The sequence below is a fragment of the Pogoniulus pusillus genome, chromosome 25 (assembly GCF_015220805.1).
Source record: "Pogoniulus pusillus isolate bPogPus1 chromosome 25, bPogPus1.pri, whole genome shotgun sequence".
In the NCBI taxonomy this organism is placed as follows: Eukaryota; Metazoa; Chordata; class Aves; order Piciformes; family Lybiidae; genus Pogoniulus; species Pogoniulus pusillus.
Window position 1 is genome coordinate 3,637,128 of NC_087288.1, and position 243,793 is coordinate 3,880,920.

Below are 243,793 nucleotides of genomic sequence, written 5' to 3' on the forward strand. Positions count from 1 at the left end.
TCACAGGAAACTGAACATGAGTCAGCAGTGTGCCCATGCAGCTGAGAAAGCCAATGGCATCCTGGCTTGGATTAGAAATACTGTGGTCAGTGGAAACAGGAAGGTGATCCTCCCCATGTGCTCAGCACTGCTAATGTCACACTTCTAGGGTTGTGTTCTCTTCAGGGTCCCTCACTTCAGGAAAGACATGGAAGTGTGACCATTTGCATTCATGTCCCCATCTTTCTATCTCTCATTTTGCTTCAAAACTCGAAGTTTGGAGCAAAACCAGAAGTGGGTAGATTCAGATTGGATGTTAGGAAGAAGTTCTTCACTATAGAGTCATAGGATGGTTTAGGTTGGAAGTGACCTCAAAGATCATCCAGTTCCAACCCCCCCGCCATAGGCAGGGACACCTCCCACTGGAACAGGTTGCTCAAGGCCTCATCCAACCTGGCCTTGAGCACCTCCAGGGAGGGAGCAACCACAACTTCCTTGGGCCACCCATTCCAGTGTCTTACCACTCCTACTGTGAAGAACCTTTTCCTAACACCTAGTTTGCATCTCCCCTCTTCATTCTCCCCATTCCTCCTTGTCCTGTCATTACAAGACCTTGTACATAACCCTTCCCCAGCCTTCCTGTTGCCCCTTTGAGATACTCAAAAGTCACTCCATGGTCTCCTCAAAGCCTTCTCTTCTCCATGCTGCAGAGCCTCAGCTCTTGTAGCCTGTCCTCAAAGCAGAGGTGCTCCAGCCCTCTGAGCATCTTTGTGGCCCTCCTCTGGACTCAGTCCAATAGTTTGATGTCCTTTTTGTGTTGACCATAAGGGTGCTGAGACCCTGGAACAGGTTGCCCAGGGAGGTGGTGGAAGCCTCATCCCTGGAGGTGTCTAAAGCCAGGCTGAATGTGGCCCTAGGCAATCTGATCTAGTGTGAGGTGTCCCTGCCCATGGCAGGGGGGCTAGAACTAGATGGTCCTTGTGGTCCTTTCCAGCCCTGACAATTCTAGAATTCAGTGATTCAAAGCTAAGAGTTTATGTAGTGCCCCATGACAACAGCAAGTTACCATAATTATAGATGGATGTCACAAAGGAGACAGTGAGACAGGAAAAGGGATGACATCAACATTTTCAAAGACCAAATTCCATGTACCCCATTTAGGTCTGACATCTGCCCTTCATACTTTAATCATAGAATCATTTAGGTTGGAAAAGACCTTTGAGATCATCCAGTCCAACCACCATCTAACTCTACCAAGTCTGGTGCTAAACCATGTTCCTCAGCATCACATCTTTGAACTGCTTGAGGGTTTTTTTCTTATGGTTTTCTCAAACTTTCCAGTTGGTTCACTTTCAATGGTTGCAGTGTCAATGACAAGCTGTCTTCACATTCATACTTCTGCTCCAAATGTGGTTTTCAAGGAGGAAGATAGGATCTAATCTCTTCCCTCCAACTTTGTGTTTTCCAGGGATAGCCAGCTGAAGCATTATTATTATTCCTGTAACATTCCCTACCTGTCATTTTATTGTGTCCTTCTATTTTACTTGCATAATCACTGGTGTCTTCTTAACAATTTAAGCTACATTTGAAGCCAACAGTGGTCTTGCCTGCACATTGGGTTGCTACCTACAGTAGAATGAAATATAATTTATTCATGTCCATGTGCCTATAAGATACTCAAACTCTTCCTTGTCTACCTTTGCTGCTCTTACATGGGAGTTGGACTCGATGATCTCTTTGGGTCTCTTCCAACTCCTGACATTCTGTGATCCTGTGAATTATTGTCTGATGTTGATCTCTCTCCAGGCCTTTCCATTAGCCGACAAAAGCATATCAAGATGAATTTAAAGAACTCATTAGTTTGAGATCAGTTTATTTACACTGAATTTCAATCTAAAATTTGAATCTAAAATTAATTGTGGCCTCTTTATCCAGGGCTTTGTGGCAGGTTAATAAATATGAAAATAAAAAACTAATGTACATTTCTATGACTTAAGAGACCAAAAAGCCCAACTTATATTTCTTACCCCAATTCAGAGAATAGGGAATTAGGGAATAAGGAAAAAAATCATTTGTCATTCTATTACAACATATTTCTTGCACTCTAACAGTAGTGATTTCAATATAAAACCAAAACAAGCCTGTTTCTAAGGTGTTGAAATATGTTCTTTGACACTGAAAGAGCAATATAAGAATTTACAGAGCCCATCTGCCCATTTTCAGCATTATTTTCCTACTCACTTTAAAGTAATTTTACCCCAGTAATTGAAACAATTTGCTTTTTAAGCAGATTCTCTTGTTGCAGCAACAAAATGGTTCTAATTATAGAAGAAAGTGTCCAAGTCTCACATTATATTGCCAGAGTTGATGACATTACTGATGGCAGGATTATGCTTACTTCCGATCTAGATATTCTTTGGGTCACCAGGAATGGACTTCCCATTATCTGCGCAACACAGTGGAGCAGCTTAACCAAACTGTATTTTGTGGGAGGGAAATCATAAGATTCTTCAACTCTGAAAATTCAGATGGTAGTTCAACATCTTGTAGATGGAAAAGTTCCTTAATATACCATCCAAGACTGACTGTGATCCAGCCCATTCCTAATACCAGTCCTTTTGCTAGTGAAAGGTAGAACACAGTATCATGTTCAGAGGAGGGGGTTGGAGCACTTCTGTGATGAAGACAGGCTGAGGCAGCTGGGAGTGTTCAGCCTTGAAACTGAGTCTCTGGAGAGATCTAATAGCAGCCTGCCAGTACTTGAAAGGGGCCTGCAAGAAGGATGAAGAGAGACTGTTTTCAAAGGCCTGTGCTGATAGGACAAGGGGCAATGGTTTCAAACTAAAGAGGAGCAGATTTAGATTGGATGTTAGGAGCAGTTTCTTTACCATGAGAGTGGTGGAACATTTCAACACGTTGCTCAGGGAGGTAGTTGAGGCCCCATCTCTGGAGATATTTAAGATGAGGGTTCTGGGCAGCCTGACCTAGTTGAGGATGCCCCTTCTGACTGCAGAGGAGGTTGGGCTAGATGACTTTCAGTGATGCCTTCCATCTCAGACTATTCTATGATCACGGCATCACCTTGGTGAAGATTAATAAATCAGTACTTTTTTCAGTTTTAGGAGCAAAACACAGCACAGAAACATCCACATTGCTTGTTGGAAGCTGTCTCAAATGAGTATTATTTCAGTGATCTGAAGCCTGCTGGAAATTAGCCACATGAATTTCCTGTAATTTATAGAAATAACTTACAGATATGCCACACAAACTACATTTCTGTCAGGACTCATAAGTTCAGCAGGGCTGGATCTGGTTAGAACAGAATCAGAAATCTCAGAGGAGTATCAAGCATCCAGCATGGAGCAATGCTGGTAAGTCAATGAATGACTCTTTTCCCTTTGAATTTTTGACACAAGGTCTGTCAGTGTGCAATGTGCCATCACGCCGAGTTGGAAACATCTGATGCAGAGAGATTTCTATTCAAATGAGTAGATTCAGCTTTCTTGGCTCAGTTTCAAGTGGATGTAATATACTTTCTTCACATCCTGCCCTCTAAAGAACTCACATCTAATGATAAAGCACACTGAGGTGATTCCAGTGCTTCAGCCCAGAGGTAGTCTGAACATCTGCAGGCACTCTTATTTTTACCAAAATGGGCCAAATCATAGAAACATAGAATCAACCAGGTTGGAAGAGACCTCTAAGACTGTCCAGTCCAACCTAGCACCCAGCCCTATCCAATCAACTAGACCACGGCACTAAGTGTCTCATCCAGTCTTTTCTTGAACACCTGCAGGGACAGTGCCTCCAAAAACTGCATACCACCCAAGTGATGCAATTTTAAATATCAGAGATTCATGGCTGGACTCTGATATGTGACTTACCCACCACAGTGTTCCTTCAGGCACTTAAACTTTAATGCATTGCTCAGCTGATTTTTTCTTTACACTACTACCATAGCAAAATCTATTTGGCAGTGAAACTACCTATATTGTGTTACTGTTTACCTTTGGTCACCCTTTAAAGATACCACTACTCTATGAACCACAGGATCTCCTTTTCTGAAGATAAATGCAAGCCATGAAGGCTTGGGCAGGCAGACCATCAACTCAAAACATGAAATCATAGGGTGGTTTGGGTTGGAAAAGACTTCAAAGATCACCTAGTTCCAAACCTCTTGCCAAAGGCAGGGACATCTTCCACTAGACCTGATTGCTCAAAGCCGCATCCAACCTGGCCTTGAACACCTCCAGGGAGAGAGCATCCACAACCTCTCTGGGCAACCCATTTCAGCATCTCACCACCCTCAAGGATGATGAGATCTAGTCATTTGTAGTAGTGGATGTAGAAAAATGCCTCAGAGAAGAGAATATGAAAGGAGGAACTTTCTGTAGCACATTTTCAGGACTTGAAATCACATTGATGCTTTCTCATTGATTTTGTCATATTTTTCAGTCATGTATGTCCACTTTTGTTGTCATTACACTGTCTAAATTGATTCTTCTCCCATAGCCATGAAGCTGAAAGCTGTACAACAATCCAACTTTTCCTCTGTTTTCTCTTGAATAGAAAAGAATCCACAAACAATGTTGGTATGTTCTTGATATATAAAATAAACCAGTTTTCTAAACTGCCAGCACTGCTTTCTATCCCATTTCCTATTAGCTATGCTAGATGCTGTAAGGAAAGCTGTTTTTCTCCTTCTGTGATGACTAAATACTCCCATTTTAATGATCACTGTCATCTGTGTTCTGTTAGATGTGCTTAACCCTAATGAGAAAATAATATAATGGGATACACTTAATGAGGTAGCTTTCTAAGGAGAGAGATCTTTATATCTTAACTTTTGTATTAGTTTTATGGATACTTTTACTACTTACTTTCAGACTAACTTACTGTGCCACTGACATGGATATTTCTACATGGAAATTCATTCAAACATCTAAGCTTGTGTTTTGCCTGTACATCACCACGTAAAATATGTCTGGCTGGCACCCAGACATGAGTTGCTGTCCAGTAGAAAATTCACCTATGCTACAAAGTAGGAAATTTTCTAGTGCCAGGGCAAAGTACTCATAGAATAGAATGTTAGAATCATCTGTTGGAAAAAACCTTTAAGATTGAGTCCAGTCATTATCTTATTTACTGAGTCTGGTGCTAAACGGTGTCACTCAGCACCACATCTCTGCATCTTTTAAACACCTCCAGGGGTAAGGATTCAGGCACCTTCCTTGGAAGCCTGTCCCAGTCTTCAAGAATCTTTTCAGTGAAAAAGTTTCTTCTAATATCCAATCCAAACCTTCCCTGGTGCAACCTGAGGCCATTTCCTCTCATCCATTGCTGCTAGGAAGAGAGTGACACCTCTCTACAACTTCCTCTCATGGAGTTGTAGAGAAACAGAGATCTCCGCTATGACTCCTTTTCTGTAGGTATAAATAATTCCAATTCCCTCAGCTGCTGCCCATAAGCCCTGTTCTCCAGATCCTTCACCAGCTTTGTTGCCCTTCTCTGGACCTGCCCCAGCACCTCAGGGTTTTTCATGTAGTGAGGGCTGCAAAATTGAACACAGTACTCAAGGTGTGGCCTCACAGTGTTGAATGCAGGGGGACAATCTTTGCCCTAGCTGTACTGGTCACACTATTCCTGATACAGGCTAGGGTGGTGTTTGCCTTCTTGGCCACCTAAGCACATGTTGGCTCATACAGCCAGCTGTTGATCAACATCCTGAAAGTCTTACTCTGTTGGGCAGCTTTCCAGCCATTCTGTTTCCACATGCACAGCAAACACCCATCCTACCTCTGCTTGATGCATGCTTTAGAAGACACTGAAATATCAACTTGATGTTCAACAACCAAGATATGATTCCTTTCACTACCACATCCAGCTGTGTTGGTGTGAGGCTGTAGTAGTACCTTTACAGGCAGACTCTGACCTACTTCATGCATTGCAAGCATGATCTGTAACTGAGGAGTTGTGGCAAGTATTCCAACTTCTGAAGAACAATTTTTGCTAATGTTTATCTGGTATAGATGCATTTTGTTTTGTTTGTGGGATTAGAAAGCAAAGGCCAAAGACATTTTTGAGGTCAGTGAAGAATGATGGGACGAGGAAAGAGCTGGCGGAGGGGAATGTGTGCTTTAGTGCATCTGGAAATACTCTCCATGCCCTTCTGGAGCTCAGTGACAAACTGCCCCTCATTTTAAGACAGCTGGTGGCAATGTGTGGAGTTACAGCTTAGGAAGCAGTTCATAAATGCCAGCTGAAGGACAACATTGTCAAAATTCTTATCTGAAAAGCCAGAGCCACCTGAATTTATTAACAATTCACCATCAGGGGAGGAAGGTTTGAGGTTTATTTTCTGTTGGGTTTTTTTTGATAAATGGTAAGGTTCTTGTTAATAGAAACCCTCTCAATTCAGAGACAATAAAGATTGCCTCCAGGCTTGCAGCTAAAAGTAGAAAGCCTCTCTCATACAGCCCTGCTTAGGGATTCACTCTTACTTCATCTTCCTAGGTTTCTTCTGGATTTGATTCAGAATAATTTTTTTTTTAAGAGAAAATCCTATAACTTTCAGGCTCTAAAGTACCTTTGGGAGATTCAGGTTATTGGTTATCATACTTCAAGCCTCCTATTTGTCACTGATATTTGCAGGTTTTTTCCATGGCATGTGGATCTTAACCTTATGTGAATAGCAATAAAGGAAGAAATATTATTCATCTCACATAGTTAAGACGTTTTCCCAGCTCTGATGAATTTTTAGGCCCACAAAGTCTCTCATCCTGAAAAATAACTGATTTCTTGGGCTTATTTCCTACCATTTCAGTTGGTATAAATGAAAACAGGAGAATCTGTGATAACATGAATCCTAGCTTCACTATCTTCAACATGATTAAATATGGACTTTGTAAAATATATCTGCTGTCCTTTACATTTTTGTTATGCTACTCATGAGGGATTTTGGCCAAGATTAGTGACTTCAAGGATTTTTATCTCTAGACTTATATATATTTTGGTGGGTTTTGTTCCACAGTAAATGTCCATTTATTTGCCATTACATTTTTGCAATGTGTGAAAGATATTCCATCCATGGTCCCAACACTGCACCCCTGACACAAGTACTGCTAAAGTTATGTCATGGATGATTTGCTTCATCTGTTTTGTTCCATACTCTCACATCTTAATGCCACTTCTGATTTTATAGAGATTCCTTTATTTTTCACACCTTAATCTATGTTATATATTAAAAGACTACAGCAATCTGCTCTCCTAGCAGGCCTTTCTTGGTTGTGCTCTGCTTTGCTGCTCTGCACTTACCCTCCCCAGCACATTACATTTTCAGTAGCTGCTGCACATTACATTTTCAGTAGCTGCTAATCTGAGGTGGCCAAGCCTTTACTACATAATCACAGTATCACAGCATGTCAGGGGCTGGAAAGGACCTCGAAAGATCATCCAGTCCAGCCCCCCTGCCAGAGCAGGATCACCTAGACCAGATCACACAGGAATTCATCCAGGCAGGTTTTGAATATCTCGAGAAACAGACTCCAGACCCGCCCTGGGCAGCCTGTTCCAGTGTTCTGTCACCCTCACAGGGAGAAATTTCCTCTTCACATTTACATGAAACTTCCTATGCCTTAAATTCCAAACACTGCCTCTTGACCTGTCATTGGGATCATAGAATTGCTCAGGTTGGAAAAGACCTCAAAGATCACCAAGTCCAACCACCTACTTACACCACCATACATACCTCCCTGTAAACTTCATATAGTTGTTCTTTTGCTGCCACATTCAACTTTTCAATCAACCTAAATTTTGATCACACCTCTTATTTAATCACCTGCCCCATGTAACTTTCATCTGCTCTTCAGATGGTGCATATGCCAATAGCTTTTTTTTCCAAAGTCAAATTTCCTGTAGTTGGTCACTTTTCTTGCAGCTAGTTTGAGTTTAATCATCCAGAGAATCATTTCCTCAGCTTGCCAACCCTGTCAATGAATGTAGTGTTCTCTTATGAGCTGTATAGAGGTAACTTATTCCTAAGAAGCCTCATCTAAGAGTGTCTTTCTGTGGAGTTACTTTTTCCACATTCCAACCATCTCAAGTAGCCCACATAGAATTTGTTTTCTGTGAGTCTCCTCGAATCTTTCTTCTTTAGGACTGAGCTTTGCAAGGAGGCATTTGTCTCATTTGTCTAACCTTGTTGCCCAGCCTCATTCTCTGTAGTGTTCCAGTGTTTAATTCCACAGGCTGATCACCTCTGGTGTCAGTCTAAATACAAGACATACCACCGAAGAATAGAATCATAGAATCAATACGGTTGGAAGAGACCTCCAAGATCATCCAGTCCAACCTAGCACCCAGCCCTATCCAGCCAACTAGACCATGGCACTCAGTGCCTCTCCCAGTCACTTCTTGAATACCAGTGCCTATCTTGTGCCAGACTGATGGGAATAAAGGGGACTCACAGAGGAAAAAGTAAGCAGAATCTAAGGCCTTTAAAGCATGTGCTGATCTCACCTATTTTAATGGCATAGATTACTACTTACCTCACCATTCACAACACTACACAAATAGTCTATAGCTGACAGATTGGACACATTCATCAGATAATTGCAATCTAAATATTTATTCTTAGGTCTTACTCATTTTCCAGTCCTATTGACAATTCCATGGCTTTTGAGCTACTTAATGTGATGGAGTCAGGGAAAGGAAATATTTTACATTTCATTTTCATAATGAATACAAGTGCAGCAGGCTGCTGTTCCTGCTAAAAATACTATGAATTGAGTGATTAAACACATTACAATTAATGTCTGATTTTAAAGTTCAAAGCTTTCTAGCATTTTATTTTCAAACTCCTCATTCTAGCTATGACTCCTACAGATGGCAGAGATCTTGCAGAGATTAATTGCAACCTCTACTTCCAATCATTCCATCCCAACATGCACACTCCATGCACACTGCTTGATTTACAGCAAATAAAGCTCCAAAGGCTTGTCCTGACTTTCAGGCTCTTGACAGATAGTTAGGAAATGTAAGTTTTTATATGGTGTGAGAGGCTGTGTGATTAGCAAATAATGAGTGTCTTTTCCAAACTGGTTAATTCTGTGATTCTGTGATTCTACTCTGTCCTGGTGAGGCCACATCTGGAGTACTCTGTCCAGTTCTGGGCCTCCCAGTTCAAGAGGGACACAGAACTGCTTGAGAGAGTCCAGTGCAGAGCCACAAAGATGCTGAAGGGAATGGAACAGCTCTGTTAGGAGGAGAGCCTGAGGGAGCTGGGGCTGTGCTGCTGGGAGGAGACTGAGAGGTGACCTCAGCAACGGTTATCAACATGTGCAGGGTGAGTGCCAGGAGGCTGGAGCCAGGCTCTGCTGGGTGATGCCCAATGCCAGGACAAGGGGCACTGGGTGGAACTGGAGGAACAGGAAGTTCCATGAAAACATGAGGAGGATTTTTTCCTGTGAGGGTGACAGAGCACTGGAACAGGCTGCCCAGGGGGGTTGTGGAGTCTCCCTCTCTGGAGATATTCAAAACCCACCTGGATGCATTCCTGTGTGATATGCTCTAGATGCTCCTGCTCTGGCACAGGGGTTGGACTGGATGAGCTTTTGAGGTCCCTTCCAGCTCCTGACATTCTGTGATTCCGTGATTCCAAGCAGAATGGTTCTGTGATTTTGTGGCTCATAAGGCCTCATCCAACCAAGCCTCTCCCTCCCCATACAAGGCCCAGGTGGCCTCAGCTCAGACCTCACTGCCCTCTGCAAGAGCAGGCCCAGTAGGTCTCATTGGCGTAGCCAGAAAACAGCTTGCTAGAGTAAGCCTACACCCACACAAACCAAAGTGGTAAGACCAACTGCACACTGGGAGGGAGAGACTGGACAGTCTGCTCTTTATATAGGGAGATAGAGGAAAGGGGAATAGAATAACAACTTACATCCTCCCTCTGGGATGAACCACTCAGCCCCCTGCAGGAATTTATCTCTACGGTTATACCAATTAACCCTGAACCTGCACCACCTTCAGTTTCCAAATGGGAATCGCTCCCTCATCTATGATTACTCCCTTCAGGGCTATAGTGCTTCTGAACTCAGCCTCCACTTCAAAATTTCATTATTAATCTCCATTTGTTTTAAGTTTTGAAAGCCTGTGTTAAAATTCTGTCGAAGGAAAACTGAAGTCCTCTTTGTTGTAATTCAGTTTCTTCACCTGATGAATCAAGACTAGTTCAGATTAAACTGAACGAGCTCTATGCTTTGATTAATTCATGTTTTCTTGTGATAACTCTAATGCCCCAGAGTTAATGGATATTGTTCTTCAGATTAACATTGACAAATCACCCTGAACTTTACCTTATCGACTTAGAGGCATCAAGTGCTCACATTCACATCCATTAGCACAAATTAAAACCATAATTTGCCAGTTGCTTGACAAAACACTTGTGTGTTTTGGTTTAATTGGCTGTGTTTGTGTCTAGTTTAAGTACAGCCATAAGTCAAACACATTTTTCACTGTCTCAAAGGACAGCTGTACGTGACTTAAGGCAACCAGAACACCACCAGTGATATTTAGAAGAGAAATCATCTGCACTATTGAACATGCCAGCAGCATGTAGGTGAGGTGCAGGGGGAGGTGGGCATGCCCTTGTACTCAGTGCTACTGTGAGGCCATACTTCAACTATTGTGTTCTGCTATGGGCCTCCCACTATAGGAAGGACATTGAGGTGCTGGAGCATGTCCAGAGAAGGGCAATGAGGCTGGTGAAGGGACTGGAGCACTTGGTCCTTGAGGAGCAGCTGAGGGAGCTGGGGTTGTTCAGACTGGAGGAGACTGAAGGAAGACCTCATTGTTTTCTACAGTTACCTGAAGGGAAGTTGGAGCAAGGAGGGGACAGCCTCTTCTTGATGACAAGAGGCAGGACCAGAGGAAAGAGTTTCAAGCTGTGCCAGGAGAGGTTTAGACTATATATTGGGAAATATTTCTTCACTGAAGGGGTTCTCAGACATTGGAATGATGATACTCAGGACAATAGCAGAGTAACCATCCCTTGTGTGATTCAAGCAGTGTGTGAACCTGGTGCTTAGAGACATGGTTTAGTGTTGATCCTTCAGTGCTGTCAAGTGTTGAACTGGATGATCCTTGAGGTCTCTTCCAAACAGACTTATTCTGTGACTGTGGGTGCATGGCATTTCAGCAGAGAATTACCAACATATGTGCTCTCACATATGCCCTAACATTGCATCTTCTCACACAGGCTATCCTAAAACAAATGCCTGGATTCTTCCTCTTCCAGATGCCTCCCTGGTACACACAACCCTAACCAAGCGCATGTGAACAGTGACATGTGTTGAATCTCATTCACAAAAGGCTCTCTGCTCTTGTACTGGAACATTTCACTGAACATGGGTTTTTGTTTCCAACAACCATTTGGCTCTCCAGGGAATCCTGCTGTTATATTTCAGGCCTGGTTTATATCACTATAATCATAATCAAAATTATTGCTTTGGTCTGAGAGTTTAAAGCATTTGTTAAGCATAGCTAATGGTGCACGACTGCGTGAAAGCTGGATTCTTCATCTCACATTTCAGGTGGAGAATCTGAAAACTTATTTCACTACCAATCCCAGTGCCAACACACACACACACCATAAAATCTCTCTTCTTACTGCTAACAGCAGAGGTTTTAAGGACTGATCATTCTCCCACCAAAATCATGAACAACAGTATTTCGGCTTCAGTGACCAGTGGAAATGTGGTTCCTCAAGAACAAACAACTACCAAAAAATGCACTTCTCTTTGGATTATATTAATGAGAAACCAAGAGAACAAGGGAGTATGCAAGACCCAGAAAAATTACCTGCTTTTCATTTGTGGCCCAACAAATAAAAGGAACGTGACATGAGAGGCTTCAGTTCCCTGCCTTAGACTGATATATCTTTGAATCTCAGATCCTTTTCTGAATTTTCATCTCCTAGTGTGATGCTGGGAAGATAAATTCAACCCTATAAAGACAGTCACACCTGAAATTAATTACTTCTAAATCAATCCCTGGTGAACAGCTACAAAAATAAACAAGAAGACAAAGATTTCTTCCCAAATCCATCATAAGAGCAGTGAGGACTTCTCATGGCATAGATGTGTTTGTGTTCAGAGATCTTGATGAGCACATACAAAGGATTATAGACAAGGAGCTTACAATAGGGAACAGTGGTACTGAATGAAGCAAATGATGGGCCAGAAGACTTGCCTAAACCCTCATTTGTTACAGAGGATTTAAAATGATGTTAGGCCTAAAATGTAGTCATCTTTCTATAGTGGTTGCTCAATATTCCTGTTTGGTAGATACAGTCATCACCAAATAGCATCGTGCTGTGTCTTGAAACAGATGTCAAGAGCCTGCAGCCTAAGCTGTTCTGTGGACATGTTTCTCTCCCCACTCCCAAAAGGCAGAGCTTAGGCAGCCAGCTAAGAGTGAAAGTCCTGGTTTTAGATTGCTTACATTTAGTGAAATTAACCTTGGCTTTGATCACTGTTTTTCCAACCTCTGAAAGCACAAAATCTTGTCAAGCTATTTGTAGTCTATCTTGAACCCTTCACTAGGAGTGTCAGGTCTGTATCAGGAATAGTGTGGCCAGCAGGACTAGGGAAGACCTTCTGCCCTTGCACTTAGCACTGGTTAGGCCACACTTTGAGTATTGTGTCCAGTTCTGGGCCCCTCAGTTTAAGAAAGATGTTGAGATGCTTGAATATGTCCAGAGAAGGGCAGCAAGGATGGTGAGGGACTGGAGCACAGCCCTGTGAGGAGACACAGAGCGAGCTGGAGGTGTGCAGCCTGCAGGAGAGGAGGCTCAAGAGTGACCACTGCTGCCTGCAACTACCTGAACAGAGGTTGTAGCCAGGTGGGGTTGGTCTTTTCTCCCAGGCACCGAGGGACAGAACAAGAGGGCAGAGTCTCAAGCTGTGCCAGGGTAGGTTTAGGCTGGATGTTAGGAAGAAGTTCTTCACAGCAAGAGTGATTGGCAATGGAATGTTCAAAAAGAGACTGTATGAGGCACTCAGTGACATGGTTTAGTTGATTACATGGTGCTGGGTGATAGGTTGGACTTGATGATCTTGAAGGTCTTTTTCAACCTGGTTAATTCTGTGATTCTGAGTGTATTGCTGTTCAGCACCTGATGACCAAAATATAAAGCTTCACCATCTGTCAATCAGATGAGAATCTGACTTTGACATCATTGCAGCTGATGTTAATCAAGGATTTTTTGACTCTTGTGCCAGACATTTGACCAGTGGAGTCTACAAAACACATAGTACTGCACAAATCAGAATCTGAGTGAATATTCAGCTTCAAAGTTTGTTGACCTCATTATTCTCTTCAGTATCTTAAATTAGAAAGGGAGGTGCTAATCTTCTCTACCTGGAATCCAGTGGTAGAGACAGGTGGGAATGTTTTAAAACTGCTTCATGGGAGGTCAAACATTGGACCAGGTTTCCTAGAGAGGAGGTCAATGCTCCAAGCCTGTCAATGTTTGACAGGCATTTGGTTAATGATGCCCTTAAAAACATACTTTAACTTTTGGTCAACCCTGAACTGGTCAAGTAGTTGGAGTATATGTCCATTGTAGGTCCATACCAACTGCCATTTTCTGGTTTTCTGGTCTCTCTCACTCTCTCTCTCTCTCTCTCTGTTTTTTCTGATCTTTCTCTCTCTGTTTTTTTTTCTGCTCTCTCTCTCTCTCTCTGGTGTCTGTCTCTCTTTTTTCTGCTCTCTCTGATTTTTCTGGTGTCTCTTACTCTCTATTTTTTTTTTCTGGCCTCTGTCTGTTTTTTTTCTGCTCTCTCTCTGGCTTTTCTGCTGTCTCTCTGTTTTTTTCTGCTCTCTCGTCTGTTCTAATGGGGTAAGATAGGCAAAATTTCTTCTGTGGTGTATAGAACATATCTAGAGCTCAGAAAGTGCTCTATGGCATGTGGTGTAAGTTGTAGAGATACCATTCCATTATCTCTATAATAAGCAGTTGGAAGTGCATCCGTGCTGCCAGTGAAAATGAGATTCACAGTTTAAGTGACAGGTTGTGATTTTCCCTTCTTCCTGTAAAAGCTTTGCGTTTGTTTGCGGTTCCAACTTGTTTCCCTTTGTGTAAAGATAATCATGAAGGATTGCAAGGATGATTAGGAGACAAGAACATCTGTCTTATGGAGAAAGTCTGAGGGACCTAGTGCCTTTTAACCTAGAGATGAGAAGCCTGAGGGGACATCTTATCAATAGTTATAAATACTTCAAGAGTGGGTGTCAAGAAGATGGGGCCAGTCTTTTTTCAGTGGTGCCCAGCAACAGGACAAGAGTTAATGGGCACAAATTTGAACACAGGAAGCTCCATCTAAACATGAGGAATAACTTCTTTTCTTTGAGCGTGGTGAAACATTGGGACAGGCTGCCCAGAGAGGTTGTAGAGTCTCTCTCTGTGGGGACATTCAAAACCCATCTGGATGCCAACCTGTGCAAGCTGCTCTGTCAGGAGTTTGGATAAGGTGACCTGCTTCCAACCCCTGTCATTCTGTGATTCCTTGATATGTTCTTTTGTTTAGATGTGCAAAAAATAATTTATCAAGACTGATAAACTGAAAAGTGTTCAGTGATTCCAAATTAAAACCCTTGCTTCAAATATTGTGCACTTTGGCAAGAAGTCAGCTGATGTCCATTCCTCCATCTGAACTTTGACTCTGATGATGAGCTCTTGCAAGTCCCCAAGACTAATCATGACACACACATTGGATGTTGCCTTTAGAGATAAAGTCAGAAATGCTCTGCATTGCCACCTAATAAATCTTTTTTGTTGTTGCTTACATAATGGCCAAGAAATCATTCCTCCTTCTGTTGAGAGCATCTTCAAAAACTATTCTTGTTCATGCAATGGCATTTATTTGAATTTGAAACAGCAGGTGAAAAGTGAGAACTGATGTAAAGGTAACCTTTTCTTACATGACTTAAAACCAGAAAAAACAGGTAAATAATCATTATAATTAGATAAGGACCACAGTGCATACAGAAAGCAGAAGAATAAAAGTGTGGATTCTTTTGCTTTCTGCTTCCTAGTGTCACTTTATCCAAGGACACAGCCAATAACAAGTTGTCTCACTGTGACATTGGAATGATTTGTACAGCCATTCATTTTGTCTCTGAGGAAAAGGAGGATCTGCTAATGCTCCATAGATGGATGAAGCTATTTGTGATATCTAAATTAAGTCATGACAGTTGCCTAGCTTTTTTTTTTTTTTGGTGGCTCTGAGAAACCATATCCAGATTTAACTGAAGAAATGGAAGAATCACTGCACACTTTTCTGTGGCTCTTAGGTCCAGACTGTTCCACAAAGTTGAGTCAATATCACATTCAAGATGAACAGAATATGTATTATTGGAGTATTACCACATGGATAACTCTCCACACTACCCTAATTCTGACCTACTTCATCATCACTCATTCAGTGGTAGATGATAGGTCAGAATCTCTATTAATATAATTACATATGAAATTTACACAGAGAAGTTTCTAGTTGTTAACTATGTAACCTACCTAAGTGCTTCTCTTTAGAGAGAAGTGACACTGAAGTCTGAAGGTGCTCATAGTCTTCTGGACGTTATTTGTGTCCTCAAAAAAATCAGTTTACAGTCTTTGCTTTTTTCTTTTATGATCTCTTTAAAGTCATCCTGATTTTATAATTACTCAGTAGCAATGAGCTAATGAGATTCATTCTTTCCAAAGTTTGCATTGCATTTTCTGCTCAGCTTCTTCAAGTAAAAAAAAAAATGATTTGTATCATTTTAGCTGCATGCAGATTTAGCCATCTGCCCAGTTCTCTGTGAAGTTTGTTATACAATCATAGAATCATGGAATCAGCCAGGTTGGAAGAGACCTCCAAGATCATCCAGTCCAACCTATCACCCAGCCCTAGCCAGTCAACCAGACCATGGCACCAAGTGCTTCACCCAATCTTTTCAGAAAGTCTTATGTAGGCAAAATCTGAAGAAGGAATAGGTGGAAACTGGTCACATGGAGAGACTAATTCGTATTGCAAGTACTGAAATGAAGGAATTAGTGACTATGTTAGTCCTGGTTTATCCTTCATGCTATATAAAGAATACATTATTGAAGAAATTCTCTTTGTTATTAAGTTACATCTCTTATTATTGTGGGTAGCTAAACTTTCTGTAAGCTGATGAAGTTAGGGTCTAAGGTTGCTGCTCTGCCTATGCTTTCTCAATCCTCATTCCTGCTGCATCAGGCACAGGAATACAGTGAGTGTATGACAAGAGGAATGCAATTGACAGTACATCAAAAATCACAGAATGTTGGGGTTTGGAAGGGACCTCCAGAGATGGAATTCATCCCCCTTGCCGAAGCAAGATTACCTAGGGCATGCCACACAGAAACTCATCCATGTGGGTTTTGAAAACCTCTAGAGAAAGAGGCTCCACAACCTCTTTGGGCAGCCTGTTCCAGTTTGCCTTAGAAAGTACATAGGCTGGAGTTCCTGGGGGGTAGGGGGTACTCCACTTCTGTAAATTGCAGTCCCATGTATACACTTACTCTTAACTTTGACTTTGTTCTGAATTATTTACTCTGTAAGATGACATTTTTGACTCTGCATCACTGGATCCCAGTTGCCTTCCAGCACAAACATAGTCTCTTTGCAAGCAAAAATATTTTTTCCAGTTGCTAGGATGGCAAGGAGTGTAGGAACTGAAAACTCAGGCTATGGCAGGCATGCTGTAGCTACCGTGATGAAAAGATTCACTTTCTGTCCTTTTTCCAATGCTTCTTACCTCCTGCTTAAAAGTCCCTTTGTGGCCACTGATCACCAGATCTTACAGTTCTGAAAAGGCTGCCATGATAACACTTGAGTCAAGACTTCCATTAACAAAGAACATATGACAGGATGAAGCATCAGCACAGAATAAGTATAAATGGCCATATAAAGAGTAGGAAGCATTGCCTCTGACAAAAAATCATTCTACCTTTTTTAGACATCCAGTGGCCAGTCTTTCAGCTTTCTTGAATCAGCCAGATCACATGTAATCCTTCAGGAATGCAAGGGGCTTTCTTCCTTAGCTTTCAGCCTTCTGCAGAGAGAGAATCTCATGGAGACACTGTCAATCCTTCCATTCATATGCTTGGTTTTCATTAAAGATAACATCCACCTGTTGATATTACAAGATAAATTCCATCCTAAGAGGTAATTCCTTGGCTTTTATCATCAGAATGAACCAGTTCCCAGTTGAAATCTCAATCTATGTCTTTTAGTACCAGATGGAAGGGATCAACTGACTCCTCTGGGCTCTTCTGTGTTCAGCATTTTGGTAGTCGTGATTTCAGTCAAAATATTAGTTCCAATCTTCCTAATTCAGGAGGCCTTGTCAGTTATTTCAGTTTAGGAATAAAAGGTCTTAGATGAGAAGTATTTAAGGTAGCAAACTTCATTCTATTTGCAGCCTGCTATTAAGTTGCTTGTGGCAATCATCAATGCACCAATAAAGAATGGCATTTAGGAGGAAACTTACTATTATTGTCTTTGTCACACTTACTGCTTTAGTACACTTCTTTCTCTTAGAAGAAAAATTGTGTCTCTTCACAATCACATTAGCCTTCTGACATATCTCTGTCATTCCTTTTAACTCTACAGAAGTGATGACTCTAAAACCAGTTTGAAATGTCTTCACAAGATCTTTTGCATAAGCTTGTTACCAGTATTTTCACCTCTACACACTGCTCTAACCAGTCATCTCATTACATCACACAAAAGATTTTGCCTCTCATTTCCCATACTCTTGTCCACAAAAGCTTTTTGCTGACCTTTATGTCAATTATGGCCCTTCAAGGAAATGCAGCATTGCTGCTATGGACTTAACCTGAGTTTCTTAATGGCTTATCATCTGCCTGCAAACTTTTCGTGCTCCTGAACTTACACAGCACTTCTCTCTGGGTTGCTTGTGCTCTGAATTCAGGATTCACATGATTTTCCTCCTTGATCTGAGCAAGTTCTGTCATTTTTCTGTTGGGGTCAGGTGGGTTCTTGCTTCTCTGTTTGCCCTTCTCCTTTCCCATTTTTTGCAAATATTCTCTTAGTTTATTGGACTTTTATTCAAATGAAACTTTTAAGTGCCTGAGGGCCAGAAGCCCAATCTCTTGGCTGAGACAAAACCTAACACCAGCTCAGATTAAAAAAGATGTAAGTATAAAAAGGCTCCAAAAAGGCAATTTTATGACAATCCTGCCTACTCATTACACGTCCTGTCACATTCTTATTACTTATCCTGTCACATTAACTGATGAGACTGAGTGGTCACACCTAATGCTTCCAAAACAAAGATTTTCTGACTTGTGCATCATTGAAACAGAGCAAAGATCCAGCAGGATATATTATGCCACTGGCTTCATGCACCAGCCCTGTTATTTTCCAGTTCTGTCTTTTGTCAGGGTTTTGTGACACCTGGTTCCAATGAGCTGCACAACTGCAGCCAAGATGAACACGGCCTGTTGGGAGCTTAGTCTTTGTTTTGGTGCAAAAAATGTAATAAAGGGACTCAGTCAGATCTGCCAAGATGGAATTGAGAGCCAAGTGTTAAATATTGGTTCTTGTCATTCAGACAAATTCAGGCAAGCTATGTATGAGAGGTCACTTTTTGGATAAAGGACCCTTTTCCTCTCCCTAATACATCATCGTGATCTTTGGTGTGACTCATAATGCCAATGTTTGTTTTTCACATTAGCAATATCAGTATAAAACATGAACTGTAAATGAAAAAAAAAGCATTTACCAAGATTTTCATCTCAGCAGTTTTCACAAGCAAAACCATCCTATTTTGTTTATATTTACAATATCAGGAACTATTCTCACATAAAAAAATGAATTGCATATTTTTTAACAGAATAGGGTTAGAGTTTGATTTTAACCTTTTACCTTCAAAACTATATATGTGTGTGTGTATATATATATATGCATGTGTATATATGTGTGTGTGTGTGTATTTTTATATATATATATATATAAAGAGTTGGGGCTGTTCAGTCTGCAGAACAGGAGGCTCCCAGGTGACCTTATTGTGGCCTTCTACTATTTGAAGGGGGACTACAAAAAAGCTGGGGAGGGACTTTAAGGATGTTAGAGAGTGACAGGACTAGGGGGAATGGAGCAAAGCTGGAGATGGGTAGGTTCAGACTGGATGTGAGGAGGAAGTTGTTGAGCATGAGAGTGGTGAGAGGCTGGAATGGGTTGCCCAGGGAGGTGGTTGTGGCCCCATGCCTGGAGGTGTTTAAGGCCAGGCTGGATGGGGCTATGGGCAGGCTAATGTAGGGTAGGGGGTCCCTGCCCATGGCAGGGGGGTTGGAACTGGCTGATCCTTGTGGTTCCTTCCAACTCTGACTGATTCTATGATTCTATGCTTCTATATGTATGTATATATAAAACATCTCCAGTCTCCAAGTTCTTTACAGCAAGGGTGGTGAGGCACTGGCACAGGTTGTCCAGGGAGGTTGTGGCTGCTCCCTCCCTGGAGGTATTCAAGACCAGGCTGGATGAGGTCCTGAGCAACCTGTTCTAATGGAAGGTGTCCTGGCTATGGCAGGGGATTGGAATTAGAAGATTTTTTATGTCCCTTCCAACCTAAACCACTCTATGACTCTAAATTCTTTTTCAAAGACTGATAAAAACTCAGAAGTTCCTTCCTAGATTTGTTTCTTCCTCTCTTTCTTCTGATATATTGATGATGAGTGCTCCTCAGTATAACATGAGATATATATTAATAACAGAAGGAGAAGCCCACTAATATGTGTAGAAAAGAACAGCAGACAGACAATATTGTTTGCACTATTGAAGTTCTTACCAGGAACATAAAATTTCAGTTGGAGAAATGTGGTGACAAAAAAAAGCATTTATTATTCACACTTACAGAGAATATTTCTAGCTCCTAAGTTGCAAAATAAGAACTGAACAATCTGAGAATATGGCATGTGGTCTCAGGAGGCACTCTCTAACTGTGATGTGTCTTAAAAAGAAAATACAGAACCCCCATGGTATTGAAAACACTTTCCTGAAAGCAGCCATATCAGAAGAGCAGAGCAATTGTGGAGACATATTATCAGAAGCAGACAGTGAGACATTGCACCACTTTCAAACATGCTTTTCTGCAAGACACACAGGCTGATAGAAGATAATTGGTCCACTTCCTAAAATGTCTCCACTTTCTACATGAGCTTTTCCTGTTGGCATTGCTTAAGGCTGAAATGAAGAAGCAATGTGATTCCTGCGAGCAACAGAAGCATGCTGAAAGGCAGTTTTGTGTTTCACTTTTTCCATAAGTATCCATTACCATCACAAAAATGTCCCAGTGCCAGCCAGGTAGCAGTACCCAAATAAAAAGTTCTGTGTTCCATGAGAAACCAGTCAGTGCCCAAGACACTCTGCAGTGAAAGAAGGCACAATATTCAAGAAGGTTGCTGTGAAACCTTTCATTCCTGCTCAAAGCATCACTAGGTTATTGCCAATGCAGAGAAGAGGATGGCTTTCAACTGGCTGCCATAAAAATCCTGCTCATCCATCAGACCATTTTACAAGAGACAAAATTCTTCTCTGTCCAAGTAGAAAACAAAATGAAACTACAAATTTCAGTAGCAGTGACCATGAAGTACCCACTCACCTTCTGAATGGGCTTGCAAGTGTATTGTCTTACCTGCAAAGTAAATTCATACATCTCTTTTCTTAGCCTCAGTGGGAGAAGGAAGCAAAAAAACAATGCATTCTACTGAAGTAAGACAAATTACTTTCAAATAATTGAACAAACTTTATTTTAGGAATGACCTGAGATAGTTCAATGGTGATATGAAAACATTTGCTCAACCTCCTCTGAACCTGTTTTCTCTTAACCTTTTAACTGTATCAGCAGACTGTCCATGATATTCCCATCAGAAAATGATTATATTTTCTTTGAGAGCCAAAGGAATGTGACACAAATATGCAAATAACAGAAGTCAAAACAACATGGTTTGTTTTAGTTGAATAAGCATGCATTTTAATGATCAGAAGGAAGAAAGCATTACCAGTAGTGCTGTTTTTTCAATGCAGTTGTAGTTCTAATTGTACTAATAAGAAGGAAGCAGCCCAATAGTGCCATCAACATGACACTAAAGAGTTGGAGTGTGAGAACAAAAGAGGCTTCCCACACAGGAAGAGAGCTACATGGGCACCATAGAATGGTTTAGGTTGGAAGAGACCTCAAAGATCATCTAGTTCCAACCCCTTGCCATAGGCAGGGACACCTCCCACTAGAACAGGTTGCTGGAGGCCTCATCTAACCTCATCTTGAACACCTCCAGGGAGGGAGCAGCCACAACCTCCCTGGGCTACCTGCACCAGTGTCTCAGCACCCTCACTAGAAAGAACTTCTTCCTAACATCCAGTTTTAATCTCTCCTCTGCCAGTTTAATCTCATTACTCCTCATCCTGTCATTACAAGCCTTTCTAAGTAGTCTCTCACCAGACTTCCTCTAGGCCCCCTTCAGATACTGGAAGGCCACTCCAAGGTTTCCTCAAAGCCTTCTCTTACAAAGTTGAAGAGCCCCAACTCTCGCAGCCTGTCCCCATAGGAGAGATGCTCCAGCCCTCTGAGCATCTTCGTGGTTGTTTTCTATTACAAGGACCCCCTAATCTTCACATTTTACTACTAATAACTTATGGATCTGTGCTTGCTGAAAAGGGGGAAAGTTCAGGTGCACCACCTGGTTTTCAGTGCAATGCAGTTATTAAGCACAGGGTTGTTTGTTGGTTCTTTTTTGCAGGAAGCTTGCCAAAACCACAGAAAACTGTAGGGATTTTCCCAATATCCCTTAGCCAGCAGAACATAAATTGCATGCTTTAGTGCAGAGTCCAAGTTGATGGAAGTTCTTGGAGACATATGAGGAACATATTTGCCCCCAGGTCCTTTTGTTTTCCAGCCCACTATGATGTATTCCTTTACTTTGGTTTACTAACAGCGCAGTGGATTAGCATATGGTACAGCTTTGCTGAGATACTATGAACAGTAAAGCAATGGCTTTATTTAGGTAAAGCTATTTTACATTCAACCATTGGGCACAGCCTTTGTACTTTAAATACATAGATTGCCAATAAAACATGCACTGGATTAAAGCATGCCAGTTAGTATGGTAATAAGTTCATTTTGCATTCCAAATCACAATCCATTAACTTCCTAGAATGAAGTAACTAAAGTGAAGAAATAACCAAACAGCTTCCATAAACGTTTGGTTTATGAGGATGCATAAATAAATATATAGTTAGGTAAGAGGTCTAGAAATCAAAAACTTACCCTCATTTCTATTTATGATGCGTCTCCTTTCCAAATCTAGCAAATTATTTGTGTCCCAATATTCCTCCTTGCTGCCTGTGACCAGAAATAATTTGGTCACATCATTTATGACAGTCGTAAGTGGCAAGGAGCAGTCTTTGTGACATTCAAAAGTGAGAATGAGGAGGGTGCAGTGGTTGCTAGGGAGACAGCAGGAGCAGATATTAGTGAAGATAAACTGATGCAGTTTTATATTGGAACATCATTATTCACCTCAAAATGTATTCCCCACTAAGTGCTCTGTTTATATATTCTCAAGCTGCTTTAAAACTGAGTATATTGTAATCTTTCGCTGACATTCACTGACAAGATCCATACTTATGAACCTATGAACATCTTTCCTGTGAAGAAAGGCTGAGAGAATTGTGATTGTTTAGTCTGAAGAAGAGAAAACTGAGAGGGGATCTCATTAATATCTATAAATACCTAAGGGCTTGATGTCAAGAGGATGAGGACAGGCTCTTTGCAGTGGCACCTGATAATAGGTCACAGGATCACAGGATGTTAAGGGTTGGAAGGAACTCAAAGACATCATTCAGCCCAACCCCACTGCCACAACAGGACCACACAATCTAGCACAGATCACAGAGGAACACATCCAGACAAGTCTCAAAAGGCTCTAGAGAAGGATACTCCACAGCCTCTCTGGGGAGCCTATTCCAGTGCTCTGTGATCCTTACAGTAAAGAAGTTCCCCCTTGTGTTGAGGTGGAACCTCTTTTGCTGCAACTTACACCCATTGCTCCTTATGCTATCTCAGGGAGCAAGTGAGCAGAGCCTGTCCCTCCCCCCTCCTGACCCCCCAACACTCAGATGCTTATAAACATTTATTAAATCCCGTCTTAGTCTTCTCTTCTCCAGACTAAGCAGCCCCAAGTCTCTCAGCCTCTGCTCATTAGGCAGTGCTCCAGTCCCCTCATCATCCTCGTAGCCCTCTGCTGGACCCTCTCCAGCAGATCCCTGTCCCTCTTCAACTGGGGAGCCCAAAACCGAAGGCAGTACTCAAGATGAGGTCTCACCAGGACAGAGTAGAGGGGAAGAAGAACTTCCCTTGATCTGCTGGACCAAGATAAATGCAAATCAAAGCTTCTGCTCTGACATACCTGAAATTTTAATTGACTTGAGCCACCTAACATTCTCCACTGAGTGGAGTGACAGAACAGGGCCTCGTGAGAGCAGTTGGGAATGTTTTGTGTTGTGTTGTGTGTTTCAAAAAGGTACATTCTTAAACAAACAGCTCCAGATGCTCTCCTTGACAGCAAGGAAAGTCAAACTTTGTGATAGTTTGTTTGATGTGGTTCACTCAAGTGAAAAAAAGAAAACAGAGGATTAATCATTCAGTCACAGCATCAGTCATGGTGTTTGTCACATGCATTAAAATAAACAAGCACTAAGGCCAGAAAATGAAACAAAGCAATACCAAAGATTAAAAAGAAAAGATAAGTCCAAACTGTGCTCATAGCAGAGTTCTACAGCATCTTAGTTGCTTGAGGTTGGGAGTTGTTGGGTGTTTTTTTGTAGCTTGGGCAGATGTTTTGAGTATGCAACAGATCTGTTCAGGCAAACATTGGGTTGTTTGTGGAAAAATATCAGTCTTGTAAGGCTCTCTTAAGCAGCAGGGAAAGGTACACTGTGTAAAGGAAATGATTATACATCACTTAAGCCCTCTTGCTTCAGTGAAGAAAGGAAAGGGAAAGAAAAGGAGAAGAAAGGAAAGGGAAAGGAAAAGGGAAAAGGAAGAGAAAAAGGAGGAGGGAAAGGAGAAGGGAAGGGGAAAAGGGAAGGGGAAAAGGGAGAAAGGGAAAGAGGAAAGGGGAAGGGGGGAAGGAGAAAAGGGAAAAGGAGAAGGGAAGGGGAAAGGAGAAAGGGGGAAGGGGGAAGGAGAAAGGGGGAAAGAAGAAGGGAAGGGAGAAGGAGGAAGGGAGAAGGGGGAAGGGAGAAGAAGGAAGGGGAAAAGTGGAAGGGTGAAGGGGAAAGGGAAAAGGGAGAAAGGGAAAGGGGGAAGAGGGAAGGGGAAAGGGGGAAGGGGAGAGGAGAAAGGGAAGGGGGAAATGGGAAGGGAGGGGAAAAAGAGAAAGGGAAAGGGAAAAGGGAAAGGGAAGAGGAAAGGGGAAAGGAAGAATAAGTCAAACACGTTTGTCTATTTGCATTCCTAATATATCAAATAACTGAAAAGTTGTGTATTCTGGGGCTGGAACACTACTGCTGGCCTTGATTCTCCTTTTCTTCTGAGCTCCATGTACTGAGCTATCCATTCATACAGAGCTCGGAAGAAAAACCCGTCACAACCAGAACTCGACATTGCAGCACTCCATTTTGGTAGACTGCCTTGAAATATTTCCTCCATTTCTCACACTAAGACCAAAGGTCTTTACAAAATTGCATGATGCCTGCTAAAGAGGAAAAATGTATCCAAGTAACAGACAGCTTGAGTTTCATAACCATGTGAACCGCAGAATGCTAGGGGCTGGAAAGGAACTCGAAAGACTGTCTGGGGGTGGATCAGCGACTCCCCTGCCAGATCACTTAGGCCAGATCACACAGGAATACATCCAGGTAGGTGCTTAGTATCTTCAGAGAGGGAAACTCCACAACCCCTCTGGGCAACCTGTTCCAGCGTTCTGTCAGCCCCACAAGGGAAAAAAAAAAGTTCCTCATGTTTCTATGGAACTTCCTATGCCTCAGCTTCCACCCTCTTGTTCCATCATTGGGCATCCCCAAGCAGAGCCTGGCTCCAGCCTCCTGGCTATCACCCTTTACATATTTATAAACATTGATGAGGTCACCTCTCAGGCTCTTCCTTTCCAATCTAAAGAGCCCCAGCTCCCTCAGGCTTTCCTCATAAGAGAGATTTCCACTCCCTTCAGCATTTTTGTGGCTCTGTGGTGGACTCTTTCAAGCAGTTCCCTGAAGTCTTTCTTGAACTAAGGGTCCCAGAACTGGACACAATATTCCAGATGCAGGCTCACCAGGGTGGAGTAGAAGGGGAGTAGAACCTTTCTCAATATATGCTTTGCTTTGTGTCAAAATTGGTAGCTGAAAGCTCTTCACATGCTATGAAATGAGTAATATATATATTGTCTCATGAGCTAAAAATGAACTGAATACTTCTGGTCAGGTCTCTAATGCTTCTTTCCCTACATGATTATTCATTGTTTTGGTTTGTTTTTTTTTTCAACTGTGTGGTTTATATATGTGCAACTCATCAGCAATCATTGTACAAATGTATGGATCCATACATTCCAATTTCCCTCCTGTATGTCAAGACTTCAACAGCAAGGAGATTCTTTGTTAGTAGGTGTCTAAAAACCAGGCCAGAAGGCAAAATTCCTTCCAGAAGCTTTCCACAAAATGCCAGCATGAGAATCAAGCTGATACTGGTTCTTAACACAGTTCCCCATTATCCCTACTCTTATTCCTTCCTCTGGTGTGCAAAGATCTCTCCAGCAGGGAATGTAATTTGAAAACCCAACATAAACCTGCATGCAGACAAATATCTGCATTTGCCATGAACACAATAGCTCACATACCACTGCAACTGTGTCAGCTGTCCTTAAAGTTCCTGTGTTAAAATATCCCATTCAGACAACTGGGATAAGCATAAATAAGGATAGCACAAGGGCATTGATTTAAAAGCAGATTTCAGACTGAGTGTCTGTATTTGGGGTGACAAAAAACACAACTATTTAGAAATCTGGACAATACTCCCAGCTAAGTTAAGCAAAACCAGTGGAATTTTTAGTTCTAGACAACTGCTAGAATGTCTCCAGCTCTTTGGGAGGTGACACATGGGTCCAGGTTACTGTTCCCCCTTCCTTCTCTCTTCCCTAGCATAGTGATTGCTTTCTAAGAGCAATCAAAGACACAGTAGATTCCATTGTATCCCTCCAATTACTGTGAAGATTTGTGTGGAAGGATGTACTCATCACAGGATCACAGGGTTGGAAGGGACCTCCAGAGATCATCCAGTCCAACTCCCCTGCCAGAGCAGGACTATAGCATCTAGCTCAGGTCACAGAGGAATGCATCCAGACAGGGTTTGAAAGGCTCCAGAGAAGGAGACTTCACAATCTCTCTGGGTAGCCTGTTCCAGTGGGATCCTTACAGTAAAGAAGTTCTTCCTCATGTTGAGGTGGAACTTCCTGTGATGCAGTTTATACTGGTTACCCTTTGTTCTATCCCAGGACACAAATGAGAAGAGTTTGTCCCTTCCCTCTTGACCCCCAGCCCTCAGATATTTATAAACATTGATTACATTCCCTCTAAGTCTTCTCTTCACCAGACCAAAAACCCTCAGGTCCCTCAACCTCTCCTCACTGGACAGTGCTCCAGCCCCTTCATCTTCTTCATAGCCCTCCCTTGGACTCTTTCGAGTAGATCCATGTCCCTCCTGAACTGGAGAGCCCAAAGCTGAACACAATGTTCCAGGTGAGGTCTCACCAGGGCAGAGTAGAGGGGAAGGAGAACCTGAGAGAATTAAGATGCTGGTCTGTACATTAATCAACATCACTGAATAGAGTAGGGTAGGGTAGAGTAGAGCACACCAGACTAGTCTAGAATATAATCACCAAGGTTGCAGAAGACTTTTAAGATCATCAAGTCCAACTATCTATCCAACACCACCATGCCCACTAAATGGCCCAAAGTGCCATGTCTGCAAGTTTTTTGAACACCTCCAGGGATGTTGACTCTACCACTTCTCCAGCAGCCTGTTCCAATGCCTGACCACCTTTTTTAGTAAAGAATTTTCTTTTAATACCCAATCTAAACCTTCTGTTTTCCTCTTATCCTTTTGCTAGTTACTTGGGTAGCAGTATATTAAGTTGGTGCCAATAGCAGCTGACAGAGGTTATTCCACAAGGCTATGAGGCAGTCAGGAGATGGGTTTGACCCAGTAATGCTTGACTTTGTCCTTATGGCTTACAGCTGTGGGACTGATGATATTTATACTGGTATATATGGAAAGATAGAAAAGCAATAAAATGGATCTGTCAGAGTTTCTTGCCTGTGTTAGCAGCCTGAATACATTGCTGGCTGCAGCAGCACGAGCTGCCAATATGTAGATTGGTATATATATATGGCAGCCCTGGAATGGCAGCAGCATCTGTCTACATTCCTGCTCTACCATTTCAGATCTCTCTATTGCTTTTCTCCTCTTTTTTGCCAAAGAGGATCATCTTGGCAAAATAAAAGTGGTAGAATTTAATTTTGCTTGCAGCACTGAGATGCTCTGAGCTGCTTTGCTGCAAGCCCAATTGCTATGGGACTGCCTGGTGACTGTGAGTCTGATGATGCTCTTTTATTTCATTTACCAAACTAAAAATGAAAGATAGAAGAATTGTGTCTGAGGGGGTTTGCTGCAATAATAACATCACACTGAATTTGGTTGGGGTATGGCATTTTAAGCTGTAGAAGAGCTCTAAACCCTATAAAATCATGATTCAAGGCCAGGTTGGATAAGGCCTTGAGCAACCTGGTCTAGTGGAAGGTGTCTCTGCTCATAGCAGGGGATTGGGAGCTAGATATATTTAAGGTCCCTTCTAACTAAAACCAGTCTGTGAATCCATGATTCTGTGGTGATAATGGAAAACATGAGGGCTGCCACAATATGCCAATGTACTTTGGAACTGGAATTTAATCTTAATTGGAATTAATGCTTAAGCAGCCTCAATGTTCAGCCATGGTGACCCTTCTTGATGAGGTGATTGCAAACAGAGCTCCTGCAAAGCATGAGACTTCTTGATGTCTGTTTTGAATTGATTTTCATTTTCTGAGTAGGCTGAGCTAGTGCCTTTTCAGATTAAAAAGACAACCAGAGCAGGCTTTACCCACATTTAGACTTACATTTTTGACAGCTTAATTCCCTCTAGTTCTAGCGGCTTTTTAAAACTGGTTTACTTTGGAGATCTGGGAAGAGATAATCTATCTGAAATGAGCATCTGAAATGGTGACAGGAAGCATACCTGCAAGACAGTGTCCTCTGAATTGACAAAAATCAATCAAAACCTAAGTGTTGTTTGCTTTCTCCTCTAAAAATGGATCCAAGAGCACACATTTCCATCATCTCTTCCTGTAACACTGTTGCTCGTTGATTGTGCAGGCTTCTGTTTCAATTGCACACAAAACTACAAAATGATGATTTTTGGGGACACTTTTATATAGAGGAAGAAACTATTTAAAAACATTCTCTTAAAAAAAAAGTGGCAAATTTGAACATAAAAAACATTTTAAATTACAAAGTTAATGTTCTTCAGTCATCCTTAACCTATTTCTGAAACTATATATATATATAGTATCTTTTGTCTTTCCTCCATTAATGAGATCTTGCACAAAGATCTAAGATCTTTGCAGCAGTAAATTTGTAAGATGAATGCAGCTGGGTCTAGAAGCCAGTGTGAAGATGGAAGGAATGGGAAGAACTTGGAGCTTGGGTTGGTTAGCCTGGAGAACATGAGGCTCCAGAGAGCTACCTGAAAGGAGGTTGTAGCCAGGTGGGGTTGGTCTCTTCTGCCAGGCAACCAGGGACAGAACAAAAGGACACAGCCTCAAGCTGTACCAGGGCAGGTTTAGGCTGGATGTTAGGAAGAAGTTCTTCACAGCAAGAGTGATTTGCTTTGGAAAAGGCTGCCTGGGGAGGTGGTGGAGTCACCATCCCCGGAGGTGTTTAAAAGGAGACTGCATGGGGCACTTGGTGCCATGGGTTAGTTAATTAGAAGGTGTTAGAATCATAGAATCATCCAGGTTGGAAGAGACCTCCAAGATCATCCAGTCCAATCTATCCCCCAGCCCTATCCAGTCAAATAGACCATGGCACTAAGTGCCTCATCCAGGCTTTGCTTCAACACCTCCAGGGATAGCAACTCCACCACCTCCCTGGGCAGCCCATTCCAATGCAAATCACTCTCTCTGACAACAACTTCCTCCTAACATCCAGCCTAGACTTCCCCTGGCATAACTTGAGACTGTGTCCTCTTGTTCTATTGCTGGTTGCCTGGAGAAGAGACCAACCCCACCTGCCTACAGCCTCCCTTCAGGTAGCTGTAGACAGCAATGAGCAATTAGGTGATAGGTTGGACTCGATGATCTCAAAGGTCTTTTCCAACCTGGTTAATTCTGTGATTCTGGAGACCAGTGCGAGTCTGGTGTTGCCCTGAAAATAGTTGTGATTGGGGCAACAGCTTTTCTGATTCATAGTGTCTCTCTACAGATCTCATCAGAATTTTACACCTTTGTGGTGCTGTTGTAATCCAAGAGCTACTTCCCTAAGGAAGGGTTGGATAGAAACAAAATTGATGCTTTTACAGGTTTGGGCACACCTTATGTTATCATTGCCTTACTTTCGGATTTACATCAGTCTGTGAAGACAAAGCAATAAGAAACTGCTCCAAAAGAATCGCAGAATCATAGAATCAGTCAGGGTTTGGAAGAGACCACAAGGATCATCTGGTTCCAAATCTCTGCCATGTGCAGGGACTCCTCATACTAGATCATGCTGGCCAGAGCCTCATCCAGCCTGGCCTTAACACCTCCAGGGATGAGGCTGTAGAAGTTCTGTGCTCTTCCAGGGCTAATGAAACTGAGGTGCCAGAGGTACAGTTCTGAAGGTAGAAATTGCTCTCAAGAAAACTTCCTCTTGACTAATTTGATTTCTCTCTTGGATAAAGTCTGATGTAGAAAAGGAACTGTTCTTTCCCACAGTGAGAAGAATTTTGTGTAGAGTTTCCCTCTTGGGATTCAAGAGACTCCAGATTCTGAAAGGCTACTGCACAGCTTTCCACCATCAACAAATAAAACAGCCCTCAACCAATCAACCAAAAAATGACCAAAAAAACCACAAACTGAATGTGCTCAGAACCTCTGACCATTTCTTTCATGGCATCAGTAACCACAGCTATTCTTTTCTTTCTGAGTAGTTCTTTCCATTCTCTCCTCACCTGTATATAGCACAGACCACAACCCAGCTTTTTCCTGAGGAGCTTCCAGTCTAGCCATTCTACTATAAAATCTGTTTGTAATGTATTTATTCCTCTCCTAAGGCCTCATTTCCTCCCTTTCCCCACTCCTGCATTGTGCAAAAGATGATGTAAGATGTCTATTCTTAACCTCAGCTATGTCTGTGACAGTTCTTCTTTCATGCTAGGGGACTTAGCTATGTAGGTTAGCTTTTTCCAGACACAAGTCTATTTCTTTTCCTTTTTCTGCCCCTCAGTATTTTCTCAGAAATTAGGAATGTAACTTAAATGCCATTTTTTAATCTTGTCCTTACTGAACTGTTGCCACAGTAAACTATTTTGTATTATAGATACTACAGTAAGCCTCAGGAGCTCGCTGAAATAGAATCCACACAGTGCTTTCCTTTGTGCCCATGCAATTCCCTCTCTAACAGGATTTAACTGCTGAAAATACAAGGGACAAAGGAACTGAACGAGGAGAAAACTGAGCCCAAGGCTGCATCAGCTTCATTTCTTTGTTACCTTCAGATGTGTCCTCATTTGAAGGGGAGTTGGCTACGAAGGGAAGGGAAGAGAAGAGAAGACAAGACAAGGCAAGACAAGGCAAAGGCAAAGGCAGGGCAAGGCGAGGCAAGGAAGAGAGCTCTTCAGGTGAAAAGTGTATGTAGGGATTTAATTCCAAGGAATCTGAAGGGAATATACAGATCCTGAATCTCGCAAGAGGTGCCACAGTCCCTTTCAAGACTAAAAATAGCATCTGACTGGTAGTTTGCAGTTTCAGACATGCATGCTTACACTGCTTCCCTTCCTCCTCAAGCAATAGCAGCAATTCCTTTTTTCTCAAAAAGGGAGCTGGTCCTCAAGGGACACAAACTTCAGCTGAATTTTGCATTAAAAACTTCGCATGTTTATGAATAGTTATCACCCTTCTAGCAGCAGGGCTGGTGGTAAAGGAAGCAGTTTGGGGGATGATAATGGTTGCAAAGGGGCTGTGAAGCAGCCATAAAAACACTGTTTGCTTGTAAATCAAGGATAATGTTCTCACATCTCTGCAATGGTCTAAATCTTCACTAAAATCAAAGTCATCAGCTGACTTTACAAAGTTGAGTGGCAAATTACAATTGGAGTGTTCATATAATGAGAATTGTTTGGCTCAGAAAAGACCTTTAAGGTCAATGAGTCCAACTGTTCTCTAACTCTCCCAAGGTTGGTGCTAAACCATGGCACTAAGTGCCTCATCCAGTTACTTTTAACCACCTTCAGGAATGGAGATTCAACCACCTTCCTGGGAAGCTTACTCCAGTGTTTGAGAACCCTTTCAGTGAAGAAGTTTCTTCTGATATCCAAACTAAACCTCCACTGGTGCAACTTGAGGTCATTTCCACTTGTCTAACCCCTTGTTACTAGAAAAAAGAGACCAATCAGCACTCTGTTGCAACCTTTTTTCAGGTGGTTGTAGAAAGTGAGAAGGTCTTCTCTCAGCCACCTCTTCTCCAGACTAAACACCTCCAGTTTCCTCAGCTGCTCCTCATCAGGCCTAATCTCCATACCCTTCTGTGGCCATTTGAGCTAAATTTCTAGCTCAGACATAAAAAAAATTTAGGAGCAGAGAAACTTAGAAGTGGAGTGGTATTGGAGTCCTTGAGTAGGGAGGTGAACATTCCAGGGAAAGGCCATAAAATGCCAACAATGGACAAGTTAATATAATTTAATTGGATCATCAAAAGCTTATGTCTGGAACCACAGCCTGTATCTTCCCCTTGCTGCTTCTGCTGTGTCTGGTACTATCTTCCCCCACTGCTGTTTTGGCTGCTGCTTTGCTGCTTCATTGCCGCTTGATCTCATCCCTATCTTCTTTAGGGTTATTATGTTCTGTAGCAGTTAACTCTCTTTATGCTGTTACATTTAGTCTAAATTGTACAAAAAAGAAAATAATTAATTTTCCCCAACTTTCCAAATTCTGAATTGTAGTGAAGTTACTCTGCTGGGGGAGGGATCCCCTCTAACCCATTATGCCTTCACCAGATTATTTGCCTTTCTGTGGACCTGCTCCAGGACCCCTCTAACCCATTATGCCTTCACCAGCTTATTTGCCTTTCTGTGGACCTGTTCCAGGACCTCAGTGTCTTTCTTGTGGTGAAGTCTCCAAAACTGACAAGAAGATATCAGAGGATCATAGAATCATAGAATCAAGCGGGTTGGAAGAGACCTCCAACATCATCCAGTCCAACCTAGCACCCAGCCCTGTCCAATCAACCAGACCATGGCACTAAGTGTCACATCTAGTGTTCAATATGGCAAATATGGCCTCACCAGTGCTGAGTAGAGAGGGACAATCACTTCCCTGGTCCTGCTTGTCATGCTATTCCAATATTACCCTTCTCCTCCAAGGTTCTTTCCAAATGCCTGAGCACCCCTGGCATGTGTACATCTCTGAGCATCTAACCAAGGGGAAACACAGAGCTCCCACACCCAAGCAAAGCAGAGCCCTCTGGCCTTGGCTCCACAGACCTTCTCAAGAGAAGTGCAGGTGGTTGTGCTTCCTTTGAAGCACATGATCAATCCCATGAAAATCAATGATGCTTAAAGTTAATCCCAATTTCAAGTTCTTTACTGAATCAAGTGTTAAGCCAAGGATTTGTCAGTTCAAATACCTCAGCTGATCCCTGCTACTGAGGTGTCTCAGGAAATAAGAAAATTGCTTTCAGCAAAGACAATGAGAGACCACACAAAGGCCAACTGAAAGCACAGACAAGAGGGCAAAAAGGCAAACCACCTTCTAAATGAAAGTATGACAACTTTTGAACTCGTACATGAACACAAACAAAATTTGATTTCTTCTCAAGTATTGTATCCAAAATTCACTGTTCTTCTATGGAATTCATAGAATCATAGAATCAGTCAGGGTTGAAAGGGACCACAAGGGTCATCTAGTTCCAAGCCCACTGCCATGGGCAGGGATACCCTACTCTAGATCGGGCTGGGCAGGGCCCCATCCAGCCTGGTCTTAAACACCTCCAGGCATGAGGTCTCAACTACCTCCCTGGACAACCCATTCCAGCCTCTCACCACTCTCATGCTCAACAACTTCCTCCTCACATCCAGCCTGAACCTATCCACTTCCAGCTTTGCTCCATTCTCCTTAGTCCTGTTACTCCCTGAGAGCCTAAAAAGTCCCTCCCCAGCTTTTTTGTAGACCCTCTTCAAATACTGGAAGGCCACAAGAAGGTCACCTGGGAGCCTCCTCTTCTCCAGACTGAACAGCCCCAACTCTTTCAGCCTGTCCTTATAGCAGAGGTGCTACAGCCCTCTGAGCATCCATTTTTACTGTTAGAGTGAAATACTATTTTCTTCTGGTTTATAACCTTCTATTTGCCAAAGGCAAGCTATGTCATCAATGAAGGAGAAGTTCTCTACAGTGACAAATAGATAGATCCATGAATAAATAAATAAGACAAGCACATAAAAGCAACAATGAGAGCTAAATGAGCAATCTGAAACCACTGCAATTCTAAATCATGCTAACATTTTAATCAAATGTAAGTGTTTAAAGAGCAGATCCATTTTGTAATGGGATCCAACTGGCAAACTTGCAGAAGAAGCAAATCAAGTTGGAGTGAAATATTGTACACTTAATCTTTCCAGTAGAAAAATCATCGAATGTGCAATTGGCATTTCCCCAGCCACAAAGTGTTGATGCTTTTCTCAGGCCAGCAGAGGGTTTTTTTCAACAGTAACTACAGCACATGAGTAAATATGTTCTTGTAAGTGCCCTCAACTTCAGTGTTTCATCATCAGCTAGTAGGAAAATTTAGGATGACTATGTGGATTAGTGCAACTCAGCTAGAGTAACAAGATGAGGGCTGGCTCTTGGAAATACTTGGAGAAAAGGTGAGACAAAAACTGAGTCCTCCACAACACTTCTATAAGGTTTACTCTGCAGACAAATACACATACCCAACATAGCTAAGAGCTTACAGCAGACCAAGAAATAAAAGGAATTGTAGAATAGTCTGGCTTGGAAGGGACCACCAAAGCTCATCCAGTCCAACCCCCTCTGCAGTCCACAGGAGTATCCTTAACTAGACCAGATTGCCCAGAGCCCTGTCAAGCCTCACCTTGACAATCTCTAGAGATGGGGACCCTACCACCTCCCCAGGCAACATGTTCCAGTGTTCCATCACCCTCATAGTAAAAAACCTGTTCCAAATGAAAAAAGGATGTGGAACTAGAGAAGATTTACTGATTTATTTATTTATGCATCTGAAAAGTTCCTCAAGACTAAACTACCTGTTCTTTTGGGGTTTCACTGCCTGGGCAGAGCTTCCTGGAGGACTTTCTCCCCAACTTATTACAGGAACTGAAGTGAAGCTTACTAGTCTGTAGTTCCTGTCTTCCTCTTCTTTGCAAGATGGGTGCAGTGGTTGCCTTGCCATTGTTCAGCAGCAACTGAGATCAGCCTTGCAAGGACATCATCCAATTCACCACCTTGCATTCCACATGAACTTAAATATTTGTAGCTTACTCAAGCTGTGCCAGTATTGTCCTACATTATTACAGGCCCTCTGTATTTGCTGCCAGGCATAAAAGCCTGGGAGACCCAAGGTTAGCTGTTGTGCCTATCACGCATTCATGTAGCTGCATTACCTTTTCAGTCCTCAGTGGAAAAGCAACCTTCATCGTTGTAGATGACTTCTCCCACTCTGGAAGTGTTTGAGGCTAGGCTGGACAGGGTCTTGAACAACTTGGTCTAGTGGAAGGTGTCCCGGCCCATGGCAAGGGGGTTTGCAACCAGATGATCTTTAAGGTGCCTTCCAATCAAAACCACTTTGTGGATCTATGCTTCTATATCAACTGTCTTCCTTTCTGAAGGCTCCTAGCATTCCCTCTTCCTATTGTCCATTATAGATCTTCTCTCTCTGCTGATCTGCCTTCAGGCAATGGGAATATTCCCAATTTTCCTGTTAAAAGGGCCAGTTTGTGTTAAATGTGATAAATGAATTTCACCTCCAGTGTCAGTATCTGAAAACCTATTCAAATCATCACAAAAATCTCACAGTGAGGATTTCCCATGTCTCACTGCCAGACAATGACTTATTAGGTCCCATTCAAATTAATATCCCATAGAGCACAGCACCAAGCCATTATCATCATACCTGAACCCTGAAGTAGTTACTTCTACCAAATTTGAGGTGACTGATCATAACTGACAAAGTACATGTGGAGTGCCCTAATAAAAGCCAGGAACTGTTCAGTTCCAAGGACGTGAAAAAGACTTTGAGTTGGAGACAGCATAGTTAAAAGGACATGCTGCAGACATGCTGAAACAGAAGGGAGGCTAATCTTGAGAGGACTGGGTTGCAGGTACCTGTCTATCTAGATGGCTCTGGTGAAGAAATTAATTACAGTGCAGGAATGGTCAATAGACATTTATGTGCTGTGTGTGGAAAGAAGTACAAGGCTGTATGCATCCCAGATGCTGCAAGAGCAAGTTTTACCATGTGTAGCAAAGAAAGATGTAAAGGAACATCTGTTGAAATTAAACATTTGCAAATCAACAGGCCCAGATAACTGACACCCAAGAGCCCTGAGAGAACCAGCTGGGAGCTTTCAGAACAGCTAGTGCCATATTTCACAAGTCCTGGGAAACTGAAGGAATTCCAAGTGATTGGATAAGTACAAATGTGGTTGGTGTATTGAAGCAGGATAGAATGAATAATCCTATGAACTACAGATCAGCTACCCTATCTTGCAGGAAGGCTAAAATAAAGAAAATAAGGTCATAGGTACATGTAAATAAAGGTAAAACCTGGAGCTCAAATAAGTCAATCTAGTTCAGAGACAAAAGTGACAAAAACAGGAGGTGACCTCATCAATGTTTATAAATATGTGCAGAGTGAGTGCCAAGAGGCTGGAGCCAGGCTCTGCTGGGTGATGCCCAATGACAGGACAAGGGGCACTGGGTGGAAGCTGAGGTATAGGAAGTTCCATGGAAACATAAGGAGGAATTTTCTTACTGTAAGGATGACAGAACACTGGAACAGGCTGCCCAGGGGGGTTGTGAAGTCTCCCTCTCTGGAGGCATTCAAAACCCGCTTGGATGTGTTCCTGTGTGATGTGGTCTAGGTGATGCTGCTCTGGCAGGGGGGTGGGACTGGATGAGCTTTCAGGGTCCCTTCCAGCCCCTGACATTCTGTGATTCTGTGAAAAGCCTTGTCAGAAACAGATTTGTGGTTTGTATTGACAACAACACAAATTTGTTTCCAGGAGCAATGGCATTGAGACAGCGTGTTTGGAACAGAGCACATTCCGATGTTTCACTGTCACTGCCAAACCTTTTACTGTATGGCATTTCCACTATTGCATGGTACATTAACAGCAGGGCAGAAATCAAACAGCTTGAAAACCTTCTCATTGACAGAGCACAACATACAATTTTCAAAACGAATGTGTGACCTTCTTGTGGCCTTCCGCTATCAGAAGGGGGGCTACAAATAAGCTGGGGAGGGACTTTTTAAGCTCTCAGAGAGTAACAGGACTGGGAGGAATGGAGCAAAGCTGGAGATGGGTAGGTTCAGACTGGACATGAGGAGGAAGTTGTTGACCATGAGAGTGGTGAGAGGCTGGAATGGGTTGCCCACTGAGGTGATTGAGGTCCTGTTGCTGGAGAAGTTTAAGGCCAGGCTGGATGAGGCTGTGGTCATCCTGATCTAGGGTAGGGTATCCCTGCCCATGGCAGCAGGCTTGGAACTAGATGAGCCTTGTGGTCCCTTCCAACCCTGACTGATTCTATGCTATGATTCTAAAAAAGAAAAGGATTGCTGAAACCAAAACTCCTGGACCAGAATTAGAAAGCATTTTTATTTTATCAAATCTTTCTGGGGAAAATTAAACCCATAAATAAATAAATGCATACATCAGTACATAAATGATTTGGCCTGACAGTCAGTACTGAGAACAACCAACACAGAGCACTTGAGATCATTTTCTGAAATTGTTAGAGTGCAACCAGATGTGCTCAACACAACTGAACAAAAAGTGTTGCCTGTGGGAACATCCCACCCGAGCTCTGGAGCGTTTTCTCTGCTAGAACACAATGATGCAAAGTCAGATGTGTGGGATTGCAGCATGGGAAAACCCTCAGCTTACCTACTTTAAGCAGATCTGAGTGAAAGCTGTTTATTGATTTATTAGCAACATGCAGTCATCAGTGAACTGTAATCAGTGTCAGCTATATAGCATAAACCCCTGCTGCTGCCAGACCCCCGCTGATGTGCCACTGTGTGGAGGTGCCCCATGTGCACCCCAAGGAGAAGTTCCTTTGTGGGCATCAGGAAAATGTTTTTCATGGAAAGAGTGGTCAGGGACTGGAATGAGCTGCCCAGGGAGGTGGTGGAGTCACCCACACTGGATGTGTTTAAGGGTCATTTGGATGTGGTGCTTAGGGATATGGTTTAAGGTGATTCTTGTAGAGCAGGGTTCTAGGTTGGATTTGGTGATGCTGAGGGTCTTTGCCAACCTGCATGTTTCTGTGGTTCTGTGTTGTGTGTTCCTGGCTGGGTGCAGGTTCTTCTTCTTGCTGTGAGGCAATGCTTGGCTGTGCTTGCCAAGGCACCAAGGCTCCCAACATCCCATTTTCAGCTTTAATATCACTATGATGCTACTTGAGTTGGTGACTGAGGGAGCTGGGATGTCTTAACCTAAAAGTTTCAAAGAAGTCTTTCTCATGTTGTTTAGTCTGAAGAGGAGGAGGCTGAGGGGAGGCCTCATCACTCTCTACAACTATGTGAAGGAAGGTTGGAGCAAGGAGAGGGCAGCCTCTTCCCCTTGATGGCAAAAGACAGTACCAGGGGAAATAGTTCAGGCTGGTCATTATGAATATTTCTTCACTGAAAGGGTTATCAAACATTGGAACAATCTGTTCAGGGCAGTGGTGGAGTCACCATCCCCAGGGGCATTCAAGCAGCTGGGTGGCATGATTCAGTGTCAATCCTTCAGTGCTGGGTTGAAGGTTGGACTAGATGGTCTTTGAGGTCTCTTCCAACCAGGTATATTCTGTGATTCTGTGATATTCCCCCTTGACTCTTTTCAGAAGGTTAGCTTCTCTCTAGGAGTAAGTTTTTGCAGGTTTGTTTACCAGGCATTTGGTAAGACAAAATGGGAAAGGTTTTGGGTTTCAATGTTTAAAACTCAGTTTGCATTATGCACCATGATGTAAGCTGTAAGTAGCCTATATAGAGCTTTCCTTTCTGAAAATATAACTGGGAGCTTTTTAAGACCCTTTCTCTGTACACAAGAGGGAACCTAAGATATCTCTACCCTGACACAAAGTCCCAGAGCTGACTGGAGTGTTACTGGCTAACATTTACACTGGTGAAGCTGTGAGACATAGGTGGTAGGCTGCCTTCACCCAATCAACCTGCCCAAAGGATCTCACAGCCACTTGCTAACTCTTCCAGATGGTTTTCCCTTACTGTAATGCAGTTCAGGGCTTTGTGACTATGCAACTACTGTTGAAATTCAACCAAATCTAGCAGCAAACCTGAGCTCCTCTTCTACACTACCTGAAGATACTTTCTGTGTGTGGCTCATGTGAAGGGCATAACAAGGCTTGGACCTTTGTCACCACTCAGACCACTTGCACCCAATGGAACTGTGCAATCAGGTGGTTCTTGGTCAATACACTGAGGAAAGGCACAGTTGTCCAAGCAACACCATTTCACCTTCCCACCCAGGTATCAGCTGCAATTTACTGTCAGAAAGAGAAGTATTCCAGGCAGGATTACATCATCCTACAGAAACGAGACAACCAGGAATAGGTCCAAAACATCTGGCTAACCTCAACAGTACCCCCAAGGTCATAAAAGAGTTCACTGACTGCAGGAGAGCAGTAGGCAGGACACATATTGTCTGACACACTGCACATATGGCTGTTGAGGAGCAAGGATACTCAGTCATATTCCAAGTCTCTGCTAGTCATCACAGAAGCTTCTTATGCCATGACACTGAGCACCTGAAACCAGTTTCTGAAGCCAATGTGGTACTGAAGTAACAATGCAACTTTATAATGAACAATTTCATCGACATGTACACTTCTTTTGGAGAGGTTACTTAAGGTATTCCTGCCAGGTCCCTGTCTCACCAAGCCTTAAAGGCCTCTAACAATGTAGACAAGAACTCCACGACATTTTAGACAATCTGTCTTGCTATTTCACAACTCTGAGAAAGTTTTTCCCCTAATGTCTAGCTTATGTCTCCTTTGCTGTAGTTTAAGCCAATTATTTTATTACCCACGACTGATATTTTCCCTTCCATTGTGGGGTAGCTTTATAAATATTTGAAGTCTGTTATCCTGTGTCATATCAATCCCACATTCTCTAAGCCAAGCATCTCTTTCAAGCAGATCTACATCTCTCCTGAAGTACACTCCTCTAACTGGAGACGCTGCTCCAGCTAAGGTGGTCCTAACACTGAGCCAAAGAGAAGAATTTCTTCATATATCTTCATATCACAAAAGACAGGGCTGACTTCTTTACCACATGCTGTGATGTTGATTCACCTCCAGTTATAATTCACTGCAACCTTGGGATCATTCTCTGTAGAACCACAAGACAGTCAGTTGCTTTGCATCCTGCATTCATGCAGCTGACAATTCCCTATCCTTACTGAATTACATCCTACCTTCTCTTGTATCTACTCTCCAACTTCTTAAGGTCCTGGCTACGTTCTAACCTTGTCCTTTACTGTGCCATTCCAGCTTGGTATTGTCTGTAAATATAAACAAAGCTGTTCTTTTTTTCTATCAGTCATGTTATTAATGAAAATGTTGACTGATGCCAGAAGTGTTGTATAGTTCTGGATACAAAACAAAGCCTCCTTCTTCATTCTATTGCCTTGACAGACAGATTCTTTTGCCTTCTGCCTAGGATAAATGACTGGGATAAATAGGTTAAACATTCACAGACTCACAGAATGGTTGAAGTCGAAATGTACTTCTGAAGATCACTGAATCTAACCCCCCTACCAGAGTAGGATCAATATTGTCTGTATTGGCATTGCTATTAGCAGTTACTTCCACAAACTCTCCTAGGCAGAATTCTATCTCATACTTGCTTAGCACTTGCACTGTGTCTCAGTACTGAGGCTTCTGAATGAACACCTTTTGCCTTTCTTAGACCCACAATCAAGATTTGCATACCACACCAGCTGGATATCTGGACTACACACTCCAATTTGTCTGTTTATATTTCAGGGAAATATTTCCACTGTTTTCTTTCCTCCTGGGCATTCCTTGACGTGCCTAAACCTCCCTCTAAACAGTTGTGCACTTTCGTGCATTAGTTTTTCTCCGCTGCTTCTACTTCTGCTCTGCAAGTTCACAGCTTCTTTCAATTTGTTGCAAGAGAGATTAAACTACCTTCCAAAACTATTCAAACCAGGTTAAGCTGCTTTGCATTGGTTTGGTCTGCTCTTCTTTGATAGATCAAAATGACATCTATTAAGACAGAACAACTCTCTAAAACATTATTATTATTATTCATTAATAACTTAAATAATCATTTACCATTATGCATATTATAGGATTATAATATAATTATAATATTATGTATTATAGATGTTCAAGAAAAGCCTGGATGAGGCAATTAGTGCCATGGTCTAGTTGGCTGGATAGGGCTGGGTGCTAGGTTGGACTGGATGACCTTGGGGGTCTCTTCCAAACTGGTTGATTCTATGATTCTATGAATATAATATAATGTAATATAATATATAAGATATGTAATAGTAGTTTTATATAGTACTATATGATAATACATTATAATATATTATATTGCTCATTACTATCATATTTTATAGTATCTTATATTGATCATAATAATTATATAATGTAATAATATTATCAATTATAGAATCAACCAGGTTGGAAGAGACCTCCAAGATCATCCAGTCCAACCTAGCACCCAGCCAATAATACTAACAGTAATACTACTATTAATACTACTGTTATTACTAGTACTTCTGCTACTACTACTACTATTATTTTTTCATTTTGTAGTTGCAGAATCCAGGTCCTAAAGGAATTCCATTAGGCTCTTTAGGAGAGAACTCCAATTTCCTAAGTCAAGCTTTCAGAAAGCTGAAGTGCAAAATCCTTGGCACTGACCATCTTTATAGACACACATTCAGCTTTGCTTATTGCTGCTATTTCCATTTTTAACATCTTTTAGTGCTTTGAAATGAAGGCAGAGATGTGGATACACACCAAGACAAAGCCAAGTGACCTTTGTTTAAATAATATCTCCCAAATGTATTGACACTGTGAGTCTCTTGTGTTTCTTTCCAGCTTGTATATCAATATTTATTTTCACCTCATGAATTGGTTTAAAAAACACAATACTATTTTTCTCTTATGTACTTCATAACATCATCAGGCATTCCCAGCCATTCTGATTCCTTATGTTGCCTTTTCTCAGCCCATTGGAGAGTCAGAATATGTTCTAAACATTAGGAACCTTTACTCCTGATATCACCACAGATTTCTCATTTGCTGTTTCTGACCTGTTTAGCTGATAAGAGCAGAGACAATCACACTGTTCTAGGATGCTGGCACTTGTGTGAAGAGTTGTGCAACAAGGCTGGTAAGGGGGCTGGAGCACAACCCTCTGAGGAGAGGCCGAGGGAGCTGGGGTTGCTTAGCTTGGAGAGGAGAAGGCTCAGGGGAGACCTTATTGCTCTCTACAACTGCCTCAAGGGAGGTTGTAACCTCATAGTGTTGGGCTTTTCACCCAGGCAACCAGCAACACAACAAGAGGACACAGTCTCAAGCTGCACCAGGACAGGTTTAGGCTGGATGTTAGGAAGAAGTTCTTCACAGCAAGAGTGATTGGCGTTGGAATGGGCTGCCCGGAGAGGTGGTGGAGTCCCCATCCCTGGAGATGTTTAAAAGGAGACTGGATGCAGCCCTTAGTGCCACAGTCTAGTTAATTAGAAGGTGTTAGGTGATAGGTTGGACTTGGTGATCTCAAAGGTCTTTTCCAACCTGGTTAATTCTGTGATTCTGTGAGATAACTATACAGCTGCAAAAAAAAGTACATATCTAACCATCAGAGAATAATCACAAAGCACAGTCATCATCTCAGGCTACAGCAGGAGCCTCCTCTGTGTTGAAACAGGATGTTAAAGTTTTCAATTGAAAGTTTATGACCCAGAAGACCAAGTGTATAAGATTTTCCATCTTTCTGAAAGAAAGCTTTTATAATGCTCTGATAAGCAAATAGGATAGGAGATTTGCTGTTCAGAACCTGGCTGTGGACCAGATCATGATTAGGGGATGGAAGAGACACACAATACTCAGCAACACGTGAAAGTGTATCCAGAGCTTGATGCAGATGAGTTTGGTGCTGAAAGATTCAAAAAAATAAAGGAAGTTTTAAATGAATTAATGATTGTTTTCTCTCTCTACAACTTGACAAAGAGTCTGTAATGAGATGAGCCACACAGGAGTGCCAAGGAACCTGGAGCTGCCTTTGGATTTGCCTTATTGGCCTTGAGCAGCATGAGCAGGAGAGAGGAAATGTCAGACAAGTGAGAACTGTTTCAGAAGAAAAGCTGGAAGTGTGGTGGCTGCCAAGTCATTCCCACAAGAGAGAGTAAAACTAGAATTGCTGGAGGGGGCTCATACAGGTGGGATAATCCTACAGGATTCTTCCCACAGGATATATTCTTTTCTTGATTGAACTTTGCAAACTTAGATGGAGAATTTTGGATTCAAACAGCATGTTTCAAAATTATGGAAAGAAGCACAGCATCTTCTGAAATGACTTCTCTGTGACATTTCATGCAAGTTCACTGGTTCCTGCCACAAAGTCCAACACAATTCTTACAGGCATATTTGCTGGATACCAGAAAAGAGGGACTGCTTAATGTAAACCATTTGGAGAACTGTGAATTCTTTTCAGACTGCACCTAGAATGAAGAAGAGTACAGAGCTGGAATTGAAACTCAAGGAAGTATAAGTGCCAGCCAAGGCTGCCAGACCCTACTTTTCAGACTGAAAAACTCTCCAGTGGCTGAAATACAACAACCAAGAGCTCTCAGGTTTAAGCCCCTGAAGGAAAGGAACACTAAAAGGCATTATATTGTGCTCATTCCTTTTTTAAGGTGACCTGTTCATCACAATATTCTGCAGCACAGCCCATGAAGAAATTGGAGCTAGGGGAGATTCTCTATCTCCATTGCAGAAGCTGTGTCACTCTGCAGAAATACATCCAGAGTGCATGCAAGGAGCAGAGATATAAAATCAAAACAGAAGAGTACTCAGTGCTGGGAATACTCTTCAGGATATTCAGAGATTTTATGGCAGGAGCTTTGCTTTAAAGACTCAATGAATAAAAGTCACAAGCAATACAGATGAGAAGAGCATCGCTTTGCAAAGTCATGCAGTGTTTGAGGCACATACTAAACTCCTGCAACTTAATACACAGCAGAATCATAGGATTGGTTTGACTGGAAAAGATCTCTAAGGTAATAGAATCCAACCTTCAAACCAACACCACCATGGCCATTAAATCACATCCCAAAGTGCCACATCTACATGTTTTTTGAACATCTCAAGGGGCAATGCCTCCACCACCTGCCTGGGCAGCCTGTTCCAATATTTGACCACTCTTGCAGGTAAGAAATGTTTCCTAATATCTGGTATAAGCCCACCCTGGTGCAATGTGAGGCTATTTCCTCTCATTCTATCACTTGATACTGGAGAGAAGAGACCAACACCCACCTCACAACAACCTCCTTTCAGGTAGTTGTGAAGAGTGAGAAGGTCTCCTTTCAGCCCCATCTGCTCCAGACTAAACAATCCCAGTTCCCTCAGCTGCTCCTCACAAGCCCTGTTCTCCAGCCCGTTCACCAGCTTCAGTGCCCTTCTCTGGACCTACTCCAGCACCTCCATGTCCTTCTTATAGTGAGGGGACCAAAACTGAACACAGTAGTGCTAAGTACAGGGACGCAGTCACTTCCCTACTGCTGCTGGCCACACTAGGATCAAATTTTAGCACAAACACCATCACAACCTAGAGTCACAGGATCATAGAATCAAGCAGGTTGGAAGAGATCTCCAAGCTCATCCAGTCCAACCTAGCACCCAGCCCTGGCCAATCGACCATGGTACTGAGTGCCTCATCCAGGCTTTTTTTAAAAACCTCCAGGGATGGTAACTCCTCTTCTCTTTCTTACATTCTGTGACTTGTCAATAGCTGGCAGCATCAAGAGGAAACTCTTTAGAATCATAGAATCAACCAGATTGGAAAAGATCTCCAAGATCATCCAGTCCAACCTAGCACCCAGCCCTATCCAGTCAACCAGACCATGGCACTAAGTGCCTCATTCAGTCTTTTCTTGAAGACCTCCAGGGACGGTGCCTCCACCACCTCCCTGGGCAGCCCATTCCAATGGCAAATCACTCTCTCTGTGAAGAACTTCCTCCTAACATCCAGCCTGTACTTTCCCCGGCACAATTTGAGACTGTGGTTAGTTTCTTTACTCACCAATGCTGGCTCCCTTCTAAGACATTGCTGAAATTAAAAGATTATTTGCCCAAAGACAAACTACATTTAGCTGCTATCTGAAAATGTGCCAAATGGGATGACACTTTGACAGCTAACCTATTGTGATTGTTGTCTCAAAGACATTTCTTATCTAATTCTGGCCCAGTGCCCATATTCTGTGGCTGTTATGTGTGTTAATGAAGTCCAGAGAGATTAATAGTTCTCTGTGTGTGTGCCTTGACTGCTTATCTTGCCAAAGAAGTCTTGAATTAGTTTCCTGTAAATTCATGTGGCTTTAAACCCTCTTTTATTGCTGTCTTCGTCCTTTCTTTCAACCTAATTTGTAGAACCCAAAATAAATTTTCTCCTTCTTAAATATAGAGCTCTTTCAAACCTCTTTCCTTACAGTTTGCTAAAGAGCCTATTGGGCACAGATGCAGATAGTTCTTGTATTTGACAAGATCTTGAGAAACTGGTGATAGCAGTCAGATTTCTCATGAGCAAATCTGTACTGTAAAGTCAAAGACTGGGGGGAATGATTGTGCCACAGCTTTTCTAGCTGGCATTCCTCTCTCTGAGAAGGGCTAGGGATTCACTTAGGGGCAAAAATCCTTTTCTTCTGGAACTAAGCCCTGGAACAGGCTGCCCAGAGAAGGGCTTGAATCATCATCCCTGGAGTAGATGTGGTACTGAGGGACATAGTGGTGGATTTGGCAGTGCTGGGCTGGACTCAATGATCTAGTGAATGGTCTTGAGACTAAGTCTTATGAGGAGCAGCTGAAGAACCTGGGGTTGTTTAGTCTAGAGAAGAGGAGGCTGAAGGGAGACCTCACTGCAGCCGAGAGGAGGTTGTAGACAGGTTGGTGATGGTCTCTTCTCAAGTCACAACTTATAGAAGAAGAGCAAATGTCATGAAGTTACACTAGAGGAGATTTAGATTGGATGTTAGGAAAAGCTTCTCCAAGACTGGAACAGGCTGCCCAGGAGGTGAGAATGAGAATTAGAATGGAATAGAATCAACCAGACCTCCAAGATCATCCAGTCCAACCTAGCACCCTGCCCTATCCAATCAACTAGACCTAGATCTGGTGCTCAAGGATATGGTGTAGTAGTGGCCCTGACACAGTTAGATAATGGTTGGACTTAATGATCTTAAATGTCTTTTCCAGCCAAAGGGATTCTGTGGTCTTAAAGATCTTTTCAAGCCTAAACAATTCTCATTTTCCAGCCTAAAACTAGCTTCATTTAAGTCCTACAGGAAGTCATAGGGCCCATTATGCTTGAAGATTTCATTAGGTTTGAAACACTAAATCTGAGATCAGATGAGATTTAGAAAACCCTCTTGACCAAATCTCATAAGACATGCAAAAAAAATCACAAAAGCTGGCAACAATCTTACTCCATCTCCAGATAAATAGGAACTTACATAGATAGTGTAATTAAATAGATTAGGAAACTTATGTCCCCAGGAACCATTCAGAGAGTGATTTAATCAGAATTAGGCACCGACCCCTTGCAATCTAATTGAGTTTTGAAACAACTCAAACATTTTTGAGCTTTTTACCTTCTGGGTTTTTTTCTTACTAGAATTTTGTTGTCTGAATCATTTTTTCACTCCCTTGTGACAATCTGAAATATTGATTTTTATCAATCATAAAGGGGAGTATCTCTTCTGAAGTGTAAGCAGAGAAGCTAAATGTAAACAGAGTCATACCTAATGCACTAGTGGTTATTTCCCTAAAGAGGAAGGGAAATGAAGTTCTACTTTAATCACCTGCAATTCCAGCAATTTTAAATGTAACTCAGTGTAATAGGTGATTAGATGTTCAGAACTTTTTAAGCTAGGGAAGTTTAATAGGATTAAATGAGAAGATAATCAGAGGAAATTATTAGCACACCATTGAAGCTACTGGAGCCATTTTCTGAAGCCTGCTATGCTAAGACTCTCTTCTCCTCCACCTCTACTCTGCCCTGGTGAGGTCACATCTGGAATGTTGCGTCCAGTTTTGTGCCTCTCAGTTCAAGAAGAACCTCAGGAAACTGCTTGAAAGAGTCAAGCTCAGAGCCACAAATATCATTAAGAAAATGGAACATCTTCCTTATGAGGAGAGCCTGAGGGAGCTGGGACTATTTAGTTTGGAGAGGAGGAGCCTGAGGGGTGAACTCATTTATGGCTATAAAGATGTAAACGGTGAATGCCCAGAGGATAGAACCAGGTTCTGCTCAGTGATGCTCATTGACAGGGCAAGCAGCACTGAGTGGAAGTTGAGTCATAGGAAGTTTCATGGAAACACGAGGGAAATTTCTTTCCCTGTGAGTGTGACAGAACACTGGAACAGGATGCCATGGGGGGTTGTGGAGACTCCTTCTCTGGAGATATTCAAAACCCACCTGGATGCATTTCCATGTGATCTACTCTATGTGATCCTGCTCTGGCAGGGAGGTTGGACTGGATGAGTTTTCAGGGTCTCTTCACTGTGATCTGGAGGCTGTACACTTCAAGAACAGACAATAGACCAAAGACAAGTTATTGCAGCATTGTGCAATATCAAAAGTTAGGAATATTCTTTTAGTTAGGTCTCCTAGCAGTGACATGAGCTCTGTTCTCACAATCAGCATGAAGTCTGGCCTCATCTGGGTTGAAATTTGTCAGACAAATGACTAACAATAAAAAGAAGCTACCCATTCCCTGGGACACCTTTAAAGTCTAAAAATATCATGGCAACTACATGAAATCACTCTAATAATTGGTAAAGCTGTTGAGCCTCAGTCAGAGTTACTGGAAACTAGAGAATTTAGGGAAGTAAGTCTATTTATGGCATCTGGAAGAAGATCCAGAGAGCATTTTGCTGCTCCAAGAATAATTGTGTTGCCTAGATTCAAAGTACTAATCAATCCAAAGTGCTTCTTTTGGGTAACCTTTAAATGATCTTTCAGCCCCTCTAGTGCACTTATGTACTTGAGATACCCTGCACACCTACAGGTTTAGCCTTAACTTGTTGAGTTATCATCTATTATCATCTTTTACAATGATTTAAACCTCCTCTCAAACAGAAAGTTGCAACCCAGGAAGTCAATACTATTACTGCAGCTGTCTCTGGTGCATCCTCATATTTGAGGGACATTCATAGCATGTTTCTCTGAGACCACCTGAATCACAGAATCACAGATGTGTTAGAGGTTGGAAGGGACCTCCAGAGATCATAGAATCATAGAATTGTCAGGGATGAAAGGGACCTTAAGGGTCATCCAGTTCCAACCCCCCTCCCAGGGGCAGGGACACCTCACACTAGATCAGGTTGCTCAGAGCCACATCCAGCCTGGCCTTGAACATCTCCAGGGTTGAGGCTTCCACCACCTCCCTGAGCAACCTGTTCCACATCACCAACCCCAACCCTCCTGCCACAAACAGGATCCCCTAGGGTAAGCTGCACACAAACACATCGAGGCAGGTTTTGAAAGTCTCCAGAGGAAACTCCACAGCCCCTCTGAAAAACCTGTGCTAGGGACACAGAATTAACCAGGTTGGAAAAGACTATCAAGGTCATTGAGTCCAACCTATCACCTAACAGCTTCTAATTAACTAAACCAAGGAACTAAGTGCCTCATTCAGTCTCCTTTTAAACACCTTCGGGGATGATGACTCCATCACCTTCCCAGGCAGCCCATTCTAATGCCAATCCTTCTTTCTGGGAAGAACTTCTTCCTGATATTCATCCTAAACCTCCCCTGGTGCAGCTTGCAATTGTGTGAACAGAACAAGAGAGAACTCTTGTTGCCTGGGAGAAGAGACCAACTCCACCTGGCTACAACCTCCCTTCAGGTAGTTATCTGAGCCTGCTGAACCCACCTTGGGACACTTGATTCAGGGATTTCTGTGGGTCACTATAATCAGCAGAGCTCATCTCCTAATGCCACCTTGCAAAACCATCCATGTCATCGTGACAAGTTATCCCTGGAGCTAGAACAATAAAACCACACTGGAGAAAGCAGCATAACCATTGGAGAAAGCATAATTAAGCTTTAATCACTTAGAATCTTCTGATTTATGTGGTAGGCAGGTACAATGATAACACCTTTGAATAAAAAAGGTGCTGCAGAGCCAGCTTTTCCCATACTTTAAATGCAGTTCATGTGTCTCAGTGACTAAAGGCTCTTCAGAGGTTTATAGCTCCCATGAGCTATGTCATCATTCTTTACAACATATATGCTATGTCAAAAATCAGTTAAACATTTAGAACAAACCCACAGCTGATACTGTGGAAAAAACCCAACTCATGTTGACAGCCAGATTCTTCTTTTAATAGGACTTCTCACTCCTTTCTGCCACACTCCATTTTCCACTTGCACACAGCGAGTCTCTGACCCAAGGAGAATCCATTTGTGCCTGTGGTTATTGTGATTGCCACACCTAAACGACAGAAATTCACACCAAAAAATTTCCTGGAGCTATACCAATGATTCTCTTCTGAGAATATCTGGCAATTAAAAATAGGCCAGAAAAGAATCTTTCATTGTAGCAAGGCTAAATCTCACTGTTTCAAATAAAGAAGCCTGCTGGAGACCACGATCACATCCTTCCAGTAATGCTAGCACAAGGAACGATGACATGGCCCTTGGTGAGCAAAGAAAGGATATCATGAAAGCCATGGCCCAAATCCAACTGAAGGAAAACACAGGGGCTAGGAGACCCCAAACAGTCAAAATTACAGTGTCAATGGATGCTTGACTTAATATTGTCCTGACTCAGGAGTTTAGCTGGAAAGGAAGAGAGCAGCAGTTCCAGACATTGTTCTCTCCAGTATTCCTGTTTTTTAAATCCAGTGATGATCTGAAGTACAAACAGCCTGACCTTAAAAACTTCCAGGGTTGAGGCTTCTACTACCTCTTTGGACAACAAATTCCAGGGAGGTCCCTCAGGTAATTTCTATTTCTTAAACACTATTCTTACAATTATTAAATTGAGGATATTAGTTTAGGGGTCACACAATCATAGAATCATAGAATCAATCAGGTGGGAAGAGATCTCCAAGATCACCCAGTCCAACCTACCCAACCTATCTGTCCCACTTATCCAACCAAGATCATCCAGTCTAGTCCTATCCAATCAACCAGACCATGGCACTAAGTGCCTCACCCAGCCTTTTCTTGAATACTTCCAGGGATGGTGACTCCACCACCCCCCTGGGCAGCCCATTCCGAAGTCAATCACTCTCTCTATCAAAAACTTCCTCCTAATATCAAGCCTATACCTCACCTGGCACAACTTGAGACTGATCAATCAGATTAAGACTATTGTAGTGCTGCACAATAGTGGAGGATAGGAAGGTCTGGGGGAGAAAATAAAGGTTTTGTGTGGTATTTAGGTTGGTAGCAATATGCACTTGATAGGATGATCACATTTACTACTTCACTGGCAATTAGAAATTCCTCATTACAGGCAAGCCCATACAAAAAAAGCCTCAGCTGAGGTGATAGTTCATTTTACTAAGCTGTTCTGTGCTTTACACCCAACAGCAAATTATAATTGAAATTGGTTTTAATAATTGCAAGTATCTGCAGGTCATTCATCCTCATATGCCATGAAAATTATCCTTTGAAGGTGAGTTAATTACATTTTCTGCTCAGCAAACATTAATTTCTTTCAACTTGTTCTTACTTGTGGCCAGGATGAAACCCATCAGGAGTTAGATTTGAAAATTTGTGTGCTGATTAACCTTTTAGCCAACATAGTGGATTCTGAACCTGATCTAGTGCAAAGTGTCCCTGCTCATGGTAGGGGGGTTGGAAGTAGATGATCCTGAAGATCTCTTTCAACCCTGAAAATTCTATGATTCTGTGATTCTCTCTCCATACAAAAGTAACCTTTCTCCAGTCAAACTAAAGTGTCCCCCAAGGATCAGTGCTGGGCCCAATCCTGTTCAATATCTTCACTGATGATCTGAACCAGGGAATTGAGTCCAGCATCAGTAAGTTTACAGGTGACACCAAGTGGGAAGCAGGTGTCAATTTGTTGGAGGGTAGAAGAACCCTGCAGAGAGACCCGGCCAGGCTGGATGGGTGGGCAGAGGCCAATGGGATGAGATTGAACAAGGCCAAGGGCAGGGTTCTGCACTTTGGCCACAACAACCCCAAGCAGCGATGCTGGGGACAGAGTGGCTGAGAGTAGCCAGGAAGAAAGGGATCTGGGGGTACTGGTAGAGAGTAGCTGAAGATGAGCCAGCAGTGTGCCCAGGTGAGCAGCAGAGCCAATGGCATCCTGGCCTGGCTCAGGAGCAGTGTGGGCAGCAGGACAAGGGAGGTTCTTCTGCCCCTGTGCTCAGCACTGCTCAGGCCACACCTTGAGTGTTGTGTCCAGTTCTGGGCTCCTCAATTCAAGAGAGATGTTGAGGTGCTGCAACATACCCAGAGAAGGGCAGCAAGGCTGGTGAGTGGCCTGGAGCACAGCCCTGTGAGGAGAGGCTGAGGGAGCTGGGGGTGTGCAGCCTGCAGCAGAGGAGGCTCAAGGGTGACCTCATTGCTGTCTGCAGCTACCTGAAGGGAGGTTGTAGCCAGGTGGGGTTGGGCTCTTCTGTCAGGCAATCAGCAACAGAACAAGGGGACACAGTCTGGAGCTGTGCCAGGGCAGGTCTAGGCTGGATGTTAGGAGGAAGTTCTTCCCAGAGAGAGTGATTGGCATTGGAATGGGCTGCCCAGGGAGGTGGTGGAGTCTCTGTCCCCGGAGGTGTTGAAGAAAAGCCTGGATGAGGCACTTAGTGCCATGGTCTAGTTGACTGGATAGGTCTGGGTGCTAGGTTGGACTGGATGAGCTTGGAGGTCTCTTCCAACCTGGTTAATTCTATGATTCTGTATTTTTATGGACTCAGCAATTACATTGGGTGGGAATTTGTGATCTTTTTAATTAAAGATGGATTCATTTATTACTTTTTGGTAATCACTGCAGATGGGTTTCGCTTGCTCTCAGGTGTTCAAAGTCTGCTTTCTACAAAGCACTCTGTGACAACAGCCTCTCAGAAATATCTAATGCTGTCATCTGTCCTTCCCTGACAAGGTGATTTGTCATTGTGGTTATCATTATCTTGCTCCTTGATTGTTTTCATTTCTATGGACAGGCTGTAGGGCTTCATCTTTGTGGTGGCTGTAATTCATACAGTAACTTGGCACCTTTTCAGCTCAGCTGTGGTTAGAGAAGCAGCTCTCAGCCCAGTATACACAGCCAGCAAAGTTGAAAGAAAATAACAAAAATTAAACCCCTTAATTTTACAGATAAATCAACCAATGTAGACAAAAAGGAAAAGCCAAGCCTAAGTCACAGGCCAAACTAAAGTGAATGACTTGTCTGGTAATGCATCTAAAAGTACACTAACTGAAAGTAACCTATAGGAAAGCCAAGAGGAAGCTTTTTACTAGGGCTTGTAGTTATAGAATGAGAAGGAATGGATTGATGCTTGTGGAAGGTGATTTAGACTGGAGGTTAGGAAGAAGTTCTTCATAGTGAGGGTGGTGAGACACTGGCACAGGTTGCCCAGGGAGGCTGTGGATGTCCCCTCCCTGCAGGTGTTCAAGGCCAGGTTGGATGAAGCCTTGAGCAACATGAGCTAGTGGAAGGTGTTGCTCTTCATGGTGGAATGGTTGTAACTAGATGATCTTTAAGGTCCCTTCCAACCCAAGGCATTCTATGATCTGCTAGAACCAGAGTCATTTCAGTGACTGTATCAATGACTGTAGCAGATTCTATCTGCTATGGTTGCTCCAGGACTGCTGGCATGAATCCATCTCCTTCTTTCCAGCTGAGCTGCAGAGAGCCTGTTAGGGCATGTAGGATCCTACATGTCCAGGTCTGTGAAGCCAGCCCGGCTGTATGAGCTGTGCACTAGAAGCCTGCAAGGCAGTCATGAGTCAGAAGACAGAGATTTATTAATAGGAGACATGCCAAGATGTCTCACTCGGGCAAAGACATTGCCAAAGGCTGAAAGAGCCTTTCTGCATCTAGATGCTGTCTACACTTCTCTTGGGCTTTTTTTTAATGCATAGTGGCATGAGTCTGTGCTGGGCAGCTCTGACATTTACTATTTGAAGACATCCAAATGTAAAGGCATCCAAAAAATGAGTTCAATACACTAATTCCTCCCCAAATCTCAATGAAGTGTAGGAACCAAGAGCTGGAATGTAATGTCAAGACAAGGAATTGTCAACCTAGGAAGGGGCCAAGTTGGTAGCTCGAGAGGCAGATCCAGGAAACTCCTATCAGAGGAATAGCAAACACAGTGTTGCAGTAAAAGCTCTTGTGGTGTCTGTATATTGGAATGATGATTTCACATTTCCTATATGTCATATTTCCTCTTATATTCCAGCTTGGGATTTGCTTTTTCCAGATCTTCATGATATGGCAGAATCACTGTCAATGCCACTTCAAAGAGTGTCCTGGTTATTCTCTAAATTCAGTGTTTTCCACTTGTTCTAATGAAGAGAGCAAAGTAATCTTTGTTAATTTTCCAGCTTCTTGAAGACTTTTGGCATGTTGACTCTCTTAGGCTGGAACTCAAACTGCTAGATAAAATTCAGATGAGATAAACCTAATTAATCTCTTCACAGTTATCCCTAGTGAGCAGCTTCCTTTTCCAGTAAACATCTCTGATACTACTGGTTCATTCTAAGTTCTCATCCTATCCTACAGAGTTCTTTAGCCTCTCTCACTTTGACATGGTTTTAATAAACACATCCTTTGTTCAAGCACAAAACTTTTCAGTCAGTAATGAAATGTGCATAGCTTTGGGAATTTAAAATATCTTTGTATTGATAAAATCATATTGACTACAGTGTTGATTCAAAGCTTAAAGCTGAGACACCAAACCTTCTGCTTCTAGTTCAGAACAGTCACAATTGGTCAAAAGGGTCCACTGCTAGATGTAGCAAACTTAGAAGTATGAAATGCAGCTGTGAATTTGGATGTGGTGCTTGGGGATATGGTTTAAGGGAGAACATTATAGAGTAGGATTAGTGGTTAGACTTGGTTAGCAAGCAGTGTGCCCAGGTGGCCAAGAAGGCAAATGGCATCCTGCCCTGTATCAGGAATAGTATGGGCAGCAGGAGCTGAGAAGTCCTTCTGCCCCTGTACTCAGCACTGCTTAGGCCACACCTTGAGTGCTGTGTCCAGTTCTGGGCCCCTCAATTCAAGAAAGATGTTGAGATGCTCTAATGTGTCCAGAGAAGGGCAGCAAGGCTGGGCAGGAGGCTGGAGCACAGCCCTGTGAGGAGAGGTTGAGGGAGCTGGGGGTGTGCAGCCTGAAGAAGAGGAGTCTCAGGAGAGATCTTGCTGCTCTCTACAACTACTTGAAAGGTTGGAGCCAGGTGGGGCTGGTCTCTTCTGCCAGGCACCTAGTGACAGAACAAGAGGATAGAGTCACACACTGTGCCAGGGCAGGGTTAAACTGGATGTTAGGAAGAAGTTTCAGAGAAAGAGTGATTGGCATTGGAATGGGCTTCCTGGGGAGGTGGTGGAGTCACCATCCCTGGAGGTGTTTAAAAGGAGACTGAATGTGGCACCTGGTGACATGGGTTAGTTAATTAGTAAGTGTTGGGTGATAGGTTGGACTCGATCTCAAAGGTCTTTTCCAACCTGGTTAGTTCTATGTGATTCTGTGTGTGATCCTGAGGGTCTTTTCCAAACTGAATGTTTCTGTGACTCTGTGAATCTAATTTAGTAATCCCTCCTACACTTGTACTATGGTGCCTGGAAGGTCCCTCTTGGGTGTGTCCCAAATCACTTTCTGCACACCAGGTCCCCATCTGTTGTGTTTTTGTTTTGTTTTTTTCACTGTCTCTCTATCTCCACTTAAAGAAGTACCCTGGTTGGAAGAGGGCTGGAATGTGATCCCATGGATGCTCCAGCCTGGCAGATTTGGGCACAATGTAGCACAGCGTAGCTTCTCACAGCAGCAGTGCTGTGGGCAGACACAGTCACTGCTCATTGGGTGCCAGTCCCTTTCACCTCTTCTCATTCCCTCTGACTCATTGACCTTCCCTGGCATGTTTGCACTGCACATCTGCAGAAAGTATGGTCAGGGCCTCTGGATTGCTCACCATGACCTGACACTGCAAATTCATCATTTTCTTATCTTCTAAGTGTTTGTGTCCAGAAATAAAAGCACTGTAGCTCTTCAGGGTGGGGGTTATGCATTTCTCTTTGGGAAAAAAGGCATCACAGGCTATTTTCTGCAGTCTTGTACAACTTCAAACTCTTCTCACAGTTTTTCAGAGGAAATCATTCATGTCTCCACAGTCATGGGTCTCACCTGGTGCAAGAATGCCAGTCCGGAAACTCCTAGGGTGATAAGAAACAGACAGCATAGATTTATCACAAAGAATGTCATTACAAATGATTCCTTAGAGTAAGCACACCATCTGCTTCTCTGTGCCTTGCCAGCTTTCATAGCTCTGATGGGAGAGGCTGCCAAGACAGATCTTGGCAGGTCCCACTGATACCTGGTAGGGTATCAGCCAGCAAAGTTTGTCAGCTCAATTGGATTTCTTTCTTTGACAGCATAACTGGCTTATAGGATAGGATCACTGGCTTATAGGGTAAGTGGAAAGCAGTAGGTATGGGATGTTGTGGGAGGCTCAGCTGGTGCAGCTGAAGGCTGTGTGGCCATCCAGCAAGACTTGGAGAGACTGAGAGCTGGGCACAGAGGAGCCAAATGAGGTTCAACAAGGACCAGTGCAGAGTCCTGAAACCTGAGGAGGAGTAATAAACTGTACCAGTACAGGTTGGGAGGTAACTGCTGGAGAACAGCCCTGTGGAGAGGAACATGGGAGTGCTGGTGGATGACATCCATGGCACAGCAATGTGCCCTGGTGGCCAAGAAGGCCAGTGGGATCCTGGGGTGCATTAAGAAGAGAGTGTGCAGCAGATCAAGGGAGGTTCTCCTCCCCCTCTACTGTGCCCTGGCGAGACCTCATCTTGAGTACTGCATTCAGTTTTGGGCTCCCCAGTTTAAGAGGGACTGGGATCTGCTGGAGAGAGTCCAGCAGAGGGCTACAAGGATGATGAGGGGACTGGAGCACTGCCTGATGAGGAGAGGCTGAGAGACCTGGGGCTGCTTAGTCTGGAGAAGAGAAGACTGAGAGAGGATTTAATAAATGTCTATAAATATTTAAGGGCTGGGGGTCAGGAGCAGTGCTCTGCTCACTTGCTCGTGGGATAGGACAAGGAGCAATGGATGGCAGCTGCAGCACAGGAGGTTGCACCTCAACACAAGGGGGAATTTCTTTACTGTAGGAGTCCCAGTTCAAGCAAGAGTGCTGAGCCACGTTCAGTTAACCAAGTGTAAACTCTGACAAATGGTATGCAAATAACACTACTGAAGGGAGCTTCTGGTGGAAGAAGAGGGGGGGAAAATGTAGGAAAATTAACAAAGTCAGCAAATCTGAGTCTGAAAATAGAGCAAAGAAAACTCACACTAAGGGCTTAGCATGATAACAACATCCCTTTGATGGAAAAGGTATAGAAAAGAAAATGAAAGCAAAAATGTTTCATGGAATCATGGAATGTCTTAGATTGGAAGGAACATCAGAAATCACCTACTCCAACCTCCCTGCCATGAGCATGGGCACCTCTCAGCTAGACTCTTCTTTTTCTTTTCCTTTTCATTCTCCTTTCCCTTCTCTTCCTTCTCCTTCTCCCTTCCTGTTTTCCTTTCCTTTTCCATTTATTCTCCTTTTTCCTTTTCCTTTTCATTTCCCTTTCCCTTCTCCTTCTTCTTTCCTTCGTCTTTCCCTTTCCCTTTCCCTTTCCCTTCTCCTTCTCCTTCTCCTTCTCCTTCCCTTCCTCTTTTGCTTTCCCGTTCCCGTTCCCTTTCTCTTTCCCTTTCCCTTTCTCTTTCCCCCTTCCCCTTTTCCCTTCCCTTTTCCCGTTCTCCTTTCCCTTTCCCCTTTCCCTTTCCCTGTCCTTTCCCCTTTATCCTTTTCTATCAGCTAATTTTCAGTAGACTGAGGTGCACATACTCCTATCTGCCTTTCTGAGACAAGTGTGTAGTAGACAGAAACAGGGCACATATTAGGCAGAAATCTGTTGTGTATATTTCAGCATGAAGTATTGTCTAAATAGCATAATTCTAGCTGTCCTGTCAAAAACTGAGAAGTGTGAAGTCTTAGCCTCTTAGGGGTATTTTAAGATGAAAGAGGCCATTGGATCACTTTTGATAAGTGGAGATTAACAAATGAATCTCAGTAGAAGCACATCTGTGGTCACATCCTCTCTGATCCCGTTGCAGATCACAGAATCACAGAATTGTTAAGGCTGGAACAGATCTCTGAGATCAAGTCCAGCCTATGACCTAACACCACCACAATGACCAGACCATGGCACTAAGTGCCACATCCAAGCTTTCCTTAAACACCTCCAGGGACAGTGACTCCACCACCTCCCTGCAGTCCGTTCCAGTGTCCAATTACCCTTTCTGTCAGGAAGTGCTTCTTAACATCCAACCTAACCTTCACCTGGCAGAACTTCAGGACATGCCCTCTCCTCTTGCCACAAGTTGCCTAGGATACAAACCTGACCCCCACCTTACTATAACTTCCCTTCAGGTAGTTATAGGATGAGGTAAGGTCCCCTCTGAGTCAGCCCAATCACAGCTGTGCAGCTATACCATGCTTCTAGAACCAGTACAAGAGCCCAGGACGGGTCCTGGGGCAGCTTTGCAGCACTCCACACTTTCTAAGGAGATGCTTTCAGGGATACATAAGGTTAATCCCATTGCATGTGCTTCTGGTTATATAAACCAGCTGTTAGATGATCACTCTTTGGCTGGGGTTCCTTTGTTGTGAAGAAGAAAAGAGGAAGTGGGCACCTGTTTGAACAAGAAATAGCTCAGGATGTAGCATGGAGAGCAGGGGGGAAACATGAAAACAAAAAAGACAAATTATTGAGACTAAGTATTTGCTGCTAGCAATGCAAAAAGCAAGAGCTGCCATTCCAAATACATTTCCAGCACTGAAAGCATCAGTTGGCAACAAGATCCAAAGTCATCAATGCTGGAAGTGATTTTCTGCTTCCCTCTTTAAAAGGATACCCTTCCAAACTTTCAAAAAGCAATGTGAGGGGATCCACAGATCCCAGGAGCTGCCAGTCCCAGCTCCATCACTCACTAACACACTTAGGGAGAGAGACTGGGGACAAAATGTTCTTTCAGGAAAAAAAAAAAAACAACTGTGTATGCAGCCAGAGGCAAGGAGAAGTGAATTACAGGGAAGGGAAACAAGGGGAAACAAGAAGTTAATGAAATAAATAAATAGATGTCTAGCTCTGGAGCAGAAGACTGCACTTGAGACTGAGAACAATGAAACACCTTCGATCTGAGGTGGAGAAAATAGAACAAGGAGGTTTTTCAGACACCTCTATTCACCAAAGGTTTCCTAAGCAACATGTGGATTCCTTTCTGGTTTGTTTTGTTAGTGGGTTTGGGGGGTTTCTGTTGGTAGTGGGCTTTCTTTCCTCTCCTTTCTGGTGAGTATTTCATAGGTTTTTTGACCACCAAGCAACAAAAGCAAAGATAGCAGAGAGTGACTCACATGAGACATTTCTAACCTATTAGTCAGCTATCTGTTACGGGAAGAAGTATTGATTCTCTGCCTGCCTAGATGAAAGATGTCCCTGGTGGCTCATGAGGGAAGGTATGTGATATCCAGGGACGGTGGTTTGCTCCAGCAAATGTACGTGTCTTCCCAGCCAGAGGTTCCCAGACCGTGCTGCATGTGCTGCTAGTGATGTTGGAGTGGTTTCAGACCACCACTGCACACAGAATCACAGAACCTTAGAGGCTGAAAGGGACCTCCAGAGATTATCCAGTCCAAGCCCCCTGCCAAGGCAGGATCCCCTAGCGTAGTTCACACAGGAATGCATCCAGGTGGGGTTTGGAAATCTGCAGAGAAGGAGACTCCACAACCCCTCTGGGCAGCCTGCTCCAGGGCTCTGGCACCCTCACTCTAAAGAAATTTCTCCTCACATTGAGGTGATACCTTCTATGTTCCAGTTTGTAGCCATTGCTCCTTGTCTTATTGCTGCTGACCACAAAAAAGAGCTTGGCCCCAGCCACTTGACACCCACCCCTCAGATATTTGTGCACATTGATCAGTTCTCCTCTCAGCCTTCTCTTCTCCAGCCTGAACAGCCCCCAGGGCTCTCAGTCTCTCTTCATAGAAGAGATGCTCAAGTCCCCCAAGCATCCTCATGGCTCTCCATTGGACTCTCTCCAGCAGGTCCCTGTCTCTCCTGAGCTGGGGAGTCCAAAACTGGACACAGTATTGCAGGTGTAATCTCACTAGGGCAGAGTAGAGGGAGACAAGAACCTTCCTAGCTCTGCTGGCCATGCTTTTCTTGATACACCCCAGAATGTCATTGGCTCTTTGCCCACAAGGCCACCAAATCAATTAAATTTAGCAATCCTGTTTAAAATGGAATCATTACTCAGCTGAAATTCTTACTATAAGGTCATAATATCTACTAAAATATTCAAAGCTGAAGCTCTTACTGGAATAATTTAGTATTCTTGTAAGAGTTATAGAGAATCATAGAATGATTTGTTGGTCTCTTCTCCCAGACAACCAGCAACAGAACAAGGGGACACAGTCTCAAGTTGTGCTAGGGGAGGTCTAGGCTGAATGTTAGGAGGAAGTTGTTGGCAGAGAGAGTGATTGGCATTGGAATGGGATGCCCAGGGAGGTGGTGGAGTCACTCTCCCTGGAGGTGTTGAAGCAAAGCCTGGCTGAGGCACTTAGTGCCATGGTCTAGTTGACTGGCTAGGGCTGGGTGCTAGGTTGGACTGGATGATCTTGGATCTTCAAAGAGGCAGAGATACTGTGTTGAGCAACATGGTTTAGCACCAGAGAGAATAGATAAAGGAACAGCTAGATACTGGGCTCAATGATCTTAAAGGTCTTTTCTGACCAAAATAATTCTAAAATTCTATATATTAAGGAATCCATGCCTGCTGAGCAAGGCAACTTTCATTTTAGAGAACAGAAAGGTCCCACACACACCTCAGACTCAAGATGCAGAGCTCTATCTAATGCAGGCAAGCTTTCTCCAACAGTCTGAAAGCCACCTCTAAGCACACTCTCTGCAGAGAGCAAGGCCAGGCTCTGTAGCCCCCAGCAAATTCACACCAGTGAATTATCTCATGCACAGTAGATGCATCTTGCCAAACAAAGTGTGAATGCAGCATACAACCTGGGGATGAAATCTTGCACTCTTCTTCCCTTGGAAGAAAAAGAGTGGAATAAACTCCCAGGAAGGAAAAAAGGACTAGGAAAGATTACATGACTCCTGCCCACACCCAGGTAACACACTATTGAATCAAACAACTCTGCTCTTTTCCACACTGCAAGTTTCTCAGAGTATTTCTCAACATCTTATAATAATTTCCAGACTTGCATTAAAAAACACCAAAACCCAAAGCTGTCAGTGATATGCCTGGCATCTCCCCTCACCAGAGATTTTGTGCTTGCAACAAAAATGCACAGACCCTTCCTAATCAGACTCGAGGAAAAATCCTTTCCTCAACTCATCCTGATGATCTGGACCTGGCTACTAGAGCAAGATGCAGCAGACAGGCAACAGAGAAAGAGCTGCCTCAGATCAGTGGGAGTGAATGAGAGGTGAAGGAGAGAAATTGTCCTTCCACCTGCTAGGTGCTAGTGGGAGGTGAGAGAGAGAGGTAACATTTTTCATGATGGCAGTGGCAGAATGCTGGAACAGCTTGCTCAGGAGTGTGCTGGAGACATTCAAGGTCAGATTTGATGTGGCTTTGGTCAGCAAGATCTGGTTGGGGATGTCACAGAATCACAGAAACATCCAGGTTGGCAAAGTCCCTCAGGATCACTAAGTCCAGCCTAGAACCCTACTCTGTGAGACTCACCTTAAACCAAGCCTGAATGTGCTCAAAGGCTCATTTGGATGTGGTGCTTAGGGCTATGGTTTTAAGGTGAATCTTGTGGAGTAGGGTACTAGGTTGGACTTGATGGTCCTTAGGGGCTTGGCCTGTATGTTTCTGTGATTCTGTGATTCAAAGGTGGTCACAGACCCAGCAGAGAGCACTGTGCATGGCTCTTATCAGCCCATTCCAAACCGAGGCAGAGTTTAGCATGAAGACAGCAGCTTCAGTGTCAGCTGCGTGTCTTTGATTTCCAGCACAAGTCTCTCTGCCTGGAACCTCACCCAGCTGTGCCACACCTTCAGCAGCTTTTGGGTTCCCTCAGTCACTCTCCATTAGTCTTCCTTCATATAATTACCAGTATCTTTTATTATCTTTTCCACTTTTTAATTCATTTTCTCTCAAAAAGCTCCATGGTTATATTTTCCCAGTTCCTGGATCTTGCTCAAAACATTCCAGAGGTTTCAAGAACTGTTTAGAAAGTCAGTAAGTCTGAGTATCCTGTCTGGCTGCTGTGCAGTGTGTGTGTGAGTGGAAGGGTACGAACTTCAACCAAGCCTCCCAGAAATGCTGCAGATTACAGGAATTTTGGTGTGACCCTAACTTTCCATCTTGCTCTCCTCAACAGGCTCAGTATGGATCCCAATGAAATCAGTGAGGGCAGAGGGTTTCCACTGGGATCACTGAGAGTTGGATAGGGACCCCTGTCAGGTTTCCAAGCACTGAAAAATGAATGTGCTGGCATTTGGTAAATCTTTCCCCCTTTTCTAATCAAGCTTTCTACCCTTACTGTGAGCAGCACTTACTGGTTTATGCTCACACTGAAGGCTGTTGGGGCTGAAGGGAAAGTTACCAGCACTGCCATTTTCAGTCAGAGGAGCTGCACTTTTTCTGAGTGCATTTTTCTAACTGAAATGAGAATTTAAATCCTCTGTCTCTTTGCTTTACACTGCTCCTAACCTGCTGTCTCTGGCTTTTAAAAGTTTCTCTCGTGTCACAGTTTCAGCAGCATCCTGAGCACAGCTTTGAGCACTTTTACCTTTTCCTTCCAGTCTTTGGAACAATTTTTTGTGTCTCCCTATGTTCATTTTATGGCTGACTGACTCCAGGTGTGCCTGGAGCCTGCATAAAATCCAGCAGTGTCAGGAGAAACTCCAGAAATTTAGAGGTGTGTCTGGACACAGATTTTAGGCTTATGACTGGTTCAGTACAGTCACAACTTTATAGATGATGAAAAGTGGCATTTCTCTTAGCTAAGCAACAAGCTATTAAAAATCATAGATTCAATCAAGCAGGTTGGAAGAGACTTCCAAGCTCATCCAGTCCAACCTAGCACCCAGCCCTAGCCAATCAACTAGACCATGGTGCTAAGTGCCTCATCCAGACTTTGCTTGCCAGAGAGAGTGATTGGCATTGGAATGGACTGCCCAGTGAGGTGGTGGAGTCACTGTCCCTGGAGGTGTTTAAGGAAAGATTGGATGTGGCATTCAGTGACATGGTCTGATCAGTGTGGTGTTAGGTTAGTGGCTGGACTTGATGATCTCAGACCTCTATTCCAGCCTCAATATCTCTGTGATTCTGTGGCTCTATTCTGTACAACATCTGTCCCACAGGACAGGATTGAAGCCAAAACTTGCTCCCTTTATCTTCTACTACATCCATATACCAATTTCTTCTCTTTTATGAACCTATTCATTGCAAACATGATGGGAACATCCCATTCCTGTATTTTCCCTACTCCAACAGCCCATCATTTTGATAGTAACTGCTTTACCAGTCTTTGCAACTGCAAGACAATCCCTGGCATCTTTGAACACAGTTGTTGAGCACTCCAGTTCAAAACATTGATTCAAAAGAGTTTACTTCAGCATTCCTTTAGCTCATGAACTTGCATCTTCTTGCCACGTTGTATGGTTTGCTTCATAACTTTTTTTCATGAGTTGGTTTGCTTTCTTGAGAGAAAAAGGGTATTAAAAACAAAGAACAAAAATCTTTTTGAAATTCCATAATATTCACTAAGCCTTCAAGGAAAAACTTTGCACAGACACTGACAGCTGTTTGAGAATAGTTTGTCCTCAAAGACCCAAGAGCTAAGCAGATATTATAAAAAGAGAAGCTGTGAAACATCAAGTGGTGGTTTCCCATAAGATAACTAATTGCATGCCTGTGTGTTCACATTTTGTTCTGTGTCATTTTCCACTCTTAATGATTCACATTTAAACAGCATAGAGAAATACTCACTTCTCTTGTAAGATCTTGTTTGGTCCTCTAATGAAGTAATTAACATGAGCATGTGATGTTATCTGGGAAGCTGGCAAATGCAAATCCAGCAGGTTTTTGAATGCAAGCCTGCAGGAAGCCTCCTTGAGCTCTGTGTGTGCATGGGAAGTTATATGAGCAATTAAATTCTATCCCTGAAAATCCTACCTTTAAAGCTTTTGGATCACCTGTAGGGTTTTATGGTTGGCTGCAATTAGTGAGTGAGGAAGCTTGTAGAAAGAGCTCAAAAAGAAAAAGGAGAGGGAAAGGAACATGAAATAAATAAGTCCTAATACACTTAACCTCTTCACTGCTGGAGTGTTACTTTCCTCCTGTACTATGCTACTTTAAACTGATGCTGTGTGTGAAACTTGATTCTGAGGCAGCCCAGAAGGGGCTTTGTCACTTCCCACGCTGCAGCAAAGAGCTAAACTTTAACAAACATGGCAAGTGGGACAGAATATTCTACATTGAACTGGGTGGAACCACTGGAAATGTAGTTGTTTTAAAACACTACAATGTTTAGGCAGTGGCTTGAAACATAGAAGACATCATCTGTGCCTCTATGTTTGTGTTGCAATGTGATGTGATATTGGAGGAGGGACTATTTACAAGGTCTTGTAATGACAGGACAAGGGATAATGGGTTTAAACTGGAGGAGGGGAGATTCAAACTGGATGTTAGGAAAAGGTTCTTTACAATGAGGGTGGTGAGACACTGGCACAGGTTGCCCTGGGAGCTTATGGCTGCTCCCTCCCTGGAGGTGTTCAAGGCCAGGTTGGATGAGGCCTTGAGTGACCTGTTCTAGTGGGAGGTGTCCCTGCCTATGGAGGGGGGTTGGAACTGGATGAGCTTTGAGGTCCCTTCCAACCTAAACCATTCTATGATTCCATCTACCGCTGTCCTTTTCCACCTTTGGCTCACAGCAGTACAGACAACCCCAATCTTTCTCTGCTCCTTCTGTGGTTCTTCAGCCATAGATTGCTGCCCTCTATGCTGTCCTTCTTAGAAAGGTCCAGTGACTAACCTAGCTGCCAGTAAGAGGACAAAGGAGTCACAGTCTCCTGTTGCCATTGCCTGGCACAGTGCACGCTTGGTAAAATGACAGCCACTTCTGTTCCCCATTAACATCGTGGCTGATTCCAGTCCTGAGGCCCTCTGAACTGGTGGGAGGAGGAGGAGGACACTGGGAAGCTTGCTTTGCCCGTTTGCCATTGTATGCCTGGACATGAGGACAGAGAGAAAGCATGTGGAAAGGCCACAGTGTGTGGGGAAGAGGCCTTTTTGCATCCTCATTTGCTCCCGTGCAGGCACAGAGCCCAAACCATGGGCTGACCTGCAGCCCTTTAAATGCAGCCTGTCCTCAGTTAAACCTGCCAAGGCACTATAGATCCAGCTACTCTTTCCTGTAGAGCAGCGTAGCACTGCTGAGCTCAACAGATCAAGTGAGAAAAATCAGATCCAGTTTGTCTGCACTGTTATTTGCCCATGGCTATGAACCACGAGTGCCTGCAGGTTCCATCTGTCAGCCTGCAAAGCAGAGCTTCAGCTGGTGTTCACCGTGGCAGTGTGGCTGGTTTGAAGAGTTCTGTGTATCACAGTCCCCATCAAACGTTCGCCACCATGAAGATGCTGCCTGCTGGTACAGGCTTGACAACAGCGATTATATCCATCACCTCCCTAAAGACACCAGGGCTGGCAGCCTCTTCTCTTTGCTTTTGAGTGGAAGAGGAGAAGGTGTTGTAAAGGAGATTTTTGGAAGCGTGCTTTGTGTGCCCTGCCCCAACCACAAAGGAAAGGAGCAGCTGGTTTTGATAGCACTGCTAGCCTGCTGCTCCCTTCATTCCTGCGGAGCGCGGCGCTCCCACAGAACCGACAGCGATGGCTGCTGAACCAGTAGGAGAATACATCACTGCTGAGCCAGCTGCCTGGAAATGTTAATGCTGCTCTGTGGTTTCTTCAGGACTCTGTGCCAGCGTTTACCTCATCAGATGTATCTTTCCTTTGCTGCCCTATCCCAGCCTCTGCTCTATTCTCAGCGTAATTTATTTTCCATGAGTGACAAGGCTGGGGGTCCCCGAAGGTAGTTAAAGGGAAGCAGGATGCATAATGAAGTGCAGACAGTATATGGGGAAAAAAGGGGGGAGAGAAGATAAAAAAAACCCATACACTCACTGCTGACATGAGAAATCCTGGTCCTGGGGGAAGTGTCCAGGCACAGGGGCTGGAGAGAAACACAGCAGGACTGAGGAGGAGGCCTGGGGGGTCCTGAGAGGCAAAGAATGAGATTCCAGCCAAAGCTGATGAGAATGCAGCAGAGCTGAAGGTGAATAAATCTACAGAATCTACAGAAGCAAAAGTAGACTTGCAGCCACCTTTTCCACACAGACTCTACTACAGAACGGTGGAATCATAGAATGCATTGGGTTGGAAGGGACCTTTAAAGGTTTTTATCATTCCTGTTTCGCTAGTGGAGAAAAAAAAACGTTTCAGCAATCTGCCTTTGGCAAGCTTGGAGCTCAGGTTCCTCCAGCCCTCAGGCATAGACATATCCAAGAGATTTCTTTCATGTGTATTCCCTTCAGGTGGTTTGGAGAACACTGATTAAAGTTATTTTAACTGTGTGAGACTCAAAACTCAGATACCAGATGGGGAGAAAGCCTCTTCTGATCAAACCTTGGCTCCCACCTCTACTTTGCTTTCTCCTTAAAAAAAAAAAAACCAACAAACCAAACCCAAAAGCCCAGTTCTTAAAGTGTCTAAGAGGAAGCAGAAGAGGCTAGTCCTAGCTTTTCCACTGCAGATGTGTATGTTTTGGCTTAGTATTGTTAGGCCCATTCCATGAATGAGTTGAAGGATCAATAAATCTAGAGCTCACAGGGATTACACACACGTTGCTCTGCTCCAGGGTTTCTGACCTCTATAACCTTTAACTACCATGGCCTTCAGTTTCTGAGCTCTGTAACTGTTAGCTACCATTGCCTCCAGCAATGAAAAAAAGGAGGCTAGCCTTGAACTTGTCATCCTGATTCTCCTGTTTGGTCAGATGGTTTGCAATGCTTGCATGTGACAACTTGCCCCCTCCACGGTGCAAGACACACTGTCTGTTCCTTGCAACAATACATGTGTTGGGAATAAACCTCCAATTCATAATCCAACCCAAGCATGTGATGTGGCCACTCTGCTGACTAACTTTTTCCATTCCGAACTTTTCAGAGCCTGTGGAGTGTGCTGCACAAGCTCTGATCTCCTTTGCCCCCAGCTCACAAAGCCCAGGGCATAATTGTGTGTTAATAGATAGGCAGTGCCAGAATGTGGCAGAGAAGAGCAGAAGCACAGAATCAAGCAGGTTGGAAAAGATCTCTCAGACCATCGAGTCCAATCTATCACCTAACCCTTGTAATTAACTAAACCACGGCACCAAGTGCCTCATGCAGCCTCCTTTTAAACACCTCCAGGGATGGGGACTCCACCACTTCCCCAGGCAGCCCACTGCAATGCCACTCTTTCCATGAAGAACTTCCTAGCATCCAGCCTAAGAGAAATGTTGCCTAGAGGCTGAAGCAAACTCCATCTCACTGCCTTTCTAGCCTATGCTCATGCCTCTGTGCTACTGTAATGGTGCCTTAAAAAGGAATTTTGATTTCATAATGATACATAGCAATAGTTCTTCCCTGACAAGCAACCAAGACTGTGGTTGGTAAGCATCTATTTGAAATTGGGAAAGCTAAAGAGTCCTAACAGCCTTTGTCTCAAAGGGTTTGCTATTCCTACAGCAATTACAAACTAGGATCAGTTTCAAAACACATCTTAAATGTTGCCATTGTGTATTAGTAAGGGTGTTTCTCAGTAAGGGCTGAGGATTCAGAATGTGGGGGATATCACTTACATCCTCTTGTAGCTTTCCACAGAAGGCTTCCAAGGAGGTGGCTAAGTAGAACTGAATAGACAACCACATTTTTGCTGAATAGTTAGAAAGCAAAGGAAACACATTATGTGGTTTTAAGAAAGTTTTGTGAATTTTGGAACAGGCATGCAAAGTTTCTACTGGAAAATATATCTATACATATATGTATAGAGTCATAGAATCAGTCAGGGTTGGAAGGGACCACAAGGATCAGCCAGTTCCAAGCCCCCTGCCATGCTCAGGGACACCCTACCCTAGAGCAGGCTGCACACAGCCTCATCCAGCCTGGCCTCAAACACTTCCAGCCATGGGGCCTCAACCACCTCCCTGGGCAACCCATGCCAGCCTCTCACCACTCTCATGCTCAACAACTTTCTCCCCACCTCCATTTTGAATCTCCCCATCTCCAGCTTTGTTCCATTCCCCCCAGTCCTGTCACTCCTTGACAGCTTAAAAAGTCCCTCTCCAGCTTTTTGTAAGCCCCCTTTAGCTACTGGAAGGCCACAAGAAGGTCACCTCCCAGCCTCTTCTCCAGCCTGCACAGCCCCAACTCTTTCAGGCTGTGCTCACAGCACAGCTGCTGCAGCCCTCTGAGCATCCTCCTGGCCCTGCTCTGGACACACTCCAGCATCTCCACATCCCTCTTGTACCAGAGGCTCCAGAACTGGATGCAGTACTCCATGTGGGGTCTCAGCAGAGCACAGTAGAGGGGGGAGAATCACCTCCCTCGACCTGCTGGCCACACTTCTGATGTAGCCCAGGATCTGGTTGGCTCTCCAGGCTGCAAGTGCACACTGCTGGCTCATGTTGAGCTTCTTGTCCACCAGCACCCCCAAATCTCTCTCCTTAGGGCTGCTCTTCAGCCACTCACTGCCCAGCCTGCATTTGTGCTTGGGATTACCTCGACCCAGCTGCAGGACCTTGCACTTGGTCTTGTTGAACCTCATGAGGTTGGCTTGTGCCCACCTCTCCAGCCTGTCCAGGTCCCTCTGGATGGCATCCTTTCCCTCCAGCATGTCTGCTGCACCACACAGTTATCATAATTGTCTCTATGTTCTTTGTTTCACTCCAAGATTTTTCATCCACAAAGGGATGTGCATAAATAAATAAAAACCTGGCAGTCTCACTGTCATGAAAGATAGTTATAAATGAGCTTGCTACTACACAGTATTACATGTGAATAATTAACTTTCCACCTCTGACAGGTGGGGTTATAAAAATGATTAAAATGAATAATGGTGGTTTGAGGGTTTGGGGTTTTTTTGTTGTTGTTGTTTGCTTGTTTTGGCCTTTTGCTTTTGGCCTTTTTGGTTTTTTGGAGGGAATCACATTAAACCATTCCACAGACACCTTTGGGCTTCCACAACATATGGTTCCATATGTCTTCAGCTCTCAGAATTATTTCCAGACACAGAAAGGAACAGATGTGGAGTGGCCACTGCCTTGGCATTTTGACCTGCAGCATAGGGACTCATCCTCATTATCCTTCACCTTCTACTGCTCTTGCTTCAGTTCACTGTACATCTTCTCTCCCCTTGTACGTGCCCACTCGTGTCAGAACTGATTCTCTTTTGTAATTGCACTCTTCTTCAGGTTCCCCTGAAGATGAGAAAAACATTTGCTTTACTTTTGCCTTTCAGTTCATTGCCTGCTTTGGATAAAGCTGGGTATGGAAGTATTAAAATACCAGGGGGGAAGCCTGCTGCCACAATCAGTTTGATCCAAAGTCCTTTGAAGTCATTCAGAAACAGTGGTTCCCAATTACTGCTTTTAGGCTTTGGATCCACCCATGGCTTTCTACTCAAACAAGAAGCAGAAGTGTTTAAAAGCTTTCAAAAGATTCATCTGATGGGATTACCAGTTTGATTTCCTCAGCAATGCTCTCTGAAGATTCGGATATAAGCATGTCACCACTTGAAAGCTCTCCTTATCACCTCAGGCCAGAATTAAAGTTCCTTTGCAGTCATGGTGCTCAAAGCTACACAAACAGCAAATAATATCAGCCTTACAACTAAGCTGCTCTTTGGTCTCTCCCAGCTGAGAAGGAGTACACTTTCTTGGTTCTAACACCACAATCATCTGCTGCTTTTGAAAATGTAGCCTTCAGTGTTGGAGCAGTTTGAATTCTGGTGCAATATTACTGGAACAGTCTTGGCATCATTTCATGCTGCAAAGAGGGTTCTTGGACAATTGGTCATTTGTTATTGCCATCTCCTCTTTCTAAGCCAATATGTTTCTTTCCAGTAGTCAGTTTATGTTAGAGAGGTCTTCTTTTAATGGAGGTCTTAAATTTGGCATGCAGAGTTGTGGAGTGCAGAGAGAGGTCATCTTATAGACAGAATACAGCAGGCAAGGCACATACAGACATGTAAAGTGTGCAAATAATTGTTTACACTTTCTTGCAAACTTTAGGCCCCTTTGGGAGTGCCTTTGGAGTATTGTATAGAGGACATCTCTTCAATATTTTATTCTGAAGTTAAACTGCTGTTATCATCTGAGGAACAGTTTGGTTCTGCACACTCATGGCTGCTTGCTAGTTTCAAGCACAGTGCCCTGCAACGTTGTGTTCTGAATCATGTTCCCTGTTAAAACTAAACCCTGGGCAATGCTGCACTGTGCCTGCACTGCATTTCACAGGCAGCTCTGTTACTGCATCCTAATTCACAGAATCACAGAAACATGCAGGTTGGCAAAGCCCCTCAGGATCAGCAAGTCCAACCTAGAATCTTACTCTGTGGGATTCACCTTAAACCATAACTCTAAACACCTGTGGCCATTTGAGCTGATTTCCTAGCTCAGACATAGGGGAGAGGTGAACATTCCAGGGATGGGCCATATAGTGGCAACAATGGATAAGTTAATATAATTTCATTGGAGCATCAAGAGCTTTATGTCTAGAAGCACAGCTTGTTCTTCCCCCTTGCTGGCTTCTGCTGTTTGAGCTGTGCTTGCCTGCTGTCTTCCCCTGCTGCTGTTTTGGCTGCTGCTGCTTCTGCTGCTTCACCGCAGCTTGATCCCTTCCCCATCTTCCTTAAGGTTGTTATATTTTTTTCTCTAGTAGTTTATTTCTCTTTATACTGTTATACTTACACTATAAGAAATACTATTTCATCTTTCCCTGACTTTCCAAAAAAAATCCATGCTGTGGGGAGTTTATTCTGCTGGGGGAGGGATCGACCCTAACCCAGGACAGCACCACATCCAAACGACCCTTAAACACACCCAGGGTGGGTGACTCCACCACCTCCCTGGGCAGCTCATCCCAGTCCCTGACCACTCTCTCCAGGAAAAAACTTTTTTCCTAATGTCTAATCTAAACCTCCTCAGCCTCAGCTTGAGGCCATTCCCCCTTCTTCTGTCTCAAATTATCTGTGTGAAGAGCCCAGCAGCAGCCTCTTCATAATGTCCCTTCAGGTAGTTGTAGACAGCAATGAGGTCTCTCCTCAGCCTCCACTTCCTCAAACTAACCATTTCCAGCTCCCTCAGTCGCTCCTCATAAGATTTATTCTCCAGGCCCTTCCCCAGCTTTGTTGCCCTCCTCTGGACCTGCTCCAGCACCCCCACATCTCTATTGTATTGTGGTGCAGGAATATGTTGCAATGGACTGAGCAGAATATTTTGTAGTGGCACAGAATTGTCACATTTTAACCCAAATGCTTTGCTAAGATGGAGAAATTAAGGATCTTCTTCCAGCTCTAACTGAGCAGTGTACTTGGACTTTGCTGGTTTATCTTTCTCCTTTGGAAAGAACATACAGAGGAATAAGTTTGGTGGCATCATGTGTTTGCCACCTTCCTGTATATATCTCCATTACTCAGTGATATGGGTTCAGCCTGGAGAAAGAAGGCTGTGAGGAGACCTTATAGCAGCCTGCCAGTACCTACAAGAAAGCCAGGAGGGGACTTTTTACAAGGGCTTGTAGTGATAGGGTGGGAGGTAATGGACTGAAGGTTGAAGAGGACAGACTGAGACTGGAGATTAGGATGAAGTTCTTTCCAGTGAGGGTGGTGAGACACTGGCACAGGCTGTGCATGGAGATTGTGATGCCCTCTCCCTAGGGGTGTTCAAGGCTGGATTGGCCAAGGCCTTGAGCAACCTGGGCTAGTGGGAGGTGTCCTTGTTCAAGGCAGAGGGATTGGAACTAGGTGATCTTTAAGGTCCCTTCTAACCTAAACCATTCTATGAATCTATGAATCACAGGTCACTTGAGAAAGCACAAGACCTGCCTGATGCATTCCTCTGTGATCTGGTCTAGGTGATCCTGCTCTGGCAGGAGGTGTTGAACTGGATGATCTCTCAAGGTCCCTTCCAGCACCTGGCATTCTGTGACTCTGTGTAAGTTCAGCATCACAGATGTCACATATTTTTTTCTCACAATACAAACATTTTTTCCTAGGAGATATTATTCTTGGCATTCTCAGTATCCCTTTCTTTGGACACAATAGAAGACACTGTAGAATCAGAAGCAGCAAATAGTGGTTTTTTTCTCCTCCACCCTCAGAGGCATTGCTAATTTCCTTATTGAGTTAGTACTCTAGAAAATTTTTACTTGTCCTACTAAACAATAGCACAGAAAATAAATATCCTCCAACTCAATCTCTTGCCTCAGAGAAATAGAGCAAATAGTTGTTAGCTGATAAAACTGGGGGGGCATACATCAAAGGGACAGAATTTACACCCATGCCTTGTCTTGATTAGACTGCTCAAGTTTAATCCAGCAGGCCACTATTTCCTGATGGCTGTTCATCAGCAACAAACCCTCCTTAGATGCTGCTGATACCAAACACATGGACCCAATTAAATCTCTAATATAATTTAGTTATTGGCAGTTTCAGCCCTGATGTGGTCTCTGATTCATTCACTGAAAGGTTTCCATTTACCAAAGGAGACTTTGTTGTTGTTATTGTTGTTTGCAGTGAAACCCTGAAGTGCAGAACTGAATATGCATTCAGTCAAAGACACTAACCCTCCTCTGATGGAGAGCCTCATCTTGCACTTTCAGGCACTTAGACAAACTATGACAACTATGCTAGTTGTGAAATTGTGACCTGTTCTGCTCAGTCTTGAGTTAGGATAAGTGGATTTGTTAAATACTACTCTGTGTATATTTTATATATTAAATATGTATGTAGAGAGAAAATGTGCAGTACATTTAATGCTGACCAGTGCTGTACCAACCAGCACTGGAAAAGACAGGCCAATTAAGTAGAGAGCAACTGAAAAAAAACAATTGCTTTGTTCATCTCTGGTTCAAGGTCATGATATTGAAATACAGGTGAGCTGTCCATAACTCATGTTCTACCAGAAAATCACAGAATGTTAAGGATTGGAAGAGATGTTGAAAAAATATATTGTCCAGTCCCCCTGCTAGATCAGGCTCACCTAGAGTAGGTCACACAGGCATGCATCCAGGAGGGTTTTGGAAGTTTCCAGAGAAGATTTCCACAACCTGTATTGGAAGCCTATTCCAGGGCTCTGTCACCCTCACAGTGAAGAAGCTTTTCCATATGTTCAGTGGCACCTCCTCTGCTCTGGCTTGCACCCGTTGCCCCTTGTCCTGGCACTGAACACCACTGAGCAGAGCTTGGCTGCATCCTCCTGGCACTGCCCTGCCCATTTTTATAAACATTAATAAGGTTACTCCTCAGGCTCCTCCTCTCCAAGCTAAAAAGCCCCAGCTCCCTCAGCCTTTCCTCATAAGGCAGATGTTCCACTCCCTTCAACATCTTTGTGGCTCAACTCTTTTAAGGAGTTCCCTGTGATCCTTCTTGAATGGAGATGTGGCCAGGGTGAGGGGCTTATTGCTGGCATCATAATTCATTAGATTATCCTTTTACCTTTGAGGCCGGTTGCAGTTCCAATGTAGAATCACAGAATCATAGAATCAACCAGGTTGGAAGAGACCTCCAAGCTCATCCAGTCCAACCTAGCACCCAGCCCTAGCCAGTCAACCAGACCATGGCACTAAGTGCCTCATCCAGGCTTTTCTTCAACACCTCCAGGGACAGTGACTCCACCACCTCCCTGGGCAGCCCATTCCAATGCCAATCACTCTCTCTGTGAAGAACTTCCTCTCAGTTGTCTGAGACAGCAATAAATATTGTCACAGTAGCTTGTGTGGTGCTGCTTTGGATTTGTGAAGAAAATAGTTTTGGTAGCATAGGGATATTGCAGCTATTGCTCAGCAGTGCTCAGTCAGCATCTTTTCTCTTTCTCCCAGCAGGTAGTCTGGGGTGGGCAAGAATTTAGGAGGGGACACAGCTGAGACAGCTGACCCAAACTGACCCAAAATATTTTCCATAGTGCTCAGCAATAAAAACTAGTAGGGAAGTTTGCCAGGGCTCTGCCAGTGCCTGAGAAGTAGCTGAGCATCAGTCAGCTAGTGGTGAACTGGTTTGGCCTTGGACTTGTCTGTCACTTGCTTTTCTTTGGTGTGTTGTTGCTGTTATTGTTAAGGAGTGAGAGCTTTTTCTTTGTTTATATTTTACTTTATTAAACAATCTTGACTCATGAGTCTTCTCATTTTGAATCTCCCTAGTTCTATCTTCCATCCCATCGCAGAGGAGTGAGGAGTGCCTGTGTTGGTGCTGAGCTGCTGGCTGGGATTAAACCACAATTGTTGAAGCAGCAAATAATTAGCTCTTGTGACTGTGGTTTCTGCAGCAGCAGAACTTCACTGCACTCATGGACACCTTACAAATGGGAAATCAGCTTTCATATTGCTCTTTAAGGAGAGGGGGAAAAGTGGTAGTAGAGAGATGAGGGATCACAAGGAGGTGAAAGTGGTTGATGTTAATATTGGAAGTGGAACTGGCAAGCTCACTACATTTTTGGAGGCAGGCACTTAAGAGAGGCAGCAGAAGCCCTGCTGTTTGAAAACACAGGGCTGATGCAAATGGAACCAGTCTTTCTGCATGTCCTGGACTCAATGTTCAGATGAGGATTTGTGTCCTTTGAGGCCACTTGCAGGTTACTAACAGAAATATAGAAATCACACAGGATCACAGAATGCATCAGGTTGGAAGTGTCTCTCAAAGGGCAGCTTGTACAACTCCTCTACAGTGAGCACAGACATCTCCAACTACATCAAGTGTCTCAGAGTCCTGTCAAGTTTGCCCTTGAATGTCTCCAGGCGTGGGGCCTCAACCACATTTTGGGCAATGTGGTCCAGTACTAGGCAATTTGTACCCTTTCTTTGGGAATCAGCCCAGCACACAACCCCCACCCCCGAGGAAACCACAAAAAAACCCAAAACTAAGCAACCAAAAGGTAATAAAAATCAAAGCACATGAGAAAATCAGAGTAGGGATATTGCTTGGACTTGGTGATCCTAGTCCATCATCAGTAAGTTTGCAGATGACACCAAGCTAGGAGCAGGTGTGCATCTGTTGGAGAGCAGGAGAGCCCTGCAGAGGGACCTTGCCACGCTGGATGGGTGGGCAGAGGCAATGGGATGAGACTGAACAGGGTGCAGGGCTCTACACTTTGGCCACAACAACCCAAAGCAGCACTACAGGCTGGAGACAGTGTGGCTGAGAGCAGCCAGGCAGAGAGGGACATGGGGCTGCTGGGATACTTACAACTGCAGCATGCAAAGAGGACAGTAAAATTAGCTGGATGAGGAGGCAGTATGAGAGGATGTGGTGAGAAATCAAAGCTCCAGCAGTCAGACAGAGCATTTCATTTCAAACAGTGCCTTGCTCGTAATTGCAACAGGCTGATCCCACTGCTGTCTGGAATGCAGCTGAAATGTCACTGTCCTGCACTGCACACCACTGAGAAGAGACAGCTCTAGTGCACAGGCTGTGGTTATTTGCGCTCAGGAGGGTGCATCCCAGGTGGTAATAACTGCTGGAAAACTTGAGGATAGGCAAGAGCTTTAAAATGTGTGGTGTAGAGGGAAGTTGCTTAATGAATCCAGAAGCTGAAGGCTGGGGGAGAGTTTGATTATTTCTTCTTTACCTCTTAGATGTTTGATATTGCAGAGTGCTGCTACACTGCAACAGCTTATATGGCTTGGCTCAGAAAACTATCCTTAACTCACACCCTAAAACTAGAGCACAATTGTTTGAGCAATGATAAAACACCATCCAACACAACAAATTTTACTGGGGACACCCAGTGGCATGACTCTCTCCTTTGTTTTCTTTTCCTTCAGCTCCTTCACACACTCATCTCATTTTGTCTCGTAGCTCCTGTGAACCAGACCCTTCCTTCCTGTGCTTCTGTGCTTTGTAGAACACCCAACTGATGAGAAGGAAATGCAAATAAGAAAAGAACCTTTCAATTCAGGTAAGAAACTGAGAGATCTGATGGATTTAATTATGTCTACATTATTTCTGTAACCCTCCTCCACCTCTGAAGAACCATCCGTTACTGACAGCCTGGCACAAAGTATAAAGTGGTTATAAGCAGCTTTCCCTGCTATCATGACTATCTTTGCTTTGCTAAACAGGGTGTTATGGGGACAGAAAGTGAATTTTCCAGCTATTTTTAGTCCAGGTGGAAAAAAAACCCCAACTCTCTCTTTGTTTGCTTGTGTTTGTCACTGCTATTCTATGGGGTTGTACTGCATGCTTTCGCCAGTGATTTGGGATAGCAGTCTGCAGGGTGTCAGCAGAGGATAGTCCTTGCTGACCTGAGCACTCTCAATCTTCCATCTGCATGCCAAGTACAGAACACAAGGAGAGTAAGCTGGAAATGTTATTGCTCTCCAGCATGGGAATCTCCATTTTTTGCCACAGGCAACTTGCAAAACCATAGTTGGTTTTATGTTTTTCCTTCTCTTATTCTCTTTCTTTCCCCTTTTATTCTGTCTCCTGTTAAAAAAAGAAGCTACAAGAGCCATCCAACCCACACTTTGCTTCCTGGTCAAGCATCTCAGTTTTCATGTCTCCTACCCTTGACACAAAAGACAGGATGTCAGTAGCTGTATAGTAGCTTCATAGATGCCTTAGAGAGTCCTGCCCATGCAGCATACCCCAGCAGCACATCAAAGAGACATCTTTCTGCAGATCCTGTGTTGTATATGCCCCATGCATATAAGTCTCAGATCATAGAATCAATCTGGTTGGAAGAGACCTCCAAGCTCACCCAGTCCAACCTAGCATCCAGCCCTGGCCAATCAACCAGACCGTGGCACTAAGTGGTGCTTCATCCAGGCTTTGCTTCAGCACCTTCAGGAATGGTGACTCCACCACCTCCAAAATGACTCTGTGTTTAAGAAATGGAATGGATTGAAGTTTCAGACTAGATTTAAACTGGATATTAGGAACAAATTCTTTACAGTTAGAGGAGTGAGACACTGAAACAGGTTGCCCAAGGAAGCCATGGATGCCCCTTCCATGGAGGTATTCAAGGTCAGGCTGGACAGGGGCTTTGGCAAACTGGTCTAGTGAAAAGTGTCCCTGAACTGGATGAACTTGAAGGTCATTTCAAACACAAATCATTTTATGAATCTGTAAACCTGACTCTACTTCCAAAAATAAACCTTTCAAATATGACACCAGGTGAAAAAAGAGCTTGCAAAAGTGTTGGAACCCAAAATAAACTGAGCTGGCTCCATCTCCCTTGGGAATACAGGGCTTGAACAAAAGTTACTTCTAAATAACTTCCACAAAATCCTACTATGAGGTCCTAGAGTATCTTTTCCAAAGCAAAAATAGGTGTCCTGTCTCCACAAGAACAATCTGGAGATCTCTGAGATGTAGAAGGTGTTAAATGAAGTTAATTTTGCCAAGAGGCTGCAGATTGCAGATCCCCGAGGGGATGGCATCCAGTCAGCTTCTTCTCACAGGCTTGTTCGTGCTAGAGCTGCTTGAGCACAAGTGGCAAGTAACCCAGAAACACCTGTCCGTGTTGTGCTGGGGAGGGGTGAACAATTATGTGGAACTTTGCAAGAAAAGAAAGTGTGCTTATTGCCCAGAGAATGGAAGGAAGGGTTTGAGCTTGCAGAGCAGCATGGCTGGAGCAGTTGTGCCAATAATCACCCTCAGAGGCACCCAGAAGGGTGTTTTTGAGCCCTCACCAGAAGGCATTGGCACACCTGGACCTCTCTGACTCCTCCTAGCTGCTTTTTTGCTTCCACTTCACCCCTCTTCACCCTTCTGTGTCAGTCACAGAAGACAGTTGCACTGAAAGGAGGCTCACCTAAGAACTTTTCCTTTCATGTCAGTAGTAAAGGTGTCTCTTAGATCGTGTTTACAGATTTTTCAGCAGTAACTCACTACAGTGTCACAGAACCTTAGGGGTTGGAAGAAACCTCCAGAGATCATCCAGTCCAACCTCTCTGCCAAGGCAGGATCAACTAGGGTAGTTTGCATAGGAATGCATCTAGGTGGGCTTGGAAAGTCTCCAGAGAAGGAGACTCCACAACCTCTCTGGGCAGCCTGCTCCAGGGCTCTGGCACCCTCATTGTAAAGAAGTTTCTCCTCATGCTGAAGAGTTTGTACCTGTTGCTCCTTGTCTTATTGCTGCTGACCACCAAAATGAGCTTGGCCCCAGACACTTGACAATCACCCTTCAGATATTTGTACACATTGATCAGATCCCCTCTCAGTCTTGTCCTTATCCTCTGTCTCCATGAGCAAGCAGTAAAGCTCTGCTGAGCCTCTGGCAGTGGTTTTGCAAAGGGCATCGAGTGTCTGATTTCATGCCAGCATGGCACGAAGCCAGCACAGCAGTTACATACTGCTTGTGATCAAGCAGTAACAGCTCTTTGGTCCATGTTGTATTACAAGATCTGAGAATGCATCTCAAGGAACTGTTCATATGAGGGACTTTTTAGGGTGTCAGATAGTGATAGGACCAGGAGGAATGAAGCAAAGCTAGAAGTGGGCAGATTCAGGTTGGATGTTAGGAAGAAGTTCCTCACCATGGGAATGATGAGACACTGGAATGGGTTGCCCAGGGAGGTGGTGGAAGCCTCATCCCTGGAGGTGTTTAAGGCCAGGTTGGATGTGGCTCTGCACAACCTGAGCTAGTGTGAGATGTCCCCAGAGAGGCTGTGGAGCCTTTCAAGGCCTGTCTGGACACGTTCCTCTGTGATCTGTGCTAGATTGTATGGTCCTGCTCTGGCAGGGGGGTTTGGACTCTATGATCTCCTTCAGTCCCTTCCAACTCCTAATATTCTGTGATCCTGTGTCCCTGCCCAGAGCAGGGGGGTTGGATTTAGCTGATTCTTGAAGTCCCTTCCAACCCTGACAATTCCATGATTTTATGATTCTGAGACTGATTTCAGAGTCATGCTTAACCAGGCCATAAAGACCTCTCCAAGCTATTTCAGCCTTACAAAACCCAGTGCCCACTACTAACTAGTGAGGTACAGTTTAGCTTTTGGCTCAGCCTCCTGGGACCCTGGAAACTAGTAGGAAAAGCAATCTAGGAGTTGTGATGAAAGAATGGTGGCCAGGGACTACTTAACCAGCTGGAGTGGACTGTTGAGAAATGTCAGAATTGCTGCCAGGAATTGGTCTCTGGTAAATTTTGAAACTGAACTAGTTTCACATGCTGTGCTGGATTGTTTTTTATTAATAAGGATGTTTATTGCAACCTTCTCACCATTTTTTCAGAGCTGATCAAAATATGCAGCAGCAGGACTTTGTTTGCTGGGTTGATTGATTGTTAAAGTCTCTTAAAGTAAAACACTCACTATTTAGAGCAATATTTTCAGATCCCTGCAGTGAAGAAGATGTTCTGCTTGGCTGTGATGAATGCAATGATGGTGGCTTGAGCAATCTAATCTAGTTGGAGGCATCTCTTCTCACTGCAGGGGGTTTGGACAAGATGATTCCTTGAATCAGAGTCATAGAATCAAGCAGTTTGGAAGAGACTTCCAAGCTCATCCAGTTCAACCTAGCACCCAGCCCCAGCCAGTCAACCAGACCATGGCACAAAGTGCCTCATCCAGGCTTTTCTTGAACACCTCCAGAGACAGTGACTCCATTCCCTCCCTGGGCAACCCATTCCAATGCCAATCACTCTGTCTAGAATCATAGACTCAGTCAGGATTGGAAGGGACCACAAGGATCATCCAGTTCCAACCCCCCTGCCATGGGCAGGGACACCTCACACTAAATCAGGCTGGCCAGAGTCTCATCCAGCCTGGCCTTAAACACCTCCAGGCATAAGACTTCTACCTTATGCACCTCCCTGGGCAACCTGTTCTGGGGTCTCACCACCTTCATGCTGAAGGACTTCTTCCTAACATCCAGTCTGAATCTACCCAATTCTAGCTTTGTTCCATTCCCCCCAATCCTATCACTACCTGACAGTCTAAAAAGTCCCTCCCCAGCTTTCTTGTAGGCCCCCTTCAGTTAATGAAAGGCCACAATTAGGTCACCTTGGAGCCTTCTCCTCTCCAGACTGAGAGGTTGGAGGTGTCTCTGCTGACTGCAGGGATATTGGACAAGATGAGCTTTGAGGGTCCCTTCTAACCCAATGCAATCTGTGAATGTATCCAAGAATCATACCTAGGCAATCATCCAGGGCCTGGGGACTATGGCAAACAAAATCCACAGCTGGGAAAATTATTCAGCACTCAATGCCCATGTAAAACAAACAAGAGCACTTCCATACAATGTAGCTGAATTGTGAAACTTGCTTCTAAAGGACATGTTCAGGGACACAGCTACAAGTGGGTTTTAAGACTGACAAGAACAATTCACAGTTGTGCTGGCAGCTGTTAAATAAGATGGGCAGCATGCCATCAGTCTCCTCCTCTGGCAGCCTCACAGCCTCAAGGACAGAGAACAGCCAATGCTGACAGGGCACTTTGCTACTAAGTGCTTGCTTTCATCATCCAGCAGTAAGTTTTGCTGGAGGTGGGAAGATGAGCTAGGCAGTTTAGTCAGCCTCTTCAGATGCTTTTGTTATTTTTTTGATGATAGAAGGAAAGTAGGACAACAGAAGAAGGACATGGAACTGTTGGAGCAAGTCCAGAGGAGCCCACAAAGATGCTCAGAGGGCTGCAGCAGCTCTGTTACAAGGACAGGCTATGAGAGTTGGGGCTCTGCAGCCTGGAGAAGAGAAGGTTTCCAGGAGACCTGGCTACTGCCTTCTAGTATCTGAAGGGGTCTACAGGGGGGCTGGGGAGGAACTACCGACAAGGTCTTGTAATGACAGGATGAGGAGGAATGGGTTTGACCTGGCAGAGAGGAGATTGAAACTGGATGTTAGGAAGAAGTTCTTTACAATGAAGGTGATGAGACACTGGTACAGGTTGCCCAGGGAGGTTGTGGCTGCTCCCTCCCTGGAGGTGTTCAAGGCCAGGTTGAATGCCTATGGCAGGGGGTTAGAACTGGCTGAGTTTTGAAGTCCCTTCCAACCTAAACCATTCTAAGATTCTTTGAGTCTGTATCTGTGGTTCCTGACACCTCACACTAGATTAAGCTATCCAGAGCCTCATCCAGCCTGGTTTTAAACACCTCCAGGGATGGGGCTTCCACCACCTCCCTGGGCATCTTGTTCCAGTCTCTCACCACCCTCATGGTGAGGAATAATTATCACTTACCCCTAAAACAAATTCCCACATGGGCATGGGAGCCCAGCAGTGTTCTGTGAGGATGTTCCCAGGCTTAGGATTAAAACCACCTTCAAAAAAACTCTCCTTTCTAAAACTCCCATTTTTGCAATTCAGAATTTCTTATTGTTCAAATTAATGGATAAAAAGCTCTGCTCTGCTAACTCAGAAACAACACCACAGCCAAGTGAAGTCTTTCCACTCATTCAGTTTCCAATGTCAGGCACCTGCCAAGTATTCAGCCACAGTTTCTTGGCTTGTGTTTCTAGCACCCGAGACTCCCAGGTGGTCTCTCCATCCAATTACCCACTAGGCTGGACATAGTTTCTGTGAGAAGCTGGAGGTGTCTTCAGTCTGGCATAGCCACAGGCAAAATGCACTAATATGAAACATTCTATTTCAACAATGTGTTAAGCAATACATGTTTCCCAATTTCCTTCTTTTTTTCCTCTTTTTGGGCTTGCCAAAGGATATTTGGAAAAAGAAATTTCTTTAAACTTGGGTGGGTTCAGTCTTGTCAAGATCCTCAAAGTTTTACCTCCATCCTCAAAGTTTTACCTCAATCCTCAACGTTTTACCTCCATCCTCAAAGTTTTACCTCCATTCTCAACGTTTTACCTCCATCCTCAATGTTTTACCTCCATTCTCAACGTTTTACCTCCATCCTCAATGTTTTACCTCCATCCTCAACGTTTTACCTCCATCCTCAACGTTTTACCTCCATCCTCAACGTTTTATCTCCATCCTCAAAGTTTTACCTCCATCCTCAACGTTTTACCTCCATCCTCAACGTTTTACCTCCATCCTCAACGTTTTATCTCCATCCTCAAAGTTTTATCTCCATCCTCAACGTTTTACCTCCATCCTCAACGTTTTACCTCCATCCTCAACGTTTTATCTCCATCCTCAATGTTTTATCTCCATCCTCAACGTTTTACCTCCATCCTCAACGTTTTACCTCCATCCTCAATGTTTTATCTCCATCCTCAAAGTTTTACCTCCATTCTCAACGTTTTACCTCCATCCTCAATGTTTTACCTCCATCCTCAAAGTTTTACCTCCATTCTCAACGTTTTACCTCCATCCTCAATGTTTTACCTCCATTCTCAACATTTTACCTCCATCCTCAATGTTTTACCTCCATCCTCAAAGTTATACCTCCATTCTCAATGTTTTACCTCCATCCTCAATGTTTTATCTCCATCCTAAAAGTTTTATCTCCATCAGACACTGCACCTGTGATCTTCATTGAAATATTCTAGAGTCTTAGAAAAAAAATATTCCTATGAAACCACACAATGAGAATTAAAAAATTGCTCTGTGTCCACTATGATTTTAACTTTCACCCTTAGGAACACTCTGTGAAGCTTCCTTTTTCTTTCTGTAACACTCAGAGGAGACTTCTCTTTCAAAATAATGTGTAGTGGCAGGAGAGATAAAGCTGCAGAAAGAAATCAGCCAAATTAATTCAGGGAAGAAATAGGTATCAGAAAGATGAAGGAGAAAGAGGGAAGGTGTAAGTCTTCCCTCATGTGTTTATGGACCAGGACAGAGGAAGGATTTTCTGCTACTGGTACCAGCACTGATGATATCAACCATCTGCACAATGACAGGATCCAACCATGAAAAATTTGGGAATCTCTGACCTGGAGAAGACACTTTCTAGTTTCTTTAATTCATAGGACACTCCTAATCGTTGACATAAAGGCTGATTAGAGAGCAAGACCAGGAGTGTAAATAAAGGACACAGCATTATGCAACACTATCGAGTTCCAGCCTCTGGAACAGAGCCTCTTATTTCTCCAGCAACCTTAGCAAAGTGAATACTGAAGTTTAAACCAGGGCTGGTTTATAGTAAGCAAATAATATTCTGTCTCAAAGTGGTGAGCTGCTTGCATTGTTCAAATTATTCCCAGCCTGCCAAGAAATCAGCAGTATTGGAACTGCCAAGTTTAATCTATTTTACTAATAGAATTTCAGGAACCTGTAGGGGTCTGTAATCAGGAGACTCCACCTTGAAATCATGATCAAGGATCCACAGCTGCCAGCAATTACTTTTGCTGAGATGGCTGCTTTTGCCTTACCACAACGAACCACTTCAGGTCTTCTGCATGCTGGTTTGACAGATTCTGTGGGCAGGAGGCTGCTCTCTATCCCTCACTTCTCTTAAGGCAAAGTCACCAAGGAAGCATGACTTCTATTTCACAGTTGATTGCAGTAAAGGAAGTTGAACTTCCTCTGATTTCCTTGCATTGTCTTCTAGATGACACCATGTGGTGGTTTGAGTGTTACCTGCTCCCCCACACTTTGTAAATCACCCAGACTAGACTCAGCTGGCTCTGGAAGTTTGAATGAAGCTTTATATTTACAGCTTAGCACAAGGTACAAGCAGATATTTACAGTATATACAGTTATAGACAGACATATACAAGGTAAAAGGCAATACAGAAACACAGCAGCCCTCCCAGAAACCTGAGTCCCCAGGAAGGGCTCCCAACTGCCCTTCCACCTTCTCCCACCCCTCTACCTTACCCCAGATGTTGCCTTGTGCCCCAAGGAAGAATGGAGGCTCGGCCAGGGGTTTAGGAAGCCAATGGATTAATCAGAGACAAAAGGTGAGGTTAGAGAGAAATGCAGCCCAGAGCTCAGGCAGTGCCCAAATGCCTTATCTATGTTTATACTCTTGTTCTTATACATCTCAGCAAGCCTATGAGTGAGGTAGACATCACCATTTGTTTCTCTTTACAGCCTGTGATCTAATCCTTCTCACCAAAACATTCTAGCTAGCTTCAAACTAGCACACACCAATAAAATATCCTAAAGCATTAGTTGTATTTACATTTGCACTGAGGTTAAAGAAAGGCTCTCTTTCTGTATTTAAGATTGAACTGTGGTGCCAAGAATATCTTCTCTTTCATGTTCTTGCTACCACCCAGTACTTCCTCATGGTGTGTTTGCAAAGTTTCACCTTTAGAATAGAATGACAGAATCAGTCAGGGTTGGAAGGGACCACAAGGAGTAGCCAGTTCCAAGCCCCCTGCCATGCCCAGGGACACCCTACCCTAGAGCAGGCTGCCCACAGACTCAGCCAGCCTGGCCTTAAACACCTCCAGGCACGGGGCCTCAACCACCTCCCTGGGCAACCCATTCCAGCCTCTCACCACTCTCATGCTGAGCAACTTTCTCCTCGCCTTCACTCTGAATCTCCCCACCTCCAGCTTTGCTCCATTCCCCCTCGTCCTGTCACTCCCTCAAAGCCTAAAGAGTCCCTAGTGCATATCTGCACTAAAGACCATTCATGATAATACCAAGCTTTTGTGTGAGCATCCATGTATTGAGTAACTGACGGAGAGCAACTCGTTTGATTTACAGAAATTCATGAAGTGTTGCTTTCAACTTGGTTTAAAATATTTATTTTTGCCTCCTGTGATCATATTATCCCTTGCAAACTGCTGAGAAAACAAGCCTCTGAGCCACAAACTGGAAGTCAAATTAAAATGCACTGTAATGTAAAACATTTGGACTTCATTTTCTTCCAGACACATTAAGTTTTTATTGCTTCATCTTTGAAAGATTGTCCTGTGCTCCACCATTCATATCTGCTCCTTCTTCTGGCACATTATCCATTTACCAATATATTTATTACAAAATGGAGTTTGAGACATAGGAAGTTTCATGTAAACATGAGGAGGAATTTTTTTCCCTGTGAAGGTGACAGAACACTGGAACAGGCTGTCCAGGGGGGTTGTGGAGTCTCCCTCTCTGGAGATATTCAAAACCTGCCTGGATCACAGGCTCACAGGATATCAGGGATTGGAAGGGACCCAAAGAGATCATCGAGTCCAACGCCCCTGACACAGCAGGACTATACAACCTAGCTCAGGTCACACAGGAACACATCCAGATAGGGCTGGAAAATCTCCAGAGGAGAAGACTCCACAACTTCTCTGAGGAACCTGTTCTAGAGCTCTGTGACCTTTACAGTAAAGTTCCCCCTTGTGTTGAAGTGGAACCTGCTGTGTTGAAACTTACAGCCATTGCTCCTTGTCCTATCCCAGTGAGCAGAGCCTGTCCCCCCCCTCCTGACCCCCAGCCCTCAGATATTGATAGACATGGATTAAATCCCCTCTCAGTCTTCTCTTCTCCAGACTAAGCAGCCCCAGGTCCCTCAGCCTCTCCTCATCAGGCAGTGCTCAGTCCCCTCATCATCCTTGTAGCCCTCTGCTGGACCCTCTCCAGTAGATCCCTGTCCCTCTTCAACTGGGGAGCCCAAAACTGAATGCAGTACTCAAGATGAGGTCTCACCAGGGCAGATCTCACCTGGATGTGTTCCTGCTCTGGCAGAAGGGTTGGACTGGATGAGCTTTCAAGATCCCTTCCAGTGTGAGCCTTGCACTTTGTGATTTTTTCTTTTCAATATTATTTCCTACATTCACTCAGAAATTCATATTAATGTCTGAGTCAAGGATATGCAATTACCTGGAAATCAGTATCAAGATGAATGTTCAAGTGTAAGCAGAGTGCACTATTTAACTATCTGGTGTAGAAACAGCAGAGCTGGATCAAGACACCCACTTGGCTTTTGATTCCATGTGGGCTTGACATATATCAGTTTAGTATGAAACAGTGGTGTGCCACCTATGTGTAGAAGGTAGATGAGATGAATGGGAGTGTGAACAGAAGGAATGAGGATATAGATCTGCTTTAATTAGCCAATGTAATCAGTATGCATGAGGAGTGACGGGTGTGATCTGAAGACTATCCATAGACTGCCATGCGAGTAGAACTGGAAGTGTATATAAGAAAAGTTATGGAAACAAAGCCCTTGACTGGGTAAGTTGTGGATTCCATCCCCTGCCCCACCAAATGCTGCAATGCCATGCTTGAAAAGCAGTATTATGGTTACAAAGTCAAGAAAAAACATCACTATTTTCATTAGCCATTCTTTTTAGAAACAAAAGTGCTGCTCTGGCCTACACTGAAGATGTTTAGATTTGCTTTATGTCACTCTTTCATGCACAAATCATTTTCAGAAAAGGAAATGATAGTTTCCATCATATGAAAAACCACAGTTTAGTTTCTTATAAAATAGAAGGCAATCTGCTTTTTTAAGAGGTGGCTGAAAGCAACCTCCACGAGAAGCATTGGCATTTATAAACCACCACTATGAACCTCATCAGGCAGCTGTAACTTCCAGCATCCTTTGATACTCCTGAGCATGTGCACTTTACAGCTGGCCTCCAGCTTCCAGAGCTGAGGTTGCTGTCAGAACAAACTGTGTCAGAAAGCTTTGTTCTTAAAGGCCAAAAAATGATCTTTCTGTGAGCTGTTTCTAAAGTGAGTCCTGCTCCTGCATTTGCCACCAGCACTCCTCATGACTCTGGGCAAATCATGTTCCTCACTTGTCTCTTCAGGATAATTATTCTCTTTTGTCTGCCTGTATTCAGTTCATTCTCTCTATGGTAGAGTCCATCCCTTTCATGGCATAAGAACTGCACCCAGTGCATAAAACAGAGCTTGCTGGTCCCCAGGCAAGCAGGAATTAGACAGCACAACTACAACTCTTCTTCTCTCAACCCCATGTTGAATACAAAGGTCTAAATTGTCAAACCTCAAAAAACTCTCTCAATGGGTAAATTTAAGCCATATCCAATTAGATATTTTCCAGCTCCTGACCCTGAACCTTTTCTTAAAACTTGAACTCTGCAAAGCAAATTATTTTTAGCTCCAAAACCCCTGGGCTAATTTATTTTTCATTCTTTTTGCTCCAGTTTTTGTATGCCTTTGTGCTTCCGGTTCCTGGCAAGGCTTTGTGAGGGAGAGCGCCAAAGTCCTCTGTTCAAATCGTATGCTTGGCCAAATGGAAAGGGGAAAACACTCAAAATCATGCAAGGCAATCTTTCCTCATGAGTCTTCTGTTCTCATGAACTTTGCAGGCCGGTTTTGGAAAGGCAGAAGTTCATCATTTAAGAGCCATCAGATAAGGAATCAAACTTGTGGGATTCACTCGTTTGTCACTCTCGTTTCTGGCAATGGAGTGAGGCTGCTGAAGGGAGTTAAAAAAACCCCAACAGAGGCAGCAGTAAAGTGCAGACTTTTTTTTTTTAATTAATTGAATGAGAAAATCCTTGAGCAGACTTGAAAGAAAAAAAAAATGTCCTGGAGGGAAAAACAACAAGCAATCAAAAAGATTATGATAGGCTGGAGGGAGCTGCCTTCAGAAAGTGAATTAGGGAGATGCAACATGGGATGGAGTACTAAGATGAGCACCTGAGAGCACAGACATCTGTGCTTTGCCTTAGAACCCAAAACTTCAGACTGAACATTGCAGTTCACAGAGCTAAAGCTGAGCTAAATGTAACCTAAAATATTTACTTTCTTAGCATCTTTTTGTGATCAGGATGATCAGAGGGCTGGAGAACTTCTGCTATGGAGACAGACTGAGAGATCCAGGACTGTTCAGCCTAGAGAGGAGAAGGATCCCAGGAAACCATATTGTGGCCTTTCAGTATCTTAAGCGGGCTATAAGAAAGCTGAGGAGGGACTTTTTAGGGTGTTGGGTAGTGACAGGACTAGAGAGAATGGAGCAAAACTAGAAGTGAGTAGTTTCAGACTGGATGTTAGGAAGAAATTCTACATCATAAGGGTGGTGAGACTCAGCAGTTGCCCAGGGAGGTGGTGGAAGCCTCATCCCTGGCTGTTTTTAAGGCCAGGCTGGATGTGGCTCTGAGCAGCCTGATCTAATGTGAGGTGTCTCTGCCCATGGCGGGGGGACTGGAACTAGATGACCCTTGAGGTCTCCTCCAGCCCTGACAGTTCTGTGATTCTATTATTTTTCATACATCTATAATTATTTTGCTCATCAATAGTATTTAAGGTTTCCTTTATACACCATTATTTATGTATTTATAATAGGCCTCTATAATTATGACACATCCCTATCAAAACTCTTGTTTGTAATCAAAGTCACTATTACTATTGGAACTTCTAGATAAATACTCTAGATTTGAGTTCTGTACCACAACATATAGGAAATGAAGAGCTGAATAAAAAGAAAGAAGGGTGCATCAGGAAAAATGTGTCCAGAAGGTCTAGGGAGGTTCTTCTCCCCCCCTGCTCTGCACTGGTGAGACTACACCTGCAATACTGTGTCCAGTTTTGGGCTCCCCAGATCAGGAGAGACAGGGACCTGCTGGATAGAGTCCAATGGAGATCCATGAGGATGATTGGGAGACTTGAGCATCTCCCCCACGAAGACAGACTGAGAGCTCTGGGGCTGATTAGTCTGGAGTAAGGAAGGCTGAGAGCAGATCTGATCAATGTGTGCAAATACCTGAGGGGTGGGTGTCAAGTGGCTGGGGCCAAGCTCTTTTCAGCAGTCCACAGCAATAAGACAAGGATCAATGGCTACAAACTGCAACATAGAAGGTTTCAGCTCAACATGAGGAGAAACTTCTTGACAGTGAAGGAGATAGAGCCCTGGAGCAGGCTGCCCAGAGAGGTTGTGGAGTCTCCTTGTCTGGAGACTTTCAAACCCACCTGAATGCATTCCTGTGTGAACTACCTTAGGGGATCCTGCCTTGGCAGGGAGGATAGGCTGGATGATCTCTGGAGGTTTCTTCCATTTTCTAAGCTTCTGTGACTTCTGTAGGAAAAAGCAAAACCAGGTATTCAGGTTGGGCTACTTCACTTACATTCACACCTCTGCCCATCTATTTACTCTTCCTCATTCCCAGTGTTCCATAAGCTTGCACCATGCCCTCTGCACTCCTCTGGCTGTTTAAAGTCTCTTGCTATAAAGAGCCTTATAAATTCCCATTGTCCTGGCACTTGGATTCACTGACATTTTAATGACATGGTTCTCATGTCATCTGATTAAATGACCCCAATCTCCTGGGCTGTTACAGCACTACATGACTTTCAGCCACATGGCTTTCATCGCATTTGGCATGTGTCAGGAGGCTAAAACCTCACACAGCACCTTAAAAGTGCTATTGTTAATCATGTTCATGTTAATGCCTGCTAGGATTTCTTGTAGTGCTTTCTTAGGCTCACAGCTGGTTTTGGTTTCTGTGGACGGTGTGAAGCTCACCCACCAGGCACTAACTTTACTTTCTTTGCTGAAGTTGCAAGCCTGCAAAATCTGTATTTTTTTTCACTAAAGAAACCTTTCTTATGACTAACTTGAAATTATTTTAGGAAGTTTGGCAGAGGTCCATTTAATTTTCATTCTTCAGACCTACAACCAGCAGAACAATAATGATTAATGAAAGAAGCCTCTAATATATACACTAAATATACATTAGGGTCATGAAAATGCTCAGAGGGTAGGAGCACTTCTCCTATGAGGACAGGTTACAAGAGTTGGGGCTGTGTAGCCTGGAGAAGAGAAGGCTTCCAGGAGACCTTGGAGTGGCCTTCCAATATCTGAAGGGGGCTACAGGAGGGCTGGGGAGGGACTATTGACGAGGTCTTGTAATGACAGGATGAGGAGGAATGGGTTTAAACTGGCAGAGAGGAGGTTGAAACTGGATGTTAGGAAGAAGTTCTTTCCAGTGAAGCTGGTGAGACACTGGAATGGGTTGCCCAGGGAGGTTGTAGCTGCTCCCTCCCTGGAGGTGTTCAGACCATGTTGGATGAGGCCTTGAGCAATCTGTTCTAGTGGGAGGTTTCCCTGCCTATGGCAGGGGGTTGGAACTGGATAAGCCTTGAGATCCCTTCCAACTTAAACCATTTTACGTGTTCTTGTGAAAATGATATGAGGAAAGGCTGAGGGAGCTGGGGGTGTTCACAGCCAGGTGGGATTGGTCTCTTCTGCCAGGCACCCAGTGACAGAACAAGAGGACACAGCCTCAATCTGTACTAGGGCAGATTTAGGCTGGTTGTTAGGAAGAAGTTATTGGCCAAAAGAGTGATTGGCATTGGAATCAGCTGCCCGGGGAGGTAGTGGAGTCACCATCCCTATAGGTGTTTAAAAGGAGTCTGGATGAGGCACTTAGTGCCATGGTTTAGTTAATTAGAAGGTGTTAGTTGATAGGTTGGACTTGATGATCTCAAAGGCCTTTTTACAACCTGGTTAATTCTGTGATACTGGGATTCTGGCACTGCCTGACCTCTGGCTGCCTTACCCAACATATTTGCAAGCCTCATATTAGAGAGAAAAAGGTGCTCAATGCTATTTGCATCACTCTAGGTTATTTAGGAGTTCTATGCAAGGCTAACACACAGAGCACAGTTCCTATGTGACACCTCATTAGCAAAATTCATCATCTTCACAGTCATTTATCCTGCACAGGTTTTGTGCTAAAAATCTTTATAGCTTAACCTTTTTTTCCAGTGGCAGCACTAACAGAGCACTGTAAACCAAAGCAAAAGCTAGACAGCTTTTTTCCTGCTTCTCTGCTAGGAATCACAGAATTTACTCTAAAAGAAAAAGCTAACAGCCTCACACAGTTGTATTAATGAAGCCTTTTTTCACTCGTGGTGATTCAGCTGAATACTCATTCATTAGCTTAATGTTACTCTGTTCTCAGTGTTCCCTGTTCCCACTGAAAGTGACCCAAGAATAAATTACAGCAAAGCAGTAACAGCAACTCAAGTGAAATATGTCACTATTTTATGGCTTCCACAGAGAGTAGAGTTCCTCTTTTCAGACATAATCAAAAGTTTCCTGATTAGCTAATCCTGGAGAAGAATTGAAAGAAAGTATGTGCAATAGGACTTGCATCTTGTGCTGAAGTGGCTACTTAACAGCTGCGGCACTCTGTTTATTGCTACCTATTGTATGTAGTCATAAGCGCTAATGAGGGCGTTAGCAAGTCAGAATTTCAAGCACTCTTTCACTCTCTTCCCTGGAGAGTCTGCCTGACTATTTTTGGTATCCTGCTGGTTTTGCTGTCTGATTCTTTCCTTGCCGCAGGCATGGACCTTCCTTGGATCTCTTTTAAGGAACCAGGTCCTTCATTTCTTCAGCAAGGAACTTTGCCTCCAATGTTTTCACAGAATCACCCAGGTTGGAAAGACCTTCAAGATCATCAAATCCAACCTATCACCCAACATTATCTAATCAACTAAACCATGGCACCAACTGCCATATCCAATCTCTTTTTAAACACTTTCAGGGATGGTAACTCCACCACCTCCCTGGGCAGCCCATTCCAATGCCAATTACTCTTTCTATGAAGACTTTCTTCCTAACATCCAGCCTAAACCTGCCCTGGCACAGCAATTCCCACAAGTGTGCTTCTGCAATCATTTCCCTATGTTCAACTCTGATTATAGGAAAACAGTTTGAAATGCCTGTCAGTATCATGTAGGCATGAGAACACATTTCACTTAAGCTTCACAGATAACTCATAGAATCACAGAATCACTGAGGCTGGAAACGACTTCCAAGATCATCAAGCCCAGGCTATAACTTAACACCACCATATCAGCTAAGCCATTCCAGCAAGTGGGCCCTTCAATTCAAGAGAGATGTTGAGGTTCTGGAAGGTGTCCAGAGAAGGATGATGAAGCTGGTGAGAGGCCTGGAGCTCAGCCCTGTGAGAAGCTGACAGAGCTGGGAGTGTGCAGCCTGCAGAAGAGGAGACTCAGGACAGACCTCATTGCTGTCTGCAACTACATGAAGGGAGGCTGTAGCCAGGTGAGGTTGGGCTCTTCTGCCAGGCAACCAGCAACAAGGGGACACAGTCTCAAGTTGTGCCACAGGGGAGGTCTAGGCTGGATGTTAGGAGGAGGTTGTTGGCAGAGAGAGTGATTGGCACTGGAATGGGCTGCCCAGGGAGGTGGTGGAGTCACCATGCCTGGAGGTGTTCAAGAAAAGCCTGGCTGGGGCACTTAGTGCCATGGTCTGGTTGCTTGGCCAGGGCTGGGTGCTAGGTTGGACTGGATGAGCTTGGAGGTCTCTTCCAACCTGGCTGATTCTATGATTCTATAAAGTTCCACATCCAATCTTTTCTTAAAGACCTCCAACAATGATGATTCTACCACCTCCCTGGGCAGTCCATTCCAGTGCCTAATCACCCCTTCCATCAGGAAGTGAATATCCAACCTAAACCTTCCCTGGTGAAGCTTCAGACTCTGCCCTGGTCCTGTCTCCTGTTGCCTGGGACAATGAACAGGACAACAGAATAAATAATCTTAGCATTTGTGTGAGCTTTCCTGCAGTCAAACTGTGCCTTCTCTCAGCTCTTTTGCTGCCAATTTATTTCTAACTGCTTCAAAAGTTTGTCTGGCAGGACACATCCAGTCAAATAAATCTTCAGTGTCCCTGAGTTGTCCTTCAAAGAAGGCATCCTTTCTCTCTTGGTGTCTCAGGTCTGTGCACAGGAGCTGTGTGGGCCATGGCCCCAGGCATTAGTTGTACAATTGATGTCAATGGAAGTTAAGTACCCTTTGATTTACGCTGCAATAGTCTCATCTTCACTGCTTCAAGGGCCATTAACCATCAGCACAGAAGCTCGTGTTTCATCTTGGAGACTTACCCTTTGGAAGGTCTGTCTGACCTTCTGATTGGAAACACAGTGGAGGTCTACTCCACTCTGGTGAGACCCCACCTGAAGTACTACATCCAGTTCTGGATCCCCTGTTAGAAGAAAGATCTGGACATGCTGGAGCGTGTCCAGATAAGGGCCACGAGGAGGATCAGAGGGCTGGAGCACCTCTCCTGTGAAGACAAGCTGAGAGAGTTTGTGTTGTTCAGATTGGAAAAGAGAAGGCTCCAAGGAAACCTTATTGTGGCCTTCCAGTATCTGAAGGGAGCCTACAAGATGGCTGGGGAGGGACTTTTTAGGGTGTCAGGTAGTGATAGGACTGAATGAAGCAAAACTAGAAGCGGGTAGATTCAGACTGGATGTTAGGAAGAAGTTCTTCATACGAGGGTGGCAAGACACTGGCACAGGTTGCCCAGGGAGATGGTGGAAGCCCAGGCAGGATGTGGCTCTGAGCAACCTGATCTAGTGTGAGGTATCCAGTTTAATGAGCTGCAGTTTGAGAAACCTGTGAATCAATCAGGCAGAGTCCCAGTGAGAACAATGAGGAAGGCTAGAAAAAGATAGCCTACAGTAAAAAAAGTGAAAGGCAAGGGGAAATGTATGCAGTGTAGAAGAGTGCAGAGAGAAATGAGGCTCTTACTTTGGGATGATTTCTGTTCACTCACTTCATCCTACCTATAAAACTTTTAAGGTTACCTGGTGCAGAGAACCTATTTTGAAGTCTTCCCACAATGGACTGAGTTCCTAAATACCTCATGACAAATGATAGGGTCTAAGAGTGCAGCTTGCTTTCTTTATGCTACCCCTGATAACAGAGCTAGTGACAGGTAGCAACAGCTGACATGAAAAAAGGGCAATATTCTTCAGCTGCTGCTCTAGACTGAAGGAAGATGACTTCAAAAATTAATCTTCCACTGCTGTTCTGCTCCTTTGTAAATAGAATAATCTGCCAGCTTCTACATTTGCACTGCTTGGCAAGTGAAAAGCACATCACCCCCCAAATATGCTGTTGCTTATTGCTTGGCTTTGGATGGCTATAGCAGTAGCCAGTTAGTACATGAGATTGTTTTTCCAGTTGTACTGATCACATCAAACCAGTAAGAAAGAGCCATAATGCCACTGTGCTGAGCTTATGGAGACAGCAGTCATGGAATTGCGACCTCTGGACTCTCAAGGAAGATTTTGGATACTTTTTCAGTGTCAGTAGGTCTATATCAAACCATTTCTAAGTTGTTCTCCAAAGCTGCCTTTGAGCTAATAGGTGGTCCAGGGTGTCCAGACTGTTACAAACATGGAAGCTTTTGTTCTAGGTACAAATACATTCTGTCACCTTGACCTCACAGAACATAGGAGAGCTAAATATAAGAGTCAGACTAGGGGATTTGTTTGCTCACAGGCAGCTCTAGGTTAGATAACCCTCTTGCATGACTCAGATTCCACCTGTTTGCAAGGAGCACTTGTTTGCAATGAATCCTGTATGGGTCCCATCACACTGGCTCTTTAACAAGTTATTATCCTGATTAACGAGGTCCATTAACACCTGTGACAGTGCTACACTGCCTGCCACAGTGTCTCTCTTTCATTTCCTAAGGTTCAATTCAACCTGCATAAGAGCATGAGCTACAGACATCCTCTCTGTAAAAAGTTGCTATTAGGAACTGAACAATTGTATTTAAAAAGTCAAAAAATCCTTCCTTGACATCAGTGGCTCAGCAGAACATAGAGCAAAGCTGAGCAAACTTAAAGTTGTGTTCACAGGATGTCAAGGATTGGAAGGGACCCAAAAAATTCATCCAGTCCAACCCCTCCCACCAGAGCAGAACCACACAATCTAGCTCAGGTCACAGAGGAACACATCCAGACAGGCTTTGAAAGTCTCCAGAGAAGGAGACTCTGCAACCTCTCTGGGCAGCCTGTGCCAGGGCTCTGGGGCCCTTACAGTAAAGAAGTTCCCCCTTGTGTTGAACTTCTTTAATTTTGTTCATTCTGTTAATTTTAATCACAGAGTTTCTTAGATTGGAAAAGCCCTTCAAGCTGATCGAGTCCAGTCATGAGTTTCACACTGACAAGTCCTTGACTAAAACTAATCCCTCAGCACAACAGCTAATCACTCTCAATCACAAGGTCACTAAAAGTCGATACAGCTCCCACTCACAGAAGGGAAACCTGGGTACTATAGACGTAATGAGACCCATTTCCAGCCCTGGTGGGATGGTGGAGTCTAAAAATGAGGAGCAAGACCACAAAACATGCAAATAAAGTCCATCACTAAAGAGTCAATGGGACTTCTGCAAGGGGAAAATGCTGCCTCACTGACCTGCTGCCCCTAACTAACATATCTGGACATTTTAAAAGCCCTGACAAGATTCCAAACTAAATTTACTACTGCCAGGAAGCAACAGGAGCAGGGCAGCTCCCTGAGGAGGACAAGCAGGAAACAAAGGTGACCCCAGCAGAAGCAGTGCTCATGTAGAGAAAAAGGTGTCATCAACCACCCAGTGATCACTGTGCAGGGTGCAGCCAGGTGCTGAGTCAGGTCCAGGATCGATCCAAGGAGTCCCCACAGGAAGAAGAGGCCACAGAGCAGGACACTGCATGCAGCACAGGTCCAGAGAACAGAGATTAACAACGTCTCTGGCCAGAGGAGCAAGATCTGCTCTTACGGATTTCCATGCTGTGAAGTTAAAGTAGAAACGAGATCCGAGATCACCACAGAACTATTTATTGAAGGATAAGGTTGGACAAAACAGAGGGAGAAAGAGAAGGGGGAGAGAGATAAAGAGAACGATGGAGAAGAAGAGAAGCAGGGAAGGAAAGGAGCTGGGCGCATGTTACCCTCAGTGGCAGGTGGGGAGGAGAGAGGGACGGGTGCGTGGCCCAGGGACGGTCTTCGGTGGAGCTCGCCAGGGATTCTTCTGGTGGTGGCGTAGCTCTGGTGGAGGTCAGCCCTTGGTGGGCTGGTAGAAGTGCACCTGGTAGTCTGCTGGGAGTGCCCCCCTTTGGCAGGCATTCCTCCTGCCTTTTATCCAGTGTTCTGCTCAGTGTCCGGCTGCAGCTCCCAGGAACCCTTCCTGCCTATCCTCATGCATTCGCAGGGGTCCGGCGCCACCGGGGAGAGGGCCTCTGACCCCTGCCTGGCTGTACCTGTCCATACCCTGAACACACATCAGCCTTTCCCTTTGGGGTAGCTGAGGTAAGGCATCCTGGGCATCCCAGCCAGGCTGAGGTCCAGGAGTTTCCAAGGCATTGTCTGTTGATTTGCATCCCTGAGCTTTCGGCCAAGCAAAAGGTCTGAGTCCCGGAGGTTAACAAAGACAATCTTTGTCTGTGCTGATTAGGGAGCGACGATGCAATCTTTATGTTTGCTGATGAACAAGAGAGAGGATTTAGACTCTCACACAAGGCAGGAGACAAGACTACCCCAGCAACGCAAAGCTCAGCCAGTAAGCCAGGGCAGCAGGGCAAAGGCCAAGAACAAGGCTAGCTACGGCGCAGCTGAGGCTCACAGCCAGGGCTGCACCCGCGAGCAGAGCTGTGGACGTAGTGCCCAGGTGAAACCTGTCAGGGCAGTTAGGGCTAATTTATGCTCTCAGGTTTTGGCAATTACAGAAATCAAGGCACCACAAGGCTACAGTAAAAGTCCTTCTGTGGAGTTGAAATTGGCTAGAGAGGAGAAAGCAGTTTCACTGGTGGAGTCTTAGCAGTTGCTGCTGATTTTAATTGTACCTTTATCGGTGTCCTGATGAAAGGAATATCCAGTGAAACCTCCGGGCGCGGCAGTGATGCTTTCAGGTAGCCAGATGCCGAGGGAGTGGGTGAAAAGCGGCAATGAATGCGGAGAAAGTGGCATGTGCAAGTAGAAATGATGTGCATTGTGTCCACAGGTGCAGCTCTTAGTTCCGAGTTGGGCAACCTCAGGTGCAGCTCGTGTTCGGAGTCAGCGCAGCTCTGAAGTCGCTGGCTCAGAGGGAAGCAGCAGCCGAAGGAGAATCCCTGGAGTGCTCTGCGGTGCCAGAAAACGCGCAGGAGGACACGGTAAGCACCATTTGATCATTTTAAAAGCTTTGTTGTGCTTATGTTTGGTATACTGTGCGTTAGCCCTCTAAAAGGTGCAGGGATGGTGAATGAAGTGCGCTTAAAGTGGTCAGAAGGATGAAGCAGCTGCCAGGCAGTGAGAAACTAAAAACCCCGAGGCGTTCGAATTTGGGAAGGAGAAGTTTGAGTGGGATCTTCATGAGATTTACAAAGTCCTGCTAGTTATGGTTCTTAAGAACATGAAACTGGTGTGCACTGTGATGGTCGACACAGAATTAGCAGGAGACCAGCAGGAAGCAGCGAAAACGAAGTACGTTTGTTTGCACCAAGGGTGGTGAACTTCTGGAGCTCGTTGCCACAGGAATTTGTGGAGACAGGCTTAAAGGGGCATTTAAAACTTCAAAGGCAGCAGATTCTCAAACACATACTTTGAGTCTACAGATTCTTTCAGAGTAAGAAGCGATTCTTTCCTCGGTAGGATATTCTGATTCTCGAGGTGTTGCTGTTGATCAGGCTTTTGCGATTGCAGCCTTAGTTACTCGCAGTGAATGTAAATGTGCTCAGGCTTTTGTCACTGTTAATGTCGGTGTGAGCTGGGAGCAAAAAGTATCGAGCAGCTTTGCAAAGCAATGCAGGGTGGAGAGTGTAAAAGCCAAGCAGACAGCATCAGCAGCACAGACTCTTGTCTGTTGAGCAGGTGTATTTGATCTAGGCTCACAACTCTTCCAACCCCTGAACTGCTGAATCCACTCTATGTTATTTGCTCTTATTTCAGAAGAGAGTCTTCAACTTATTATGGTTCAGTGTGCTATTTGTCTCGGGCAATTCCCTGGCATGAAATAGTTGGATGTTAGAAAAGGACTTGCAGGAAGTACCTTACATGGTTGCCCTCTCAGCTTCCCTTTGGTTATGATGTAAAAGGCAGACCCTTGATCTGAGTCATCATGGCTGTTCCTGTCTTTCCTATCCAACTATAATCTATATATTAACTACAGCAACAGACTGTGCTAATATTAGCTGCAAAAAGAGATTTATTGATCTATTAGAAGGGCTTGCAGTGACAGGATGAGGGGCAATGGTTTTAAACTGGAGTGGAGCAGATTTAGGCTGGACATTAGAAGGAAGTTCTTTACAATGATAAAATACTGGAACAGGCTGTCCAGGGATGTTGTGGAGGTCCTGTCTCTGGAGACATCTGAGATCAAATTTGATGTGCTCCTGGGCAGCCTGCTCTAGTTGGAGGTGTCCCTGCTGACTGAAGGGGAGTTGGAGAAAATGACCTTTCCAACCCAGTGTAATCTGTAAATCTATTGCAGCCAGCCAGTGGCTAGTTACATTCCTTTGCACCAATAAGCTCAACCACTTGGGAATTTTAGGAGCTTAACAGTTTGAAACAAAGTGTGTCAGAGTATTTTCATGTATATATGCCTGAAGTGTTGTCAGGTCACTTTTTGGAGGTGTTATGTGGTAGTTTTAAAAACAGAGTGGGTTTTTTTTTTGTTCGTTGCCGTTTCGATCCTTCAAAAATGGTGTCCTGTGCCTTGCTTAGGCATTGTTATTTGTCCCGCCTTTTAAATTGGCCTATTTTTCACCTGGATGCCATTATGCTTTTGTAATGTACTGAATGTAGCATTTTGCAGGTGATTAAAACCCATTCAAATAACTTTACACTTAGATAACTTGCAGATCTCTCTCTCTAATTACTTGAGCTCACTTCTGTCTTACATCAAACCCCACTGCTTCAGACACCAGGTCTTAACAAAGCTGAAGGAAGGAGAAGTGTTAACTCAGCATACAGATGGACAGCCAGAGCCTGGAGATATTCTCTGAGGTTACTCAGGAAGCAACAGAGGAGCTAAATTAGTGTTAGATCTCTTGGGTTCTGAACCAGAGCCACAATGTTGCTTTCCATCTTCTCATAACTTCTACTTAAACCACAGCTTCCTCCATCAGTCTTCCCCAACTGCATTCCTAGGGATACCCAAGGGAATTTCTCTTTTTCAGGCCTTCCTTCTGTGTGTAGGTGTGCAGGCTGAGAGGTGGGCAGCTCACAGATGACATACTTCTGACTGGGGGAGACATTGTGGTAGCCAGAGGGTGAAACTGCCAAGCCGTTTCCTACAGACAAGGCGCAGAGCAGGCACTTAGCCAGCAAATGTCCAAAGGAGGATGTGAACAGAGAAACTTCTGCAGCAAGAGGCATGTGGTTTGGCTCCTCCTCTTCCTTACACCACCATGGTGACTCGGCATGGTACACCAAACTTGGAATGACATAGAAACCCTAGACACATGTGAAAATGCATTTTTATCCCAAAGAGTGTTTTCCAGACTTCCTCTGAGGTCAGGGCAAATGTTTGCCTGTTCTGAACAGTATCAATGCTAACAATGCAGGCATTGTTTGAACAACGCGCAGACCAAACAACTGCTCTTAATGATGCAAGCACTTAAACTTGTCAGCTGGAGGATCACACTATCACAGAATGTCAGGGGCTGGAAGAGACCTTGACAGCTAACCCTGTCCAACCCCCTGCAGAGCAGGATCACCTAGACCAGATCACACAGGAACACATCCAGGTGGGTTTTGAAGATCTCCAGAGAGGGAGACTTCACAACCCCCTGGACAGCCTGTTCCAGTGCTCTGTCGCCCTCACAGGGAGAAAATTCCTCCTCATATTTACATGAAACTTCCTATGGGCTTCCACCCATTGCCCCTTGTCCTGTTCTTGGGCATCACCCAGCAGAGCCTGGCTCCAGGCTCCTGCCACTTGCCTGCACAGATTTATAACCATTGCTGAGGTCACCTCTCAGTCTCCTCTTCTCCAAGCTAAGGAGCTTCAGGTCCTTCAGGCTTTCCTTCTAAGAGAGATGTTCCATTCCCTTCAGCATCTTTGTGGCTCTGTGCTGGACTCTCCCAAGCAGTCCTATGTCCCTCTTGAACTGGGGCAGGAGAGCATCTCCCAACCTACTAACCACAGCCCTTCTAACACACCCCAGAATAGCAGAGGTAACAAAAGTGGAAAACTTTGCCATCTTGGACCATGTGCTTAGAACTGAAGTGAAAGTACTCATAGGATCATGTCTGGTATGACCCTGCCAAGGACAGTAGTCCTGTTTAATCCTTCAGTTTTAGGTAACAAAAAAAAGAAGATGCAAGACACTTTCAAATAGTGAAGACTTGCTCTGCATGCATTAGACTTGTGCTATACATAAAAAACCAAACCAGAGTCATGCTAACCTCAGAATTGTTGGGTTCAACATACACATCCTAAGATTCCTCATGGCTGCGTGGTCCTGGCTGTGTTTCCACTGGCAGGAGAAAAGGGCAGTGGAAATCCTGCAGCTGCCTACATGACAGATGAAACAGCCTGGTCTCACAGAAGCATTAAGAAACTTGCTTGCAGACCCTGAGATCACAAGGCTGAGCAGGAAAGCAGGACTTTGCTTGCATCATATCATCATTAAACATGTACAGTGGTGCTGAAATAAGCCAGACAGCCAAAGATTGCCTACATTTCCTCCAGGCAATCCTCTCCAGATGCTGCCAAATGACTTCTAGCAGTGCCCTACTTCGAAGGAGGGATTAGCTGGGTGATCCCTGCAAGGGGCCCATAAAAAATGTCACAAGAACAATATATAACAATAATCATTTACATCTCAAAAGTATCTTAAACTACATGCATGGCTTAAGAAGTTAAGAAGTAAATCCCAGGAGTGAAGAGGTGATTTGTTCAGAACACTAACATACAGCAGGAAGAAGTTACTGAAAATGATGCCATGCATATAAAGCTTTGGTTCTATTGACTAATTACCTCTTTCTTGTTGGTGTATCACCAGTGCCCACTACAGGGGCACAATCACTTCCCTACTCCTGCTGGTCACGCTATTCATGACACAGGTCAGGATGCTTTTGGTCTTCTGGGACACCTGAGCTCTCTCCTGGTTTGTGTTCAGCCAGATTTCAATCAGCACCCCTGGGTCCTTTTCTGCCAGGCAGCTTTCCAGTCACTCTCCCCCAAGCCTCTATCACTGCATGGGATTTTTGTGACCCAAGTATAGGATCCAGCACTTGGCCTTTTTGAACCTCATACAACTGACCTCAGCCCACTGATCCAGCCTGTCCAGATCCCATTGCAGAACCTTCCTACCTTTGAGCAGATCAATGCTCCCACCCGATTTGGGGTCAGCTGCAGGCTTACCAAAGGTGCACTCCACTCAGTCCTCACATCCAGACTGTTGAAGAAGACCTTAAACTGAGCTCCCCAAAACTGACCCCTAGGGAAAACCAGTTTTGACCAGACCAAAAAATTCTTGATAGCTGTGATCAAGAAGATAGGAAAATTTACTGTGGTGATTCTATACAGGGGGTGTTAGTCTGCAACAATAAATAAGATTTTTTCTGAGTGAGAAGAGTAAAAGACCCTGCCAAGGAACTGTAGCACACATTTGAGAGCTGCAGAATGAGAAATGCCACCAAAGTGACCTCTGCATAGTTGCTTTGGCTCATTTTGACTCCCAGAAAAATCTCTAAGATTGTACATGCTGATCCAGTTAGGCTGTGCCCATTGAAGATCTTCTAACTCTTTATATGACACATGGGAAGACAATCCTGACTCCAGGGCCTGGCCTGGCCAGGAAGTCTAGGTCCAAGGCTGAGAACGTAAGCATCTATTTGACTCCACACCATAGAAAATTATGCCTCATGCAAGAAGACTCAAAGCACTCCTATTTTTCTGGATGTTCATTTGTACAGACTCCATCTACCTGGATTATGCAGTGGTGTCTGCTGGGATAGACTATATGGATATAGCCACTATATGGATATAGCCATCATGAGCAAGAGCTTTTCTGATTAGGGGGAAGCCAGCAGCTGCTCTGTCTGTATTCCCCCAGGACTTCTGATGTCCTAAACTGACTCTGAAAATGACACAAGCTCCCATTTCCTGCCCTTTCTGCACACTACAAAGAACTTGTAGGGCTTAGCCCAGTGCAATTGAGCTTGTTTTGAACTATGGCTTGTTTAAAATTCATGTGGTTAGGGTTCAGATGTGGGAAAAGAGCTGTTTCTCACCCCCACGTTCATTCTATGCTCACATATATGTATCAAATCACCCATAAAAGGTCAGCAGCACGATCATGATGCTGGTCAAGTATGAAAGGCAGCCTTGCAATATTTTACTCACTGAAACTGCCTGGGTGGGTCACCTTTTGTTTTAATCAGGAGGCAAAGCATTGCCTGTCTGCTGTTCACAGAATCACAGAAATGTCCAGGTTGGCAAAGCCCCTCAGGATCACCAAGTCCAACTTAGAACCCTACTCTATAAGATTCACCTTAAACCTCAGCACCACATCCAAACAACTCTTAAACACATCCAGGGTTGGTGAGTCCACCACCTCCCTGGGCAGCTCATTCCAGTGCCTGACCACTCTCTCCAGGAAAAAACTTTTTACTGATGTCCAATCTAAACTGCCACCACTTCTCACAGAATTGACCAGGTTGGAAGAGACCTCCAAGCTCATCCAGTCTAACCTATCATCCAGCCCTGTCCAATCAACCAGACAATGGCACTGAGTGCCTCATCCAGTCTTTTCTGGAACACCTCCAGGGACAGCAACTCCACCTCCCTGGGCAGCCCATTCCAATGGCACTTGTGGAAGAAGGGATAAATAGGAGCTTTTTGTGACCATAAGGGTGTTCTTCTTCAGTGCTACTTTTCTCATAGCATTTTGACAAGTTTGATGTCAGAGTCTGATTCTGTTTTACTGGGTATTCTCAAAATCTGGGTGCTTGCTAGACATGAAGAGCACACAGTCCAAATACAAAACCTCATCATTTAATTTATCTACAATTTCACTGTTCAAGGTATAATCCAATGGTGATGATAGCTGTCTGCACTTCTGCAGAGGGACCTGGACAGATGGACACAGTCCAGCACCAGGAGTTTTAACAAGTCCCTCATCCTATCCCAGGGCACAGCTGAGAAGAGTTTGTCCCCTCCCTCTTGACCCCCAGCCCTCAGATATTTATAAATATTTATCAGATCCCCTCTAAGTCTTCTCCTTGCCAGACCAAACAGCCTCAGGTCCCTCAGCCTCTGCTCACTGGGCAGTGCTCCAGCCCCTTCATCATTTTCATAGCCCTCGCTTGGACTCTTTCGAGTAGATCCCTGTCCCTCCTGAACTGGAGAGCCCAAAGCTGAACACAGTATTCCAGGTGAGGTCTCACCAGGGAAGGGTATAGGAGAGTGAGAACAAAGCCTGATTTGGAAAGTTAGTGAGTTCCTAATATGCAGCCCAACTATATCTGTGACCATTTCCAGAGTGGCTCTTCACCTTTGCTGAGATTTGGTAGTTCCTGCCCTGTATTTTGCTAGCCAGCAAAGTTCCTTTGTTATTATTGTTATTATTTAATAGCTGAGGAGTTGGATCACAGGGCAACTCGGCACTCTGAGGGACTGTAGCAGGTTGAATAATGGCATCTTTCTTTGTTTGTGTGACTTGGATTTGGGGAGAAAAAAAAATGAAGCTTTGAACTCTGTCCCATTTCTTGCATTTTCTGGTAACTACAACAGACATGGACCATTTGTGAACAGCTCAGACCTTTGGACGCCACTTACATACATAAGGCTTGCTCCAAAATCCAACAGAGTCAATGGAAAGACTTCTGGTTGACTTCCATCCTCTCTGTACCAGGAATACTTCATGGCTCTAGAACTTCACATGCTGTCTTTTGCTGCTTGCTTTCTCTCCACGTAGTGGCACATACGTATTGGCTACACAAATCTTTTCCTACTGGTGGTCCAAAATAAAGACTCGAGTGCTTTAGCACAAAGTTTCCTTCTCTGCAGCAAGCTTCCAAAGAAGCAGAGACAGAGACTATGAGTCACCACAGCCTAAACCATGACCCAGTGAGTAGCACACTTCAGTCAATATGCAGGCTGGCAAAGCCCCTCAGGATCACCAAGCCCAACCTAGAACCCTATTCTATAAGATTCGTCTTAAAGCAGAGCCCTAAGTGCCACTTCCAAACAACTTTTAAACACATCCAGGGTGGGTGACTCCACTACCTCCCTGGGCAGCTCATTCCAGTCCTTGAACACTCTCTCCATGAAAAAAACTTTTTCCTAATGTCCAATCTAAACCTACCCAGCCTCAGCTTGAGGCCATTCCCCCTTGTGCTGTCTCCAATTACCTGTGAGAAGGGACCAGCAGCAGCCTCTCCACAATGTCCCCTCAGGTAGCTGCAGACAGCAGTGAGGTCTCCCCTCAGCCTCCTCTTTATCAAACTCACCATCTCCAGCTCCCTCAGTCACTCCTGATAAGATTTATCCTCCAGGCCCTTCCCCAGATTTGTTGCCCTCCTCTGGACCTGCTTCAGCACCTCCACATCCCTCTCATATTGCAGTGCCCAAAATTGAACACAATACTCAAGGTGTGGCCTCACTGAAGCTGAGTACAATAAAGTCTCCATACTATGTAGCTAAACAAACAGAAAAGCTTTGAAGCAAGAGTCCCACTAGGAAAGTTTGTACAAACTGGGCTTCATTTATCAGACTTTGCAGCAATCAGGACTGCCAGGGAAATGAACAGCAGAATCAGGTGGGATTTTACCCCTGGAAGCCACAGACACAATAGGAGAAGATGAGAACTGACCTCGTTGGTGCAAAAATAGGAGCAGGATAGGAGAAGATGAGAACTCATCTGGTTGGTGCAAAAATAGGAACAGGATAGGAGATGATGAGAACTCATCTGGTTGGTGCAAAAATGAGAACAGGGTAGGAGATGATGAGAACTCACCTGGTTGGTGCAAAAATAGGAACACTTTAGGAGATGATGAGAACTCACCTGGTTGGTGCAAAAATAGGAACAGGATAGGAGAAGATGAGAACTAACATGATTGGTGCAAGAATAAGGATAGGGTAGGAGAAGGTGAGAACTAACCTGGTTGGTGCAGAAATAGGAATAGGGTAGGATAGAAGATGAGAACTGACCTCATTTTGCAGTTGAAATTACAACATAGCAATCCAGAGAGCATTTAGCAGTCCAGAGCAATACTGAATTGTTGCCAAAGGAAGATTATGGTATCACATCAGAAGATGTTAAATAAACCATTCAAAAAGATGAAGCTATGCAGACAGATACACAAGATAATGTTTGTTTTCCTTTCCCAAAGTGTTTCTTGGGAACCCAGCACTGCAAGAACACACTGTACTGGCATGGGCAAACCAAAGGCAATGGGAAAACCCAGTAAGTCTCCTTTCAACCATGTAAACAGCCTTGTCTCTAGGCATGACATCACAGCCCAGAAAAGCCTTCTGTGCTAGGCTTTCATTCTACTTGAAGAGCATGATGAACATTAATTTGATGTTTGACATGTTGAATAACCCCAGGGTGGGGGGGAAATGAAAATAAGTCCTCAAGACTTTGGTCTGTTCAAAGATCTGAGAGCAGTGTTTCCCACCAGCTGACACAGTGCACTGCAGATATTTTCCTGAAGAGCAGCATAGTTAGAAAGAGCTCCTGGGCATGCATAGTCCTCCTGGCAGTGATATGAACTGCTGCTTTATCTTCTTGATTAGATGCTTCTGCTTGTTGATAGTTCCTTGAATGAAATAGAACCAATAGGGTCTATTTAGATAGAGATGTATAATTTATCCTTCCCTGAAGATTTGTGGTTGCATTTCTGATAGATCCTGGCAATAAACCTGGCTCTGACTGAAAGGCCTGAAAATCCTTCTCCAGAAAGAAAAATTCAAAGCTAATGTTGAATCAGGACATTGCATCTGGTCAATAATGTGCCACAGAGTGACAAAACTGAAAGATAACTGTCAGTGATCTCCCCTGGCTCATTACCCCTGGGAGAGCACTCCTCAAATGAACACATTTTAATGGACAAGAAGGTTACCCATTGGGTCAATCACAGGTGGTCAAGTGAAGTGCCAGTGTCAATGCTCCAAAGCTTTAGTTGGTGGCAGCTGATGATTAGCAATGCTTATAAACACACAGGCCTGGACGTTGTGAGGATGGGGCCAGTCTTTTCTCAGTGGTTCCCAGTGGCAGACAAGGGACACAAACTTGGACACAGTAAGGTCCATCTAGACATGAGGAGGAATTGTTTTACTTGGGTGATGGAGCACTGGAACATGCTGCCCAGAGGGATGATGGAGTCTCCATCTCTGGAGTCATTCAAAGCCCACCTGGACTCTGTCCTGTGCAACTTGCTGCAGGAGAATCTGCTCAGGCAGGAAGGTTGGACTCTACGATCTCCAGAAGCCCTTCCAACCCCTACCGCTCTGAGAGAGCATTTCAGTAAGGGAGAAGGTTGGTCCTCCCTTACTTTTGATGAGGGGGGGGGATAAAACTGGGCAGAAAGAGATAAATTCATTATTACCTCAGGGTTTTTTTTAACCTAAAAAGAGGTCTTGCTTCTCATGCTCACAATTATTTGTCTCACAAGGTGCTGGGAAAAGATGAAGAGCAGGAATTAGATGAGCACCATCAGAAATCATTCCCATTCCTTTGCCTTTCATCAGTCTCAGGGTGGTTCTTTCCCTAAAAGCTTTTTCACGAGATTAATTGATTCAGTTTTTCAGTTCTACACATGAAATGAATGACTGCTCTGGCCCAAATTCCCAGCTGCCTGAAAGCAGGCTCAGAACTGAAGTTTCTCAAACTGGTAGAAGCTGGCCTCTAAGACAGAGCACATAGTTCTGTTGTCTGTGGGATCAGAGCTATGAAGTGCCAGATGACCTGGGCTGGGAAATTACATTGGCTCTGGACCACCACTAGGTCATGGAAGATCCAGCAGTGATTCTCAAAAGCCACCTCTGCATACATCAAGCTCCCATCCTGTTCCAAGACTGCAGCCTCTCTATTAGGGTTTTGTCATTTGTTTACATTAAAATGTTGTCCTCCCTAAGAGTTCACTTCAGCAAATAAGCCTCTGTTATAAATGTTTTGCCAGTGACTGCATGAATTTACATGACTCATGTCACAGTCCTTGGAAACTTGCAGTGCTAATGATGAACACCCAACATTTCTTTGAGATAAGTCTGCAGTGGGAGCTGCGGGGGAAGGCGAAACTGGCCAGACCTCAGCCTTCGAGGAGATCGTAGGACACTGCTACAGGACACCTCCAGGCTTTGTCTCAACAACTCTCTTTACAGCATGAGAAGCTGTGACAGAAAGTCAAGTTCAGCTTGCATTTGGTTCAATACATTTGCCTGAGTGTTTTACAGGCAGGTATGGGCCACTTTGTCTTGCAGAAATTAAGGAAAAGCCATTTGCTGAATCCTTCCTCTCAGGGTCCTGAACTCTGCCATCTCATGGTGACTGCAGCCAAAGCTGTCTTTGACCATCACATTCTGAATGAGCTTTTGCTTGCTTCTATGTAGGAGAGGCTGAGGGAGTTGGGGTTGTTTAGCCTGGAGAAGAGGAGGCTCAGGGGAGACCTCATTGCTGTCTACAATTCCTGAAGGGAGGCTGTAACCAGGTGGGGCTGGGCTCTTCTGCCAGGCAACCAGCAACAGAACAAGGGGACACAGTCTGCAGTTGTGCCAGGGGAGGTCTAGGCTGGATGTTAGAAGGAAGTTGTTGCCAGAGAGAGTGATTGACATTGGAATGGGCTGCCCAGGGAGGTGGTGGAGGCACCGTCCCTGGAGGTGTTCAGGAAAAGCCTGGCTGGGGCACTTAGTGCCATGGTCTGGTTGACTGGATAGGGCTGGGGGATAGGTTGGACTGGGTGATCTTGGAAGTCTCTTCCAACCTGGTTGAACCTATGATTGAGTAGATCATGTCTTCATTTTGACTCCTCTGGCATTCAGGTCAGGAAGTTACCAGTTTAATCCAGGAATCTCCTGGTTCTCTTATGCCCTGTTGTGTTGGCCCTCCAGAAGTTGTGTCAGTGGTTGAAGTCCCCATGAGGACCAGGACCTGGAAACATAAGGATTCTTCTAGCTGTATGCAGAAGACCTTATCCATGTGTGGGAGAAAGCAGATAGAGGTAGAATCTCATTGGATTTTTTTAATGCCCTCAGTTCAAGAGGGACATAGAACTGCTTGAGAGTGTCCAGCACAGTCCCACAAAAATGATTAAGGGAATGGAATATTTCTCTTATGAGGAGAGCCTGAGGGAGCTGAGGCTCCTTTATCTTGGAGAAGAGGAGATTGAGAGATGACCTCATCAATGTTTATAAAGATGTAAAGGGTGAGTGCCAAGAGACTGAAGCCAGGCTCTGCTGGGTGATGCCCAATGACAGGCCAAGGGGCAATGGATGGAAGCTGAGGCATAGGAAGTTCCATGTGAAAATGAGGAGGAATTATTTCCCTATGGGAGTGACAGAGCACTGGAACAGGCTGCCCAGGGGGGTTGTGGAGTCTCCCTCTTTAGATATATTCAAAACCCACCTGGGATGTGTTCCTGCGTGATCTGGTCTAGGTGATCCTGCTCTGGCAGGGGGAGTTGGACTGGATGAGCTTCCAAGATCTCTTCTAGCCCCTGATATGCTGTGATTCTGTGATTTGTCCTTCTCCTCTATGTCATTTAAATCTGTGTGATGACAGAGAGCCTTGCAGGAATTCCAAAGCTAATTTCATTTTTATGCATCATTTGTTAAAATAATCAGGCTTTTATATAACCCAGCTCAGATGCTTCTGTTCAGTAGCAGATCTTTTCAGCAGATGTGCCCTTTGTGTCTCTACCTCTTAGGAGAGGGGGATGGATACTTTTAATATGGCAGAGACAATTCTTTTCTCTGTTTTCTCTCTCCTTGGAGCATTTTCTTCTTTCTACCCTAAAAATAGCTCACAGGAAAATCATTCTTGGTTTTGTGTTTGTACATGGTGAGTAGCACACTTAGAGATCTAAACTCACCCACCCAAAGATGGTATTTTCCCAGGCTCGTCCTTGGGGAGGATCAACAGGGAATGAAGTTTCATAACCCAAAATACAGTCTAGGCATGGGTGAGAGAGTATTCACCATGTAGTCCTCTAAATTGCCTGCTGGCTAACCAGGGAGGAAAAGATCTTAGCAAAAGACTTCTTACTTCACCCTTGACTGCCTTACCTTTCTGTGGGTGCACACTGCTTCCCTGGAGGGCATGTATTGCCTCCCTGGTGGGCATGCACTGCTCCTCTGCTTCTATCCCTGAAGATGTTCAAGGATAGATTGGATGAGACCTTGGACAACCAAGTTTTGTTGAGAGGCATCCCTGCCTATGGCGGGGGGTTGGAGTAAGTGATCTGGAGTACTGTGTACAGTTCTGGAGCTCTAAACACAAGAAGGACATGGAACTGTTGAAGCAAGTCTGGAGGAGACAACAAAGATGCTCAGAGGACTGCAGCAGCTCTGCTATGAGGACAGCCAACCAGCAACAGAATAAGGGGACACAGTCTCAAGTTGTGCCAGGGGAGGTCTAGGCTGGATATCAGGAGGAAGTTGTTGGCAGAGAGAGTGATTGGCATTGGAATGGGCTGCCCAGGGAGGTGGTGGAGTCACCATCCCTGGAGGTGTTGAAGCCAAGCCTGGATGAGGCACTTAGTGCCATGGTCTGGTTGATTGGATAGGGCTGGGTGCTAGGTTGGACTGGATGAGCTTGGAGGTCTCTTCCAACCTGGTGCATTCTGTGAGAATAGACAACATCACAATGCATGGAAACTGTTCCTCTGCTCCCTAGTCACATATGGCTGGAATATCACCCATTCAGAGAAGTGGAATTATTCAGAAACACAACAAAAACTTTTCTGTGCTGCAGGCAGGCATCTAAAATTCTGAGTTACAAGCTTGAGCTGTGCAGTCAGGCTGAAGTTGAGACATGTTGCAAATGGACTGAGTCAGAATCACACAAGTAAACGATTTCCCTCATGCAGGATTGCTGAAGAAAATCTTTGTTTCAGGAAATCTGTAATATCACTTCTGACACAGCCAGTGCTTGGCTGGATGACTATTGTCTAGGTCTCCTTTTAATGTCTTTCCATCTAGAAGTAAATTCCAAAGAGAATTGCCTAAAATATCTATTTATAAATAACTGCCTGTAGTTCTTATACATGCTCCATCTCTAGTTGCTCTTTCTATATGCTGGTACATGAAGCAGGACACAGGAATTCATATTTCTGAGTATATTCCCTTGGCAGGGGGGGGAAGGAGAAACTCAACCAACTTCTACTTCAAGTGACTGCATTTTTAGAATAGGCAGGAATTGTATCTGTGCATCTGCTGCCAAAATGGAGTGATGAGCACATATGTTTTGAGTGTAGGCCACTTTCTGGTTTTGTGCTCCTGTAGATCATCAGCTACAATCTCCATCAGTTTTAACTCAGTGGATCTCAAGGAACCACAGAGAATTGCATTGCCCTAAATATGAGTGTAAAGATGAATGAGCAAAACCGTGAGGGGTTGGGTTTGGGATTGTTTAGCCTAGAGAAGAGGAGGCTCAGGGGTCTCATTGAGAAGGCCCCTCACTGGGGAGAGGAGGCTCATTGCTGTCTACAACTACTTGAAGGGAGGTTGTAGCCAGGTGGGGTTGGTCTCTTCTGCCAGGCAACCAGCAACAGAACAAGGGGACACAGCCTCAAGCTGTGCCAGGGGATGTCTAGGCTGAATGTTAGGAGGAAGTTGTTGCAGAGAGTGATTGGCATTGGAATGGGCTGCCCAGGGAGGTGGTGGAGTCACCATCCCTGGAGGTGTTCAGGAAAAGCCTGGATGAGGCACTTAGTGCCATGGTCTGGTTGATTGACAGGGCTGGGGGATAGGTTGGATGACCTTGGAGGTCTCTGGTTGATTCTAAGAACTTCTTTTCAAATGTCTGAAAGCTTCACCTATTTCAGTAGCAACTTTCCTGTTTCAGTTTTGGGGAAGCAAGTGCTGTAGAGAGAAAATGCATCCTTCAGACCTGTCTTTGAGAAATGGGACAGATAGATGAAATGTTTGGTACTGGTTTTAACTTCTGTTGTTAGTGAAAGAGAACAGCTAAGAAGATTGAGAAATGTACCCTCAGGACACTACCTTGGAGGATGCAGTGGCTGGAATTCGACAGTCTAGAGGAATTTTCAGACAGATATATTGTACATCAGGGCACTGCCAAATGACAACAGACAATGTTCATGGTATTCTGAGAAATACCATCCCAAAGAGAACAAATCTGCTGACTGCCTTTTATTCAGGGCTATGTTAACAATTCTCACAGCAGCAGAGTTTCTAGAGCTGAAAATTTAAGGTTAAACATCTAAGCATGGATTCTTTTTTTGGCTTTCTATTTGAAACTTTACTTCTGTTTTTATAGCTTTGATTCTTTACTCATACTGCAAGTTAAATTTAAAATGAAAAGAGTATCCTTTTTTTTCTTTGTCTTCCAATGCTCAAAGAAGTACTTGTTTTGCTTGCTGAAATTATATAGAAGATGTAGATTTGGGTTAAAAAAGATGTCTTAAATCATCTCACTTGATGTATAAACACTGTAGCTGCATAGAAGAAGAACATAAAGTCTACACAGAACACTTCTTGCTTGATAATCTACTCCAACACTATTATAAAAGCAAGGAGAGGACTAAGGATTCAAAATGATATGAGAGGACTTGAGAAGGCAAATACTGGTGGAGTGTGTCCAGAGAAGGGCCACAAGGATGATCTGAAGGCTGGAGACAAGCTGAGAGAGTTGGGGCTATTCATTCTGGAGAGAAGGCTCCAAGAAGACCTTATTGTGGCCTTCCAGTATCTGAAGGGAGCCTGCAAGAAAGCTGCTGAGGCCCTTCTTAGGGTGCTGGATAGTGATAGGACTAAGGGGAATGCAGCAAAACTGGAAGTGGGTAGATGGAGACTGGATTCTAAGAAGTTCTTCAGCATGACAGTGGTGAGATCTGCTGGAGAGGGTCCAGCAGAGGACTATGAGGATGATTAGGGACTGGAGGGCATAGCTTATGAGGAGAGACTGAGGGACCTGGGGCTGCTTAGTCTGGAGAAAAGAAGACTCAGAGGGGATTTGATAAATAAGTATCTGAAGGCTGCCAGGAGGAGGGGGACAGGCTCTGCTCACTGCTCCCTGGGATAGGACAAGGAGCAATGGGTGCAAGTTGCAGCAAGAGGTTCTGCCTCAACACAAGGGGGAACTTTTTTACTGTAAGGGTCACAGCACTGGAACATGCTTCCCAGGGAGGTTGTGGAGGCTCCTTCTCTGGAGCCTTTCAAGGCCTGTCTGGATGTGTTCCTCTGTGATCTGTGTTAGATAGTACTGTCCTGCTCTGGCAGGGGGGTTGGACTGGATGATCTCCTTGGGTCCCTTCCAACCCCTAACATCCTGTGATGCTGCCAGCAGTGTGCTGGTGGGAAGGAGGCTGTGTGGAGGGGAGGTGAGCACCACACCTTGTGCTTGATCAGCTCAAATTGCAAAAGAATCAGCTAGTTCTGCCCCCAGTGCAGAGCACTTGGAACTAGATGATCCTTGAGGTCCCTTCCAGCCCAGACAATTTTGTGATCTTACGTTAGAGAATCATCGAGCTCCTGCCCTACCTAACCGGGGGGCCACCAGGCCCCCCGGCCTTTGGATCCCCACCACCAGTCACCCAGTGTGCACCATGAGGACTCACCAGTGATGATGGGAGGAGGATCCCTCTGCCCAGACGGGCAAGCTTGGGGCTTGCCTCTCCTGGGGCTGTTTATAAAGGGCAGGGTGCAGGGAGGTCTAAGTGGTCACACCTAGGGTGGGAGGAGACTCCAAGAGAGCCCAGGTGCTGTGTGTTTAGGTGTGGGAAATGGGCAAAATGGGCTGGGTGGGGTGGAAAGGGGGCAGATACAGTGTTCCAGTGTCATCTGCTATAGGTGGTCCTGTTCTGGCAGGGGGATTGGACTTGATGATCCTTCAAGGTCCCTTCCATCCCCTAACATTCCATGATTCTGTGAGACACTGTAACAGGTTGCCCGGGGAGATGGTGGAAGCCTCATCCCTGGAGATATTCAAGATTGGTCTTGACAGGGCTCTGGACAACCTGATCAAGTGTGAAGTGTCCCTGCCCATAGTAGGGGGTTGGAACTGATGATCTTTGAGGTCCATTCCAACCCTGACAATTCTATGATTCATACAACTATCAGCAGTAGGGAACCCTGAAACCATTCCTAAAGCCCTGCTTTACAGCTTTGGATGTGAGACAGGCAATACAGATGTAAGTGCCACAGAGTGCACAACAGAGACATCCTGGGAACTTTGTGTCATAGACTGTCAGGGCTGAAACAGGAACAGCAAGAAGGCAAAGGGAGTTGAAGACAGCAGAGGGATCCCTCCTTATATTTTTGTTAGCCAGGCTACACAAGCCCAGCTCTTGAGCCCATCAGCACTCCAGCCTCTAGATCACCATGGTGTTCATCAACTGGACTTGCTCTAACATGGCAAAAAAAAGATGGTAAAAGGTCTAGAGCAGCTGAGGAAACTGGGATTGTTTAGCCTTAAGAACAGGAAGGTGAGGGGAGACCTCATTGCTCTCTAAAACTACCTGAAATAAGGTTGAAGCTAGGAGGGTGTTGGTCTCCTCTCCCTAGAATAAGAGGAAATGGCCCCAAGTTGCACCAGGCAAGGTTTAGATGGGGTATTAGGAAAACTGTCTCTCCTGCAAGAGTGGTCAGGCACTGGAACAGGCTGCCCAGGGAGGTGGCAGAATCACCATCCCTGGGGGGTGCTCAAGAAACATGTGGAGATGGCAGTTTGGGACGGGGTTTAGTGGCCACGGTGGTGTTAGTTGAGCAAATGGACTCCATGATCTTAGAAGCCTTTTCCAGCTGAAGCAATGCCATGAGAGAATTCAGGAGAGCCGAATAGAACACAACCCTGAGGAAGGAAAGGGGGCATGGAAGAGGGAAGGAACACTGCAGACCATGACATGTTGGCATAAGTGACAAAGAGAAAGCCACTACTGTAGAGTGTACACTAATTAATTTGTTCTGCCCACTGTCACAAGCAGAGCCCAAAGCTGCAAACATTACCTACTGGGTTGCAACCCTCCAGGGATAGTTGCTGTGAGACATAAACAGCAGATCATTATAACAGATTCAGGTCCCACATATGCTTTTGACACCCATAAGAACAAAATCCCTCAAGGTCTTTATTGCTTTTAGATACTTCTGCTTCAGACTTCTTTTCATGATCACTATTGGAGTAACTTCTAAGCTTGATTTTGCTCAGAGACCAGTGATTGTGGTGGAGTTTATTGTACAAGCCTCGGGATAGGTGCCCTCTCTAATGGAAGAAGACACAGCTTTTGTTTTCTCCCCTCTGGTATTTCCCTAGCGTCTGAAGCTTTTTTACTTTCCTCCCTTACAACTGCCAGACTACACTAACTGCTCAGCTGGGCATGAGCTATTCAGGAGGTCAGGCTTGTTTGTGTTTGCTGTGCATCTGCATTTCTCCAGCCTTTGCCTGGCTCAGCTTTGCAGCAGCTTTCACAGAAGCAGTATCCCCCAACCCCTCAAGAGTCATTTGCCCTGAGAATTCCTGGAAATGAGTTGCTCATCCTTGCTGGCCTCCATCAGTAAACACTCACTGATACACTGTCCAAACATTTCAAGTATTTGCTTCATATTGGCATAAAGCAGGGCCACAAAGGTGCTCAGGGGGCTGCAGCACCTCTCCTGTGAGGACAGGTTATGAGAGTTGGGGCTCTGCAGCCTGGAGAAGAGAAGGCTTCCAGGTGACCTTGGAGTGGCCTTCCAGTATCTGAAGTGGGCTACAGAAAGGCTGGGGAGGGACTGTTTATGAAGTCTTGTAATGACAGGATGAGGAGTAATGGATTTAAACTGGCAGAGGGAAGATTGAAACTGGATGTTAGGCAGAAGTTGTTTGCAGTGAGGGTGGTGAGACACTGGCACAGGTTGCCCAGGGAGGTTGTGGATGCTCCCTCCCTGAAGGTGTTGAGAGAGTGATTTGCCATTGGAATGGGCTGCCCAGGGAGGTGGTGGAGTCACCATCCTTGGAGGTGTTCAAGAAAAGCCTGGATGAGGCACTTGGTGCCATGGTCTAGATGACTGGATAGGGCTGGGTGCTAGGTTGGACTGGATGATCTTGGAAGTCTCTTCCAACCTGGTTGATTCTATGATTCTAAGGCTAGGTTGGATGAGGCCATGAGCTACCTGTTCTAGTGGAGGTGTCCCTGCCTATGGCAGGAGGTTGAAACTGGATGATCTTTGAGATCCCTTCCAACCTAAAGCATTCTATGATCCTATGAGAGCCTTCTCACCTTGAAAATGCACCCTGGAAAAAATCTGCCCCTGTCAAATACTGTGGCACAGGTGGCCCCTGTGCTAACCAGGCTTGGGGACTATGGGGAATTTTCTGGAATGCAAATGCTTATCAATACCTATCTCAAGTTCAGAGGTGGTTGTGACTCCTACTTGGCAATTCTGTGCCTGTAGGAAGTACACATTCTAGAGCTTGTATCCACTCAGCAGCTCTGTAAAGATGATTTTGCTATTAAATGTACTAACTACCCATGAGCTTAGGTTCTGTTGGATGTTGAGCTGGGGTTGTTCCATCTGGAGAAGAGGAGGCTGAAGGAAGACCTCATTGCTTTCTACAACTAGCTGAAGGGAGGCTGGAACAAGGAGGGGGCACCTTCTTGGTACCAAGCCCCAGTACTAGAGGAAATGGTTACCAGCTGTGCCAGGGGAGGTTCAGGCTAGATGCTAGGAAATACTTCTTCCCGGAGAGGGTTCTCAAACATTGGAGTGGTCTGCCCACGAGGAACTAAAAGCCTCTGTGGTGTTGGGTGCTCTCTGCAGTTCTTTGGGTGGAAAGGCTTTCTCTCTGCAGCAGTCACTCACCAGTAACCCAAAATAAGGCAGCAACTGACTGAGGGAGCTGGGGTTGTTCAGACTAGAGAAGACTCCAGGGGGATCCTCAAGTCTTCCACTACCTGTAAAGATCCTACAGAAAGGCTGCAGATGGACTTCCTAAACATGTCTAGTGACAGGACAAGGAGGAATGCTTTGAAGAAGAGGAAGAGCAGGTTTAGACTGGATCTTAGGAAGTTCTTCAGCATGAGGGTGGTTAAACTTGGGAATAGGCTTGTGGATGCCTGCTCCCTGGGCGTGTTGGAGTCCAGGTTGGATGAGTCCTTGAGCAGAGCCTAGTTGAGGCTCCATGGCAGGGAGGTTGGAGTAGGTGATCACTGAGGTCTGACCTAAGCTATTTTATAGTTTTATGATTCTTTGCTTTTCTTCACCCAATACCTTGCAGGCTGACTTGTTAGAAGGCTCATTTATACCTGAGAGAGAGGAAGCCTCTCCTGCTTCCATCCATCCACATCTAGACACAGCTTTGGTTTTCTTCACCCAATACCTTGTAGGCTGACTTGTTAGAAGTCTCACTTATACCTCAGAGAGAGGAAGCCTCTCCTGCTTCCATCCACCCACAGGTAGACACCATAGCCCAAAGACCTGTTTTAAGACTATTTCCATTCCAGCTGATTTTTGGTACCAGGCATTTCCAAATGATTGTGTAAGCACCACTAATAGAACACACACACACACCTCTCAGTCAATAAAAACCTAACAGGCATGTAAATTTTCAGTAGTTTTATTGAAAAATGCCTCTTTCATTTCAGAAATAAATAATATAAGGCAGTGAAATTCACAATTTGCAGTTAAAATATAAAAAGCAGCAATTCTATATCCATAGTCTTGCAAACAATTTCCAACTGCTTTTTGATAACTAAACCATTGTATTCTGGGGGGGGAGGAGGGAAAGAACAAAAAAAACCTAACAAAATAAACCAAAAAAAAACCAAAACAAACCCAGAAACAAAACAAAACCAAAAAAATAAAACCCCCAATAACAATAAAATAAATTCCATACTAAATATACAACATAAACATGCAATTTCATCTCTGCAATTCGGCATAAATGTTGCTGTGTCTACAGAGAAGGAGATTTCAGGCATTATTATGCTGTATCCAGTTGATACAATGATTTGCAGCTACTGTGGTGTTTAAAGGAGATGGCTAAGAGCAGTATATGCTCTGCAAAGTGTAACTAGGAAGAGAAGAACATGGCAGTGATAGTGGAAGGAGAGGGAGGGTTTGATTTCTTTCCCTTTTATTCTGTAATGCAGATCTGTGATCTGACTGCACTGCAAACATGCATTGAGGAAGAAAAAAGAAGAAAAGAGTAGAGCTAAATCAGAGAGTCCTTAGGAAATTTGCAGCAGCTCTGTGGTTATTTTTTGTTTGGTTTTCCTTTTTCTTCTTCTTCTTTTAATTATTATTACTATCATTTATTCATTTGTTTTTACATCATGTTAAGGAAAAGGCAGCGCTGGGATAACTGAACGCAAGTTATTAACCTGTATGTGGTCATTATAAGCAAAGAAAAACCCCACAAAAGTATTTTACAAGCATTTCTGGAGCAACACAAAGTCTCTAGGTACAAAACATTGCTATCCCCACAAAAGCAAGCTACACAACAGGGGTGCATCTGATAGGAGACCAAAAGTCCTACTGCAAAAACATGACGGTGCATCCCCCCTCTGTGTAGCTGCAGATGCAAGCATAGCAACCAACCAAACCCAGCAACCAAAGGAAAAAAAAGAACAAAACCCAAGATCAAAATCAAGGCACAGATCTCTTAAGGGTTTGGCTTTGCTTTTCTTGACAGTGATCTTTTCCAGCGCATGTGCTCAGGGTATTCTGGTGAATGCATTTCAACTCCATAGTCCTCATATTCGTCCTCTCTCCTTTCTGACTCCATAGGTACTATAAAGGGTTCACCTTCAGGTTGGTAGGGTCCACTTTCAGGCACGTATGGTTCTGGTTGAAAATAGTTGTCCGATTGAACACAACAGTTATGGCATGGCTTTGAATCCACAAACACAACCACAGTTAGTTTGTCTACATCAGCTGTTAGTCCAATCTTACTTCCACATAATAAATACATAAGTTAATAGTTCACTCTGCATATGTGTGTGTGGGAGGGGGTGCTTTTCAGTTTGGTTCAGGAATACTTCTTTTGTTTTGGCAGCAAAAAATAGCTAAAGGTTTAAAAATAATGATTTCTGTAAAGGTTCTGTATTTATAATGCACACAACATTGCAGAAAGAGTCTTAAATTAAGCAAGGGACCAATTATTGCAAAACTAAAAATAGAATTAGGAGAAAAGGAAGGGGAAGAGAAGGAGGGGGGGAAAGAAGGAGGGAAAAAAAGGAGAGGTGAAAAAAAGGAGGGAAAAAAAGAGGAGGGAGAAATAAAAAAGGAGAGGGAAAAAAAGAGGGGAAAAAAGGAGGGGAGAAAAAAAGGAGGGGGAAAAAAGGAGGGGAGGAAAAAAGGAGGGAGAAAAAAATGAGGGGAGGGAAAGGAGAGAGGAATAAAAAGGAGGGAGAAATAAAAAAGGAGGGGGGGGAAGAGGGAAAAAAAGGAGGGAGAAAAAAAGGAAAAAAAACCACCAGACAAATCAAATAGAAAATATTATTTTACAGCTACTTCAGTAAATCCAAGCACTGGACTTAATTAGTAGAAGGCACGGAGGAGGTAAAATGGACACATAGGTTTGGCATAGACTGATTTTTGGTCTGAGAGTGGGAAAGCAAAGTGTAGACACAACTATCACCAGCGGGCAATATACAGTACATGTCATTTTCTCCTGCTGTTCCTCGTAACAAACCGAGTTACAGCTGAGCTGGTGCTTCAGGAACACCAAAAACTACAGCAAAACAGAAGAAAAATAATTATAGAAAATAGCTTTGTTTTAAATAAACCACTTTGGTATTTAGAACTGCAGTTACAGAATCCAACAAGAATACATATTAAAAATAAAAGAGAAGGCAGCACAGGGCCTGCTTCAGACACAGTCATGACAAGCAAGGGACAGGTAGGCTTCCTAAGTTGTCAAAGATGTTATTCCGGCACACAGCAAGCAGCAGCAGGCTTTTATGCAAGAGCATCACGTAGAGTTGTTAACAGCTTTTAGTGGGTAGGGTCCCCATACAAATCATTTACAAGCCACAATTAGTTATTTACTATTTACAGAGGTCGTTTCCCACTTCCCAGGTTAAATCTGTCCCTTCTCCCGGCGTTACCTTTGCTGGTTAGTAGTTTTACACAGCCTCCCTCAGCGCCGAGGCTTTTGGCTGGTACCGCTCTTTAGTTTGCTTTGTTTGGGTTTAAAGAAAGAAGAAGACTCTCTGGTTTATTATTGAAATGCAACAGGCTTAACCATTCGACATCGCTGTCCTTTATCTCATTCAGGAGCTGTGTTAGTGTGAGGCAAAAAAAAAAAAAGAAGAAGAAATCTCCCCCATTCTATGAGGTCAACATGGTTCAAAAACCATATCCGTGGTGAGGGGTCCATAGGGACTCGGTTTCTAATAAGCACGTGCGCAAACATCTCAGAAACAGGACTTTCAGGGGTTCAAACTGTAAGCAGCACTGGCGACTTAGAAAATGTGTTAGCCGAAACCTGAAACAGGTCAAAGATGATGTTAGTCTTTTAAAAAAGTCCATCCAATGTGCATAAACATAGTTTCATCCTCATCAACACGTCACAAGTTCAGTTACAGGCATATATGTATATATGTAGACGCAGCTGCTTGCTCGCAAGGAGAACACTGCTGCTGCTGTGCTGCAGGTACTGTTTGCTCTTTCTTTTGGTTTGTTTCATTTCAGTCAGAATTTTGTACGTGATCTGAACTTTAATCAGCAGCACTGAGTCTGCAAGTGTGTACATATATATATATATATATATATCTCCTTTATTTTTCTCTCTGTCCATGGGTACATGCACAATACACTAACAGCAAACCATATCCAATAGTAGCGTCACATATACCAACTCGGAGATGTTGCAATGCATACATATTAATTTGTTAACAATCCTTTGGTCCTACAGGATCCTCATGCTAAAGTATATTAGAATCTTTCCAGTCAGAAATCAGTGGCCTCTGTGAGCCTTGATTTTTAATTCCAGAAGCAGCCTGCTGTTTTGTGCTACACCACAGAGCGGAAGGCTGATATGGCTCAGGGCTAATCAGATTCCCTGGTAGAAATCATAGGACAGAGGTGGGGTTGTTTTTTTTTTCCCTTTGATTTGTCTGCAGTGCATCACCAAATGGATTTCCCTTGCAGAAAACTTTTATTTCAGGCCCCAATTTCATAGGTATAATCCTGACACTGCTCAAAAAGAGACACACGGAAATTGCCAACCACAACATAGAATTCTTTTTTATTTTTCAAGAGAGACATGGAGAATTCAACCTTGTTCTGAAGACGATTGGAAGGGGTGGGGATGGAGGGGGGAAAAAAGAAGAAGAAGAAAATGGTCACTTAAATCCTACAAGCACCATTATCAGCTACTAGCCTTCTACCTTTAGCAAAACAAGGCTAAAATAGTGAGTTACTACAAGCTATTTTTTCAAGTGAAGCACAAATATCTTCAAGTAAATCTAGATCAAAGTTCAAATGACTGCTCATATACCTGCACACTGCAAATGAGGCAGGCCTGCTCACCTGAACCTTTTCCTCCAGGTTCAGTCTTATGCAGGACTGTCTCATCTAAAGCAGCTCAATATGAGCAGTCACATCCGTGAAGGCTATTTAAGGCACGCCAGGCTGTGCATCACCTACCTGGGAATCCTTGGCCATTGTAAGGGATGCTGGCGCACTGGGATGAATCACAATATCCTGGTGGCCCCGGGGGACCTCGGATCCCAGCATTTCCAGGGCGACCTGGTGGCCCTGGTGGTCCTCGTGATCCCGTGGAGCCTGGTGGACCAGTTCTAGATTCTCCTTGAGGACCTAATGTTGGAATGGAGAGGTTGGGAAGTTGTTTTCTTTAAGAGCTGGCAGCTAAGTGTCTATAGACTACACAGACTAGGCTGTGTCTTTGGTGAGAAAAAAATGCTTGCACTTTGCCACTCTTTGGTGGTCAACAGAAGGAAAAACAATAGAGAACTAGAAATGGGACTCATCATTAGTTGCTTCCCTGTGTGTGGCTTATTTAAGGATTTATCCACAGAAACTGCTTTAGTAAGGTTTGAGCCAAGTAAGAAGCATCAATGAGTTCTCTGCTTTCTTTCCCCACTGTGTGAGACACAAAGAGCTCAAGGGAAACTGCTAGATTAGACAAGCACGCTGGATTTCAATTAAAATGCAGGAGTGCATTAATTCTCCTACCCTGTAACCCCAGGATGGATGAGGTAATGTTTTTTTTGGAAGCAGACTTATTATGGTTAGCAGAAAAGTAAAAGCTTCAAATATCTGAGGCTGCAATTTGCTGCAAGCACTTTATAGGTCCCGTACTGAAAGCCCCATGTTTAGCCCAGTAAACTACAAGCAGAAACAAATGATGCAGCTGATTCCTGCCAAGGCCTCAGCGAGCAAAACTGCTGCATGATAGGAAGACCAAAACCAAGAGCCAAATTGTGAGCCTGTCATCTGGGAACTCTGCACGTGGGACTATTTTGCAGCCTGGGGGCAATGAGTAGTTCTACAATCACAAGTGAAAAAATTGGAACTAAATAATCCCTGTGCAGGCTCTGATAACTTATGCAAATAACCATCAAATATTTGGACAATGTGTACTCATAAAAACACATTTTCACACAAGCAAGCCTGCCAGAGAAGTATTTATCTTCTAACTTACTCATTAGCCACATCCAACAGTCTTTCTAGGTTGCTCTTTTTTGTTTTGTATGGGTTTCTAGTAAACCCCAACACGTGTCAAAAGCTTTTTCATTCACCAAGTGCAGTTTGGTTCCCTGTGGAGAAATGGTTTCTTCTTTTTTTTCCCCTCTACTTCTCTGTAATTTGATAAAACAAGAAATATTTACCAGGTGGTCCTGGCAAACCTCTTGGTCCTTGAGATCCAGTCCCTCTTTCTCCTTTCTCTCCAGGCATTCCTACAAAATAAAGTTTTGAAATAACAACAAATGAGCCACAAAAATATTTATGTTATTTTTTTAAATCAAAGGAAGGAAACCACATTAAACATTTTGTTTTTCATGCTTTCTCATTGATAGGAGCATTTACTTCCCATTATTTAACATAACAAGGCTGGTCAAACCTTATTTTGCACAGAAGTCCAATTTTGGAAATGCAATTAGGATATAAATATAGCAAACCATAAATAAAGTAGGATGCAGAGGTAATTTAGTGTGAATAAAACTTTCCCAAACATAGAAACAAGTCTCTGAGATATTTGAAAGCCCACAGAATCTCATTATTTTAGACTGCAAACATGAAGGCATTTTCCAGCTTGCATACTTCTGCTCTAAAGGTTTCTTTCTCATAGTTTAGACAAAATAAGTTTGAGTGAGCAGACTTCAGAAATTCATTCCTCTTTGTTTATTTTTTTCTCCAGTGCTTTTTTAAAGATGATGCTAGATGCTGGGAAAGTTTGCACCAGGTGCTAGGAAAAAAGCCCAGCCCTGAGCAAAGCAGCTGGAGGCCACAGCTGCACAGTAGAGACCTTCCACATCTTTGCAGAGATCCAAAGTGGCCACAAAATGGGTTTGCTCATTTGCTCGTGCTCTGTTCAGAGTTGCTTCCTTTCCTCAGGATAAAGAGACAAAACCTAATTCTTCCAACTCCTGCTTTTCAGTCTTGGTAGTGACTCTCTCTCTTAATCGGAGTCCTCTTCTGAGAAGAGTTGTGTTACTCCAAACAGCCTTTCAAGATGTAGCTGTCTGGTGCCAGAAAAGTTCTGAGAGCATTCACTTTCCTGGGCTATCCTGTGGAAGTCTGAGACAGCAGCCAAAATGTTCTACCAACTTGTGTTTTGTGAAACATAAGCAAGGGAGAGACATGGGAAAGCACTGATGTGAGTAACCTCCTCCAGCACATTGCCTGATCGTCCTTCAGGCAATCCGAGTGACCTAAAAGGCTACTGCTGGGTGTGGGCTTTCTACATGGTAAAGGGATCAGACTGCTCCTCTGGCAGCCTCTGCTCTGTGTCCAAATACACAACCACCATAGAATTTACTCACCTCTCTCACCAGGTGGTCCTTGCACCCCAGGAGGTCCCGGGAATCCTGGTCTTCCTCCAGGTCCAGGCTCTCCTCTTGTCCCAGCAGCTCCTGGGGGACCAGGTGGTCCTGGTGGCCCTGGCTGGTTCCGGTTTGAATAATAATCGTTGGGGATTTGATTCAGCATTTGGTTGAATCTGCTCATTTGGCCTTCAGAAGCAAAGAAAAATGGTTCAACAAACCTTTTATCAGGGGGGAAAGGAATAACAAATTCTCTCTCCTCTTTAAATTCTACCTTTGTTTCTATTCAATGAATTAATGATAAACCAGTACAGAAGAATTAATCAGACTTAGGGTAAATGTCTGGTAGGAAGGCTACTTAGGGTAAATGTCTGGTAGGAAGGCTACTTAGGGTAAATGTCTGGTAGGAAGGCTCATCAGAACTGGAGAAGGGAGGGAAGAAAGGTAAGAGGGACTCCAGAAGCCAGTAATACAAACAAAAAGGAGCTTTAAAGCAAATAAGGTCACAAATTAATCACTTGTTTACAATGCTTTTTCTCTCAGAGTTCTAATTAGAAGGGTTTTTTCACTTTGATGAACAGAAAGGACTCACACTTCTAAAAGTGCAGTTTGGCATATCCTCTGAACTCTCAGAGCTCTGAAGCTACCAGGAACACAGTATAAATTATTCATGTGCAGAGCTAGCAGTGCATAGCCCAAGAGGAAGCTTTCTTAGCTCTGCAGGATGTGCAGGCTTGCACCTATCTGTCTTTTGAATACAGGCAAATTTAGCTTCTAAAGAAAGGTGTCTGGAGAAAAGCAACAGCACTGTGAAACTATGCAGAAAGGAGCCCTTCATGGGGGCCATGTCTAGTCCTACTTAATTAGTGTGGTATGACAGTCCTAGAATAACCCTGAGGAGAGGAGCTGAATATGACCACAATAAGGCATCTCAAAAAAAGAGATGATAAAAGACCTCACATCCTTACTCACAAGCCTAATGCAATGCTGAATGTACTTTTCTTCCTTTGTGCTGGCTAATAGAGAGGCTTTCCACAACAGCCATCCCAGACTTCTTCAAGGCCATACTGTCCTCCTTCCTGTACATCAGCATCCTTAATCACCTCTTTACCTCAGTTAGCACTTCCTCTTGTTACAGAAACAATATGAAGAACAACTTATGAGCATATTCATCTCTGTCCTCCTTGGCAGGTCTGCTGACAGCAAAAGCACTGCCTCGAGGGACAGAGAGAAAACCTCTGTAAAGAACACTCTCATGAACAGCACAGCCATAAATTTAAGTCAGTTTTAAGTCCTCTACTGTGTGGCAGTAAAGGACTTAAATTCAATGTGGAGCCCTTCCCTAAACAGATATCATTTTTACTTGTATGCACAGCTGATTCTCTGCACAGTATTTACTCAACAGACATCTTTTTCTGCTAGCAAAGTTCCTGCAGTGAGCAGCATTTTTCTCACCAGTCCTCTCCTCTTGAAGATGTCTAATGAGAAAATGTATACTGATTTTATGACAAAAGATGAAGTCATTTTGGACCAGGATGACAAGAGGAAAGTCCCTTTCCTTGTACAGAGCACTACATTTGCATGTGTATTTCCAGAGGTCAGAGTATTTCATGACCAAGCCAGCAAATCATTAGCACTGGGCAGCTATCAGATCACACAAGCTCTCCCTGTGCTCTGTGACCAGTATCCCTCACCTTGAATTTAGAATCATGAATCAGACAGGGTTGGAAGGGACCACAAGGATCATCCAGTTCCAGCCCCCCTGCCATGGGCAGGGACACCTCACACTAGATCAGGCTGGCCAGAGCCTCCTCCAGCCTGGCCTTAAACACCTCCAGGGATGGAGCTTCCACCACCTAACTGGGCAACACATTCTAAGGTCTCACCACTCTCATACTGAAGAACTTCTTCCTAACATCCAGTCTGAATCTACCCATTTCTAGCTTTGTTCAATTCCCCCCACTCATAGCACTACCTGACAGCCTAAAAAGTCTCTCCCCAGCTTTCTTGTAGCCCCCTTCAGATACTGAAAGGTCACAATAAGGTCACCTGGGAGCCTTTTCCCCTCCAGACTGAACAGCCCCAACTCCCTCAGTCTCTCCTCATAGCAGAGCAGCTCCAGCCCTCTGCTCATCCTTGTGGCCCTTCTCTGGACACCTTCCAGCACATCCATAGCCCTCTTGTCCCAGGGGCTCTAGAACTGGACGCAGTACTCCAGGTGGGGTCTCAAAAGTGCAGAGTAGAGGATGTCGTCCCTTGCCCTGCTGCCCACATCACTGCTGGGTATTTTTTGTGTGTTTAACAAGGAGAAAATTACTACAATGGGAAAGAAAAGCAACATTGCTTACCGTTTATCAGCTGTTCACAGACCTGTCGTGCAACTGCTCGCATCATGTTCTGAGATGCAATGTCACCCTAAACAGTCCAAACCAAAGCAGGGGTTGTATTAGCAAGAGTCTGTGCTTTTAAAGACACACTGCTGAATCAAGAAAAAAAAAGGTAAAGTGAGAAAAATTGACTTTAAAGCAGACTTACTCTGTCACCTTTTTCTCCCTTCATCCCAGGTGCACCCTAAAATAAATAGAATAGAAATAAAACAGCTGAAGGATTATCTTGTTCCACCCCATTTGAGATGTGCAGTTCTGAAAAGAAAACATTTTGGTTCCTTTGGTAGAGAGGTTGGAGGAGATGATCTTCAAGGTCCTTTCCAACCTAAGCCATTCTATGATGATATCTTTGTGAAGACAGACCCTGTGTTCCTGGAATTTTGCTTTCCAGAGATGCTAAAGCAAGTGCCAGATAAGACTGGACAAGCAGTGGTCTGACATGTATGACCAAACACAGAGACTAAAAAGAAAAATATCTGAAGGAAAAATTCAAACTAGAGCCAAAAAAAAAAAAAAAAAAGCCCCTGGTGTATTCTGACACTGGGACCATACTGGCAACATGAAAGTTGAATTCCTAGCATCACACTTCTGCTTGTGGCAAAAGGTCTCCTATGAGTTATATATGACTGTTTAATTTGAAGCCTTAAGTCAACCCATCAAGATAGAAGTTCAGCTAGGAGGGGCAGCTGCCTCTCTGAATCCAGAAGAAACAGACCCTAGAGTAACCAAACAGCAGTATACAGAGGTGACACATAAAATGGAGAAGGATTCCACTGAGTGCTTACTCTAACAACAGATTCTCTGCTCAAACAGTTCTAGTTCTACAACTGTCTCACAGAAGACTTAGCTTGAGCTGCTTAAGAATTATTGGCATTTATCAAGAGCTAACTTTTGTCTATCAGCAATTTCTCTTTGGTTTTGAATACTTTAGTGGTAATAGGAGCTTTAGGTTTTCAACAATACTACATTAGAAGGCAACCAAAAGGCTGATTCTAATTCATATGTGTGTGTGTGTGTGTGTCTAGGGATGGTATACTGAAAAGATGGATTTTTAACATTGAACTCAAGACATCAAGAAAAAACTGGATGAGGCACTTAGTGCCATGGTCTGGTTGATTGGATAGAGCTGGGTGCTAGGTTGGACTGGATGAGCTTGGAGGTCTCTTCCAAGCTGGTTGATTCTATGATTCTATATATACACACAATCTACTCTGCAAACAAAATGTTGCCTGTGCATCTCTCACCCAGCATTTTGAGATTTCAGCCTTATCTTTGCATTGCAATGCTAGTAAAAATAGAATCATAGAATCAACCAGGTTGGAAGAGACCTCCAAGATCATCCAGTCCAACCTAGCACCCAGCCCTAGCCAGTCAACTAGACCATTGCACTAAGTGCCTCATCCAGTCTTTTCCTGAAGACCCCCAGGGATGGTGCCTCCACCACCTCCCTGGGCAGCCCATTCCAATGGGAAATCACTCTCTCTGTGAAGAACTTCTTCCTAATATCCAGCCTATACCTACCCTGGCACAACTTGAGAGCAAACCCACACTTTCCAAAGAAACTCTAATGACAGTGTCTGGTATGATGGATTTTTAAAGGTTTTCAAAAAGACAGTAGTGATCTCAGAAAGAATTTTCTACCTTGCTTTGGTCTATTTGCCATGATTTTGGCCACAGTGAAAATGGCAGATGCCCATTTCAAAGTTAGTGGCAAAGCAGTTTCACAGATTGATTAGTTTTAGCCACTAGGTCACCCTTTGAGAGAATCTAAGTGTCTGTGAAGCGTTTCAAAAATGTTCTTTTCATTTTGCCATCAAAACATAAAAGCAGAAAAAGAAATCAAGGCTGCATTTGCTGCATGGCATTCTTATGAAGCCACCATGAATAGCCCTTGCAGTGCTCTTGAATACGCCCTGGGACAAATGCCATCTGTATGCCAAATTCCAGGGCAGCAAACAAAACTTTGGCCAAAACTGTGGTTCCTGGAGTGGTCAGTGTGAGCTTTCCAGGTGACTTCAGTGGATGTAGAGTTAGGCCACAGCTAAGTTCTAAAAAGCTACTGAAAGTTCAGGATGAGTGCAGAGAGCAGAGGAGGCTGGTGAAGCAAAAAGAGGCTAGCAGTTCAAGTTGATTTTCACCTGTGGCCCAAGTTACTATTTGAACACAAAGGTTCCATTTTTCAAAGGTGAAAGGCCACTCTTGGTCAACTGCTACCACACATCCCAAGTACTACTGCTCTTTACATTGTCTTTCTTTAAGGAGTCTGTTTGTCACCATTAACAAAGTAAAGGCTGAGTGTGGGCTGCAGCTGTTTTCCATAGCATTCCTCCAGTACCCGCAGTCAGTCTCAGCAACACAACAAATCATTCCACTGAGGTCACAGCAGATACACTTCAAATGCAGTGGCACTGTTTCATAGACTTCTCTCAAGGTCTGGGGCAAACAAATTCCCATGGGGAGTGTCATGATGTGACCTTAGTAAGCTACCTGAGCTTCTCCACTGTACTGCAGCATGCATCTATCCCATGACACACACAGAAAGTAGGAGGCAGCTCACCCATCACTGGGGTGTTGTAGTGACAGGATGAGGAGTAATGGGCTTAAACTGGCAGAGGGGAGATTGAAACTGGATGTTAAGAAGAAGTTGTTTCCAGTGAAGGTGGTGAAGCACTGGAGCAGGTTGCCCAGGGAGGTTGTGGCTGCTCCCTCCCTGGAGGTGTCCAAGGCCAGGTTGCACAAGGCCTTGAGAGACCTGTTCTAGAGGGAGGTGTCCCTGCCTATGAATCATAGAATCAGCCAGGTTGGAAGAGACCTCCAAGATCATCCACTCCAACCTAGGACCCAGCCCTAGCCAATCAACCAGACCATGGCACTAAGTGCCTCACCCAGCCTTTGCTTCAACACCTCCAGGGATGGCAACTCCACCACCAAACTGGGCAGCCCATTCCAATGCCAATCACCCTCTGTCAAGAACTTCCTCCTAACATCCAGCCTAGACCTCCCTTGGCATCACTGGAGACTGTGTCCCCTTCTTCTGTTGCTGGTTGCCTGGCAGAAGAGACTGAACTCCATGAGGTCCCTTCCAACCTAAACCATTCTGTGATCACCTGCTGGTTTATTCACTAGGTAAAGCATTAGAGATCAGGTTTCTGGTCTGTTCTCCTGTCAACAGTCTAATCATTCCTTTAAATCCCCTGTCCAAAAGAATTTCACTTGCTAGAGCCTTCACAAACCAGAGCTACACACAGAAGAGGGAAGAAAAGAAAAAAAAAAAAAGGCAAATTTAAGATGTTCAAGTTCTATATATTGCTTCTGGAAACACTTTTTCTAACTGGTTAAGGAAAGCTCTTCTGGCTGTCTTCAGCCACAAGTGATGCTGATGAGACAGGAAGGTGCCCTGGTAATCAAAGTACAATATTACTCCAAATCATTGCCAGCAAAAGTCCCCCAGCTAGAAAAAAAGCCAAAGGCCATCCCTTAACTATAAGCAATACACAGTCAACTTTACAATGTATTGAAACCAAATGAGCCTCATTCTTCAATCTGTGACCTTGCAAGGACACTCTGGTTCAGCCTCAAGATTGGAAATCAGCTATCCCAAACCCATTTTAACATCTGAAGATTAAGAGGTTGATTGCCTGCACTAGCAAGAAGTTCAGTTTCCACCTGGATGCTTTAGAAATAGGATTTCCAAAACAAATAATTGCAACTGCAATTACTGAGTTGCTATTTGCATCTTCCTCCCACTTGGTTTTCTTCTTCTTAAATTTCACTTCATTTTCTTTCAATAGATTAGCCAACTGCTTGCCAGCATTTTGAGAAGCAGCAGCTGCTGCTGCTGACATTCTGTTTTCTTGATATCCTGCAATGAGGGAGTCACTTGGGGTCAGTGTGAGGAAAAGCTGGTTTATGCTGCATGTGGGATTTTTTCTGAGCTGTGGGACTAAAGGCTGCAAAGCTCTGCAGCTCAAGGAGGACAAAACAAAGCAAGTTTTGCTATTTTTACTTTAAAAGATAATGCACTCAATTGTTTTCCCCCAAAAGGATGCTTACTCCCCACAAGAACCACCCGTTCCTTGCTCTCAACGCGGCGTCTCTTTGAGACCTCACCTGGGCTGTCTGCATAGATAGAGGCAGGATCAGTAAACACAGCACAGAAGAGAATGCAAAGTGCTCAAAACCTGTTTAACTCACAACAAACATCTCCCATGCATGCTCAGCTTCACCTCCTAAGAGTCTGTTTGATCCTGGAGTCGAATTGTACCTTAGAGATAAAGCAAAAATGCCTTACACTGTTTCCTGAGGGCCTTCCAGCTCTACCTTAAGACAACTTAGACATTACCACATTCATGTTCACACCTATAAAAGAACACCACTGGAACTCTCTTGTCTGAACTCTATCTTTACTCTACTCTTACGAGAGCTCACCGGCAGTGCTGTGTAAAGTTGTGGGACTCCAAGCATAAGGAGGACATTGAACTGTTGGAGTGGGTCCAAGGTAATCAGAGGGCTGGAGAACCTCCCCTATGGGGACAGGATGCTAGACTGGAGGCTGTTCAGCCTGGAGAAGAGGAGGCTCTGGGGAGACCTTATAGCAGCCTTAGAGTACCAGAAGGAAGCCTACAAGAAAGCTGGGGGGGGGGGGGTGGTGGTGTAATTTTTTACGAGAGCTTGTGGTGATAGGATGAGGGAATGGATTGAATCTTGAGGAGGGGAGATTTAGAATGGAGATTAGCAAAAAATTCTTTACAGTGAGGGTGATGAGACACTGGCACAGGTTGCCTAAGGAGGTCGTGGATGCTCTCTCCCTGAAAGTGTTCAAGGCCAGACTGGGTGAGGCCTTGAGTAACCTGGGCTAATGGAAGGTGTCCCTGTTCATAGCGGAGGGCTTGGAACTAGGTGATCCTCAAGGTCCCTTCCAACCCAAACCATCCCATGAATCTATGAATGAGTAGTCCAAGACCTTCCATTTCCCACTACATTTGTTCACAGAAAACATCCATTTCTTCTAGAGCAAATATCCTTTCTTAGCTCAACAACTCTTTCTTACCTTTGCTGATTGTTACCTTATGATATATGTATGGATCACTGGAAAATTCTCACTCTGACCAGATAGAGGACAGGTGTTTTAGTCTCCTCTAGGATAACCAGTGCTCAGATCTCAACAGATGATTGATTTAGTGTTCTTATTGCTCCTTGCTTTGCTGCTACACCAAAAAGACACCTAAATTTCTCCTGGAAGTACTTCTAAGCAGATTAAAAAGTCACATTTTTTGTTTCCATGAAAATTCAATTAACACTTCAGGTATCTTTTAGTGTAAGTAGACAATGAGGTAGATAAATGTTCACAGCCATATTCATGGTGCTGCTTACCTTAGCTTAGGCACATTAATAGTATTGAAGACAACAGGAAAGAGGTCAAATTGATTGGATTCACTTGGAATGTATTCTTAACAGTAAGGATCCTCATAATTGACCTGTAACTGTGTATCTTTTGCTTTCAATGCTCCTTGCATTGAAGATGTCTTTCGACTGACTTGTTCTGCATAGTATCACCAGCAAGGGTTGGACTCAATGATCTTAAAGGTCTAACTAAAATGATTATATGACGTTACAGATTGTTCAAGTAGAAGGGGAAACAGCAGGATCTGGTCACAGGTTCTTTACTCCTATTTCCCAGCAGCAATGTGAAGCTTCATTATCTTCCTCTAGGACAGGAAGCTATGAACTCAGACAGGCCTGAGCTATGATTCATGACCCTGCAAGTTGTATTTGGCCATCAGGCTGCACCTTTGGCAATTCTAATACTGAACACAAAAGAAAGTGTTGAAATTCTGTCCACTAGGAATCTGATAAGACATCTGTGTGAGGTGGAAGCCAGAATTCCTGCTGGGATCTGTTCTATAAACATAAGAAATGGTAAATATGATGCATAATGTCCCACTACAAGGAACTGGGGAGCAAAAAAACCCTGTATTTCTAGCTGGAAGGAACTGTTAAGATGAGAGTGTAGGAGAATTTGCACGTGGTGCTTCAACAAGAGTTGACAGCCTTGCTTTGCACTGAGTCTGTAGCCTGATATCCTTTCATGCATGCTTTCTGCATCTCTATCCTTGCTGCTAAGCTGGGTCAGCTGCTCACTGTCCCAGGTGAAGAAAACTCAGATACATCTGGTAGTCTGAAGCTCATTTTTTTCACAAACCAAAAGTTCCTTTCACCTTGGCTACATCTATCAAGCATCTGCCCTGGCAGGAGTATCACATTAGCAATGTATGGCTGAAGGCAGGAAAGCTTCAGAGCTTTCCTAAGACACTCAGTGTCCTCAACTGCATGGAGAAACAGCATTCATAGGCTGGCAAATGCAGACTGAATTTAATGTCAGGCATTGAAATAAGTTGCCCAGGGAGATGGGGAGTCACCATTCCTGGAGGTCTTCAAGAAACATGTGGATGTGGCACTTCAGATGTAGTTTAATGGCCATGGTGGTCTTAGACTGATGATTGGACTCAATGATCTTGGAAGTCTTTAACAAAGAAAACAATTCTACAGTTCTATGAGAAAATGCCCCAGCTTCATTTAAACATGAGGAGGAATTGGTTCCCTGTGAGAGTGACAGAGCAGGGACAGGCTGCCCAGGGGGGGTTGTGGAGTCTCCCCTCCTGAAGATACTCAAAACCCATCTGAACACATTCCTGTGTGATCTGGTCTAGGTGATGCTGCTCTGGCAGGGGGGTTAGACTGGATGATCTTTTGAGGTCCCTTCCAGCCCCTGACATTCTGTGATTCCATGATTCCAGGTGCTCTTGGGAACTTTTACTTCATAACCATCAAGCTGCCTAGCTTACTATATATTCTTTCAAATTATGCAGCTGTCATATGCCCAATGAAGCAGGATGGAAAATTCTGGCTGCTTGCCAGTACCGTTAATAAATGACTCTTCATTACAGGTGCTGTCTCCATTCCTGACTCTAGCACCATTTCACAGAGGTTCTACAAATGAATCACTTCAAATTTCTCCTCAAAGTGGTGGGGTACAGCACCTCCTATTCAGTCCATCCCTGTTCAGGATGTGCCTCAAAGGTTTGAATAGGATCCATAGAAACTATTGCCAAACAATTTTGAAGTCACAGACTGCTGTGGACAGTACCTCTCCACAGAAAAGAGCAGCTTTAAAAGAGGCCAAGGTCCAGCTTCCTGTTGTGCTGGGAGAAGAGTTGTGCCCATTTGTTGTAATCTAATCTAAATGCTCCCCTGCAAGATGTGATCCTCTGAAGAAGTTAGCAGAGAGATGCTGAGGTGCTGGAATGTGTCCAGAGAAGGGTGACAAAGCTGGTAAAAGGTCTGGAACACAAACCCTATGAGGAGAGGCTGAGGGAGATGGGGTTGTTTAGCCTGGAGAAGAGGAGGCTCAGAGGGGATCTCATTGCTGTCTACAACTACCTGAAGGGAGGTTGTAGCCAGGTGGGGTTGGTCTCTTCTCCCAGGCAACCAGCAACAGAAGAAGGGGACACAGTCTCAAGTTGTGCTGGGAGAAGTATAGGTTGGATGTTAGGAGGAAGTTCTTCACAGAGAGAGTGATTTGCTATTATAATGGGCTGCCCAGGGAGGTGGTGGAGGCACCATCCCTGGAGGTGTTCAAGACAAGCCTGGATGGGGCATTTAGTGCCAGGGTCTATTTGACTGGATAGGGCTGGGTGCTAGGTTGGACTGGATGGTCTTGGAGGTCTCCTCCAACCTCTTGATTCTATGATTCTATGAAAAACACAAACAACTGTGAGCACCAGGACTCGATAAGCTCTGGTTTCCTAGGAGGAGCATCTCCTGGTGGTTTGTGAGCTCAGTGTGGTAAGTTTTCTATGTCTGTATGGATTCTATGTCTGTAAAAAGCACAACATTTTTGCAAACCAGAAGTGCTCATCTGATATTATCAAAGCCTCTCCACTTTCAGCAGCGCAGCACCTTTTTGCTGTGCACACAAACACACCAACATAAAGACTTTCCAGTCGTTCTGCTGATCCAGCTCTTTGTGCTTGTGCAGTAGGAATATATATCTTGGCAGATGACAGACTACAATCATTTTAGTGGAAACCAGAGACCACAGTTTCCAGCCTCAACTATTAAACTCAGCAAAATGGCAGACTGTAAAAATAAAATGGTTTGAAAACCAGGGAAAAGAAAAAAAAAAGAAGAAAGAGGTTTGTGGTCTTAGGTCAGCTCCACTGCATTAACCACTGTTGTAAGTACAAGACAAGTATATAAAGCAAGAAGTCTCCTGTTCATCAACAGACTGTAATTTTGAATTTGATACTCTGAGTGTGTCATTATCTTACTGGTGTCCCACGGTCGCCTGGCTTCCCTGGTTTTCCACTTGGGCCAGCAACTCCTGGAACTCCTGGGGCACCCTACAGCAAAAAACATAGAGAAGTGAATTGTGGAAAGCCACAAGACATAAGAAATGTGTTACTCTATTGAGCACAAAGCATACTGGAAATGGCTTCTAGCAGGTTTGGTTTTTTTTTTCTGTTAGGTTCATAACAGGCTTGAAAAGCTCCCTCCAGAAAAGAATGGTTTGTTTCTTCATGAAAAGACATTCCTTTGAGTAGCACCACAGTTTAACAGGCATTTCTGAATCTAAAGGTGCAGATAGTGTCTGCATGTTTTTACTATCCCTCTTAATCACAGCTTCCTAAGGAGCAGAAGACAGTTTGCCCTTCTGATTTCATCTAGCAGGTCTGTGATCCACATGGAAGTCAACAAGTAGCTCATAGAAATCACTCTAGTGGTACTAGATAAACATGGACAAATAAAACACCAGTGTTAAGTTGTCTGATTAGTGCCCATCAGCACACACACAATGGAGCACGAGAAAAACAACTGTGGGGGAGCAGGGGCAACCCAGCCAATACCCTGCCCTAGCAGCTCCTGTCTGTAAATGTCCATGGCACACACATAAGTGTGTGCTCTGGCTGCATGTGCCTTCCTCCTCACCTTGGGTTAGCTCTGGTAAGGTGGAGCTGCACCAGCTTGGCTGCCTGAGGCTGTGTGGTCCAGCATAGTGCTTTTCTTTAACAGTCAGTACCTTCTTTGACATGGTCCCACCAAACACAATGAACTCATCTTTTAAAGCAAAAGCTAATCCTCAAATACTCTTGTCAAGAAAAAACCTTGCATTATTAACAGCAAAAATTGGTTTTCACCAGACTATGAGCAATAATCTGATTGGTTTCAGCACACAGAGCTGTGCATATCAAGACGGTGGCTAAACAACCAGGTGAAGTGCTTCTTCCTCCTTTACCATGGCAGAAATTGGCTTCAAAATGAGTCTTATGAAGGTTTGTGAATACAGATTCACACAGCTGCCTGCTCACCTTTTGCTGAGAGGTTCTTAGCTACTCAACAAAGGTTCTAGTTCCTATTTGACAGAAAGTAAAAGTGCCACAGAAACGGAAAAGGTCAACGCAGCTCTCTCTTGGCTCAGGTCTCCTGTTTCAGAGTGTATCAAAGACCCAAATGCTACTTACCGCTGGTCCTGGCGGGCCTCTGGGACCTGTGGGGCCATCTTTTCCTGTGAAACCCTATGCAAAAACAGAAGGGTGATTAGCAAGTTGTTTTAAGGTTGCAGCCTGGTTGAAATGGCCTTTAAGATCATGTCATTGCAATACTTCCTGACTCTGGATTTCAAACCCCGCCACAGCGTGCAGTTACCAAACCAGCTCTCACTGCTAATGCTAGAAGCTGTGAGCTGCAGACACTTTAAAAGATGTTCAGCTGGTGTTAATTAATGGAAGATTAAATGAGCCTCTCTAAATATATCTAAAAGAAAGAATCATTGCTATATCCCAGGGCAGCAATGTCTCCCTTTTTACTCTTCTCTTACTCATGCATTAGCTAGAAAATCTGAGGTTTCTACTTAAGGAAGAACAATTTCCCTCTCAGGTACTTACCCTGAAAGAAGAGATGGTGAGAAATCCTGTTTCAATAATCCAACATAGTACTCACAGATGAGCATTGATGGTCTGTGGCCCACTAATGACCATGCAATGCTCTGTGGCAACCTGGCTATCACATGGTGGCCTTCATTTCCAGCTGTCAGCCCCCACTAAAGCACAACTACAAATACCAGCTATTAATTTTGACTGTAAAGGTCAGTCACTGCTTCAGTCATCTTATGAGGACAGACTGAAGGAGCTGGAGCTCTTTAGCCTGGAGAAAAGGAGCCTAAGGGGTGACCTCTTTTGTGTTTATAAAGGATGAGTGCTAGGAGGACAGGGCCAGGCTCTGCTCAGTGATGTCCAATGACAGGACAAGGGGCAATGGGTGGAAGTTGAGGCATAGAAAGTTCCATGGAAACATAAAGAAAACAAAATCCATGCTGTAAGGGTGACAGAGCACTGGAACAGGCTGCCCAGGGGCATTGTGAAGTCTCCTTCTATGGAGATATTCAAGACCCATCTGGATGCATTCCAGTGTGATCTGGTCTAGGTGATCCTGCTCTGGCAGAGAGGTTGGACTGGATGAGCTTTTGAGGTCCCTTCCAACCCTAATACTCAGTGATTCTTTGATCTCAGAGGTGACATGCCACTGTGAATAAGGCAGACTTGCTTAGTTGACCCCAAATCCCAAAAGGGGTTCCAGTAACCCCACAGTGAAATACCTGTGTGCATGCTCTTCATTATACAGACATTTCAAAAGTCTCCACTCAAAGAGAAGTTCAAACAAAAGGGGCTCTGGGCAACCTGGGCTAGCTGAGGATGTCCCTGCTGACTGGGAGGGGTGAGGGCGTGAACTAGATGACCTTTGGAGGTCTTTTCTAGCCTGGACCATTCTATGATTCTATGATTCGTAGCTCTAGGTAGTCAGAAGTTAGGAAGTAAACTTGACCTTCTTCACAGTAAGAATGGCACACAAAGGGTCCTTACACATCAGGCATTGAGACAAGCAGTGTCAAAGGGATCTCTTGCAGCAGCACCAGTGTGTGTAAAACTGAAGGGCTAGCAACTCAGGAGAGCTCAGCTCAGTAGGCTTACTGCTCTAAGAGAGACTTACTGAGAACCCAGTCAGGAGAGAGAGAGAGAGAGAGAGAACTTATCTGGCTACCTTATCTGAGGTTTTCACCCCTAGGTTTATCCATTCTCCAAATTTCACCTCTCTAGGTTGGATGCTGGTAAAAGGGAAAGCATTGGAAAATAGAAATATACAATAAAGAAGGTGGGAATACCACAGACATTATTTGGTCTTTCCAGAAGACAAACTGAGGAAATCTTACCCTTTCTCCTGGGGGTCCCACTGGGCCAGGAGGACCAGGCAAGCCTGGGGTTCCCTGGAGGAAAAAGGAAATGATAAACTGTATCCATGACATGACAAACATCACTGCCACGCTAATGATTCCTGCAGAGATGCACATATTCAAACATTTAACTATCTTCAATATTGCTTTCTGGTATGTAAAAAAAAAAATCCTTAGGAGAAACCTTTTATTCCAAAAATTTGACTCCTTGGGAGGAACTTTTTGTTCCATATACATCATACAACAGTCTTCACTCTACCTTGTACTTCCATTCCCTTACCACCTCATAATTCAACTTCAACAACGCTTTTCAGTACTATTCCCATAAAATAGATCTATGTAGTGTACTGCTTTTACCAGGATGTCAGCTCACCCTTCAGCACCTGCTGCCAAAGCCTACCTCTAGTCTCCAGTCAGGGTGTATCTAAAGAAACAAAATTTAGACTCTCTTTGTTATTATTTCCCCCTGTAATTTCCTTTTTTTAAACTATATATTCTGCTGCTTTATTGTGCACATTCTAAATCCTCTGTTTCTGTTCCTTGTGGCTGCTGGGTAGAGAATAAATGCTCAAATGAGGCGGAGAGGCTACATTAGAGGGCACTCAGGAACAATTGCATTCAACACTCTGTAGGGTGAATGTTACTGTTGTAGGAACTGGATATTGAACAGCCTTGGATCATGTTGCCAGATTCTTCCCCCTTTCCCATCTACTTTCACCATAGTCCAAAAGGTATCATTTCTTTATACAGGCCATTATTACTCCATAGTTTTCTTCTTTCAGAAAGCATGGAATTAGGCTGTATCTGGGGGGCTGTTCAGTCTGGAGAAAAGAATGTTCCAGGGAGACCTTACAGCTGCCTTCCAGTAGCTGAAAGGGACCTACAAGAAAGCTGATAAGGGACTTTTTACAAGGGCTTGTTGTGATAAGACAAGAGGGAATGGATTGAAGCTGGAGGAGGGTAGACTTAAACTGGGACTTAGAAAGCAATTCTTTCCAGTGAGGGTGGTGAGGCACTGGCACAGGTTGCCCAAGGAGGCTGTGGATGCTCCCTTCCTGGAGGTGTTCAAGGCCTTGAGCAGTCTGCCCTACAGGAAGGTGTCTCTGCCCATGGCAGGAGGGTTGGAATTAGATGATCTTTAAGGCCCCTTCCAACACAAATCATTCTATGAATCTATGAGCTTAAAAATTAACAACCTAAGACCATCCGAAAGAAGAAAGCCATTAAACAACACTGCTGAAAAGGGCTTCAGAAAAGGCTCTATAAACATTGTTTTAGGAAGACATTTAAGTGCAAGTGGTGTGAAGTTGTGGGACCTTCCTGAAGTTGTCAGTGTGTACCCTTCCTAATCCAGTGGTGTGCCCCTGAGCACTCCTTGCTGTCCAGGTGAACACTTGATTTCGCTCAGTACAGCTTCTCTTTCATTCTCGCTGTGCTAAATGGTTTATCATTTTCTGTATTTCAAGTTCTTAACTGTAAGATACTTATGTTTCCAAAACTATTCCTTTGGAAGGCATAAGAAGAGCTCGTGGCTCCTAGGTGATGTCATAGGCATCTGTCCAGCAACCAACTTGCATTAGGAGTAACATAAAATGACATCATCTTGTCTAGGTGTCGACTTACCGATCGCCCTGGTAGCCCAGGCTGGCCAGCATCACCTTTCATTCCTTGGCGACCCTGTAATTTGCATACAGGATTGTTAGAGAACCTGAATTACCAAACAAGCCAGCAAAAGAATTCATTTCAGGTGGAAGGATGCAAAATATTTCCTGCAAGATACCTAAATGATGCATGCTGCTGTCAGCAAAGTGCCTTAGGAGCGAAGGGCTGGTTTGTATGCCTAGATCTAGGCACCCATCGCTTCTCTGAGCTTTTGGCTACTGGTTTCAGCTCAGAATATAGATGAAATTGGGCAAGTAAATTTATGAATAAGCTTTCAGAGTAACACTGCATGTTTAATTTTCCTGCACCACACTGTGATTGCTTTGAGTCCTAGACCTTGAAGGCCTAGCAGCCCTACAAAAAAGCTGTGAGGCTGAAAATGGAGCAGCACCGTGTATGTTACAATGCTTAGGTTCTGTCTCCTCTTCAGCATCCCGTGAGCACAGGTGACATTCAGGATAGAAATGCTGTTGTATTGATAGAGACTTGTTTCATAATTCTACTTCATTGCACACACAAAAAAGGAACACTATGGAACCACAAGGATGCCTGGGGGATTTGAGCATCTCCTCTGTGAAGAGAGACTGAGAGCCCTGGGGCTGTTTATGCTGGAGAAGAGAAGGCTGAGAGGAGATCTGATCAATGTGCACAAATATTCGAGGGGTGGGTGTCAAGTGGATGTGGCCAATCTCTTTTTGGTGGTCAGCAGCAATAAGACAAGAAGCAATAGCTACAAACTGGAACACAGAATGTTTCACCTCAATGTGAGGAGAAGCTTCTTTAGAGTGAGGGTGCCAGAGCCCTGGAGCAGACTGCACAGAGAGTGGTAGAGTCTCCTTCTCTGGAGACTTTCAAAACCTGCCTGGATGCATTCCTGTGTGAATTACCCTAGGGAATCCTGCCTTGGCAGGGGGATTGCACTCAGTGATCCCTGATTCTGTGTGACCCTTTTCCCAAGACCAGCTCCCCCCATTTCCCCCCCAGACAGCTCTGGCTCCACTCACATTGCCACCCATGCTCAGAATGGCTACTCACCGGTTCACCCGGGATTGACAGCCCATTGGGACCCTGTGGACCTGGAGGACCTTGAGGACCAGGAGGACCTGTCTCACCACGAGGACCAGGTGGCCCCTTCAAGCAGAAAATGAAAACAGCAGTGTAAATGACAACTCCTCCTTAGATCTGTATCTGCAAACTCTCTTGGGTTAGACAAGGTAAGGCAGAAGCCTGGAGACACATTTAACACTTCAGAGCTGTGGAAACAGTTATCCAAGTGAGATTTCCTTTCATTCTCTGATTCAAGCTGGAAGTCTCAGACCAATACACACCTTCTGGCAGTGTTAATTAGAAGTATTGCTAGCATGTCTGTGCAGAAGCAAGGATGACAGTGCTACAGAATGTGTGTCAACAGCCCGATGCACGTAGTCTGACGTTCAGTCAGTGCCTTTGAGGCTACATATATCCATAGGCTGTGGATATACAGTCTCAGATAGGTAGGCTGCACATAAACAACACATGGGCATATCTCCAAGGACGTTTTCACTCTCCATTTTTAGCCTAGCCTAGAACTAAGCATACAGATTTTCATGCAGATAAGCAGGCAGCAACAGTACAGAGGTGTTCCAGAAATACTTACAGATGATCCAGTCAAACCCCTTTCACCTCTGGGACCTTTAGCACCTGGGCCACCCTAAATTGAATATTTGGAAAGAAAATGTATTTCACAAAAGGAGAGCAAGGGTACATCTTACTGGTGTGCTTTATGAATCCTCTTTATCAAACTCTTGATGTTTCAGGAAGCCCAAAGTTCTGGAGTGTACAGGGTGACACTGCTAAAAGCAGTACTAGAATAAAAGATGCCTCAGCAAAGCAGGTAAACCACACCAGCTTCAGTCTCACTAATTCAGTCCAGGACAAATCATTGCAAATTTTTGTCTCTGCAGATATGTCTTCAATTTATGTTCATTAAAATCTCTAGTAGACTGCCAGACAACCTGTCTGGGCTTCAGATTCCTTATGCAGCATTTTCAGTAGCTTGAAAGTAGAACAACTACTGAGCTGAGTGTAACTCCCTTATATTCAAAGCAATTGGTAGGAGCATAGCAATTCCATCAATTACTACCTCTCCATATAATAAAAGAGAGCAACTATTTTATTTCTCTCACAGAGTAAAGAGTTTTCACCCAGAGTGAAATCTTGACTCAGTGTTTAGGAAAAATATTTGCACAGTCCTTTAAAAAGTGTCCTGCACACTAAGTGGAAAGACAGCTAAGACTGGGCCAGACTCAACCTATCAAACAACGAGGAAGCCATTCACAGATCACATTGGAAACATGGGAAAGGAATCACATAAACGTAGAGCTGGAAGGAGTTGCCCAACTGTGTTTTAAACTAAGACAAAAGAGGAACAGATTGCTACAGTGCTATGCATGTGTTGATTGAAACTCTCCTGCTGGCTGGCCTTTGTTTCCCAAAACCAGAGATCAGCACAAAAGCACTTCCTTAAATTCAAAACCCAGAAAATAAGTCCATGGCAAATAGTTCCTTACAGCTGGTCCAGGAGGTCCTGGAGGTCCCACACTGTCTTGAGTACAGGTGCAAGCATTTGGAAGAGCTGGGCACTTTGCTTCATCTCTCTGAAAGTGAAATCATAGCTGTTACTGTCCCTTGCTAGAAAAGTACTTGGTGGCATCATGCTTCTCCAAAACAACAGCAGCAAGATCTTCTATTATCCTGGGTTTGAGTACAAGTAAACCTCACAGCTCAGCAATGGTTTCCAAATGTTTTACTCAGGACCTTTCACATATTTATCAATTTTCCCCTGTGTTATACAAGACATGAAGAACAGAGGCAAAATCAAATTAATCTGCAGTTTCTGCTGCTCTGATTTTTCCATCTATGGGACAGCTTGCACTGACAATGAACAAAGTAGTTACTTTCTGAGAACAGACCTAAGAACAGATTAAATTGCAAACAAACCAACCACCCCAGGCCCTTTCATAATATCTAGGATCTGAAATGCTACTGAAATAACTTGCATCTATTCCACTATTTATAAGGGACACAATTCTAGCACACTACAATCTTTCTCCCTCAGACATACAACTCCAAAATGCAGTGCTGCTCACTGCCTGCTCTGACAGCTGAGATTTAGATGTGCAAGGCTAACATTGATATTGTTACATTTGCTCTTAGTAATTTTCTGAATAGCCTCTGGTTCTTTTATACTTACCATAGAAGGAAGATCACAGCATCTGTCTCTGCTGGTCCAAACTGGACTGCAAACAATGTCAAAATTCTGGATTTCTAACTGCAAAAGAGAGGAGGACTCTTGAAAGATGCTAGAGATGTTATTGATGAAATCTGGTGGCATAAGCATTGAAAATGACTCCTCAAATAACTTGTTTCCAGGGTAGATAACATCATTCATACTTTCACTTCCTTGTCTGGGGGGGAGGGCACTGGCAGAAAAAGTCTTTTTAAATGTTGAGAAATTTAAAGCCAAGGCTACATAAGGCTCCAAGGGCTTTGAGTGCCAATGCTTACTGTGGTTCTGGGGCAACAGGTAATCAAAGGGGTTCAAAAAGTGTTTTTCAGTACTTAGTAATACCAAATAATGCTGGTGAATCTCCACATTAATTGAGTGCCTGTGCACTTCAACACGAAAACTGAGGGCAAAAATCTGGACCATCTCTAAGAACTGTAGCCTTTGAGTTGAAGAGCAATTCAGATTCATGTATGGAACTTTCCACTGACATCAGCATGGAAAAGCTCTGCAGAAAGGCTGAAGTGAGGACCTTAGGTAGACCGTATGGCAAAAGCACTTTCGTCCCAAGAGCTAAGACCCTTCAACTTGATCCATGCAACCAAGCATTTCCTTGTGAGCACCAAAAATCTTCTTCAGGTGTTAGGCTTTGCACACACAGGTCAATCTGAAGACTTTAATGTTCTAATATGAAGCCCAGGTAAAAGCACTGATTACATCTCAAGTATAGTGAATCAACCAGGATAATTGTTAAGCCTTTTATGGCAGCAGCCACTTTTCATTATAAATTTATAGTTAATAAAGACACTGAGGATTTCTCTGATTATCCAGTATGAGACAGACCACAGAATTAAAACCTGTTCATTAGAAAATGTCTTCTAGGAAAAGAAAACAACCCTCAGTTAAAGACTTCTGATGATAGAGGACCCACAGTCAGTTCCACTGACTCAACTGCTCTCCCTATTAAAAGAAAAACATTTCTGCTCTTGTATGAATTTACATTGGAATATTCTACCCAGCTCTAGGCCCCTTCATTTCAAGAAGGACCTCAGGGAACTGCTTGAAAGAGTCCAGTGCAGAGCCACAAAGATATTGAAGGGAGGGGAACAACTGCCTTATGAGGGGAGGCTGGGGTAGCTGGGGCTCTTTAGCTGGGAGAGAAGGAGCCTGAGGGGTAACCTGATTCATGTTTATAAAGATGTGCAGGGCAATGTCAGGAGGATGCAGCCAAGCTCTGCTCAGGGATATTCAATGACAGAACAAGGGACAATGAGTGCAAGCTGGAGCAGAAGAGGTTCTGTGTGACCATAAAGAAAAACTTTTTTCACTGCAAGGGTGCTGAAGCACTGGAACAGGCTGCTCAGAGGCTCTGGGAAGTCTTCTCTGAAGACATTAAAACCTACCTAGATACATTCCTCTGTAACCTACTCTGGCTGATCCTGCTCTGTCAGGGCGTTTGGGCTAGATAATCTTCCAACCCCTAAGACTCTGTGATTCTGTGACTTCAACTTTCAGCAATCAGATTTCTGTCCTTGAAATTCTGCTAGAATGAGAAGCTATTGAGACAAAACCTCTCAGTTAAGTGTATGGATTAATGGATTCATGTCTATTGCTCATCTCAGCGTTCCTGATTCTCTCATCTCTTTCCTTACAAGATTTCATGGGCTTGCATTAATGGATTCATGTCTATTGCTTACTGTTGCTGATCTCCTGTCGCCTTTCAGAAGCTTCCCAAGAATTTCATAGCCATCAGTTGTGATGTTCCCAGCCTCCTTAATTGGTTTTTCCAGTATTTCACTGCAGTCAATGTAAATCTTTACATTTGATGAAGTTACAACGATATGGACCTGCAAAAATAAAAGTTTGACATCACCTTTAGGAAACCACTTGAATATGTTAATAGTATTTCACTGCTTAGGTGATGCTGCTTACATTTTCCTCCTGGTAATTCTGCTTTGCTTTCAACTGGTGGAAAAAAATCAAACTGAAGGAAAAGTCTACAACATTAACAACTTCTTCCAAATACGCTGAAGGTCACCAACGTGAATACACAAGCACAGTTAAGAAGTACTACTTAAGGTAATAGTTGAACTACAACGATCTACATTACAAAGCTTGCCTGAAAATTGCTTTAAGATTGCACAATAATAAAAAGAGGTCTTGGGAGGAAGTGAATGTGAGCTCTTCTTGTCCTTTTCTTGATGGCTGGGACCACACAAGAGGTTTATGAGTCTGTAACTGCCTGTAGTTCAGAGAGGAGATTGTTTCAGAATCAAAGATCCTGGGTTCAGTTTCCACAGATGACTCAACCAGAGGCATTAATTGTGTGGAGATACAAGAAGTGAGCAGAGAAGCTTGTCCAGAAAAAGACTAAATAAAGGAAGATACAAAAGGGAAACTTCCATGAGATAAATTTGGCTACAAAAACATGTCAAAATAAGGGGAAACAAAGGAAGAAGAAGGAAAGATTAATGACTTGAGAAAAAGGGGGAAATAAGAGGGAGAAAAGAATAACTGTAACAAAAGAGCATGTGTGACAGGAGATGGGAATGAGATGTTAGAAGGAAACCCAGCAAACCTTCAACAGAAGACTAAGCAAAACTGAAGCAAAAGCCAACGTTACAAAAACGTTTAGTATGTGTGCTACATTTTGTCTTCTGAATGTGAACTGAAACATTCTCCTCAATTTCTAACACACCAACGCAAACCACCGCTTCTGGCCGTTTCCACCTCCAGAAGGCACTGAGGTTTTGAGAAAGAAAACATATCTTAATCTGTCTCTCCAGACTCCTTCTAAGATAAAGTTTGATCCTGTTCTGATCTACTGCTAAACGAACCACATCAAGAAGTTAAGCAAAGTGCTGCCCCAGATGTACATCAGCAGAAACACAGACACCCATTATCGAATTTCCTGTGGCTAACTACTGCAAACCAGCAATCTGAAGGAAAGTCTAGTGTGGTAAGAATAAGAAAGAAGTCATCTGTCTCTACCAAAACATCCAGTTACAAATTTAATGGCTGTCTCGGGCAGTTAGGATTTTTCCTATGGGGCTTGCCAGGTTCAATATCTTTCCCCATAGCTATGTAACGCAAAGCGGTCAAGCATGCCAAAGTAAATTTCCCTGCACAGTTAGGTGTAGTTAAGCAGGCTTCACTGAATGAGCCAGCAAGTCCTCGAGTGAAAACCACAAAAATGTGTGATATTTAAGAAAACATCTTCTTGCCTTCTACAGATTTGTCATCTCTTTGAAACCAGACGGCAGGAGCAATCGCAGAAGTACCCTTAGAAGTGCGCTCATCTCATTCTCCTTCCTTCACCCAGCTTGAAACTACTGCTGCTGTCCTTTACCAGGAGCTAACCAGCATGAGGCTTTCCCAGCACGTGAGCTGGGGAATCCCATGATGCTATCATTAACAACCTGACTCATACAGCAATCTCAGTAATCAGCCTGGACAGAATCCAGAGAAGCCAGCTCGCTTACATGGCGAGAAGTCCCAAACACAGCTCATTAAACCAATGCTACTCTGGTTGTTATAGGTTCTATCCAAATCTCAACTCCTGAGCCCTTTCTGGGAAAAGAAAAAGGGCAACAACACACTGCACTAATGAACTGATATATTTGTGGTTAACAAAGAGTCTCAAACCCAAGAGTTCATCCTTCCGGAGCTTTAGGATCATTTGCAAGTGATTGTTCCTCCTGTACATTGTTTGACATCCTAGGACTGCTTTGTGTTTGTATGTATGAGTGTGTTTAACTCATTTTTGTTTAAGAAATAGTCTCAAACCCAAGAGTTCATCCTTCTGGAGCTTTAGGATCGTTTGCAAGTGGTTGTTCCTCCTGTGCATTGTTTGGCACCTTAGGATTGCTTTGTGTTTGTATGTATGAGTGTATTTAACTATTACAGTTATAAACAACTCAGGATTTTCATTTCACCCTGAAACTGTTTTGCATCAGGAAAAGAAAAGCAACTTGTTTTGCACTAGCAGAACTCCTGCTGTTGCTGGGGTTGCAGGCTGCTCTCTGGTTTTGGGGATTGATCACTGAGAATGCTCAGAGGGCTGGAGCAGCTCTCCTATGAGGACAGACTGAAAGAGTTGGGGCTGTTCAGGCTGGAGAAGAGGAGGCTCCAAGGTGACCTTCTTGTGGTCTTCCAGGATCTGAAGTGGGCTACAAAAATGCTGGGGAGGGACTTTTTAGGCTGTCAGGGAGTGACAGGACTGGGGGGAATGGAGTAAAGCTTGAGATGGGTAGGTTCAGCCTGGAGGTGAGGAGGAAGTTGTTGAGCATGAGAGTGGTGAGAGGCTGGAATGAGTTGCCCAGGGAGGTGGTTGAGGCCCCATGCCTGGAGGTGTTTCAGGCCAGGCTGGCAGAGGCTGTGGGCAGCCTGCTCTAGGGTAGGGTGTCCCTGCCCATGGCAAGGGAGTTGGAATTGGATGATCCTTGCGATCTTTTCCAACTCTGACTGATTCTGTGATTCTATGGTTTTCTCTGATAAATGAGCAGAGCTCCACTGTTAAGTGCTGCCAGATAACTCTGCTCAGCTCCATCACATTTAGAGGAAGGGCAAGGAAAAAGATGAGTAAACACAAATGAAATTAGCAGCACAGACTTAAAACAGGCTGCTGGCAGCCCAGTACGTAAAGAGTTTCACACCACTGACCTGAAGAAGGGAAGTCTGAACTCTCACACTGCTATCTAAAATGAGGCATGCTACATGCTGCTCTGTGTCTCAGCAGTGCTTCTTGGTGATAAGATGACTCAACTTTTACACCAAAACAATATCTATCTTAGACTTTACTGACAGTTTTTCTTACTCCAGTAGATTAATACATTTCCTTACCATTCAGTTGACTAAGTTACCAAACCCAAAAAAAGGGCAAAAAGCCAAATGCCAAGAAAAAAAACAGGGGCTGCCCAGTGAATGTGCGATTCAAGTCTACTTATTAGTATCAAAGTCAGCAACACAAATGTTTCCTCACATATGCCAAATTCATTAGGCATTAAATAAACTGTAAACCAAGAATAATTTGATCTGACATAGAAGCAGTTTGGGAAATTATCCTGTCAAAGCCTGAGGAAGCCAACAGCTTTTATAATGTTGTGGGGGGGTTGTATCCATTCATGTTTTAAACAGATGAAGTCACATAACATCACAATGCAGGCATCAGCTCTCCTTCCCTGCTTTCAGCCTAGCAGAGCTAGCTCGACAATGTGGCCTCCAGTATCAGCGAGCTGACAGAGGCAACCTCTTATCAGCATCCTCAAAGGAATGCTGGTAGTGACTGATCATGCAGGGCCAGGGTATCATAAAGAAAACAAATGTTCTACTCCAGCCATATTTTGTCATCAGGAGGAAACTAAGCTAAACAGAAAGGAGATAAATGAAAACATGAGAGTGTACATTTTCAGATGACAAGAAATGTTGCAACTGTGACTAATTCTTTTGTCCTAAACATGTGTACTTAACACAGAAAGAAAATGTTGGTATTTAATTGTGCTTTAGATGTATATGTAGCCTGAGACAAACATTTCCTGGTGACTAGAGGTAAGTAAGCCTGGCAAGATCAAGCTTTAGTAATTCAAAACTATCAACTTTGAAGGCAGATGAAGCAACATTTAAGGATCTCACTATCTACTGTGACCACCAAAAAAAGTGAGTTTCATTCTAAATCACAGAGAGGTTATGATCTTTTAAGGGTGCTCTCTGATTGTTGTTTCTTCAATTAATGTTACTGTAGAATATTTCAGGTCCAGTGAATTGAAGCCAACCAAACATCCCAATACACATTCATGCATACAAAATGCATACATATGTAATGTTTGTTTATAATAGGAATCTTATTTAATATGCTACTCCCTTCCCAAAGTTGGCTCCCTGCCCTTATCTGCAAGTCAATAGCTGCTTACTTTCTGTGCCTCTATCTTCCTCTTCTCTGAATTATTTCAAATCTTCACACACACCTCCAAATCTCTTCTCTCCACAGCTTCCTTTTACCCTTTTCCTTTCTAATTTATCTTTTACTCTTTCACATGCAAGAAATCAGCCTCTGAATTCTTATTCTATCCCTCGGAATTCTTGTTCTACCCCTCCACTTAGACAATCTTGTCAAATACTTAACAAATCTCTCACAGTGCTGCAGAGAAGAGCTACAACTTCTCAGATCCTATTTTACACATCTAGAAGTCCCTAAGTCAAATTAAAGCTATGCAAACACTGGTTATAACTGACAGTGACTTGTGCTTGCTTATCTTTTGTTTCACAGAACAGCATTTCAGAAAGCAACATTCAAAATTTCATTCCTTTACCTTATGGAAGCTCCCATAAAAGATTTTCTTAACTTCATCATTATCAAAAGTTACAGTCTGGACCTCTCCCCTTGTGTCCTTGTTAAAGAATGACAGCACTTTGCTGGCAGCTGCAAGAAATCAAAATAATGCATTTCATTTCAGATGCATTAATGAAACCACAACCCTGAAATACGTTCACAGATAAAATGTGGTCTACCCACTCAAGTCTTGCTGACCTATAAATATACAGATGTGTTTTCCTTTGGTTTTAGAGGTAATAGCAAAGTTGAAATATAGTTTGGAATGAATTAATTTTAGTTGGGGAAAAAAAGGATGTACAAATTAGAAGAAAAAATAATTATACAATCATAGAATTATTTTGGGTGGAAAATATCTCCAAGATCATTGAGTCCAACCATCAACCTACCAATGCTATTGCCATTAAATTACATCCCAATGTGCCATGCCCACATGTTTCTTGAACACCTCTAGGGGCAGTGACTCCACTACCTCTCTGGGCAGCCTGTTCCAATGCCTGACCACTCTTGCAGGCAAGAAATTTTTCCTAACATCCAATCTAAACTTCCCCTGGCACAATTTCAGAGTACTTCTTCTCATCCTACCACCTGACACTAGAGAGAAGAGACCAGCCCCCAGCTCACTGCAACGTCCTTTCAGCTAATTGTACAGAGCAATGAGGTCTCCCTTCGGCCTCTTCTTCCCCAGGCTAAACAAGCCCAAGTCCCTCAGCCACTCCTCATAAGACTTCTTCTCTAGACCCCTCACCAGCTTTGTAGCCCTTCACCATCTCTTAAAACTAAAGAGTCAGAATGCTTTGGGTTTGGAAGCATTTGGGAAGGATGCATGCAGAGTAATAGAACATCTGAGTTCTCCATGCAAGAACCAATCATACTTACGGTCAAGCACAACTCCAACCTGTGGTTTGTAATCTCTGTCTGTAATCTGCCAGATGGCAAAAGGCTCATTGGGGGATTCGGGCAGCAGACGGAACAACAGGATGATTGTGTATGCCTGGGGCAACCCCTCTGGGTGAATCTCCCTGTTAAAGCAAAGGGAACACATGAGAGAAAGAAAATCCTCATCATTTGCTCTTTTTCAAACAAAAGACAGGAGAGGAAGAGAAAAACTACAGCACTGAAAGGAACTGAGCATTTTACCTACTCTCTCAAACAGAAAATGACTTTGTGATAAAAAACACTGTGTGATTTATTAAGGTGAACTCACAACCTGCCTCGGTCCAGGCACTGTGGCTGTGCAGGGAGCCAGAATGTGACCAAAAAACTCTTGGAGATGTATTTTTTGTGGCAAGATTCTGTATAAACTCCAGATATTTAAAATTCCTTGATGACAAGTATGGAAAGCAAGAAAAAAGTACCACAGCTTTGTTTTCATCTGGCCTGTTTTAGACAGGCAACAGATGAAAAAAAACCCTAACTGCTTGAGAGTCCAGCACAGAGCCACAAAGGTGGTCAAGGGAATGGAGTATTCTCTTATGAGGAGAGACTGAGGCAGCTGGGGCTCTTAGCTTGGAAAAGAGGAGTCTGAGAAGTGACCTCACTCATGCTTATAAAGATGTGCAGGGTGAGTGCCGAGAGGCTGGAGCCAGGCTCTGCTGGGTGATGCCCAATGCCAGGACAAGGGGCACTAGGTGGAAGTTCCATGGAAAAATGAGGAGGAATTTCTCCCTGTGAAGGTGACAGAGGACTGGAACAGGCTGCCCAGGGGGTTGTGAAGTCTTCCTATTTGGTGATATTCAAAACCTGCCTGGATATGTTCCTGTGAGATCTGGTCTAAGTGATCCTCTGGCAGGAGGTTTGAGAGGCTTGTGTGAAAAGTTTGAATTTCTTTAGGCAGCCTCTCTGACTCAGAATGACTTCTTTTGAAACTTGCTTAAATAGATGGGAGAGGGGAAAAAATGCAAAAAAGAAGAGAGATATTGTTCCCCTCTTCACAAAACTAGCTGCTAACTAAGTCCTTTTGGGTTCTTGTGAAAAAATGTGGGCAAGAGTGACCATATATTACCCCTAAGATCACAGGCCCTTGAAATTTCCACTCCATTTGCCAAAGATGACTAACCAAGCTGAGAGAAAACTACCTTAAATCAGTAGTATCAACGTGCAGCCTACTGCAGCATGAATGATGCCTCTGCAGTAACTGGTGCTTATCTCTCCCTTATTGAAACCATTTCTCTCCAGCAGCGTGGAGCTTGTTGTGTTAAGGAGGCTGTTGTTCAACTGCCTAAGGATAAAGTGTGGAATATGTGCAACCTGACAGATTAAAAAGCATAATCTCAAAATAAAGAATAAGATTAATACAGAATAGGTCACAATGCAAGCAGTGGATTAGCCTTTAGTGGGAGTGATGATAGATATTCTTTGGAGCCTATTTCCCAGAGTTCAGTAAAAAGAACATCAAATCCATGCATCCTTCATCAGATACTAACTGCTATCTTCTGTAAACTCTGTTAACCTTTCCTCACCTGCTTTCCCCTAAATATAGAATCAGAGAATCATTTCAGGTTGGAAAACACCTTTAAGATCAAGTCCAATGATCAACCCAACACCACAATGCCTACTAACCATGTGCCAAGGTGAGATATCTACATGTCTCTGTAGCACCTCCAGGAATGGTGACTGCACCACCTCCCTGGGCAGCATGTTCCAATACTTGACCTCTTTTCCAGTAAAGGATTTTTTTTCCTAATCTCCAACCTAAACCTTCCCTGATGCAAATTGAGGACACTTCCTCTCATCCTCACACTAGTTACCTGGGAGAAGAGACAACTCTCACCTTGCTACAACCTCCTTTTAGGCAGCTGTAGAGAGCAACAAGGTCTCCCCCTTAGCCTCCTCTTCTCCAGAATAAACAACCCCAGTTCCCACAGGCACTCCTAAGCAGAGTCTTTCAGGTTTACTTACCGTATTGGCTGGCTGACAAAGGCATTTTTGTGCAGTTTATATGCTACATAGCTTGGGAAAGAGCCTGACTCCAGTGATACTCCTTGTACAGAAGCAAAATGCTTCTCTGTTAGATTGTAAGATTCCAGCATCTTGAAACCTTTAAATCCAGAGAGAACATAATAAATAAAAACACTGCAATGAAGCACCAGAAATTAATTAATCTATACCTGTGCTGGTTTGAGGCTAATTAGAATATTTTAATAAGAGAAATTAGATCATTGGCTGTGAAAAGGAAATAACAGTGATGTCTGTATCACTCCTGGGTTCTACTGAGAGACATAAACCAAACAAACATAAGCAACAGCAATCAGTGTCTCTGGCTGCTGCTGCATTAACTGTCTCTGCCTGAACCTGTGTAACCCCAACTAATCATTCTGCTTATAACTCCTTATCTGGCAATCTCATTCCTGCATGTAAGACTTCTGATACAAGGGTGAGGGTGGAAAAAAGAAAGGGAGTTAGTTTGAAAGCCCTCCTGGACAGTTCTGCTGCTTGGAGGGGTTTTGTAGTTCTGTATTACTTTTTAACTTGCACATAATTGTGTATAGCTGCAAATATCTGTGTATGTTGTGTATATATGCTTGGAAATGTTTGCCTTGCTGTAAACACAGCTTCACTCCTTAACTTCCAGCTGCCTGAGTTAGTCTGCTGAACCGTGGAGAAGGGGCAGACTCCAAAACCACCACAATAGCAAAATATGTTCCTTACCAGGTGAAGTGTATCCCTCCAAGTAAATGAGAGGACAAGCTGAAAGATAGGAAACATATATAATTCCAAACTGGAAAACCCAACAGCATATGAACACATACATTTCAGAGTTGTTACCAAAAGGTCTGTCCTGTGATCAGTTATCAGCCAGATTTTATGACATTTGTTGTGCTGTGCTCTGCACTGCTGAAATCTTCACTTGGTGCTTTCAGAAGGAAATTTCTACCTTGATGGATTGTATGGCATAAGAAACAAACACCCTCCCCCTGCCCCCAAATATTTTAAGAGCCTAATTTATAAGAAATGAGGAGCACAGTGACACAGCCTTTCCAGGAATATTTCAGGCATGAGTCAAGCTGCATAACAGCTGTCAGATTTGCAAGGAAGAGCTGCAGATTTATGCGGCTCCTCGGGAGCCAGGGGATGAGGCAGTCAGGGAGTGCACAGTGGCACATGACAGCCTGGAGAATTCCTCACTTTTGCCATAGAAGGATTTTGTCTGAGTAAACAACAGAACTTTATTTAGGCAGCTTTAAAACAGCATCACACACTACATCTGCATCTCTTTAGCACCGCTAGACCAGGCTGTTGTGCCTTCAGTTCACATTAGGTGTCCTGGTGGAAAGTTAGTTTGCCATGAGAGAGTGATGTGCTTTTGTGGCCAAATGGGCAAGTAGTCTCCTGGGATGTATTAAGAAGAGCGTGACCAACAGGTTGGAAAGGTTCTCCTGTTCTGCCTTGGTGTGATCTCATCTGGAGTAATGTCCATTTCTGGGATCCCCAGCTCAAGAGAGGCAGGAAACTACTGGAGAGACTCCAATAGAGGGCTAGGAGGATGACTAAGGGATTTCCTCCTGTATGAGGAAAGGCTGAGAGACCTGGAGAAGATGAGGCTGGGAGGAGATCTGATCAGTGCTTATAAATGAGTGGGTGTTAAGGTGAAGGGGTCAGTCTCTTTTCACTGGTGCCCAGTGATAGGACAAGGAACAATGGATACAAACTGGAACGCAGGAAGTTCCACTAAACATAAGGAAAAGCTTCTTTGCTGTGAGGGTGGTGAAGTACTGGAGCAGGCTGCCCAGGAAGGTTGTGGAATCTCCTTCACTGGAGACTTTCCAAACCTGCTTGGATGCCTTCCTGTGCAACCTTACCCAGATGAACCTGCTTTGGCAGGAGGGTCAGACTAGATCTTCAGAGGCCCTTTCCAAACCCTATCATTCCGTGATTCTGGTATCATGGTATTTCTTGAAGAGCAGTGGTTCTCACTGACCAGTACCCTCTTGTCATGTCATCATGTGAGACAAGATTACACAAACTCCAACACATACCTCAAAATCTTAACAAAATAATTAGCTCCCTTAAAGTCTGCCCAGTTATTATGAAACTCTGCACAGAATCATAGAATCAGTTTGGTTGGAAACAAGCTCTAAAATCATAGAGTCCAACCATCAACCTGCCACCACTGTAGCCATTAAACCAGGATAATACTTTTTTTTTTTTTTGGAATATATATGGATATGTCTTTTGATGCAGCCTAAATGGGATGGCAACTTATATTGAGTTTGCATGGCAAAGGTTTGGTTGTAAGGGGGCTGCAGGAGTGGCTTCTGCGGGAAACTGTCAGAAGCTCTCTTTCAGTCTGACAGAGCTACTGGCCAAGGCTTGGATTGGGCTAATCAATGACAGTGGTAGCACCTCTGTGATAAAGTATTTAAGAAGGGGGATGTAAAACTGCACAATAGAACCTGCAGCCATAGAAAGGGGTGGGAACATGGGAGAGAAATAACTCTGCAAATAGCAAGTTCAATAAAGGAGGGAGAGGAAGGAGATGCTCCAAGCATCAGAGCACAGATTACCCTGAGGATCACAGAATCATAGAATCAAAGAATGGTTTAAGTTGGAAGGGACCTCAAAGATCATCCAGTTCCAGCCCTCACCATAGGCAGGGACACCTCCCACTAGAACAGGTCACTCAAGGCTTGGCCTTGAACACCTCCGGGGAGGGACTATCCACAACCCCCCTGGCCAACCTGTGCCAGTGTCTCAACATCCTCACTGTAAAGAACTTCTTCCTACCATCCAGTTTCAATCTCCCCTCTGTCACTTTAAACCCATTCCTCCTCATCCTGTCATTACAGGATCTTGTCAATAGTCCCTCCCCAGCCTTTCTGTAGGCTCCCTTCAGATAGCAGAAGGCTACTCCAAGGTCTCCTTGAAGCCTTCTCTTCTCTAGACTGAAGAACCCCAACTCTCATAGCCTGTCCTCATGGCAGAGGTGCTTCGGGGAAGACCATGATTAAAACCATGAACTTTATTAGGGTGATTTTTCTCTTCAAATCCTTTAAGTAACATCTCCATGCCTTCTATATCAAGCTTTTGTTTCCTGCTATCTTCTAGCCTTTACATAATATTGCATTAACTATGGTGAAGACCATGATGTTGAGAGATTCCCCTTCAGCCATGACAAAGACCATGGTGAGACAGGCTGTGTCCCCACAGTCCACGGAGATCTATGACAGAGCATATATCTACCTACAACCCTCAGAGGACCCCACAGTGTTAACTTGGGAAATGGAAGAACGATGTCTTCTACTCACTTGAGGTAGCTGTCTCACACACAAAGGTGACAAGGTTGTCTTGAATCTTCTCAAAGGCATCAAAGTCATCAACAATAAACACATGGCGCTCACTGGGCTTGCTGGCAATCTTTGCCAGCTCGTTGTAGTCCACATCAGCCACACCAACGACAAAGACACTGAAGCCTGAAAAAATGACACTTGTTACTTGAAATGTAGTCAACACACATTACCATTTTTGGAGGTCAATATGTTCACCTAGCCCCTCTACCATTGATTTCTCTGGTTCTAGCCTTTTGTCTGGTTGTCATTACAAGCATACTCTCTGGATATCCTCTCAGCCTGGCAAAGCTCAAGAGGGATTAAAATGCTTTTACATTTTTCTTTCACCATTTTCTCCTTCCTTCCTTGATGTTTGTTGGGCAATCGAAGTAGATGCCTCCTCCCTGGAAACATTCAGTGCTAACTGCTTAAGAGGTAAGGAAATGGAAGGCAGGCACTGCGACTTGCTTACCAGAGTGCTGTATGACCGTTGCTGCTTTCCTCACCTCATCCTGAGACCGACCGTCTGTGACAACAACAAGTACCTTGGGAACACCTCGCCTCATGCCACTCTCCCAGGTCAAAACCTTTTCTTTGATGAAAGTGAGGGCTTTGCCTGCAAAATGCACAGTAGGGCAAGGAATGAGTTGAGTCAGCCACAAGAGAAGAAATCCCTTGTTTAATTTTGAGAGAGTAACAGCCACACAGCTAAAACAAAATAGAAATCCCTAGTTCCTCAGCCACACAACGTTAGGATAAGAAGGCAGCTGCTGAAAATATTTTATCTTAAGTAAATGTAATTATTGCTCAGAATTACCTGTCCTTGTATTTCCTCCTCTATACTGAATGTTTTGAAGAGCTCCTAAGGCCTGGGCCTTATCATCAAAGGTATTCAGTTTAAATTCAGACTTTGCCTCGTCACTGTACTGTACAAATGAAACCTGAAAGGGAATGTATCACAGAGTGCAGTCTCAGACCAATCTCTCCACTGACATACAGACACAGTCCATTGGTAAATGAAAACCTCTTTTCATATGTCATAGAGTCACAGAATTGTCAGGGTTGGAAGGGACCTCAAAGGTCATCTAGCTCCGACCTCCTGCCCTGGGCAGAGATACCTGACAGTAGATCAGGTTGCTCAGAGCAACATCCAGCCTGGCCTTAAACACCACCAGGGATGAGGCTTCCAATACCTCCCTGGGCAACCTGTTTCAGGGTCTCACCACCCTCATGGTGAAGAACTTCCTCCTAACAGCCAATCTGAATCTACCCACTTCTAGTTTTGCTCCATTCCCCCAGTCCTATCACTCCCTGACACCCTGAAAAGTCCCTCCTCAGCTTTCTTGTAGCCCTTTTCAGATACTGAAAGGCTACAATAAGGTTTCCTCTGAGCCTTCTCCAGACTGAACAGCCCCAACTCTCTCAGTCTGGCTCCATAGGAGAGCTGCTCCAGGCTTCTGACCATCCTCGTGGCCCTTCCCTGGGCACTCTCCAGCATGTCCATATCTTTCTTGTGATGCACACGTACACGGTCACATACACAGCTAACATCACAACAATGTGCACACAACCCTTTTTGCTTTCTCTTTCATGTCTGAAATGTGATGTGATGGTTAATACATATGGTTAAACTACTGCTGTTGCTACAATGCTCTGCAAGGACAGGCTGAGGGAGCTGGGGTTGTTCAGTTTGGAGGAGAGAAGGCTCCAGGGAGACCTAATAGGGGCTTTCCAGTATTTGAAGGGGCTGCAGAAGAAGGCTGGAAAGGGGCTGCTAACAAAGGCATAGAGTGATAGGATGAGTGGCAATGGGTCTAGATTAGAGCAGATTTAGATGAGATGTTAGGAACAATTTCTTTACCATGAGGGTGGTGGAACACTGGAACAGATAGTTGAGACCCCTGGAGATATTCAAGGTCAATGATCTAGTGCAGGCTTTCCCTGCTGACTGCAGGGAGGTTGGACTAGATGACTTGTGGAGGCCCTTCCAAACTAACCCATTCTATGATTCTCTGTATGGTATCTACAAAACCTCTTCCATTTGAGTTTAGATATTAAAACATAACCCTCACTGAACCCAAAAGACAATTCTGGCCTGTCACAGACAACACCTAGCACACAACAACTGTGCCAGGCACTGTGCCATTTGTTGACACCCTATACAAAGAAGTGAAAATTAAACTCAACCATCCCAATTTATTTTCCTGGAGGATTGCCACATACTACAACTTTTGTCCTTCAGACCAGACCAGATTCCCTTTGTAGTTATGAAAGGACCAATGCATTTCATAAGTAATTCTATATGCAGACATGCACACATATGCTGGACAACACTCTGAAACAAAAAATACATGACAGTGTTCTTAAAGAAAGGAAAAAATCAACCATAACCCTAATGCAGTGTCGGTTTCCTTCCAAAATGTACTCAATGGGATTAACAATCCTACCTGGATTCCAGCAGGATTAATCAAGTCAAAGGCTCCTACTGTGTTAAAAACAAATTTCACTACTTTGTTGAAGTTATCATCACCAATACTCCAGGAAGCATCAGTCAAGAATACTATGTCCGCTTTGGCACCTCTGCATACTGAAAGACCAAGAATAGGAACGCTTAAAACAAACACCTCAACCCTATCACTGTGAAATAAAGAGCATTGATTGAAAATGTGACAGTTCAAGAACAACAAATATTCAGCAACATTTTGTTACTACGCAATAGCCAAAAGCTTGTTCGGTTCTTTTTTTCTATAAAGTTTTCAAAGAAGAGTCCAGGAAATGAGGATGAGCTCAAGAATTAAATCTTTTAAGTTATTTTTTGGGGGTGCAGCTACCATGAAACATAAATTGTCTGCTGACAGCAGAAAAAAACACTTTTTGCAGAGGTATAGAAAGCTGTTAATTTCCTCCCCCCCTGCAATGTATGTGCTTTGCTGTTCTAAACCAGAAAATATCAAAGTCTAGTCATGCTCAAAACCAAATGTATGGCTTTAGGAAACTGATCTCAAACTCCAAATATTGAAATTTAAGTAAAGCTCAAAATCAAATGGATAGCATTAGGAAACTGGTCCCAAACTCAAATATCAAAGTCTAAGTAAAGCTCAAAACGAAATGGACAGCATTAGGAAACTGGTCCCAAACTCCAATTATTGAGGTCTAAGTAAAGCTCAAAACCAAATGGATGGCATTAGGAAACTGATCCCAAACTCCAAATATTGATATTTAAGTAAAGCTCAAAATCAAATGGATAGCATTAGGAAACTGGTCCCAAACTCAAATATCAAAGTCTAAGTAAAGCTCAAAACCAAATGGACAGCATTAGGAAACTGGTCCCAAACTCCAATTATTGAGGTCTAAGTAAAGCTCAAAATCAAATGGATGGCATAAGGAAACTGGTCCCAAACTTCATTTCCCTATGCTATGCCAGTTTAAAATCTGTTTAGACTTATGATAAGTAGAATTCAACTCTGAAGCACTGCAGCAAACACAAATACTGAATAATTCTGAACATACCATCCCGAGCAGGAGGGATCGTAGGAGGTGGAGGAGGTGTAGGTGGTGGAGTTGGTGCCTCTGTAGGTTTGAGAACTGAAATGAAATTACTTTATAAGTATTAAATTACTATATAAGTTATTAAATTCAAGAAAAATCTCTAGAATGGATATTATATTACCCCACAGAAAGACTTCAATAGTTTTCTCAGTAACCTAATCAGTGTATGATTGGCAAGGAAAATGTCTTGTACTCCAAGAGCAATGAGGTGATGACTATCATTAAAACAAAGGTAGATGATTTCATTACCACAGGAACACTTTTACATGAGCTGAATATCATTGCACTGTGATAATGCATTCATCCAGCTGCTAAGAAATACTTGGTTTGAAGAAGAGCATAAGGCTTTCTCTCTGATAAAGTCCAATTGGAATTACATTGAGAGAAAGAGGAAAGATCACAGGATGTCAGGGGTTGGAAGGGACTCAAAGAGATCATTAAGTCCAACCCCTCTGCCAGAGCAGGACCACACAATCTAGCTCAGATCACACAGGAACACATCCAGACAGGCCTTGAAAGTCTCCAGAGAAGGAGACTCCACAACCTCTCTGGGGAGCCTGTTCCAGTGCTATGTGACCCTTACAGTATAGAAGTCCCCCTTTATGTTGAGGTGTTGAGTCTCCTCTTCTCCAGACTAAAAAGCTCCAGGTCTCTCAGCCCCTCCTTCTCAGGCAGTGCTCCAGTCCCCTAATCATCCTTGCAGCCCTCCACTGGACCCTCTCCAGCAGATCTCTGTCCCTCTTAAACTGGGGAGCCCAAAACTGACCGCAGTACTCAAGATGGGGTCTCACTAGGACAGAGTAGAGCAGGAGGAGAACCTGCCTTGATCTGCCAGCACTGAAAGCGATTTAGGACTATGAAGAGTTCTGCAGCTGTAAAGTGATAAGTTCCTTAATCAAAATTTAGGGTTCACAGTACCTATTACCTACCTGTATGCTCCCTTATAGAGACTGGAGGTCCCTCAAGGTTAGGGGTCTGAACAAAGACAGTAGCATTGTATTCTGTGTCTGGTGAGAGGCCAGTAAAACAATGGCTTGTTTCTGATCCACGTACGGTGATTTCCTGTCCTCTGGAACCTGTCAGAAAGAGCCCATTGGAAAGTAACAAACCATTACTTCCATTTTAATCTATACAAAGAAGTGAAGAAATTAGAGCTTCCTTGAGAAGAGGCTGGGAGGGAGGGGACAGCAATTCCTGGTGGCCCATAAAGCCTTTCTAGGTCAAGGTTATGTAATAATGATGTACCCTGAAGCATACTGGAGAGTCACATTACAGTGTACTTGTCAAACTTGGACAACCAGCAAACTCCCACCAAGGAAAGTTACAATAAGCAGCACTCCCTCTTCATAGCTTTTTCATCACTCTGTTAGAAGCTCAAGCAGATGGCTGATGGCTTCTAGTGGGTGCTGCCACTGAAACCAGAGAATTGTGCTGCCAGAAAATGCAAAGAAATAGATGAACTTACCATCAGCTGGGTTCAGCTTCAGTCGGTAGGAAGTTGCTGACCGATGAGGTGACCAACGGATACAGAAAGTATCCCAACCTACTTTGTAAGTGGTTATGTCACTGACGTTCAGATACACTGTGAATAGAACCACAGAATTGTCAGGGCTGGAAGGGACCTCGAGGATCATCTAGTTCCAACCGTCTTGCCATGGGCAGGGACATCTCACACTAGATCAAGTTGCCCAGAGCTGCATCCAGTCTGTCCTTAAAAACTCCCAGGGATGGAGCTTCCACCACCTCTCTGGGCAACCTGTTCCAGTGCCTCACCACTCTCACAGTGAAGAACTTGAGGATAGGATGTAATGGATGAAGCACATCAAAATGAAGATTATATTAGCAGTGATGGCTCAGAAATTGATTTTTTTTTATAGAAGGAAAGAGCATTTTTAGTCAGATCTATTTTTTCTGTGAAGTCAGAGCCCACAGGCTTCACGTCTGATATCTTTCCTGTATTGAGTTCTCATATTAAGTAAGTTGAGTTCTTGATAAAATAAAAAACTTCCTAAAATCAGAATCTTTCTCTTATATATGGCAGCATCAAAAGAATGTACTCAATTACCAAAACCCAAGATGTTTGATTCATCTTAACTCAATATTTTTTAGAAGTCTCTTAACTGAGGCCATCAACAAAATCACTTCCTTCCCAAAAGTTATTTAAGCACTGGGCACAGCTGCGAGATAAAAGCAAAGTATCAAAAAGCCTGGACCTAGTTATCATGGTTAGATTTGCTATTAGCTTGGAGATAGCTGAAAACTGACTCCAACTACAGGACAGAAAATTGTCTATCACCAAATCATTACTTAAAACTGTACTTCCATTACTGTTCCAAACCTCAGTGCTTTTAAGATCTCCATGAGGAACAAACAATCAGTATCCCCCACAGGAAGGTATTCAGACTTTCTAACAACCAGCCTTAAAACCCCTCTCTCACTCCAAATTATCTCCCACCAACATAAATACCTAGCAAGACTACATCCAAACTGCTTTGACTTACATGTAGTGCCTTGATCTGTCAGGGGTACGCTCATTCCAGAATCGTACTGGGCATAAACACTCACATCATAAGTAGTGCTGGGAGACAGATTGTGCAAGGTGTAGGAAGTCACTTCCCCCACAAAAACCTCCATGGGCTCATTTGAACCTTGAAGTATTCAGGAAGTACAGAGAGGAAGATTTATGATTAGGTGACCTACAGAACAATTTGCTGGTTTTAACATGTTAGTAAGTGCAAATCTCTTTTAATTTCCCCCAAAGTAAGTATGTTAACTTTTAGCATATCAGACTCCTGCAAGACAACCTACACACAGCTTTCCAAGCTATGATATAATGTCTGTGTTTAATTTAGCTTACAAATAAACTAATTTAAGTTTTGCTTTAGGCTGTTGCAACAGAACATCCACATAGTTTTACAAGCAGCTGTGTGATACTTGTGTTCGTTTTATCTCATAGAAAGGAATCTGTATTGTCACATAAAGCAAATGTCCTGAGAGACTTTGCTGCCCAAATATCTGTGCAGCATTCACATCATACACACCAGTTCATAACCTCAGAAGTACAACAAGAGGAAATAAAGAGAGGAAAATCAACTCTAGCCCAGGACTTTATCAAGTTCTGTATTAAATTTTGACTATACAGACTCAATCTCAAAATTGAGTATATGAAACACTCTGTTTGCTATTTTGTGGGGTGTTTTTTTAGCAAACACTGATAGTAAGGCCAACTTCCATCCAATCCAGCAAACAAAGGAAATGAATCCTCTGATACAAATCCTCTGTACATACATTTCTACTCTGATCCCCCAGTAGCCACTCACTATTTCTACTCCGAATGAAAAGGTTTTCTTACCCACAGGTTTGTATACAATTTTATAGCCAAGAACAGGGGATGGTGAAGGATCCCAGGAGACTCTGAATCGTGTGTACCATTCATCAGTTATATACATATTTTGAGGAGGAAGCAAGCCAACTGAAAGAAAGAAATAAAACCACTCTGCTTAGGCTGGTTTTCAGCCTCTAGAAGCTTACACTGTTAGCTCTCTGGTATAATCAGGTCAAAGGGCATAATTAACACAAGAAAACTGCTGGGATATTCAAGGAATGTGTGTCTTAAATTTTAAAGAAAAGAATATTCAGTATTAAAACCAATCACCAGTTTTGCCATTTCCAGTCAGCTGTCCACCATCTCCATCTTCATAGACAGCCACGACGGTGATTTTGTAGGGTGTATCTGATTGCAGTGGTTGCAGGATCACATTATTCCTTATCCCAGGAACTGTTGTCTAGAGCACAGAAGAAACAGGCAAACAAGCTCACAGTTCTGTAACTGGTCAAAAATGATGACTAAAAATCTGGTTTCACAGTAGGTGCATTTTTTTTATGCCCACTGTAAAGTTAGGATATCTCACAACAGTTCCGTAACTGATCAGTAATGACAACTACAAATTTGGCTTTGCAGTAGGTGCACTTAGGTTTATGCCCACTGTAAAGCCATTCAGGATCACAGAATCACAGAAACATCCAGGTTGGCAAAGTCCCTCAGGGTCACCAAGTCCAACCTAGAACCCTACTCTACCAGACTCACCTTAAACCATATCTCCAAGCACCATATCCAAACAACCTTAAACACATCCAAGGTCAGTGACTCAACCACCTCCCTGGGCAGCTCATTCCAGTGCCTGAATATCTTAAGAATATCTTAAGGGTTAACAGTTCTGAAACTGATCAATAATGACAACTACAATAACTGCCTTTTTATGTTTTTAATGTCCACTGTAAAGTCATTCAGGGTATCTTAAGGGTTAAAACATATAAAAAGTCATTAGTATCTGTTATTTGAAGTTGTAAAACACCATAGTCAGCATAAAGAGATAAAGCAAATTGACTCTTCAGTCCTGTCCTGTTTTCTCCTAGAATGGATAAAGTCATAATGATAGAATCATAGAATCAACCAGGTTGGAAGAGACCTCCAAGATCATCCAGTCCAACCTAGCACCCAGCCCTATCCAGGCAACCAGACCATGGCACTAAGTGCCTCATCCAGGCTTTGCTTCAACACCTCCAGGGACGGTGACTCCGCCACCTCCCTGGGCAGCCCATTCCAATGCCAATCACTCTCTCTGTGAAGAACTTCCTTCTAACATCCAGCCTAGACTTCCCCTGGCACAACTTGAGATGTGTTTGGAGACAGGAAAAGAAAGGAAAAAAACCTCCTCAAATGAGGACAGAGGTCAAAGTCATTTATGCTATTCAGCAGTTTCATTGCTACCTTTTTATTATCCTCATTTTAGGATAACATTTTTCTGGCAGAACCAAGTTAGCTTGAGAGGGAAGCTCTAAATGTTTTGATATGTTTAAAAAATGCCTGTTTATGCAGCCCTCCATCTCCTCAGCTTCCTGGTGCTCCTTTCTGATGGAAAAGATAGGTAAGATCCAAAACAGTGACACTGCTCCCTAAGATGACCATTAAGCACTGAAAGTATGGAGAGCAACTGGAGGTATCCATCTCCAAAGTCCACTCCAGTTAACATTTTGCTTTCTTTCTTGATAAAAGCTTTCAGTTGTTCAAGACTTGCTACTTTCATGAAATGTCTGATGTTCTCTACCAAGCAGATGTGTGTGTTGAAAAATATGTGTGTCCTGACTAAGAGGCCCAGCAGAGAATTCTCAGCCACTGAATTATCAGCAGGTCCTACATGATAAGCAGTAAGAGCATTTAAATAGTGCTCTATACATGTTGTGTTTTGGCTGGTAGCAGCCAGCAGGGATTCTGCCACTGACATCTATAGGATCTGAGCTTGGCTTTGCTATAAACACACCAAGAATTTTAGAAGCTTCAGATTAACTTTTGCTATCGGTGAGCTGCAGGAAATTAGACACAAACACTTACAACTCAAACTGAACCTTAGAAAAGCAACTTAGAAGCTGGATCAATGTTGCTGTTGCTTCCTTACTAAACTGTCAACTCTCTTCAATTTCTCAAGTGTAGACTTCTGTTTATTCTATATTTCAGCACACTGGCTGCATAATGAATAGAGGATGAAGTAATAGATGGCAACTAACCTTAGCACAACGCTTGAAAAGGATCTCCTCAGAATATTCTGATTAATGTGTGACTTGTATTTAACATTATTTTATGCACAAGTTGGTTCATTGAACCATATATGGTCTGCAAGGCTGTTAAAAATATCCTGTGTCATACAATCCATGGCTTCTCACCATTGACAACAACGAGCAAAGAACCTGACCTAGTTGGAGATGATCCTGCTTTTGGCAGGGGGGTTGGGGTCCCTTTCAACCTCCAACATTCTGTGATTCTGTGACTCTGCTCACTCAGGGGGGACTGGACAAGAAGACCTTCAAGGGTCCCTTCCAAGCTGATGCAGCCTCAATACGAGGAAGAACTTCTTTACTATTAGGATCTCCAGAACAGGCTCCCCAGAGAGGCTGTGGAGTCTCCCTCTCTGGAGACTTTCAAGGCCTGTCTGGATGTGTTCCTGTGTGACCTGAGCTAGATTGTATGGTCCTGCTCTGGCAGGGGAATTGGGCTGGATGGTCTATGGAGGTCCCTTCCAACTCCTAACATCCTGTGAACCTACTGAACAAAGCATATAAACAAAGCCAGGCTGGATGAGGCTGTGGGCAGCCTGATCTAGGGTAGGGTGTCCCTGCCCATGGCAGGGGGGTTGGAACTAGATGATCCTTGTGGTCCCTTCCAACCCTGACTGATTCTGTGATTCTATATTATGTAAAACAGGTGCATTTGTATTTCTGTAGCCTAAAGAAACCTACTGAGAACATCTCCGAGCTTATTAAGGAATTAGAGAACTTACATATTCATCTATAGGGTCTCCCATAGTGGGTGAATAAATGATTCTGTACTGCTGAACTGGCCCATCAGCATGGTCCCACTGCACAGAAAGGCTGTTTGTGGTCTCATCAAACACTCTCACATTCCTTGGACCGCTGCGAGGCACTAAAGAGAGAAAATACAGAAGGTTGCATGGAGCATGATCCCTCCAGCTCAGTGTCACTCTCACCAATTCAAATGTCACCCTGGAACCAAAGCTGAGTGTCCTCCCTGGAATCCCAAATAAACATGTACAAGTAGATCTAGTCAATAACAACATAACAGTATCTGAAATGCCTTAAGTGAAGCAGGACCTTAACTGGATGAACTGGAGCAGTATGGAAAGGAAAAAACATTGGAGGGATGTGCAAAGTGAGCATCTACAAACATTCTGCTTCTCAGACTCTTGCAGGCAAGTTGAACTACAGCCTGTCACATCTGCAAGTTCTAGGAAAACATGGGGATTCAACAAAGAGAGCAAAGAGGCAGCAGAGGAGAGGTGACCTATTATTGCCATAGTTTCTTTCCACATTTCTAGAATGAATTTTAAAGAAACCAAGAGGAAGCCAATCAAGGATGAGTAGCAAGGAGGTTTTGGTGTTTAGGCACCTCTGGAAAAGAAAACCACAAACATCTGGAGAGGTTGACATATACAATTACTACATAGGACATAACCCACGAAGCACTTCTTTTTTCCTCTTCCTAGCAAATTCTACCCATCTTGATGTGCAATTATTTTACTTTTCCAAAAGAAAATGTGATATTTATCTGCAGCCACATTTTAAAGAAGAGATTTTACTCTCTCATACATTCAAATTACATTAGTGATCATGCATGCACCATGAGTGCCAGACAACACAGCAAAAAGTCCCTCCCGTGGAGGTCTAGAATTGCTTCAGCTGAAACGGATGCACCGCTCAGCTCACACTGTCTGTGATTGTAACCAATTTCATAATCTCTTCACACACCAAATTTGACAGACATTTCACAAAGCAAGTACTGATTGCCTCTTACATGTCCTTCCCTGTGCTTGGCTTGGATTTCCTTCACCATCTGCATACAGAGCTACCACATTTATTGAGTAAGCAGTGTCAGGAGTCAAGCGCTCCAGTATCACATCACGAGTGTTGCCTGGTACCACAATCTAAAACAGAAACAAAAGGCACCTACATTAAAACAAAACAAAACAAAAAAACAAAATCTTCCTTCTATGCTGTATTTTGTTAGAATGAACAATCTGAATGACATATAGAAAAACTGGAATCATGAACACACTGCATCTCTTCCAAGGAAAATAATACAAGCTTTAAATAGCCAAAGAACAGCAATAAAAAAGTCAAGGGTGGGTGCCAAAAATAAAGAGACAAATGCATAAGGAGCTCTCATTCTGCAAACTGAGCTGTTGGTTTTCATGTTTTACATTAAAATAGTTCAGGGAATTAAAAAAAAAAAGGAGGGGGGGAAAGAAACATTCAAGAACAAAACCCAAAAGAATAAATTCTGTCATAGTTTACTGCAATCTAGAGGATATTTTCTGACAGATACTAATAGGTTCCCACTCATGTGTGAAGTAAAATGCAATTTCATTTTACAACTGTAAAATTCTTATCTAAAAGGATATTTATCTGCACAATATTGGTGCACACTTTGTGTGAGTATGTTCACAAGTTTAGCTCTGAAACTCCACTTATTTCCAAACAACCCCAAAAAACCTCTTCCTTCACATCTGGAGGGCAAATATTTACTCATATCCAGACTTCACTGCTCACCAAGACCCACATACACTAATGACTGAAGGTAAACAGATGGTTTACTGGTAAAATCACATAAACTTGGCCTCTGGTTTCATAATGAAGCATTTCCCAATAGTTACTGGTCATTTCTTCCTCTCTTGAGCAAAAACAAATTAATAGGTTTAAAGGTTTTATTTTAACTCCTCTTTACCTGCATTGTGATCATAGAATCAACCAGGTTGGAAGAGAGCTCCAAGATCATCCAGTCCAACCTAGCACCCAGCCCTATCCAGTCAACCAGACCATGGCACTAAGTGCTGCATCCAGGCTTCTCTTGAACACTTCCAGGGACAGTGACTCCTCCACCTCCCTGGGCAGCCCATTCCAAAGCCAATCACTCTCGCTGGGAAGAACTTCCTCCTAACATCCAGTCTAGACCTCCCCTGGCACAACTTGAGACTGTGTCCCCTTGTTCTATTGGTGATTTCCTGGGAGAAGAGACCAACCCCACCTGGCTACAACCTCCCTTCAGGTAGTTGTAGACAGTAATGAGGTTTTCCCTGAGCCTCCTCTTCTGCAGGCTGCACACCCCCAGCTCCCTCAGCCTCTCCTCATAGGGTTTGTGTTCCAGGCCCCTCACCAGCTTTATTGTCCTTCTCTGGACACCTTCCAGCACCTCAACATCTCTCTTGAATTGAGGGGCCCAGAACTGGACACAGGACTCAAGGTGTGGCCTGACCAGTGTTAGTAAAGGATATTTGGTCCTCACCATTCAGTTTTAAATGAGAGACTCTCATTTCTTAAGTTCTTTTCTTGTACCAAATGAAGCATTTATTTACAATGGACTAAATTCCTGCAGACGCAGTGTTTTCAGCAGGGAGACTCCTGGGCAGACAGTTGGCCTGACTTTATTAGTATTGTTGCTCTACACTGGTTGAAGGAAGCAATATCCTCCACACACGTGTAAGGAATAGTATGAAAACTAAATTACTTACAGATTCTGATGGCCTCGGGCCAGACAGTGGAGAGTAATTAATTATATACTGCTGCACTGGACCTGGAGCAGGTTCCCATCGGACGTTCATGCTGTTTGGTGTGGGATTGTAAACTTGAATGTTTCTTGGTGTTCCTCTCTCCACTAGATGAAGAATAATTTAAGTTCAGTTTTACAGAGTTGCTTACAACAAGTTCTAGTTCTACTTGAATTTACAGCAGTGCTCAGAGGAAGCTGGAAAGAGCATCAGCCCAAGACAAACACATTACTTTTATTGCCCCAAAATACAGACATCTAAGAAGCTCGGTGAGAAATCTTTACAAACATCCCTTTCAGGCAGCAAAGCAGATATATTTATACTGAAAATTGAATGTCTGATCACAATACTTTGTTACCCTATTGCACAGATATGAAAAATAGCCAGAAATGAACCATTTTAGCTCATGCTAACAGGAGTTCAAATTCCCTGGAAAATTTTAAGTACGTGGCGTGGACATTAGCATGGATTAGCACCAATATTTCCATTGATTCATCAGCATTGCTACTGGCACTACAACTAAATTTTACTCTTGTGTGGAAATAAACACTAAATTTGCTTCCCAATGGCAAGAACACTAAATTTGCTTCATAATATCAGAGCTTGCCAGAGATAAAATGGAGTGAAAGCTTCCACCCGAGTAAGCAAAGGAAAAGGAGTAAGTTTCAGAGATCAACAGTAACCCAGCAGGGGAAAAAAAGCATCTTACACTTCTGTTTTAGATTTGGGGGAAATAAACTTCCACATTTGATGTGAAATCATTTTCTAATGACCTGATCAACTCAAACAAGAAAATTCCTTGAAAAGGTGTATTTGACTTACAAGTTCTTCCTGTGTCAGAGACACGTCCACCATCCCCTTCTGGGAAGACTGGAACCACAGTTACAGTGTAAGGTGTGTTGGGTTCAAGAGTCCTTAGGATGACATAGTTTGTGTTTCCTGGCACTGTGGTCTGCAGATTTAAAAAGATAGGCAGAGGTGTGACACTTACATGCCAAATGCTTTCATCTCCCTTACTCTTCCACTAGATACCATTTCACAGTATCACAGTATCACCAAGGTTGGAAGAGACCTCATAAATCATCAAGTCCAACCCTTTACCACAGAGCTCAAGGCTAGACCATGGCACCAAGTGCCACGTCCAGTCCTGCCTTGAACAGCTCCAGGGACGGCGACTCCACCACCTCCCCGGGCAGCCCATTCCAGTGTCCAATGACTCTCTCAGGGAAGAACTTTCTCCTCACCTCCAGCCTAAATCTCCCCTGGTGCAGCTTGAGGCTGTGTCCTCTTGTTCTGGTGCTGGCCACCTGAGAGAAGAGAGCAACCTCCTCCTGGCTGCAGCCACCCTTCAGGTAGCTGTAGACAGCAATGAGGTCACCCCTGAGCCTCCTCTTCTCCAGGCTAACCAATCCCAGCTCCCTCAGCCTCTCCTCATAGGGCTGTGCTCAAGGCCTCTCACCAGCCTCGTCTGGATATGATAAGAATGTTACAAAAGGTGAATCTTGAAAGTCCTGATATAGAATGATAGAATCAACCAGGTTGGAAGAGACCTCCAAGATCATCCAGTCCAACCTAGCACCCAGCCCTGCCCAGCCAACCAGACCATGGCACTAAGTGCCTCAGCCAGGCTTTTCTGAACACCTCCAGGAATGGCAACTCCACCACCTCCCTGCGCAGCCCATTCCAATGCCAATCACTCTCTCTTCTTTTCAGTGATGCACAGTGACAGGACAAGGTGCAACAGGCACAAATTAGAACACAAGAGGTTTCATCTGAACATAAAAGAAAATCATTCCTAACTATGAAGGTGACAGGGCACTGGAACAGGCTGCCCAGAGGGGCTGTGCAGTCTTCCTCTGGAGACCTTCCAAACCTGCCAGGATGTGCTCCTGTGCAATCTAATCTAAGGCAAACATGCTCTAGCATGGGGGCTGGACTAGATGATATCTAGAGGTCATTTCCAATCCATAGCAGTCTGTGACCTTGGAGTCCTAGTGGACAGCAAGTTCTCCACAGGCCAGCAATGTGCACTTGTGGCCAAGAGTACCAAAGGTACTCTGGGGTGCATCAAGAGAAGTGTATCCAGCAGGTCTAGGGAGGTTCTTCTCCTCCTTTGCTCTGCCCTGGTGAGACCACACCTGCAATACTGTGTCCACTTTAGAGCTCCCCAGTTTGAGAGAGACAGGGATGTGCTGGAGAGAGTCCAACAGAGAGCCACAAGGATGAGTTGGGCATTTCAGCATCTCCTCTATGGGGAGAGATTGAGATCCCTGGGGCTGTTTAGTCTGGAGATGGCTGAGACAGGATCTGATCAATGTGTACAAACATCTGAGGAGTAGGTGTCAAGTGTACAGTAATAAGACAAGGAACAATGGATACAAACTTGAACATAAAAGGTTTCACCTCAACATGAGGAGAAACTTTTCTACAGTGAGGGTGGCAGAGCCCTGGAACAGGCTGCCCAGAGAGGTTGTGGAGTCTTTTCCTCTGGAGACTTTCCAAATCCACCTGGATGCATTCCTGTGCAAACTATCCTAGGGCATCCTGCTTTAGCAGGGGGGGTTGGACTCGATGATCTCTGGAGGCCTCTTCCAACCTTTAACATTCTGTGATTAAGTGAATTTGCAGTGATCTCTTTAGTGACTGCTTCACAGATCAGAGGCACCAAAAGGTCACTTTCTAACAACTATTACTTAGTGCTACAATATGCTACAGAGCAGAAGTAATGAGCAACTCATGTGAGAAAGTAAAACTCCACAATATCTAAGAATATTAACCATCACCTCTCTAGGTGCTACCAAAACAGTCACCCTCCTCACTTCACAGGCACATCAAATTGCACAAATGTGGAAAGAAAAACACAAGTGGGTAAGAATAATAATTTCTCAGTCTTCAACAAGGGTTCCCCTTATCAAGATTGTTTTGGCTTTTGAGCAGTTAAGTAATTTTAGGCTATCAGAATAAGACACCTATGTGGATTTCTTTGCTTTCACAAGCATCTAAGCTGACTGCCTACAGTCAGACTGAGCAAAAATGTGGTCTGCTGACTTTATGGCCCTTTGTGCCTCCTGAAGTCAGCTTTATATTGACACAGGTTGCCCTAAGAACGAACAAACAAAAAATTGTGTGCCCTATTAAATCTTGGTGGTAAGAAATAATCACTGAATCTCTGCTAGAGCAAATCAAACACCTGCAATGCATACAGGAGCAACTGACTTACACAGAGATGCTCTGCATGCTCCAGGGTAGCCATGAACAGAAAGACTCAAATGCATAAGCAACCAAGACCCACTTCACTCAGCAGTATTTCTCTCACTAGCACCACAAGCTGCAGACTCTGTGAGACAGTAAGAGCCACACAAAGAATTTACCATTTCTTCTGCACCTCCAGCTGCAGGTCTGTAGAACACTTTATACTGGCGAGGATTTCCTTCTGCATGATCCCATCGAATGTTCAGAGTACTGGTGGTTGGGTCATAAACTACTAAGTTCTTCACAGTAGTGAGAGGTTCTGAAACAGATCAATGAGCTGTCAGAGATGTGGAGCCAGAGTCTCTCACTGTGCTGTCAGGTCCTGTTGATGCAATTCATGGTTAGGAAATCTAAACAATAACAAGTTTAGTACCTCATGTTAAGTAGCCTCATCCAACAGCATATGAATGATAAATGTAATCACTAAAAAAAAAATCTATTTCTGGGAAGATATTTTTGAACTATGCCATGAGTTCCTAAGGACATTTTTCTTCATTCCTCACCAAACATATTGCTTTCCACTGGCTTTCTACTGCAAGCCTGTGCAGCAGGCACAGCTGTGAGTGCAAATGGATAGACATTCAAATCACCCTACCTACACTCTGGTACTGCATTTTTATGCAGTTACAATATACATGCAACTAAGTACAGCAATGAAAAAGCAGAATAAATTACCTCCTTTCAGCAGCACATGGCAGGGCCTTTCTGAAAGGCTGCTGCTGCATAGTCACATCTGAGGCTCTACCCTGGGGGGGCCACATCTGGAGTGCTGTGTCCAGTTCTGTGCCCCCCAGCTCAAATTAAGTAATAAATGCATTAATACATTTATAATTAAATGATTGGTTTTAAATATCTGCTTGGGTTTTATGCCTGAAGAGCCTCTGGTAGCAAATCACTCAGTGCAGGATCAAGGCAACGCTATCAATATGAAGTGCTTGAGTCAAAGTGCGCATTACGAAGGTCAGCCTCTGAACTGAAGGTGCTAAGAGGACAATAGCAAACTCATCAGCACACATGTGAGAGCCACAGGCCTTCAGATGCTTTAAGGTGTTTGCTAAATTTTGGCAAAAGACAATTAAACAAATGAGGAGGGTAGATTTAGACTAGACATTTGAGAGAGGTTCTTTCCAGTAAGTGTGGTGAGACGCTGGAACAGGTTTCCTGAGGAGGGGGTGTCATGAATCCTCCTCCTCGGAGGTGTTCAAGGCCAGGTTGGATGCCTTGAGCAACTTGGTCTAGCGGAAGAACTTCCATCTCATCATTAGTGTTCCTCTCAGCCTTAAAAGCTGGGCATCCAGCCTAAGATAGCGGTCCAGGGTTTGTGTACAGCCAGCAGACAGACAGGTCCTTTGACTTGAGACACCTGAAACCCATCAAAGGACAAATGGCAAATGGGAGGAACTTCACTATAAGAAATGTTTTCTCAGTGAATTGAAGGGGAAGTTTCACACCTAAGAATAAGATCTCAAGAAGTCACTTACTGGTTCTGCCTCGCCCTGTCATTCGTCCCCCTTCACCGTCTGCATACATTGATGACACAGTAATAGCATATGGTGTGTCGGGCTGCAGCTTCTGTATCACCACACTGTTCTGCCTCCCTCCAACCATAGTCTGCAGGAAAACAAAAGGAAGCTATTAAAATCCCATTTGTGCTGGCCCTTTTACACTCCACTGTCATAGTGCAGAACGGAAGCACTTGAAGCAGAGTGGAAAACACTACGCCATATGCTGCAGTGTTCTTGAGGCTGACGCTGACTGTAGACAGTGAACAACAATAATTAGCACATATTCATCTCAGCAAGTTTAGACAGAGTTCAGTGACACAAAGCCAGTATTCTTTGAGATCTCCCAATCTGCATAAACCCACAGTTACATAGCATCCTGTGATCATTTTTCCATCACAGAAAAGATTTACACTGCACTGGGAATAATAATTAGATATTCAGCCTCTGTGAATCATGAGCTTTTGGGTTTTTAACTGATAGAAATCACACTTGCTCAAGAGCATCCTTTGTATTTTTAAGACTATCTGTACATTTTCAAAGCCTCTTCAGACAATACATTTGTCTTGAAACTCAAAAGCTTCTGGTGATGAACTGATAATGAACAAGTACTTGTATATCTTCACATTTCATAGAAGCAGATTATTTGATTACAAGGAAGCTTCTTCATTGCATTATAGAATGGCTTAGAGTTGGAAGAGACATCAAAGATTGTCTAGTTTCAACCCTCCTGCCATGGGCAGTGACATCTTCCACTACAGGCCTTGAGTGACCTGTTCTAGTGGGAGGTGTCCCTGCCTATGGCAGGGGGTTGGAACTAGATGATCTTTGAGGTCTCTTCCAACCTAAACCATTCTATGATTCTGTGATACATCAAGTTGCTCAAGTCCTCTCCAAACCTGTCCTTGAACACCTCCAGTGAGGGGGCATCCATGACCATCTTCAGCAACCTGTTCCAGTGTTTCGCCACCCTTACTATTAAGAATTTCTTCCTAATCTCCAGTCTAAATCTGCCCTCCTCAAACTTCAATCCATTCCCCCTCATCTTATCAGAACAAGTCCTCGTACTCAAGGCTACAAAGCTCAGTTCAAAGCATAAACACTTTCAGCATCCCACCATGACTGTGTCCATCCTTTCTTTGCTTGTCAAGATCTGACCCTGCACGATCATGATGGTCTCTGGAGTTCAGTGTGTGATTTTTACAGAGCTACCTTCAAATCACCTGGGCTCTTCCTTGGAGCTGAGGCCATTAAATGTCAGGCAGAGCAATAAAAAACTTCTAGAAACTACATTTGATGTAGTTCAGTGGGGACACTGCTACCATCTGCCCAGCAATGGCAGTCTGATCAAGTATCTTAGTGACAAAAAGAGTAGGAAAGGAATTCCTGTCGTATGACTGAAAATTACTCTCAGATAGACATTAAAACACCATGACCAGAGCACCAGTGCTCTCTGTGCTCTCTCCAAAGAAAGGTGGCACCTCTAGATTCCATCCAGTTGTGAATAATTTAGCCTATCCTTTGCACCAGTTTCAAATCAATGTCAGTAATTCTTTTTTTACTCCACTACTAGTAATTATTTATGGCAATTAATTAACCTTAATGCTGTTTCTTATCCTTCCCAGTGATTTCTCACTAAACTTAGGTTCAACTACCCAATTCATTCAATAGTTCAATTAGCTCAGCTCCAACACATGTTGCTCAGAAGAGAGTAAGAATGGCTATATAAATATCCATCTGACTCTAAAGCAAACATTCCTAGATATGCTCCTGAACATGTGTGATCTCCAATTACAGGAACAAGCTCAAAGGAGTGTGGTTTTCATCTGAGACCGCTCCTCTGAGTCATTTGGCAGCAACCACAGCAGCCTCCTGCTGCAGAACAGGGCATTTTTAAGTAGCACACATTTGTGATAAACAGGCTGAGTAATTAGCATTCCCAGGCTGTGCTGCGTAGGCTGCTGGTAGCCAGCACAGCTCCTGCTGACGATACAGGGAAAGTTGGCTGAGCACACACTGCTGGCTCTTCCTTTCATTACAGCTGCTCAACCATATTAAAAGACCTTATTATAAATTGACTATTTAATACCTCTGATATGAAAAGACTAAAATAGCTTAATTGCTTCCCTAGCATATGTTTGGCACAGATTCAGTTTTGCAACTGTCCCTTCTGGGCAGTTATTGTCCTTAGTGCGGTTAAGAGACAGCCTCGACTGTCTACAATATGTTCCACAGCAAAGTCCTTCTGACAGGACATGAACCACACTATGAAAACAAAGGGAACCTCTGAGCTATGGAATTAGTTATGGCAGTTCATATCACTGATTGCTGCAGTAATTACCTATCTGTGACTTGTGGTCTCATGTGCTGGTCAACTTGATCCTCAACCCAGTTTAACTTTATCCTAATCATGTCTGTAGGTTATAGGATATTCAAGACAACAGCCTGTATCCAAAGTTACTTTTTCTATCATGGATACAAAACAAATGCAGTGGGAATATATACTCATTTCCTACACAGCATAAAATGCATCAGGTTGGAAGGAACCCTTAAAGGCCATCGTGTCCAATACCCTACAGCAATCAGGCATGATTTTAAATAGATCAGGTTGCTTGGGGCCCCACCAAATTTGGCCTTGAATGTCTGCAGAGATGGGGTCTCTACCACATTCCTAGGTAACCTGTTCCAGCATTTCATTACTGTCATTGTGAAGAACATCCTCCTTATGTCTAACCTCAATCTACTCTGCTCTAGTTTCAAACCATTGTTCCTTGTCCTATCCCTTCATGCCTCTGCAAATAATTCCTTCCTAGTCTTCCCATAGGTCCCCTTCAGATGTCCAAATGATACATTTATGTACATATAAATCCTCCTCTGAAAGTTGATTAATACATACACCTTTGTGCTTTGAAAAGAAATTAATCTAATGGATTACTTTGCAGAACTGTCACTGAGCCACAAAAATGACTAAAGGAGTGGAAAGTCTTCCTAACAAGGAGAGCCTGGGGGAGCTGGGGCTCTTTAGCTTGGAGAGGAGGAGACTGAGAGGTGACCTCATGCATGTTTATAAATATATAAAGGGTGAGTGCCAGGAGGCTGGAGCCAGTCTCTGCTGGGTGATGCCCAATGACAGGACAAGGGGCACTGGGTGGAAGCTGAGGCATAGGAAGTTCCATGGAAACATGAGGAACTTTTCTTGTCCCCGTGAGGGTGACAGAACACTGGAACAGGCTGCCCAGGGGGGTTGTGTAGTCTCCCTCTCTGGAGATACTCCAAACCTTCCTGGACACATTCCTGTGCGATCTGGTCTAGGTGACTCTGCTCTGGCAGAGGGGTTGGACTGGATGAGCATTTGAGGTCACTTGCAACCCCTAGCATTCTGTGATTGAAGACTGAATAACTGTAGCAGTTCAACACTCATTACCGACTGTTCAGGGCCATCCCCACTGATAGGCTGGTAAATGATCCTGTATCTCTGCACTCGACCACTGGCAGGATCCCACTTCACAGTCAAACTGTGTGAAGTTGCATTGTACACCTGAAGGTTCCTTGGGCCACTCTTTGGGGCTGCGAAATGTAATAAAGAACAGAATGAATGCTTAATTGAAGCAAAAGGCAAGGACAAACACTCCATTCACACTTTTAGGGCTGTGAAAACAGCTGATCCAGAGCAGAATGCATTGAGTAGAAGACAAACTGCAATGTCTGTAAAGCAATAAACGTGCAGTAATTTAGTGTTAAGTATTCTGCCAACTGCATAATGTTTATTAAATTATCTCAGCTGTTTTTTTAATGCCAACATCTATCAGTTTAGAGAAAGACAGCTCTGAGTTTCCTTTCACAATACCATACCTGGAAATTCCGAGTCTTACCTTGTGTGGTGATAGGTACCAAGGGCACTGAGGAAAGAAAAAGACAAAACAAAAAGAAATGAAGAGTTGTCATAATTCTTATCTGTGTATGCCTTCTGATTAAACAGCAGGCAGAAGCCCTTTGTTTACTTACGAGTTCGTTCACTGCCGATGAGTTCATCACTTTCTGATTCATCAGGGTAGATGGCAGTAACAGAGATATCATATAATGTATCTGGAGTCAAATTTTCAAAGACCAAACTGTTCTCATCCCCATTTAAGATAGTCTTGTGAAGAAAGAAAAAAAAAAGTAATGAATAAATGAAACCTAAACCAAACAAACAGACAGTGAGATCACAGAATCATAGATCAACCAGGTTGGAAGAGACCTCCAATCTCATCCAGTCCAACCTAGCACCCAGCCCTGTCCACTCAACTAGACCATGGCACCAAGTGCCTCATCCAGGCTGTGCTTCAACACTTCCAGGGACAGTGACTCCACCACCTCCCTGGGCAGTCCATTCCAATGCAAATCACTCTCTCTGCCAACAACTTCCTCCTAACATCCAGCCTAGACCTGCCCCGGCACAACTGCAGACTGTGTCCCCTTGTTCTGTTGCTGCTTGCCTGGCAGAAGAGCCCAACCCCACCTGGCTACAGCCTCCCTTCAGGTAGCTGTAGGCAGCAATGAGCTCTGCCCTGAGCATCCTCTTCTCCAGGTTACACACCCCCAGCTCCCTCAGCCTCTCCTCACAGGGCTGTGTTCCAGGCCTCTCACCAGCTTCATTGCCCTTCTCTGGACATGTTCCAGTATCTCAACATCTCTCTTGAACTGAGGAGCCCAGAACTGGACACAGCACTCAAGGTGTGGCCTGACCAGTGTTGAGTACAAGGGCAGAAGAACCTCCCTTGCTCCTGCTGGCCACACTCACTGTTCCTGATCCATGCCAGGATGCCATTGGCTCTCCTAGACACCTGGGCACACTGCTAGCTCGTGTTCAGGGTAACTTTTTACACAGTAGCATCACTACAAAAGTGGCCTGGAGACATTTAAGAGGAGGCTGGATGAGGCACTTAGTGCCATAGTTTAATGAATTGGAAAGTGTTAGGTAATAGGTTGGACTCAATGACTTTAGAGGTCTTTTCCAACCTGGTTAATTCTGTGATTCTCACTTCATTTCTGTTGAGCATGACAGGAGGTTTTCTAAGTTATAAACCATTTACTAATTACATTTCTGGTTTTAAAAGTATAGCTTCTGAGACACCACTCTCAAAATGTTACGGTGACCATCTCTTCTTACCTCCTGTTTGTCTGGTCTTCCATAGACCCCCCAGGTTATTCTATAGAGAGACACATCTGAAGCTCCATGGTCCCAAGTCCCCCTAAAACTGTTTGTAGTTATATCTGTGATCCTGAGATTGACTGGTGCTGGTACAGGCTCTGTTAGGAGAAAAGGAAAAGTATTCCACTAAAAGGAAAGTAAGTACAAAACAGAGTTAAGCCAAGGAGTTACCCAGACAAAGCATTGAGAAGGCTCTGTAGTAGATTCATCTCAGTTACCATACTTCTAAATACAGTAAGATGCTGTAACCCAGCCCACCTACACTAAGCAAATCGTCCTTCACAAGGTCACATCAATGAGATACTGTAACCCAGCCCACCTACACTGAGCAAATCATCCTTCACAAGGTCACATCAATGAGATACTGTAACCCAGCCCACCTACACTAAGCAAATCATCCTTCACAAGGTCACATCAATGAGATGCTCTAACCCAGCCCACCTACACTAAGCAAATCATCCTTCACAGGGTCACATCAATGAGATGCTCTAACCCAGCCCACCTACACTGAGCAAATCATCCTTCACAAGGTCACATCAATGAGATGCTCTAACCCAGCTCACCTACACTGAGCAAATCATCCTTCACAAGGTCACATCAATGAGATACTGTAACCCAGCCCACCTACACTAAGCAAATCATCCTTCACAAGGTCACATCAATGAGATGCTGTAACCCAGCCCACCTACACTGAGCAAATCATCCTTCACAAGGTCACATCAATGAGATGCTCTAGCCCAGCCCACCTACACTAAGCAAATCATCCTTCACAGGGTCACATCAATGAGATGCTCTAACCCAGCCCACCTACACTGAGCAAATCATCCTTCACAAGGTCACATCAATGAGATATTGTAACCCAGCTCACCTACACTGAGCAAATCATCCTTCACAAGGTCACATCAATGAGATACTGTAACCCAGCCCACCTACACTAAGCAAATCATCCTTCACAAGGTCACATCAATGAGATACTGTAACCCAGCCCACCTACACTAAGCAAATCATCCTTCACAAGGTCACATCAATGAGATGCTGTAACCCAGCCCACCTACACTGAGCAAATCATCCTTCACAAGGTCACATCAATGAGATGCTCTAACCCAGCCCACCTACACTGAGCAAATCATCCTTCACAAGGTCACATCAATGAGATGCTCTAGCCCAGCCCACCTACACTAAGCAAATCATCCTTCACAAGGTCACATCAATGAGATGCTCTAACCCAGCTCACCTACACTAAGCAAACCATCCTTCTCAAGGTCACATCAACAGGTCAGCACATGATAAAGCAGACATAGCTCTACTGACTTCTGTAGAGGTCACTGCTCTCATGCCTACTCACAACAGCTGAAGTCCCAGCTCATACACTTTGGAGTTAGGAGAAGTGATTATGAACTCCCACACAGAGAGGTCAAGCTCCTGCAAGAGTTTCTCCCAGATCTTAAAATTCTTTATATAAGCCAAATAAGTCATGACTGAATTAAAGCACTTATTTAGAAAGAATTCACAGGGGTTAGCTGGAGGTTAAGGAGTTAGGATATTATAGCTACTGGGAAGAAATGAGTAAAATAGGCAAAAGCAGAGAATTAAACTAAAAATAAATTTCTCTGGCAGAGGCTTCTTCCCTTACACATTCACACAAAGCTACAGGAGAATGGTTAGCACAAAAGCAAGCAAAAAAGGCTCACAGGCATCTTTAAATACACCAGGCTGCAAAATGGGGAAAAAAAGGGAAAAAATAGACACAAACATATATTTTAATTAAAAATCTAAATAAAGCAAAAGCAAAGGTAAAGTAAAATCAAATAGTAAAATAAGAGAGGGAACACAGGCATTGATTTTCTCTTTTCTCACGTCAGAGTGATGAGTAGTGATAAGGTGACATTGATCATTTTTATTCTAGCTCTTCTGCTTAGTTGTCTTCTTAAATGATACCCCTAGATAAGGATGAGGACTTCCTTGACATCAACCTTCTCCTTTCAGTCTGTCACATCTCCTGTAGGGAGATGGGCTCACACCACTTGTGCATCACCCTTTGCTAACCTCTAGTTGTTGAGATGATTCAAATGCTGCAGTGTGGTTTAGCATTCCGTGGCACAAAGCCCCTGGATCAGAAGCAAATTCATGTCTCTCTGATCCTCTAGCATATGGCCCAGGCTCCTGCTCCCTTTCCTAGATTGCTGCATAGACTTGCTATACCTTTCCTCTGCTCTTGTATCTTCTTACTGATTCTATGTCTGTGCCGCTCCTTCAGCCTCTAAACACAATCAATTTTGCTTCAGTTGCTGATCTGTCACCTCTGCAGACTGCAGGCTCAGTGTTCACTGCAGTTAAGACACTCAACTCACCTAAAATTCCCTAGGGATTGTTCCATTGCAAATAATGCTACGAATGTAAGTAAAATATTTCTCAGCCAAATCAAATCACAGTTCCATCTAAACTCAATAATACATTGCCACACAGGAAAAACAAGCAAGCAAACGAAACCCCAACCAACCCAAAAGAACACCAAACAACCCCCAAAAAGCCCTCACAAGAATGGCTATTAGGAAAAACTTACGAGTCACAGCTTCTGCATTTGCTGGCAGAGATTCTCCTTCATCATAGACAGCAACAACTTTTACATTATACAGTGTTTGGGAGGAAAGGTCAGTGAGAGTAGTGCTGGTTTTGAGTCTGTCAAGTTCCACCTGGAAATAAGAACAGTGGAAATTGCTCTGTTTTGGACTCTGCATTTTATGAACTGGCAGAAATTCTTGTGCTGGGGGGGAAAAGAAATGAAAAAGTTTTCCACACTGAGTTTTGCCCCTAAAATTTACACTTGAAGATTGAGTGCTATCTGCTAAGCTCCTTGCAAAGCAGATTGTCTCAGAGAGGAGACAACGTGCTCAGACAGGAGACCAAACTAGCAGGCTTGGCTGATACAGCTGAAGGCTGTGCAGTCATACAGCAAGACTTGGGCAGATTGAGAGTTGGGCACAGAGGAACCAAATGAGCTTCCACGAGGACAAGTGGAGAGTCCTGAAACCTGGGGAGGGATAATAAACTGCACCAGTGCAGGCTGGGAGGTGATCTGCTGGAGAGCAGCCCTGTGAAGAGGGATCTGGGAGTGCTGGTGGATGACATCCATGGCACAGCAATGTGCCCTGGTGGCCAAGAGGGCCAATGGGATCCTGGGGTGCATTAAGAAGAGTGTGTGCAGCAGATCAAGGGAGGTTCTCCTTCCTCCCTACTCTGCCTTGGTGAGATCTCATCTTGAGTACTGTTGGGCTCCTCAGTTTAAGAGGGACAAATATCTGCTGGAGAAGGTCCAGTGGAGAGCTATGAGAATGATTAGGGGATGGAACACTACCTGATGAGGAGAGGCTGAGAGACCTGGAGCTTTTTAGTCTGGAGAAGACTGAGAGGGAATCTAATCAATGTTTGTAACTACCTGAGGGCTGGGGGTCAGGAGAGGGGGGACAGGCTCTGCTCACTGCTCCCTGTGAAAGAATAAGAAGCAATGGATGGAAGCTGCAGCACAGGAGGTTCCAGTTCATCACAAGGGGGAACTTCCTTACTGTAAGGGTCACAGAACACTGAAACAGGCTGCCCAGAGAGGTTGTGGAGTCTCCTTCTCTGCAGACTTTCAAGGCTTGTCTGGATGCATTCCTCTGTCACCTGAGCTAGACTGTATGGTCCTGCTGTGACAGCGGGGTTGAACTGGATGTTCTCTTTGGGTCACTTCCATCCCCTAATATCCCGTGAGCACATCTTGTGGATCTTTCACTGTTTCATTTGTTTAGAAGTGAGGATGCAGCCTGCAACTCCAGAAAATTCTTGCTACCTTACAAAAATACACTTAGTCCTCCAAGAGCTGTTTTGTACATCTCTACAGTCCTTCAGCATGCCCTGACAGAGGGCAAAGGGGCTAACACTCCTTTATTCCACAATCCTGTCATCCTAATTGTGAACACTTCTGAGAGCTTGGCAAGGTAACAGCTAGGCAGAGTGCAGAAGTGGCTATTTACAGGATAATATTGATAGATTCATAGAACAGCTTCGGTTGGAAAGGACCTTAAAGATCATCTAGTTTCAAACTCCCTGTCACAGGCAGGAATGCCTTCCACTAGACCAGGTTGCTCAAGACTTCATCCAACATGGCCTTGAACACCTCCAAGGAGAGAGCATCCATGATCATCTTCATTAACCTGTTCCAGCATCTCACCACCATCATTATTGAGAATTTCTTCCTAATATTCAGTCTAAACCTGCCCTCCTCAAGCTTCAGTCCATTCCCTGTTTTCCTATCACTACAAGCCCTTGCAAGAAGCCCCTTCCCAGCTTTCTTGTTAGGCACCCTTCAGCTACTGGAAGTCTGTTATTTTCTCCTCAGAGCCTTCTCTTCTCTAGGCTGAACAGCCTCAACTCTCTCAGCTTGACACCATAGAGAAGGTTTTCCAGCCCTCTGATCATCTTCATGGCCCTCCTCTGGACATGCTTTCCAGTCAGTCTGAGAATGTTTCCTCTCTGAAGGAGGAGGAAAAGAGGAATGCACAAAGAAACCTATCTCATGCTTATTTAATTTCCAAGACATTAACACCCTATCTGACTGCAATCGCTGTGAACCATCAGGTCTTTGTTCTCAGTGGTGGCATCTAATAGTACTTTTATTACTAGTTCAGTAATGTAGCTCTTCAAAATAAGACACTTAGCTTCTAGTGCTTTCAGAAATGTTCCTGTCACTTACCTCCTTCACATCAGCTTCATCAGCTATTTTGTATCTCAGGATGTACTTGCGAACTTTCCCTGGGGCAGGATCCCAAAGGATAGTCATGCTGCTGTGAGTAACATCCTGAATTTTCAAGCCTCTGGGTCCAGGCAAAGGTACTGTGAAAACAACGACAGTAGTAAGTGAAAACACATTTCACAGCAGAGGGAGAGGTCTCTCAGGGAGGGAATTAGAGTTTCAACATGCATTTCATTGAAATGGAGGCAATACGTTTCTGGGAAGCTCATTGCTTTGGCCACTAGGTGAGACAATTAAGAGGTTTGATCCCACCTATGAGTAAAATGGATTTAAAATGTGGCAGCTTCACCTTTGTAAATTATGAGCACAACCATTTTAGAAGAGTCATTGCTTAAGATCATAACTGCTGGTGACAACAGCCACTTTTCCTGTGCAGTTAAGGCTTTAAGATTTATGAAGTACATAAGACTATCCCTACTGCATGCACCTAGCCCAGAAACGTGCCTCTGCCAGTAGGAAATGCTTAACAAAAGATATTTAACAGCAGGTTTAAAAAACAGGAGGTCACTTTTAGATCAGATTTCTTCTCAGTGTGGTGTGTTCCATTGGCATTTTCCAGAAGAATGAATGAATTTGGGAACTAGGTTTCTAGGGTCATGCAAGCAAAACTGAGAGTTTTTGAAAACCTTATAACCTTGAGATTGTCAATACAACTCTCTTCATCATTCAAGGTAAAAAAACCAACAATCCTTTTTCTTTCCTCTTTTAATAGTTGGTCCCTTTTAATTGAAATTCCCTTTCAAGATCTCTGGAATATGTATAGCATTAGAAAATGCAGGGAACATGGGAAAGGCAGTCTTCTAAACCACAAAACAAATGGAAGTTCAGTGTGGCTGAAGCAATAACTAGGAAGCAGAAATCAAGGTTGCCTACATGTCACTTCCTGGGTGGTGAGTGGGTCACTGGTGAGGTCACCAAACAAGACGTAAGCTGTTAGAGTGTACTCGGTGTTGGGGATGAGATCTACCAGCTGAACCTCGTTCACCGATGGTCCAACACGCATCTGCACATGAGAAAGAACACCCTGTGTTTAGAAACTGAGAAAGCAATGGCAGAAAAGCAAGCAGTGATTCAATTCCAGGGAATTTTGTTTGTGAGAGTCACAGTATATTTACAGCTTCCTGGCTGATGTCATTGTATACAATATCACAGTAAGTTCACAGCACTGCAAGAAAAACCTGCCAGTCTCTTCTGACCAGGGTGATAGATTAAGAAAAGCCATCTATGTTGGGTGGAGTACAGAAAATGAAGATGAATTCTCTTACCTCTTTCTCTTTGGTTGGGACTGTGGCATTAACAGCTTCATATGTTAACATATAACCAGTAGCTCCATTGAGAGGTTCCCATCTCACTCGCATGAAAGTGGAGCCGATGTCATAAACATTCAGGTTTCTAACTGAAGAGATTGGCACTGCCAAACAGAAGACAGACATCAATTAGTTGCCTTCACCTTTCATATTTCACATCACAGGTAGCATCACTGAGAGTACTGCACGTGGGCATTAGGGTGAAGTTTGGGTGGTAGAAAGGTGATCTACAAGTAGTGGTATTTAAGTGGTGCTTACTTTAGGAATGAGGTAATGGCCATCACATTTTGCACATGCTACAGATTTGCTACACAGCTACAACCACCTTATGAGTCTGCTCTGGAACACTCAGGTCTGCAACTACCTGAGGGGTGGTTGTGGCCAGGGGGAGGTTGCTCTCTTCTCTCAGGTGGCCAGCACCAGAACGAGAGGACACAGCCTCAGGCTGCACCAGGGGAGATTTAGGCTCGAGGTGAGGAGAAAGTTCTTCACTGAGAGAGTCATTGGACACTGGAATGGGCTGCCCGGGGAGGTGGTGGAGTCGCCGTCCCTGGGGCTGTTCAAGGCAGGACTGGACATGGCACTTGGTGCCATGGTCTGGCCTTGAGCTCTGTGGTAAAGGGTTGGACTTGATGATCTATGAGGTCTCTTCCAACCTTGGTGATACTGTGTGATACTTAAGTATTCTAGAAAAGCAAGATTAACTCAACTGAATGTTCTAAGGAGAAGCAGAACATGACTGCCTTGGCATATATAATTATGAAAGGATTTCTGGTACCTTTTTTTCCCCCCTAAACTAAATATTAAAGAAGCAGAACATGACTGCCTTGGCATATATAATTATGGAAGGATTTCTGGTACCTTTTTTCCCCCCCTCTATTTCTCAAATTATTAACTAAATATTAAAGATTACTACAGACTGCATAAAAATCATGTACATGCTTTATGGGTTTATGACAAGCCTAACAGAAAACAAGCAAAGACTTGAACACCTAACATTCAAGATATTAAGGAGGCAGCAAAGTCACCCTGTGTTACATTCATAGATACACAGATTGCATTAGAAGTGACCCTCAGAGGTTATCTTGTCCAACCCCCCTGCAGTGAACAAGGACTCTTCCAACTAGATCAGGCTGCCCAAGATCACACTGAGTCTGATCTTGAATGTCTCCAGGGGCAGATCCTCAACATTCAACATGAATATACCTAAAATCAATCAGCTAATAGTAGAAATCAGCTAATAATAGAAACAAAATAGCTAAGCTATGTCTCACAGAAGTGACGTAATTGTGTCAAGCTGACTTTTTGTTAATTGTTTAAAATTAGACTCAATTTCTGTACTATTCTGGCTGCTAATAGCAGGAATTCATTTTGTAGCATGAGAAAATGAAGGACTACACATTTGTATACGAGCAAGTTTCAGGGATTTATAAGCCTGTCTCATAATTCATGTCTGTTGCTTTAGTCTTGTACAGTTGGTGCTTCATGAACCTGGAAAGAATCATCACAGAATCATAGAGAGGCTCAGGTTGGAAGGGACTTTAGGGGTCACCTATTTTGATCTCCATGCTGTGGGCAAGGACATCTCTCAGTTAGATCTGGTTGCTCAAGTCCTCATCCAGCCTGGCTGTGAACATCAAAGAAGCTGGGACAAACATTTTCTGCCCCAGGGTGTTTCACATTGCTACAACTTTTTAGCCAAGACCTGAACAATGAATAGAACCTGGTCATTTGAATTAAATTGTTTGCTTCCTTTAAGAGAAAAGCCCATAGCAGTAAAAGCTCTACTGGGCAGTTCCCCATATGCCAAACTGGCTGTTAAGACAGCATTCAAGTCTTGTTTCTGACTTACAAGTTGTTTCCCTGCCGATTAGAGGTTCACTGCTTTCATCTTCTACCACAGAAAACACGTTAACAACATACTCTGTTTCAGGCATCAGGTCTTTCAGAACTGTGGTTGTTTCCATCCTACTGACATAAAACTACAGAAAAGAGAAGCAATGTTAAGCACCACACAACAAATGCATTTGTAATCTTATCCCTAAGGAAAGCAAATATTAATAATTCCTGGTGAAACTGGTCAGAAATCAGTGGTATGGAGCTAAAAATAAGCATGGTCTTAATCTCCTCTGTATTTTGCCTGGCAGTATGCTATTATTTTTGCAGAGTAAGCTGCAGGGCAGCCTTAGACAGACACTTGTTTTCAGTAGAGCTGGTTACATCTAGCAGCACTCACTGTGCTTTCATACATGGTGTAGGCTTTTCTATGACTCAGCAACATCAAGAAAGTGCCAGAGGTACATATCACCACTTTGGGAAACAGTTTTAAAAGAGACAGGGTGACTTAGATGGTTACAGCACATGGCATTAACAACACCCTGCAGAACAGAAAGGCAGGCAAGCAGTCAGGCTGCAGAGTCAGCATGCACTGAAATGGCTACTCCAACCCTAACCAAAGGCCAGATCCTGAGGCAATGATTTATTAAGACTAAATTCCCTTTGTGTCAAATCTGAGCTAAGATTTTAGAGCCACATTCAGAGATGGGAAGTCAGGCATCAGATCCATAGAGGTGCCTAACTTCATTCTCCTATTCCTCTGGCTGGCTGGGGAGAATGATGAGCAATTCAGATTGCATGAATTCAACATCTGCCACTTACTGGCTCTCTGCCTGGAGAACAACCACAAGATGAGTTTGATGCTGTGCATTAAACAGTTTAGAGGATGTGCTTAGGCACAGATACAAAGTACAGTCATACAGTGTTAATCTAAGCACTGTCTCACAAACTGCTTCACCTACAGGTTTAGGGTTTCTAATGAATAAGAAAATGTAGCTAAAAACACACTGAGCCTGTCCTTTTCCTCCTATCCATGAGCATGCTCAGAAAATTTCTACTGCAGACCTATTTAAACCAATATATGGCAGTGGAATACTGGAAACAACACAGAACTGTTTTGAAGAAATACATTCTACTTCTGGACTCATGATTTTATAACAAGCAAACCCATCTGGATGCTCTTACTTCTTGCAGTGTTGTCTGTCACCTACCAAGGCATCACACTCTTGGCCTTGGGAGCCTTTTTGCAAGTACAGACTTCAAAATGACATTACTGTGACAGAGAAGTCCAAGGTTAATAAGGACAATATGAGAGATGAATATTCAGTGCTAACCTGTCGGGGGCTGCCTCCAGAGGTAGGGTAATATTCAACTCTGTATCTATCAACACTCTCAGGAGGGGGACTCCATCTCAGTCTGAAAGAACGGGGTGTCACTTCTGAGATAACCAGGTTAGAGGGAGGTGGTAAATCACCTACAAGGGGAAGCAGATTAAACAAAGTATTAATATTATCAGGAATAAAAAGGGTTTACGTATATATATATATATACATATATATATATATATATATATATATATATAAAAAATAAATATATATAAATTGCTTAGGTAAAAAATAAATCAAAACAAAGAAAAACAAAACAAAAAAGAAAACAAAACAAAGAAAAAACCCAAACAAATGAAAAATAAACCCCAGTTTAAGTACTTGCTTATGTTTCTGTTTCCTAGGGAATTCTTAGAGTAACTGTGTGAGGAAGCAGCTCACCATCACACTCTTGAGACCAAACAAGCTCCTTGTCTCTCCTATTCCATTCCTATTCCACCTACACAGGTAGTTGGAGACAGAACAAGGGGGGATGGCCTCAAGCTGAGGCTGGGGAGGTTTAGATTGGACATTAGGAAAAAGTTTTTCATGGAGAGAGTGGTCAGGGACTAGAATGGGCTGTCCAGGGAGATGGTTGAGTCACTAACCCTGGATGTGTTTAAGGGTTGTTTGGATGCGGTGCTTAGGGTTATGTTTTAAGGTGAATCTTGTAGAGTTACAGATTGGACTTGGTGATCCTGAGGGTCTTTTCCAGCTTGGATGTTCCTGTGCTTCCAATTCACCACCAATGCTTCAGTGGAGAGCCATCAGCTAGCATTACTATGCTTGGCTTTGCTTTGGGGCTGTCAGACATTAACACTTGGACAGAAAAAGACTGCTGAAATTTGAATTATTTGATGAGTATCATGAAAGACCATGCCACAGTGAGCAACAGGGTGACACCACTGAGCAACGTGCTTCCTGGCACAGCCAGCCATGTCATGCTGTGTTAGGTATAACAGTCATTGTTGAAAGGAAAGGAAGGACCCCTGTGGGGTAGTCCAGGTGGTCTGCACAGCTTCCTCGCAGCAACAGCTGAAAAAACAGCCCAGGGCTACACAGTGTTCCCAACATGCAATAAAAAGGAATTAGCAGGGCAAGCACATAAATGGGAAAAGAGCACATTAAATTGCAAATGTGATGTACCTGGGCCTTTCACACTGTTACACAGATTTGTGGTCACATCATCAACAATATTAGTCAGGAAGGAGAAATCTGCAACGTTGTAAGCGTGGATGTCATCTGGGTCAGTGGCAATCTGCTTCAATTCATTTTCATCTGCATTTTTAATACCTGAGAGAAAAGAAATGGAAAAACAACTTGTTAGAAACAGTGGCCATGAAATATAATGCTGTGAACTCCAGTCCCTGAACTCATTCTTTGAACACCCTTCTAAGCGCTTATGTGTGTGTGGAAACTTCTCTGTGAGTTTAGCAGATGGGCAGGAGGGGGTTGGGTGGGCACAGGCCACCTCTTTGTGTAATACTTACCAATTGCATAAAGTTCCACGCCCTCATCTCTGAGTTTCCTTGAAGGGGTGACGACATCATCTTGTGATTTGCCATCAGTGATGAGAACCCCAATTTTGCGAGCTCTGGGCCTCAAGCCAGCATCTTGTCTGAAGCTGTTTTTTAAGATGAAGTCCAAGGCCATTCCTGGCATGATACAAAGAAGGTAACCCTCACTATAGACTGTTTGCATACAGCAGACAGGGTGAAGCAGAGTGTTCCATCCTAGTGACTTCACCCTGACCTCATGTCACAATTTATTTCACAGAATCACAGAATTGTCAGGGTTGGAAGGCACCACAAGGATCATCCAGTTCCAACCCCCCCTGCCATGGGCAGGGACACCTCACACTAGATTAGGATGCTCAGAGCCACATCCAGCCTGGCCTTAAACACCTCCAGGGATGAGGATTCCACCACCTCCTTGGGCAACCTCTTAACAGTGTCTCACCACCCTCATGGTGAAGAACTTCTTCCTAACATCCAGTCTGAATCTACCCACTTCTATCTTTGCTCCATTCCCCCCAGTCCTCTTACTACCTGACATTCTGAACAGTCCCTCCCCAGCATCCTTGTAGCACCCTTCAGATACTGGAAGGCCACAATAAGGTCTCCTTGGAGCTTTCCCTTCCCCACACTGAACAGCCCCAGCTGTCTGTGTCTGTCTTCATTTCCTTCTATTTGCACTCAGAATTCAGCTGCAGCCCACCAGCTAGGCTTACCAGCAACTGATACTATTTCAGCTGTCTTTGAGTCTCCAATCTCTTAGCTTTTATGCATCACTCTCCTATCTGACCTTCTCCAGACTCCCACCTGAATATTCATCCTCTCTCCAACCCAACCCTGATATGGAACTGCCTTTTCTTCTTCTCATATGTTCAACAGCAACTCAAGCTCTTCATTAGGAGAAATCACAGAATCACAGAACGTTAGAGGTTGGAAAGGACCTCCAGAGATCAGAGTCCAACCCTCCTGCCAAAGCAGGAAACTAAACTCCCAGAGCAGAGTTTGACTTTTCTAGCATTGTAGTTCTGATTGTGTCTTACATGTGGGGTGGTTTTGAGGAGCAGCTGAGAGAAGTGTGGTTGTGGGAGAAGACTGAGGGGAGACCACCTTGCTTTCTACAACTACCTGAAAGAAGCTTGGAGTGAGGTGGGTGTTGGTCTCCCTAGGAACAAGTGAAAGATGAAAAGGAAATGGCCTCAGACTGCACCAGGGGAGCTTGAACCAAACTCTTCTCCACCACATGTCTCCAGACTGAGTTTGTACATCTAAGCTATGTCTGTTCACTTCCAAACACAGTGAATTGAACTGTTAAAGCACTTTTGCCATGGACAGATGTGACCTCACTGAATAGTACTGGGGTCAGCTACGAGAATTATTTCTACTGGAGTTTAAGGAAAATTCTAGCAGCATAACATAGAATCAGAATAATATTGGTTGGAAGAGACCTTTAACATCATCAAATCCAACTGTCACCTAACACCTTCAAGTCCACCACTTAACCACATCCTGCAGCACCAGATCTATGCAGCTTTTAAATCCTTCCAGGGATGGTGACTCCACCATTTCCTTGGACAGCACATTCCAGGGCTTGAAGCCCCTTCACAGAACAGAATCACAGAGCCTCAGAGGTCAGAAGGGACCTCCAGAGATCAAGTCCAAATGCCCTGCCAAGGCAGGGTCCTCTAGAGTGGTTTGCACAGGAATGCATCCAGGCAGGTTTTGAAAGTCTCCAAGGAAGGAGACTCCACAACCTCTCTGGGCAACCTGCTCCAGGGCTCTGTCACCCTCACTCTAAAGAAGTTTCTTCTCATGTTGAGCTGAAACCTTCTGTGTTCCAGTTTGTAGCTATTGCTCCTTGTCTTATTACTTTGCACCACTTAAAAGAGATTAGCCCCATCCACTTGTCACCCACTCCTCAGATATTTGTACACACTGGTCAGATCTCCTCTCAGCCTTCTCCTCCTCCAGACTAAGCAGCCCCAGGGCTTTCAGTCTCTCTCCTTAAGGGAGATGCTCAAGTCCTGTTTTCTGTGAACAATTTTTTCCTGCTACCTTCCATTGCACAACTTGTGGCAATTTCCACATACCTGTTAGAGTATTGCCTCCTTTGTATGGTAAATTTGCTACAGCCTCCAGCAAAGCCTGTTTGGTTCGGTAAGCATTGAGATTCCATTCTGTCCTGGGATCTCCACTGTACTGTGCAAGACCTGAGGAGGAGGGGGGGAGGGAAAGCCATGATTATTCAGTTATTTTGTGGCAGTGTAGCAATTATGCCTTATTTTCCCTTCAGCTGTGAGGACTTACCAATCTGCACTTTGTCAGGAGCGATGTCAAACACTTCAACGATGCGGGCAATGAAGTTCCTGACAGTCTTAAAATTGGGCCGGCCGATACTCCATGAGCCATCCACCAGCAGCACGATATCAGCTTCTGCTCTGGTCCTACATTCTAAACCTGCCATGCCAACCAGAACAAATACAGCCTGAGCATGCCAGTTTTCACCCAGACAAAAAAGAAAGCCTTAGCGTGCTAGCTTTCCTTACCCATCCTTTTCTATGGCATATGTCACAAGTTAGCTTCCAACACATCTCTAGTTTTTATTCGCTGGCGCTCTGTCAAGTATGACCTAGTTGTGGATGTTACTCACTAGTCACTGGTTCCATGGCAAAAGCTGTCTAAATTTATTCATGTATGTTTCCTTTTATAAATAAGGCTTTGGAAATGTCAGGGCCAGTGTTAGTCTTTGCTGTGGTGCCATTGTCTGCTTTGGTTTCGGAGGGTTTGGTGAAACGCCGCTAAACTAACCCCTGACAAGGCAGTGAGCAGCACCCAAATTTATTCTGATCAGACTATCCACATTTGAAGTATTTTCATTTTCAATGGGTAGTTTAACTAATGCTTAAGTTTCAACTGTGTCACAGGGGAATTAAGAGTGTATATTACAACCATTTTCACATAAATAGCATTTCTGAATTCCCAGGGTGGGGGAAAAAGGACATAGTGATACAGATGGCATAGAGGTGTGCACATAGAAGAGAGAAACACAATCTAGACAAGATGCACAAACATAAAGAGAGGTCAAGAGATAGAGAGAGGAAAAGGACAAACATTTATATAAAGCTGCTACGTTCTGCAAAGGTAAGAGGTTATTTCAGTTATTTCACTTTACAAATTACAGAACAAAATATGCATCATATTGCTTTCATCACAAGGAAAATCACAACATATTTATACAAAACAGAGAGGCACAATTGGTTTATCCACAATCATTTGCACACAAAAAAAATATAATTAAAAAAAATATATATCCTTGCTCTCTCTCTCTCTTTTATTTTTCCTGTAGATTGTGTTACCAGCTGCAATTTTTCTGGCTTCTTGCCATCAGAGCTTCTGGTCTTTATATGGAAGAAATCCCATTGAGAAAAATCAGCCACACTCATCAGAGTTGAAAGATATTGTGATTTCATTTATGTTCCACACAACTGATCCAACATTGGAGACTCAGGGATATAACTATTCCATGTACCTGGGGGTTAAAAGCATTGATCCTCTTCTGCATAGAAAATACAGATCTATTCTTTAGTCAGGACACAAACATCAAATCAGTAGGGAGCAAGGTTTAGGTACAGCCATGTTAGTTCAAAAAAATTTGCATGCATACCTTTAATGTGGAAGGTAAAATCAGTTTCATGCCCAGTATAAAAGTTAAATTCTATGTTGACTTTTAGTTTTCTTCCAGCTCCCCACATGGAAAATTCTAGCAAAGGCACCAGACCTAGGGATGATTTTTCCCTCCCACTATTAATAAATAATATTACTATTACGTTTAGAGTTCCAGGTATAAAATTCAGTTTTCACATTTAGCCATGACTCAAATCCATGCATTCATCAAACTAATTAGCTGAAAGAATATACCACTGAACACAGGAATGACAGCTGCCATAACAAAAAATAACCAACCACTTGGAGCAGTAATTTTTTTCTGCTAGCATTATTACAGCTTTACTCTACTGGAGTTGATGGCCTGGTATGTATTTTCTCTTTCAGTTTTTTCCTCTTGTATGAGACTGAGTGGGACAGAAATTAATTAAGGGGGGTCTAAAAATATTGTCAATAAAGCTACATGAGGTATTTTTCACACAGCCAACTGTGGAAATAAGGCATCACAGAGGTTAAGGCAAAAAGAATATAGAGCCAGCTGCTAGATATATTTTTTTTCATTATTTAGGTGTGAAAGGCCTTTGTAGTTAGGTTCTTTCTCCTCATCAACTTCTCTCCAGTAGTTGTAGAAGCCTTTAAACAGCAGAGCAGAAAATTATTTACTTCTGTGCATACACTTGGCTATTCAGAAGGAAAGATTTGCTTCTCTGTGCTTTCTGTAAAGGAGGACTGAGCCCTGAAACTCTCTTCATCTACTACTAATTGAGAGTATGCTGGGCACAGCTCTTAGCCTATTCACCACACCAAGCGAGCTGCTGTCTCAGCATTCATAGAAACATTGACTGGGAGCTTCACAGGGAGAATCTCCCAGACAGATATTGGAGAGCATTCAGCAACTGCAATGCTGAACTAAATCTCTTCCTTCTGTAGTAAAAAAAGCCCAAGAGACTAAATAATGGCTGTGTTGAATATAAACTCAAATAATGCACAATAACACTGGGACGTTCCCAGAGATCAGAGCTTTGTTCATTATATCATCTTAGTCATAAAAAAAGAAAAGTCACCATATAAGGCCAAGCAAAGGGCTAAAGATCTGCTTAAAATTCCTTGTTCTACTCCTGTGAACACCCCTGTAGATGAGCTATGATCTCTGTTCAAGAATTTGACCTCATGATTTGACACAGATGTGGACGGCTGGAAAATGCAACGCAGATGGCTTTTAGCAATCAGCAAAACATGGATTGCCTGAGTTATCATCTGTGTACCACCATCTAAAGGGTGCAGAGGACTAAAATCATGAACTGGGGCATGCCATGCTTAAGATCAAGGGTTATGTCAGCAGGACAGGGAGCATACTGGATCCTGTAAACAAATATTTGCATGCATTAGGAAAGCAATAGGGAAATGGTGGCAAATTTGGGCCTTTTTGTTTCATCCCAAAGCCAAGTTTTGCCTTTCCCTCAGTTCAGTCACATTTACCTCTAGATAAAAATGGCTCCGTAGTAGTATCTGAAAGGGTGGTCATCTCTTGTCCAACCAAGGGGTTGCTCTCTCCTCCATCAAACATTCCAAAGACATTTACCTTATAGGTAGTTCCTGCCCTGCAATAGTTAAACAGATGTACTGTGACTAAAGCCTCTTGGCTAGCTAAATGCTGACACTCCACTTATCACATCCCCGGAGAAAAAAGAAATCCCCCATGGAAAAGAAGGTGCTGATATTTGAAGCCCTGAGATCATAGAATCATAGAATCAACCAGGTCGGAAGAGATCTCCAAGATCACCCAGCCCTGTCCAATCAACCAGACCATGGCACTAAATGCCTCATCCAGGCTTTCTTTGAACACCTCCAGGGACAGTGACTCCACCACCTCCCTGGGCAGCCCATTCCAACTCTTCCACAAGACAATGACATTTCAGTGATTTAAAAGCTGGTTCTAGACTCTATACTCAAATTCATTCTTCTGTCAAGTAAATTGAGACTTAAAGTTCAGCAGTGAGGGAACTCAACAAAGAGGAGATCAGGTAAAGTGCCAGGGGTCTGCAGGAATAACAAGGAAATCCTGGATAAACTCAGACACAAAAGCCTACAGAAGATGGAAGGAAAGATAGGTAGCCTAGGAGGAATACAGAGAAATTGTCCAAGCAGATGAGGATTAGGTTAGGAAAGTTAAAGCTCTGACAGAATTAAATCTGGCCAAAGATGTGAATAACAGCAAGAAAAGCTTCTACAGGTAACTCGGCAAAACTTGGGACTTAGTTGAGTCAGAAGCTGAGCTGAGACCCTCAGCCTAAGAAAGACATGGACCTGATTGAGTCAGTCCAGAGGTCCACAAAGATGATCAGAGATCTGGAGCACTTCTCCTGTGAAGACAGGCTGAGAGAGTTGGGGCTGTTCAGCCAGGAGAAGACTTTGGGGAGCTCTTATGGCAATCTTCTAGTACCTAAAAGGGGCCCATGAGTAAGCTGAGGAAAGACTTTCTACAAGAGCTTGTTGTGATAGGATAAGGGCTAAACGCTTAAAGCTGAAAGAAGGTAGATTTAGATTAGATATTAGAAGAAATTCTTCACTGCAAAGGTGGTGAGACACTGGAACAAGTTGCCCTAGAGAGGTTGTGGAAGCCCATCCCTGAAGTTTTCACTGCCAGAGGTAGATGAGGCTTTGGCCAGTCTGGTCTAGTGGAAGATGTCTGTGCCCATGGCAAGGGGGCTGGATCTAGATGCTGGCTAAGGTTTCTTCCAACCCAAACCATTCTGTGATTCTAAGGTTCTACATCTTCTATGATGCTATTTTAAATGTTTAGTATGTTTGCATGACAGATTTTGACACGGTCTGAAGCCCACTGTACAAATCCAGGCCTTTGAGAAAATGCATGAAGAACCAAACTAAGTTTCTTTGAAACAAACATGAAGGAACTTTTAAGAGGACACTTTAGAAATTCCACCTTTCTCCAGTATCCCATTAGCTTTCTCATACTGGAAATGCAGAACACAGCCTCTGCCCACATCTTTGCCTCCTTTGGTTCCTGTGAGAAAAACTAAAGTGTTCACTTCCTTGAGGTTTGCTCCACTTTTCATACAACCACAGAATGCCAGGGGTTGGAAGGGACCTAGTCCAAATCCCCTGCCAAAGCAGGATCACCTAGGGCTGGTGACCCACACACACATGCAGACAGGTCTTGAAAGTTGCAAGAGAAGGAGACTCTGGGCAGCCTGGTCCACAGTTGCCAGCAATATTAACTAGGAATAAGTCATCCACAACAGGAACAAAACAAGTCTTAATTCTTCATGATCACAAAGCAGTAACAATTCTCACTCCCTAAGTACACCACAAAGAATGTGAAAGAATCAGAGAGAGCTCTGCCAGGTCTCTTTTGGAGTCTGCATGGAAAAAATACTCCTAATTTATTGGCAAAATTCCTTTCTTGCAGTAGATTTGGGAGGTGTTTCAATCCAGATGACAAACAAAAGCCTATGGTAAAGTTAAAGTTAATAAGAGACATTAATTCTTATCATACCTCAGCTCCTCCAATACCACTGTGCTGTCATATGGTCCCACAATTAATTCTCCAAGACTCCCATCATCTTCAGTAGGGTGGAAAGTTACTTTGTACCCCTTCACTCTTCCTGGGGCTGGCTCCCAGGTCACTCGGAAGCTTGACATAGTCGAATCAGAAGTTCTCAGGTTTCGAGGAGGCTTAAAGGGAGAGGCTGCAAGGGAGGTAAGAAAAATAAGTGAAGGGGTTTAAATCAGGTCTGCTTAAGGAAAACTATCAACAAGTATGCTTTCATACACAAAGCCTATGCAAGTCCAGAATGAGTGGCAGCTGCAATCTCTTTGTACCTCTCTTTGACATAAAGACAAGTATTAAGAGGTGAAAGGTGAGATGCTCTTCACTTAATTTTAGCTGTCTAATCAATAGATATGTGGGCAAAGTTTGTTATCAAGGCTCCCTGTAGAGCCTGAGGGACAGATTTATCTCCCCTATCTTAAATATCCACCTGACCATAGGTGGACTGACCAGTCAGTCTATTTATGTGCTACTTTGAGCCTAGCTGGGATATTTTGGTGAGAAGAATTAGATGCTAGGCTGTGAAAAGGAAACAGTGGTGATGGCTGCTGCACTCATAGGCTTGCTGAGATGTACAAAACCAACAACACAGAGATAACAAAGTTTGCTCTCTGTTCTTTGGGCTGCACTTCTCACTTCTCTTTCTAACCTGCTACTCCTTCTGCTTCCTATCTCCCCTGGCTGACCCTCCAAAATCACCTTGAACATAAGGCAAAGTCTGAAGTGAGGTAGAGGGATGGGAAGGAGGTGGAAGGGTGGTTGGGAGCCTCTCCTGGGGACTCTGGTTTCTGGGAGGGCTGTTGTGTTTCTGAATTACTTTTTAACTTGTCTATTTCTGTCTCTAGCTGTACAGATTGTAAATATCTGCTTGTAGAACATGCTAAGCTGTAAATATAGCTTCGTTCTTCCATTTCCAGCTTGGCTGAGTCTAGTCTGGGTGATTTTCTTAAGTGTGAGGGGCAGGTAACACCCAAAGCATCACAATTTATTATGGAGCAAACTAGATGACTAGTTTAAATGAGTCTCCTCTCTTAAATGGCAACAACTAGGTGAGCCATACAGACCAAAAGAGAGAAATGAAAGCAGCTTCCTCACAAAGCAACGCTGGAAAAAACAGCATTTGCTGCAGCCAAAAGTCACACTCAACCAGTACCCAGTCTCTGATATCATTTCTCAAGCTATTTCCTCCTCAGAGCTCTGGGTCTCAGAGGTCAGACTGGAGAGGGTGGAAGCAAGGAGCCTTTCACATAAAAGGTCCTGCCAACAGTCCTCTCCCCTTTTGGACTCAGGGCCAGGCAAGCTCAAACAATTTCCCCAGCCACAGGTGTGGCAGTATGTCAAAAATAATGCTTCAGAGGAGTGCCAGCCAAACCGCTTGAGGTTTTTAGGTCAAGAGCAGCTCCATCTGAAGACTAAGAGTTACCCAGTGAAGGTCAGTACTCACAGACAGGGTGGCTAACGAGCCTGGTGAGAACTTCTTCATCACTTTTGCTTCTGTGTAAATCTAAAGTGCAGTTAAAGTACTGCAGCACTGTAATCTCAAAGGTGCAGAAACGGGAATTAAACAGAAAGTGACTGATAGAGCTCTAGAGTGAAAAGGCAGGGGGGGGGGAGGATAAACATCTTATCCCTGCATCTATAAAGTAGTTTAAGCATAGATGAAAGAACAAAAATGTCCTTAGATTGTGAATTCTGCTGAGAAACAGTAGATACAGAAGGATGAAAAACAGCCTTTGTGTTTCATCTCCCATGGCACTCTTGAACTACCATGACAGCTTCAACTAAAATCACTCAGGCTCCACTTGCTTCCAAAGAGTGATTATCACCACAATGACCCCTCTACTCTGTCCTGGAGAGACCACATCTGGAGCACTGTGTCCAGTTCTGGCCTCCCCAGTTCCAGAGGGACAGGGTTGCACTAGAGTGCCCAATAGAGGCTATGAGGATTATCAAGGGACTGGAACATCTGTCTTGTTTGAAGAGGCTGAGAGACCAGGGGGTGTTTAATCTGAAGAAAAGGCTGAGAGGAGATCTTACTAAAGATATCTGAAGAGTGGGTGTCAAGAAGAGGGCAGTTTCTTTTCAGCATAGCCTGTAGTGGAACATGGGACAATGAAAACAGACAGGAACACAGGAAGCTCTACCTCAACATGAACAAAACATTCTTTCCTGTAAGGGTGACAGAGCCCTGGAACAGGCTGCCCAGTGAGGTTGTGGAGTCTCCTCTAGAGACTTTCAAGACCCACCTGGATGTGTTCCTGTGTGACCTGCCCTAGGTGATCCTGTTTTGGCAGGGAGGCTGGACTCAATGGTCTTTAGAGATCACTCCTGATCCCTGCCATTCTATGGTTCTAGATACTGTGAAAGCACAGAGGCATATCCACATCAAGATGAGGAGTTCAACCCCCAAAATCAGCCAAATGATCTGATATTTATCTCAGTACAGTATCCAAGACTGAAAACCTGAGTGTTAGCCAAGCACTGAACAAGTTTTCATGACACCTCTACCTCAACCACATTTCAGTTTAAAAAGAAATTCTTCCTTCAGTAGCTTTTTCAGATTGATTTTAATCACAAAACTTGAGTTATCAGATCCCACACAAGCTTGTGATGCATACCTGTTGTGCCTTCTGCTTTTCTTGGTTTTCCTTGGCCAAAATCATACATTGGAACAACACTGAGGTCATAAGTAGTCCGTGGCTTAAGTCTCTTCAGGACTATGCTTGTGGCTGGAGCATTCACTCTTCCAAACATCTGCCTTCCTCCACTCCGTGGTCGGTAGTACACACGATAGGACAAGACTTTCCCAGGTGAAGGCTGCCATGTAACTCTCATGGTGTTCTCTGTCTCGTTGTCTACCGTCACAGTCCTGGCATCTGGTGACACTTTTCAGTGTGAAAAAAATACAGTTAAAGGTTTAATTCAACACAGAAAGATATGCTGAAATGCATGCCTGCAAAATTCCCTACAAGAAAAAGTGCCCTCTTTAAAACGACAGAATCAGAGCATGGGGAATCGCACAGCACACTGTTGGCTGCTTGGTTGGGGGTTTTTGAGTTGTGATGGACAAACCAAGCAGAAGTGTGCTTTCCACTACAGAGAATACAAGAGGGAAGTAGAAATGACATGGCACATGGCACAACTGTGCTTCAGGCCACACCTTGAGTATTGTGTCCAGTTCTGGGCCACTCAATTCAAGAGAGATGCTGAGGTACTGGAAGGTGTCTAGAGAAGGGCAATGAACCTGGTGAGGTGCCTGGAACACAAACCCTAGGAGGAGAGGCTGAGAGAGCTGGGGTTGTTTAGCCTGGAGAAGAAGAGGCTCAGGAGTGACCTCATTGCTGTCTACAACTATCTGAAGGGAGACTGCAGCCAGGTGGGGTTGGGCTCTTCTCCCATGCAACCAGCAATAGAACAAGGGGACACAGTCTCAAGTTGTGCCAGGGGAGGTCTAGGCTGGATGTTAGGAGGAAGTTCTTTCCAGAGAGAGTGATTGGCATTGGAATGGGCTGCCCAGGGAGGTGGTGGAGGCATCATCCCTGGAGGTGTTCAAGAAAAGCCTGGATGAGGCATTTATTGCCATGGTCTGTTTGACTGGATAGGGCTGGGTGCTAGGTTGGACTGGGTGATTTTGGAGGTCTCTTCCAACCTGGTTGATTCTATGAACTGGGGATTTTGTCTAGCCATGTTTTTCCATAGTTTGTCAAAATATTGGCTTCCACACTCTGAAATGAGAGTGATACATTATAAAGCCACTGTTTCTTTTATGAACACAATGCCCTAGAGAGTTAAGATTATCTGAATTACAGGTTTACAGATCTGAAGGTGCTGGTAAACATCTAAACCAGCTGCCTGTTGGGCTCCATATAAAGAGAATCACAGAATCAATCAGGTTGGAAAAGATCACCAAGTCCAACCTATCACCCAACACCATCCAATCAACTAAATCATGGCACTAAGTGCCACATCCAGTCTCTTTCTAAACACATCCAGGGACAGTGACTCCACCACCTCCCTGGGCAGCCCAGGTGATCCTGTGAACAGTGGTGAGTAGCTTTCCAACTGCTTGGAAAAATCATTCAGCACTATTTGCAGGACAGTCTATGTGTCAAAGCAAGCAGATGAGCTCAGAGAGCAATTTCTCTACAAATCCCAACACTCAGCTTTGAAGAGCTATTTTCCAGGCTGTACCAAGCTTACAAATGATCTGAAGTGAGCTAAAAGGTATGTTGTGCTGGCTGCCAGCCCGAATAAGCCATCTAGGTTTTGGCAAAACACAAACTTCTCAGCATGCCAGAACCACTCAGTATTTCATCACAGGGTAAGGTAGGCTTTGGAGGTTGCAGTATCCTCTTCCAGTCCTAGGAACAAACCATTTCTAGTTGTGCTTGTATGAGAAAGGTGAAATGTGGCTTAGTCTCAGGTCTGGGTCTATTGTTCCCACTGGCAGCAATAACAAATGATATAGCTAAGCTGCCTACTTAACTTGGGAAAGAGAGGATAGCTAATGCTGCTGCTCTTGAAGACAGAAGGAAGATGTGGGGCAGCAGTCTCCTTTGTCTCTGGGGAGCCAGCTCTTGCCAACAGCAGCAATCACTACTCTTGCGAGACCTTAAGAGCAGCTACACTGGGTCAAGGACAAAGGTTGAAGTAGTTCAGCAGCTGGTCTCCAACAGTAGTCAAAACAGCTGCTTGGGAAAGAGCATAAGAACATGTAAACATACATGATGCTCACCAGAGCACTCCCCCAGGCTTCATCTTCACATGGCCCCTTTAGGCAAATAAAAGAAAGATCAAGACTGATCCAGGGAATCTCTTTGTTCATTCTGGCTGCCCTACTCGCCAGTTCTTGCCGTAAAGCAAGAAGCTATCCCTGGCCTCTCTGTGGTTTTCACTTTGCACTGCAGGAAAAGCTTGAGCCTGCTCTGACTAACACTACATTGTGTTTTAACAAATAAGAAAAAAAACACAGCCTCAAAGAAGCCAAAGCATCAGAATCACCAGAGAGCCTCAGCTTAAGGAAAATGGAAAGGGCAATAGCTTGGCAAGGAAGTTCCTTGATTCTGCAGGACTTTACCCAGCCTCTCCTCCTCGCTATGTCTACAGCATTACTTCCACTGAATTCCAGCAGTCTCACCAATGACTGAGAGGCTTGCTGCAGGCTAATTTGCAGACAAAAGGCACATCTCAAGGTGGAAGTCATTTTTGTTAGACCCAACCCTACATGGTAGATTTTCCTTTTATCTTTTTGTTTATGGTCAAACAAGTGGTGCAGTCACCATCCCTGGAGATGATAAAAAAAAAAAAAGCCTAGATGAGGCACTTAGTGCCATGGTCCAGTTGATAGGACAGGGCTGGGTGATAGGTTGGATGGGATGATCTTGGAGATCTCTTCCAACCTGGCTGATTCTATGATACTAAGAAGTCACACTTGACTGGTCTGAGGTGGCATTTTGATTTGGGGGGACCTTTCCTTTTCAGGAAAAGAAAGGTAAAGACAAACAAAGTCTCTTTTCTTTAAAGTATGATCATTTCATCAAGAACAGAACGTTACAAGTGGTGGCAATATAGCGCTACACTCACCATCAGTAAATGCCTCTCCTTCTACTGGATCTCCTTCTCCACTGCTGTAGGTTGCATATACTGAAATCCTGTACTTTGTTTCTGGCTCCAAACCTTCTAGCACAGCATCCACTGTGTTTCCAGGGACTCTCTTCTCTCCCATTGTATCATCATAAAGTGATTTCCATACTATCCTATAATCATTAACAGCTCCTGGAGCTGGTGTCCATGATAACCCAACTGTAGTGTCAGTTATGTCTGTGGTAACCAAATTCCGTGGTGAACCACGCTCTGCAAGAAAGAAAACAGCAAAGTCACTTTAAAATATGAACAGCAAAGGCAACAAAGTACAAATGGGAAAGTAAAATGATCTTAAGAGCAAAATCAAACTCTTTCTCCCATCAGGATTAGTTTCAATAGCACACGTTTGTAATTTCAAGATGGATTTGTCAAGAAAATCCTTAAAGCTATCAATTAGTTTATCCCTTACTATGTAAGACAGAATAGAATAGAATCAAGCAGGTTGGAAGAGACCTCCAAGCTCATCCAGTCCAATCTAGCACCCAGCCCTGGCCACTCAACCAGACCATGGCACTAAGTGCCTCATCCAGGCTTTGCTTCAACATCTCCAGCCACACAGACTCCACCACCTCCCTGGGCAGCCCATTCCAATGCCAATCACTCTCTCTGACAGGAACTTCCTCCTAACATCCAGCCTAGACCCACCCTGGTACAACTTGAGACTGTGTCCCCTTCTGTTGCTGGGTGTCTGGCAGAAGAGACTAACCCCACCTGGCTACAGCCTCCCTGCAGACAGCTGCAGACAGCAATGAGGTCTGCCCTGAGCCTCCTCTTCTGCAGGCTGCACTCCCCCAGCTCCCTCACAGGGCTGTGCTCCAGGATTCTCACTCTATACTTAGATATTTATTAGCTGCAGTTTTGATAATGCAAAATAAAAGATGACACTGAAATAAATGATGGCATCTTTACAATAAGGGTGGGGAGACACTGGCACAGGTTGTCCAAGGAGGCTGTGGATGTTCCCATCCTAGAGGTGTTCAAGGTCAGTTTGGATGAGGCCTCGAGCAATCTGGTATAGTGGAAGGTGTCCCCATCTATGGCAGAGGGGCTGAAACTAGATGATCTTCAAAGCCCCTTCCTACCCAAACCATTCCATGATTCTATGAATCCATGAATTAATCAAAAGCTTGGAATGCAGCCAGTGCTTAAATGTGCTCTGGCTCATTCAGGTAGCCCTAAACTTTTAAGTAAATAATTTTATTTCAGTCATTCATCTTCATCCTTATGTGTGTAACTTTCTTCTCAGGGGATAAATACAGGAGATTTTTACATGAGTCAAACAGTCCTTTCTCTGACAGCTTTATCTTCTTATTTAATAGTACTGCTCTTGTCTTGCAGAGTACTCTTACCAGATCTATCAGCTATTTCAGTTTATGTGTACATCTAATCTTTACAGTGGGGATGACAGAACCCTGGAACAGGCTGCCCAGAGAAGCTGTGGAGTCTCCTTCTCTGCAGACTTCCAAAACCCACCTGGATGCTTCCCTGTGCAAACTACCCTAGGGCATCCTGCCTTGGCAGGAGAGTTGGACTCTATGGTCTCTGGAGGTCGCTTCCAACCTCTAAGGTTCTGTGATTCTGTGTTTACTTCATGCCACAGTTACAGTAGAAACCAGTCTCTATCTTTCCACTCATAAGACTTCTACCTCTTTCCTCCCTGTATTTTGTTCCAGCCAGCCTGGAACAAAGGAAACAGCTCCTTAGAATCTGTGCAATCCAGTTGTCAGCTGGATGAGTGAGCCTCACCTAACAGTAATTCCACTGCTTAAAAATGGAGCTCCTTGCTCTGAAGTGGTGCAGTGAAAGGAGTGCCTCCGTTTAATGTTTAACACATGTCTGTAACATATGTGCAATTTTCCTATTGCAGTGTCTGGCTTTTGACTGCAGGAAAGGAGAACTGACTGGGAGTGGGGGGGTGAGGAGTTAAGTCAAAGACCTGACTGCAGCAAAATCTGCAAAAGGGAACTGGGAAACCAGACCCACATCCATGCAGGAGCTCTCTCTGTTCTTTGGTGTGTCTTCTCTGTGGCCTTTCTCACTCTACAGGACATTTCTGAGAGACTGCTTAGCAAGAGGACTTAAACACTGGAGGTGGTCTCAGAGCATCACAGTTAAGTTTTACCTGCACTGGTGAAAAAAACACATGCCTATATATTACACCACAGCAGTCCTAGGACCAGGCTCAAAATTCTCTGAACACAAAGACATTCAATATCTATCCAATTTCCACTGCTCAGGCTCATTGCAAGAACAGACCTCACTGTTTTCAGAAGCCTGAAGCAGTTTCACTCCAAGACTGAGCAACAAGTTACTCAAAGTCATACACTGCGTTTTCCATTTTCACATTCAACTGTCTTTCACTTCCACCACCAATCTCCAGCGTTCCCAAACTAAACCCCACTGGGGCAAACAGAAAGCTTCATATTAGAAATATCTCATTACCACTGAATCACAGAATGTTAGAGATTGGAAGTGACCTCCAGAGACCATAAGTGTCCAACTCTCCTGCCAAGGCAGGATGCCCTAGGGTAGTTTACACAGGAAAGCATCCAGGTGGGTTTTGGAAGTCTGCAGAGAAGGAGACTCCACAGCCTCTCTGGGCAGCCTGCTCCAGGGCTCTGTCATCCCCACTGTAAAGATTAGATGTACACATAAAATGAAATAGCTGACAGTTCATGGAGTCCAACCCCCCTGCCAAAAGCAGGATCCCCTAGGGTAGTCTGAACAGGAAGGCATCCAGGTGGGGTTTGAAAGCCTCAAAAGAAGAAGACTCCAAAACCTCCCTGGACAGCTTGTTTAATGCTCTGTCACCCTCACTGTAAAGTTTTTCCCCATGTTGAGGTGAAACCTTCTATGTTCAAGTCTGTATCCACTGTTCCTTGTCTTATTACTGTGCACCACCAGCACAACCTCATGAAAACTGAGCCAACAAATAACACTTTGGCATACTGCTGAGTGGAAATATCAACCCATCTGAAAGCAATGCTCACAGTGTAATAAAGCTTCATCAGCTACACAGATTATAGAGGCAGAGGGTATCACTCCCACCATGAAGCTGACTTGCAAATATAACTGTTAGAGAATGTCATATAATTCCTTCTGATTTTAATTATACATACATATAAAATTTATTAGTTAACTATTAAACTCTTGGAACTCTCCATGATGCTTTTCTGGACGCAATTCATTTTTTTCCTCATCCCAACTGCATCAATTCTCACAAATTTTTCCCTTCAAACCAATTTTGAGCCTCGCAATATGAATCACCACAATCATAGAATCAATCAGTCAGGGTTGGAAGGGACCAAAAGGATCATCTAGTTCCAACCTCCATGCCATAGGCAGGGACACACTACCCTAGATGAGGCTGGCCAGAGCCTCATCCAGCCTGGCCTTAAACACCTCCAGGGATGGGGCCTCAACCACCTCCCTGGACAATATAAACTGTGGCAATCCAACACACAAACAACACTAAATATGGCATCATCTCTTGAAAAAAATAATAGAGTGAAGATACAGAAATTTTGGTCAAGGTCACTTGTTTGCCATTCTACAACAACAGCTGCATATAGTGAAAAAGCTACAGTGAACAGCTACACTTTGCCACTCTACAACAGCAGCAGCTGCATATAGTGAAAAAGCTACAGTGAACAGCTACACTTTGCCACTCTACAACAGCAGCAGCTGCATATAGTGAAAAAGCTACAGTGAACAGCTACACTTTGCCACTCTACAACAGCAGCAGCTGCACATAGTGAAAAAGCTACAGTGAACAGCTACACTTTGCCACTCTACAACAACAGCTGCATATAGTGAAAAAGCTACAGTGAACAGCTACACTTTGCCATTCTACAACAACAGCTGCACATAGTGAAAAAGCTACAGTGAACAGCTACACTTTGCCACTCTACAACAGCAGCAGCTGCATATAGTGAAAAAGCTACAGTGAACAGCTACACTTTGCCATTCTACAACAGCTGCATATAGTGAAAAAGCTACAGTGAACAGCTACACTTTGCCACTCTACAACAACAGCTGCATATAGTGAAAAAGCTACAGTGAACAGCTACACTTTGCCATTCTACAACAGCAGCAGCTGCACATAGTGAAAAAGCTACAGTGAACAGCTACACTTTGCCATTCTACAACAGCAGCAGCTGCACATAGTGAAAAAGCTACAGTGAAAAGCTACACTTTGCCATTCTACAACAACAGCTGCATATAGTGAAAAAGCTACAGTGAACAGCTACACTTTGCCACTCTACAACAGCAGCAGCTGCATATAGTGAAAAAGCTAGTGAACAGCTACACTTTGCCACTCTACAACAGCAGCAGCTGCACATAGTGAAAAAGCTACAGTGAACAGCTACACTTTGCCACTCTACAACAACAGCTGCACATAGTGAAAAAGCTACAGTGAACAGCTACACTTTGCCACTCTACAACAGCAGCAGCTGCATATAGTGAAAAAGCTACAGTGAACAGCTACACTTTGCCACTCTACAACAGCAGCAGCTGCATATAGTGAAAAAGCTACAGTGAAAAGCTACACTTTGCCACTCTACAACAACAGCTGCACATAGTGAAAAAGCTACAGTGAACAGCTACACTTTGCCACTCTACAACAGCAGCAGCTGCATATAGTGAAAAAGCTACAGTGAACAGCTACACTTTGCCACTCTACAACAGCAGCAGCTGCATATAGTGAAAAAGCTACAGTGAAAAGCTACACTTTGCCACTCTACAACAACAGCTGCATATAGTGAAAAAGCTACAGTGAACAGCTACACTTTGCCATTCTACAACAGCAGCAGCTGCATATAGTGAAAAAGCTACAGTGAACAGCTACACTTTGCCATTCTACAACAGCAGCAGCTGCATATAGTGAAAAAGCTACAGTGAAAAGCTACACTTTGCCACTCTACAACAGCAGCAGCTGCATATAGTGAAAAAGCTACAGTGAACAGCTACACTTTGCCACTCTACAACAGCAACAGCTGCATATAGTGAAAAAGCTACAGTGAAAAGCTACAGTTTGATATTCTACAACAGCAGCAGCTGCATATAGTGAAAAAGCTACAGTGAAAAGCTACAGTTTGATATTCTACAACAGCAGCAGCTGCATATAGTGAAAAAGCTACAGTGAAAAGGCCTGATTTAGCTTCATGAAGCCTCACTAAATTCAGTGACTGCATTAAACGAAAGCCAGGGCAAAATCTAAACTCTAAAGATCATTTTTATGGTTTTTTTTTAGAGATGCCTGAAAAAAAGATTTGCCTTCAAAAGTAAACGACACCTATTTTTCTGTCTGCTCTTAAGCTCCTACTCCCAAATCTTGGCTTTTTCATACAATAAAATCTTTTTTTTTGTTGTTGTTGTTTTTAAATTAAATGAAATGAGGCAATCCAAAAGGAAAAAAAAAATGTGGAAAACCTAACTTGATAGAATGCACAGATGTCTCACAATAAAAATTAAAAGAAAGAAAGAATCTTTCTTTCCATATTTTAATGTAATATAAATATACAAGTCACTTTATTTTGGCTACTTTAAACCACAGTCCTGCCACAACATGATTTCAGTATTAAAGTATCTGCTACCACAGCACAATTTCTTTTGCAAGTCTCCTCTTGGACAATGCAGCCAGTGATACATGTTGGAAACACTGCAAAAATAGCTGCATCTTTAAACCCATCATTGATTAAATTGTGATTGAGGTCATTAACTAACAGAGGACAAAGATGTGTTTGGAATGGATGGTAATGAACACCACTTGGTTGTGAAAAAATAAATATTCTTTGGAACTAAATGGTTTTTTTTTTCCTTTCTTTCTTTTTATATGGCAAGGTAAGAGAGGGAAAAGGGACTGGGACTCTTACCAAACCACTAGGACTAAATGGAAACTTTTTCCTTCAAATGGTTGGAAACTGCTGACAAGACAACTTACCTACTAAGGGAAATTAGACTTTCTTTATATGTTATGCTGCAACTGAGAACATTTCTTTAGCATAACACACTAACTTGATTTGCACCTCATGTGTGAGGTGGAAGTTCACTGATGGCTTTTTTCCCTGCCTCGCTGGATCTCCCACAAGTCTTTTTGTATTAGGGGGAAGTGCTGTGTTAATGCAGTCCAGCTGCAAGTGTTAAATGATTTGGATTCCATTAGTTATCAAAGCTGCTACACTCCATGTCAAGAAACATATTTAATGCTCCACAGTAACACTGGTAGCATGTAACTACAGTTAGACCCGTGAGGTGTTTTCCCCTCAGATTAAAACTAGGTACTTAGCTACCTTGCTGATGTCCCACCAAAAGAAAGAACTCTCTAACTGTAACGCCCAAGTAGCCATCCTGTTCTTTAGTCCACATGCTCACAGGATTACAGGTTGGAATGGATCTCAAGCCCAACCCCTCCTGCCAGAGCAGGACCATAGAATCTAGCACAGATACCACAGGAACGCATCCAGACAAGGCTTGAAAGCCTCCAGAGAAGAAGACTCCCCAGCCTCTCTGGGGAGCCTGTTCCAGTGTTTCCTGAGCCTTCCAGTAAAGAATTTCTTCCTTATGTTGAATTGGAACTCTCTGTGCTGTAGTTTACATCCATTGCCCCTTGTCCTATCCCAGGGCACAAATGAGAAGAGGAATGCTTGTTGGACACCTGCTTGTTTAGACAGGTTGGCTACGGACCATGGAAAGACAGCACATACTGTCAGAAAGCAAGGTCCTGGCTGGCTGGCTCATAAGTGGTTGTCAACAGACTCCTGCTTTTTACTGACCTGAAAAGGAAGCTGAAGTGTGCTCAGCGCTTCCTTCAGCCCCCAAGTGGGGAAAATTAGCCACTTGAAATGGCAGAGGAAAAAGTTCTTCACTTCTGTGTGTATACTCAGCCATCAAGGAGCAAAGATTTTCCTCTGTCCTTTCCATAAAGGAGGACTGAGTCCCCAAATTCTCCTCACCTGCTATTAATTATGCCCCCCCCATACTCTCAATTATTAGCAGCCCCCCATTAACCACACCAAGAGAGCTGCTATCATTGCATTCAGAGAACTAACTGGGAGGTTTAGCTACACAAGGAGAAACCCCCAGACACATACTGGAGAGCGTTCAGCATCTGCATTTCTGAACTAAATATCTTCATTTTGTAGTTAAAAAACCCCAAAGAATAAATAATGGCATTAGGCCCTCTGGAGCACCAAACCACATGGTTGTAAGCACAGCTGCAAGCCATGGTGAGTATATACACAGCAAAGTGCTTGCACAGACCAGTCCAAGCCCTGCCTGGGTCACCAGTTTCAGACTATCAGATTGTCTTTGTCAACCTTCAGCTCAGACCTGATCTGCCTACAGCTCCTTGTGCATTTCTACCATCACTTGGTGCAAACACACTCAGAAAACTTCCAGCCAGGTGCTTTTACACCCAGTTCTTCACTTCTGCTGTGTCCAGTTTCCATATTAAGTTTTTCCACTATAGTATGCCAGAGACACAATATAGAATCAAATCCATTTCCTTGTGTCCTTTTGGCTCACTTCCCTTAGCTCTCCAGCAACCCTTGCTGGTACTGAACACGAGACTGTGAATCAGCTAAAGTTATAATGGTGACATTAATCAAAAGGCCTTATCCAAATGGCCTTTCCCCTCAGAAACCTTTACTCCATTTCAATGAATTTCAGTGGGAGCTCTACATGCAGTTTGGGCCCAAAGTTTATACAATTATAGTTTTTTTGGGGGGACATGCTCTTAAAACCAGCTTTCAAAACCAGCCCAGGGGTGTAAATGTCATGCAGAGCCATGCTCCCTTTAATTTAAACATAGGACTAATCCAAGCCAGCATGCTAAAAGGTCAGAATCAGCTAAATAAATGAGCCTTCTCCTGCAGAGGCATAAACTAAGATTTTATGGCCTGAGTCCTGCCTTGTTTACAGTGGGATATGCCAGGAGCATCCCATTAAGTCAGCACACTAGGTGGCCACAACAAGGCTCCAAGTGCACACACCAGAGGACATGATACAGAATCACTTTAAGGTTTTACTCTCATGACCAAGCTCTCCCCAGCACTGGAAGGCTCAGTCACTTTGGTCAGCTGATACCTTTCTTTCAGAACCATGAAGTAGTTATTTCTGGAGTAGCAGCCCTCAAGCACATAGAGAGGGGATGTAGAAATGGTGCAGGGGAGGCTCAAGGACTTGCTGTGCAAATGGAGGCTCAAGGTTTGCTATGCAAACCTGCTCACTTGAGCAGGTTTATTGCTCCTTTGCTACTGGGAATGCAGAAAGGTGAGAATATGCAAACCAAGAAAGTTCTGACCCAAAACAGAGGGTCTTTGGCCCTAGCAGTCTTGAGTCCTTGCTCTAGGATAAAGCCAGCAGGAATTCACACTCTGTCTCTTCAATATTTCATTTGTTTTTTCCATCAATTACTCAGTTTACTCTCAACTGTCAAGAAACATCTTATCATTCATTCAACCTCTCCCTGCACTTTTGGTTTTTACTGACATCTATTACACTTCCTACATAAAACTAAGATTTTTATTATTCCTTTTTTTTTTCATCAGGAAGTCAGTTTTGAATGTCAGACTCAAAAGTCTTGGAATGCCTATTCCTAAAAATGCATGAAACAGCATTAAATCTCCTGAGGACACTGAGTCCTTGTTTCTCCCAGGACAGAAGCAGCACTGCATGGTCTGAACACGACGTGAAGTCCTGGTGATATGCTAAAAACCTCATTGTGAGGAAATGTCACTTGAAGTTGTGCTATTCTGCCTGTAGGAGGTCACTCATTTCTAAAGCATTCTTATGTCACTATAGAAACAGCAAAATAAAAAATATTTATTTGCAAAAAAAAAAACCCAAACAACCCAAACCCAACCCTCTACTATCCCTTTTCTGACCAAAACAAAGGTCCCTCCTCAAGTCCAAAACCTAAGCTTTAAGAAATGTATGCAGCAGAAAATAAGTGAAAAGTGCAAAGTGACTCCATCACAACAACTTGGTTTGGTAAATCACTTTAGCACAACTCAATTACCACACCACAAATAGCTTCCTGTTAAACAGGATGGCAGGGCTGGAGCCTACATCACTGAAGGGGAAGAAACTGTGACATAGAATCACAAAATCATTTTGGCTGGAAAAGACCTTCATGATCACCAAGCCCAACCGTTCTCTAACTCTCCAGGGGCTGGTGCTAAACCATGTCCCTCAGCACCACACCTCTGAGTATTTTAATCACTTCCAGGAATGGGGATTCAACCACCTCTATGGGGAGCCTGTTCCAGCCTTTGAAAACCCTTTTGATGAAAAAGTTTATTCCAATATCCAACCTAAACCTCTCCTGATGCAATCTGATGCCATTTCCTCTCATCCTATAATTTGTTACTGGGTAGAACAGATGAACATCCACCTCAGTACACCTTCCTTTCTGGAAGCCATAGGGAGCAAGAAGATCTCCCCTTAACCTTCTTTTCTCCAGAGTAAACATCCCCAGGTTCTTCAGCCACTCCATGCAAGTGTTGTTCCCCAACCCCTTCACCAGCTGTATTGCCCTTCTATGGATGCACTCCACAATCACCTCAATATCTTTCTTGTAGTGAGCTCCCCAAAACTGAATCCAGCATTCAATGTGTGACCTTGGCATTGCCCAGGGAGGTGAAGGAGTCACTGGCCCTGAAAGTGTTCAACAAACATGTGGATGTGGGACTTCAGGAGATGGTATAATGATGGTTGAACTTGATGATCTTAGAGACCTTTTCCAACCAAACCAAGACTATGATCCTGTAAGTACAGAGGGACAATCACTTCTTGTCACACTGCTCCTCATACAGGCCAGGATGCTGCTGATTTTCTTGGCTTTCAAATTAGGAAGCAATTATGTCATGACTGCCTCTCAAATTTATCTCCTGAACACAATTCCCTACATCTCTTGTTGCTTATTCTAAAGCATGCAAAAGCAAGCAATAAAACGGGCTGACATCTCTGCAGTCTCATCAGAGGCACTGGAATGGGCTGCCTGAGGAGGTGGTTGAGTCACCAACCTTGGATGTGTTTAAAGGTCGTTTGGATGTGGTGCTTGGGGATATGGTTTAGAGTGAGTCTTGTAGAGTAGGGTTATCAGTTGGACTTGATGGTCCTGAGGGGCTTTTCCAACCTGAACATTTCTGTGACTTCAAAATAACTAGATCCTTTTGCACCAACAGCATCTCCAGCCCAGAAGCTTCACTGAATGCATTTCACAGTGCAAGCAAGATGGGATCTGACCACTGAATCACTGGGGGAAAAAAAAAGGTGTTCTGAAATTCACATTTAAAAGTGTAACAACTCCCCCACTTAGAGTCAGCAACTGAAATATTCTTAAAGCTGCTCTGAAAGGTATCACTGCCAGCAAAAGGACACTGATAAAACAGACCTGTAGCTTTCAAAGCTTTTCAAGACCCTCATTAGCATGAAGCATTCCTGTGTGGATTGCTTAATCTAGCAACGAATTTGTTTCTCTGTAACATAACTGCAAATTGTGAAAGTTAATCTATTCAGCAGCTAATGTACAGTATGTTCTTTTCATCTGACAGCATGCTTCATGGCAGAAAACCAAAGCCTTGCCAGACTTAACAACCACCTCTCTTATTAAAAGCCAGATTAGAAAACCAGTAGCTCTCAGAGAAATGCTCCTTCTCTATCACATTTGCACTCACCGCCCTCAGCCTGCTTATCATTGGGTTTTACTTCTGGTGTTTGATGACTTGAGGAAGGTAATACAAATAAAAATCAGAAATAAATAGGTATTTTTTTTTAAAAAGGGAAGCCAAAAGGATTGATTTGGGCTTAAAAAGGAGACTTTTCCCTGTGGCATTCCCTCTCTTGTTCTTCAGCCTGTGTTATATATCATCAAACATAACCAGCAGAGTTAATTACAGAACCACAGAAATAGAATCACAGAAACATCCAGGCTGGAAAAGATTCTCAGGATCACCAAGTCCAACCTATAACTCTACAAGATTCACCTTAAACCATATCCCCAAGCACCACATCCAAGTGACCCTTAAACACATCCAGGCTTGGTGACTCCACCACCTCCCTGGTCAGCTCATTCCAGTCCCTGACCACTCTCTCTGTCAAAAACTTTTCCCTAATGTCCAATCTAAACCTATCCAGCTTCAGCTTGAGGCCATTCCGCCTTGGTCTGTCTCCAGTTCCCTGTGAGAAGAGCCCTGCAGCAGCCTGTCCACAAAGTCCCTAAAGGTAGTTGTAGACAGCAGTGAGGTCATAGAATCAACCAGGTTGGAAGAGACCTCCAAAATCATCCAGTCCAACCTAGCACCCAGCCCCATCCAGTCAACCAGACCATGGCACTAAATGCCTCATCCAGGCTTTTCTTCAACACCTCCAGGGATGATGACTCCACCACCTCCCTGGGCAGCCCATTGCAATGCCAATCACTCTCTCTGGAAAGAACTTCCTCCTAACATCCAGCCTAGAGCCCCCCCAGCACAACTTGAGACTGTGTCCCCTTGTTCTGTTGCTGGTTGCCTGGCAGAAGAGATCAACCCCCACCTGGCTACAGCCTCCCTTCAGGTGTCTCCTCATCCTCCTCTTCCTCAAACTAAACAGCCCCAGATCCCTCAGTCGCTAAACATTCCAATTGGAAAGGACCCTCAGGATCACTAGGTCAAATCAATACTCCTACTATATAAGGTTCACCCTAAACCATAGAATCATAGAATCAACCAGGTTGGAAGAGACTCCAAGCTCATCCAGTCCAACCTAGCACCCAGCCCTGGCCAACCAACTAGACTATGGCACTAAATGCCCCATCCAGGCTTTGCTTGAACACCTCCAGGGACGGTGACTCCACCACCTCCCTGGGCAGCCCATTCCAATTCCAGTCACTCTCTCAGTGAAGAACCCATCCCTAAAGCACCATTTGTTCACCTCCCTTGGTTGCCTTGCTCCACCACAAACAGCAGCCTCCACTGATTTCATTTACTTGTGCAGTTTCAGTGACTTTGTGTGAGCGCTGAGGGGAATCACAGCCAACGAAGTAGGTCTGAGGGAATTTTTTCCATGGCACCTTTATAGAAAGGCTCCAACTAAAGCTGCCCAGTGATGGATAGCCCTGTGCTTTTGAAAGTGAGAGGATAAAAGAGTTTCCTACAGCACATATTTTGCATGTGCAGTTACATTTAATGTGGTATGAAATATAAAGCTCCAGAAGTTTCACCTCTGGATGGTACTTCATCACTGCAGGCAAAAATCAGCCAGTGGCTGAAAGAGGCTGCATAAAAGATCAGAGCACTATAAATTTCCTAAAATCTGGATTATTGGAGAAGGAAAGTACATTCCTTCAACAAAAAGGCAACAAAAAAACCCCACCATTGCCTCTCTTTTCCTGCTCCACAAACATGCACAGAGGAAAAAGCAATAGTCATTCTCTCTGAGTAACAATTGCCTGTATGGTGTGGAACAGCACCCTTGGAAATTAGTGATTTGCTGATTACTCATTTGCTGAACTCTCTATGCCACATTGTCTGAGACCAGTTCATAAAATTCTGATCCTCTGGCATGTGTTTATCTTTGGGTTGGACCAGATAGCTATGCAAACAGTTTATAGAAGAGATTATCTACAGTCACTTGAGGGAGTATTTGCCCTTCTCTCCTTCTATGTGGAGAAAAAATCAGGGCAAGCATATACTCAGGAAAAAAAAAAATGAAAAGGATAACAAAAGGAGAGAAGCAGAGATTAGCCAGCTGTTAAACTTTCTGAAGTTCACAGGAGGACTGCTGGGTTTGTGTGGATTGATTTTTCCCAAGTAACCTGAAACAAACAAACAGCTTCAAACACCAAAAAAACTGGCAAGGGGAGCAAAGCAGAGGAAGAGGAGGAACTTTGGAGAGAGGGTTCTAACTGCACAAAACTAACTTGGAGATAACATATGTAACAGAAGGGCTTTCAGTGAATGCCTAGGCAGGCATGTTCTTGCAAATCATGTCAAAGCAGTTTAAAAACTCCCTCTCTGCTGAAGGCTACCCTTGCAACCCAGGCACATAACTGCCCAGTAAGTGCCTACTACACACAGAGCAAAATAAATAATCACTGAAAGCAGTAAGAGTATTTGTCTACACTTTTAGTCACAGGGGATCAGTTACTTACTCAGGGAAAATCCATAAACATCTGAGAGCTTGGATTTTTCATTTCCTGCCTCTTGCCTATGTGGCAATAGTCGCAATAGCTGCAGAAGCTACTGTACCCAGCTCCTCGTTTCTCACTTTGCTATTGGTGCTGAAATGTCCACTACATCCAGACTGATTTCTCTTAGACTACATATCAATGCCATAAACTAGCTGTCCCACTTTGAAAGGCAATCTCAAACCTAGCTCTTGATATGACGACAAACTGAAGTGGCCAGCAGCTATGGGCATCACTGACTGAATAGGTTGGGTGAGAATTCATATGGTGAAGACATCAAGCAAGGCCCCACTGGGATTCCTGATGCAGGAAAAGGACTTGAGAGTGCTCAGAGCTTCAGTGCCATTTGCAGTGAAAAACACACACTGCACTGTTTTGGTTCTCAGGCACTATGGCTCACAGGAAAAACAACTGAAATAATAAACACTTTTTTATGCTTCCTTTCACAGCTTTTTTTGTCGTTGCTGCTGATAAGTTTATTTCTCTAGGAGCTGAGATCTGTCCTATTCCCAGCCTCAGTCAGATGAGTTACTTCAGCTAATAGTCAGTCAAGCATTCACTTCACTGACCTGTGTAACTTTTCAGCTGAGTCCAAGCTATTCATTTTAGCTTTACAAGCAGCAGAGTTTCTTTTCTCAAGTAAACTTCCATACTAAGTTTTGAAGTATGAATTTTGCCTTTGAGTTCCAAAGTTGCTACCTTTATGTTCTGAAATGTCTGCTTTTCTTCAAAGGTTTTGCCATTTTATCCTTCAATGAGGCAAGACAGTACCAAAGAGGGACATATTTTCTTCAACAGGTATTTTAAGATCCTTTCACATCATTAGTCAGAGAAGAGTCTTTTAAAATACATATGGAACATGTCAAAGAGTTTTGGCCTAATTCAAGTGGGTGTCAAGAAGAAGGGGTCAGTCTGTTTTCAGTAGTGCTCTGTGCAGGACAAGAGGCAGCTGATGCTAACTGGAACACAGGAAGATCCACCTCAACATGAGGACAATTTTCTTTATAGAGCCCAGGAACAGACTGCCCAGAGGGGCTGTGGAATCTTCTCCAGAGACTTTCAAAACCCACCTGGATGCATCCCTGTGTGGCTTGCCCTAGGTGATCCTGCTTTGGCAGGAGGGGTTGAACTCAACCTCCAGAGGTCTTCTCCAACCCCTTCATTCTATGATTCTATTTTTAGGACTCCATGAAACTGCAGATATGCTGATTACAAAAATATACAGTGGAAGGAGAACATCATGATTTAAACCTCTGCTGCCATGCAAAGAGAAATTTCACAGAATCATCAAGATCATCAAATCCAATCATTAGTTTCACACTGACAACTCTCTGACTAAACCAAATCACTCAGCACAACATCTAATCCCTATGCATTGCTATGGTTGCAAAGGACCACCAGAATCATCCAGTCTAACCTTCATCCCAGCATCCTTCATCACTAGACCATAGCCCCAAGCACCACATCCACTCTCTCTTTAAACACCTCCAGGGACAGTGACTCCACCACCTCCCTGGGCAGCCCATTCCAGTGCCTAATGATTGACATCTGCAAGATTTTATCTAACCAAGAAAAAGTTAATCAACAGCTTTAGTATCAAAAGTAATGTTTTCTGGAGTGCACCCTGAGGGGATTTTCATATCCAACTGAGTCTTTGATGGATTTGCATTTGAGTCACAAAGCTATACCTGCCAAAATGGGGAAAGTACTTTGTAATTTGGTTTTCTCTCAGCTAAGGAGCTGAATAAAAAGCAATTCAGTTAAGTGACAGGGTACTCACTTGTTCATATTTATCCCAAGACAAAATATCTCACATATTATTATTATTTAAAGCTTTAATTCAATTACTTAGAATAAAACCACTTACAAGAATGCTTCTGTGTCTTTTTAAGTGCAACAGATGTTTTAGAATCTATCTGCTTGCATATAAACCCTTTCCTCACCTACAGTCAGCATCCTTCTAAATTCTTTGACTCTGTAAGCAATTTTCAGGATGTTTCTCTTCTTATGGACAATTTATCAATGCATAAAACCCAAATTAGGATCAGAGCCTTCTTGCAGGGGGCAGGGAGTACCGAAAGGACAAGACAGTCCCTATCTGAGACTGAATTGATGTTTCCTGTCTTTTCAATTCTGCTGTACTTTGCTCACTGCTCTCTTTACTTGGAATGCATTCTAATAGAAGAAATGCCTTAGAAGACTTTCCTATTGCCCAACTCTTACAGCAGTGTAGAAAGCTAAGCTTATTTTATGGATTCAGAACACACTTGGTCTCTCCAGAGCTCCGTGCCAATTACAGTAAATGTAAACATCTAGCTTGGTCAATCCTTCACTACAATTTGAGGCATCTCCCTAAGTGGACAGTCTGTTCAACACAAAGTCTCTCAAGATGTGCAAAGGAAGATTGAGGAGTTTGTCTCTCCACTGACAGTACAGATTAAAAAAAAACAACCCAGGAATGTCAGGCTCCTCTACTCACTTGAGAGCCAGTTTGCTCTTGATCTGAGACTGAGATTTACATTCCTGGATGCACAGTGGCTTAAGTCCAACAGAAATAGTAAAGGAGACTCTTGGCCAGCATGCACTACAGCCTCATCAATCTGATGGGATGCAGAGATGTGAATTCAAAGCCTCCAAGACTAAGGCCAATAGCTCCACATTCCCTCTTTCCTCCAAAAATTTGTTAACCCTAGCAGAATACTGTACAAAAACAAGTGGCAGCTCCACCACCCGCAGGGAAGTTCCTTAAGTCCTGGAGGAGATGGGCAGAATCCAGCTACATGTTCTCCTTTACTGGGATCTCAGCAGTGTTCTGGCCATGAGACAGGTTCTTTTCTCCTCCAAAAGGAGTGTGCTGGATCTTCCACGTGTAGTGCAAGTGAGGGAGCTCGGGAAGTTTCAGCACTTATTGCAAGATGCCTGATGGCTGCACCTTGTCTCAGTGCCAAGTAGGGGAACTGGAGCATTGTCTGAGATTTAGGTGGTATGGCAGACAAGGGGTTGATGCCTGGCTCTCAGTTGCTCCTTCTGTAGTCAATGGACAGAGAAATGTTACTTTAAAGGAAAAATGAGCTCTAAGCCTACCTGCCTTTTTAAATTTCCTGCTTTCCTTCATTAGTTACAGAAGGATGCTAGAGAGCACGTCTGCAAACTACACTGTTCAAAGAAGTGCCTACATTTCACTGAGATGGATCCAGTACATTGGAACTGGTTTTTTTACCTTCTTTTAAATCACTTTCTTATTTAAAATATCTTTTCTGTTCTGATTCTCTAATTTATGTCATAAGCACAAAGTTAAACTGGTGAAAAAGACTGAGAGCCAAGTATATCCCTACTATAATTCCATTCATATCCATGGATGACTTTTAACTCCAGATAATCCATCTCTAAGATCTTTTCAAGTTCTATGCCTACAGAGCTGCAGTATCAGACTTGAGCAGCACATACCTGGCCAGCACAGAGCAGTCATACTTCCTTTCATGGCCTAGGAAGAAGCTTTCCCTATCCTCTGACAATTAACAGATGACAGTGAGAACGCTCACAGAGAAGCAGCCTGAGAAATTCTCCACTCAAAGGCAGAGTGAAAGCAGCCTCCCCTCCTTATAAGAAAATCTTTGGCTCTGAATGCTTTTGCCAGTATTCTACTAATGCTCAGCTCCAGGTTCTTACTCCTTTTAGTTCAAAACAGGATTTGATTCATTATTCCTATGCTCAGACTAAAGCAAAAATGGTCCCTAAACATCTTTCAGTCTCAGTGCAGTAGAAATTCTGCATGTCCTCAAATGGATACTTTCAACTCATCAATTCCTGCTGTTAGCATTAAGTGCAATCTGCCACTGAAACTGCTCAGAAGTTGAGACTCATAGATTTATAGACTACCAGGTTGGTAGGGGTCTCAAGGATCATCTAGCCCAACCTTTCAGGGTAGGAATATTGTAGAATCATAGAATCAACCAGGTTGGAAGAGACCTCCAAGATCCACAGTCCAACCCATCATCTAGCCCTGTCCAATCGACTAGACCACGGCACTAAGTGCCTCATCCAGTCTTTTTTTGAACACCTCCAGGAGTGGGAACTCCATCACCTCTCTGGGCAGCCCATTATAGTTTAAGTGAGAGTTATAAGACAAAATGAGACTAACAAGACAAAACAAGACAAAACGTTTCACTAAGGGTGGCGTGGAAGTACAGTCAGGTTTGGTTGGTGTTGCTTTTGGCAATATCTTTTTCAAGAGCCCCAGAGTGGCCTCCACAACAGGAGACTCGACCCCACTGTTTTCTCTGATGCTCAGCAGGTTTGGAATGTCCCTGCAAAGCTGGAGGGCTTGATGTCTGTTTTTCATGCATATATTTACTTCTACAGAAACCTCAGGAAGACAGCACACTGTAAGACAACTCAAACATCAATCAAATAAACAAATGACTTCAAGGAAACAATAAATAATTACCTTCAAGTGTTTCTCCCTCTCCAGAAAGGGCCTCTCCTGCTCCAGAGGCATACAAGGCAGACACAGTCAATGCATATCTAGTGGCTTGGTCCAAGCCTTTCAGAACTTTGGAGGTAGTGTCACCTTTCACAGTCACTTCCTTAGTTTCCCCTCCTGAGACTGGAGTGTATGTTATGAAGTACTGCTGCACTTTGCCAGGAGCAGCACCCCAAGACAATTTCATTGTTGATGTTGTGGCATCAGAAACTCTCAAATTTCTTGGGTTTCCTCGAACTGCACATGTCAAAAGACGTTGAAAACAAGTTGAAGCAAATTTCATTCCTTGTTTTACTTTTCAGGTTACCAAAACATAGTGAACTTAATGCTGAAAAAATAACTCCTGAATAGACTGCATTGACACTGCTGCAGGATAATTTTACTGTAATCAGGACTGTACAACTCCATCCCCACCCTTTTTGGGGGGAAATAATGCCAAATTAATTCTTCTTGCTGCCTTTTTTTATTTCTGTTAAGACAGGCTCAATCCTGAAATGCTTATGCACACTAGCACCTGAATATATGCCAAGCTCCATGTCTGCAGTCAAAGATCACCAATGCAATGTTAAATTAACACATTGTGGTTTCCTACAGAGTTTTTTTGGATAATAGTTTTTTCTGGGTTTGAAATATATAAAATTTCAGTGCACCAGTGGTCAGGACACAGAACCATAGAATCATAGAATCAACCAGGTTGGAAGAGACCTCCAAGGTCATCCAGTCCAACCTATCCCCCAGCCCCATCCAATCAACTAGACCATGGCACCAAGTGCCTTATCCAGTCTTCTCCTGAACACCTCCAGGGATGGTGACTCCACCACCTCCCTGGGCAGCCCATTCCAATGGCAGCAGCCCATTCCAATGGCATACTCTCTCTGTACCCTTCAGATTCTGTTTAACAAGGAATGATTCCTCTTAAAGGGTCATACATTTGTGTACAAGTTAAGATAGCTTCACTAGATTAAATGTTTCATTTATTCCTTGCTAGTCATTCAGAACAAAGTGCCAACAGGATCTGAATTTGCTGAAAAGAAATATGACTTGCACCATTGGCAACACAAATAATCATGAGGACAGTTAACTAAACACAGAGGTAGATTCTTCACCCTTGTTACCTTGCCATAGTAGGTGCTGCAGGTTCAACAGGCTACATTTTGAAACGAAATATTACTATTTTGATTCTTACTATTTTTGTCTTAAATTACCTCTCAGCTAGCCTGGAGTGATTTTATAAATGCCTGTTCATCTGGTGTAATTGGTAGGGTAAATAAGGGTTACTTTCTTTTCAGCATATCAGCATGCAGGGAGCTCTTCTCAAGCTCACTGCATCCACAGCATTGCCCACGTACCTTCATCAGTTTTTGCATATCCACTCAGTGACTTCCCAGGCCCAGACTGGTACTCAGGAATAACAGACACTTCATATCTTGTGTCTTGGATCAAGCTCTGCAGAATAGTTGACCTTTCATTTGCTGAGACAGTCACTTGTCTCCTTTCTCCTCCTGTAAGTGGTCTATATAGCAGGCGGTACCGCAGGACGTTTCCTGGAGCTGGAGTCCAGCCGACGACAAAGCTATCAGTAGTTTCATCTGTTATCCTTAAGTTTCGAGGAGCACCTTTAACTGCAAAACAAAACATAAGCACATACTGTTTGGAAATATTTGCTTTCAGTTACATAGTATCTGAAGAGAAAGCATTCCAACCATTGCTTACCAAAACACCACCTTGTGCTGCCCTCTCATAGTTCTGAATAATGAGAGTGAGGCAACACCTTTAAAAAGCATGATTTAGACCAGACTATGTGTTCAGCTACGAAAAAAATCAGATTTACTGTCATCCTCTTCCTCTAAATCAGTGCAAATGCACTGTGGCAAGTTTACCTGGAGGAAGTGCAGCTACCATGATTGAATTTTCAGCCATGGTCACATAACCTCACACTGACATCAATGGAAGGTTTGAATCAGTAAGAATCATTGGATCAAGGTTCTGATGAGAAACAGCTGACCAAAAATTCAGCTGCTTTTAATCCTATGGTGTATAAACCAGGATTTCTACTAAAGCTAGATCACAGGCTCTTAGAAGAGACCTCCATAGATCGAATCCAACCCCCCTGCCAGAGCAGGATCATAGAATCTAGCATAGGTCACACAGGAACACATCCAGAGAGGGCTTGAAAGCCTCCAGAGAAGGAGACTGCACAATATGTAGGCACAGCAAATTAGTACATTTAAAGTCAAGCATACAGCTGCATAAAGTCAACATACTTATGTACCTGATAGTCATAATGAATAGAGCAAGAGAGCAGAGGGGAGCAAGAAGAGAAAAGAGATAAGAGGAGTTGGAAGGGGCCTCCAGCAATCATCTAATTCAATGTATTAAGATTAATACATGCCAATGAATTTATAATTGAGAATGCACCATTTCATTTGAAAGGAGCCGCTGTAGAGAAACACAACACCCGCCTAACTGTTAGGGAAAACAAAATCTGACTTCAGGAATTCAGTGCTGCCTTATTACTGGAATTTTACATCTTCACTAAATGCATTGAGACAATAATGTTGATTCTCATCCTGTATACCAGGAGAGCTTCTCGGGCTTGGGCAGCTGTTTCAGGTACACTCATTCTCTCAAAGCAAATTCTTATTTGAAGATATGACTCCTGTGTTTGAGAGTCATGAGAAGCCTACCTTCTAAGGTGGTTTCCTCTCCATCCAAGGCAGGGCCATCACCATCTTCATACTCAGAAATCACACTGACTGCGTAAGTAGTTTCAGGCAGCAAGTTAGTGAGAACTGAGCTGGTGCTTGAAGCTGGTACCGAAACAATGAATTCATCTCCACCAACTGCCACTTTGTATTTGATTAGATAGGACAAAACTTCAGCTCCAGCTGGAGACCAGCTCACTTTGAAGCTGTCAGATGTCACATCAGAGAAGACCATATTCTTTGCAGGTACATAAGCTGCATGGAAACAAAAAAGCATGGATGAGGCACACTTGCTAGGATATTTTTTTAACACTAGATCTCTATAAATAAATGAAAAATGGCCCTCAATAATTTGATTTATTCTGTTTGAACAGTATTTGTTTGCTTACAGCTATCAAATTTCATGAAGATTACATTTAGGTTGTCTCAAACCATATGATAATGAGTAGAAGCACCACCTCAGTGATTTCTAGATCACAAAAAGAGAGCAGTTCATCTAAATGTTATACTTCTCAAAGGTTAGAATTGGATGATCAAGTTGGGTTTCCTCTTCCTCATGTTCCACGAACAGCAATAACATTATGACCCCAAAGGAAACTAAGAACCTTTGAGTTTTTTCAGATCTAGATTAGCAAACTGGACAAAACTGAGCCCAGTACTTTGTTTTCAGGAATGGAGTCAAAGGCAAAACAAGGAACTTCACATGAGGCACAAACACAAATCTGATGTCCTGGGCTTGCTTTGGTTAGCTTTGAGGAGGGGGTTTCAATACTGGGGACTATTCAGTATCAGTGTTCTACTAAATACAGGCAGGGACACTGAGGGTGCAACTAATCATAAGTGACTTTAGCTGACCAAAATTTGGTCATGTGGAAATCTTTTAAATAGTAAGCATTTTCCTAGCTCACCAATTTTGGATGCATGTGAAGATGTTCATGTGTTACTTCATGTCAGTCTTCACACTTAGGTGGAGTTTTGTATCACCTAGCATACGCTGACTCAAATTGTCTTCTTTTAGCCCATGTTAGAGGGCCATTCACTTCACCCTACAAAGTAATCAAATCACCCTCTGGAGATGTTAGCACTGCTCTGAAATCCTAGAAGATAAGCTTAGAGTAGCGACCTTATTTTGGACAGCTAAAGAAGATTGTCCCTAATAAGTAACTCTTTTACTCAAGACATTGAATGTAAAAGCAGAGCACAGCCGTGAAGGTAGTTAAGGACAGATACACACTTTAAGGGCTCTGTAGGAACTTAGGAGGGGAATAATTTCTCATCTCTATTCATTTCCCCTGCTGCTTTTAACATGTTTGAAAACAAAATCCCTAGTTATTTAAATCATCGTTTGTATATGGATAATGATAGGTTGGACTGGATGATCTTGGAGGTCTCTTCCAACCTGGTTGCTTCTATGATTCTATGAATTTCATATCAACTCACAGAATCACAGAACCATTTAGGTTGGAAAAGATCCTCAAGATCATCCAGTCCAACCAATAACTCTGCTCTACAAGGTTCACCCTAAACCATAGCCCTAAGCACCACATCCAATCGACTTTTAATCACATCCAGGGTTGGTGACTCCGCCACCTCCCTGGGCAGCCCATTCCAATGCCTGACTACTCTTGTTGGGAATTTTTTTTCCTACTGCCCAGTCTAAACCCACCCAGTGACAGCTTGAGGCCATTCCCTCTTGCTCTATCACTAATTACCTCTGAGAGGAGACCAGCACAAACCTCTCCACACAACATCCTTTCAGGTAGCTGTGGACACCTGTAGGTAGCTTCAAGTATAGTTCTTTTTTCATTGCATTTCCCACATTTCTCTAAGTTATAGCAGCTACTCACATTTTTTCCTTATGGCAGCCAGCTCCTGCTCAATCCTCAGGCAGACAGACTGTGTAAGTTCAAAGGATATTCTTTGAAAAGCATCAAAATCTTCCACCGTGTACACGTGGGTTTCAGCAGGAGGAGACGCGATGGCTTCTAACTCTGTACGCACTGCATCCTTCACACCCACTGCAAAGATTTCTACATCTGCATCCCTCAGCTTTATTGCAGGTTCTTTAAAAGCATCTGATGATTTCCCATCAGTAATGAGTATCATGACTCTGGGCACATTTGGTCTTGATCCTTTGCTGGTAACAAATACTTTCTCCCTCACATATGTCATGGCTTTGCCTGTGTTGGTAGATCCACCTCTGTAGGGGAAGGTGTTAATAGCCTGAATTATGTCTTCCACTCTGTTGTATCTGTTCAAAGAAAACTCCATATGGGGTTCTCTGCTGTACTGGACAAGACTTATCTGTACTTTCCGAGGTGATATCTCAAAGCTTTTAACTAGCACTTCCAAAAAGGCTCTTACTTTAACAAAATTGGCGATACCAATGCTGTAGGAACCATCCACTAAAAACACAACATCAGCTTTTACATCCACACCACGTGAGCATTCTGGAAAGAAAATAAATGAAAAAGTGACACTATAACCAGATATTCAACAGTCAGAGCACTGCAATTGCATCTGCAGGTTATGTATCACACCTGCTGTTGCTTGCACAGAAAATGAACCCCCCTATTTAAAGCTGCTTTTTGTCGATGCTAAAGTTGTGATATTCATAGAGTCAGAGAATGGGCTGGGCTGGAAGGGACCTCCACAGGTCATCCAGACCAACTCCCTCTGCAGTCAGCAGAGTCATCCTCAACTAGATCAGATTGCTCAGAGTCTTGTTGAACCTCACCTTGAATATCTCCAGGGATGGGGACTCAACCACCTCCCTGGGCAACCCATTCCTGTGTTTCACCACCCTCACAGTAAAGTACTTGTTCCCAACTTCCAATCTAAATCTGCTCTTCTCTAGTTTGAAGCCATTGCCTCTTGTCCTATCACCACAAGCCTTTGTAAACAGTCTCTCTCCATCCTTCTTGTAGCCCCCTTCAGGTACTGGCAGGCTGCTATTAGGTCTCCCCAGAGCCTTCTCTTCTCCAGGCTGAACACCCCAAGCTCGCTCAGCCAGTCTTTATAGCAGAAGCGCTCCAACCCCCTGATCATTCTGTGGTCCTCCTCTGGACCTGCTCCATCAGGTCCATGTCCTTCCTATATTGAGGGCTCCAGACCTGGCTGCAGTACTCCAGGTGAGGTCTCACCAGAGCAGAGTAAAATGTCAGAATCACCTCTCCAGATCTGTTGGCAATGCATCTTCTGATGCAGCCCAGGACGCGATTGGCCTCCTGGGCCATTAAGATGTGAATGAGAGGTTTGAACCACAAAAAGCCAGCACGTGAAAAGGACACAGAAGCTCCTAACTCACCCACTTGCACTTTCACTTGTTGTGTTTTCTCCATTATTGTTACTGGCTCACTGGGGGTCAGCCCTTTCATTGCATAAACATTGATTTGATACTCCGTGTCTGGAGAGAGGTCCTTAACGTTCAGAGCAGTGGTCTGAGGGCCCACGCTCAGGACGTGCTGCTTCCCACCAGCTATCATCGGAATGAACTGCAGCCGATAGCCAGTTACTTGGCTTGGGGAGGGATCCCAAGTGATCCTAACGGATTTGGAGGAGATCTGAGTGGCCACCAGATTTGAAGGAGGCTCCACCACTGTAAAGAAATCAAAAGCAAACCCAAATTATTAACTACAGCTGCAAAGAGGTTTTCCTCCACGGTTTTATTTCTGGGCTAAACGTAGTCCTCTTTGCTTCATCTTTACTATAATAGCAGTAGCATCTTTACTATACTATAACATCATCTTTACTTTAATAGCATAAAGAAACAGAAATGAATTACAGGACAGACTGAACAAAGCATCAGTGAGAGGACAGAAATATGAACACTGCATCTGTGGCCCCTTGAATGTAGTAGAAGTTTTGTGAGAAATGCTGCCTTGCTTTAGTACCATTTCAAGAGAAGTGAAAGTTACACCCATAGAAACACAGTAGAGAGCGTGAACAAACACAGAACTGAGCAGAGCACTGTGACACTGGAGTCACCTCTGCTGCTATTTGGCCAAAGCACAGTGTCTTACAGAGCCAGAAAGCTGCAGTGATACACCTTGGCATTGGTGTTTTATCAGCATTCTCCAGTTTTCATTCCTTTGCTCTCAATCTGTTACATATTTTGCCCTCTGACCAAGCTTTTTTTTCCCCTCTAGTACATTTTCCCCATGTCCAAACTGACTGTATGAGACTCTGCTAATTGCTCATTGTTGTGTAGCCTTTGAAACTATGAAATAAAGGAGACACTTGAAATCTACTGCATCAGATGTTCTGCTCTCCTGCATTCAGATGCACAAAGTGAGACAAGTTTCCCATGTTTGCTAAATGAGGCAACAGATCAAACTCCAGAAATAAAGCAAAGGAAGTAGGCTTAGCCCCTTAAATATGCATCAGAATAAACTGAAGTCAATAAATGTGTTTGTATGAAAGTATCTCACCTTCTTCTCCACTAACCAATTCACCTAGCTGTTCATCAACGCCAGAGCACACTTGGGAGATAATTTCATTCTGTATATCCACAATTCCATCAAAATTAGCCACATTGAACACGTGCTTCAGTGAAGGCTGAGATGCAATTAGCTTCAGTTCCTTTGCATCTGCTGCTTTGATCCCTAAAAGTTGCAATAGACAGGACTGTGTTAAGTGGCTTTAAAATATAGACACCTGTGAATGTATTATTTAAAAGTATTCAGAACATCCTGGGGTAAAGCTGAGTTTAATTCAGTTTTGTCATCTGTCATGATCAATAACCAAGCTATAAAATATTGTAGTAGATTAATACAATGAGGTGACATAGTTAATTTTCAACCTGAGAAAATAATGTGCTATCTTCAACAAGGGCAAGGTTGAATCTATGCTTGACAGCCTTCTTAATCTCCACAGAAGAGCTACTAGAATTAGCACCAAATTAACACAGTCAGCAAGTTCCACTCCGGAGGACACAAATAACCCATTTTATGGCACACACGCTGGAAAGTGTGGCACAGTGAAATTCTTGAAGCACAGGACCTGTAAAGCACCTTTCTTACTTCTTTAGGAATGTTAATCTCTCAATAGTTAGAAAAGTTCAACATACCCAAAGAAAAGACTTCAACTCCTATGTTGCGAAGCTCTCTTGCAGGAATTTCAACTTCATCTTGAGCTTTTCCATCCGTAATGACAATTGCCACTTTGGGAAAGCCTTTCCTTGCTCCAGCAGACTCAGTGAAGGTGTTTTGAACCAAGTAATCAATAGCCTCACCTAAAAAAGACATCACCAGTTGTGTTTTATTAGGCTTGCCTGAACTAGGGTTTAAAGCAAATCTGAATTGGAGTCTGAAGAAAGACATAAGTGGGGAATCTGTACCTGTCATTGTGTTGCCACCTTTGTAAGGTATCCTTTTAATTGCATCAATGAGATCACTTCTCCTGAAATACTCATTTAAATTGAACTCTGTTCTTGTATCTGAGCTGTACTGAACAACCCCAACTCTTGTCTTGTCTTCCCCAATGTCAAAAGCTGATACAAGGGCAACCATGAAGTCCAGAATATATCCAAAGTTGCTTCTCCCTACGCTCCATGAACCATCCACCAGGAAAACCAAATCTGTCATTGCACTTATGGAGCATCCTGGAACACACACACACACACACAAAGAAAGAAAATCTCACTTAGGAATGATCAATTGTATTCTTACAAATCAGTGAGAAATGGTTGACAGAAAGTTAGTAGGTAAAAGCTAAAACAAATGGATATTTAAATCATAGAATCAGTCAGAGCTGGAAGGGACCACAAAGATCATCTAGTTTCAACCCCCCTGACATGGGCAGGGACACCCTCCCCTAGATCATCCTGCTCACAGGCCTTTTAACCACAGCACAATGTCTATTGTCTACAGGACTAAAACACTCAGGGACATTCTTGGGCTAGTTGCATGAAATAACTGGTTTCAGTGCCTGCTTGGCACCTATGTGGCTACAGATTCCTTCCATCTAAGTCCTTTCCCAAGTTTTCTTAGCTGTGGATAATTTTACAAGTTAACTTCACTACTAAGAAATGCAGGAATACTTCTGACCCTTGTGGGACCCTAGAGCTACACCTCACATCTCTAAAACATCAGAGACACTGAAAGACAAAGCTCCTTACTTTGTAACTGGTCCTCAATCTTCTTTTCTTCTGGTACCCCTGGACCACCTGTCTGAACTGCACAAAGCACAACATAAAGAGAATTAATGGAGAAAACTAAGTTACATTTGCAAAGGTCAAATAAAAGCTTGCATGGACACAAATGTCACAAGTCTCAGGACATGACAACATCAAATGCAAATTACAAATGCAGCACTTGCACTTACAGATTTGACCACACAGCATTTAAGGCAACAAAAAAATACAGAAAATACAAATCATTCTGAATCACCTGTATTTGTGCAATTTGTACAGTAACTTCCTGAAAATTGACTGCACAATCCCTAGGTGAAACATCAATATTAGCCCTTTCTAACAGAGAGAGGAACTCACTATAAATCATCTTCCTATGGTTGTTTGGGAAGCCCAAGACATGACAAAATGTGTCATAGAAGATAGGCTGCTCTGCTCAGCATTTTTATTAAGCTTATTTTATGGTTTATTTGATTATAGATATAAATTGGTTTAATATAAAAGTCCATGTTTTATAATGTACATAGCTATACTGTGTCACATATTATCATTTGATTAAGGTTGTTAGCTTTTTTTTCCCCACACACCAAAAGGAAGCCATTCAGATTCGTTTGTTGCTGAGGACAGTGCAAATCTTCCCCCTTCACTTCTGCAGGCAGAGCTTGTAGGAAGTAGGTTTATCATAGAGTCAACCAGGCTGGAAGAGACCTCCAAGATAATCCAGTCCAACCTAGTACCCAGCCCTAGCTAATCAACTAGACCACGGCACTAAGTGCCTCATCCAGGCTTTGCTTCAACACTTCCAGGGACAGCGACTCCACCACCTCCCTGGGCAGCCCATTCCAATGCCAATCACTCTCTCTGGGAAGAACTTCCTCCTAACATCCAGCCTAGACCTCCCCTGGCACAATTTGAGACTGTGCTCCCTTGTTCTGTTGCTGGTTGCCTGGCAGACGAGACCAACCCCACCTGGCTACAGCCTCCCTTCAAGTAGTTGTAGACAGCAACGAGGTCACCAGCAATGAGCTTATGAGAACCAGTGGCCTGCTGCAAAGAAGTCTATAGTTGTGTGTTACAGGTACTTACTTGTCAGTTGGCCAAAAACAGGTAGACTCTCCTCGCTCTCATCATATGAAGCTATTGATACAACATACTCTCTATCAGGTATAAGATCTGATAAGACAGTCTGGGTAGTGCTAGGTGAAAGAGTAAATTCTTTAGTAGGTCCATCTGCAATAAACACATAAAACAGTTAATGCAGCCTTTAAATCCAGTACCAGCCAAAAAAAAAACCTCCATCATAGAATAATCTACCTAAAATCCAATGGCAATTTCAGAATGACACACATCTCTTTTTTTTTATTGGAGTATGAATTTTGAGACATGACCCTTCCAACTAAACTGATTTCAAGAGTGAGTAAAACTATTTAAGTGTCTAATAATTTACAGGAAATTTGAAACTAAAATGCACAAACAAATTGTGCTAACATCTACCAAACTGTGATCCAGTTCTGATTCAGAATAACTTTTATACTGATTATTTCTCAAAGGAAAATAGAATGATGACTGCCTGACACAGCCATTGTCAGGAAGTTATAAGGCACTGCTAAATCAGAATCTCCAACACACACTATTTCCCCTGGGAGAAGCACCTAAATAAAGCACAATTCTCTAACCTAAAAGCCTAGAATCACACAAAATCACAGAATCAATCAGGTTGGGAAAGACCTTCGATATCATCAAGTCCAACTTATCACCCAACATTATCTACTCAACTAAATCATGGCACCAAATGTCACATCCAGTCTCTTCTTAATTCCAGGGATGGTGACTCCACCACCTCCCTGGGCAACCCATTCCAATAGCCAAGAAGAAGAGTAGAGTTACGAATCACAGAATTAACCAGGTTGGAAAAGACCTCTAAGATTGAGTCTGACCTAACCCTTCTAATTAACTAAACCATAGCATTAAGAATCAACCTTCACTTTGCTCCTTGCAAAGGAAAGGTGTTCAAAACTTACTACCTGCAGTCCCCAGAGGACAAAAGCTATGGCAAGAACAACTCTAACTTGGAACAATCACTGCTCCATCCTGCATGCCCTTTGCTGCTACCCAATCTAGGTGAGAAACTTCAGAAAGGTGTTAACAGCTACCCCCATTCCTTAGGTTAGATGTATGTGAAAATAAACCCAAGTTTTTAGAACAAAATAACTCCATGGAATTTGGCAGAACTCACCATTTGTTGGAACCACAGTTATCCTGTAACCCACTATATCATCTGGTGGCCTTTTCCATGACATTTGAACATTGTGTTCATCTATTATTGTGAAATTCAAGTCTGACGGTGGGTTAACTGCAAAAGATTTACACCAGGTGGACATTTATGAGCTTGAACAAACTTTGGCAAGCAAATCAATTGAAGCAACGTTTAGCAAAGCTTACTAAAAATTGTCTTTGCATAAATTTGTTTCCAACAAATATCAAGATATGTTGTTGGAAAAAGGGAAAAAAAAGGGGGGTGGGGGAAGGGGGGGAAATAGGAGTAAAATACAAGCTGACAAAATATGACGAAACATCAAAGAGTATATGCATTACAGAAGACAGCACAGAACATATGTTTCTTGAGTTGCCAAGGCATTCAAGAATGGCCAGCAAAATCAAGCACAATGGAACAACACATTTGGATACGTGTACAATGAGTTCACAGATAATCACCACATAATGCAAACGTTTCACATAACAATTAAAAGGAAAAACTGGGGTTGTTTTTTACATGCTGGGTGCAATTCGTACGAGCATGCCAAATCACAACCTGCTTACAATACCATGAGATCATTTAGTACGTCGAGAACACAGTACCCTTCTGAATTAGACCTCCAAGAATTGGGCAGCTTTTTTTATAATAGAGTCTCTGCAAGGTCATAGTTCTTATCAATTTCACTGAATGTAGAAACTCTGCAGAGAAAAATGTGTTTTGAAGAATGGAGGGGAAATGGTGGGCATTTAGTGCTTGGTAAAATAATTTATGTTAGGGGCTAGATATGAATATGCATATCAATAATAATGATAAAATGATTCATCACCTTCATTTCAAAATGTTGGGCATTTAATGCTCAGCAAAACAATTTCTGTCAGGGTCTAGGTATGAATATGCATATAAATGTATATCAATAATAATTATATATTTATTTATCATTTTAATATGTTAGGCATTTTTATGCTCAGTTAAATGATTTCTGCTACAGTCTAGAGATGAATATGCATATAAATGCATATCAGTAATAATGATATATTGACTTATCAATTTAATTTCAAAATGTTAGGCATTTATGCTCAGTCAAATTATTTCTGCTACAGTCTAGATATGAATATGCATATAAATGTATATCAATAATAATGATGTAATAATTTATTATCCTTGTTTCAAAATGTTGGGCATTTAATGCTCAGCAAAACAATTTCTGTCAGGGTCTAGATATGAATATGCATATAAATGCATATCAATAATAGTGATATATTTATTTATCCTTTTAATATGTTAGGCATTTTTATGCTCAGTTAAATCATATCTGCTAGAGTCTAGATATGAATATACATATAAATACATATCAGTAATAATGATACAATGATTTATCATCTTCATTTCAAAATGTTGGGCATGTAATGCTCAGCAAAACAATTTCTGTCAGGGTCTGGATATGAATATGCATATAAATGTATATCAATAATAATGATATATTTATTTATCCTTTTAATATGTTAGGCATTTTTATGCTCAGTTAAATGATTTCTGCTAGAGTCTAGATATGAATATACATATAAATGCTATGAATATACATATAAATGCATATCAATAACAATGATAATAGACTGATTTATCAATTTAATTCCAAAATTTTGAGAATTTAATGCTCAGCAAAACAATTTCTGTTAGGGTCTGGGTATGAATATGCATATATATGCATATCAACAATAATGAGACACTGATTTATCAATGTATATAATCGTATTATAATTCCAAGATGTTGGGCATTTAATGCTCAGCAAAACAATTTCTGCTAGGGTTTGGATATGAATGAGCATATAAATGCATATCAATAATAATGTTATGCTGATTTATCATTTTTATGCCAAATATGCAGAGCTCCTCCTGTTTGTTCCTGGAAGCCACTGAAGCGACCCTCTTTGCAGATGACTGCAAAGGAGTGAGGAACTAAATAGGGGTAACAAACAGGGTCAGTGATGGTTGCAAATTTGCTGACATATTTGAGCTGATGTAAAAATCAGATTCTCTCCGTTTACACCAGACTGCTGGAGAATTTCAAAGGTGTAAACCATTCTTTTCATGTTCCCTTTGCAGCAGGTGTACCCATACTACTAGTGGCATTTTAACATAAAATGCCAGTATGGTTCCAAACAACACAATGGTTAATCATGAAAAGACAACATCAAAGTATATATATGGACATTTATTTTACAGGCTTTATAGAAAACAGCAAAGAGGGCACCAGTGATATGAACACATAACTGCAAATAAAACTCATACGAGCTGATGACAGAAGTAATCGAACAGTACAGGAAGAAGTTTACGTAGGCTGGTTTGCAGCATCATGCATATGTAGATGAAATGTTGATTATTATTGTGGGTTTTTTTAGCTTCCAACAATGGACAAAAGCCTCCATGTACAAGGTTCACTACACAAAGAGGTTTCAGAAATATTTTATAATGATATTCTCTCTGTAAAACTCATGCTGAGTCATGCAGTATTTTACTGACTCACTGTCAGTGCATGGTAGGTGTATTATATATTATTGTTTAAATAGCTCTACGAAGTAAGATTAGATTCAGCCATACTTTCCTTAATTACTTATGAGAGGACATTTTGCAGGCCTTTTAGATAGAGAGATCTTCTTTGTTTTGTGGAAGATCTCCACCAAAGGTCAGATTTTTTTTTTTTCCCAGCCATATCCATAATTTAAAGAGTAGACAAAGAAATAAATGCAAGGATGTATATTTAGGTTAAAAAAAACCAACACTTGTCCAATTGCAGTAGGTAATATTGAGCTCAAAACCACCAACCCTGACAACCAATTGTGTAGGCATGGTTTTTCCTTTGGATTTACTGTCATTTCCAACCATAGGATAATATGGCTTTGTAGTACTGATGCCACAGATACACTAGTACTGAAGTGAATGTTATTTTTCCTACTGTCCATACACAGGCAGTGAGATTAGACCATTAACCTGCATGCACAGTTCATTAACCATTCAGCTGATGAGTATCACAACGCTAGAGAGAGCAGGGTGGTTACTTAGTACCAACATCATGCAACATGTGTTAATAGTAAACCACACTGAGGTGGTAAGAATATCATTATAAAATATCCTTTCAGTAGCAACGGCTCAGGACAAATTTAATGCAAAGGCAGAGACAACTGACCTGAGCATGCTTTTAATTAACAAAAAATAAAAAAAATAAGTAAGTACATGGAAAAAAATAGCACCACCAACCTTGCAAGTAAATTGGCATGTTGCAGCAGAGGCTTTAGGCTTTAGCTGCTGAAGGACAGCAGCAGCCCAACTTGTTGATATCCCAATGACCGGATTCCAGATAAACTGAAAAAACTGACTGTGAGGAAAAGTCTTTAACATTTTAAAGGACTTCAATCCATTTCATGAAAATTCAAATGTGGATCTTGGCAGGCAACAAGCACAGCATATCGATACTCAAGTGATGTATCCTTTCATCCAGGTGTTCACAGCCTTCAAGAATAAGAGCGTTGTAGGGGACCTCAGAAAGTCCCCTCAGCCACCCCATGGCCAAAGCATGATCAGCTATCCCATGTCATTCCTGACACAGTTGCTCAGATCATTCTTAAAGACCGTCACTGTTGACAAGACTGCCAGCTTCCCACAGAAATTACTCCAAAGCCTCACTTCGTCACCATAAAGTTAATCCCAACACTCAACCTCAGCCTTTGCTACTGAACGTTAAATCCATTCATTCTCAGCCTGTGGCTGGCTTAGCAAACTCAAACACTGAATACTTCTGCCAGTGAAATCCAAAAAGGAACCCTGCCTGAGTAAAGAAAAAATAGTTTTGATCCAATGTCTTCAAAACATCTTCCAGATGGCCTGCAGGCTAAAGCAGAACCTCCAAAACACCCACGGACCTTCACATGGTCAGTTTTCACCCATGTGAAACCAGCTGCAGGGTGAAGACCAAACCATGGTCATAAGACTGAGAGCAGAAAGTGGATCTGAAGCACAGCAGAATGTGAAGAAGGTGAAAACCTGATTGTGATAATCAAACAGGGCAGCTGTTACTCCACCTTGTTAAAATTCTTCTTCCAAGAAGAAATTCAGCATTGGGAAAATAATACATCTGCAAGGTGGACTCAGGCCAGATTTGTAGGAGCAAGATGCCCCTGGTTGTGGTGGGAGTCTCTCCCATTACAGGGACAAACTTTAAAACTCCACTCTACAAAGGTTTAAGCACAAGTGCAGTTTTACCCAAGCAAGCAGCTCTGATGTCAGACTGCTTGCATAAGTGCAGTTGCATCTCTGCTTGCAGAGTAGTCACACCACGGAGCACTCTGATGATCCTGCATCCCTCAAAATCCAAGACAAAGCTCTCACTGACTTGTGAAGGTACAGGATCCTGAGCACAACATGTGATGGTGTTATAGTATTGCAGTGATTTCACTGTTGCTGCAGGCAAGTGTACAGCTACCCCACACATTTCCAGCACAGTCAAAAGACACATCTTAATGTATGACATAATATTTACAAAGTGTTCAGTTTCACCACACTTAGACCTTCCTTGATCAGATATCCTCTTATGCATCACAAAAGAGGAGGAAAAATGAAACAGATCTGAAATGCCACCACAAAACAAACAAGAAAACAAACAAACAACATATAAAGTTCATTCATTGCCACTTCTTGTGTCCAAGAACTCCTTATTTCTGGAAACAGAATGTGTAGAGTAAGGCATCTTTCTCATGCTACATATCTGTTGCACCAGCCTGTGTTACTCAACTGCTAATGCAAACCTAATACACAAAAATTGGCAGCTTTTTACAGATAACAGACTGTGACTGCTGCAGGATCCCAATGAATATCTTAACAAGGAGAAAGTAAAACATAATTAGAAGATTAAAACTGAACTTAATCCTAAATCCTATGTAATTTCAACATAGCTGCCATCCACATTCTCCATGTGAAAGAAAATCTGCAATTACATCACTGGGAAAGACTGACTCTAATTAGCACATGAATTAGTCCATAGTGAAACAACATATAGGTTATAGAAGTTGAAGAGGAAGCCCCAGTCTTGCTCTCAGTGAGATAAGCTCTGCTGAAGCTGGAAGAGGCCGAAACTCCTTATTCACTGTTTTGTTCATAAATGGCATGGATTGATCATAACAAACTAGATGACAACTGCAGTTGTCTCCTTTGAAGTCAAAGAATCATAGAATGTCAGGGGCTGAAAGGGACCTTGAAAGATCATCTGGTCCAGCCCCCTTGGCAAAGCAGGATCACCTAGAGCAGATGACACTGGAATTCGTCCAGAGGGTTCTTGAATATCTCCAGAGAGAAAAACTCCACAACCTTCCTGGGCAGCCTGTTCCAGTGTTTTGCTGGGTGAAAAAATTCTTCCTCAGGTTCCCATGGAACCTCCTATGCCTCAGCTTCCACCCATTGCTCCTTGTCCTGTAACTAGGCATCACTGATGCCAAACATGAACAGGAGAAGGAACAAGTTACAGCCTACAAATCCACTAAAGAGCAGCTTCTATGTCTTGTAAGATATTCATTGCCAACCATAACACAGAAACTCTGCCCTCTGTATGTCTGCACTTTATGTATGGCTATGAAATTTCCATACATATGTAGTTTGAAGGAAAATCATTTAAACATATATCTGTACATATCAAGATGTCTGTAACTACACAGAATTGGCACATATTCACACACTGCATGCATTAATATTTGCCACACTTTGGGCACATATGTATATTTTATATCTATATATGTGCATGTGTGTGCAGATACATGCACACTTTCCTTCTAAGTAGCAGTAGGGAAAACAGGGAGTTAATAGGCATGTTCATGTATGTAAAAGCTCAGTTTCACACCTCAATCTACATGGTTCCCTCTTCAGAAACTTGAAAATCAACAATAGGTTCTCCTAGGGTAGAAATCAGGCATCAAAATGTAATAAAATAATGGCCCCACCAACCAGTTCCCAAGCTGAACAGGTGGTTACTTTCAAAAGTTTCAGCTATCTCAAGTCACAGAATGTTCTGGGATGGAAGAGACCTCCAGAGGTCATCTAGTCCAAACCTCTCCGCAGACAGCAAGGGAATCCTCGACTTGCTAGGTTGCCCAGAGCCCTGTCGAGCCTCACTTTAAGTATCTCCAGGGATGAGGCCTCAACTATCTCCCTGGGCAACCTGTTCCAGTATTCCACTACCCTCATACCAAGGATCCCAGATCATCTCTAAACCATACAGTCAATGCAAATTAAAGTACACAACACATAACATTTTTTAGATGAGAAATTTTCCAATCCTCCCTAACTGCTGTGCTGCAGTCATTTGTCACTTACTGCTTTGCATGTCCTTGAAACACATCTTTCAGCTGACAAACCTTCTCCTGCATTACACCAAGGTCTCAAGACTGGCTCAGTGGTGCCCTCTTTCCCTAACTCATCTGGTAGACAGACTTCTCTAGGTCTGCACCAGTCCCTGAAGCATTGAAAAGCCAGCACCTTCCTATGCTCAGTGAGGTCACACAGAACCACTATTTCTTCATTCCTTGCCTGTGCCTTTGTAAATCTCTCTGTATTAGCAACTGCAACACACTACACAATAGCTATGACATCATCACAGCACTACTTTGAGATTATAACTAACAGATTGTTTGCATAGTTGCCTTAACTCTGACTAAAATAATGAGAAGATTCTTATTCAACAAAAGGACATAGATCTCCCCCTAGCTCTTTGTGATCACAGGTAGAAAAAACACTGCAGCAAAAAGAAATCTTGACGTGAGGATGAACAGAGAATGCACTGGAGTGCTGCAGTGCTGGACTAAAAAAGGCAAGGAACAGCTTGAAATGCAGAGCATAAAATACAGCACCATGCACAAGAAGCTTAAGCTGAGAGATGTCAGAAGAGTTGTAGAATAAAACAAGAAGGATTGTACTGCAAAAGAGCAAAAATGCCAAGCACGAAGATGGATTTGCTTCCTTGTCCAGAGTAAACAGCCCACTTCCCCAGTGAAATACCATGAATGCATTTAGACTGTATGTTGGCTTTACCCCCTCTGCTGCTACAGGGGGCATCCAGCTAGAAACCTCTGCATTGCTCAGGGGGAGGAAGCTCAAACTCTGCAGAAAAGCTCAAACACTATTGCTGCTGCTGCTCACTGCTTTGCCAACAGCAACAGAGCACAGCTCTGACGAAGGACTCACAGAGCAGCTGTGATGCTGATGAAGAACCAGTTTCATCTTGGGAGATTTAGAAATCTACAAACAGGAGTATTGGATAAACACCAGATCTGCTCCCAGGGGTGACTGAATAATGAAAGCCAAAGGAAGGCAGAAAAGCAGAGTTAAGCATTTCCTTCCCTCTGTATCAAAAATCTTTACCTCTCCTCTCATTTTTTCATCCCATCAGGTGTCTACTAGCACCTCAGGGAAGGAAAATTCAACTGCACCTCTTGTGAATACTACACAGAGAGACAAAGGAACAAACAAACAAACCCAAACCACACCCACAGACAAAATCAACAACAAAAGAGAGAGGACAGACTGGTGGAGGGAGAGCTTTGCCACAATGCGATGTGAAAGATGGAGAAATAGGCTAAAGGACAAGAGAAAGTCAGTTCAGCAGATAGGATTTAAGTTGTAAGCATACCAGAACTAAAGCAAGCAAAATCCAATGTGCAATTTACAAGATGATACAAAACTGAAACACAAAATTACCATGGTGCAGAAGGATGACCAGCATACTGCAGAAAACACACTACAAAAAAAGCTCTGTGAGAGCAAGTCCTGAGGCATTCCTAGCTTTGAATTTCCATTTTCAGCCCCGTTCCTCACCACTTTTCTTCTCTCACTTCCAAACTCCATAGCCATGAGACATTTCTCATAGAAACCTGATCACTCCAAACCAGGTATTTGATTTAACAGACATCTCTGAAGGTAGACTAATGCAAGTTTATCCAGAACCACTCTAAAACTCAAGAGATCAGGCTTTGTCCACTCTTTTTCCTACAACTGGTGCATCCTCCAACACAAGATCTAAACAAGCTTGGCCAGTTTGTCTAGCAACATGTCTAGTTTCATTATAACAACTGTGCTTCTCCTAGTACATTTTTGTAGCTTTCATTAGCAGTTCCCAAGCCATGGCTGGTTTAGTCCATGCTATAGCTAAGTAAGACACCTTCACTTATATTTTGAAAGAACATACTCCAAACATGCAGTAGTGGTGCAGGACAACTGCAACATGGCTTCACCCTCAAGTGAGCTCCCTCCTAAGATGGGGGAGAACACACAAACACATCCACTCCCTCCATCAGAACTGTGCACTTTCTCTGCTTTCTCTGGCATGGAGATCCTGCATTTCAAATGCAACTCTGAAATGACTTCAAATGACCTTCTTTGGTTCCTCAGCCAACAACAACGAAAAGCAAGGAGGCAGCAGGCTGATTGTCTCCTAGGGTGACCAGATGTTGCACTCCTGGCAGAAATGTCATCTTTTTCCAGTAAGCCACTGTAATTTACACCTGAGTGTCCCAAGCAAGAACTGCTGGGGAGGCGGGGGCAACACCCCAGAGACATTGTGCTTTTAGCAGCCATCATCCAAGGTGTTGAGGTCCAGACAAAGGGGCTTGCAGCAGGCCATGATTAGAGAATTTGTTTCAGTTCCGTAGAGAATGAGAAGGAAGGGTTAAAAAAGACCAAACAATAGATTATTGGCACTGGCTTCTGGTTTTTTCCAGTAAATCTGGAGAAGTTCACTCTCAATGGTTCGGTTCACCCTAGAACAGCTCCTGGAGGTCAGATCAAGTCATTTCAGTATACTACCATCAGCATCTCTATTTTTCCCTGCAGCCATTGTTGGCAGAAACATGGTTACTATGAACAAAGTCCTGCAGCTAGCACAGAAAGTGACAGGGAAGCTTGCTACGCCTGCTGGTAATCCACCAGAGAGACAAATGCACCAGAGCCCAGTCATTTTGAGCCAGAGTATGGCAAGCGTGTCAATCACTATGGGTCTCCCCAGGCTTTTATCCCTGCAGCTGGAGGCAGAACACGGCCACTGGCTGACAGGGACCTCAACCTCCAGAGACAGGGCCAGGGCCCTGCAAAGACGAGAAGAAACGGCTCTTTGGAAGTGACAAGCACCATGTCAATGTCAGAACCTTGAACCCACCACAGCAAATCCACACACTCGGACACACACACCCTGTCATGGCAACATCTCCACAGTGACGCTCCCGATGTCAGATCCACCAGAGAAGCCAGAGCTCCTAAGGGAGGGTGCAGCCACCCCAGAGCTCAGCCGGGGGTCGCCTGGCTGAGCGGGGGAGGTTGGTGTGCCACAGGCTGGCAGGGCAGAGGCGAGGGGTCCGGCCGAACAAAACACACAGGCGCAGAGAGCCAGACTCTGTTGGAGCATTTTATTTCCAATCTGCGGCTTGTTCCTTTGCTTTCTCAACAAAACTAAACGAGACTCTAGGGCACAGAGCCAAGCCATCCTTGGTCGGTCAGCGGGGCAGCACCGCAGGTCCCGGCCGTGCCGGGCTGCCCGCCAGCTGCGGCGGTGGCTGTGGGCTCCTCGGGCGCTGTGCCCGGGCGGCCACGCCAGTCAGCCCGCAGCCTGTCTGTGCGGCGGTGTGGACAGCACACCGGAGAGACAGGGAGAGGGAGCTACGGCCCGGCTGACTAGCCGGGAGAAACAGAGCACAGAAGGAGCTGGGCAAGGAAGAAGAGGCGTTTCTCTGAAGGAGAGAAAGAGAGAAGGTGAAGTAGTCACACTCAAAAACGGAGAAGGAGAGAGCCAGTAGCTCAAGGCTGCTTGGGAGGTTTGCTGGTCATCAGGGCACTGCGGGGGGGAAAGGGGTCTGGGAGGGGAAGGTTACCTTCAGCCTCGATGGAGGAGAGGAGGGCGGCTGCACACAGAGCAGCAACTGCCGAGCACAGCGCTGTCTTCATTTCTGCCCTTTCAGATCACAACAACATGAATGAATCTGCAGTGATGGAGAGGGGAGGGGGAGAAGGGAGACAGGAGGAGGAAATGATACGCGTGGATTAGAGGACTGCGTGGGAGTATTCATGAACATTAGGAAAAAAAAAAGACGAACCGTGGATTTGACTTCGTTCCCTTATTCCCAGCCCCCACCCACGGCACCAGGTTGAAATCTCTAGACTTGAAATCCACCCAAGACGATGACAGATCTGCATGACTAACTGGAGAGTGTCGTCTCGAAATAATGTGCCTTTTGTTGCTGAACCCTTTCCAATCACGGTAGGCACACGTGGCTTTAACCTAGCTGGGGTTAACTCGGTCGGGGAAGCGCGGTGAAGATCCATGCCTCCGCACGGGCAGGAGCCAGGAGGGAGATCCATGACTTCATCGCTGAGTGCGATGATAGCTAATTCAGAGGTCATTCCTGCCTTGGATTAACAAAATGTCTCTTTCAGCTGGGGGTTTTATTCGGCTCCCTTTTTGTAACTGCTGAAGCACTTAGTTAGCTGGGGTTTAGTGGTCTCAAGGCAGTTTGGAAACTGCAATAAAACTTTTTTTTTCTGAGGGGTCCTGCCTACGACTACGCTATTCTTCATTGCTTGAAGTTCTGAAATAGGTTATACAGAAGTGTATGTAAGACACGGCTGAAACCTGACACGTCTGTCTAGCCATGATGTTTCAACATCTGATAATTCATTTACACGTCCTGAGAGAAAATAGATTTAAAGTACACTGTAAAAAGCAGACAGGCAAAAGAGTCTCACAGTCACTGCAGGATGTCTAGCAAAATAGGTGGGATTAGGGTGAATTAGTGGTTCCTAATTGCAAGCAGCTATACCTTCTTAACTCTGTGCTCTAGGTCACATCAAATTACGCTTCTAAACCTTCAGCAAAACTTCCACATTATTTCCTTGTCTAAGTAAAGGTTAAATATGAGCAGCACCCATTGCACATGCTTCTGAGTGTTTTCAAAGTCTGATTTTTTTCTATCTTGGGAAGTAGGGGAGGGGTAATTTACTTGAATAAAGTCATAAATGCATCATATATCATAATTAGGCTGGAGGAAAGAGAATTCCAAAAGCAACTAGGCAACAGATTTCCATCAGGAAGATGCCAAGAGCAAAACAAAAGAAAAATACACAAATCATTACCCTGAAGAAAAAGGCTGAAGATGGAAATTATATTCTTTTGCCATCTACAGAGCTGAACAGCAAGGTACATTTTGTGGATAGGTGCTACAGAGATCCAGGAATTTCCCAGTTACTCATGCTGAAGTTAACAGGCTCCTTTCTGGGCGGCTGCATATCCTTGCCTTAGCCAAGCGCCCTCACTGCACACAGAATTACCAAGAGCCTGAAGAAAAACTAAGCAATGCTTTCAGCCCAAAGGTTCCTCCGGCGCACAAGCAGAAGCGTAATATTGACCCTAATGACTCCCTGACAACACAAGAAGACCAAGGTTAACATTAAATTGTCCTGAAAGCTCCAAAATCATATTGCTGTTCTGCATGGGAAATGGCTGTCCCCCAAGCACATCTACCACATTCTGCAGGAGTTAAAGGATTGCCTAAAATCAGCGCAAATCGACTTTCGTCCTGGAAATATGGTGTGGGCTTGGAGTGCCATCTTTTGATCCTTTCGAAGAGCAAAATAAACTCATCATCTTTCAAAGGCATCTATTGGGTTCACTACTGCTTCGGGTCTGCCATTCCTGAAACACATTTTTCTTTCACGAAACAAAATGTCTCGACCAAAGCATTCATTTGTCCAACTAGAAACATTTTGCTTCATCCTCGCAAACTTGGGTGTGTGAAAGAAAGCCTGGAAGGTCCTCTCACTAGTTCATCAAGGACACAAGCAGACTTCTCGTCAAGACTAAAGGTTTTCCCATTGATCTTTAGAGACCACACTTGCAAAGCCAAACAAAAAACCACCCCACAAACCTACTCTTTCACCAGTGCCAATCCAATCTCATGCTAATTCCACCTACACAAACTTAGCCAAAGCATTTCCAAACCACACTGTGCCTGACATTTACCGCTTCCAAGATGAAAAAAAAAAAAATAAACTAAACGAAAAACCAAATAAATAAACCACAAGAAAAACCCACTATCAGAAGCTGAAAAAACTAGAAACAAGAGCAAGCATCACTGGCAGCTGCACGCCCAAGGGAGGGAAGCGAGAGCTCCTGCCAAAGCCTCAGCGGTAGCGTGCCCGCAGGCATCCTGAGCGCTGACAGCCGGATCCTCTGGCCGGGACACCGCCACAGGGGCCGGGACATCGCCGCCTCCCCGTGCATTTCTGCCTAGGCACCGTCTTCTGACAGCACCCAGGGCCGGCAGCCCGCCGGGCTCCGCCGTGCCCTCCCCAGAGCCTGGCAGCCGGCAGCCCCCCAGGGCGCGCTGCCCTGCGCCTCTCTCTCCGCCCTTTCGGCCTCACGGCTGCGAGCCGGCTCCGACATGCCCAACGCACCCACTGACACAGACAAGCTCCTTCTCCTTCCCCGTGTCAGCCTTCAGCCCAGCGCTGCTAATCTCAGCCTCGAGTGCATCAGAAGGGGCTGCGTGCGTGGTGCCTACAGACAGGCAAAGGGGACCGTCCGAAGGAAGGGCAGGGGATCTCCGCTCCTGCGCGGACACAGACCTTCAGGGGTGGCTGCAGGGTGCAGGGGTCGGTGACGGGGCAGCTCCTGCAGCAGCTCCTCCAGCTGCAGCCGTCGGACCTGGATAAAGGGAGGAGGAGAAAGGATGAAGCTCCGGGGGCACCTTGTGGAGGGAGCAGCAAGTAGCAGCGCTGGCGAAGGAGGAGCAGAAGCAGCGGCAACAGATGAGCGCAGAGGAGACGCCTCGATTACTGTAGCTCCCGGTGCGAGGGGTCCGTCTGGAAAGACTTGCCTTCTCCAAGTGGGAAGAGCCTCTTCTCAATCTGCTACTTAATAGAGGGCTGTTCCCAACTCTCAATTTACCCTCGTAAGCGGTTACGAAACTGCAGGGAAGGTGGACTGCTGCCACCGGGTGATATATGCGCTACTCCGCTCCAGCAAGGAAGGGGATCCACTTCTGGAAACTGGCGCATACCTCCGCGCATTCCTGCGGCATGAGGCGGGCGGCGGCCGCGGCAGCGAGTCCAGGGACGGGGGCCCGGCCTGCCGCCCCCTCCCTCCCCCTCCCCTCAGCCTCCCAAACCGGGGAGGGGACACGGGAGGGCAGTGGAAAAAATGAATCCTCAGGCATACCGGCGAGCAGGGTGTCCCCATGCAAGGGTTTCCGCGCAGTCACCTTCCCCCCTCCCTCTGAGGGCCCTCTCGGGGTCTCGGCTGACCCCCGGGACAACCTTGCAGAGAAGCGCTGCTAGCCCCGGTGCGACGGCCGGGAGCCTCGGGGCAAAGAGATTACAGTCGTTTTGACACGATTCAGGTGTGTCTGGTCTCCACCCGACGCAGCCTACACACATCAAACCATCCCCTCCCCGCAGAGGTGTATGCCTCGAGCCCCAAGCGCCGCCGCTGCCCGGTGCCGCCTGCAGCGGGGCGGGCGCAGCTCCCCAGCCAGCGGGGACGGGGCACGCGGCCCCTCAGCCTGTGGGCAAAGCCTCCCCCCGCGGCCCCTGGCTGAAACCTTGTGCCGCCGAAAAAGCGCACCTTCCAAAACCGGGCACCCGCCCGTGGTACCCGGCGCGTCCTGCCCTCTGCAGCGCACCGTGCCCGGGGGGTGACACGCTGGGGACATACCGTCTTAAAGCAGGCGTGTAGCCCAGACGGGGCCATGCAAGGCTTACAGGGGTTTCGCGCTTGCCCCAGAGCCGCTGCCGGATCCACGTCGCAGCACGGGTCTAGTCCCACAACCGTGGGGAGATGCCGCCGCCGGTAGCGCTCTCGGAACAGCCTTCTTCAGGCTAGCATACAGATGCCACCGTCCCCGCGGAGCGCGCGGCTTCCCCGCCCCTCGGTACGGGTCTGCAGACTCTGACCGGGGAGCAGAGCAGGGCAAGGAGCGGGGGCAGACAGGGAGGGCGACAAGCCGCGGGGACTCTGCGGCCGCGGTCCCTGCCGCCTCGGCCCGGCGGCCCCACTACGGCGCTATCCGCGAGACGCGGGCGCCCCCCGGTGGCAGTGGACGGCGGCAGCAGCCGCGCGACCGTCGCCCCCCCCCAAGGCTTCCGCGCGGCGCCGCTGCTGTGGGAAAGCCTCTTCGTGCGGGAAGGGAGGGGAAGGAAAAGGCAGATGGAGAGAGGGAGATGGATGCCAGCCCACCTGGCGGAGCTCAGGGCCCCCTGTTCGGAGAGGTCTGGAAATCGCAGTGTCGGAGCGGCCCCGTGACGGCTTTGTGCACAGGCGAGAGCTGGAGAGCAATCGGCACCGGGCGCAGAGCAATCGGCACCGGGCGCAGAGCAACCGGCACCTGGTGCAGAGCAATCGGCACGGGGTGCACAGCAATCAGCACCTGGTGCAGAGCAATCGGCACGGGGTGCACAGCAATCAGCACCTGGTGCAGAGCAATCGGCAGCGGGTGCAGAGCAATCAGCACCTGGTGCAGAGCAATCGGCACCGGGCGCAGAGCAATCGGCACGGGGCGCAGAGCAATCGGCACGGGGCGCAGAGCAATCGGCACGGGGTGCACAGCAATCGGCACCTGGTGCACAGCAATCGGCACTGGGCGCAGAGCAATCGGCACCTGGTGCAGAGCAATCGGCACGGGGTGCACAGCAATCAGCACCTGGTGCACAGCAATCGGCACGGGGTGCAGAGCGATCGGCACGGGGTGCACAGCAATCGGCACGGGGTGCACAGCAATCAGCACCTGGTGCAGAGCAATCAGCACCTGGTGCACAGCAATCGGCACCTGGTGCAGAGCAATCGGCACGGGGTGCACAGCAATCAGCACCAGGTGCACAGCAATCGGCACCTGGTGCAGATAGGCTGGGAGTGCCCAGCGGTGGAGACGAACAGTTTAATGAGAGGTAGCTCCTGACCCCCTTCCGGCAGGATTGAGAGATCAAGGGCATTGTTTTAAACTAAAAGAGGGGAGAGTTAGACTGGAACTAAGGAAGAAATTTGTGACGGTGCAGATGGCTAAATACCAACCCAGAAAGGTGGTAGATGCCCACCCCAGGAAACATACCAGGTCGAGTTGTTTGCAGTCCTGAGCAAACTGCCCGAGTTGAAGATGTCCCTACTCATTGCAGGGAGGGGGTTGGACGAGATGACCTTTGAAGGTCCCTTCCAACCCAAACCATTCTATAACTCTGTAGCATGTTGACAGAAAGCTCCTGAGCTGAGCTGCGGCTGCCTTCCTTTCTGTAACAGAGTAGCTCTCCTGATGAGAACCCAATGCTGAAAAGAAAGTGATAACCAGAAGACATGCGCTGACATTTCCAGACACTTTGGAAGTGAGTCAGCCACTCTTAGGGACAGGGCACAGCTTCAGCTGTCTGGTACTGATAAAATGCACTTTCCAAAATCAACATCTCCTCTGCTGATAAACTTGCAAATACTCCTGACCTATTAACCCTTTTGCCCAGCTGCTGAGTTGGGTTTTTCTCTCGAGGCATTTTGACAGTAGGAATTTCATTTCTTCAC

The 243,793-nt window shown here is 43.8% G+C and overlaps 1 protein-coding gene and 2 long non-coding RNA genes across 7 annotated transcripts; 1 reads left to right on the forward strand and 2 right to left on the reverse strand.

Annotated features, from left to right (window-relative positions):
• Positions 1 to 95,618: 95,618 nt before the first annotated feature.
• Positions 95,619 to 131,513, forward strand: LOC135186503 (uncharacterized). Of its 2 annotated transcripts, none has more exons than XR_010306984.1 (3): positions 95,619 to 95,772; positions 95,865 to 96,015; positions 131,298 to 131,513. It is a non-coding gene; the product is annotated as an uncharacterized LOC135186503 (long non-coding RNA). The 2 variants fall into 2 exon arrangements; XR_010306983.1 differs by lacking the exon at positions 131,298 to 131,513 and adding an exon at positions 96,791 to 97,694.
• Positions 97,126 to 111,628, reverse strand: LOC135186502 (uncharacterized). Its single transcript, XR_010306982.1, has 2 exons — positions 111,593 to 111,628; positions 97,126 to 98,296 (listed from the first exon to the last, which is right to left on the reverse strand). It is a non-coding gene; the product is annotated as an uncharacterized LOC135186502 (long non-coding RNA).
• Positions 115,551 to 242,332, reverse strand: COL12A1 (collagen type XII alpha 1 chain). 4 transcript variants are annotated; one of them, XM_064164218.1, is made up of 67 exons: positions 241,946 to 242,332; positions 240,859 to 240,937; positions 238,110 to 238,217; positions 228,190 to 228,306; positions 227,040 to 227,183; positions 225,942 to 225,998; positions 225,162 to 225,425; positions 224,892 to 225,056; positions 224,254 to 224,427; positions 223,131 to 223,421; positions 221,671 to 222,273; positions 219,806 to 220,078; positions 218,468 to 218,740; positions 217,083 to 217,355; positions 199,402 to 199,671; positions 196,437 to 196,703; positions 193,765 to 193,957; positions 191,727 to 191,848; positions 188,892 to 189,041; positions 188,675 to 188,794; positions 186,564 to 186,728; positions 186,220 to 186,366; positions 185,044 to 185,183; positions 183,726 to 183,855; positions 181,832 to 181,977; positions 181,440 to 181,569; positions 180,507 to 180,646; positions 178,338 to 178,467; positions 175,733 to 175,872; positions 174,586 to 174,718; positions 174,453 to 174,479; positions 174,005 to 174,147; positions 170,560 to 170,689; positions 169,198 to 169,337; positions 166,649 to 166,778; positions 165,791 to 165,933; positions 164,077 to 164,206; positions 163,046 to 163,188; positions 160,366 to 160,495; positions 160,063 to 160,182; positions 159,212 to 159,358; positions 158,176 to 158,292; positions 157,640 to 157,786; positions 156,672 to 156,746; positions 155,609 to 155,748; positions 153,979 to 154,102; positions 153,634 to 153,777; positions 153,141 to 153,305; positions 150,544 to 150,582; positions 149,794 to 149,932; positions 147,772 to 147,914; positions 146,873 to 146,982; positions 142,262 to 142,411; positions 140,532 to 140,609; positions 139,849 to 139,935; positions 138,936 to 138,989; positions 138,335 to 138,430; positions 137,261 to 137,314; positions 135,617 to 135,670; positions 133,872 to 133,925; positions 132,681 to 132,752; positions 124,499 to 124,534; positions 124,312 to 124,378; positions 121,964 to 122,152; positions 120,809 to 120,877; positions 119,604 to 119,774; positions 115,551 to 116,795 (listed from the first exon to the last, which is right to left on the reverse strand). In XM_064164218.1, the coding sequence occupies exons 3-67, from the start codon at positions 238,180 to 238,182 to the stop codon at positions 116,614 to 116,616; spliced, it is 9,369 nt and encodes a 3,122-aa protein (XP_064020288.1). In that variant the 5' UTR covers positions 238,183 to 238,217; positions 240,859 to 240,937; positions 241,946 to 242,332; the 3' UTR covers positions 115,551 to 116,613. The 4 variants fall into 4 exon arrangements, with proteins under 4 accessions (XP_064020288.1, XP_064020287.1, XP_064020284.1 ...); XM_064164217.1 differs by lacking the exons at positions 115,551 to 116,795; positions 238,110 to 238,217; positions 240,859 to 240,937; positions 241,946 to 242,332 and adding exons at positions 117,227 to 118,440; positions 231,466 to 237,914; XM_064164214.1 differs by lacking the exons at positions 115,551 to 116,795; positions 238,110 to 238,217; positions 240,859 to 240,937; positions 241,946 to 242,332 and adding an exon at positions 117,227 to 118,440 and having other exon boundaries at positions 228,190 to 229,719.
• Positions 242,333 to 243,793: the final 1,461 nt, after the last annotated feature.

What these genes read in the sequence shown, in the direction of transcription:
- COL12A1 (XM_064164218.1), bottom strand. Translation starts at nt 238,182, where the DNA reads ATGAAGACAGCGCTGTGCTCGGCAGTTGCTGCTCTGTGTGCAGCCGCC. An exon ending in TAACAGTGTGAAAGGCCCAG is followed by an intron (nt 185,184 to 186,219) that starts GTACATCACATT and finishes TTCCCCTTGTAG; the next exon opens with GTGATTTACCACCTCCCTCT. An exon ending in TTAATCCTGCTGGAATCCAG is followed by an intron (nt 154,103 to 155,608) that starts GTAGGATTGTTA and finishes ATTCCCTTTCAG; the next exon opens with GTTTCATTTGTACAGTACAG.